Source organism: Chiroxiphia lanceolata, chromosome 1 (assembly GCF_009829145.1).
Source record: "Chiroxiphia lanceolata isolate bChiLan1 chromosome 1, bChiLan1.pri, whole genome shotgun sequence".
NCBI classification, from domain to species: domain Eukaryota; kingdom Metazoa; phylum Chordata; class Aves; order Passeriformes; family Pipridae; genus Chiroxiphia; species Chiroxiphia lanceolata.
In genome coordinates, this window is record NC_045637.1 from 84,054,235 (window position 1) to 84,342,592 (window position 288,358).

At 40.2% G+C, this 288,358-nt stretch overlaps 1 protein-coding gene and 1 long non-coding RNA gene across 2 annotated transcripts; one reads left to right on the top strand and one right to left on the bottom strand.

Moving 5' to 3' along the window:
- Positions 1 to 109,409: 109,409 nt before the first annotated feature.
- CDH20 (cadherin 20) lies at positions 109,410 to 231,863 on the top strand. The gene is made up of 12 exons (XM_032699678.1): positions 109,410 to 109,705; positions 192,316 to 192,683; positions 200,420 to 200,714; positions 202,277 to 202,396; positions 205,577 to 205,744; positions 207,569 to 207,756; positions 212,238 to 212,491; positions 216,504 to 216,640; positions 219,147 to 219,268; positions 221,153 to 221,270; positions 228,551 to 228,802; positions 230,242 to 231,863. The coding sequence occupies exons 2-12, from the start codon at positions 192,441 to 192,443 to the stop codon at positions 230,739 to 230,741; spliced, it is 2,397 nt and encodes a 798-aa protein (XP_032555569.1). The 5' UTR covers positions 109,410 to 109,705; positions 192,316 to 192,440; the 3' UTR covers positions 230,742 to 231,863.
- LOC116792605 lies at positions 219,491 to 219,914 on the bottom strand. Its single transcript, XR_004359200.1, has 2 exons — positions 219,837 to 219,914; positions 219,491 to 219,593 (listed from the first exon to the last, which is right to left on the bottom strand). It is a non-coding gene; the product is annotated as an uncharacterized LOC116792605 (long non-coding RNA).
- Positions 231,864 to 288,358: the final 56,495 nt, after the last annotated feature.

Here is a 288,358-nt window from a genome sequence, read left to right on the forward strand (position 1 = left end):
TATCCTGTCAGGGTCTGAATTTTAAGTGCTACAGGCACAGGTGAAGCATATTTGTTTATTCACTTTATTCATCACTGAAATAATAATAAAAAAGTCTGCAGTGAGATATTTATATTTCATCATGTGTTCTGTTTAAGTTACAAAACCACACTGAATACTTGGAAGTGGGGGCAGAGCTTTCGTCCCCACTCTTTCGTTAAGCTGTCCTACCTGGGCATTCCTCAAACAAGGTTGAAGGATTTACAGTGCAGGTCGAGTCTCAAATACAATCCTCACTCCCTTTTACGTCCTTTCCTGAATGCTGGTGTGCAGTGCATCACACTGCTTCCCTCTTCTTGTAAACTGTTGCCTTTTGATAACCTTTCCTTTTTTTCTTCAGCTTTCTTAGAAGCAAGCCACAGGCCAAAAAAATGGGGGAGGATGAAAATGGAAGCAGAATTGGCACTCACAGTTTCATCCAGCAGATTTCTTTCTGTTCATTGCAGAAATCTTTATAACCTTGTCCAAAATGTCGACATATTTTTAAACAAATGTTGACAGGGGTGGGCAAACTTCAGCAAGAGTGTTTACTCTAGAGCTCATTTCCTTCATCACTGAGACATCTATGGCTATGATACGTGCTAAGAAGGCATTTCCTGGGTTTCAATAAGATGGTCTGATAACTCGGTCATCATTCTCCTAGTCAAATCTGAGGGAAATGTGGGTTTGCTCCTAAGGTTGGTTTCTAATAATCCAATAGAGACTAGCTGTGGGCAAGGTCATTTAACAACTGAATGGCTATCATTGCTTTATGAGAGAGCAAAGTTGTAATAGACAGGGTGGAGTGAGTCGCAGATATCGAAAGCATAAAGTAAAATAAGAGCTTTTAGACAGCTGTAGCACTGAGAGAGGAAAAAAACATATCTTGAACTGTTGTAGCTCAGATCTACCGGACCTGCTACTCACGGACAGAAGGTCACCAGCACACTGTGCCAGGTTATTTTCATGAAGAATGGAGAAGTCTAATGAATACAGGGGAAGAGGAGATTGTTTGTCAATGACAGAGATGCTCTTCCTTCATAGTGGGGGTTTCAACAATGTGGGGATGGCATAAACCAGAGGTAAAACCTTGGCTCTGTTCAAGATCTGAATGATGTGGGATTTTTGTCTGTAGCCAGGATTTCATGCCAGAAAACTAGTGCATTTAATGCTGTAAAATATATCAGTTGCAGGGCCAAAGAATAGGGTTATCTGATGCAGAATTTGTCATATAGGAATGCTGTAGCAACTGTCACAGTGCCTGAAGATGAGAAAGTACTACTAACAACAACAGAAATTGAATCCGTGTCCCTTTCATGACAAATGTCACCTGAGTTAGCTATACGTGTATTTTCAACTGAAAATCTGAAACTGGAAATGGATAATGGAGTTGTTTATTCTTTGGCACTTGGTGAAAAGTGCAGAGGTAACTACTGTACTTTAAATCAACTGTTGATATTTTTTATATGATTAACAAGGATTTTAAGGTTAATGAGGAATGGCTGAGGCTGTTATCCCTGCGTGACACTATAAAAAGTATTTCATTTTTAATCCTGTGAAGGGCACTGTGAATTGCTTTGGTGGCTTTGAGAAAATAACAGCTGTAGTGACTGACGGTTCTCCAGCTGTGTAGGGGGAGTCAAAAATTTTATTGGTTTACTTAAAAAGAAATATGGAGTGAACTTCTTACCTTTTCAATGAATGAGGTACCAAAAGCCTCATGCAGGAAGGTATTATCACTGACAAATGTCATGGAAGTTGTTAAAGTGATTAACCTTGTTAGAGCAAGGAATGGAGCTTTAAATGGCTATCAGTCTGTCTCTAACACAAAAGCTGCTGAGAACAGAGTTTTGGGATTGGTTTCTTCAGGTTAAAGTGTAAGATATGATATTTTGAGAAATGAAAAATATTTTTTTCCTTTGAGAATTAAACGCTAAGTTTCATGATGAAGCTTTCTGGAGCCTATAAATTACTGACAGACTTTATCAGCACAAATTGTGCAGTATTGCTGGTTTGTTTGCCTTGGCATTTGCTTATACAGTAATTCTTACCTCAGGTTTCATTTTAATAGGAATATAAAAGTTATTGGAAAATACAATGGGCAGAAGAGATTATCCATAGAAATTGCTAATTTGATTTTTTACTGCAGTTGGGGAAAAATACTAGTTGCCAGATTTTTTCATATATCCACACTAATTGACGCATACAAATCTGAGACAGGAATACTGGAGACCTTACACAGACAAAATTTTACTGGATTCAGCAATTCTTGCAGTCAGTCCTGACAAAATAAAACATGGTGCATTATACAACAACATACATGTTTCCACAGTCTGACTCACACTATGAAGTTTGAGTAGGCAGCCTCTGTGAAATATGGAGTTGCATACCTCAGCCTGGTGATGTCATTGCTTTTAGCTGTGAGGATGGAGTAACAGTACAGAGAGTTGCATAGTCAACCTCTTATAGTCCACCCCCCCAAATTAGTTACATCCTGAAGGTAGAAGAAAAATAGCATCAAACCTGGTTAATGGGAACTGCCTCCCAAATCACAAGATCACAGAATAAGTTGGGTTGGAAGGGACTTCCACAGCTCGTGGGTTGAAAGGAAAGGGATAGGGCACTGCAAAGAGGCTAAGACACAGTTGAGGGTGAGGGAGCAATGCCAATTTTATTGAGGGAAACACAGACTTATATAGGGTGGCTTTAGGGGTTGGGCTCAGGCAAGGGGAGGAGGGAAGGATTGACAGGTCAGGAAGGGATTGGACACCAAGGCTAGGAGGGGTGGTGACTTCGGGTATCTGGGGGAAAGGACCAATGGGAGCTACCTCTGCACTGCAGCAAACTGTAGCCAATCACAGGCAGAGGAGCGGGAAAGCAGGGGAGAGCAACAGGCTCTGGCGGGAAAACTGTGAGGGGGGGAAGGAGACAATATGGAGGACAGGGTTTTAAAACAACAACCAGGGGCACAAACACACTGATAACTCCATAACAATAAACTGGGGTAAACTGGAAACAACTGGGGGTAACAGGGGTATAACTGTCCAGTCCATGTACAGCCCTTTTAGGCTGGAAAAGTCCATTCCAGTAGTAAAAGTCTCCTCATGAATTATAAATTCTCCTCCACGCCTGATATCTCTCCCATTCCTCTCGGTGGCTCTCTTCATCGTCCCCAACAAGGGACCACAGTAGGTCATCTGGTCCAACCCCTTTGCTCAGGCAGAGCCATATTACAGCACATTGTACAGGACTGTGTCTAGATGGTTCTTGAACATCTCCAGTGAGGGAGAGTCCACAACCTCTGGTCAGTCTGTCCCAGTGCATGGTCACCTGCACAGTAAAGAAGTTCTGTCTCATATTCAGGTGAAACTTCCTGTGTTCCAGTTTCCGCCTCTTGTCCTATTGCTTGGCACCACCAAGAAGAGCTTGACACCCTCCCTTCAGATACTGACAGACATTGATAAGGCTCCCTCTCAGTTGTGTCTTCTCAAGGTTGAGCAGGCCCAGTTTCCTCAGCCTTCCCTTGTAAATGAGGTGCTCTAATCCCCTAATCATGTTCATAGCCCTCCACTAGACCTACTCCAGGAGCTCTATGTCCCTCTTTTACTGCAGAGCCCAGAACTGGACATAGCACTCCAAATGTGGCCTCACTGAGACTGAGCAGAGGGGTAGAATCACCTCCCTTGATCTGCTGGCAGTGCTCTTCCTAATGCACCCCAGGATACCATTGGCCTTCTTGGTCACAAGGACACGCTGCTGGCTCATGGACAGTTGTTGTCAACCAGGATCCAAAGTCCTTCTCTATAGAGCTGCTTTGAGCAGGCCAGCCCTCAGCCTGCCTAACAAGGGGTTACTCTTCCCAAATTGCAGGACCCTCCATTTGCCTTTGTTGAATTTCAGAACATTCCCGAAAAATTAGAGGAGTTTGCACCAAAAAACCCTTGTTTATTTTCAAGAAAAAACAATAGGTGGAAGAACTTCCGCTGAATTTCAAACTCAACAAAGTGAAGTATAAAGGCAAAAATAGACTGATTGTATTCTCTTACTTCCTAGGTCCCCAGCAACAACTGTCAGTGCAAATGTAGATAACATAATAAAGCAGAAAACTACTGAAGTAATCTTGTCACCAGAGTTCTGCTTATCATGTTGGAAATTAATGTTTCTGAATTTTATTTTTTGTATGTTTTTTTCCTGTTAGCATTTTAGAATGCTAACCATCCTTTTAAATGATTAGTTATAACGGCCATTGTGAAGAGAAATGGGGAAATGAAACCAAGCCAATATTCTTTCATATTAATCCAATTTTATGTCAGTGATCTTGATCTTTTGTCATCTTAAGAGTCTTATTTTGGTTGCAGACTATCACAGTATTACAAAAAGATCATTTGGCTTTTCAATGCAGGTAATTTCTGTTCTAAAGGAATTCCCTCCACCTGGAGGAAATGTTGACATAAATAAGACTAGACAAGTGATTGTGCCTTTCTTGAGAATTACTGGTGCTATAAATTTTAGCTAATCCCAGACTTAAGGAATCAGCACTCTAAAGCTCCAGGTCTTTAAACACATGAATAGCTCTATTAAAAGTGGTGGCAGTTTGTCTGTGCTTAAAGAAAAGTACTGGCATAAGTCTTTAAAAGATCAGGATCTAAGGCAGAAATGTATTACCCTGGTAGCTCAAACACCTAATTTTAGATTTATAATGCTAGTATTGTTTGACCCTGTTGTTTCATTTGATTGTCCTACCTTTTCACTGTAAGACCCTCAAGAATCACAACGCAACTTTCATGTCTTGCCTCTTGACACTATAGGAGAAATCATGAGTATTATATTTAAGTTAACCCTTGTTTTCTGCACATAGAAGGGACACCACATTCATCTTCTTATCCCCCAAACAGGTAGACTTGTGTTTATCAATGCAAACCATACACTGAAGTGTTATGGTTGTGCCCTTAATTCCAGAAAGCTCATGTTTTGCCATGCCTCTCTGCTACGATCAGCTTTTTATAGTCACGATTGAACCACCCACCTGCTTCTATGCTGCATCATTCCTGATGCTGTAAGTGCAAAGAAAGACTGATTGAGAAGTATGGTAGACCTACTCTCCATGTCAAGGAGTAGTACTACTTTTTTGGAAAGCAGCAAAACCCAACAGTCTGGGATTCTTCATGTTTCTGGTAAGTGGCTCAAGTGGATTTGTCTTTTGCTTTTTTTTTTTTCATAGTTTAACATCTCTTTGTTATGTGACAATGTTTTTTGGCTCAATGAGATAGCACTCTAGAGCTTTTTAATGAGTAATGTGTCCTGTCTTTTAACTAAAAGTATGTGTGGGACACCTTGCAAAGGAGAAAAAGTGCAGGTAAAAAGGGCTTAGACTGCTGAAGTCATGTCTTCAAGAAGAGACAAGAGGGTAGAAAGAACACTTTTCTCAGAATAGGGTGTTTTTAACACTAACTCTGCATCTGTTTCAAGTATGGATACTACATTTTGGATTTATGAAGGAAGATCCCCTAGTACTACTGTTTGAAAGAGATCCTAGCATGTGCCTGATAAGTCTGGAACATTCTTTGTGCTAGTGGTTCATCTGACAAATCCTCTGGTGTTTCCTTATGAATGAGGGACAGGTAGAGGCATATTTGATACCTGCAGCACATGGTTACATTAAACTTGCTCCAAGTAAAATCCCCTACAGTTCCTAGCAAAGTGCTGAGTGTAGAACAGCCTCAGTGAGCTACTAAAGGCTGATAGAGACAGCTGAAGCTGAAACTGATAATCTGTTCTGCTTCATCTGTTGGGACAATGAATTGGAAAAAAAGCTGGTTATCTGTTAAGTGACACATGGAAAATTTTCTTTTTTTTCCTTTTTGTTTTTATGACTTAAATATTTGATTCAATCAAATTATGATTTATATAAACTAAATAATGTGGTCCTGTAATATTTCTGCGCTTGGTGCTGTTTACTCCCTTGAATCATAGAATCATAGAATCAAACGAGTTGGAAAAGACCTCAAAGACCATCAAGTCCAACCCTTGATCAAACACTGTTTTGGTTACTAGACCATGGCACTCAGTGCCACATCCAGTCTCATCTTAAAACCTCCAGGGACGGTGAATCCCTGGGCAGCCCATTCCAATGTCTGATCACTCTCTCTGTAAAGAATTCCTTCCTAATATTCAACCTAAACCTCCCCAGGCGGAGCCTAAGACTGTGCCCTCTTGTACTGCTGCTGGTTGCCTGGGAGAAGGGACTGACGCCCCCCACCTGGCTACAACCTCCTTTCGGGTAGTTGTAGAGAGTGATGAGGTCTCCCCTGAGCCTCCTCTTCTCCAGGTTGAACAAGCCCAGTTCCCTCAGCCTCTCCTCACAGGACTTGTGTTCAAGTCCCTTCACCAGCCTTGTTGCTCTTCTCTGGACCTGCTCCAGCGTCTCAGTATCCTTCCTGAACTGAGGACTGGACACAGTACTCAAGGTGTGGCCTCACCAGTGCTGAGTACAGGGGAATCAATACCCTCATCCAGTTCATCAATAAAGATATTAAATAGAACTGGGCCCAATACTGATCCCTCAAGGACTGTTCCTGATACAGGCCAGGATGCCTTTGGCCTTCTTGGCCACCTGGGCACACTGCTGGCTCATGTTCAGCTTCCTGTCAATCCAAACTCCCAGGTCCCTTTCTGCCTGGCTGCTCTCCAGCCACTCTGTTCCCAGCCTGTAGCGCTGCATGGGGTTGTTGTGGCCAAAGTGCAGGACCCGGCACTTGGCCTTGTTGAACCTCATCCCATTGGAATCAGACCATCTCTTCAGCTTGTCCAGGTCCCTCTGTAGAGCCCTCCTGCCTTCCAGCAGATCAACACTCCCCCCCAACTTGGTGTCATCTGCAAAATCCCTTTTCCTCATCTTTCATGACTATGTTCCCCCTATGTCCAACAAAGAATGGAGGTTTTCCTTGCCCCTTCTTTTGCTATTGATGTGTCTGTAGAAGCACTTCTTGTCATCCTTAACAGAAGTGACAAGATTGAGTTCAAATTGTGCCTTTGTCCCTTTAATTTTCTTTCTACATGACCTAACTATATTCCTAAGCTCTTCATGAGTAGCCAGCCCTTTTTTCCATAGTCGGTAAGCTTTCTTTTTTCCCCTAATTTGCTTCAAAATTTCCCTGTTCAGCCAGGCTGGCCATCTTCCCCGCTGGCTTGCCTTTTGGCAGACTGGGACAGCCTGCTCCTGTGCTTTCAAGACTTCCTCCTTGAAGCATGTCCATCCCTCCTAGACCCCTTTGTTTTCAATGGCTGTTTCCCAAGGTACCTTCTGAACTGACAGGCTGAAATCTGCCCTGCTGAAGTCAAGAGTAGAAGTTTTATTGATGGCCCTCTTCGCATCCCTGAGTATTGAAGACTCTATCATTTCATGCTCACTGTGCCCCAGACAGCCTCCAACCACCACATCTCCTACCAGCCCCTCTCTGTGAACAGCAGATCCAGTGGGGCCCCACCCCTGGTAGGCTAATTTACCAGCTGGAGCAGGAAATTATTCTCTATATGCTCTAGGAATCTCCTAGACTGCCTCTTCTCTGCTGTGTTGAGTTCCCAGCAGACATCCAGCAGGTTAAAGTCGCCCAAAAGAACAAGGTCTGGCAATTTTGAGACATCCGCCAGCTGCTTGTAGAATAATTCATCACCCTCATCATCCTGGTTGGGTGGTCTATAACAGACTCTCACCGGGATATCAGCCTTGTTGGCCTTCCCCTGATTCTGATCCACAGGCACTCAATCTTATCTTTACTGACCTCAAGTTCTACAGTCAAGAGACCCTCTAACACACAGAGACACCCCTCCACCTCTCCTACCTTGTCTGTCACTTCTGAAGAGCCTGTAGCCACCCATGGCAGCACTCTAGTCCGGCGAGTCATCCCACCACGTTTCTGTGATGGCAACTACATCATAGCTTTCCTGCTGCACAATGACTTCCAGCTCCTCATGTTTGTTACTCATGCTGCATGCATTGGTGTACATGTACTTCAGCTGGGCTGCTGATTTCACTCTTAACTTGGGCTTTCCTCCCTTAGGCTCATCTCTGGAGAGACTGCTTTCAATCCCTTCCCCCTACAAACCCAATTTAAAGCCCTCCTGATCAGACCCGCCAACTTATGGCCTAGAGTCCTTTTACCCTTGCTAGATAAATGAAGCCCATCTGACTCTAGCAGGCTAGGTACCATAGAATTTGCCCCATGGTTGAAAAAAACAAAATTCTGCTCATGGTGCCAATCCTTTAGCCACCTGTTGATAAGACGGGTTTTCCTACTCCTCTCCTCATTCATCCCTACTACTGCAGGAACTGAGGCAAATATCTCCTGTGCTCCTGACCCATTAACTAATCGACCCAGGGCCTTGAAGTCCTTTTTAGTTGCCCTGGTACCTCTTTTATTTACCTCATCACTGCCAACCTGTACTACCAACAGTGGGTCATAATCAGATTGCTCAGGGATTAGCTCAGGGAGTCTCCTACTAATATCCCTCACGTGGGCCCCAGGAAGGCAGCAGACTTCCCTGTGGGATGGGTCTGGTCAGTTCCTCTCAGAAGGGAGTGGCCTACCACAACTACCCTTCTTTTTTTCTTCACAACTGTGGTTGTAATCCATGTGGTAGACGGGGTGCAATCAGGAGACCCTCCAGACAGATCCTCTTCTTGACTGCCCTCTCCCTGACTCTCTGCGTCCAGGGCCTCGTGTGTGTTCTTTAAGGGCACTGTAGGAAGTGATGGGGGTCAAGAGTGGATTCTTTTGCCTCTTCGATCAGGGACCTGTTTTCGTTCCCCTAATCTACTTGGTTTGCTCCATCTGCCTGATGGCAGGAGGGGCAGGGCTTCACCATTTCCTGCTGGATTTATTTATTCCCACCACTGTATTTCACTTTCGCTCTCCCTAATACTTCTTAGCCTCTCCACTTCTTCCTTGACCTGTGCCACTAGGCACAGCAAATCATTCACCCGCTTGCATCATGTGCAGGCGTCTCTCACTCTGTCCTCTAGTACTAAGGTCATTTATTTATACCTCAGAATGCTATGTTTATAAAGAAATTCACAGATCATCTCCAAGACCTTGGTCATAGCATCTTCACTTTTCCACTGACTGTGAGACCGGCACCCAGGAGTGTCTAATCCTTTCAAAATCCTCCAACTTAGGAGCAAGAAGCTAAAAATTGGTGGGAAGTCTGCATACCGATTACTGTGTCTGAGGCTGAATGGATTTGGTGGGTGGACTGTTTGGTGGAGGAGGAATTGGTTAGATGATCACATCCAGAGAGTAATGGTCAATGTCTCAATGTCCAGATGGAGATCACTGATGAGTAGTGTCTCTCAGGGATTTGTACTGGGGCCACTACTGTTTAATATCTTCATCATAGTGGGATCACATAGTGGGTCAAGCACACACTCAGCAAATTTGCAAATGACACCAAGCTGTGTTGCAGCTGACATGCCCAAAGGATGAGATGCCATCCACAGGGACTGGAGAAGCTCGAGAAGTACCCCCACGTGAACTTCGTGAGGTTCAAAATGGCCAAGTGCAAGGTGCTACAACTGGGTTGAGGTAAACCTCACCATCAATACAGTCTAGGGGATGAGTGGATGAAGAGCAGCCCTACAGAGAAGGACTTGGGGCTGCTGGTGGATGACAGGCTGGACATGAGCCAGCAATGTGTTCTTGCCAGAAAGCCAAACCTACCCTGGGCTGCATCAAAAGCAGCGTGGCCAGCAGGTTCAGGAGGGTGATTCTGTCCCTCTACTCTGTTCTGATGAAACCCCACCTGGAGTACTGCATTCAGATCTGGAGCTCTCAACACAGGAAAACACGGATCTGCAGGACTGAGTCCAAAGAAGGGCTACAAAATTATCAAGGGTTGTGGCGTCTCTCCTATTAAGGACCAGCTGAGACAGTTGGGGTTGTTTATTCCAGAGAAGGCTCTAGTCAGACCTTATTGCACCCATTCAGTACTTAAAAGGGCTTATAAGATAGATGGGGACAGACTTTTTTTGTAGGGCCTGTTGTGGTAGGGCAAGGGGTAACAGTTTTAAACTAAAAGAGCATAGATTCAGATTAGACAGAAGGAAGACATTTTTTGTCATGTGGATGGTGAGACACTGTAACAGGTTGCCCAGAGAGGCTGTGGCTATACCATCCTTCAAAACCTTCAAGATCAGGTTGGACAGGGCTCTGAGCAACCTGATCTAGTTGAAAGTGTCCCCGCTCATTGCAGTGGGGTTAGACTAGATGACGTTTAAAGGTCCCCTCCAATCCAAACTATTCTATGATTCTATGACTTGGATGTGGGAAGCCTTTCTGCAAAGAGGAACACAGTCATTGTAGGACTGAGGAAGGAGCAAGGGTAGCAGGCAGGGGATATTTGGGTAGCAGAGTTTCTTCAAAACAGTGTCTTGGCACAGGGGGACCTAAGGATAAGTTGTAATGGGCAGTTCAAGAACCAGTTATGACTTCAGTTGGTGCTTTGAGTTGACCAAACTCAGGACTCTGTGACACAGCCATGCTGACTGCAGCAACTTGGCAGAAATATTCCAAAATCACTGGTGTCATTTGTTGCTTCAAAATACCCAGCCTGAGTCTTGTAAGCGGGCTCAATCTTCCAAAAGTCCTGAGCATTCAGCCTCTGAAAGTTGAGATTCAATTTTCAGTGCATCAATTTGGGTCTTCAGTTTGCAGCGTGAGTACTTTGCCCTTTAAAAAAAAAAAAAAAAAAAAAACAAACAAAAAAAAACACAAAAGCAAAAACAACAACACGACGACAAAAAAATTTAAAAAACATGAAAGGACAGCTTTTGAAACCTTAGCCTTTAATTCTAGTAACTTCTGAACCATCCTTTGGGTGAAGAGAGGAGATAAATTACTATGAACTCATTTGAAGATTTATAGCACTTTAACTGCTCACTGGCTGACCTGCAGCATTTGCCTTGAAATACAGGGACTGATGCAGAGCTTTGTCAGGGAGCAGGTGTCATGTTCCTGTCTGGAGTGAGCGAACAGTGTGTGCAGGGGGATATATTCTCTCTTGTGCATTAGAAAATCTGGATTTATGGTTGCTGATGCCTTCAATCCTTTGCATGTCTATTTTATGAAACACTTGAATTATTTTATTTGCTAGTACTGCTGTATGTAAGAAGTGAATTTCAGAATTGGAAGTGCTTCTTTAGGGTGGCCTAAATCAGTATGTAACAAATAATATCTGGCTTTACCTGTTACTTGTCACATGGAGTTTTTCCCTTAATTTTCATCCTGTCCTTGCTTTGCTTCCCTCCATCCAGTCTCTCCCAGTGCTCACTCAGACTAAGAGCTCTATTCAAGTACTATATTTTAATGTTTCTCTCTTCTCTGGCAAAAAAAGTCAATGATGGGAAAAAGTACAACAGCAGGGAACTGACCTGGCTGTACTTCAAACCAGTGATGTCCATGATAAGAAACTGAGAACACAAGTATAACTGCAAAAATGATGGATTTGTTTAATTATAGTGTGTCTCAGTAGATTCAGTCTTATCCAGAGTGCTTAGGCAGGATGAAAGCAGTTTATGAAGGATGCACTCTACAATATTCAAGTGCGTAAATCTTTATATTAATCACTTCTATATTGTAGTGGCAACACATACATGCAAACATTTAGTTCTCTGGAAATCTTAAATCTGATAGCTGTAAAGGCAGTCACAAATTTGATGGCTGGTCCATGCAGTCAAATTGAAGTTTCTGCCTTCGGAAATCCTGTGGCCTTTGAGATGGAAATTTCCATGTTACACTCTGTGGAGGATATTTTGCTACCCCTTCTGGAAAGGAGCCATGTACTTTTTCACTGGATCATTGGTAGGCAAAGCTAAACCCTGAAGCTGTGACTTGGCATAACTCTTGTAACTGACAGATAGGAATGCTGCATTGTCAAGTTTCCAGTTGTAAATGACACTTGAGTATTGAGGGAGGCAAAATTTATATTTCACCTCAACAATTATCTACCATTTCTTCATGAATGATGCCAACGTGATTTTCTGAAGATGGAAAAAGTGTTAACAGTTATCAGGATGAATTAGAGCTTGTCTGCTTTCTGCACACTCTTTATTGCATCCCTGTGTTTTACTTTGGGTGTTGGGATTTTTTTCTTTTCATAGGTAGGTTAATTCAAATTTTGGGAATTCTGGTTCTGTGGATTCTAGTCACATTCTGCATTAAGAACAAAACAAAAAAGAAAAAATCAATCTTTACAAAAAGGCACTTGTTGCTGGATGGTCCTTTTGCTTCACCCAATTTCTGGCTGTGTGAAAGGAATCAATGAAGCACAGACCACAAACTGATGTGTATAGTTTTTCAAGGACTTTCTCCTTTTGCTTAACTCAACTAAATAAGGGCTGTTAAATCTCTGGTAATTTCTTAATATTAAAACTACGCTTAAAAGTGTTTTCTTATTAATCTGCAACAAACCATAAAATGTAATATTTTCAGCATGACTATGGTCAAAATGGCCATGAAACTTGTCAGCTTTGTCTCAGCCTTATACAGTGTTGTAATAAAGGACGTTATCTTCCTAAAATGCTTCTGTTTTCTATTTAATTTGCATGCATCAATTATTACACCTATTTTGTTTATCAGTAAATTACTGAGTGTTTTATGGAGGTGATGCACATGGGAGCTGAGGCTCTGTGTATCCTGTGACCTAAAAGTCATTCTGTCAGAGATGCTTAACTGTTTTCTAACTGCCTCATTTTTACGTGGAAATGACCTTTAAAAAAGGTGCTGAAATGACAGGGCTGAAGAATGGAACCCTATTAATCTTCTGAGGTGACTTTATCACAGGCAAGAGATAGCAAAGGTACAGGAAGCTTGCATAGCACCGTGCATATCAACGTGCATATCACTGCAGAATGTGCAAAAGGCAAATATCATCTGGGTAAGACTAAGTTCAGCTGTGGGTTTAGCCAAAACTGATATTTTGTCTGAAATCAAAATGCATAAAGCATTTTCCAGACCAGCAGCACACAGACATAACTGGGGCTGGAAGGTTTTGAGTACTGTTCTCAAGGTACTGATGTGTCCAATCCTTAAACTTTTCTTTTTCTGAGCTCTGAAATGGTCTTAATTCACTGGTTTTAAGGTAGAATATCAGACCCATCCACATCAGTTTGAGTTTTTGGCAGATGGAGAATTGCACCTCCCTTTCATGTTTTTCTGACTTGGATACCATCAACATGCCGGAAACATTACTGTTCTGAAGGGGCCATGCTAGATGGTATCTTCAATTTGAGGTCTGTGCCTCTCAGAGAGAAAATGCATGGTGTAGGCATCGTCAGCCTGGGCTTTGAAGTAACTGGTGGGAAGCTGAAACTGCTAATGGAAATTGCCTTTTACTATTAAGATCTCTGATCACTGCAAAACACGGATGTCAGCAAAGAAGTTCCCAGTACTGGGCATGTTGTTCTCTCATCCTGTCTCTTCTCACTATTTAAATGTTTGTTGCACTGAAGTGTACTTAAGTCAGGAGCTTCACACTGTTTTTTTTTTCTACGCCTTGAGTCACCTTGCTGGACTTGGAGGGGCTGTAAGAAGCTGCCTATTTTCTAACAAAGCAACGCACATTTTGATAATCAACCTTGACGTGAAAATGTTTGTTTGATACCTAACATAGAGGAACAATACAAAAAGGGTGTTGAAAATAAGTGCTCCCTCCTTCTGTCTTCATTTTCTTGATTAAATATTTTATTCCACTTCTAGCTGAAACAGCAGGATAGGAAGTAACTTGAGGGAGAAGGAAAGGTATTACTTTGTTTTATGGTTCATTGTTCTGCAGGGGGAACTTGAAAATACAAAGTAGTATACAACCCATGAACTGAAAGCTGTGTTAAATTTTTGTTGCTTGTTTTCATCTAGAAGGTGAAACCGAAAATGATTCATTAAACAGAAAACAAAAGAGAACTATGACAAATGTACTCTCAGAAATAGATTTGGCATTCTCTGCTGAAGAAGATGATATGTTATTGAACAAGACTAATAAATTTTTCTTAAGATTTTTTTTGACAGTCTTTGGCTCTCTGACAGTATATAAGCAATACTTACCCTGCAAAAGTCATATCTACTAATGTCTTGCCTGTTCCTTAAGAATTAAAGGAAGAGAACTCATGCAAGTCTAGGCCAAAAGACGTTTTGATGCACCACCTGTAGTAAGGTGTCCATCTCCTAAAAATAAAATTTAAAATACTGGTGCTTAATGCTTTAAACAGATCTATGGCCCAAATGCAGTGCATTAAATGTAATGCAAGACCTCCATCATTTATGATGAAATATTTCTATATGGTAGGTACTTTTGCTATGGCTCTGACAGTTGTTCTTCATCCACTCCTTCGTCTTCTTTACATAATCACTGCAGCATTTCTAATACATGTTGAAATATGCAAAAAAAGTATTATCCTTTTTTTTACATAGTTCTGAGCAAAAATCCATCATTATAAAACTTCCACTGGAAAACTAAATATCAGGTCTTCTACATTTCCTAGGGGACAAATATATTTATCCTGGAAAAAAATTATTCTTCACATAGTTTTTGAATGTATTACACAAATTGAAGATGTACAAACAAACTAGTTCAAAAAAAATCCTAACAAAGCAATTTCAATAGCCCAGTTATTTCTAAATTTTCTTTGCCTGTGAAGTAAAATATCTTCTTTATTTCCCTGAACAGTGAGATTAAACAACAAGTGTTGAATTGAGCTGTAGACTATGCTGGAAGCAGTGTCTCTGTCCTGGGAAACTCTTGCAGTATTTTCAAAAATGTTTCCTTAAGCTCCTCGCAGAGAGAGGAGGAATGTTTCTTGCCTCTTCCCCTCCTTATCCTTGCCCCCAGCTACACCAATGACAAGATAATAAAAGCACCTACTTGGAGTACTGGGAACAACAAGCCATTTAAACCAAGCGGGTTATCTGGATTTTGCTGGGAAACCATCTCTTTTGCCAGCCTCTCCCCTACCCTTCTTTTTGTCATATCTCTCCCACAGGTAGCTCTGCTATTCAAGATAAAAAGCCTTGCTTGTTCTGTCTTATCAGAAACAGCGTGTCCAGCTGGACTATGGAAGTGGTTCTCCCTCTGTACTCAGCACTGGTGAGTACTGTGTCCGGTTCTGGGCCCCTCACTTTAAGAAGGAAATTGAGGTGCAGGAGCGTGTCCAGAGAAGGGCAATAAGGATGGCAAAGGGTCTGGAGAACAAGTTTTATGAGGAGCAACTGAAGGAGTTGAGGTTGTTCAGCCTGGAGAAGAGGAGGCTCAGAGGTGACCTTATCGCTCTCCACAACTACCAGGAAGGAGGCTGTAGCCAGATGAGGATCAGTCTCTACTCCCAGGCAACCAGCGACAGGATGAGAGGACACAGTCTTAAGCTGCACTGGGGGAGGTTTAGGTTGGGCATTAGGAACTATGTCATAGAAGGGTGATGGGACTGGACTACCCAGGGAAGTGGTGGAATCACTGCCCCTGGATATATTTAAGGAAAGACTGGATATGGCACTTAGTGCCATGTTGTAGTTGGTGTTAGGTCATAGATTGTACTTGACGATCTCAGAGGTCTTTTCCAACCTAATTGAATCTGTGATTCTTATCAACAGAATCATAGAGCATCTGGAGTTGGAAAGGACCCATTATAATTATTGAGTCCATCTCCCTTTTCCTCAAATGACTTCCTGAAACAAAACCCTATGACTAAGACCATTGTCCAGACACTCCTCGAACTCCTTGACAGGCTTGGTGCTGTGACCACTTCCCTGTGAAGCTTATTACAGGGTGACCAACCACACTCTCTGTGAATAAACTCTTCCTAATGTCCAGTCTGAACTTTCCCTGACACACCTTCATTCCATTTCCTCTTGTCATATTGCTGGTCACAGACAGAGGAGAGCAGCACCGCCTCCTCCACTGCCCACCTTGGGGAAGTTGTAGACTGTGATGAGGTCACCCTTTGACCTTCTCTTCTCCAAGCTGAACAAGCCAAGTGAGACTCTTTGTAGATCTTGCCCTTGACAGCCTTCACTATCTTGGTCGTACTCTAACAGTGGGATATCCTTCTTATATCGAGGTATCCAAAACTGCACACAGCATCAAGGAGTGGGCTACACCAGCACAGAATAGACTGGGATAGTCACCTCCCCTGACCAGCCAGTGATGCTGTGCCTAACGCACCCCAACATGTGGTTGCCCCTTTTGGCTACCAGGGCCCATTACTGACTCCTATTCAACTTGCCATTGACCAGGACCCCCAGATCTCTTTCTGCAGGGCTATTCCCCAGCCTTTTGTCCCCCATTTTGTATATATAACCAGGATTATACCTTTCCAGGTGGAGAATTCAGCACTTGCTTTTGTTAATTTCCATAGCTGGTGATTACCCCGCTCTCCAGTCTATCCAGATCTCTCTGTAAGGCCTGTCTACCCTCAAGAGAGTCCGTAGCTCCTCCTAGTTTAGTATCATTGCAAACTTACTTAATCTTTATTCAATACAGATCATTTATAAAAAAATCATTAAAGAGCACTGGTCCTAAAATTGATTTCGGGGATCTCCATGAGTGACTGGCCACCAGCTTGATGTAACTCCCTTTGAGCCCAACCCATCAGACAGTTGCTCACCTATTGCATGATGTGTTCATCCAGCTATATGCTGGACATTTTGTCCAGAAGAATACTGTGAGAGATAGTATCAAAAGCTTTGCTCAAATAAAAAAAATAACCACATCTCCCAGCTTCCCCTGGTCAACTAGATGGGTGACCTTGTCATAAAAGGAAATTAAAAGTTACTTAAGCAGGATTTTCCCCTCATGAATTGGTGCCAGCAATGCCAGCTTCACTATGACCAGTGAAGTTCATTTCTTTTGTATAAGAGGAACTCAATGTCTCATTGAACAGATTCCACTTGAGGGTTTTAGGCTTGATGCTTTGACTTAAGCTTTGCAGGACAGAGGGCAAGATCACATAAAATGTACCTTCAGAGTGCTGAGAAATGTCCTTATCAGAAAGCTTCTTTGCTTTTTTTTCATCCCTACTCAGATGACTAGTCCCTTAACAAACAACTTGGAAGAAATATTTCATCCTAATTTGCTGGTAGGTGCAAGGAATTAACACCTGGTGTAATGTTGATCACTTCCGTGGAATTTCTGAAATCAAAGGCTGCACATTTTTTGTTCAGTTGGGTAATGTAGACACTGCAGTGCAGTAATCAAGAAACAAATTTTCCCATGGACAGAACACTTCCATAGGGGATATTAGTCTTCTTCTTTATAATGTTCATTTGTCAATGGAAGTCTTAACTAACTTAATTTTTCATTTTTCTCCAAGTGCATCTATACCTATCTTTTCCATCTTCTGGAAAGTCTCTCCACACTAGAAATAAAACTCTTCCAAGTAATAGTTATCGTAACATGAATTAACAAATCTCTGCAGGCACACCTAGAGTATCCTAACTTCAGCTGAGATTTTGTGGATCAAAATGGCCTGAGGCATGATGTTTCATTATGGCCAGATGAGAAAGTTATGGTTTACTTTAAGACCTTTGTAACTGTAGGCAGTGACTGAATTTGTTCAAAATTAGTCTTTCTTGTAGTATTTTCCCCTAAACTGTTCAACTCTTTGGACTGGTACATATATTGAAAATATAATAATTGCCACTACTTTCACAAAATATTCTATGAAGACACATCAACAACTCTATTTCTGTGGCTTGGTTTTAGGTTTTTACTCCTCATGTGTGTGCACTGAGATTAAATATACTAAAATAAAGAAGTTGTTAGGTTTTTTTTAACAGTGCTTTGGTTAAAAAAGGCAACAAATAGGAAGCTTTCCAGATAGTCATCAATCAGTGACCTACTAAAATCGATTTAAGGATAGAGAGGCTAGGAGAACATTGTTAAAACATTGTGTTATAGTGACATGAAGATCACCAGACTGACTTCTCAAGCATTTCTTGCAAGGGAGTCCTAAACAATTCATTTCATTTTTCACTGAGCACGTCTATGAGATGCTGCTAATGTATTGATCATAGAGTCATAGAATCATAGAATGGTTTGGGTTGGAAGGGGCCTTAAAGATCATCTAGTTCCAACCCCCCTGCCATGGTCAGGGACCTCTCACTAGACCAGGTTGGTCAAAGTCCCATCCAACCTGGCGCTGAACACTTCCAGAGATGGGGAATCCACAGCTTCTCTGGATAACCTGTTACAGCGCCTCACCACTCTCACAGTAAGATTTTTTTTTCCTCATGTCTAATCTAAACTTACTCTTTTTCAATTTTAAGCCATTCCCCCTTGTCCTATCATTTGATCCCCAGTTCTATTCTCATGTTGGGCATTAACTTTTTTTATCCTCTACACTTCACATTCGTTTGCAGGGAAGAAGGAAAAAAATCCAACACAAAAAAAACCCCTTTCTAATCACCTTTCTGTCATGGTCACTTAATAAGCTTCCTTAGACTGTTACTTCAACAGTATAAAGACTAACTGTTCATTCTGTAGTTCTTCAGCTATAGGATCAGGCCTGAGACCCACCTGAGCACCTGTAGCATGAACTTCAGACCATTCAGGTTTTCTACTCCAAAACAGAGAAGTTTACTTCCTTCTAACTAGAAAGCACACACCATTTTTCTCTTTCACTTTCAAACAAAGCATTCCTGTGCCCTTGCTTTCTCCTGTGTTTATTACCAAAGAGTTGCTCTGGTTCCTACTTGCAGTACATAAATGGAGCTTTTTAGAGATGCAAACTTTTTTAAGGAGTATACTACTATTCATTTGCAAGTTGCAAACATAATGTAATACCCAGAAATATTAGATTTTCTAATATACAAGCTCCAAAAAATGGAGCATGTCCATTAAGTCTTTGATGTTAGTGCTACAAAGCCAGTTCTTGGTATAACAAAATAAATGTAACAGTCATGCTTTTAATCCAAGCACTCTTCATCCTGTTGAGTGAGAGAGGCTTTAGCAGAAAAAGGGCTGATATATTCAGTGTTCAGATGGGTCATTTAATGCATGTTCTCAAAAGCTTGTCAGTACTGATTTACTTGCATTAAAAGCCACATATAAAAATGATCAGGTGCAAAATATTAGATGGATTTAAAAAAAAAATCAGCAATATGCAGCTTGTGATTTAATTTTTGCTATAAGAGTTATCTGGGAAAGATTTCAGATATTAGTCAAGTACAATAGCTGTTCTGGATGGTAGGTAAAAGGATAAATCATAGAGGGGTTTTTTGTTTTAATCCCTTTTACCCCATGCATAATAACCCAAATTATAAATTTCTGTCCTAAATAGAGTCACCATTTTGAAATCAACTTGTATTAGGAAGAGGCTACAAGCAGCTGTATGCTTTAGGTCACTCTTAGTAGCAGATACAAAGTAGGCAGATCTTTAGAAGTCAAAAACATACTTTCCTATCCCCCAATTCTTCTTTTCCCTTCTCTTGGCAACTTTCTTCTGCAAAACACAAGAATTACAAAGCTCTAGACATACTTTTTCTGTGCCTTAAGGGAGGAGGCCATTTTACACAGATACTGGTCACTTTTCAAGATGTGACATCCTATGAGCACTAACTCAAAGAAAATCAAAGTTGCAGAAGGTGACTTTCACAGGAAGATAGCAAAAGTTGCTCTCCTCATCTTTTATTACAGAGCTTGCACTCTGAGCTCATATGAGGCAATATCAGGGGCATCTTATTCACCATCTTTAGATCTAGACCCACAGGTACGAAAACTTAGGAGGAAACATAATTAAAGTAATCTCAATGGTACATTAGAAGTTAGAATATCAACCACCCTGTATATTTAACCTTCGTTTGTCACTTCACCAGATGCTTCTGGTGAAGCATCTGGCAACTCTAAGAGACAATCCTTTTGGTTATCAATAAATCTCAAAGTTTTTAGGTGCAATTATGCATCTGCTATTGCAAAAAAAGTGATGCTTTTTTCAATTTCTCTTATATGTTCCCAATTTCTCTTATATGTTCTCTTATATGTTCTTATATGTCTTATATGACACCAATGTCATTGGTGTTCATGTTTTTACAAATTGACAGATTCTTGTTTGAAATAGTGTATTTTCTGGTCTGTATGAGCATGTGTGAAAACTGGGGAGCTGGATTTTTCAGGTGAATTACATTGTTTTCCCTTGTATAGAATTATAACTTAGTGAATATTTTATTTCCATAAGAGAAATTGAAAATAGGTCCTCCAAATTCTCCATTACTACACTGTACATGCCCCTTGGATATTGGAAAAATTGCGACATGTCAGTTAAATACAGCAGACAAAATAATATGCACATCAATCAGTGACTGGAAACAGTGTCCAAAATGTTATTTATTGCAAGTTTTCATCAAATATGCATTATTCTAATGATCGACACATTACAAAGACAGACACTTTGGAGAAAAATTATATAGAAGACTAAAAAAGATTGCAGTCGACTTGGTGGGGAAATGTGGTTTAATTTAAAAATCATATAATTGTTATGGAAAGAGCCATATAAATCAAACTTGTCAATGTTGACAAGGTTTTTATCAGGATTTCTAGTTCTCTATAGTCTCCCAAATATGATCCAATGAGTATGCACTATAAGTCAATTTCCAAGCTGTTGCACTAAGAATAATGGTCTAAGTTTTCCTTTCTCTCTTATTATTAGAAAAGTTTTATCTGATTTATGTGGATGACTGTGATATGAAAAAGGAAAAGTGCATAAATAGGAAGAAGCAGTCCACCATGCCTATAAACTTACATACAGTATATTGCCCTTGGCACAGCCTCAGTTCATACACAATTCGTACAAAAATTCAATGCAGATTCCTTTCCTCTCTAGTTCAATGAATCAAGAGTCCCTGATTTTTAGGGATTTTTTTTTTTAATGTCTTTTTTTCCTGGTTCTGGTGTGAACAGGGAACAAACAGCTTTAATGGAAAACAGCCACGAATACTAGAGGAAAAAACCTCTCAGTGTCCCTTCCTATCTCCACCTCCCCATCTCTCACTAGTGCACACAAACACATATGAACACACTACCCATCGATCCCATTTTTCTCCCCTATTTTACAGTAAGTTCTGTGTGTTAATTAGTAATTGTACTTGTGACTTGCTCTTATGTTCATTTCTTCATAGAATGAAAGTGTATATGTATGTATACTGCAGTTCTTGTAAAATTGTCACAAACTGATGAGGTTTTGGAAGGAGAAGGCTGTATTTTAATGACTCTGCAGGCCAGTTAAGGGCTTGTGTCTGTAAATTTTGAAAGGGTAGACAGTAGCTTAATGAAAACTCAGGTTCTGCCTAAAGACTGAGTTAACTGAAGAGAAAGGAAGCCTGAAGACTTTATTATTACCAGTAACAGCTTCTAGTAATAGGGTGACAATTTTACAGAGCAACTTGGCAATGAAATGTATTCCCTTCTTTTTTGCCTTTTTTTTTTTTTTCTTCCCAGCTAAGAATTTGATCCAAAGACCTAGAGTCTCCCTTGTAGCCAGCGTTTTCCAATAACACTCGCAAAACAAAGTAGCACTATTGGTGAGAAGATGGAGAAGTAAGAAGATAAATTTGTGAGAAATAGGGCTTGCATCCGTGTGACAACCAACTCTTCTTCGAGTTTAAGTTTTAAATAGAGGGCTTGTGTGCCAGTTCCCTAAAAATTAAAAATGGATCCAGAGGAAATGACTTCCCAGAGAACAAGACAGCCACTTTGGACAGACTGGACACAAGCCATCCACACAGCTGCCTGTGGCTCCAGCCAATTGCTGGTCTGCATGCTGCTAGGGGAGTCTTGTATCTTCCATAGATCAGAGAGCATATGGGCCTTTCCAAGGCTGACTCAAACAGAGGAAGAAGAAAAAGGGGCAGCAAAACACTGGGGTGGACAGGAGACCTTTAAATGCCAAGTAAACATGCTAAAAATGTATATGAAAAAGGCAAGAGAAGATTTTTACAGGAAGGTTGATGATCTTCCTTAGCCCTTTAGAATGGGAACATATTTTGCACAAGGCTGTCTGATTTAATCTAATGAACATTTCAGAATGGCTTCTATTCCCATCCTCTGAGTAACCTCTAAACCACATAAACAAGCTGTAGCAATTTGTGCAGTGCCAGCAGGAAAAAGTAGCATTCATTTTTCTTCTACTCTTACCTTTCCTGAAACTGTCCAGAACTGGGAAAACAAAACCACAGCAATACTTTCATTGCTGGTCAAAAATAGTTTATTGTCATGGACAGAGAAGGAAGAAGAGCTTTACAAGCCTGGCACAGAGCCTATACTGTGCAGCATTTTCTGGTACAGGTTATAAACAGAACTTCTCACTGTAAACCAGTCTAATACCAGTTGAAATAAGTGTGAGATTTTTCCTTTCTCTCCTGTGGTCTGGAGAGAAAGAGTACTATAAGATGTGGTCCCAAAAGCTATGATTTATACTGCTGTACATGCAGTAAGAGGAGGAACTGCATAAATAGCAAGTGCGTTTGAGTTACCTACCTTTTCCAAAAGGAACATTTTGAATGAATGGCATAATTCCAAAATGCTGCATTATGAATGTATTTTGAGGCATTCTTTGCAGTTTGATTAAAACTAGGTTGAAAATACATGTTGTCCTAAAAAAAAGAAAAAAAAAAGTAAATGGAAATGTATCTATAATAACAAAAACTAGTTCCAGATAGGGCTAAATCCCATTTAAAAACTGAATAATAATAAAAGAAATTGAAATATTAAAGTTTCTTTGGAAATATGCAGCATCTCTATTGATCACTAAAGTATAAGAAAGAGTGTCGTAATGTCAAACAACTGAGTTGACTTGCATAATGTTGTCTAAATAAAAGAAAGACAATAACTGAATTTTCAACTGTTTATATTATGTCTAGAACACATAGAAACTTGAACATTCAGGACAATCTTTTTCATTTTGAATGATGTAATGAAGTGCCACCAACTACTTACAGAACATAGATATTGGGGGGGTTTTGGTTAGTCAGTTGGTTGATTTTGTTGGTTTGGGGTTTTTTTTCTTTTCTAAACCTGTTGTTAATCTTTCCTATTTTACAAATTTTGTCTGTATTGAAAGAATGTAAATACTGGAGGATGGTTTTCTTTTTTGTTGACAAACTGCAAACTGTTCTTGGAAAGCCCAAATCTTAAGCAAACGTGCAACCTACCCCATATTTCTAGACATGGATGCACAGAAGAGTTAATAAGTCAATAGGAATACAGTCACCGAGTGTTAGATTCACACATATGATCACAACACTGCAATCTTGTTCTGTGTGTTTTGATAATATGGGACATTTTCAATAGAGTATAAAAACTACATATTTCTTTAAAAGACCTCATTTCTCCCCACAAAGCCAAGAAATCAGAAAGTAGTTCTTTATAATAGTCTGGAGTTAAATCATGATCTTTTTATATAAGAAAGCTTTTAATCTTTAAAATGGAATTAGCATATGACCATGTAGAGTATTTTACTTAAGGAGTTGTGAAGGACTTTTAACATATGTGATTCCATGTGTGTATGACTGAGTTAGGCTTTGTTTGTAATCTAGAAATGAGGTTTGATTAATTATTTTACAGTAAGTTCTTGCCTTACACATGTTCTTCCCTTACCTCTGCACAGTAATCCCACACATCTGACACCAGTTTTCTCTCTAGCCTTCTTGGTGTGGGTGTTTAAAAATAGAGAGCCAGTGCAAAAGTCAGTGTTTTCCACCAAAGGAGATCTTCCTGCTGGCCCCACAAGTGTTAAACATTAACCATGTTCGTCCCTGGACACGGTGCACAGCAGAAGGCTGTGTGGGAAATAGCTTTGAGGCAGTCTTGGCATGCACATAGAGGACAGAAGCTTGTAAGGCTGCTGTGCCCCATGTTTCCAGTCCATCATATGGAGTTACAGGGAGAGGGTTGAATGAGGAGTTTGAGGAACAACTTCAAGGCAGCAAAGTGGAATGAAGCCAAGGGCTTGAATTTTACATCTGCAAGAGCTGTTAGAGCTGATGGTAAAGTTAGGCTCAGGCTTTGCCTTCAGTGACAGAAAGAGAAGAAGAATAGTGTGTATTTTTCCCAAGATAACAAGTTTGTATTAGCTATCTGGATGTAAAATCCTATCCATAGTTTGTTCCATGAATTCAAAGCAAAACTATGTACCCTTCCTTTATAGGTTCATCTTGCTTAGATTATGACACAAGAAAACAAAACTGCCATTATATTTGTTTGTCTGGAACTTTAACTGCCAGATGTAGCTTATATACGCTAACTACATGTATGGCTAGGACAAAAAAGGTGAGTTTATTTGTTTGGTTTTTTGTTTTTCATTTCTGTTGAAGGAAGAACACCATCTCACTACCCCTGGAAAAAGTGCTGTTTCTCTTTTTGGGTTTCCAGTGTAACAATAAGATCAATTAAGTGGGCACCTTTATCCTCCTGCCTTACTATGCTGTTTTCTGTTCTTCCTTCTACTATTTCTCCTACCTAGCTGCTAGAAAAATCTTCCTGACTTTCTTTCAACTGAATGAGTAACAAAACATTTTTATTATTACTTGCTGGCCTACTTTTCAGTCCTCCCCTTCCTTCAAAACATCTGTGAATAGTGACCTGTCCAGTAAGAAGTGTCAGTGTACTTTTGAGGGGAAAATATACGAGATGTACTGTTGCCTAGTGTATTGGTAAAACAAATATTCATGCACAAGCATTATATCTATAGACAGAAAAGATTATAAAATTGTATGTATGCATTGCAGCCTTCCTCAGTACAATGAAACACGGTGTCTGTAGGACCTTTTCTAAAACTTCACTTAAATTTTTACTATCTCAAGCCACGGTATTTATACCATGTCCTCTGGGAAATAACTTCTATCTTAATGGATCCTGCTCTTCTTCCTACTTAAATGTAGCCTTTGACTGCATCTCAATGCTATTAATTTCTGTTCTCTTCCCACCTTAATCATTTCCATTTGTTACATATTATTGCAATTCTGAAAATACAGAGGTTAAGAAGCTCTGCACACATTGCAGTATCTTAGCTAATTAGAATTGTGCCCAGCTTTCACATATTATCCTCTAAATACTGATGGATGTCTTTAGAAGCAGAAGCTCTAATTTTCTGGAGTAACTGGCACAGGATGGGCTAGGTCTAGGAAGTCTAAAACCTTTGATAAAGTCATGCTGTAAGCTTCAGTGCAGTGTCCTAAATCCAAACCCACAGTAGCAAATTTGGGTCAGAACTACTCTAAGCATAGTTTATTAATGTTGAGAAATAGATATTAAAATCCTCTGTATTATCCTGGTTGATTTCTACAAAGGCCTTGAATTCAAAATGCTATTATGGGAATGTGTGCCAATTCTGTCCTTAATTAACCCATTAAGCCTTATCCTGCCACCAGTGAATTATATAAATATAGCTAAGTGCAAACCTCCTCTGCTGACAAGGGGAGGACTTGCTACTCTTGCTACAGTCATACTCTGGTTTGCTGTTCCGACAGCCATTGTTCTCCTCTAGAGGACAGTGAGCGCTTCCTAGGTTTGTGACTTGGGGCTGGATTCTAAAGTAAACTGTCATAAAGTTTGCTGATTGCAGTTGAGATATAGACTTGATTTATAGGCAGCCCTCATCTATAGGCTATTGGCCTTTCTGACTGGGAAATTTGGTCCCAAGCATATGAGCTGGAAAATAATATCAACAATTCCATGAAACCAAAACTTTAAATAAAACTCCATCTTCCCAGTCTCTAACAGAGAGCAAGATAAGTCCAAATAAATGTCTCTGAAGAACTGAAAAAAAAAACTGTTTAAGGTTGCAAATGTCTTTTAACTGTGCTTTCTGTTCCTCTGGGAGAGTTCTAGCTGAACAAGAGCCTTGTGAGAAAACTCAAGCAACTGATCACTTTAACCACATTGCAACTAAATTAAGCATCTGAAGATCTCATTTTGTCACGTTGTTCCCCCTAATAATGCTTGTGTTTAAGATGTCAAAGCTGTGCGTAGACTATAAAGGGAGAGAGGCTTCTGAGATAAACAAGCATTTTGGGAAAGAAAAACAAAAGAGTCATTTATCTCTCAGATTGGGACAATTTGCCATGCTCCTGCTGCTATGAGAAACATTCTTTACACGAGGTCTTCTCAGGAGATTATCCACAGGGAGAGGAAAGTGTTTCCCACGGTGCCAAAAACTAAAAAAAAAACATCTAACAAGTGTCAAAGCAACCCTCTCTGAGGCCTGTTGGAATGAATTTTTTGGGAATCCCATGATGGTGATAATTAGGTTGGAGGAGAGGAGAATGAGATTTAGAAATCACTTTTTTAATAGACAATCCCCTTTCTTGGAAGCATATATATACAGGAGGCAATATGTCACTCTTGCTAATGCTTACCTTTTCACTAACAAAAGAAGCCTGCTGCTTTCAACCAGGAATTTTGAAATATAAACACTGTAGGCAAGCTGCAGAACAGCACTGTGTGAACAGTCTGCTGCCAGGGCTGCTGCTGCTGGAATGGGTACTCGGAGACCTCTTAAATATATTCCACTGTCTTTCTGTGCTTCCCCGTGCACCCACTCTTTTTTGTGATGACCAGCTAACTTGAGTATCAAAAATCTACTTGTGGGTGCACAACCTGCCATAGCTTTGTCTAAGATTTCATGCTACCTTGGAAATGTTTGACTTCTGAAAATCATCAAAAGCATGTTTCAGCAGGCAAGGTGGATTCCAGCAACTTAGGAGACAATTGACCTGCCTCACCAGTTTCCTACCTGGGCGGCTCTTGTAAAGACGCTGTTGAAGGGTTATATTTGCTGTATAAGTACCCACAATTGTATTGCAATTTTTACGGTCATGCAAATGAATGAAGAATAAAATCCATTCTTTTGATTACTCCCTCTGTGAGCTCATAAGAGCTGAAATATCTTGCTTACTTGCCATAATCTTAAAGCTCGTGAAGAAAATCTCAGAGTCTGCATAAATTATATGTACTATATAGAAAGGGCTAATAAGGCCTGAGGGCTTGCTGCTTAGCATAGAGGTCAGTCATCTGAGGTTTCCAACACTGAGGTTAAGATAAAAGCTCCATGTCATGTACTGCAGTGTGATTGCTTGAGTATCTCTCTTTTTCCTGAAGACTGCTTCTTGTTGCAAACATGCTCTGATAGCTGGGAGAAGTTAAGCTTTATTTATTCAATTACAGACCTCACTACTTTGATTTGCATGTATGAATCATTACCAGATGACCACTACTCTGCTTCCCACTAAGATTCCTTAAACCAGGCCTTCAGCTGTAGCTGGTGCCAGCTGACTTAACTCCACCATGAAGTTTACCTGAGTACCATTCATTGAGGAGCTGGACCCACCCACTCTTTGACAGAGGAGACTATGGTTATGACTATAAGGCCTTGATGAAAGAGCTGCAATTCTTTCTTTCTTACTTCCAAATTATGCTTCCATGTTGCAAAAAAAGACATGTCCACAAGCATGTTTTCTATTCTTGAACACTCTGCAGACCACAGCACACAGTTTACCACCTGTACATTAAGGAAAAAAGTAAAACTGATTTCTGCAAGCAGTGCAGCAATAACTGTTGTATCTGTAGGTTTAGAAAACAGATTACTAATGCCAGGATGCACCAGTGATCTATCTTAAATGAGTCTACAAACACGATGTTTCTTTGCTTGGTATTACACATTCAAGAAACAGAAATGGGATTGCTCTAAAGGAACTTGATGCTGCTCCCTTCTCACCTTGCAACTTCCTTGAAATGATTTGTTTGCCAAATAATTTTACAATCTGAGTGCTCCACTATGATTTCTTTTGTAGTACTGCACATTTCCATCCTTCTCTGTATTTGAGATCTTATTGCACTTACTACTATAGTGTACATATATAAAATTCACACACATATATATTTATATAATATACGATATATTTGCACTGTCTTCTTGTAGCAATGCTGTGTTGACCCTGGGAATCTTGCCTGAGCCCTGAGTGAGCAAATGGATATTGTAATACGAGTGCTAAGATTCATGCAGATGCTGGCTTGGTCTCAGACAGTGCAGAGAGGTACCCACCACCTGCTTTGTGGAATGATATTTGCTTATTAATGCTGACTCTTGTTTGGGAGACTCAGCTGTTTCTTGGTGTCAGCTATAAAGCTGATACTTTTACTGTTCTTCTGTTTAAAGAAATGATCATTAACAATACTTAAGATTCATAGTGCTCTGTTGTAAATATTGATAGGTCTAGAGGCAATTTTGAACTTCCTATTGATGTCAGGCATAAACCTCATGAGTTCATTAACTGGATCTATGCAGTTTGTTGTTGATGACAAGAAAAATATTAAAGCTTTAGTTAACACCTTTTTTAATGGGTACACAAAAGGCTGAGTTTTGATTTGTTTATTTGATCTTCAAGTTACTGCATCTACATATATAAAAATATATATGTGTATATATATATGTATATGAATTTTTCCTCTCTGTGGATTATGCACTCTTAATGAATATTAACAACATTAGTCTGTGTATATTTTGGTTGACTTTGGTGGTGAAAGTCAAAGAAGGTCTTGTTCTGAGCTTTGGTAATAGATTTCAGATGCTTACTAGAAGAATCACAAGAAGCTTCATATCCCAGTTCTGGTACCTCAACGTATGCAAAAGCAGTAAAAGCCAAGTGCCATATGTAAGGCAGGAGGATCCCCAATAATAAAGGTTGGATATAGACTGGTTATGGAGAAGCTTTGCTCTTGGAGGGTCCAGGCCTGTAGAGTGCCCTGGCAACTAGTGGCATCCTGGGCAGCCCCAGCCACCACAGAGACTGCAGGTCCAGCAAAGGGTTCTTTCTTCTGTACAAGGAAACTTGTGGGGCCACAGCTGGAGCACTGTACCCAGTTTTGGCCCCTTAGGTGGATTTTTTTTTACCTTTAAAGTGAACACCACTGGAGAATTTAATTTCAATCTTCTACTAATAAAAAAGACATCATAGAGATTACCAAGCCATACTTCCCTCAGAGGGACACAGCAAAAGGGCAAGAAGCACTGCTTAAAAGTTACAGTATTGGAAGATCCAACTGGATAAATAGTGTTAAAGCAGATCAGTGTCCAAAAAGTCATGGGATCCCCATCCTTGCAGATTGTCATAACTCAGCTGTCAAAGGCCATGGAGAACTTGAACTAGCTTTGAAATTAGCCCTGCTTTGAGCAGAGGGCTGAACTAGAGACTTCCAGGTGCCCCTTCAAACCTCAATTTTTCTATGATTATGCAAGAGCCCAATTTTTAAGCATGTTTTTGGCATTTTTAAGTCTCCCTTTTCTGCTGAGACCAATGTACATGGCTCTGGGATAAGACTTCTAGATAATGTTAGTATTTCATCTTTCACTAGCATCAGTGGTGTTGCACTAGCAACACTAAACTGGAGATCATAAGAGCAATCTCAGACTTGTGTAAAGTACTTCCTCCAATGCTGTGTTCTCTGAGCCTGACTTTAAACTTGCAATTTGTTAAGGCATTAAACCAGGCCTCTGAGTTGTCCTTGTTGTGTACACCCACTGTGGAAAGATAAAGGACAACAGCTTGAACTGAAATTTACTGGTTTATATTAGCTTGAGTCCTTTTTCTCTGCAGACCTAATGCTGTTAGCAGGGCAAGAAGACAATGACCAGCAGTTGAAACTAATGACCATTTTATGTGGCCTAATCAGAGAATTATATTGGGAAAACACGCACTTCGCATGAAAATAAAACAGCAGTTGAAGAATTTTGTCCCTGGAAAATTCCAAGCCTTCAATCTGAAACAAGGAATTTTTCTATATGTGATTTCCAGTATCATAAACATCTGGTGAATTGAGGTTTGCTCAGAATTAATCAGTATGGAAAGTGCAAAGACTATGACAGGCTTATTAAAAAAATCAAATAAAAAACTATAGGCTATTATTTCATTTGAAGGAACCTAAAATTCATTCAAATTCAGAAGGAGGGAAGAAACAGTCAGTAAATTATTTCTAACCTATTTTGGAAAATGAAAGATTTTAATATTTTTTTAATTAAAAAAATTCACAAAAAAAAATCTGGCATTTATAGTTTTTTCCCAACTCATTTTTTAAAACAAATTTTCAATCATATACTGTCTGCAAACTGTCTTAAGAATACAAATCTTATGCCATTTAATAAAACACTAATACAGTAATTTATTGAAATAAAATATTTATTTACCTATAGCATCTGACAACAGAATTCACTTGGGTAAAATTTCAGTGTGATTTATCCCCTGAGCTCCAGTAAATATTGCTGCAGCTGCATGCTTTAGGCCACTGAACAGCAAAGAAAAGAGAGACATTAATTGTGCCTTTTAACATGGCCGAGACATACATTTAGTAGATTACAGCAATCAAATAGCGTGCATGTCCTTTTTTTAAAAAAAAAACAAGTCTGTCTACCAAAAAATGCTTGTGTAGGGGATTGTGCCCCATATATTTCCCTTCTTAAAGACCTGTCATCCTTTACACCAGTTGTCACACTGTCAGTTCTAAGTTTGATTAATGTGCAGGAAAACAGAAGGGAAAGTAAGTAGCAGAAAGAAACTCTGCACCCAGGTAATGGTTTTGGGGGGGGGGGGTCGCCACAAATAGAGTGAGTGAGGATTTCAGAAAGAGTTGAATACTGATATGACTATGCATGCTTGTTTACATCCACAGTGTGTTAAAGCAAGACTGATCAGACCTGTTGTTCAGGAGCTAGCTGACTCAAACCGGTGGATTTGATACAGCCACGTCTTTGGGCATTTCTATAGCTATTTAATTTGGGAAGGTAATACCCCAAAATGTTTCTACCTCTTTGAGCTGTCTTTGACTGCTTCTAAGTCTTTCCCTTAGTCATGTCCAGAAAAGCCACTAGTGGCTGGAAGCCAGACGAAGAGTTTAAATCACTCGGAACATTGACCAGTTTTCAACACCTTTAAAAATGCAGGCGTTGCATAACCTGGCTTTGCCATAGTACAGTCCTACTTTTTATCATTTCCTAGGCCTGTTCCCTGATTTTATTTATATGTCACTTACTATAGCAAAGCAGTCTGACTAATTATCTTTGCTTCTTTCTTCCCTTTCATTTCAAAGGAAACTCATGAGGAAAAAACAAAGAAAGAAAGAAAGAAAGAGTTGTTTTCTGCTTTCTCTCTATGACATGGTGTTTGTGTTTAAAGACAATAGTTTCTGGACCCTTGTCTGGCCACTGATGGTTAAATCTTCACCAGAGAAGGAATGGCTTGACTGATAGGACTTCATAGATATGTGTCATGCAGTGCAATCTTCTGGAGGGATGGAGTTAGGGAGATCAAGCACTTTCAATAGCATGCTTTCTAGAAATTATTATAGCAACGTTCTGGGAACGTTCTGGCAAGGTTATAAAATACAAACTTTATAAGCTTGATTCTCCTGTCATTTATGACACTGCACCACTGCTGACAATTAGGGGAAAAAAACAGGTGCATTCTGTCATGAGTAAGAACAGAATCACTTCCATGTCTGTTCCTGTTCTTACCATTGTATATCTTAAAACTTTCTCAGTGAACTAATCCTCATGCTGATTTCTCCCTCTGTAATGCAATGAGGCACTCACCAGGGCTTGGAAACTCCAAACACTAAAGTTGGTATTCAACTCTCCTAACTTTTACAGTCTAATAGATGACAAGTCATTGAGACTTTCTCTGTGATTAAGAGCTCTAAACTAGATGTAAAGGTGGGAAAGGATAAAACCAGCCTTGGTAAAGATAAGCCTGGGGTGATACACCAATGTTTGCGGGATGGTGCGCTGGTGAGGTCCTCCAGTCTGTCGTCTGGAGGTAGGGAATGGAGATCCATGCAGCAGCAAAGACATAAGGGTTATCAATATGTTGGAAACCACAGAAGTGCCTGAGAATAGTCACATAGGAATTAGGGCTTCTCCTGCCAAAAATGTGGTGGGATCATAGCCCAGCTGAATTGCATCTCCACCAGTGCACACAGCAAGGACAACAAATAGGAAGAACTTGAAGTCATGGTGCAGTAGGGAAACTATGACACAGTTGCCATCAGAGAGAATAATGGAACGAGCCACACAACTGGAGTGCTGCAACAGATGGCTATAAACTCTTCAGAAGAGATCAGCAAGGAAGGAGAGGTAGTAGGATAGACCTGTATGTTAGGTAGGGTTTTGAATGTCCAGATCATGGTGATAATAATTGAGTGTTTATGGGTAAGAATCAGGGGGAAGTCCAGCAAGGCAGATATCCAGGTGGGAGTCTATTGTAAACCATTCAACCACAGTGAAGAGGTAGATGAAATATTCTCTATGCAACTCAGACAAATCTCACAATCACTAGCCCTTGTTCTCGTGTGGGACTCCAACTTACTAGATGTCTGCTGAAAATACAATACATTGGAGAGGAAACAGTCTAGAAGGTACCTGGAGTGTGTGGAGGAGAACTCCCTTACACAGCAGGTGAGTGAGCCAAATAAGGACAGTGACCCACTGGACCTGTTGTCTGTGGACAGAGGAGGGCTGGTAAATGATGTGATAGTCAGGAGCCATCTTGGGAACAGTGGTCGTGGAATGTAGGATCCTAAAATATAATATCTGCAGAAAGGAGCTTGATGGGTCAATGAGCCAGAAACCGTGGGCAACAGGGGCTGAAGGGATCCCGTGATCTGAAGGACTGGACCCTTCTCCCAAGACCTGTAAAAGTTCAACCTTATGGATTAAGCCTGGCTCCAGCAGAAATAAGAAAGGACTTTTGAAATGATTGTATCAGACCATGTGTAAACCCTTTAATCCCTTTCCCCCTGTGTAATCTTGGCTGAGGGAAATATTAACCTATTGGGTAACTGCAGTAAAACCTTGTGTAATTCCCTAATTAACATAGTTCATCCTCCTCATTAACATGTCCAACTTCCAAGCCCTTAAATTGTGTTCGCTTGTTCAATAAAGTATTCCAGTTTCTACCCCATACCTGGGATTGCTTAGTTTTTTGACCACCCCCTATGAAATGATAGTTTTCAGTTCTCAGAGAAGTCAGGAGGGGCATCAACAGAACTGCCACCTTGGGCTTCCAGAGGACAGACTGACTCGTTTAGAAGTATGGTTGACAGAGTCCCTTGTGAGACAGTCCTGAGGGGCAAAGGAGTTCAGAAAGGCTAGACATTCTTCAAGAACAGATCTTAAAGTCACAGAAGCAGACCACCCCATGTGCGTAAAGACAAGCCAGCAGGGAAGAAGACTGTCCTGGCTGAACAGAGTTTTGGCTGGAACCCAAGGAAGAAAAAAAACCACAAAAAAAAGAAAGTTTACGAACTTCGAAATAAGGGGCAGTCATCTTGAGAGAACTGCAAGGGTGTTGTGAGGTTATGCAGGGAGAAAATTAGAAGGGCCAAAGCACAACTAGAACTTAATTTGGCTACTGCTATAAAAGACAATAAAAAATGTTTCTGTAAACACATTAGCACTAAAGGAAGACTAAGAAGAGTCTCCTTCCTTTATTGGATGCTGGGAGAAGCATATTGACAAAGAATGAGGAGGTACTTAATGCCTTCTTTGACTCACTCCTTAATAGTAAGACAAATTATTCTCAGGGTACTCAGTCCCCTGAGCTGGAAAACAGAGATAAGGAGCAGAAGTCACCATAATCCAAAGAGAAATGGTCAGTGACTTGCTAAGCCACATAGACAGAGATATGTCTGTGTGTCCCGAAGGGATCCACCCAAGGGTGGTGAGGGACCTGATGGAAGAGCTTGCCAAGCCACTCACAATTGAGGACATCCCAGACAAGACAGCTAAATGTGATGCCCATCTACAAGAAGGGCCAGAGGAAGGTTCTGGGGGATTATAGGCCTCTTAGCTTGACCTCTGTGCCAGGAAGATCATGGAGCAAATCATTTGCTTGAGTGCCATCAAATGGCATGTGCAGGAGAACCAGGGAATCAGGCCCAGCCAGCAACACTACAGGTTTGGGGAAGAGTGGCTGGAAAGCTTCACAATGCAAAAGGACCTGGGAGTGTTTGGAGCGTTGGTTGACATCTGGATGAACATGAGCTGGCAGTTGTATAAGAAATAGTGGGACCACGAGGACAAGGGCAGCGACTATTCTTGACACTGGTAAAGCTGCACCTTGAATCCTGTGTTCAGTTTTGGACTTCTCACTTTGCGAAGGACATTGAGGTGCTGGAGCATGTCCAGAGAAGGGCAAAAAAGATGGTGAAGGGCCTGGAGAACAAGTTTTATGAGGAGCAGATGAGGGAGTCAGAGTCGTTTAGCCTGGAGGAAAGGAGGCTCAGAGGGGACCTTATTGGTCTCTACAACTACCAGAAAGTAGGTTGGGGGTAAGCCTCTTCTCCCAGGTAACAAGCAATAAGAGGAGAAGAAATGATCTCAAGTTACACCAAGGGAGGTTTAGATTGGATATGAGAAAAAATTTCTTCATGGAAAGGACTGACAAGCATTGGAACAGGCTGCCCGGGGAAATGGTGGAGTCATCATCCCTGGAGGTATTTAACAGACATGTAGATGTGGCATTTAGGGACATGGTTTACGGATAAGCTTGGCAGTGTTGGGTTAACAGTTGGGCTTGATGATCTCAATGATTCTATGAAAAGCGTTGAATAGTTTCCATACAAGAGACTACTTAATAGCTTAGAATTCTTCAGCCTGGAATACAGGACAGTTGGTTCAGCCTGTGACAGCTGATTAGTGTGAGATTAGATATCCATAAAATTATCTATAAAAGACTGGGTGCACATGGTTGATTCCTCAGTATCTTCCAACACATGACCTAGGGGGGCATTAAATAAAAACACCAAGTTCAAAACAAAGATGAGAAGATGATTCTCAGCATGTCAGGTTAGCTGGGCAATTCTTTGCCACAGCAGTTGTGGTAGCTAAATGTTGGCTTGGGTTCAAGAGGAGTAAAAGTTTATGGAAGGGGAAATTTTACAAATGTAAAAAAGTACACGTTTTCATGTATTCTGTAGCTGCAATTTGTTGAAGGCTGAAACAGTATTTCAGAGAGTAACACGTGTAGTTTCCTTATTTTTATACTCTGAGTGCTTTATTTTGGCCACTGTGGCAAATACACTGGGGCTAGGTGAACCATTGTTTTGAAGCATACCTGTGCTTACATTCTTGTCAGGGTTGTGGTCTATTGTATTTGCTACCAATGAGATGGATATGTTATAGTAGTTTTATTCTGAAGAGACTGAATTGAAGTGACTATACCCTTTTTCTTATCAGGTAAAGTAGATGGCATGTGAGCAAATACACAATTGTCTTTTGCTCTCCAGTCCTACTCAAAGATATTTAACCTTTTTTTTATTTATCCTTTACATGCATGCCTGTGTTGTGTAGTAAAGAACAGAAATGTATTTCCAAAGGCTTGATGAGACCTGGTGATACGAAGTTGATATAAGTGAAATCCACAGCAAAAAAGAGCTATGTTTTTGGGGTTTTTTTGGTGGGGTAACTAAACTATAAATTGCTAACTTTTTAATATATTGAAGCCTCTATCAGTAAATTTTAAAACACAGGCTGGACATTTTTGAAGAAGATGCAGTGCTACTCAACTGGAAGCTAAACATTTGATGTAGGACTTTAATGTATGACAGCAGACTTCTATTAAACCATTTTTGGCTTTAAAAATCAATGAAACAAGTAATAAGAGATAAAATTAGTTTCAGCTCTCAGAAAGCAAACAGAGGTGCAAGAAGATCAAGTGATGAATTTAAGTTTGGTTTGGGAGAGACACTACCTTCCTGACAATACCTTTGATGTTAGATTAGGTATCCTCTTGTGAAGAGATTTACAGTAAAGGCTTGTCTAAAGAACTTAGTATCTGTGAGACACTGTATTATTATATTAATTATAGGCTCGGACCAACTCATGTTGGCAGGGTGGGGGGAAGGGACAGGTTGAATTTCATGGAGGTGAGGTGTCCCACACGCCAACCCTTATGGCCTTGTCGGGCAACCCTGGAGAAGCTGTCAGTCACTGGACACTGGGAGCACTGCCCATACCACACCTCAGAGCCCCTAACACAACCCCAGATTGGCTGGCACAGTGGAAGTCCCGCCTGGGGGCAGGGGGTATGGCAGGAGGGCCAAAGCAAATAAAAACAGCAACATGTGCTCCCCATACTGTTCAAACCCTGACACCTGAACACGTGGAAGCTGGACTTTCACAGGATCCCAGTGGTAGCTATAATTTTCTCTTTTTCTCTTTCTTTCTTTACTTCTTCTTCTCCTAACCTCCTTTCTTAATATTTTGGGTAACTTGGGATCAAGTGGGCTGGATTTTGCCAGGTTGTATGGGTTAGCATGTGCTAAGCCAATGCTTTGTGGAATGCTTTATTTTGGTTGAATGTTACCCTTTAAACTTTTGTGAAGTTCCCTTGTTTTCTGAAGTTTACCAGTAAAAGTACCCTGAGAAAACATATGCAGCTTTTTCTCCTTTGTGCTCTCTCTTAAGGTGCTAAAAGAACCAAGGGCTCTTCTAATCAATTCGGAGGACCGATATTGTTGGAGCCTTGTATATTTTTAAAGTAAAACCCCTTTGGTGAGCTTGTAGCTCAAGACTTGGGGTCTTACAGCTTCTCAGAGAGTGCAAGTAAGCATAGCATTCTCAGTAAACATAAACAGATTTACACCAACCAAAGAGCTGGTTTACAAAATCTGTCAAGGACAGTGTAGTAAAAAGGCATAATTCTAAATCATAATTTTTTTCCTCTGTTAATCTGTAATAATGGTACACATACAAGTAATCTAGCACTGAACTGAGACAGCATTATCTGAGATTTTGTGAACTAATTTCTCATCTACAAAACATGTTTTGTTTGGATTATCTACAGGGTCCACATTTCTCACTGAATTTTTTTTCTTTGAGTAATGGGAACATATCCAAGGAAATTAATTTGCAAACAGATACAGTTGCTGCTGGATGAATGGGTTCTGTCTTTGTACTTGAGGTGTAGTGCTGTCAGTATCTGGACTGCTGGTATGTGCAGGAGTCTTTGGATTGCTTGCCAGAAATCTTCCTATAATATTCTCAGGAAACGTGTGTGACAGCTTTGTAGTCTGAGGAGTAGATATGAAACCTCTGCCTGCCACCTCTGAGTTTAATTAGTTTGAGTTAGAGGAGGAAGGAGCAATACTACACAATAGCATGTTTCTTTTAATGCACCTGCAGGCTGTAGCATACATGTGACTGCCAGCAATGATTTGTCCCCATCATGCTTTTTTCATTTCAAGTCTTTCCATGATCCTGCTGTGGAAATGCACAGCAGAGCTGGTTATGACCCAGTTGGTTTTATTTCACATCTTTGGCTCCACTGTGGTTGGTTTCATGTTTGTACTCTAAGCAAACTGGAAATTATGCATCTCTCACAGTCTGGGATGAACACAAAAAGTGACCAGATCTTTTGCTGCCTGAAGGGAGATGTAAAAAGCCACCTCATTATCCCAGAGAATCACATAACTGTGACTTGTCTACAACAACAAAAGAAAAATCAGAAATGAAATGTAAGGGAAGGAAAAGCGATAGTCCATTACAGTTGGAGAAAGCAGGGAAGTAATATAAAGAAAGAGGTTAAAAAATATCTTTGAAAAACAAAGGATTGCATACATCTATGAAGAGAAAAGCGAATCTTTAAAAACACAACTTCCTGAAGATCCTATACCTTCTTTCAAGCTCTAGCTGTTCTTTTTACTGACCTTTTTGGTCATTGCTGTACTGATGGAGGGGAAGAATTGGGAAGTTCTTTCCTATTTTAAGGTCTGTAGAAGTGTTATTTTTGATGCAAAACAAACATCTCTGCCTTCTGTCAGAAGGCTCTTGTTCTTGATTAAGGCTCAGTTTTTAATGGAGATAGAAGTGAGAAAAGTTTGTTTTAAAGTAAAGGCCTCATGGCAAACATAAGGACAGTATTTCTCTTGCCTAGCTGAGACGCCTTAAAAAATGCATGAGCTGGTTATCCAGGCTCCCTCTGTGGTTGCTTCAGAGAGAAAGGTACCTCCAAAAGGTGTTTCTTCCCACCTTTAGATAAATGTCTCAGCTAGCAAGATGACTAATTTCGAAAAAATGCCTATATCTGTCCTCTGGCAAAAACCAGAGGCCTGACAACTAGATTAAGCTAAATGTGTGGTTACTAGACAGCTAAGGTTGGGTGAGACAAATCCCATCATTAGCCAGGAGCATAAAGCATAACTCAATTTATAGCTCCATGGATTTTTTTTTCCTGTTGTGTAGGCAGCAGGAAAAAGGTTTTCATGAAAGAGTGAAGACTTTTGAAGTACATAGATGGACAGTCCCTTAATTTTTGTTTCAGTATCTTTTGTACAAGAGAAAAATCAAGATCTTGGAGTCTATATCTTAGCTAGGTCAGATGCTGAGATGGTGAACACTATGGAGAAGTCCTGGGTAGTGTTCACATTGAGATGCAGAGGCACCAGAAAGAACTGGCAAATGAGACAGATTCCACTGTGCTAGGGAGCATAAGTTTGAAGTGGAGTGGCTAGCTGTAGACACTATGGGAATCTGAAAACACCCTTACTTTCTCAGAGTCCAAATATGACAAATCATATCTACTAGGAACTAAAAAGAGCCAGGACATAGCCTCAGTTGAATATTCTGGGTTTGTGTGTATTTATAAATACACATATATAAATGATTGTTTCTGTAATTCAGATATTAATTAAATATTAATCTCAATGTTTAAGAAAAATTATTTTACCAAAAAGCATTTTATTCTGTTTGGTTGGATAAAATGACCTTCCCATCTAGGCTGGGGTCAGTTTTTCAATTTGTGTAAATCAACATATTTCTATGAATGTAATTCTTGTGCCTTTCCCCTTCATTTTGTAAAATTCTTTAGTCTCATACCAGTACTGAAAAAGATAAAATGACATCTCATGTCCTTGAGAGATTTAAGGCCTTGCATTTAGCTATATCTAAAGAAAAAATTTATTCCAGAGAACCCAATTACAGTATCTTTATCCCTGCAATACAATTAAAGCATGACTCCATTTCCATGGTGTAGAAGGGATCTAAATTCTCCCTTCAACCATGCTAAAGCCTCTTTATTCAAGGTTATAACATGGTTGGAATAAGATTGAGGCTTTTTACACAGTAGAAAGGATTGTCCTTTAACCGTATTCAGGTCGCGTTTGAAGCTGCCCATGCAACAGAGCCCATGACCTTCATGGGAGCACAGTGGTGGGGAAGAGATACCCTTTGATATACTCTTTTGTAATGGTTTAATTGCAAGGGTCACTTTGTTTGCCAACAAATTTGAAGAACAATGAGTATCCAGTAATGTTGTACTGTATGAGAGGAGAAAATGAGTATAGCTCCTTGAACTGAGTCTATTATAAAGGTCTTATAGTGTAATGTGAGGGACAAGCAAAAGGTTTGTAAATTTCTACCTAATTAACTAGAAGTCAAAAAAGAGAAGTTTGTAGTCTAAGCTCCTCTGCAATGGAAAGGGATGTGGATTAGGCAGTCAGGAGAGAACTGAAGTCTTCTACCTAGTAAAAGGTAGACCGATGCAGTTGGGGGGTAAAACAATACAGATTTTGTGATGTTAAAGCCTTTCATGAAGCTATATCAGTTGGGGTTTACCTAATTGTTCAATAGGGTGAAGAATACTTTAAAGTATGGCAGAAAATGAAGGAACATTTTGTTCTGACACTTTCTGAACAAATAGTATCATATTTATAAAGCTTTCTTCTTATTTTCCTTCAGTTCCATTAGAAAATATCCAAGTGTGTTTTAAATTGATTATACAAGACAGTGTATTTCCCCAAAAATAAAAACTTTCATTTCATCACAATATTGCTGAACTCTTTTATTTGCTCAAAAATGAATTTAAATTGTAAAATTTCCACTCACATACTTAAGCCAATTATTTAAATTAAAGAAACACTGTTTCAATAACCCAAAAATGTATTTACTACAATTAATTACAGTAGGCAATAGCTACAGCTCTCACTTGAAGTACTCCTAGCCATGTTGACTGACCTGTCAGACTGCATGCTTAATGCTACAGGAAGCTTCATCAGTTTCTGTTTCTGAAGAAGGCAGTCCCTACAGAAGAAGTTACTTTCCTGTAACACCAGTGTCACAGAATACTGATTAGTTTTCTTGAAACTGTGGTCCCCCCTAGCTTGCTAGCAGATTTCTTAGGACTTTCCTAGCAAAAGAAGCCAAAGGAGAATTCAGGAGAATCAGGAGGTACTCTGTGGATTTTATGGGACTTTCCACCTCGGTGCTGGCACACTATTCATGCGCATTTGTACATGCATAAAAAATATCATTTAATTGAACAAAGAAGAAAAAGCTAACGATCTTCAGCCCCTTCCATGCGCAACTTAACGTCCCGTTGCAACTTCATTCTTAAGAAAAGAATAAAATTAAATGTACAATACTACCTCACTAAGATCAACATAATGATATTTGACAACCTGCCAAAAGGCAAGGAAAAGGGGCAGGACAACAGACCATAAAACTGCACAATAGCTACTGCTGATCTGCCAAAAAATACGTTCAGTCCTTCTGGGAAAAGGTTTGGCTTAGCACAAAAGTGATGCTGTTGTGCTTTCCATGAGTTGTCTCCAGAGAGTTGGTAGTATTTGCATGTGATGAGAAATAGCCTCAGATTATCCTGGCAGAGAAGGAAAAAGGGATAGAAGGCTTGGCTGGAGCATTGAAAATTAATCAGGTCCCTGTAAAAATTAATCAGTCCTGCCTCTTCATCCTGTCCCCTAACATGAGGAATAAAGTATGTTTTACTAAACTGAAGTACTGAAAACACAGGAGGCCAAACAGAACTGAATAGTATTTAGCTGCATATGTCAGTCACCAAATATCATGATCAGGAAAGCTTGTCACAATGGGGAAGAGTTTTTGTAGAGCAACTTCATGAATTTTATAGTAAACATTTATGGCAGTGCAAGCAGAATTGATATGAACAGCAACCCAGAATGCCAGGCTGAGCAAAGATCAGGGTCCACTGAACACAGAAGCCCTCAGCCTGTTAGTTTCACCCATGTGGAGTCAGCAGCCCCTGGCTGTGTTGGTCACACCAGCCCACTGCTTTGCCTCAGCTCTCCACATGTGCTGCGCTCACTGCCAACAGCCAAGAATACCCGTGAGGCTGCCCTAATTGTTGCAGAGATCTCTTATTTCCTATGCTAAAACATGAAGCAGATAAGAAGAGACTTGTGTAGCAGCACAGCATTCATCACGGGGGATGCATATACTCCTGTTCCCAAGAAGGAGAAGGCTGAGTGGGGCTGGCTCCTGTCAGAGTGAACATACAACATTTCTACAAAACACTTTTTGCAGTATCACTTTCCCTCAGAAAAGATACAGTGACTCTCACATGCTAACTGCTAAACTAGATCTTTAAAACAAACAAGCAAAAGCAAACACCACCACCACTCCTCCTTCCCCCTCCCCCAACAAACAAACCCAAAACTATTCAAGCTATTTATTTCTTCTCTAGGATGAGACAGAAGTGGAGAGAGGGGGAAGGGATTAAGGGTTGTGAGGGGTTTTTTCTCCTTTGTTTTAAAGCACTGGGAACAGCAAGGAGTAGAGCTATTTACAATCTGAAATAAATGTTCAGCTGTGTATAGTAGTAACTGGTAATAGACAAGAGACTATAAAGGGTGATGGGCTGGGGAAGGTGATAGGGGAAGAGAGCTTGGCCTGTTGAGTGGAGAGAGATGTTTTGGGAGCCCTGACCGAAGCAGTGGAATAAAGAATAGGAATTGCAGTGCAAAGGAGAGAGACGGAAAGATAATGAGAATTTCGGAAGCAGGAAGGTAGTTAAATGTATTCAAGACAGCAAGAAGTAGAATGGAAAGTGAGAAGAAATGAGATTGAAAAGCTCTGACTGATGCATGGCAGGGAGAGCATGTAAGAAACTAAGAGGATAAAAATGAAGAAAACAAGATGATTACTTGTGTTTCTGATTCAGCTTAATGGTAAATATAAATAATATTGCCTATACATGTAGGTGCATGCATGTATGTTAAATAAAATAAGGCATTCCCTGTCTTTGAAATATTTCCTTCATGATCAGGGCCCCCTTTTAGGGCTGTAGATTGTGATAAGCAAAACTGCATAGAATAGACACTTCATGGCTGATTCCATCCCTTCATGTCTCCCTGGAACATCTTTCATTTTGTATCGTAGTTTTGGTAGATATGCACAATCATTTGAGCTTCTGCTTCCATGCTATGCAGGGATAACTGGCTCTGACAACTTCCAGGGAGAGTTTCTTCTCTCTCCATATCCTCAGTATTAGGTCCCTGTTAGATGTCTACAGATGATGTGAAATTGAGATAGATTACTTATAGACAAACAGTTCCTGCTCGGAACTATCACTCCTTTACAGAACATAGGGAGTTCAGTCTTTCAGAGAAAAAAAAAGGTATTGAAATTCAGGTCACCTTTCATTTGGGTTCTACCAAGAAAAAAACCCAAACAGACAAGAAAATTGTACTGACAAAACCAATCCTGGTTTGCTCAATCTGTATTTATTGGGTTCTGAAAATAGACGGAGCATTCAGAGCTCTCTCATGCGGGCAAAGTTCATTCACATCAGATCTTTCCCTTCTCTTCTCCCCTTTGGGCAGTATGGTGTAAAAGCCACATAAATAGAAATGAAGCTTTTAAAAGCCTGCAAAAATCCCCAGCAATATTTTAGCAACCTCCCTATGCCTCTCAAATCTGATTTTTTCTTTTTTCTAAGCAGTAAATGGATGTTTCTGAGTGCTATGATCGATTTGCAATAGAAAAGAAAACTTATATCCTGGTACAGAGTCAGAGTATTAAGTCAATGATATTTTGGGCTATATGATCAATTCTGCTTTTCAGAGTTCAAACATGAAACGTATACTATCATTACATCAGAAACCTAGTTGAGATAACTCTGCTCCAGTAACTTTTGCATCATTAGCTGGCTGCTCCACTGTGTTTTCGGACAATATCCCATCTTGATAACCTGTTTTCCCTTACCTTACTCTAGGGTTCCTTGGGGTTTTTTTAATACATAGGTTTGTATATTTGTATTTTATCTACTTTGTTTAGAACCTTTGGCCTCATAGTTTATTCATAAGTGATCACATCTTTTTAACAGAAGAAATCCAAATTGTTATGCCAAGTGCTTCTTATATAGTTGCACCCCCATGCAAATTATCATACAGGCATAAAATTATGCTAAAGGAATGTTAGTATTTCAAAGTCACACAGAATTGAAGAGGTAAAAAAATTACATTACCATCAACTTTATTTAGTTTTGTGAATTAACTGATATGTATAGTGATATCCTTTCACATTATTACCAAGGAGAGTTTTCACAGGACTCCCACTCCACTTGCATATAGGCTGTGGTGTGTCCTGGAAATTAGTTGAAATTCCATAGTGAAACTGCACCTTTTCTCCTATCATCTGTGCTCACTTATTGTGGGAAATCAGAGGTGTGAACCGAATGAAATAGGGGGCAAAGAAAGATAAAAAAATCTTGTGATTAAGGAAGCTGAAGGGCACATATAAATTTTAACATAATCCTACTTCTATCCACAGTCCCAGCATGACATTCTGACCAGAAATGTTTGTCTGTCTTGGCATGCTTCTCGGTTTTTTTGAACAGTATTGCTTTAAATTTTCGTCCTGAAATCTTATCAGTAGAAGAGCTGCTATCTAACTAAGTAGGAGTTAACCTGCATAGCACTACATGCTTCTTACTTTGATCTCATTGAAATTCATTCTTCCACTTATGAAATATTGCTCTGTACTCACAGAAGTGTTGAGAATAATTATTTATGAAATAATAAAAAAAAAAAAAATAGCAAAGCTGACATAGAAAAAAGCCTAAAGAATTCACTGCTCAATTACACTTTGGCTCTTGTTAAGTACAAGTTGCTCATTCATGATTTTAAAAGCAAAAGTACCAGCATCTGCAGAATCAATGTACTCTGTGAGAAAATATCTATTACTTCAACATCTTTCAATTGTTTCACAGGGAAAATCTAAACAATATATCCCTTCAGCTTTAAACTGCACAATGTGGAATACTGTCTTAAAGGAATTGTAATTTGGGGCTGCATATGATCCTATGCTAATAAATTAAGCAACTGCCAGGAATGTTCCCAGACACTAAAATGTTAATGTCTGTGTCATAAAATTGTAAAAATATTTCTTGGCATGACTTTGGTCTTAGTCAATTAGCACTTTTCCAAAAAAATTCCATAGGCCAGGGACCACTCCTAGTAGGCAGTCAGTGTATGGCTATCTTGATTTGAAGTATAAGAGAGTTTAACAGCATGATTGTATGCCATTCTATGTCTGTTGCTCTCAGTAACAGACAGCCCAGTTAGTTTAGAAGTGAAAATGTAGCCGTGAGAACCAGGGTCCCAGGCCAGATTATCTATCCACACATATTGTTCATTTTTCCTTCCAAATAAGCATGTTGTTGCATTATCAGATCCAATGGAATATGGATATATGGAGTATACAATGGAAAACACCACTTTTTCTGGGGGCATGGAATTTTCATATGACTCATGACACAGGAAATCATTGCAGGGTAATCAGTTTTAATGTAGGTAATTTTTTTTCAGAGGGATGAAGAAAAAGGAAGACAAGATCAATTTGTATAGGTCACACTTGTTTCCAGTGTGATTTGAGCTCCACAAAGACTTTCTAACCCACTTTTGTTTCATTTTATGGTTCCAATGTAAATGTTGCCCAAGAGTGGGAAAGGGGAGTGCAACTACTTGTCTGCACACAACAAAAAACAGCAATGTTCAAGGCCATGGAGATGTTCTTCTACATGCAACCCTTGGATCAGTATGTGTAAAATAAATTTTACCCACTGAGGAAAATGTTAGGTTGGTAAAATCTAGCAAGAGGACACATGGTGAAGGGAGACTTCGCTGCAGTCTACAACTTCCTCATGGGGGGGGAAGAAGAGGGGCAGGCACTTCCCTGTGGCGGTCAGTGATGGGATCTGAGGAAATGGCCAGAAGTTGTGTCAGGGTAAGTTTAGGTTAGATATTACAGAGAGATTCTTCACCCAGAGGGTGGCTGGGCACTGGAACAGGCTCCCCAGAGAAGTGGTCACAGCACCAAGTCTGACAGAATTCAAGAATCATTTGGATGATTCTGTCAGACACATGATGTGACTCTTGAGGATGGTCTTGTGCAGGGCCAGGAGTCAGACTCAATGATCCTTACGTGTCCCTTCCAACTCAGCATATTCTGTGATTCTGTGAAACCACAGCTGAAAGAGGAATGTCATTTCTCTTCAAAACAAAACACCAGAGAAGCTTATGCACTGGTGCAAAGTAATGCCCCAGGCTGGCAAGGGAAGAGCACAGACAGTGTTCCTGGCTCCAACACAAAGAAATAGTCATCCAAATGACACAGATGTGTGACTCATGCCAGCTGTGACATCCCTGACAAGAAGCATAGCAGTAAGCTTTCATCTTCTTTCTTCTTATGAAGTCCTAAGGACTTTCTTAAACATCTTTTTCAACATAAACAAATCTGTGATTCTATGAATTTATCTGATGGACAAAGAGGGAGAAAGCCACATATGCTTCTTGGGAATGTCTGTTCAGTAACTGTAAGACATCTGTTTGGAAATCTTGCCTTATCTTCACCATTTCTTTGTGCTCAAACATTCCCATCCCTTAATAAGGGATGAGTCATTCTCATCCTTCTTTTATCTTCTTTCTTGTGACCTCACAATCTTTCTTAGTTTGCCCTCCAAGGGGAAATCCTCCCTTGACAAAACCCTTCAAGTTAACTTCCATTTGTGGTTTTCACTATAACAGCCATCCTCTTCCTCTTTTTCCTCTCTCGGTATTGTTCCCAGCAGCTGTCCTTTTAAGGTTGTCTTCCCTTCACTTGAGTAGAATTTTTTCACAGCTGCCACCTGCTCCTCAGATTCACAATCCCCTTTACCCATGCTTTGTGCTGGTCCTCTCTGTTCTCAGTGCTGTAGCTGTCCTTGGCTGTTGTCTTTCCTCCTGTCTTCCTCATCACTGACCGCTCAGAGTTTCCATTATGTCTGTACTTTTGCATGTTTCCCTCCTCCACTGACAGGTTCATGTTTTTCAGCAGACCTCTCCCTGAAAACCAATGCAGTTTTGGAACAATCTCATCAAGCTCACCTGCCCTTTCTGGTGCCTGATACCATAATGACAAGATGATGCTGGGATGCAGGTGGGCACAAGTAGCTGCTATCAAAGTACTGTGGGGTCATCTGGCATGACAAAATATGTAATGGAGAGAAATTTTTCCTTACTGGGTGGGCATCAGCACCCTTTTTCCTGGTTCTGTATTTCCTCTGGTGCAAGCGACAGATGGGACAAATTGAGCGAGGCCATTATTACATGCACTTTTCTGTCCTTATCTTTCAGATGTTGTAGACAGAATCAAAATAGATTACAAGGTGTGACTAAGGCTTTGTTTACTCTATGCTGTCCAGACCAGACCTAGAAGTTTGCAAACTACATTACAATCTTTCCTTCTTTCTTTTGCTTTCCCTACTCAGCTAAGGGACAGACTGTGTGGGCACTGAGATATTTGCCATTCATGAATTATTTTTACTTTCAGTCATGCCTTCTATAGCAGACATACCACAGGCATATGTAGAAACAAGAATCTTTGCCAAAAGAATTTCATTCTCGTGAAAAAGATACGTCTTCACTCCTTTGTGAATAGGCCCATAAATTTTTCAATTACTGTTTCTAAGCACGAAAATTTGAGAACCTTTTTTTAAAATATCTATTACTTGAATTAGAGTTTATCCTACCATTCTGAACAAAAAACCTGTAAATGTCACACACTTGTCTGAAACCCATGCAGCTCTCTGTCACCTTGTGCTCACTTCTCTGCTTTGGTTGGTACTTCAGCCATTGCAGTGCATCATCAGAACCTGTGCCCAGCAATGCACCCCAGTATGCACATTATAACAGTTCAGTCCAACTTTGTATGATCCATCATCCAGCTGAGCTTGGCATGTGTGGCCACACTGCAGAAGGGAGATCTCAGCTGAGGAAGGTTGCCACTGAGGGAGGCCTTATGCTCAAAGAATCCCACGCTGAAGTCAAAGCCTCCAGCTGCAGCCAGCTGCTGTCCTGCCAGGTAATTGGACTTGCCAGGCACGTTCCTGGCACACAGTCTCACAGGCAGAGTATGAAGAACTTCAGAGTTCTGCAGTTAACAATCTCCAGATTGGAGACCACAAGGTGCTAGTATCTCAGGGCTGTACTACAAAATAAACTTCTTCAATTAGCATCAAAGAGAGACTCTGCTCAGCAGTACCCCATTGTGACTGCGTGCTGGTATCAGTCAAATGGCATGGGCTCAAATCACAATTGGTACGTCTCCATCAGTAATTTACTATAGAACGTATTGTCCATTAAAATGATCCCTTTTGTCCCCAGAGTTCCTCAGTTGTTAACTAAGTGATTTCATGTCTTTGCCAAGACCGGCCTGAGCTTTTCTCAAAGCACTGAGCCACACTTGGAAATTGCCTGGTCTACATGGTGCAAAGTCATTGATTTGGGACAAAGGACAGTTCTGCACATTAGCAGAGCAGCCAATACAGTCTCTGGTATTTATTTATGATAAAGATAAGGAGCAGTCTTATTAATGTGTGTAGGATTAGAGGTATCAGCAACTTATACTGTATTTTGAATATTAGAGCATTAATAGTTTGTACTGAATTTTTCTAGCCTGTATCCTGGGGCTTTCATGAGTGAGGCTGTGAAAAGAAAACACCTTCCTATTATCCTGACTGGTACGCTTAGACAGGTTTTCAGGTATCAAAGCCTTCTGGTGCTACTTTCTTTTCATCTTCATAAAATTAAGTACAAGAGAAGAAAGCCAGTGTGTTTAAAAGCCACCAACCACCAACCAAACTGAGATCACTTGGCCATACACTCAAATCATAAAATTCCACGACGAAGAAATTTGTCTTGGGCTCCCTTATTTCAGCTCAGTGTGAGCAGGGACCTCGACATGGCCTTTCATGACAGGATCACCTGCTGGTTTTCCTGCAGAACTCTGATGAGCCAAATTAGACAAGGAAAATCCTTCCTAGTCCAGGTTATTTCTGGCATACTTAAACTGTTTTCACCATTTCGCTTTTCCACTGTGCATTATTTTAATGTAATTCTCTTGCACATTAGGGAGATTCCCCACCTCTTCTTTCATAGCACTCTCACTCCAGATTTGAGGAACACCAAGGTCTCCACCCCCAGAAAGGTCTTTAAAATGTAACCCTAAGTTTAATATACTGTTTCTGTCCAAGACTCTGGAAAATTGCACTTTGGCTGCAGTCGCACCTCAGTAGGAATGCCAGTTTTGATCCATTTTAGAGAGGACTTTGGAAAACTTTCTCAGCCCCAAAACTGCTTTGCCAGCTGTTTCCTCTCTGCTGGAAAACCACAACCATCGTTCACCTGTCTCTTGGTCTCTTGGAATCCTCCACTGCTCTTGACAGGGGAGCTGGAAAATTTTGTTCTGATAATTTGGTCATTTACACAAATCTGGTGCTGTTGGTAAAGGGTTTTGATTGTCTGCCTTCTCAGTTCTGTTTTTGCCTAAGGGTTTGCTCATTTGGGAGGAGCGTCATCACTGTAGTCATTTAAACTCTTTTGAGTGAGCATCTATTCTTTGACCCCATGCTGTTTAATAGTTTTAAATATGCTGCTTTTGGGGTGTTGTTTTCAATTGCTGAGCTTTCTCATGTCAGTGCTATGTAGATGCAGCTCAGTTATTTTGCCTCATACTGACACTGCAACCTCAGTGACAGACTGTGGCCTGGGATCTCTCTCAGCAGTGACCTTGCAGAGGTCACACATGAATTACAGCTGAGCATCAACAAAGGACAGATTGCCATTCTGAGTCCCGGTAAATACTCATTGTGGTCATATATTATCATCCACTCTGCGCTTACAAAGAACGTGGATGTATTTTCAAGCATTTATCAATTAAGCCTCAAAATATCTCATTGGGGTACTGCAAATTAGGTGATAAAGGGATCAATTTACCTAATACTGATATGCACCTACTTCAGAAATTAAATAGCACATCACAGCTATTCAACAATGCACATTTAAATCCCTGAATGATGGACTGCAGCCAAAAATGAGGAAATTAACTCCTGCACTGCAGCACTGTCTGGTTCATTTGTCCACAGCCTCAGCCAAGACTTTTTGTAAATGAACTCTCTGTGAGAGAAAGAACCTCACTGAATAGGATCGTGAAATATGTGGGAGAAATAGCCTTATCCCTGCCAGTCTTATCTCTGGTGGATGACTAGATCCCAAATCTGCCCATCAATTCATTACCTAAAGTCTCCTCTACAAAGATTGCCTTCCTCTGTTAGTATTAAGACCGCAATGATGGAAAAATTGTGCTACCTTAGACTGCATTGTTCCTTCTTTGATTACTTCATCTAAATTCAGTTGTAAGATTAATTTCAACCAAAAAATAGAAGTACATACAAGATACTGGGAGGTATATGTGTACTGTGTGTGGAGGTTTATACAATTATCCATACTTATATAAGATATAAATATAGACACACATATGTATGTACATATATATTTTATGCATATATATTCTATGTATATATACATGTATATACATATAAATTATTTAATATATATTTGTTCCAGAAGAGAGGTACATTTATGTACTCTACACTGAGTGAAGAGCTTGAGTGTCTGAATTTGACATTACTGATCCATTTTCTTGAGGTTGCCAGATAACAAAGGAAAATGTGGCAAGGCAAATGGTTTTGTTTATGGAGCAAGACACAAAAACTTGCTGGTTTTAAACTTTAAAATGTCATTGAGGGAGAGAGCAAGAAGTACTCTTCATAAAATATCAAAATTTAGGAGTCTGGGAGCCAGAGCTACAATGGAATGTTTTCTTTTGCTGAAGTAACAATGTGTTCTAGAATTCAAATTTCTCACCATTTCCAGAAAAAAAAAAAAAGCAATACACCTTCTACTGAAGCTGTGAGCTTCACACATCTAATGTTGTCTTCTCAGGACTTTCAAGCTCTGTGCAGAAAGCACGACCATACATTTACATTTTGTGCCTTTTCTGCACAAAAGGGCAATCATATATTTGTAAACAAAAGAAACCCAGGCCTCCCAAGCAACTATTTATATGAGCTGAAAAAAAGACAGACAGCTTTCTGTCAGAAATCCTTTCTGTGGGTCATTGGTAGCTCATTAAAAGGCATTTCTGAGAGATATTTTTATTTCAAAGAATTGACAATTTCTGGTGCAAGCATGTCTCATTGGAAAATTTCCAACTGTTGTGCTTTCCCATTTTCTTCTTGACAATTATGATAATACGGTAGTTTTTTCTTTTAGAGCCCTGATCATCTTTTCACTAGGGTAAAACAGGAGCAATATTATTGGAATCTTTGGTTTTAAGTTGGCAGAAAATTGTTATGGGGAAACTGGGGCTCTGCTCTCACTTTACTCTCCTGGATGAATATCTATGAGATATTGTTTCTATTGCTTAGAAATATTGGTAAATATAGTGTTTAAAAAAGGATAATTTAGAGATTAGATTTCATGGTTTTTGACCTTGGAGTCTGATTACAACAATTCTTGCTTGATTCTCTGCTAATTTATAAGCAGGTTATTGTTTATACACAATGGAACTGCTACCATAGATTTTTGGCTCAGTCTTGGCTAGCACAATGCTTTATAACTGCATCTTGGCAATGTTGCTGCTTCAATTGTGTAGGTGGACAGTCACCTTTCTAAGCATCTTCCCAATTTGACTGTATTTATCCTAATACCGTGAATACTCAGAAAATAAGCTCTATTATTTCTACTTCTCAGGTGGAAGAAGAAAAATATACCCTTTCTTAGCTGATCCGTCACTCACTGATGCTGCTTGCAATCAGGCTATTGACTACCAAGCAGCGAAGAGCTCTTGCTTGGCACTGTCAAGGTTTCTTTTTTTTGTATTACTGAAATGCTCAGTGAAGCAGAGACCAGATCCTCAGCCCAGCATTTATGTTGGGCACATGGGATGTGGAAAGCCAAGGTGTCAGGCTTCTGTGCAGTAGAAAGTGGGGTAGCTCTCCTATGAGATTTCAGATGCAGGCTCCTGGAGCAGAGAACTAGAGCATCATAACCCAGTGACTCAGGCATTCATTGTGGAGGTTAGATCAAACCTCTGGCCAGAACCAGAAAGCACAATTGTTTGTTCTGGCTCCTAAGTGTATTCATTAGCCACCAAGCTTCCAGCTGATTTTTGGTAAAACAAAAAATTATATCCATCATTGACAGGAAGTTCTACATTCAGTCTCAAAATTCATTCCTCTTACTCTTAAAAAAATCAAATTTTTTTAGAAAAAATTTTAAGTGTTATAATATTTTAAATTTTAGAAAGAAAAAAAAGTTACAGCTTTTTGTTTTTAATTCAATAAGAAATTTCCTAGCAGTTTCTGCTCCACTCAAAACACACACATCCAGGAGAGGTAAGGTCTCAACAATCTTCCCTCAAATCCAAAGGTAGAATCATAGAATAATTTAGGTAGGAAAAGACCTTTAAAATCAGCAAATGCATTTCTCAGGCTCTGTTATATATTTGTATGGGGTAGAAGTTTTTCAGTTTCTTTTGGCTGTGGGTTAAGTTTTTTATACCTAACAGAAGTCTCAGATGGATAGGCCTATAACAGTGTGGCCACTGTATATAATATCATGTTGGAAAAACTGATGCAATAAATCCTCCCACAGATTTTGAAACAAACCTGTTTGAAAGCCCCCTGGTTCTCTTGCAGAGTTAAGGCCCAATATAGTGCATTAGAGAAGAGCATGGTAGAAGAAATAGGTTGCTTTGGTCCTGTGTGAAGAATCTACTCAGAACGGATATGTGTAATAAGGCTGCTAACAATTTGGTCTTTATATTCCAACTTAAGATTTCTTATTGACTGATGCCAAATCTTGGAGATAAGATTTCCTTTCTCCTTTCATTTCTCACTGTGAATAGCTGATAGTCTGATGCTGTACAGAAACCTGTCTGGGTCCATAACCTTGGACAGCTTTTGTGCTCCACTGTCAATTCCTCTGAGCATTATACCTGCTATGCATGAATGATGTAATTTTACAGCCTGACCTGCAGAGAGGAACAGAGGCAAGTGGAACTTATTAGACCATGAACTTCGTCTTCTGAGGACCCACAGCTCCTGTTGAAGCTGTGCATGTTAGCAATTTCTGAAAATGAGAGCCCCTCACCCATCTTCTTGTAAGAAATTTTGACCAAAGTCTCTGGGGTTGAATTATTGTTTCAGGAAAGCTGATAGTTAATAAACCTTGTCAACTCTGCCTTGTTCTTCTAATCACATTTTACAATGTGTTTTGGTTTAGGTTTTAATCTCATCTGTTCTCTCCTCTCTCTCCGCCTGTATTTTTAGTTTTATGACTGAAAGCCCTTGATTGGAAATACGTACACATGCATCACTTGCAGGAAAGTAAAATGTGCTTCTACCACTATTTTTTTAGTTTACAGTACATACTGCTTTTTTTTTCCTGGAAAGCTTTATTGTAAAGCATTACCCTGTCTTCACAAGTGGAAACCAAAGCTTATTTGTTATAGATGCAAAAATGTTTTCAAAAGCAGATTGTTTATTTTAATAAAGAACAGATACACCAAATTTTGTCTAACTGCTGCACCTAAGGATGTAGCCAGTATGAGCCCTGACAAGCTGGAAGACTGCATTCTGTGTTTTAGAAAGTCCGCTAGCAGAAATCAATATAGCTGCAATCAATCCAGTGATGTTAATTATCATTATTTGTAAATGAGGAGTCCATGTTCTCAGTCTAGTTCTTTAAACCCTTGGAAATCTTCATTATATTAATCAAGTTAAGACATAAGAAAATAACCTGTATGTCTTTATATGCATATATCAGTTGAGATCAGTTTCTACTGGGGTTTATTAATAAATGTCATAAATAAAATACTTGTAAATAACAAGAGACTGTACTTACAGATAGCAATGCACATGCTGCATTCTGTAATTTAAAAATATGATACAGAAATATATGTAAACAACTGATTTAATACAAAGTAGTAAGTGACAGTGAGATGACTTCTTGATTGTATGATGCATTTATGAGGGCATCAGATCACTGTGAGAGCTTGAGCTCCAGGACAGCTTACAGAGTTCTTCTTGATGCCTACAATAAAAGTGTGTTTCTTTATACACTGCTGCAGCAGATTTTCTTTTTTACCCTTCGGTCAGCCTATGGCAAGTCAGCCAAAATAACAATTACTGCAAATCATTGACATTATTTTTGGACATCTATAATCAAATCCATGTTTTTAGACTGAATAGCAAATGAGTTTAGCAGATTAATACAGATGCTGATAATCTGTGTGCTGCTGGGGTGTTTGGTCCTGCCTGAGTGAGTCTGGTGAGTGCTCACAGCCACAGTGCTGTGACAAAATGAGCTTTGCTTACTGCCTTTTTTCAAGAGCCACTATGCAGTTGGAATAAAAAGGTCATACTAAAGTGAAAGGGTCAAGCTAAATGTTCTTAAAAATTACACTTTCCCTAAACAATAGGCTTAAGCCAACAAGAAGTTTCCCTAGATGGGTGTGCTTTGGTGCCACTGAAAATCAAGCTATGAATCTGTCTCTGAAAAAAACAGCTGCTGATCTTCTACTCATTTGAATAACTAGTTCATACAAATGCTGAGATATGAAAGACAAAACTCTGAGCGGCAAAGTCAGCACAACTTGGGTGGAAAATATAGGGAGAACCAAGGGCAGTTGTGGAAAAGTGGCAGAGTGGTTTGCTAGAGCATGAAGCAAAAAAATGGTCTTTCTTTTCCTGTTCACTGTTGAATGTACACAGAGACATTAAAAGATCTGATGGCTGCAATCTGCTCTAACCTTTTATCTCTGAGGAGTGATCTAATAACTCACCCTTGGCTGTAGCAGTTATGAGTTATCACTTTGCTCAGTCATGAAGATGAATGTAAACTCTCCACAGCTCTCAGCCATTGTGTATTGTGTAATTCTCTCTGTGTGTGAATAAATAAGCTATATTATTAAATTTATAACAAAATTTGGCTTCACTGAAGTTACAGCAGGGGATGTAGTTTTCTTTTTCTCTCTTTATTTCTAAATGAGAATTTGTAGCTGCATGAGTGTTAATCACAAGGTACTAAGTGCCTACCCCCATCCTCTCTGTATGTTGATGCAAATGAGCTGATAGGAAACTATATACTTTAGATTATAACTTTTTTTTGAGAAAAGTGAAAGTCTATATTTCATACAGGAAAGCAAACTAAACCTTGATTGTGCTTCTGCAGCAAGTAGACAGTAGAAGCTTTTTCCCGTAAAAAATAAAACTGTTAAACCATAAAATATGTGTTTTAGTACGGTATCAGTAAACTCCACAAAAGTGGTCCTTACAGCATTTAATGACTGATTTGATGTAACATTAGCACATTACCACACTCAGATTTGCTTGGGATCATTAAATAACTGTGTTATTAGATGTGTATAATAACCAGTCTTACATGCATTATTTGATAACATATACCTACTGTGTATCTCATATGCAGCTAAGCATAAAGACTAAGTGTAAAACAGATCACGAAATTCTATCCATTTTTCACACTTCACAAATTGAATTTCAATGCTGTAATGATTCTGGTGCATACTGCAATTAGGAAGGACAATCAGTCTTTCTATATTTGAAACAAGTCTCTTCCTGGAGTTTGAAACAAAGCATTATATTCCAAATATATTGCTGGTGAAGAAGTAGTCCTTTCCACCACAACCTCACTCTAAAATAATTCTCTAGAGAAGTAAAAAGGTAACTCTTTTGATTTTTACCCAAAAGGTCCTCTTCTCTCAGAGAAAACACTTTTCTTCATCAGGTATGTTCTTCTTGCACAGCTCTCGGTTGAAGAGGTAATGTGAGGTAACACAATTAAGCACCTCTTTGCGGCACTGGTGCAGGTAGGGCTTGGGGCATCAATAGGCTGGCTGAAGCTGTGAGATCATCTCTGGTAGCTCAGGTAATTTCTGTAACTGCTCCTTATAGCTGAAGTCTGACCAGCTCCACTGTTCAGCTTCATCCCCCAGCTGCTTCTGTACAGCAGCAGTAAGTCCTTCTTGCTGTGAGGGAGGACTTTTCTGAGCTGTCGTGGTTTAACCCCAGCCAATAACTAAGCACCACGCAGCCACTTGCTCACTAACCCCAGCAGGATGAATTGGAAGGGTAAAACTGAGAAAACTCATGGGTTGCGATGAGAACGCTTGATATGAAAATAATAATAATAAATTGTAATGAAAAAAAAAACAACAACGAAAGAGAAATAAAACCCAAGAAGGACAAGCGATGAAAATGAGAACTATTCCTCAACAACCAACTGACTGATGCCCAGCCAGTCTCTGAGAAGCCAACCCCCCGGCCAACCGTCCCCCTAGTTTTACAGCTGAGCATGATGTGATATGATATTCAATATCCCATTAGTCACCTGGGGTCAGCCCCTCCCAGCTCCTTGTGAATGCACAGCCTCCTTGCTGAAGGAGTGGGGTGAGGGGCGCAAAAGGCCTTGACTCCTTAAGCACCGCTAAGCAGTAGCTAAAACACCCTGTGTTATCACTACTGTATTCAGTGAGAATCCAGAACACAGCCCCATACCAGCCACTGTGAAGAAAATTAACTATCCCAGCCAAAATGAGTACAGTGTGCACACCTGGGAAAGCAGAGGCAAAGGGGAGGCTCCTTTTGAGGGACTTCGTTTTATTTCTGCCTTTTTGAGAAGGAGGCTCTGTTTTTCAAACTGCTTATACTGGAGGAAGCCTGACTGGTTCATCTCTGCATTTTTTCCCCAAGGCTCGTTACTGCATAGTTCTCCCACAGGGTTTAGTTGCACAGCTTGTTCCAGTTTCAGAGAGATGACTGATTCTGCTGGAGGTACCGGTGCATAAAATTGGAGTGCCAGGAGGACCAGTAACATCTCCAGGGTGAGAATGGACTTTTAAAGTGTAATCAGAATGATTCCTTCACTTACCAGACAACTTTCTGCAATACCTCTACTCAACTTTTGCAAAAGTATCAGGGAATGAAGCTTGAAACAGTCTAGTAACAAAGACTATAAATAATAGTTTCAGCTGCTTAAGCCTTAGTATTGCAATAGGTGTAAAAAATAAACTTAAATGTCCACAGAGTTTATGTATTTATAGTCTAAAGCTGCAAAACAGAGTCTGTCTGAAATGCTTATTCTTTTAATTCAATGCAGTGGTAAAGCTTTTTCTGAAGTCAGTGTTATAAGATCAGGTCCTGTGTTTTAATACAGCTACAGCAGATAGCATGACTGTAATATTATTGAAAATGGCATGTAGGAGTTTTAAGATAGCTTGTCAAGAGAAGAGAGCTCATGGCATTTCTGGTGTGCTGTACTCCTCCCATTGAAACCGGATTGTCTCTGTTGCACTGCATCTTGAGCCAGTCAAGGTTTTTCAGAGCTGTGGGGAAGATGAGTTTTGCTGTTGTGATGTATGGGGGAAACTGAGGAAGAAGTTGGGGTTAGGCTACTGCTTCCATGAGAAGTGAGGGTGCGAGAATGGCAGTGGTTTGGAGAGCTGGAAGAGGAGCAAGACCTGTTGCTCCCCCAGTGTGGGGGAGGGGAGAATGGGTTCCTGTGAGGAGCTGCCCCGTGCCCACCAACACCCTTGACTGTCACAGCAGGACAAGCCTTTTTTCTAATGCAGCAATGACCACCCTCGCCAAAGGTATTTTGCTGTTCTGGGCAATTGCTTGCTCAGACCACTACACAAGCTGACTCTGTATCTGCATGGTTTCTATCAAGACCACTGCCTTTCCTTGACAATTGTTTCCCGCTAGCCAAATGTATTTAAAGCGTTGGGAATTTGGTTGTCATTTTTTTTCCAAAAGCTCTTTGATGCACAGCTGCTGCTACACTACTTCATGAATAGACTTTCCAAACATGCAGGGAGAGAGGTTAAACAAAGAGCAACCCCATGGAAGAAATGTGTCCCTTAATAAGGAACTCAGTGAACAAAGTGGACCCTTATTTCCCATGGTGTCAGATCTTACAGTCAGGTTCCTCAGCATCTAATAAGGTATAGGTGCCACTTGAAGATATGTCTTCAATGGAAGGAGCCTTTTTTTCAATCAAATGTTTCTGCCTTGTTGAATGCCTGAGATGAGCAAAAGGTGAAGTTTTCTTGCAACTTTCCCCTCTGTGGGGATACTAATAGGATCTTCTTCCAGCCACCTGTTTTCATGTAACTTTTGGGAGCTTAATATCTTTGACAGCAGATTTGACAGACCAGAGGTTTCAGAAAGTACGGTGGAGGAGGATGCAGAGCACCCATTTAGGTGAATACATAACCTCTGTTGCCATGGGGAACCAAAAATGCAGCACTCTTACAATAACAAGACTATTATTTACCAAAACAAAAGTATAAACTTCTATAAAGCAGAATGAAACAAACATGCAGAACACCATGCAATACCAACAAAACAAAACCTTTCTCCTCTTCTTAAAGAACCACTCAGGGTTGTCCTAGTACTGCACTTTCTTAATACAGCGAAAATTTTAGGGCTCATGAAATAGTTTTAATTGGCATGTTTTGGTTTCTTTTCTAATATGCATCTTTATAGAATGTTTATTTTCTTATTTTTCATTTTTTAAGGGAAAAGTGAAGACTGTTTTAACAACACGCTAACTATGTTCAAATGAGGTTTTGAGAATCCCTAAACACTGAGAATTTTTCAGAAGCCAAAAGCTGAGGAAGAGAGATTTTTTCATTTTGAAGAATTAAAAAAATTAATATTTTTAATTGAAAAGTAAAATACTTGAGAGAAAATGAGAGCATTTTCACAAATAGATAAAATATCTCCCTGTCAATTTTAACTTTAATATTGATTCAAACGAGTGCAGAGACTAAACCTGAGCAGGTTTTTAAACGGCCTTAAATGCAATTTAGGATTTTCTGGAGTGGCTGTATCAGCAAAGCTGATATGTAGAATGCAGTAAGATGTTGCTCACAGACCAGGAGTTTGAGGGAGTGTAATGGGGGACATACTGAGTGGGGGCGTGAAAGAGGTCAAGGTTGAGTTTCATAGTATACCTTTTCAATCTGATAACACCAAACAGTTTTGCATGCCTTGTTGTGTACTCAGCACCAGGTGCACAAGCCTCCAGCCCAACAGAGCTGCAGTTTTGGTAAAGGGCCATGCTGTTGTGCCATTGCTTTAAAGGTACAAACCAATGTTAACTCTGTGACACAGTCTGGAAGCTGCATAGTTAATGGCTGAAACGCTTAGCTGTGCTCTCCTCTTTGACCAGCTACTGTATTTTATCTGTAGTGCACTGTGCTGCGTTAGCAACAGCATTTCTATTAAGTTAATTTGGCTGTGAGTGGTTTTCACTCATACTTGTGCAGTTTGGCTAATATCTCCATGAGCTGGTCTCTGATTAATCTTGTCAAATATATCCTGCCATCAGTGCATACCAAGTTCTCATAAAGTACTGACATATATTTGTCAGCAGATTTGAGTATTTTCTGTGCACATAGGCAAAATTTAGATCTCCTTAAGGTCATGTTCACATTCCACAATAGGAATGTAAAAAAAGCCTGTAAAAATGAAAACTGCAATTTCACACCTCTTATAAGAAAAAAAGATAGCTGAAATATATTATGACCTTCAGTATCTAGATTGCAGATTAAGTAAATTTCCCAGCACATGAATGAAACCATCTCTACTAATAACAAGAATTCACTTCTCCAAAATGTAAACTCCACTGCTGATCTGCGGAGACAGAGTATATAATAAGGGAGAGAAAGTACTTATGGGAATAGAATCAGAGAATCATCAAGGCTGGAAAAACCTCCAAGACAATCAAGTTCAACTTTTACCCTAACACCACCATGTCAGCTAAATCATAGCACTAAGTACCACATTCAGATGAATAGTTCCCCTTTTTTTATCAAAAATGTCATACACTGGGCTAGAATAGAGCAGAAGTTTCTGCACAACTTGTGATCAACATTAGTTTTTTCTGGACAAGGCTCATGCCCAGCAGTGGTGAACATGGGTTCTCCCTCACAGAAAGAACAGCGCTGGCTGCACATCACCAAGCTATTCGGCTCACTTTCACTCAAAGCTAGATGACACTAGTACTAGATTGGGTCAGCTGTTGCTTTGTCTGACTAAGCCTTGAAAACCTTCAGAGGCAGAAATTCAACAACCTTTCTTGCTATCTTGTTCCCCTCCTTCACTACTTTCCTAGTGAAGAATGTCTTTTCCTTAAATTATAATTATTCAACCCTCACAGCACAATCTGTGACTGCCACCCCTTGTTATACCGTCTGCTGACTGAGAGAAGTTTGGATCAGGCATCTAACTGGGAGAAGTTTGGGTCAGACACCTTTCCACCTTCTCTTCAACTACACGTAGGCTCCCACCATAGTGCTTCTTACCCTCTTCTTCACCAGACTTTGCACCAGTTCCTTCCACCTCTCTTTGCAGCGTATGTGTCCATGGCTCGTGCCCATCAACATAGCTCTCTGCAGGACCATCTCCAGTTTCTCCCCACCACATTCAAGCTAGGAGACCTAGAATTGGATGCAGCATGTCAGGGAAACCTCACCAATGCTAAGCAGAGCGGAATGAGAGCTTTCCTCAGCCTGCTGGCCACCCTCCTCCTAAAGCAGCCGAGTGCCTGGTTTTCAGTGTTAGTACTTCATTGGTTTATCCTTCACTGGCATCCACTCTAACATTTAAGTTGTTATCTTTGTCCCAGTTCTCTGCTACTAACTTGTTTCTTGCTCTTTGTCAAGTCATTAATTCTATTTGAATGGGCCTCTCATTCCTGCTGTTCAAGGTCTCTGTAAATTTGAAGTGAGAACTCTGTGTAATCTCCAGGAGATGGTCTTACATTATATGTTGGCACAGCACTCAGTACAGAGGAGACCATAAGCTGGCTTATATTTATATTTACTAATAAAATGGGAAGGTTTTACCTTCTGTTGCTATTTCATATAAACATTAAATAAATTGTAAGTCATCCCACCAAAAATAAGAACCATACTGTGAAAGAAGAGAATGGTAAGAGCATGAGGAATATAACAGATTCTTGTCCCATTTTGAATAGACTTAAATCTGTGGAAATGTCCAGACATTCAGTAATGGTGGAGTCTGCTTCACTGACCTCAAAGACAACTAATCACAGTCTAAGTTTACACTAGTAAAATACAGCCTAAGGTTGTTTCTGAGCACTGAAAAGCAATAATCTGTACTCTTAAATTGCTGGGACACTGCCTTATATGCTTTTGCCCCATATCAAGTGCTCCCAAACAGGTTTTGGGAACTGGAATTTACCAGAAGCTATTCCTAACAGGTAATTTGTGGTCACTACATCCCAGAGGCTAAGAAAATTTAGTAGCATAAATTTGTGATGTCATGTAGCCTAAGTGCTTTCAGTGTCTAGGCACAATCCTGGGCATGTTTAATTTACTAGTAGACACTGCCATACATGCCTGCCCTGTGCAATTGCATGGAACTCAAGTTCTGTGTTCATACAACTGCACTAATTGAGAAATAAATAATTCTTCTTTCATGACTGAAAAAAATAAGGCCTCTCTTACTTGGGGTGAAGCACTGATCAATAAAGTTATGTCTAGCAAAATAAAATCCTGTTAAATTTTAGCAGAAATCATATCACTTACCATAATCGTCTTTATTCCTATCTCCATAATAGTAAAGAAGAACTCCTGTGGTTTAGAAATAGGGAAATGTGCTACTCTTTGCAAAACATATTTTTATGTCAACTTATCTCTTTCATCAGCCTTTTCTCAAAATATAAAATAAAAAAAAAAAACCAAACCAAACCAAAACAAAAACAAACAAACAAACAAACAAACAAACCCTGTCTGGAAAATTTTGAGCTATTTATAACCTTTGAGCTCTAGATATCTCTCCATCTCACTCATTCCATGGTTCCCTCCATCCTGCTTCCCCCTTTACCACACCTTGTCCGTAACTCTGCTGCCCAGGGCAGACAGCCTTTGAGTTCTCCCTCCTGTTTCCTTCTCTGCACTGACCACGGCTCCCTCATTGTTTCCACAATGGTATATTTTGAAGGGCTGTGAAGGGGGCTGCTCCATCCTCTCTGAAGTCTGATCATCCAAATTGCATTGTCACCGTAAAAATGCTGGGGTTGCATAGCTCAGCATGCTGCTGCTACAGTGACAGCAACAAGATTTCTAGGCTCTATTATAGATTTCTGTGAGCATATACAGACAGCTCCCAAACCAGTTCACCTCACTGGATTTTCACCTCTCTTCTACTTTTTTTTCAACCTTTTTTTTCAACCTTTTTTTCTTTCAAAGTATTCTTACAAAAAACCATAATAATATGAATGACATATAGGCATTTTTTAAGAGTTTATGACTCAGACAAAACCTCTACAGTCACTGCTTCTTGTCTTGACAAGCCATAAGAAATAGCTCAGCTCTTGAAAGGTGAAGAGGCATGGTAGTGTTAGCATCCAAGAAGTAATCACCTGTAGATGGGAACATATGCTGCTGTGGGCAGAGGGGAATTGCACATTAAGAGCAGGGGAAAGGAAGCAAAAGAGCCACAGTAAGACATCATCACAGAGGCAGGTGCACTTACAGAGGAAAACACCGCCCTGAACACAGTCTAGTGACAGCAGTCCAAGAAAAAAATCTACAAAATTTATGCTGGCTGTAGTGTGATATGAGAGATATTCAGAACTGTCTCCTGCAGGGTGATTTTCCCCATCGCCCTGCAGGGCTCTGAACAGTTTTTATAAATCAAAGAGATTGAATTGTTGTTACCTGATTCTACCATACTCTTAAGCCAAATTAATACATTCTGTGGAAATTCAGTTAATCTCTGCACTGAAGAGCTACAATTCCCTCTGCTCTATTCCATTTCCCCACTGTAATGAGTCAATGTAACTAAAACGTAGTGAAGGATATGTAGTCAAGCCAGAGACCAATACATCCAAGAGAATAAGACTGTGGGATTTAGAGTTACAATTTGCACAAACCTGTTACAACTCAGAGGAGCACAGTTAAGTTGTCACTCCATGCAAAAGTCCCATTCCTAGACATATTTAAATGAATGAAAACTTGCAGAGTTCCTCACGTCCACCTTTAGTCTCTATTTTGACTTTTCATTTGTAATTCAGGATGGAATGGTATCCAAGCATTGGAATGGCCTGCAGGAAGGGTTCATATGCAAGCCTCCCTATTGCCTGGTGTTATCCTACGTGGTGCTAGAGCAACTGCTGCTTGAGCAATGGATGACCCCCAAGTCCTAATAACCCAGTCACTTAAGTGAGGGTCTAAAAGTGACATTCAGAGGTTTCAGTTAAAAACTTTACACTACTTTGTATTTGCTCTCAAAGAGGCTTTAAGAGAAGATTAATGATGAATTCTTCATATGCATTATCTTTAGTGAAGACATGTGGCATGTATTAGTAATACCAAACAGGACTGTTGTCACATTCCAACTTGCTTCAGCAGGTGTTGTCAGAGCTGTGCAAATGTCAGCAGATCGCTTGTCAAGCCAAGAATTTATTTCTGAAACTTAATATTTTTATTTGTGGTTTATCATTTTTGAAAAAGCATTATTTGCTCTTCCACCATACAAAGTTTTTTTTTTTTTTTATTTTTTTTTTAGTTTCAGGAAGCTTCTTACTGGGTTTTGATGAGATCAAACTTTCTCCAGAGCTCTTAAATTGGTTGTCAAGGTAGTGGCTTATTCAGTGATATGCAAATGCACAAATTCAGTCTTGCTTTCTCTGTGTGTGTGTATAAAATTCTTTTATTCAAGCACATCTCTCATAATGTAGACACACCAGTCAGCATAGTTTATGAAAAACTGATTAAGTAACCTATTAGTACGCTTCAAGTATTAAAATCTAAGTAACAACTAATCAAAGATTCTTAGAGGAAGTTACTTCATTCCTTTTAGTTCAAAGAAAACCAATTCCATCAATGTCAGGAAATAAAGTGTTTACTATTGTGTTCCAAACACAAAGATGTTATTTTTTTCCTTGTTTGTTTGTTTTCAGTAGAACCACATAAACACTGCTGTAAGTCACTGGCTCCCAGTACAGGATCCAAAGGAATACCCTCTGGAGTTCACTAGCAGAATTACTAAAATCGCATGAGATTTTTGAGCTGCAAATGACATGTATTTAGATAAAGTGTAATAGTTTTAAATAGTACATTATGTATCAATACAGTACCAAAACGGAAACAGGAGGTTTTTTCCTCGAGTGATAATACCTGTGATAATACTAGTGATAACACCCATAGAAAAGATACAGTTTCATATTTTGATTGGGCCAACATCAAATTTGTTTTTTTGAGAATATTATGACATGTTTATTTATGAAGGTTCTCTCTGATAGTAGTGGCTAGTCTGCATCTGGCCATAGATGTGGCCGATAGTGTCATAGCTGGAATTGAAGTCATGGTGATGATTACCTGACAAAGTTTGGCAGTGTTTTGTCCTCTGGAAATTATCTTTGGAGGTGCATGAGAAAGATACCGATGAGAAAGCCTTAAGTATATAAAAGAAATATCAAAAATATAGTGCTGTGATGTAGGAGATGAGACATAGAAAAGAAGCACAGTAAGAAACACTAGCAATGTTGCATTCAGTATTGTTAGTAATTACAGGAACTGAAAGGCACAAATTAATTAAATATTGAATTCTTCCAATTTCCGTTAAGAAAAAACATCGATTTTTGCTCTCTTGCTTACTGACAGTAAGTTTATAGAGATGATAGAGAAGGGCTATTGCATTTGCCTTCTTTCTGCTCCTGCTCTCAAGCAGGCTTAGCCAAATAAATCTGCAATATATTTGCCTACCATCATAGCCAAGGCTTTACTGATTGAACACCTTGGAGTGAGGTGGAGTGGGAACCTCACGCTCCGTGTCTGGGCAAGTAGAGAAGGGAAGAGGCAGACGTTGCAGTGCAGCTGAGCATCAGTGACAGAGCTTGCTGGAAGGGGAAAATTAAGCACTGGTTTGGGAACAAGCTATAGTTTTAAGAGCCTGTTCTACTGAGTCTAACTTACTGCCTCTAGCATAGATCTGCACAGAGCAGGCACAACACTCATTCTGTACTTTTACTAGGATGGATGTGCAGTTTTGAAATTAAGATATTAAAATCTTACATTGTGTCTTCTGTGAATAGGGAAAGTGTGCTTTTGCACTGAACTAGTTATTCTACATAAAATCTCATGAAGGACAATGCAAGTGTGAAATTAATATTTCATTGCTGTTATCTACATGCCCCGAGGAGAAAACTATTTAGTGTTAAGTTACTGTTTAGATCTCTGATAAAAAGTGGTAGATATTACACAAAAAGGAGGGAAGAAGGTGTAGAGGAATTCATACAACAGGTGTTGTTCTTGAGATTAAATTATTTCTGAACTTCCTGATATTTGCAAAAGAAAAGTTGACTCTAACTTCCTAAAAAGATGCAAGGAGACTCAAATCTAAATCTATTGTAAAGATTTTGTTTCCACCTATCAAAATATGACATTCCAATCTTATGCAGCATATGTATTTTTCTTGGGATCTAAATTCTCCAGAAGAAACTAACTTAGCGTCATATAAAATATGCATCTTATGCTAGGCTAGATTCTGATGCTCTGCTTCATGCCAGTAAGAGTTCATATGCACTTAGTTCACCAAGAAGCAGAAAAATAGAATTATAAAATAATGAGAAATTAGAATCCACCCCAAGGTGAACCCGTCATCCTCCCTTGCGTAAAAGCCACCAACACTTGCAGTATGTTCCAGCAAAACTCATATGAAACATAATTCTTAAGTCCAGTTCATTAGCTAGATAATTAAGAGACTAAAAACGTAGTTTCTATAGATCCGAGGACATCAGGGACAGCTCAGTTCCCAATATTTTTCTCAACAGGTTTTAATATGTCAGCTTTAGTGACTGAATCAATGTGTTGCAGGAAGGACATCAAGATGTTAAAATATTGCTGTATCATACTTAATTTGTAGTGCTTTTCCTTTTCTGTCCACACAGTTAAGATGACATCATGAAGTAATTTAGTCAAGAATGAATTGTTTTCAGGACTCTCCCCATGATTTTTTTATGTAAGGAATAATAAAAAATCATTTTATATATAAATACAACTAATTCATATTGCATAGAAAGATGTGTAAGGTGCTCTGGTTCTTGAATTTCTTCTATATTTACAAAAGAAAACATACCTATAATTAAGTTTATTCCATAAAAGATTTTCTTATTGAATTTTCCTTTTGACATGATTGATTTCTGTATTGACTCTAGGAAATGGAAACCAGTAAGTAGAGTCTGACATAAAAGAAATATTTGATCTCCACAGTAATGTCATTTACTACAGTAAGAGCTAAACTAGAATGCGAATTGCCACCAGCTCCTTCTGCATATGCAAATGAATTTTTTTTTCCTCTGGGTTGTAGTTGCATCCTGTCTGAGGAGGGTAAATAAATGAAGCCACTGATTCACCTGTCCCTGCAATGGGGATGGATGGGAGAGAATTTGTACATCATTAGGATACCTGGCACAAAATTTTGGCCTGGAAAACATTAGCACATCATGTGTCAGAAAACTAAAGCCTTCCTCTGTTCTTTCACGTGGAATAAACACGAGAATAACCTGCAGGTGAGTGGATTTCTTTGCCAACATGAAATAAGCATTGGCTCTGCTCCTGTTGCTGTTATTCACTGCTCCAGATGACCAGTGATACTGATGTTGTTGTTCATCTGTGTTGAGCAGCGGTACTACTGTGTGTCAGATGCGTTATAGGTCATAAAATTGCAAAGGGGTGGTGGTGATGTTCCAAGTAAATTTTTACCTACTGCATAATTTCATAAAACAATAAACACAAATCTCCTGCATTCATCCTGCAGCATAGATAATTTGCAGAGCATCAGGTGAAAAATCACTGCAAGTTGCTCACCTAATAAAAATAACGGTCAGCCAGAATTGCTAATAAATCAAGCTTAGACACCCTGAGACAGTCTATCTAGATTATTTATTTTTTCATTACAGGGCTTCATTTTGCAATTTATTATTCCTTTTATTATTTACTTTCTACCAATGCCCACATTTCGCTCTGTTATGGCCCAAACTATGCAGAAAACACACATCCCTGCCCCAGCGATCCCACACCAGCTATCACTACCCAGTTCATGCTTTGCTCAGTGGTAAATCCTGCACAGGGATGGCAGCTCTAGCCATCTTCCCCCAGCTTGATCCTGCGAGCACATGGCACAGGGACCGAACACAGGGATAGAAGTCCGGAGGAGCAGGTACAAATGCTGTATTGCACCTGGGGGTAGTGAGGCTGCCACTGGCGGGGCAAGAGTGTGGCCCCCAAAGACACTTCTCTAATAGACATCTCATGGCAGCACGGCAGCAGCTGGGTTTGAATAGGCATTTTTCAGCTGAGAAAATCATGGCAAGATATGGAGTGAAATGCCAGTCATTTCTGTATCTCTGAATTTATAATGTACAGAATAAATGTTAACATGTAACATTTCACTGTTGAAAAAGATGAAAAGAGGCTATTTTGAAATTCCCCAAACGACATGAGTTCTGCAATTAGAAGTAAAGGAACTTCAAAGTCTCCCAAAAATGCTACAATAAGTGTTGCAATGCCTCCAGGGGAGAAAAGCAATAATGCTGTCATGAGGCACATATCTTGCTTTGCCTTCCATTTTGTTTCTGGGCTGAGCAGCCGTCTGTACAGCAAATACGTGCACATACACTTACAGCTTGCCTCAATCTTGGGTGTCGCAGAGACCTTCCCTCTCTTTTCCTCCATCTATCACGACTGGAAATAAAATTGGCATTGTTGTGTTAACTAACAGCAAGAGGTCCAGAAAGAAAGCTGGAACAGACTATGGAGGGCATGATCTATGAAATGTCTTTGGAGACTCACTCCCCCACCCCTTATCTGACAGCACTCAAAATTGCTATTTTCCAAATGTACCTAAGCTCTTATTTTTCTGGGCTTTCTGTGCAGATAGAGTAAATGGAAATAATTGAGTTGTGAGGAAAGGTTTTCGTTTTGGTGCACCAAGAGGCTTGTAATAAGAACATTAGCACACTTATTAAAATGTCTTGTTTGTTCATGCCCTGAATTTCAGACAGGGGTATTGTATTTTCATTTTTTTTAAAAGAAATATAAATAAAAAGCTAATAGCCAATTTCTGAGCATGGCTGACTAGATGGGAATGTGCTAACATTAGTATATTCTCATTAGAGAAATTTATCATGCTCCAGTCAACAAAGAAGACGTTTGTCCATAGATAACAGTCAATTTAAAAGCAGGACCAGCTCCAGTGACACAGGTTGCTGTTTCCCACTTCACTGCTAGAAGTTTCTGCTGAGAAATCTGCCTTTGCCAATCCTGGCTGAACCACTGGAGCCAAAAGGCAACATATGAGCTGCCATGTCCTACACACTTTCCTGCTGATGTTGGGGATGTGACCAGTGGTCCCCCAGCTGGTTGTCATGGCCTTCACCAGACCCATCTGAAGCCTGCCCTGAGCCTGTTCCCAAAGAGAGGGAAGACTGAAGGACTCTCTCATGGTTTTCTTCTCATACTCATGTCAGATGGCTGTGTGCAGCGGGGTCCTGCCTTAGGATGCCACCCATGTGCAGATGCACCAGTGAACAACACTTTGCAGTGTTCTCATTTGGAGCTTGCAGCCCAACCACTTTCTCCGGCCTTTCTCTTTCTGGATTAATTGTGTGACTGGAATGTCTCCACAGCCACCGTGTGAGAAAAAACAAGTTAAAACTCAGTGCCAGACTGGCTCATAGCTAGGCGGAGGGCCCTACTGCTTGTTAATAGGTTTCCGTGAGGACTCAGTATGTAATATTGAGCTCCAGGGGACTAAGGCACTGAGACCTGGATGATACACTGCAGTTTTGTGCCAGGTGGGAGCCAATAATGGGGTGCACCCTCCCCATGAGCGAGACAGCTGCAAAGATCCACACCTTGAAGTCATAGCAGCTTTTTCACAGTTAGCAGAGATTATGTAAACCCTGAGCCAAAGCCCTCAACATCTATTTTATTTTGAACAGAAGGCTGAAATCCAAATGGCGAAATGTTCCAGATTCAGCAACCATAAATACAGGGATGGCATGAACAGTAAAATTAATTGCAAGACTTGATTCCAGTGCTGCTCCCCTGTAAAATAACAACAGCAGAAAAAACTCCTCACATATGCATACACATTTCTAATTAAACTGCCTAGAACAGAAAGAAGAAAGGCAGTCTGGATTGCCTGAATCATTGAAAGACATTTTGGCACTTAAATCTCCTCCTTCCAGCTAGGCTACTGCTGAGGGCTTTGAGATGGTCTCCTTGGCGGAGGAAGGCAGGTAGTTGGTCTCAGTGCTTGGGGCATGTGTGTCCTATTTGGGGTCTCCATTCTCCAGATCTCCTGTAGAGTGGTCCATGCAGCAATCCTTCTGCCTGCTTGTGCCATGGCCTGGCTCAAGGGAAAATGCCCTTCTAGTTAAGTTTCTGTTCAAAGTTAAGCTTGCAAATAGAGTCTACATAAACTGGAAATGGACAGGTTTTTGTACAAGTAATTACACAATAGCTTTATGCTTTGCATGGCCTCTAAGCACTTCCATAATTAAAATAAATCCATTGAAGTATTTACTGTAAATGTTGAAAATCTGCAAAGTAAAGATAAAAAAACAGTGAATTTAATGTACTACATAAATTTGGAAATGTGTCCCTTCATGTCAAAGTATAAATAAAAGCATCTATGTAAAGTGCAAATACTATTGAAAATTCTGAACAATGATGTTCAGATACAGCTGAACAGCAGTTTAAATTATATTATTTATAGGAAGTGTTTTCCCTAGCATCAAGAAAAGAAATGTAAACCCATCAAGGAAACCATAAATATTTTGAGTTTGCATCTAGGAAACCATGACAGAGGTGAAATATTGTAACAGTTTCTCACAATGCATGATTTACTTTGTTGGGGTTAAAATAATTTTTGCTAAGTTGTTTATGCTAGGCAGTTGTTTTGGAAAGTTGCTGAGAGAGCAAAGGTTATGTTACCTTTTACTTGCTTTACAGTTTAAGGAAGCATTTGTTCCAAATATCCTTCCAGTCTAATGTGTCTATATGCAGTATTGGAGTATAAAAACAAAAAAGAAAGAGGGAAAATGTGAGAGAAGTTCTGCAAACTGCAGGGGGAAGAATTTCCGCAGGATAATCACCAATATCTACAGAAACCTCTTTCAGACGTTTATTACGCTTTTGTACAGGGATTGCAATGTCTCTGTGCATTTCTCTGCAACACTTCATTTAATGTGTCTAACGTGCTTCAGCTGCCATTATTTGGCAGGCTTCACTTACCTCAGTGGAGCTAAGCCAGTTTACATCATACAAGGCTCTGGCACATGGTTCTCAGAGTTGTTTAGGAAATGCATAGCCCTTTTGTGTGGGGTTTGTAGAAGCAGAAAAATTTCCTAAGTATGAAACGTTATTTACTTCTCTTGGCATAAAATGCTAATTAAAAAAAAAACCGAAACCAAACCACCAAACAGATCTACAGGTGAAGCCATGAATACAGATTAAAAAATCCTGAGATATAAAATACATAAAACTTGGGCAAACAGAAACGTTGGTGAAACATGTCCTCCAAATTAACAAAGAAGAATTACTATCCTGTGATACCAGAAGTATGATGGACATTGAGCTGTAAACAGAAAATGTTCCAGGTGTACAGAATTTGTGCCCTTCCCTCTCTCAACTTTTGCTATGAGGGAACTAACCTCTGACATTTGATACATGGCGCTTTATAGTAGCTCTTTTTCTTTGTTCTACTGCAAGGCTGTGAAAGCTAGCAAGGGGGAAAAAAAGTGCTGATGTTGATGATGATAAGTTATTGAAAAAAAAAGGAAACATATTAACATTTCAAACACATTAAATGAAGGAAAAACAAAGCCACGAAGACCTCTGGGTAAATCCACAGCTGGTGTTAAGCAGCAGAGTGTCACTGAAGTGCATGATGTCTTCTTCTAGTTCAAAGAGAAATTAATTCAATGAGGCTCTGTAGTTTTACGTCATGTAGGTCAGACTGGATGAGCACTCTGGTACCCTGTGGTTTTATATATAGGCTGCAGAAAGTGGCCAAGCTTATATCCTTCCTTTAAGTAGCATCACATATTCCCACCACTGAAACAGAATCTTGGGCTAAATGGACCATTGATCTGACCCAGTAAGATATTCCTTATGTTTTTTATATTCTTATCTATAAATCTTCACCAACTGATACAGGAAAAGTTCCAGCCTCTGCTTATGTTATGAAATATTTATCAAACTGTCTACCTAGACTGTATCTTTCCTCTTGTATTCCACTTCTTCCTTTGCCTATATTAATTTTTTCTGTTCTTCAGTTAAGTTATAGGTTCCCCAAGGAAGGGTGTATCTTCCACGTGTTTCCTGCAGTGTGACTAATATACTTTTGAGCAATAAAACAGAGTAATAAAAATATTCCACTTTCCAGGGCCACCTATTTTACTTTCTATATTGCAGAATTGCCTAATTCTGAGTCAAGAAAACCACTGGGGAAAAGTATGTGTCAGAAGAATTAAACACAGACAAAATAACTGTAACAGTTTTTCTAGGGGATGATTTGGCAGGTTGTTGCCTTTGGCTCTAACAGGTCAGGGCCTTAAAACTAGCTTTCCTCTCTAGGAGGTAAATTCAGAAGGTGCCTGTCTCTAGTTGATGAGAAACATGATAATCAACAGGTTTTGTCTATATTAAAGTCAATATGGCTTTGAAATGATCCAAGCCTACTTGGCAGACAGACTATGTGCGATAGCCAGCTGGAGAAAACTCCAACCTAGACCACTAACAGAAAACACCCAAAACACTGCAAGTAGATCTCTGTCAGTGGCATTACCACCACTCATATGCATTAGCAGAGCCTTAAAGATACATGAAATAGAGAAGGAATAGAGCAGTTAACTGACAGTTAACAAGACAACCTGGGTAAGCCCCAGATTTTCTGCACTAGGAAAAAAAATTTGAAAATGTATAAAAAATAGGAACGGTTTTATAGAGCTTTTCCTGCAAATATCTTAAAACTTGTCTTTCTCATATAGACAGTGCTCTGTCAGCAGTGTATTGCTGCTTTGACTTGCACTGCTGGAGCGTGGCTGAGCTGGTCTTGCCCCTGAGAACCTCCCCCAGGGCAGTGCACAACCACAGAGCACCAACTCACAGAGGCAGCAATTTGCATGTGTGGGAGATAAAGTGTGCCCAACAATACAGAGCCTGAGAACTGGGCTGTCAAAATGGAGCTGGTAGAGAGAATGTTGGCTGTTGGGTGACTTGCAGATGACATTTCACTGCTGTTCCTATTCCAGTCTTGCTATCTCTGGAACATAGTGCATCCATAATAAGTACAGTCATTCCCTGCACATCTGTGCCATGCAAGCAATACAATAGCCACAATTCACTGGTCTTTTGCTCAGATGTGACTTAGAAACTCTAGCAATTAACTCAAATCAGGGTTTTTGTGGTTGGGACCTTCCTTGTTAAGCATGCTGAGTTAAAGAAGCTGAAGGGTTCCTACAGACAAGCTCCACAGGGATAATGTGACATGTGACCACCTGCTCCCTATTTCTCTGCCTCCCACGACATGTTACGAGGCTGGTAGAACAATAAGCAAAAGGCTTCCAGTCACAGTCTAGCATAACAGCTCAGAAGACCAAGGTTTTTTTAATGAGATTTGGGCTGAGAAAGCATTAAGTGAAGGGATGCAGCTGGCACACCAGTACACATCTGATGCATCAGGAGAGTAGGAGCCTCTGGTAGAAAGAGTGTGGGTAATAACCCTTCAAAGTGCTCCAGCTTAATTTGCAGGAGTTCACCTGTCAGAATCACAAACACCATCTGCTTTTGGTGGTGTCTAATATTTGCTGAACCAAGTCAACTATTTGCAGTAGAGTTCTGCGAGCCACAATTTCCCCTGAGGTTTTAAAAACTGATAATCCAATATTAGATAGAATAGCATTAAATTAGGGAAATACAGTCTCATGTTTGGGGGCGTGTGCCAACTTAAAGCCAGCTGTGGGCATGTTAAGCCATAAATATTGCATACCTTGTCCTAAAATGCCTAGTACTGGGTGTTGTCTGAGACAGGAGGCTGGATGAGAGAGATTAATTCTAGTCTGATAGCTACTTTTCTCATTGTTTTTACATTAGTCTTACCAGATCTTTTTCATTGTTTCTTGACTTTTTATAGGTTATGTAGAATTATATAAACAATTGCACTATACTCTGATAAAAATGCAACATAAGAAATAATCATATAAGCAGTTTCAAGAAAGAGCCTTTTAGTGATGTGCTGGCAAACTACTGTGTATCTGAATGCTCCCACAGCAAATACAACATTTGGCACTTGCAGTTATTACAATGCTAATCCATGTCCCTAGGTAACTAGAATATGCCCAAAAAGGTGCTGTGCAAACTCATTTTGATCCTCATTCATCATGAATGCCAAAATAGCTTTGTGCGTGAAAGTAGCGTGAAGAAAGATGAACAAAGGACTTCCAAGTAAATATGAATGAGAATCTTTTTATGTCCAGGTTCCTAGTTAGTTGGAAGGGCCTTGTCATATAATACAGCACTGGATTTCTCATGTAATAATACCCATGAGCTGTGTACATCTATATATGTATATCATTCAAGAAACATTTCTTGAATGTAATGTGGGTTTTGCCCCTTGGTGATACAACATGTAGGAAAGAGCTCCACAATTCAAAAACAGCTTAAAGGCTATTTAGCACATATTACCTGTCTTCATTTCTATGTAACACTTATTTCTGACAAAATTAAGAGAATCAATCTATTTTTCCCTGGAGTATCTTCTAAAATTATGGGAATTTTTCACAATCTGTACTTTCTCCCCCCACTTCTTTCTGTTCAGCTGTTGAAGTGAACAGATAAACAAAAATGAAAATGGATCTCGGCTATATTGATTTTCTACAAACTAGCTACCTGAGCAAGTGTCCAAAAACTGTGACATTATCCATTTACTGCAGAAACACATTTCTTCAAAAGCGTTTAAAAACCTACATCATATTTTCACAGACACTTAAGAGCTGGAATAAATATACAACTTTACTCCAGGTTAGTTCAGCTTTTGTGTAACTATGTTAACAAGACATGGGACCTAAATTTGATCACTAGGGTTGAACTCAACAAATGGATGTGTGACTTCCACACAGAAATAGCTCGCAAACACTTAGTTTTTCTGCATCTCTTAAAATTTACTCTCTGTCTGAACGCTGATGAATTTGACACTCCAAGATTACTTGTGTCGATAAGAGTACCGATGTTAATTTTGACTTGCAAGTGCAGCAAGCCACTTATTTGGAAGGAAATTTAAAAAAAAAAATGTCAAAATTCCCAACTAGCCCCTGCTGGAAATCGTTGCCCACTTGGAGCACCCCCATGCATCAACAGCTGATCCGGCCTTTGCCACATGAGGAGGTAATCTCACCTGGCAGAAGCTGCTGTGGGTGTAAAAGGGCAGCAGGAAGTGTCACCAGCAGAGAGAGGTGGGGAGGGAACTGCCAATAGTCAAGCTGTAACTAAAGAGGGAGTTTCAACTCCGATATCAGCACATGTGCTTTAGGAAGGTCTTGCCATCTCCCTTCTTCTTAATCCTTTCATCTTGCTGCTTCTGTTGTGCTAAACACCTAATTTGGTTATTTCCTAAATTCAAGTTAAATTTGCACTGGGTTCTGAAGTTAAAAAAGTAGCCAAGTGCTTTTTTTCCCCAAGTGTTACCCAACTAAGGAAAAGGAAAAATAAAAAAAAAAAAAGAAAAAAGAAAAAAGACAAGTCCAAAAGAAGTCCTCCAGACTCTGGTTTTTTTCATATAAGGGGAAACAAACAAGCCTATCCAAAAGTAAGTAAGCCAAATTTCTGCTGAACTTCATAGTTTTAATAAACAATCTTCCTTTAAATTTAATACAGAACCTATGTAGCAACATGAGTTTAGTATTACGGCATAATATAATAGCTAAAATACTACCATCTGCAGTCTTCCTTGACACCAAAGGTCACATTTATGAAAGATTTCACTCCCACTCTCCTTTACTCCCGCTCTCCACATTTCTCAATTCTGCTCTGTGAGACTTGGAGAAAATACATTACAAGGAACACCTAATATCTTGGTGCAGATTAGATGACTTTTGTCTCCAAATAAAAAGTGTTAGCTAATAAAATCTGTTCTCATGTCCCTCAAGAACCATCTTCCATTATTCATTTGGAAAAGAAAAAATATTGAATGACTTCATGTTCACATGAAATAGAAACCCACTTTGTCCAGTGGCAGAACAACTGTCTCCTGATGATTGAACTCAGTGAAACAGCTTTTCTATGCTGAGGAAATGTTTTCTCTGTTGCATTACTACAAAATATCAAAAAGTGACAACATCCATAACTAAAAATCCAATAGCATTTTCAAATTAAATTATTTAATTTTTAATCTTGTGAAATGTTTAGGTTGGTTTTGACTTTTTGAAGTAACTTCTATGTGTTTCATTGCCCTTTAACATAAATTATCTCCTATTTCAAATTCAGGACATTTTAAACAAAATAGTAGAATGCATCATTAAGACAGTGTTGGAACAGATATAACATTAAACGACCAATTCACTCACTTGCTTTGGCTCTGCAAAACCGAAAGTGAGCTGACAAAATTTTCCATTGAAAATCCCCTGCATTGAAAGGATCTAGACAACGTAACTAATGTATAAATGAATTTGATGTTCCAATTCAGATACTGATTGACCTGCCCATAATTGTTGAGGAATTTTGATATGTAAAACTCAAGTTTTGTATACCTGGCTGCATAAAAATCCTAATGCTGAGAGATCAATAAATCCAATACATAGCAGTTTACTAATTCTTCTGTCTTATGTCTCACACTATGAATCTATCATTTTGATCTGATTACAAAAAAAGTTATAAAGTTGTCGACATTTACTTTATTCATTTCACTAAAACCTGTTAAGACGTTACTATTGCTGTCATCTTTATCTGCTGTTCTCATAATCAAGTAAACTCTAAATTCTCTTCAAATATTATCTTATGCTTATTTAGACATCAGTCCCTTGGCCAGTGAGTCTACTCAAATGGCAGAAACAGTCTACAAATACTTTATAGGCCCTTTGCAGAATCAAGGTCTCAGTCTATAAATAAGTAGTGGCTATGTATTGTAAGTAGTGTCCTAGGTTTTATAGTATTCAGTAAAATGAAGTTGTCATCCTTTGAGAAGCTGAGATTTCAACATATCAGTTCATAAGGTACAAAAAATACTGAGAAAGTGACCTCAAAGAGCACAAGGCAAATTCTAGTACTTTAGAAAGGTAGGATTCATTTCTATGTTGAAGCTAACTGTGAGTCTCATTAAAACATTCAAAATGGAGTTTACTTAATTTCATCCTGGGTTTGTTCCTGTCAAAGTCCAGACTCCTTCTGATTGACAATCCAGTAATACATGAGAACAGTGTTCATTTCTAAGTCTATGACACCTTTAGCAGTCTTCAGGATGTATGATCTTATGCATGTAGTAATCCTTTCCCCATTTAACCACTCAATATTTCTTTTGTTTCTTTTGCTCCTTCCACATTTTTATGGCCTGGCTCACAAAATGCCTTTTGGTAGTTGATTCCCAGAGTAATATTTAACCTCTTCATTTCAGCTGAGGATTTGGGCCTTTATTGCCCCAGATATGGAAAATAATTAATCTATAGTTGGGACTGGCTACTGTTCAGGGGAGAAAGGGTTTTTCTTTTGTTCTTCAACATACTAGGGCATCTCTAAATACTTTGAAACATGTTATTCCTTGTACTTCCAATAGTTAACAATTTGAAGTGTATGTGTGAAACTAATAGAGTCAAAAATAGGGAAAGAAATATGGTTGATTTTTTTTCTATGGAAATCAAAGCTTTCATATTTCATTTCTGAACGAAGATGCCAGACCAAACGAATGCCCTCTGCTTGTTACACTGATAGTCTGGAGACACGAACAATATTATTGACATGCAAACACAAAGGGCTGGAGGCTTGTACCTGTTTCTGTGTGATTAAAGACCTGCAGGAGGTACTTGGTGGCAATAGGTATATGGTGTTTATGATAAAAGGGAGTAGAAATGACAACTGACCTTTCCTGGAGTTGGGAATGAGACTGCAAAAACTGCTCAACTTCCCTGCAACTTTCTCTTTTGTCTTCCCACCCCCCCAATTCCATCCTTTTGGATGCTTTGTTTCATGTTACTGTGCCAGAGTGTACATTTTAATTACTGAAATTTTTATCCTCCCATGCAAAACCTAACCTTTTATTTCTACCAACAGTCCCTCTGATAAAAGAGGGTGTTCTTCCTCTATTCCTTCCTTTTCCTTCCCTCAGATATCAGTGCTATTCAAGGCTTAGTCCTAGCATCCTTCCCCCTGCTCTCAGAGAGTTCCTGAATTTCAAAAAAGCCTAGAAGTGACAAGCCTTGGAAGCCTTGGAAGCCTTGGATATCTTCATTTTCCTTGGGTGAATTTTCCTTTCACTCCTCAGCACAACTACCAAAGTAGCCCTGTTGGCATCTAGAAAAGCCTTGGTGTGAATCACTCAGATGGCTCTGGAGCTGGTACCAACAATCCGCTGTAGCCTGGGAGCATCCCAGATACAACTAAATCTTCAATCACAAATAATCACTGGAAGTTACCACCAGAATTCCAGAATGAGAAAAATCCCAAACAAATTATTTGGTTACAAATTACAACATACAAATACACCCGTATACTTTCTGAGCTTAAGGAAGGTAGACTAGTACTTGTGTTCTCTGCAGAAAACAGTCGACAAGTAATAATTTTATTAGAGAGAGGTGCTGTGATAGGACACAAAACTAAGGTCTTTATTTTCCTTTCACACTGTTTTCATTTCTCCTTGCTCCTTTTGCTCTTCACAAATTGCACAAAATGGTAATAGTAATGTTCATTGGTAAAGTATTTCAAGGATTTATGGTGCTGAGTATTACCCTCATTTAATAAGGGGACAGGCCAGGATATGTCAGCTATGATACAGCACGGTAATTGTGCCACAGACACCTTTAAACTCCCCTGTCTTTAGTCTGCATTTTGCTCCTAACCTCAGAAATGAGTGCGTGACTGGAATCATCCAATCTCTGCTTCATATAATTTCATTTCTCAATGCATAAAGAACTGTATCAAATCAGAAACCCTGGTATAGTTGTCCTACTGGTGTAATTTAACCTTTCTCTTACACAAGTATTTCAAAATGTCAGTAAAACTACTCTCATTCCCATGCCCTTAATCATCTCTTTTTTCATCTCTTTTGATTTTCTTGCTTTGGTAAGGTTGACATCAGAAACCTTCCACTAATGAACCCCAATCTGAAGTGCTCTATAGGTTATCTTGATAAAGATGCTGGGTCACTGTTTTGGTCATTTCACTTGTTCCAAGAAATGAAAACCTCTTAAATCTTTGGTGGTATAATCACCATCTTGCAGCATGTGATGGTCACAGGTTGTACCCCACTTAATTGCCTTTGAGCTTCACCATTGGTCATTGTGGAGGAAGATAACGGATTTATTTTACAAAATAAAACAAAAATTCACAAATTGAAACTTTTATATTCCATTCCTGTTGGACTGCAAAGGCAGCAACATTCTCTGAGATGAATAGCAGAAGACAGTGTAACAAATTAATACAAATGAAGTCATTCCTGAGTGACTCCATCTGCTTTGGAAATGAGTCTCGGACTTTGCAAAACGTGGCCACGATCCAGATAATTAGGCTTAACTCCAAATGAAGCCACACAGGTAACTTATAGCTTCATTAAATCTCCTCAGGAAGGCAGGCATCCAAAAACTAACCTTAATAGAGCAGCATATGATCCATTGACAATCTGCTTGATATTAAAATATGAACTTTGTTTTTACTATTTTACATGAGTATTAGGCCAATAACATATGCAGAGCAAAATGTTAGGGATTGGACATGTTCTCATATCTTGCGTTATACACCAGTCAGTACATCCAGAGAACTAGGATCCTAATTTTTTGTTTACAAAGTTTAATCAAAATACATTCATAATCTACAAAACCTAAGCAAGGCATATAAGCAAGTGTCTTTCCTCTGTAATCAACATGAGGATTATTAGGTAATAACAAATGTTATTCATCTTCATAATGGCTAAATGACAGCCTGCTTAAAAATAACAAATGACTACTCTTCATCAACTATTATAGGGTGAATATGACCTTCACATACTTTAAGCAAACAAGTTGTCTTTTCAAAGACTTCTCTAGTTCTTTAATTGATAATGATGAGATGCTTTTTCTGTGCTGAGAAAAAAAGAGCTCTAGTTATACCATTTATTTTAGGCATGGAGGCATTTTATATAGCCCTCTGTCAGAAAAGATGCTGAGATATAATACCAATTTTTTCATCAATAATAAATTAATGCATAATTAAAGTGGTTAGTGGGGTGCATAATGAACTCCTGTGAGATGTTTCCCCTTAATGTTTATCAGTCTTCTGTGTGATTTTTTTCTGTTGATGTGATGCTGCTTTAACACAACAGAACTGGAGAAAATTGGGCTGAAAGAAACCTCAAGAAGTTCTCTTGTGCATCTGTCTGTTCCATCCCTGGCAGAAGTCTGACTTACTGCTTCTTGAAAACCTCCAGCGCTGACAATTCCTGCCCCGGGAAAATCAGTTCCAACCCTTGCTGCTAGAAATATTTTCATAAGTTCTAATCTGAATGTACCTTGCTGATTTTTAAGCCCAAGTCTGTTGCAGAATAGGCCCTGGAGTTACCAAACTGAAGCTTTTCTACAGATTTAATCTTACCTTCTAACAAAGTTTCTTTGAGCCTGAAAAGAGTAAAATATATGCAACAGCTTATATATGTCAGTAGTCACACTGATGAGGATGGAAGCCTAAACAGGTGGTACCCAATACTGTACAATCATTCTGCCTAGCAAAATTCTTTGTACAAAGACTTTTTTTGGCATTTAGATAGTGTCAATTTAAGTTGCTCTAATCCCTGCTAATGATGGTTTACAACAGTTCTGGCCTTTTACAGGTACTGACACCATAAATGTGTCTGTGTCTCCTGCTAAAGTAATGCAGAGTGGTTATACCTTCTATAAGGTAAGGTAAATTAGGGCACTCTCTTGTGAACACTATCTATAGATAAAGAAAAAAACCACAGTAACTACCATGCATGCTCTGCAGCTTGAAAGATGCTGCCTTTGCCAAGTCACTCATTTACCACGTAATTTACATCTCCAAGAATTGAGATGAGGTGAAATTAACAGCTTTCTCCTACCTCTTGTTTCTCTCTCAGTACAATGGGTGTTGCAAACAAAGCATCATTTGTCAGATATGCTCAAAGCAGAGAAAAAGTGATACTAACATTGGTAGAGATCATTTTAGCAATCTTAGACAATTATTTGAAGGGTGCTATGCATTAGAAGGAACATTTTAATCATGACCCATAAAAAGCAATCCTGAAACAACTGCAATATTTGTTTTGCTTAGTCTCATATTAATTATAGGAGAGCATAATGCTCTGTGTTAAAATTTTTGTTGTTCATTTTACGGGAAAATAGTGTTTCAGATCATTCCAAATCAGTTTGGGATACTCCAGTATCTGGCTTTTCCTGCAAATCAGTGTGTAATTATTTATCACTGACTTTTCTTTATTCATGCACAAAATGAAGGCATTGATTTTTAATTTTTAACATGCTTACTTAATTATCTCCATTAATCATCTAATAATTGAATAAAAACTGTCACAAGCAAAAGTAAATTGTATCTTTTTTTATTTTCCTTAGCTCCAAGCATGCCAAAATGCATACCTATGTTAGAGATGTGCATACACATATGAATAGCATGTTTCTCATATGTATTATATATTTATTCTGATCATCTTCCTTTTTGACAAAAGAGATATGTGACAAAAATTAACTGAAGACTCTTCATTAGATGTTACGGATAACTTTCTGATTATCTGATTCAAACTAACTAGGCATGGCAAAGGCAGGCAGATGGTTTGATTCTTTCAGACAATGCATGGTCAAATTCTAACTACTATTTGCTGTATAAGGAACATACCAGTTGTGCCTTCAGCCTTAAAGAGATGATTTATTGAAGTTATCAAGATCACATCTAGAATATCAATGCTTTTCTGTTTGTGTCAAATTTGAGAAAATCTGCAGACTGAGGAAGAGCAAGGTGAAAGGGAATCTGAGGTTTCCCCTTTGGAGCTTTCTTCTTCCAACTCACTCCCCTTTTCAAGAATATTTGCCATTTAATATTTTCTATATTTCTTGCCTGTGTCATGATTGTAAGCCCATTATCTTCTATATGAAATTATAGACTTGTCAGTGTGTTCTTAATCTGAATGCTCTGCCTTTCCTGTTATAACTGTGATTACAGAGTGGCAGGTAATATTGAACAGGAGCCTGTTTTCCTAATCTATCTCCAAGGCCAGTGATTTGTTAAATAAACTGATAACAGTATAAACTTAATGCTGTTCATCTCTCCACATATTATTTATTGGATGCAAGATGACCATAGGACAAAGACTGCAACAACATTAATAACTACAGGGTCACAAGCTGAGGTCTAGCACACCAGACTTCATTTACTGGTTTGTGTACAGGGTTCCATATTTTGTAGAGCTGTAATGCAGAGAGGGGTTTGCATTCCTGGTGACCAGACAGGGTCTGAAGAGACTGCAACACCATGGATGGTCAAAATGTGTGGAGTTCCTGATCTGCGTAAGTGGACACAGGTGAGGTAGTTTCCTGGGGGCTCTTTCCAGCAGGATGCAGACGGGTACAGGATGCTGCATGACTTTGTTGTGACTGCAGGCTGAGAAGTGATGCACCCAGTGTGGCTGGGTGTGGAATTGAAGGGACAAGACAATTTCAGGAACCAGGAGAGCCTGAGCTTCACCTCCCAGCTCCCCAGAGATGAGATGCACAGCGCCCAGAGAGGACTGAGTGGCATGCACAGAAACACAATGGGTGGGAGCCAGGAAGAATGAACACTGTCTCTGTCTCTCTGCTACTCAAGTTTACTCCATTATGTTTCTGTTTTGCACAGGGCTGGTGACAATCACATTTGAGCTTTCAACAGACAAATAATTCTGCTCAATGACAGCCCCCTCCAGTTTCATGCCCTAAATTTTTTTTCTGGTGTTCTGCAGCCAGCTAAGGGAGGGACCAGAAAGGGCTGCATTTTTGGTAAAGGATGCAGTGTGTGTTGTAATTGGAAATCAATGATTCACCAGGAAGTGAGGAAATGGTGCTACATAAATCAGTCAGCTATCACTATTGTGCTTGTTGCTTAATAGCATAATTTTAAAAGGAAGTTGTCTGCAGACATTTACCTTTAGTGTCTAAACAATTGTTTAAAACAGAAAGTTGTAAAAGGGCTTGAGCTTTTCCAGATCAGCTGAGTAGTCCTCAGCACTTTTTGTAAGGCTTATAGAGGCAGACAGGGTAGTATTTGTTCCTTTATTTTAGGAACAGGGATTGATCCAAGATTTTCTGTTAGAGAACAGTGTCTTTCCATATTGTGAGAGGGGTTCAAGTGATTTCTGTGGCTACACGGCAAATCATGTTTTGACACACCAAGAAACAACACATAGGTCCAAGTACAACCAACTCACAAGAATTTGAGCAAAGTTTGATGAGTGTCTTCTACATGAGAAACCATATGTAGATATTATAATGCAAATATCATCAGTGTTGATGAACCTAGAGCTATGTGTGGTTTAAAGCTAGACTTGTTCAACCTACCTGTAAAATGTTATCTTGTCTTCTGGAGAGTGACCCAGATGACCCTAATTAGGATGCTCTAGTCAGATACACAGTCAGTGGAATTGTCCTCAGCTCAGGTGAGGCAATGACCTTTGATTTTTACAGTCAAAGTTCAGTTTTTGTTGATGGTTGTATAGTCCTTTCTACCCAGGAATGAGCAGACTCCTGGTAGGATAAGTCAGGTGGTCAAAGAGGATGTTAGGCAGATGCCCATGACGATGTAAAATTCCAGGGAAACCAAGAGACAGCAGGCAGGGACAAATGTTTGTGCATGTGAAGCTAACATGTTCAGTGCTTTGCTCATCCCTGCTAATGCCGGTCTGCAGAGTTCCACAACTGACCCCAGAGGCCACTGACATTGTTTTCTGCTATGTCTGACAAGCAAGGAGAAAAACTGTGGGCAATAGCTGATCTATTACACTATTACGTGTCACAAGGTTTTGCCTCCTGTCTAGTCAGTGGTTTTATCACAGGTGCTCAAGCCAAAACTTAACCCATTTGCATAAGGAAAAGTCACACCAGGGAACGCTGCATGAGATGGTGGAACTGGTGCTGTGGTATTTCTCAAGAAGATAGTAAGTAGTTGGGCATTCAGTTACTTTTAAAAATCATTTTAAAATACAACATTCTAAAAGTCAGTCATGGGCTAGGAGAAAAAGGCAAAGCTAATTAAATTAAATTGCAGCACTTCTTTTTTTTCCTCAAAGTGCTTGTTTAATATTAAATGAGTTATTTAAAAATAACTATGGACAACAAATGGAGAAAAAAAAAAGATAGATCAGGTGGACTGAAAATTAAAAGGGAGACTTAAATATTAATGGAGATTTTCCTCAGTGCTAGACATGGTCAGGAACTTTTTTCTGCAACATTTCCTGTCAGAAAATGGTATTTCATCAGAACAAAACAATCTCTGTGGGAATATGTCAGTTATTACAAAATAGAGGGGAAGGCCAGTAAATTACTCTTTCTACTGGTATCAAAACATTCTATATGAAATTTTTCTGAACTTTACCAGCATGGAGCTTCTTTTAATTATAATAATTTTATAGTCTGGTTTAAAAGTGAAAATTTGAATTAAACATTCAAGCACTATAAACAGGTCTTTCCAGCCTTTCTAAAAGTATCTTTAAAGATTTTATTTTATTTCACATTCTTTGTCTTAAAAATTATATTTTGGAAAACTATGTCAAAATTTAGGACAAAAATGTCTGAGCTCATAATTCTCAAAGGAGTGAAGTTTCAAATTTCACAGGGCTTTTATTAACATCTGTTCATATCTTTTGCCCCATTATTTACTTTACACGGTTTCACACTTGTCTCAGGAGATGACATAAAGGAGACCAAATATGTGTATTATTTTTCTTTGAAAAGTTAATCTTTGAAAGGGAACTTCTCCATTTAAGATATTTCCTCCCCTTCTTTTCTCCCTAATTCTGCATTCATGCACCATTCTGACCCCACCTGCCTCTTGTAATTTAAATCAGAGCAAAAAAATAATTTGGTAGTTTAACCAGAACATGAAAGATGGGGGAGGAGGGGTAATGGGGTTTTTTAAGTCTATTTCTTAAAAGTAGTGGGTTTTAATGTAGATCATTTTGATAATTATGACTGTACTGTAACCATAGAAGATGTGTCAATGCAAGCTGTCAGTCCCTGCAGAAGAGGTACAGACCAGTGTCAGTGGGTAGGCAGGAGCAAAAACAGCAAGGAAGGTGAAGGGAACCAGACAACTCTTCTGCCAACCTCAGTACTACAGCAACATGTAGACTTCTGCAAAGGTTAGATGATTCATGGAGTGGCTATTTAGTGGCTATTGTTTAAAACTAGATAGTCTCATTAGGTACACGCAGGAATTAGTGGAGTCATTTCATCTGCTGTAGTGATATACCTTTGCACTGGATGTAACAGTGAAGGTTCCTGGCTGTAGTCTAAGCTTCTGGTATTTCCAAGACATCTGTATACACTGTTTACACATAATATATACCCCTATACTACACATGACATCAATATCATGGTTAAAAATAATTGCACTCTCTTTTCACAGCTGATTGAATAGACACCTAGGTGAGTTGGGATTTGGTATGAGAACTTTCATCTCAGAGGTCAAGGGTTCAAATGTATTCAAAATCAATACTAACTGAGAGTTATTACCTTTGGGTAGCCTATGTAAAATGAATGGTGGCTCTAGCCTAATTTCTAGTTGACAGATGCCTGTGCCATCAAAAAAATCCCATCATTGCATTTGGCATTCTTCACAGAAGCTTCAACATAGAAGCCAAAGACAGACTGGGCACAGAGGTGGAATTAATCTCTCATGAAAGAGACCTATAGGACCTATCGTTGATCCTCCCAAAAGAGAGATAAAACAGATTATTGAGGCAGTTTGAGGAATACTGAAGTGTTAGTTCCTGCAGTTGGCTCCTCTCCTGAATAAAGAGAGGGCAAAATATTCATATGTTTTTGATCCAGCATCTTTTCACAAGCACCAAATTGGCTTTTGTGGGGAAAAAGATATAAGAGGCTTATTTGTGCTACCAAGTTAAGATTGTGTCAGCTTCTCCCTTATAAACCCCACCAAGCCATAAAAATTTAATCTGGGCTAAAAGTTGGCAGAGCCGTTCTCAACCCTGAAGTACGTTTTAAATCCCAATAACAAATATGTGTTAGGCCACTTATAAGTTAAAATACTCAAGGCTAAATAACAATAATAGAAAAGTCCTTTCATCTAAGTGTGGAATGCAAAGAGGAAATCAAATGTCAAATATTATACGGTTTAAAAAATATTCCTGCGTCTGTACATCAAATGAGGAAGCTTTGACAAGTCTTTCTGATTAAGTCCAAGGATATGTGAGTGGTTCTTTTTGCTTGAACTGTAGGGAATATGCTATCAGCAGGTTCTGGAGACAGACCACAGAGAACTTTAAAAAATGTGAGTGATAACATTTTGAAATAACTGCAGAACTTTACTGCCACAAAGAGAAAATATGTAGATTTGGCTTGCTCCCAATGGGAAGATGAGCTGCATAGTTTTGTGCAGCTTGAAGGCGTTAAATTTGTCTGGTGGGAAGACCAGTTAAAAGAGAATTACAGTCGTTTGAGCATGAAAAATAAGAGCATGCCGCATATCAGCACTCTCAGTTCTCAAGCAGATACCGTGAACCTTAATTCTTGTTTGCATTTTTCAACTGAAAAAGAAAAACTGATGATTTTAAGAAAAAAGTCATCATATTTGTGCATGAAAAAACCACAGTATTTTTTAACATTTAGGTGTCCCCTTCATCCTTCAAGATATCATGAGCCCGAAAAGGAGTAGATCTTGTTCTCAAAAAGCTTATCAGACAAATGTTTTTAAATGGTATGTAGAGAGCTGGATCCTAAGTCCACCCAGGCTACTCTAAGATCTGGACCCCGTGATGATTCACATTTGCTGTGGCCCTTTGCTGCTACGCCTTGATGCCAGAAGAAGGAGTGCAGACATGAACCAGGATGGGAAGGAAAAACAGGTATACAGTGAACTGCTGTCTTGTCTAAATTGGTCCCAGCATAAGCAAGTAGAAATGGAGAAACCCAGAGCTTGATGTGGACAGCATCTCACCAATTATTTAGGTTTTGCTGGAAGCAAATGGACATCAGGCACAAAACAATTTTGAGCCATGTAATCCAGGAAAAAATACATCTTACCAAAACCATTAAACAGTCCACAAGCTCCTTAATCAAAAATGCTTCTATTCTATGTATGTTTAAAGAAAAAAAAAATCTTAGATACTTCAGGGAGCCATCGCACATTTACAGGAAGTGTACTGGATAAACTAATATTTTTTTTCTATCTCTAAATATCATGGAGCTAAACTGTAGCTAAAAATAACAATTTGGGAATATGGAATGTTGATAGAAGAGTTGGTGCAGAAACACCTACGTTCCACTCACATTTTCCAGAGATCATACAGTCTTAAATAACAACTGATAGCCCCAAATCAGATTTAGTAGAATGTCTGTAGTGGATTAAATAATCTCTGGATGAGCTACCTAAGTAGTCAGTAAAAAGAAGAAGGATACTTCATCCTGATTTAGCTCCTAGCTCAGGCACTGCTTTGAGAGGCCTCTTCCACAGTGATTGCACAGTGAAATGGATATGATTGCTCTGATGCCCGGTCAATGAGAGCTGGGGTCTGGTCAAGGATCATTCAAAGAAGGACTGGTGTGGAGGAGGGAAACAATGACTCTTTGCTCCCTAAGAAAACAAAGAGTTTACAGAGGAAAAATATTTTTCATGGAGTCACATAATTAAGCCATAGGTATGATATACGTGCACACTGCACACATATTTTATATGTTGAGGGAAACATTTAGAACCTCTGTACTGGGTGCAGGTGTACTGGTGCTGGCAGAGATGCCCCTGTGGCCCCAGCAGAGAGCCCAGTGGGACAGGTGGACCCGCCTTGAGGGAAGCTGCAGCCCATGGAGAGCCCACACTGAAGCAGGTTCGTCCTGGAGGACTGCAGCCAGTGGGAAATCCCCAGTCTGGAGCAGGAGAACAGTATGAGGAGGAAGGAGCGGCAGAGAGGAGCTGTTATGGACTGACTGCAGCCCCCCATCCCATTGCACAGCTCAGGGCAAGGAGGTAGAGAATTCAGAAGTGAAGAGTGAAGTTCAGTTGGGGAAAAATGGAAGGGTGCTTTAGTGCTTTTTAGTTTTGTTTGTCAACCGAACTTTATTCCAGTTGGTAACAAATTAAATTTTCCTAGGTGGAGTCTGTTTTGCCCATGACAGTAATTTGCAAGGGAACTCTGTGACCCATGAGCTTTTCCATCTCATTTCCTCTGTTGGGGAGGGAGACTAAGATAGAGGCTGGGTGGGCATCTGGCAACTGGCCAAGGTCAACCCACCACAATCTCACAGCAGCAAATGAATTGCCAGGGCTCCAGTGTGTACCTTGATGACTGTGGTATTTAACCACAGAAGGGAACACTTACTGTCTCAAATCACCTATGAGAATTTGACTATGGTACAACGTTCAGCATTTATGAGCCAGAGAGGCATCATTTCCAGAATAGCAAACCTGAAAAGAGAGGTCTTCTGAAACATGCCAAATAATGTGTGAGAAAACAGAAAGGCTCTTGCCTGACACTGTCACAGAGACACTGATGTGAGGAGTCAGTTTCTTCAACCCAGAGTGAGAGGTATCAAGTGAAGACTCACTCTTGTCTCTGTGTGAGGGTCCCCCAAGAACACAGCTACCAAAAAGCCATTCTTCTAGTCCTGCAGTCTGCAGAGTCCAGCACCACATTCACCAGCAAGAAGAATACGCTTCTCTGACAGGGTGGGAACTCTACCATGAAGTACCTGTAATGTTTGATACTTTACCTTTAGAAAATACAACAATTTACCAACATTTAGCATTCTGGTTTTGCAGTGTCCTGATATGCACACAATTACTGGGATGTGTCTCTCTCCCCTCCAATTGTTCTTCTACATTGTGAAGGCACAAGGAGGTTCCCTTTGTCAGATTCCTGCTCTCTTAAGACATTACGGATAAAAGCAGAATTGCAGTATAATTGAGTCTTAGACCTCTCTGCTACAGGGATTGCAAAGTTCTTTGATTTATCTCCACCCAAATAAAGCCTTTTTTTATTTTTTTAATTTTTTTTTTTAAAGCTTGGTCTGATATGTCGCTTAGTCTAATTGAAGCTTGTAACATCCTTGCTGAGATAATAGACCCTGTGCACCTGGTTTTCACTGTGATTTATAAGTTTTTCATGGGAAAGATCTGACTGCTGCCGAGAAACTGGAAAAACACCTCTTATCCACACCATCTCTAAGTAATTCAATTGCCCGCTGAAGTTCAGGTTTCTATAAAGTGTTGATGCAGCAAGGTGTTTAACTGTGTGACAGTCAGTTTCCAGTTACAGTTGCTCAACTGAAGAGAAGATATAAAAAAAAAAAAAAGCCAAAAAAAACCCAAAAAAACAAACAAACAAAAACAAAACAAACAAACAAAACAACAGCAACAACAAAACAAAACCATTAACCTTCAAAATCTGTATTGCTCGTAACTCAAAATGGAGGCCCAGTTCCATTTTCCTTCTCTGAGTCACCTCTAGAACCCTATTTCATTACATTCCTTATCTCCTCCTGCAGCTAATGAGAGAGAGGAGTTCCAGAGAACAATTCCTATCTTCCTCTCCTTTACCATTAGCTATAAGAAGTATGAAGGAACAAAGTTCCTCCTGAAGGTGTTTCACCCAAGCAGGATGAATCCAGTAAGCCTCAGCCAGGAATGCATAAACTTTTCCTGATATAATGATCAACCTAAATAACAAAGGCTGGAGCCAATCATCCTGAAGCAGTTTGAGTACTATGTGAGCTCTGAAAGCCCTATGGTTCCAGAAGTAAAAAGCAATCAAAATATATTTGATTACTGTGCTGAGAGGAAGAAGCAAAAAACAGGAGTCCTGAGATTGCCTGCAATTGTGGAAAACACGAAGAAAGTGAGATGACTTTTGACTGTTATCTGCAAACAGCATCCACAGGTGCATTAAGGGAGACAATCAGAACGAAACCAGTTTTGACAGTGGCTAGTCCGTAGGCATAACATTTTGTTCTGCTAAAAACAAGAGTGTCTGGGCTGTTAGGAACAGATGCCAGAGACTCTGGGAAATTACATATACGCAGAGTGACAGTTAAGGCAAAACAACCCTCCTCACTGATGTGACTTGGGGGCCCCAAGGCCACTGCTACTTCACAAAAAGAGACTGTACCTACCCATGTCAGTAAATACGGGCTGTGAATTGCCATGGTATCACCAGAGGTAGTGGTTTTCTGCAGTTGCCTGAAATTGTCAACCCAGACAGTACAGTCACCTTCTCAGAGTCTGAGAGAGGAGAGAGGCTGAGGCTGCCTAAGGTCAACCAGCTCCCTCTTGAGGGATCCTGTGCCAGGCAGTGAGCCCAACAAGTGGAGACAGAGGGGACTTCCAGGGCACAGATGTCAGAGCCGTATCATAAGGTTTACCGCCTCCCTCGGCAAGTGACATTGAGGTTGGAGGAGAAGTCTGTGGGGAAGTCTGTGAGCCTGAGCAACAGTGCTACATAGAGTCTGTCTGAGCCCCTGGTATAGGTGTTAGTCACTGCAATTGTGTAGAGCAAGGTGTTAAAAGTATTATAGCTGGGCATTTTAATGGTAAGCCCTTTTGTTGTAAAGTGGAAAAAAGCTGGGCAGTGTGCTCAGCTCCCAAAACAGAGCTTGTGCAAAGTACTGCAGATCTGATGAAATTATGCAGAGCTGCTTGGTTCTGGCCACAGACCCAGGAGTTAGCCCTCTCAAAAGTCTTAAACCCTGAATATCTAATGAACATCTCACCGTGCTAGCAGGTGGGCCAGAGTGCCCCCTTCACCTGTGCAAAGTAGGGAGCAAGCATTCTAGGCAGCACTCAGATATTGTGGGCCCTGATGAGTGCAGGAATGGAGAAGCAAAGGAAGAGCAGCATGTAAACACACACATATGGAGATTCTAGGCTGCTGTTTGGGGACTGAATGGAAAAAAAAAATGTGCACATATACCTGACCATAAGATTTTAAAGATGCTGACCATGAATTAGGAGCCAAAGGGAGACCGAAGTTACCTTAACTGAGAAGATACAAAGACGATTGCAAATGGCAAAGGCCAAGGAGCAGGACTTAGTAAAACAGGTTCTACATAACAAGTCATATCATTTTAGACACTGTCTCTCACCTGTTTTTATCAAATTTGCCCTTAAGTCATTGGATGGTACAAAAAAAGATGAGAAAGTTATTATGGGTTCTCAAAGGTAACCACCTGCAGTTTTGGCTGCTTGTTTGTTTGTTTCTGGGGTTTTTTTGTTTAACATTACTCACTGGATGATTTTTACAAATAAGGCAGCAGCTCTGAGATTCAGTGATGAAAAGGTGAAGTGTAAGACTGTCATGCCTGTGAAGTGAGTTAGTAATGCGAAAGATATGTAACAAAGGTGCAAATTCAGTGAAACAGAGAGAATATGACATTTTCATTGAGTAGAAAATCAGCTTAACATTGTGAGACTCAGACAGGAAGGGAATAATCGAAAGTTTTGCCATTTAAATCAAGAAGTGTTTGAGCTGCCAGCAACACTGGCAGCATGGTGGTCTGTTACAAATCTCTCCTTTTCAGTATATTCAGGTAACTGCAACCGAATTCTTATTAACTAAAGTACCAGTCAGATACTGTTCTCAGCTGAGTTGATATACACCTGAAATATGTATATTAACATGCAGAATCTGATCTGGGATTACCTCCAGCACAGCTGATAGCAATGGATTGCACTGGATTGTATTTTCACCTGTTGGTGGGAATGGTGGGAGCATCTGCAATGGGCAGCCTTCTGGCTGCACAATGCCCCAAATGTGGATGTTAAGACAATCAGTTCTAGTTTGTCTTCTGCTTAGCAGTGACTTTAGGTAGATTATTAAGGTGCTGATGTAATTAGCACTGCTGGAGGGGAAAATGCTCCGGTTCTGATATTGAGGGAGATATTATGCAGCCTCACTATATCTCACTTTGGAAATATTATAGAGTCCAGCAGTGGTTTATGTGATACAGTTCTCTTTTTATCATTTAGGAGCTATGAAACCTGTATTTGGCTTTTTTAGTTTGTGTCTATTTGGATATGTCTTTATATTGCATAGGTTAAAGAAGTCTACCTCCCCAGAAAGGACATAGGATGCAGTTTGGTGTATTTGCATCAAGCCTACATGTTGTGCTTGACACAGTTTAGATGTTGCAGGAATTTACTGCTTTTTTTATGGTCCAAAGGCTGTTGAAATCTATATAAAGAGCCCCACTGCCTCTGAATCCGGCCCTCATGTTGTCCTTTACCCTCAAACAACAGCAAAGTCCCTCAGAATAATTGGATACGAGAATACAAAAGAGAATGTTCTTTGTAGAGATCTCAATACAAATTTGAATAAACTGATCTAAGCCAGAGGTAAACATTGGAGTAATTAATGTGTTGTCTGATGAAAACAGGTGAAAAGACCTCTATTAGACTGTAGATAGGTGAATCCTAGAAGACCTGTGTGTCATAGTGGCCAGTTCACTCTGCTGAGCGAAAAACCCCAGCCAAAAAGTAAGCACATGAGACAGGAAAAAAAAAAAAGCATAAACCAAAACTGACTGCAGTAAGAAATCTCAGGAGAATAAACCTGAAAATACTTTACTGATATTGTAGATATTGGTAGCATGTTGTCACTTTCAGTATTATCTGTGGTTCTGGTGGTCTCCACCTCAGAAATGATCTGACCAAGTACATCTGTTCCAATGTTGCTATAATAGTGACATGTTTTATTAAACCTATTAAATTTTGTTTATATCAGAGACTCCAGCATCCTCAGTTATCCTCTGCTGATGAGGTTTTATGCCAGTCAACCAGGCTCTAGCAGCAGAAATTGATGTAAATGGGACTTTCTCCCTGATTTTATAATGTCTGTCCCATGCACTGAGCTTTAAATCTCATCTTTACTCAGAATATTTTTTGAACGTCTGTTTGTGCTCCAGGGAATGACTAAGAGCATTTTTATTTTCTCCTCTTTCTGTGCTACATTTTTTTAAGGTTTTATTTCCTCTTGCAGTCTATCAGCCAAATCCAAATGTTTCACAAGCGGGAATATTTCAGGCAGCTCTCACCTCTTCAGAAGTGTACATTAGTATATCTCATTTAGACAGAGGGTCACAGCCTGTCCTTACTTGCAGCTCATGAAGCTGGCGTGCTCAGTGCTAAGTCCCAGTTTCTGTCTTCCTCCTGAAACACCTTGGCCTTGACCAGATCTGCCCTCTCCGGGATGAGCTGTGAGGGGCAGGCACGTTCTGTCTTGTACTGCATGGGCCCCGTCTCCCTACCATCCATACTATCTGACTACATCTGGATGCCAGAGCGACACAGCAACTTGAGACCTATACTATAAAACTCACAGGGGACCCTGTCACTTGTTTTCAACATTAAAATTATCAGGTAAGACCTCACAGTATGGATTCTTCAACTTTCAGACTTCTTTTGATTCCTTACATCTAAAAACAATTGGTCTCTAAGGTGCTTCTACATAAGAGTTTCAGTTCAGTTCAGGTGAGGAATAAGTCTTGCAAGCAGCTTTCTCTGTTGTCATTCTTTTTCTGCTCTGTTTCATATTTGTATTGAAAACATGCTAACTTCTGGATGAAAATAAACTAAAGTATGTACTTTGGGTGCACACTGATATGCTCCAAATACTACCAGGCATTCAGTTTACAGGACCAGACTAGACCTGGTTGAAAGTAAACCCTTCCAAAAGGTATACAGTGTTTATGTCAGATCCTCTATATCAGCTGTTTCACTCTACAGATCCCTCCTATTGTGCAGCACTATTTGCTAATGTAGACCCGGTCTAAGAGGATATTAATACAAAGCTATTCCAGGTCACATTAAACTACCTTAGACAAGGGGCGTGCATTTGGCAACTGAAGGGTGTAATAATGTAGCATGATAAATGCTCTGAAGTTATGTAAATTCTGGCATTTAATTTTCTGGTACTTCAAAACAATCTGGATGTGGACGGTATCAACATAATTGTAGTGATGTTTGTGAATATTACTAATAATATGAAAACCTTACATCTTGAAACATAGTAAACACTCTGATTTAGATTCTCCTGTTTCATGTTTTCATATATAATCCTTAAAGGAGTTGCCCAAAAAAATTAACATGAAGCACTTTGCAGAAAGCTTTGTCCTGCCCTCAGAAATGTGCAACAATACATCTCTGTGGCATCCCATGTGAGCCCATGACCTCCTTGAGAGCAGAGTGCCCATCAGCTACTTCTCACTGCAGGAATAGATGGGTTTTACTCCTCAGACACAGGGATGTAAATCTCAACAATTTCGATCAGAATCCACTGTAACACCTGCAGCTGTCCTCAGCTCAGTTATCCAATATTTTCAACCCTCTCAGTACCCAAACTCATGGGGGAGTTTCCACAAGAGGAAACGGAGTGTTTTTCTGCAGGACCCTGGGAGCGCTCTACCAGTGAAGCAACTCAGTCTTTCACACGCCTGTGCTATATACTGAAGCACATTCAGACCCCACAGACCTCAGACAGGAGAGCTAGGGAGAGGTAATATAAGGCTCATATTGTGGAAGTGACAAACTTCATAACATGATAACCAGAAAAGAGGGGAAAAAATCACAGTAAAAACATGGAGATGGGCACTGCTTTTTAAGTCACACATGTTAATCTAGAGGCAACTGTTTGACCCCTAAGACCTCCAAAACTGGAAGCTACATTTATAGGTGTCTTGCTTGCTCCTAGTCCTGTGATCCTCAGGATGCCAGGTATAAATGTGATGTGGAGGGTTGCAATCTCTCTCCTCCTACTGATTGTTGGGTATGTGGAAGAAAATGTAGAGTTCTAGTTCCTCAGGGTGTTTACCCAGAACTTGAAATGCACAGAAACTTCAGGAATGGAGAATTTTTTTGCTTATTCCTATTCAGAGATTAGAGAACTCAGAGGAGAATGTGCCTTCTCTATATCGGTTTCCCCCTGATGATATTGTGGCAGCCACTGTAGCTACAAACAAAAGCAGAACTGGATGGGGAATCAAGCTAAACCAAGAGGAAAAGAAAGACTTTTATTGTCCGATGGCCCTGGCAGGATGACTGTTCCCATGGAAAGACTGAACAGCTGGGAGCACTGTTCAGTTGACAATGACAAGGACAACTCCTCAGTCAAGGATGACTTAATTTGTCCTCCTAGTGAGACACATTGCAAACTGCAGAGGTTGAGAGCAGACCCTAGAGAATTCTTATGTTGCTCCTCCTGCCTACTCGTGCAAGAAAACCCCAGAAATCATCAGAGATGTGTTAATTGCAGGAGCCTCAAAGCAAAACTAGATAATATTTCCCAAGGGAGGAGCGTGCCACCAAATCATGAATAATGTTTACTACATGGGAATTGGTATATAATAAATTACCCTTGTCTTTTGTATGTTTACATCAGCACATGAAGGCAGTGAATTACAGACAAAATTACTCTGGAAGTGAGATCCAGTGATCATTAAGGAAGGCATAATAATATCCAATTTTTCTGCCTTTTGCATGTCACTTTCTCTCTACAATTTCCTTAGTCTTGTAGGCCCATATGTTATTTGTGTACAGGGGAAATATACCTTGGTAAGAGTGCTTGGAAAGCATCCAGTGATGCCTGTAAGATTTAAAAAGAGAAAAAAAAAAAAAAACAAAACCAAAAGACAATACAACAATGCAAATACCAAATAAAATTATTTTTATAAGCTGTTGAAAACTACATTTTTCTTAGTTGTGCAAAAGGGGAAAGGATATTTTGGAATCCCCATTGAGGATCAAATCCTACAAATTGGCACCTACCTGCAAATTGATCTCTACAAAAGAATGCTACTATTCTAATGCTAAGTATGCTGCTTTTTCTTTTAAATGAAAAGGACAGTAACACTTCCAAGAAGCTCTAATTTGCAAAAATTTCTGCAAGTGCAGAAGGAAAAAGGCTGATGTATATACTGGTATGATTTATTTTTGTTTGTCATGAGAAAGGGAAAGAAAATATTCCAGTTCCAAAGGCAAATAAGTTTCTCATTAAAGCCTCTGTGTAGCAGATCAGGTAAAGCAGAAATTTGGTGTTGCAGGTGTGACAAATACTGGAGGTTTCAGGGCTTTTACGGAAGGCAAGATCATAAATGGTACAAGCCCCTCAGTCAACCTGGCTGTTTAGCAAGGCAAGAAGACAGGTAGAGACAGGTAGGTAGGAATGAAGATAGGCAGAAAGGAGGGGAAGTGTCCCTGATATCTAGTGATGGGACACATGGGAATGGTTCAAAGCTGTGCCAGGGGAGATTTAGACTGGACATAAGGAAGCATTTCTTTATCAAGGGGGTGGTAAAACACTGGAACAGGCTTCCTACACGGGTGGTAGATGCCCAAAGCCTGTCAGTGTTGAAGAAGCACTTGGACAATGCCCTTAATAGCATGCTTCGGCTTGGTAAGCACTGAATTGGCGAGGCAATTGGACCAGATGATGACTGTAGGTTCCTTCCAACTGAAATAATCTAGTTTAGAGGAAGGGAGGGAGGAAGCAAGAAAGGAGGGCAGAGTTAATATCTTACTTTCACTGTGCTGTATCGAGTGAATCATATAAATTTTCTTCACATTCATATATCTTCACATTGATGCATAATATTTACCTGCCTAGCTCAATTTAATCTGCAGCTTTTAGTATCCTTAATAAACTTTATTATTGCAACAAAAAAAACCAACTGCCAATGTCATTGTGATGGCCATGAATTGACATCTCAGCTCAATGAAATGCCAATGTTCAGGAAATCAATCTTAACCTGTAGTTAGGTTAGACTAGTCCTCAATTATCTGAGGCGTGAAAGAACTTGAGAAGTGAATAAACACTCCTATTCCTACAGAGTGAACTGAAACATGGTTTTGACGTCTGTATCAGATCTGTTTGCAACTGCAGGAGTATAAATGCATTAAGGACATTTTTATGTAGTACATTCAGTCTGGCACCTTTTGTCAAAACAGAACTCAAACACTTGTGTCAGCCAAAACAGGTGTTTGGCTGTTAACGGAGCTGAAGCAAAGGTTTGCACATTGTGTAGGATGAAAGATAGGCTTAAGGAAAATCCACAGAACACATTCAGTGTGTAAATATTTCAAGCCTGTGTGTGCCTTACAATGTTGCCTGATTCAAGGAAAAAAGGCTTCTGGCAGCTTTCATTCCAATGTCTTCCTCTCTACTTACCTCCAGGGCTAAATGCAGGCAAATGGAGAAGGCTAATATAGTAGGCAGATAGTAGGCATATCTATTACTAGCCAATGTCCTGTCATGTCTCAGTTGGAGTGCGATTTGTTGAATTTCCTTCTTTGGTTCTGAGAACTGCCTGCCCATTATCATCTTCCCCTCCTTTCCCATCAGCAACACCTATCCTGCAGGCTGGCAGGAAAATGTGGTGTCAGGAAAGAAATATCAAAGTTCCCAGAAGGTGTCTAGGACCCAGTTCTTTCTTCAGGAATAGCTTTATTTTATATAAAATCTGGCAGAAAGCAAGTGAAAACTAAGTAATTTATTCTGATTTGACAAAATATATAGTATTTTTTTGATATCTTCAATTATCTTAAGATAAAATAACAATTTGTGGTCTACTCATTAGATAACAATCTACTCAGAATAAATGATAACATATCAGCTAGTGCATCCTTTTGACACTATGAAGTCCTTAATCTTCAGTCTTTATGGTTCTCTGATTGCTCCTTCTCTGATTCTTCATACCTTCTCCTGAGTCTTAGTACCAGGAAATAGCTGCAGTAATTCTGTTTCAATTATAGTCAATTGTTGATAATCTGAGTTTCTGATATGCTTCTTATAAAATTATTGTCATACTGGTACATTAAGTCTGTTTTTGTGTACCTTTCCTTTAGGAAAGAGAAAAGAAGAGTCATATCTGAAAATTCACAAATTATGCAAGTTGTTCCATGATCATCAAGGCAAATTAAAAGAAAAAAACATCATAACATACACCACTAGTCTCTGTAGGATACTGCTGAATTTGTCAAAATGGGATAAAACTATGGGGTGCTATCTGAATCATCAACTAAGCTTGGATGCTCACTAGTGCCAATGATTACAAAACATCCCCCCACTAAACACACACACACTCCCCACATACGCTGTATTTCAGCTTCAGATTTCAAGGATATGCTGATCCTTTCTCCTGAGTGTGTCTTTGGCTCCTGTGATCCAGATTAGGTACTTATCAGCTCCCAGCTGGGTTAAAAAAATTCCCTGTACCTAAAACAATGCATCAGCTCCAGCTATAAAAGTCATCTTTCTGCTGCCTACAGAGCCTGATCGCTGTCTAGAAATAGTACAAAATCTCTTTGCTAAGGTAGGTTTTTCTGTTATAGTGACATGTAAGGATTGTATGACATCAACTGCAACTTTTATTATTGTAGGTTAATTTAAAGGGGTTGTGTTGAAAGAGCCCCAATTAACAAAACAGCAGTCCAAAACCCTAAAACCAATACTGAGTATACTCTACAGGCTAGAGTAAGGATACACGCGTCTGAGAAGAAATTCACCTCACCCAAATTTGGAGTTATCAGCATTTTAATTCTGTCTCCCTTAGAAAGGGCCTTAGGACGTGAATGAGCTCACATCCCTTCCAGTCCTACTCAAGGAGAACTGTTGCATCCACATAGCCATGGCTTGGAAAGAGCATCAACTGGAAAAACTGTTTTCAAGAGACTCCAACGCTTCTAGATATGTGATCCGGTTACAATCAGACCACACAAAAATATGTCAACAGCTTGCTAGATACTTCTGCCCTGTAGCAGACGTCCAAGTCCCAGCTGCGTTAGCCAGATGTGCTTTCTGCTCTCTGTAGGAAGCTGTTGCATTTGTGACAAGGAAGGCAGGGAGCCCAAAGTGCACAGTGCCTCAGCCATCACTGATCACAGTTCTGCAGTATTAGCAGAATTCAAAGGGGAAAGCAGATTTGTATTAACATGCCAGACATGAGACAGCTGAGATATGGGCACATTTTTTGCTGCCTTCTGAAGTCTTCTGTCCTAGGCAGTTGCCTGCACTATGTCTTATGCAGCAACAGCCTTGACAAGAAGTGCAGAAAAAAAGGGTCTGGAAAAGAAACTATAACAATTCTGAACAATTCAGAGCTATAAGCCTGGTTGTTTGGTTGTTGGTTTTGGGGTTTTTTTTTCTGTGGAGGAGACAGGATCAGGGTCTGTATCCTTCTGCACTGAAAAAGTTTATACCTAGAATAAAAGGAATTACATCTTACGTTGCAGCCTTTTGTGTATATACATGTCTGCTGTCTCTACTGCCTGTTTTTGCTGGTTGTCTTCCACACCATGAGTATTTCTGACAGCATATAACCTTGCCATTTTGGTAATGTGTCCAAGGCAACCCTACTTCTGTATGTGTAATACAGAGTAACTTTAGGTATGTGTAATAAGTCTAACCAGTTTGAGCAACTGCAGAGCTGTGTACATGTGAAGATCAATTTTGTACTGCTGGAACAACACGGCTCCCTCTCAGCCCCCCACTGTGCTACTGTTTTTAGAGCTACACACACTGACAGGGACATATGAACATAAACGCTGTGAAAGCAAAAATTAAGGGGCTATGGGACCTGTGCTGTCTGAACAAATATAAGAGCCCCCAAGTTTCAAATGAAATGGAGTGACACAGTCCTCTAAAAAAATACCATCAGGGAGAGAGAGAAATGTATTAGGATGCTTGTAGGTCACTGTTAATTAAAAAAGCATCTGATTATCATTAACATAAATTGTCACTGAAGGAAATGGGGCCTTCGTTGCAGGAGACAAACTGGCTGAGTTAGCTTAAATTGCCTGGAGTACATGTACCATGTGATGGAACCAGTGAAGAAATTGAAAGCAAGTTAAAAATTTGCATGTAGGTAACTGATTCAGAAAACAGTTACGCTGATGTTGAAGCACTGTTTTGTTTAATTGCAATAGAACCAGTATAGGTAAGGTTTGAGCTAAAGTTGTAGGAGCAGTAGATTTACTATAGCTGAAAACAACATCCCTACATTTCCAAAAGCTAACACATGAAAGAAAAACGTGAAAAATCAAAAACTCTTGATATTTAAGGGTATAATTCAAGAAAATAAAATCCTGTCACCTAGATTAACTTGTACCTCTCCACTTCCCAGACAGTTCTATGTCAGGCACTATGATAGTTTGATTTATTAATCCTTTCCTACAAATGATTCCACCTAGTTAGACTTTGACTTGGTCTTCTTCTTGCTCCAGAATTCATTCTGCTTTGCTCTGGGATTGCCAGTGGCTATACCAAGAATAACCCTGTGACTGACACAGCCTTGGAAAATTGTGTCTGAAACTCCATATTTTGAAGAGCTTTAGAAGTGAAAATGTCTTTTGTTCTGTTTCCTTATGGTGTGGAAGAAAGATGCTTGGAAGATCATCTGAGAGAAGGAAAAATACTAAATCAAGCAAGCAGAGCTGTAATGCTACTCAGATCTTTAATTTAGTTTCTGTGATGTGCTTGATATTTACAACACTGTACAACTGGAGGTGAGCTATCTTGGTATGAAGATTTTGAATAATTTTGAATTTGCTTTTACTATGTCTACAGGCAGTTTAGGAGCTGGAGTTTTGAGGTTACTTTACTAAATTACCTTATTAAGTAATGTTATTGGGTACTCTGCATTTTCTTACAGTCTCTTCATTTTATCTAGTGTTATAGTTGCTACCCAACTTAGCAACTAGCAGACTAGTGAAGTTTACCTTCAGAGTACAAAGCACTGGAGGGTAGCACAGCAAAAACTGTAGTTTAAAAGTACTTGTCTCAAGCAATGTAATTCAGTGACTCCACAAAATCAGTTTATACCATCAGCAAACAAAAATAGCTACCAAGACATATACACACACAGATATATGAGATAAGGACTAAGATAATGTGTAATATCATTTGCAGTTAATAAAGTTGAGAAATCAAACTCATTCTCTTGATTTTATTGGAGCAAAAAGGATTTACATGAACCACACATTTGCCCCATCTCCCACAAGTATAGTTATCAGGGTATCATATCCCTTTTGTAAAGCAGTGTATTTAGAGATCAGTTCCTGTGGAAAGTGTTGTATCATTAAACAATAACTAAATCATTTACATTATGATAAATTAATAACTGGTAGAGTTTAGTAAAGAGTGATATCTCTTCTACAGACACTTTAAAAATAGATGCCTTATTTTAAGGGCATTTTTTAATCTTTTAATTTTCTTTCTCAACAGTCTTTCATTTTCAAATAAACACAAGTCTTACCTTCAAATGTGCAGGGCTGTTTTGGACTGGAGACTGTTTCAGCATTTCTGAAACCATTTGAAAATATCCAGATCTGTCTCCTCTATATTGTTGCTAAAAATGTCTGCTGAATTTGAAAGTAGGTTGAGCTCTCTAGAAACTCTTTCCTTTTTATGATTTTTCACCTAGACTTTGACTATGACAACGAGTAAGATGCTTCCTGAAAATGTTCTCCTTCCTCCTCTTAGATTTATCTCTAGCGGGTACCCTTCCTCTGCAGAAGGTGACTGGGTAAACTCTCTTCAGCTCTTGGACCCAAAGGGGCTGTTGAGGGCGAAACTCTCTGTGCCATTATCAGTTTATCATGGTTTGTTTACCTTAAAACTCTAAACTTGGAGTCCATGGTAGGGAGGTAGCCAGACATATAAACTGAAATTGTTGTTCCCAGCAAACAGACCACAGCTGGAATTATGGCCTAGGACATAATGTTTCTGACAGAATGAACCTTGTTTTGGGCAGGGTCCTAAAAAAAGCACACAAGGTAAAAGTTTATTGACCAAGAGTTGCTATTTTGAACCCTTTGGACATTAAATACATGCTTCCCATATTAAAAATTTTACTTCAAAGGAAAAAACATTCTGAGATGTTAATGCTCCTGTGTCTGAGCATTGTGACTTGTCTTTAAAGGAACTTGCTTTTCAAACAGTTCTTTACTCACCTAGAAAACTCAGACTCTTCCAAGGTATCCCAAAACTATAAAACTAGTCCATCTCTGGATTTAAAGGAGGGCATTTTTTATTTTTCATTCCCCAATGTCTTGATCCTGGAGTTAAAGAAAAAAAACCTGTTCTGTTTCTGTTGCTGATATTCAATAATACTAAAATATGCGTGTACAAAAAAGGCTCAATTGTGTACAAGTTCTTTGGGGAAAATGTTTGTTGACATCAACAAGATTTTTTGCTTGAGTAAGGTCCATAGCATTTGGTCTGATGGGTGTCTCAAGGTTTTCTGCCTGAATTGTGCTGTGATGACAGCTACAGTGACAGTAGTAGCAGATCAGATTATTTTTTTTTAATACCTGTAAACCCAACTCACACACAAGTATTCCGGAAAGCCCACTTCTTACCCTGGGCAGGTACATTTACATATGCAAAACAAAGTTTTACTTGCCTTTAAGCACGTAAATTAGCCTCTTATGTGTCTGCTTGAGCACACACGCCTCAGAATTAATTAACATGCCCTGAACGCAGATTTTTACTATATTCCAGAGAAAGGAATGTCTTCAAAGGAAAATAAAGAAGATACATTTTTGTTGACTCTGCTCTTACTCTATCTATTCCAGGAAAACTGCGGACATATTTCATTTATGAAAAGCTACTTCAACCAGCTAAGCAATCAAGTTAGAGTCCCCTCAACAGTAACATACTGCCTTTGTCATTTTTCATATATTTCTATATTTCATGTACTGTACTGATATGAAGCTTTTCTTGGAGAGCTTGCTTTTGAATCACTAAATAGTTGAACAGACTGTCACTAGAAAATGCTTTAGAACTTTTATGAGCATACTTTTATTGTAAATATTAATTTACAGTGTAGCTATTTCAGTAACAGAGCTTAAGAAACAGTGCCATTATGATTTTTAGCTAAAATCATCTGTATTTTCTGGGATTTATTTAGTAAAATGCTCAGTCGCAGATGGTAAATTTTAGTCAGAATTAATAAACATATAAGTATGTTGATCTGCAGTATTATTTTATCTTGTTTGCCTTTTCTGCGTAAGGAAAAATCTTTGAAAACCTTAAGCTTTATCACTGCCTTTTAGAAAAAAAAACATAATTACAATACAAAATTAGTTCTCTGTCTGTTGGAATTTCGTGCATTTCCAGCTAACAGGTAAGTTGGTGTTTTCCTGCTTAACTTTTCCCCCTCCTTGAAGACAGGAATAGCATGCCAGATGAGCATAAAAGTTACTGTGGTGAAATACAATGCCCCAGTCCTGAGTCACAGCTCTGGTCTGTCTTTGAGCTCTACCTATGCCAACTAAAACTGTGCTCCAGCATGGTGTGCTTCAAACGATTGCCTAAATTTTGCTTAAAGGGACACATAGGTCTGTTCATGGGGGCAGCCCAACCCTGCAGCCCTGAGGATGACAGCTCTGCCTCTCTCTGTGTCATACCCATGCCTGAGTTAACAGGGTCCAGTGCCCCATTCAGAGGGGTGAGCTTGAGGCCCAAGGCCCAAGGCAATAACTAACGCCTTTGTCTTTCTTCACTGCAAGTTTCCCCTTTTCATTAGGTTTGAGGTGCGGTAACTAAAATTTATTAGCCTGAACTGGACTGATGAGATTTACAGTGATATATAAAAGAAATGTCGAGTTGGAGAAAATGGATGAAAAATTGAAATGATAAAGTTGTATTGGTAGCTTGTTGAGGTAATTGAAAAGCCTTGTTATGTTGTATTGTGATGGGTTCAAATAAAATATAGGTGCAATTTGTCTAGATCGTACCTGTAGCACACTACAAAACAGATTCCTCTCTTCTAGACTCAAGGAAGTGTTCAATTTTTGCCTATCAGTGGGAATAGTGAAGGGATGAGGTGAGACTAAAACTTCTCTTTATTGATGTAGTTGACAGTCTGGCATTTTTTTCCACCACATTGTTTGCAGGAGGTCAGTGAGTATTCGTCAAAGCACCCAGGGTCATTTCTGCAGAGAAGTCCAACACACCCGTTTTTGTCCCACAGCAATTTCCTAGACTCTGTTCCCTGCACAGAGAAAACTGACCTGCTCTGGTGCAGAGTTTTGCCCTCAGAGCCACAACTGAGGCTCCAGAGGCACCGAGGGATGTCTGCACTCCTCACCCACCTGTATCCACACTGTGAGACCATTCGCCCTCAGGTGGATAGGACTTGCAGGTGACTCTGCTCAATAGATCCTGGAATTCTTTGCCTCTGATTGTCGACAGAACAAAAGCCCAGAAGCAACACACATCAAAAACGCAGAAGGAGCACAGTTAATGAGATCCTTCTAAACTGCAATGAAATTACTTAGAGTTATTAAGTAGATTTTAAGATGAAAAAGATGCTATGTTTCTCTAAAAATGAGTTGGGTTTCTGAAGCTCAAGGCAAGCACCCATTGAAAATCCTAAATATTACCCTTTGTATCTTTCATTTATTCCCTGTTTAGTCCTAAGTCACTCAGAAGACTCCAAGCCATACCCAGCAACAGCATGATCTCAAGGAAATATAAAGATGGCAAATCATCTGTTACCTGTGGAAGTAAGACACAGGAGACGCAGGGTGTATCTACTGCAAGTCCAGAGGTAGTTTGCTTTCTAGCAGACTACTAGCACAGCCACCCTGTGGCTGAAAATTTCTTTCCATTAACTTTTTCAACACTTGTAAGCTGCAATTTCATTAGTTCAGGTGGTCAGGAGAAGATTTTGTCTAAATGTATTCCCTGTACAGGAGTGAAAACCTGTCAGACACTATTAATAATGCAGAGGAGTAACCAGGTTCTCAGATAGGTATTTTATAATTACATAAGTAGCAGCACTGTAGCAGTCACAGTGATCTAAGATTGTAACAGAAGCTAAGTTTGCAAGAAGTAACATCTTTTATGAAGCCAGCTTGAGTATCTAGGGAAAAAAACAGACTGCATTTTACTCAGTGAAGGGCTTGTGTGCCTGATCCATCTTTTCACTCTAATCTGTTGGTCTAATAAAAATATTACCTGTGTCTACAAACCTTGCCTTGCAAATATATGTGACTTGAATCAATAAATAGATATTCTTTGCACAATAGATAATCATAGGATAATACAGTGACAGAGAGTTTGTTGGTAGTGGCATGTAAGCTGCACACAAGATCTTTTTAAATTTAACCATATTAAATGTATTTTGAAAAATACTTCCTATTTGAAGAAAAAAAAAGAGTACTTTTATTCTTATGAATGGAACCTGTAATGTGCTTGTGCAGTGGAATTCATCTTTCTCTGTCAATGTACTATCTTTCTCTCTTTCTCCATAATGCCCTTCATTCTCTGCTTTGTGCTAAGGATATGTATTGACTTTGCAGAATTGATGTAGCAAGCTGTAAATTATGTATTCAAAGAAAAAATCCCTGCCCTGTTCCCATAGAGAGAATATGAACAGTGCTGGGCAATCAGAGTTATGCTGCATTTGTATTGTGACATTCAGTGCAAGCACGAAAAGCAGCCCAAGCACAGACGTCATGGACATAAGTTCTGACAATAGAAGCCTGTTTCTTTTAATATTCATATAGAGACATCTGAAGTGGTTTTCCTTCTTCACTTTATTTCTTTTCTACCAGCCCTTGTCATCATGCACAGGGACAAGACAATCCTTTGTTACTTACTGTTCTCTCACTGCAGACAAGGGTGTAACTAGTAATTTGACAATTGCTGGTTTATCAGCCAGCATACTACCCGTGATTTGTCCAGAGTAAACACATCATATCCTGTGGTACAGGTAGCACAGCAAACAATTAACTCCTTTTGCCTAACTGGTGCAATTAGACACATTCAGAATTGTTTTACAAAATGGCTGGAAGAACAGAAAATCTGCTATTCAGCATTCCATTAGAAATGTTGTGGGAGAAAAATTGTTAATAGTTGTAGGTTTATAATAATACAGTTGGGTATATTTTGCATTTGGAAATTCCACATGCCATATGATAAAAATAAGCTAAATGAAATGGTGCAGTCAGGGAGAGGTCAGGACAAGGCCAAGGTGACAAGGCACTTCCTTGGCAGCTCCCTCTGAAACTTTTAGCCGTGCAAGCCTTCTGGTGTCCTCCATGTGGGGTGAAATTTTCAGATGTGAATAGGACTCCATGAACTTTCTTGCTGCTATATTGAAACCAAATCAGATTTCAATCTAAACTAATAAAGTCCAGAGTTACCCTTGGGATTCCCTGGCACTACTGACAAGTTTTAAAGCCTCAGTGTGAAGGAAAAGCTGATGCATCTGTCAGCAGGAGAAAAGATAGTGTTTTCCTCAGTGACTCCAGATGACAAATTACTCTCCTGAAGATACTGATGGAGTAGACCATGATCATGGTCTTTTTAGCAGAAATAAAAGTCCATGTTCAATTTATTGTCTTCCTTATGAACAGTCATTGAGAAAAAAGATGCTGATTCCTACAGACCTTCCAAGAAACAAAAGACTAAAACAAGACTAAAATGATAAACTGATAATTATATTTAAGAAGAAGGGGAAGAGACAAACAAAGGCTTTATTTTAAAGAGCAGGAGATTGATCAAAACAAGGCTATGCTTACAGATGGCTACTAGATTTGAATATATGCTTGAATAAGGTTTTACCTAATTAATATAGAAGAAAAATTACTAAGAAGAAAGCCCTCTCACATTGGTCTTCCCCTACCCTACATAAACAGTGCAGAAGATAAATCTCTGTATTAAGTGAACTAAGGCAAAACAGTGAAAGAAGCAGAGCAAAGAGAGAGGAAATCCCTCTTTTCTGAAAACTTTACAAAGTTTTTCTGACAGTCACAAGCTCAGGTAATGCCTTGAGAAGGATTCAAATCAGGCTCTAGTCTTGAGCAAGGCCTGGGGACCCATCACTGGTTACTTTGAAGAAAAGGAGAGTGAAGGCCAAAAGAAAGGCATGTGATGGAGAAGTTTGTGTCTTGGAGCCTGCTGAATGACAGGTTCCAAGGTACATCTGTATACCTGTGACAGAACAGGTATAGCCATATACACATGTCTTTGTATGGTGTGCTGTTGTCATTTTAAGTTCTCCACTGGATTTTTTTGTGCACACACACTGTTTAAACAGACTGTACAGCATTCAGGAGTTTCACCATTGTAGCACATGACATTCTGGGCTTTCTCAGATACAAGTAGAGCTGGTACTTTTCTGTGTGGACACAACAACTTGAAAGCTATTCCTATTACTGGTTTAGTGACATTTTACAAAGATGGATGTTATTTTATGACCAGACATATTCCTTTCATCACTCTTGTTAAATATGCATTGCCTTGCTATGTCACTTCTTCAACAATGTGCAGTTTTGTTTTATTGCTTTGGAAACTTGGAAACTTACTGCTTTTGGATGATGGCCTCATTTTATCATTTGGGATATGGAATTCTTTTTAATTAATATGCACTTCTTCTCTTTCTCGAATAGACTCTTAAGAATTGCCTTTTGAAAAACTGTGATTTATTGCACAGTAAAAACCAATAGAGTTTAGGTTGTGATTAACTATAAAAGCAAATCAGTGCTTAAATGAACACCCAGTATTTGAAAAAGCCATAGAGGTGCTACAAAAAATGCATCATATCTATTCCTCCAATATTTTCTGGTGCAAATATCCCATTCTAGTATTTGTAAAAGTGAGTGTTTCCTGTTAGCTGCCTCTAAAGTGATTCCACAACACAGTCCATATCTGCAAAAATCCAAAAACTTTCTGTTTGTCAGAAGAATAATGAACAAAGCTGGATAAAGTGAGGAAGAGGTATAAGATAAAAACATAAGAGCTGTTGTATGACATGCAATGACAACATAAAAGTGGCAAATAGTTGTTTCCGAGCTTTCTCCTCTCTTGTTCCTTCACCTCTGTCATTTAGGTAACTTATAACTCATTTCTTGTTTCAGTTCTGAAAGACAGAAGACTATATGAACACATAAGCAATATCCATATATAATGCTTTGTCTTCCAAGCCTTCCTTATAGGAGAACAGTATAAATATCTTGCAGCATACAAAAATCTCTTGTTCAAACAGTGATAGCAAAATGCTTCTTTCATCTCTTGGAAAGCCTCTAAATTTTAAAACTACTCAGCATGCTGCATTCATTAGTATTGTTTTACTCTGTTTGCATGGTTTTAGAATTATGTATGGTAGATGGCAGGGAGAACATCAAGTACTGGAGAGGAAAGATTAACTTCTTTCATGTAAAGGACATTTAATCACAACTGTGCCTAATAAAATGCTCTAGATTCAAGAATTGATTTTTATGGTTCATGTAAGGTTTGAGAGTTAGGTTCAGTTTCTTTAATTTAAAATTCTAATTTTATTTTATGGTTTTGAGGAAGGAGGTGAGATACTTCATCCACCTGTTCTTTATGTGAATTATGCATGTGAATGTTTGAAACCTTGTCTCATTTTTCCTGAAAATGCTTGGTGGTTGAAAACATGTAATGCTGAGATGGGTGAGTTGATGGACACACTCTTTGCAATGTACTCTCAACTCTGATTTCAGAGGCACAGGAGAGCACTCGCCAGATTGTGTGATTCAGCCGTGTATCGGGGAGGGGAGCATGAAACAGTGATAATGTAAGTTTATCTTATTTTACTGTATATCACAGTAACAGGTCTTAGAAAAGATGAGTCACAGGCACATTAGTGAAATGTGTCCCTGTGAAGGAAGATAACCCATAAGGTAGAATTTAGAGTATGTAACTAAATCTGCTTTAGTAAACACAATGTTTGGATAACCCATTTGGCTATATATGTGAAACTGAGGTGCTCATGAATTAAATGCATGGATTTTTTTCTAGTGCTTACTCTGAATATCATAGAATTCTCTTGGGGTTTGTGTATCATATGTGAGTGTTGCACTGTATACTATATATTGATCCTAAATTATAAACTTAAACAATAGATAGTATGTGCATTTTATTTTCATAGTGCTGTGGTCCACGCAATAATCAAAGAACATCCACTGCAGTTGTTATTACATTAAAGCTGTCATACATATTTTATTCTGATATTTTTCCCCTCACTGCAGTCCAACTTGGGGGTAAAAACAAACTCACAGACTACACTCAAACACAAACTTTTCAAGTGGCATCAGTTTAGCCTTTAAGATTATAATAAGACTTATTCTGAGTATCCTATATTAAAGCAGAGAAGTGGAGATATGTGCGTATACTACAGGAAGCAAGTGCATTGATTCAGTAACCAGCTCGATTCTAGGAAGAGGTCGTTGCTCTTGCAATCAGACTCCCAGCAGCAATGGTGTATTGATAACTTTCTAGGAGATTATTACAGGTATTCTGCCCTAGTATTAGGGAGAAGTGGTATTGAGGGGCATGTTTTGCATTATCACTATCAGAAGTGTGCCAAGTCTCTGAGGCTGACCAGGGCTGCTGATGAAGGCCATTTCTGCCTCCTCAGACTGTTACACTAAAAATACTCAGTCAGCCACAGGAGCCGAAAGGTGAACACAGAGGAAACTGTGAGAGCATGGTAAGGCTTCCCAACACATTTATCATAGCTGTAATTCATCATGTGTTTTGGGCACTTTGCCAGCATACAAACTTCCAACAACTTCTCTCCAGAGATCTGACTGCCCTTTTTCTTTTATAATGCTGAAGTGACTATGTTGTGATCAATATGGAAAATGCAAGGCCAGAAAACTAGCCAGTGAGACCTTAGTTCTGCAAATAATCATTTGTGTAAATCTGAAGAGAAGAAAAAAAAAAAAACCTAACAAAAAAATCCAAACCAAATCTTGACTTCTAATCTGAATCTTCATCTCAGAAGATCTAATTGTTGAGGGACTGGCAGCATCCCAGCTAATCAATAATGGGATTTAGAGTCTCCTACTACCAGTCACTGAGTTGGCCACAGACTGGTGGGGCACAGCTCTGCTCTGAGCTTAGTGAAGTTGCTTGAGATTTACCAATTTAACTGAGACGGCGAATGGGCTCTCTGCTAGCAGCGAAATGGAGTTATTGCTACAGGGAGCTATTAGAGAGGTAATAACCTTCTCACACCCAAGTGGACAAGTTTCCCTATCTTTTTCACACATACACATCATCAAAGTTGGTACAAGTTCGCTGCCTTCTCAGTCTGTGCAGAAAGATGAAGGCTAGCGCAGGGACGGCATAAGAAATGCCTGCCCTCCCAGTTCCTTCAGGTCAAGATTCAGAGACCTGGTAGGCAGAAAGAATGCCTTGTGCTGCCGCTGCCTTTGCTGCTGTTGTTCTGTGGATGGGGAATATTTCAGCAAGCCTGGCAGCTTTTATGAACACTAAAATGATCTTTAGAAGTGGATGTAAAAGCCCTTTATTGTTTGGTTGTTTTTCCAAAGTCTTACACAAATCCTTCAGGAAACTGTACTGTTCGACCTCGTAGAAGTAGTTCTGACATTAGTCTCAGGATGTTTATTAACTAAAATCGAGCCTGCTAAAGAAATTCAGCTTTCATCTCCGTACCCTTTTTTCTTAAATAAAGGAATGCTTGGTCCCTCTGGTGTGACTTTTGGTCTACCTCAGCAGCCCATTCTCTGGCAGCCCGTCTGATGATCCTCCCCAGATGTAACCAGCCCCGCAGAAGGGAGACACGGGGCTGCTCTTCCACAGCCGGGGAGCTGCGTGGGACCCCGGGGGCAACAGCTGGGGAGGGGGGTTCCCCGGGAAGGAGGGCGGGAGGGGGGGCGGCGCAGGAGGGCGCAGCTCCCCGGCACCAATCGCCTCTCGCAAGTCCCCGCAGTAGCGTCGGACCTGCCGCGATATCCACGGGCAGCCGAGCCAGGGGCAGAGGTGGCCACTGCCAGCGAGGGCAGCTCCGGGGAGCGGAGTGGCCTCGAGGCTCCCTCCTCCTCCTCCTTCTCCTCCTCCTCTACCGCGCAGCCCCGCGCAGCCCCCCCAGCCCAGCCTCCCTCCGCAGCCAGAGGCAGGAGCGAGCGGTAGCTCCCTCCGCGGCAGCGGAACAGGGGGCGCGGTGATGTGAGGAGCGCACCCGGCGGAGGAGGGAAGTCCCGTCGCCAGGAAGGCAGCCGGGAGCTCCTCCACGCTGCAAGGTAACCGGACCTCTCCCTCGCGGACTTTTCCTTCTGTTTTTTTGGTTTTGTTTTGTTTTGTTTTGTTTTTTTTTCATTTTCCTCTCTTTCCCCTCCCCTTTTTCTTGTCTCTTTATTTTTGTTTCTTTTATTTCTTTCTTCTTTTTCCCCATTCCTTTTATCTATTTATTTATTTATTTATTTATTTATTTCTTCTCCTTTACTTTTTCTTCTTTTTCTTCTGAGGGTTTTGGATTTTTTTTTTTAATTTTAGTTGTTCCTTTTATTATTTTTTTCTCCTTTCCCCGACTCCCTAGCTGTCCAACCACAGTCAGAGGGCGAGGAGGAGGCGGTAGGGAACGGAGCGAGCCCACACCGGGTCGCTCTGGAGTTTGCCTGGGACAGTCTTCCCCCGCTGTCTGCAGGTGCACTGCCAGGCGGGCAGAGCCGAGCAGAGCCGGGCAGGGCCGGGCAGAGAAGGGCACGGAGCGTCCCGGCGGCGCGGCTGCCCGTCGGGAACCGGGAGCAGGTCGGAGAGACAGAGAGGGGGCAGAAGGAGACGCCGGGGGCACGGAGCAGCTCCCTCCAAGTTTCCTGGGGCGGAGAAGCCGGGGAGCAGCCTCGGGGATTTCTGCAGAACGAGAAAACCCTATGGGCATGTGTGGATGCTATGCAGCAGGAGACAGAAACTATCCCCCCCGCCCCCTCACCGTGGTTCCCGAGGAAGAAGCGCCCCCCCCACACCCACTCTGGGGGGTGTCCGGGGGCTCCGGGGCTCGGCGGGCGCTGCGGGAGCGGCGCGGAGGGGTGCGGGGTAAATGGTACATGTTAAAAGATACGGAAGGAAGAGACCCAGTGGCTGGGACATAAATCAGGCAGAATATATGGGGAGTTGATGAGAATAGGTCTTTTCACCCTTAAAAAAAAATAGCTACTTTGGAAGAAAAAGAGGAGGCTGATTATTGGCATCCAGCTCTGAAACCCAGGCAGCTGATGCTGAAGGGAGCCAAAGGGAGCAGTTCTTCTTGGTTTAAAAACAGCAAGACAGTCTCTGCCAAAGATTGCTGTAAACACTGAATAAAGATTTCATTGTGGCATGGTGTGACTGGAATAATTAGGCAGTTAATTGTTCATTCTGATCTTAAAGTGCAGTAATCAGTCGTGCACAGTAGGAAAAATACGGGGGAAAGGGAGGAAGAATAGCAATAGGAAAATGATCGGAAAATGTATCACTTTTTCCTATTCTGCAGGTTTTTGGGGTTTTTTTTAATGTGGGTTGCTTTTGTGTGTGTGTGTGTGTGTGTGTGTGAGACTGGGAGCACGTGGGTCCCGGTATATTTAGATAGACAACACCTTTGTAAAGCTGGGGTGTAACTGTGCTTTTGCTGCCACTGTGTCAACATCATTTTGGGCTGGACCAAATCAAGTTATGAGACTTAAAGAAATCCTATTTTATGGAAATGAAATCTGAAGATGCCTGGAGAATGAACATCTTAACTAGATTGACTAATACCAATTAATGCATTTTACTTATGTGTGCACTTTATTGCCAGCTCAGCAGGGATGAAAGCTAATGGTGCCAGCTTTTGTGCTGCTCTAAGACATTTCTCAAGCAGGCACACAAGGCTTTAATGGTAAACTGTTTTGAGTTCTTAACACTGTGATTGTGTTCTCGTTCCACTCAAGTTTCTTGCAGCGGTGACTCTTGTGGCAATCTAATGAAATGATCTCTTGTTATTCTGTGTTAGCTATTCCCTGTGACACAGCAGGAAGTTACAACCTGTGTGTGTTTGTACTGAGGTGGTGATAAGTTGTTGAGCAAGATGCACTTACAAGTGATAGAATATGACTTTCTGATGTTAACTGGAAGATGGTACCCTAGGCAAAAAATGTTTTGCTTTCCTATACAGCATGTTTTTTCCATACATATATATATATATGTATACACACACATACATTCTTGCTAAAGAAGAATTATTGTGAATTAACTCTCAAAAGGGATAGAAAGATGTTATGTTTAAAAATAAAATTAAAAAAAAACTTTAAAAGCAGTCCATAGTCATTTAAGCAAAGTAAAAAAATTGCTCATAGTGAAATTGTAAAGGAAAAGTCTCATCCTTTGTATAACTTCCTTGACTTTAGAATAGGTATGTTAAAGACTTATTTGGCTGGTAGACAGCTATGTAGCCTGCCCATTCATCGTAAATATATAAATAAACATACTGGAATTGGGCAAGATTTTAAAATTAATTCAGTTAAGTATAATTTCTATCTCTGCACATGCAGAAATCTAGGAGCTACCCATCACAGAAAAAAAAGGGGGGGAGGTTTTATTTGACTCTGAAAAGCAAAGCAACTTGTTATATTTTGTTGAAGCTGCATTTGTTGAAGGTTTTGACCTGCATTTTCTGAGATTTCTGTGGAAAAACAAGAGGAGAAAACATGAAGCATGTTGTTCCTCTAACATTCCACAACTAATATAAAACACTGCTGTCTTTGCTGAGGTCTTAGAGTTTAGAAGAGCAAGGACAGAATGATAGCTCCAGAATTTTGTCAAAAGTGGTGGTAAAAACATCTCTTAACAACTGGGCATGAAAGGGCCAACGGTAAGATTCACTTTACAAGCATTTTTATTAAGCTGTAGAATGTGCTTTCCCCTACTACAGTGATACTCAGTATTCTGTCTGTGAAGAGTATTCCTGATTTAATAGCAAGCTGTATTGAAAGAATGTCTTCAAGACATTTACTTACTGGTACAGTCTATTGAGGGATATTGGTAACTTTACTTGCACCAGTGTACTCTGAGAAACCTAAGAATGTTCTACTCTTCTTACAGAAATCCAAAAAGTGTAGTGACAAATGATCATGTAAGATACTCTGCTCAGGTTTCTGCTTGCAATGTTCTATCAGGGAATGTTTCCAAACATTTGCATAGTGTACCCCTTGCACAAATGCCATGTTAAACTGTAAAATAATTTGAAGAGCAATAAAAAGATTTTGAGAGGAGTCTGAAGTGCAAGTGGCTCCTCATTTCTAATAAATGGATTGAATGGTAATAAAATGGATTGAAAACACACTTTGGTCATCACAGTAAGTTAGGTAAGAGGACATTCTTGCATTGTTATAACATGTTTTGCAAAATACACAGAGGATTATACACTTTTATTCAAGGCAAATATATTCCATCAAATTGTAGTTAAATCCTGGATACTGTCTTATATCTAAAAGTTGTTTGAAATGCATAGTACATCTTCATAATAAAATTGCATTGTCACAGACACAATTGTTATTCATAACAAGTAGTCTCACAAACAGATTCCATTCCTTTAAGTATTGAGTCTCAGTCAGGCCAATTATGACTAAATTACTGCATGTTCTCTGCTGTATCAACTAATTAAAGGGTAATTAATAAAATGATAATTTCATTCCATGGCGATGTCTACATCTGGTTGTCATAGCAGAGATTGTTTGACATATGGTTAAATGGTCAGATACTACGTTGTATGAATGCAGCATTTGCACAGAACACCTGGCAAGCCAGAGGAATTTTAACCCTTAAGACATGAATTTCAAGAATCTGTGTCAATGTGTTATTAGACTGGTTTGCTTATTCTCTCCTCCTTCTTCTTACACCTTTAAGAAAATTTAGTTCTCCAAGTTAATTTAAGTAACTCTCTTGGGATGCTGGAAGAGTGGGTAGATGACTTGAGATATTAGATTGGAAATGAAAGATAAAATAGTACTGACTTGTCTGTGGGAAATAAAATAGGTGGTTCTAAATTAACTTCTGAGAAGAGACACTCCATTGGTTCTTGTATTACTGGAAGCTTCCCCTTCAAGAAAAATCAGGCTGAAATTAGCATGGAGACAAAATTATCTTTTTTTTCCTAGATACAGTTGCATGCCAGGAGTAAGACTGAGATTGTGGTCACAATAACATGTGAAAATCTGCATTGCAGCCTTTCCTCACTGTACATGTCACATGTAGATAAAACAAAACTTATCTTCTCAAGGACAGTTACCATAGAATTCACACATGCTAAAGAAATGAAACAATATTCTGTAAAGTCAACAGATTATATGAATAAACAATTCTCCTGTAGGTAGCTGATGTACAAAATAACATGGACATACTCTGAAGTATCAGTGGTTGAAATTTTCAGGACAGTCCATACATAAGATTTTATACATAGCTTAAAGGAATATACCTTAAACCTCATTGCCTTGAAAAATTTCAACCTGTGCTGTTTCAAAGTACACAATAGATTGTATTTCTGCCCTTTAAAATCTTAAACTCTAAGTAGTGATACTTTAACATGAGTTAAATGACAGTTTCTTATCTATACTGGGTCAAGATGAATCCCTCATAAAACTAAGAAAAAGAAATGAAGTAACAGGCATAATGTTGTCCTTCTCTTTGGGATAAAAAAATGCTTAAAAAGAGGAAAATAGCTAGAGCTTTTTCACAAACAGAGTAAAGTAAAAAGGATGTAGTAAACGGCAGAAGACATGAAAGTCTGTCTTTTCCCATGAAAACGACCCTCAGTGAACAGTTTCCCCAGTGAATAGTCAGGGTTGCTCATCACCTCGTGTGGTCAGGTGCAGAGCATGGCTGGTGGTGGTTATAAAGCGCTGTTTGTCCATCTCTCTGAGAGCCTGAGTCCTGCTTCTTGAGAATTTCCAAGCACATGGGTCCATCTCATTTTCATTCTACTCATGTAGCTCATTAACACCTGGAAAATCTTTTATAGCGTTTAACTACATCAGATGCACTGTCCGGCACATGTTTTCTTAATAGGGCTTTCACTGTGGTATTGTCAAAGAGCCCTTATGTCACAGCTGGGAACATGAATCTGTCATGTCAGTACTGTACCTTGGTTTAGACAGTAATAGTGTATGAGCGTGTTTTATGGAGTAGCCGAACATGCCCATATACTGTGTTAGCAGGGAAGAATGTGGAGCTTGTTCTCCTAAATAAAGATTCAGGCTGGTGCTAGTAGAGTACTTTGTACCGTTTAAACACTGCTGCCTCTAAGGCATTGCACTTACAGAAAGGGAAGTTTGAGGCAAGCAAGACACGTCTTAGTATTTTAGTGGTGCGACGCTCCTAGTTAACGATATGTCATCATTTACATTTCAGTAGGAAAAAATTTGCCAGAGGTTTATAACTCAACAGAAACAACCAGAAGTTGATATGAAAGTCCTTACCCTGGGAATATTTGTTTTTAAAACAAGTTTGATTAAATATATTTGGCAATATAAGGCGAAGGGGAAGAGAAGTAAATGTTTTCTAATTCCATATGGTTTTTGTGCCCATTAGATCACTGTAAAACCCAGCTTTAAATAGATTACTTTGTAGCTCTGTAATCAGAATGCCTTGGGTAATTAAAAAAAGCATAGAACTATGAAAACTGACAGCAACACATGTATAAGACCTACTTTTTTCAGAGGAATTTTTAACATACTTACATACATTTCATCTGCAAGCTAAACACTTAAAATTCACCAGCTACAACACTACCAACTGTGTCATGATGGCATTCCAAAAGATAGAACCCCCATTTGAAGAATTTTTGCAGACTTGAAAAACCATAACTGTCATGAAAGAGTTGAATGGGGTCCTCATTGGAAGACTGAATGGATGAAAAGAGCATTTCGTGCATTTACAGGCGGTTCTAATAATTTTTAAATTACTTCTTTTGCTTTGAAAAACATAAGTATAATTCACATGCTAAGAAATAAATTCAAGGTTTACTACCAAATGTATTCTGTATGTTTAAAGTGTTTGTCTGAGATGGTTTTTGTAACAGCTCTTCAAAAGCCTGAGCATGCAAGCGTTGATACTCTAAACCATAACCAGTCCAAGCTTAAGCTGGAGTCAGAGAAACATGGAAGTGTTTGGGTTACAGGACTGCCTTCTCAATTTCCTTCTTGATTTTCTCCTTTTTGCCTTTGTGTCATCTCCTGGTTTTTCTAGAAGTGACAGCATTGAGATGCTCTTGTGGGCCCATGCCATTAGTTTACGTCCATGTCCTCACCAAAGAGGGAAAGAATAGAGCTGGCTAGCGTGCCATGGGGCCCCTGGGGAGAACATGTGAATTTATTTCTCAGTAAGATCTTTCTGTATATTATTATACTTTTTTCAGAAGGACTGATGCCCTTCATGCTTTTGTGTAGATACCCAATGGAGTAAGCACTCACTGAATAGTGGAGGGTTTGCCCTGCTGAACTATGCAGCCCTTGACAGCATAGCCCAAGAGGTGCTAAAGGTTTTCAAGTTGAGACCACACCAGGGCTTAATTCTTCTACGTGATTCCTTTTAGCAAATCAAAGGTAAAAAATGAGTAATTGTAATTGTGGTGTGTTGACCCTGGCTGGACCCAGGTGCCCATCAAAGCCACTCTATCCCTCCCCTCAGCTGAACAGGGAAGAGAAAATACAATGAAAATACAGGTCAAGGTAAAGACAGGGGGTATTGCTCACCAATTACCATCACAACAGACCTGACTTGGGAAAATTAGTTTATTACACAGCCCTTCTCCCCAGACTGAACGTCACTTCCAATTTCTCTACCTCCCAGTGGCACAGGGGGATGGGGAACTGGGGTTCTGGTCAGTTCATCACACATTGCCTCTGTCTCTCCTCCCTCCTCAGGAGGAGGACTCCTCACACTCTTCCCCTGCTCCAGCATGGAGTCACTCCCACAGGAGACAGTCCTCCACAAACTTCTCTGACGTGGGCTGCAGTTCTTCACAAACTGCTCCATTGTGGATGCCCTGCCACACCAAAAGTCCTGCCACCATGGGCTGCCTTCAGCATGGGCTCCTCTCTCCATGAGTCAGTAGGTTCTGACAGGAATCTGCCCCAGGGTGGGCTTCCTATTGAGGTCACAGCCTCCTTCAGGCATCCACTTGCTTTGATATGGGGTCTTCCAGGGGTTGTGGGTGGATCTGTGATCCACCATGGATCTCCACAGGCTGCAGGGGGACAGCCTGTTTTCACCACGGTCTTCACCACGGGCTAGGGGGAATCTCTGCTCTGATGCTTGGAGCACTTCCTCCCCCCCCTTCCTCGCTGATCTTGGTGTTAGCAGGGCTATTTCTCTCACATATTCTCCCTCTCCTCTCTGGCTGCTGCTGCACAGGGTTTTTTTCTCCTGTTCTTAAATATGTTATCACAGAGGTGCTGCCAACGTTGTCGATGGGCTCAGCCTTGGCCAGCCGTGGGGCCATCATGGAGCTGCCTGGCATTGGTTCTCTCAGACATAGGGGAAGCTTCTGACAGCTTCTCACATAAAGCATCCCTGTCCCCCCCCCCCCCCACCAAAACCTTGTCATGCAAACCCAATAGAGTAATTAACCTTTGTACGTGCCTAGGTATTGTGAGACACTGCTAAGAGCCCTTGCAATATGTCACTTTGTTACAGCAAAGAAAGTTAAGGATTGAGGCAAAGGCTTAACTATAAATTTTTTTGCCTGTATGAGTTTAATTTAGAGTTGCAGTCATGATGTTACATAAATTAAAATAGCAGTAGTAGATCACTAGTTGGCAAGTCTCTTAAGAATAATATAGCTACTTCACCAGATTATGGAGTACTTTCTGTGTGCTTAGCCCATTGCTGAAATTAGTCTATTTTTTAATTTTAAGATACTTTTGAAGAGGATAGAAGTGCTTTAACAGATGAAATTCTGATGATACTCTCTGAGAATTAGGAGACTTACTTCTCGAAGTGGGAGCTTCCTTAATGAAAAGAAGTGTTTCTCTTCAAATAAAATTTGAAGTTTTGCCCCAAGCATCCTCCAATCCATGCACAATCTGGAGGACATTAACTGTTCAAGTAAATATTAGGTATTGCTTGACCTGTAGGTATAATATAAAAAGGTTTCAGAACAAAAATGTGTTTTTAAAGAAGAGTAGAGAAATGAGGAGGAAATCAGCAATCCTCATCAAGGACTTGTGAAGGGCAGACAAATGCCTTCCCAGAAAGGGAGGTAAGGGAGAACTGTGTATCAGTGGTGTCTATTTTAGTTGGACACTCAGTTTCTTTCAGTGTCAGAAGAGGGCTGCATGCATCAGCCAACTAGTGTCTTATACCCTGAGTGAGCCACTGCACTGTCTCCTTCAGAAAGTGATATGGAAATGTACAGTCACCATGCAAACAATTAGGAGTGCCTGCTCCTCATGATCATCTCTCTACTGCAAGGAGCGAGCACAAGCTGGTTAATTTATTCTAATAGCAAGGCTAAACATCTTTTCTGGACACCCAGTGGAGCTCCTGTCAAATGACTAGTGCATGTCCTTGGTAATGACAAGGGGAAGAGCTACCAGGCCTACTGGAAAGGTAGCAGTCAACTATTGATATTATCAGACTAGCACTGTGGCCCACAGCCTTGTACATTCTGGTGACCCTCCTCAGGAGAAAGAGCCACAAGAAGCTGATCTGGTGGAACAAGCTCCACACTAAACATTTGCAACGGAGGAGGCACATAGGCACAGTGCTGTAAGGAAGAGCTGAAATCAACTTTCAAGCAGATGACAGGAGAGGATCTGTCAAAGCAGCCTTCAAGAGGACAGAGAGCATGCTGAGAGAAAATGATGATAATAGCAACAAAACCTTGCCGAGACTGAACAGAGGAAGAAGCTGCAGGAGGGCAAGAAACCAGAGGATTTATATAGTGAAGCAGACAGAAAGAAATGACAAATGTCTTCATAAAATAACAGAGACAAAAAAAGACAGCTCTGATTGGTAGCAAGTGTAGAATTTGGCTCTGTCTTGGAAACAGACTAATACGAAAAGAAGTCAAATATACCTTTCCACAGGGTTGTAAATGAGCATGGCAAAAAGCACAGGAGTCTGTGGTAACAGATAGAGATTGGAATAATAGCATCTGGATACCACAGTAAGTCTCTGGGATGAGTAGAGGACGTTGGAGGGGGGTTGTAAAAAAAAAAAATCAGATTCCTAGATTTGCATGTGGTTTCAGGTTATAGCTCATCAATATGCCAAGAGGAAGGCGTCTATCAGCAATGTGTTGTAGATATTAGGGCTATATACCAAATGGAACTATTGTACAAAAATGTTGGACTGAATCATGGCTAAACCTTTTTTGTGTAGTATAGTCTTGGAAAAGGCTAAATCCTTGTTAAGGTGAGTTCAGCTCCACCACTAAGGGCACTCTGTAAACCATGCCGTGGTTGAGGATCCACTCTACTAAGTGGGTCAGTGCTGACTGTTGTCCATGGTACAACTCAGCATGAAGTGCAGGATGAAGAAACTGGATGCTGGATTCAAATGAGAGATAATGGCCAAAAAAAAAAGAAAAAGGAAAAAAAAAAACAGGTCAACAATGAGCTGTCAGCTTCTACTTCTCTATTTCCCTTGTCTGTTTGGCCCATTGTAGCTCTTTAAGTGCCTTCTTGCTTGCTATCCTGCTGGGCAATGAAAGGAGCTCCCATTAAAGACTAATTTGTGTTACAACCTGCTAAATATGTGACTATTAGTGAGGCAATGAATCAACCATGGCTAACAGTAGTGATACCGAGTATAGGTAATAACTTTTCCCTACTACTATTAGCTATCTCCATCTCATTCATTTGTTTCTCACCTTTGGGAGAAAGTGCTTCATTACATCACCTCTGTAATCCCTTACTGGGCTGTATAAGCGTTTATGCATAACAAACATATATAATGATGTGTGGCATGTAGGTGTTAATTTTTTACCACAAATTCCTAGCCTCAAAAAATGCATTCTGACTAAAATCTGTTGCCACTTTAATCCTATTGCAAATCAACCCTTTGACTATGAAGCCCTTGTTTTGTTGAAACATCAATAATTATAGTATCAAAAATAAATTATAACGTGTTCTGTTTTCTTCTTCATATGTCAATTTAGTAAAACATCAGTAAAATGCTCATAGATAACCATTTGACATTGGGGTTTTATGCAATTTGTTCTCTTTCTTGTTTCTGAGTGTTTCAGTGTTAATACCTCTGCAGTGGGCAGAAAGTAATTGTCCCAGCAGTAAATGGATAAGAGTTTTGAAACTACTATAGGATCTGGACACTTAAGTTCCCATTATTTTTAATGACCACTGAACATCTAAATTCCCTATGTAGTTACAGTTACCTACCAAATTGTCCTTAAAGAGTTGGTGGACCAAAACTGTTTTTATTCTGAGATGAATTACCTTCTTTTCTCCAGGAACTTAACAAGTTATTTATTAAAGAGGCAATTACCAAATGTCATAACATATTTGACTTACTGGCTGTAAATACCCGATCTATCAACCACTACCTACATTTAAAGGCATTTTTCTGTCTATTGGTCTTTCTTTGGCCTCTTTAGGAACAATCTAGAGGAGACTGAACCACCTAACTTCTGATTTAAAATATCATCCTATGGAGGCTAATTGTTTTATTGGGAGACCCTCTGCACTACCAGGTTCCAGGAGAGTTAGAAGAAAGTCTGTTTTCTTTGTTAAAGATTGGTGTCTTCTCTGGCTAAAGAGATGTCTTCCGTTCTGTATGCTCATGGGCTATTCAGACACGTCTGAAATCATTGCTTTGATGAACTTCTTTCTGTGATAATTTACTCATCAGGGTACCATTTCACATCAGTCTGTTAGCTGAAGAATATTTACGTGATGTAGTGAGGTAGAATACAAATTAAGAGATGTATTTTATACTTAAATTTTTCTTATCTGATTTGCTTTGCTGTACAGATTAAGACCAGTCAAAAAGCATACCCCCACTGTGCAACCCTACCTCCAACATAAGTTTAGTAACAGTCATACAGTTTTCCTTTTGTGCTAACCATCTCCTTAAGGATGAGAAACACAGGGTAAAATAATGATGCATAATTGAATGTTCAGCATTAGAAAATTTCTCATCAATGAAAAAAGGGTAGAAAGTGGGTTTTTTTGAAAGCTTAATATTACATGAAAGTATTTAGAATGGAGATAATATCAGCAAATTTCAAAGGAGGCTACGTTTGCAAATTCTGTCCATATTGACCAATAAACAATTTATGGAGAGAACACAAACAAAGCGTTAGAATATTTTAAGATCATAGCTTCTGACAAGTATACTTTATTTATGACTTTGCAGTACAATCTTCTCCAGTAATGTTTACAGGAAGTAAAAAGGGAAAGGGGGAAGAGGCAGTGTTCACAGTGTTTTATCCTCTTGTCCTCTGCCATGTGTGGGGTATTGTCAACATCATTGAGATAACCTCAATATTCCTGTCTCAAAAAAATGGAACTAGAAAAATCACAGATGTGACATTAAATGTTTAAGGAAAAGGACTGCAAAGAATGGTGCTGCTTTATCTGAAACTTGGGCAGAACTGGTACCAATAGATGAGAGCTGCAGGCACAGCCAAGTGAATCTGAATGAAAAAGGAGGCAGAGATGGAGTGGGAAAAGTATCCAGCCTTAGCACAACTGCTGTTACTGTTAGACACCCTATTGGCAAAGCCAAAGGTTCAGAATCTAATGGGATTATATGTCTAGATAAGAGAAATGTTTGAGTTTAGTTCCTATTCTCCTGATAGAACAGCTTTTGTCCCCACAGTGGATTTGAATGCTTGAAGAAATGCACTGGGTTTAGGTTTCTGAAACTGAAGCACCATTTCAAAATCATCATGTTTTAGAAGAAAACCAAAGCCTTTAGAAAATTCTCAAACAAAAGAGCTGTCAGAGTGATCACATTTAGGAATTAAGAGGTCAAGATTTTCTTTTATGTCTCTCAAAGTCACAAGGAAGAGCCTTGATCTGGAACCTTTTTCTGGAAAATGTTGAAGTTCATATGTTTCCGGTAAAAAAAAAAAAAAAAAAAATTGCTGTTTTTACTTGAAGGAGAATGCATCCAGAAAACCAAAATTTTGCTGAACACATTCTGACTAATGGACTAAAAACACAAGGCAGAGTGAAAGTAGAACAAGCCCAGAGAACAGTGTGGGCCATATAGGAAGAAGGTGTGAGAGAAGCTAAACGCTGGAGTCAGCCCCCTACTTCCCAACCCTGTACCATGAATTTGCTGTTCCAATTCATCATCTGTTTTCCTCTTTTCAAACTAGGCCAGAGTTTCTGAGATATGGGCTGCAATCCAGGGGTCAGGAGGGCAGCAGCCTTCCTTGCTTTGGACACTCACCACTGATGCCACGTGTGCAAAGCTGAGGGCAGGTGTAAACCTTGATATAACAGGCATCCCTTTGGACATCTCGACATCTTGGGATGAGGCTGTCACACCACCCCATAGTCAAGAAGGGCTCCCTTTCTGAGGAGACCCTCTACTGTCAGAGCACCATCTCCTAGGGCAGCACTGCTTCCGGCCCACTGCTGAAGAGACAGCAGGGTAAAAAACCTAGAGTAGAAATAATAAGGAGGGCCTTAACAATATCTTCTGCTTTAGAAGATACCATGACAGTGTTGGTTAACTAGGCAAGTGTGCCTCTAACAAACCCATCGAGCTTGATAAATGGTTCTCTATTAATATCCTAATTTTGCTGGATCAGATGAGCCGCTTTTGGAGTTCAGAGGCAGAAAAAGACTGCTTGAAAGATGGCTCTTACAAGAAGCTAATTGCATGCAGGGTTTTCAGAAATATTAGGTCAGTTCCTGTTCAAACGCTGGGTGTCTGTTCTTCTTTAGTGGCAACAAAATTAATTCTTCTGGGCTTGGGGAGAAAAAGGAGTACTTTGATTTTTACCAGTTAATATACTGTTGAATCTTACTTGAAATAACTTTCTTAAGTTTTAAAACATTCCACAAAGGAAGGGATATAATTTCAAGGATGAAGGATGGTGTAAAATAATTCCAACAAAATTGATTGTGTTGGAGGCACTATGTTTATATGACTTTTGTAAAATACTGCCTTTTTAATGCTAATATTTCAGCAGTAGAAAAGAAATATTGCAGTTGAGTTCTCTTCTGGACACATACATAAAAATACCATTTACACCAGTACAACAGTGAAAACAATGTGATTTAAGTGGGGAGAGATCTTTCCCCATAGGTCATATTCTAGTTTTAATTAGATCCTATCTATTTTAAAGATCCAGAATTTACTGTCTCAGGACAGACTGGTGTCTGAGACAATGACCCATGTCAATATTTCAAAGAAAGATGTAAAAAATTTTTACAATATGGCATGTCTCTATGTTATTCTGCTCTTTGATACAGTAATGCAAGCTCACTGCTTTCATTGGGGTTATGCTGGTGAAATAAGAATGAGGTTTCACTCAAAGAGGGTCTGAATTTTATTCATAGTATGCAACTGATTTTTGATTGCTTGATGATCTCCAAAATTTTTTTAAATTAATTTACTGTTATTGTTTTGTTACAGTGATGACCCCCTTGCCCTTTGACTTGGTCATTCTATCCATCATGATAGGCCTTGTACAGATTACCAATGAGGTCTCTACCTTATTAAGAGTTTTACAGAAAAATATTTCAGCATGCTTCTTGATACCCAGGTGTAAAATAATTTTTAAAATCAACTTTACTATGAAAAGAATGATGAAAAAAGTTGCTTATAAATAGTACTCTTAAAACTTGAGGCTGTGAAGAAAGATTAATCTCAAATGTTTTTTAAAGTCCTTCCTTGTTTACACATCACACTGAGACTCTAGCTTGATACTAGTGTTCTTACCTATTATTCTACCTTGATAGCTCCACTCAAAGGATTCAAAAAGCAAGTTGTAATAAAATAACTAGTTTTGATCACAAAAGTGTCCAATTAAGTATTTTCCTGTTGTTCATGAAATCTGAAAAAGTTCATAGGGAAAACAGACCTTTTAGCAAAATGCTCAACAGAGGATGGCTGGCATATATATTTTGTATTTGGAATGAGATTTTTCATTGGTGTGAAGCATCTTGGGAACAGCCACACCATGAGACTGTCATACCCAGTCAGGTTCTAATTCTGGCTGGGAAGAGGGATCCATAGGATAGATAGAGATAAGTGAGTCAAAAATGTCAGTTCCCAGTTGTGGCCATTTAGAGTGGAGTGAAGGAGCAAGATCACCACATCCCTCCTTCTCCACAACACTAAACATTTTATTCCTGAAAATTTAAGATGACCCATTTCATAACATAGAAGTTAAAATTTTTGCCATTTTAAATTGATTTTTAAAAAATCCCTGGAAAGATAAATTGCATTATTTGGGCTTTTTGTCCTGCCTGGGGAGAAATGTCAAACGCTAAAACTTTTTGCAAGATGAAAATTTTGTTTTTCAAACTGATAGAAAAATTGTATGATCATGGTAAATATTCTATCTTAAATCTCTTGTAAAAGGAAAAATAATAGGTACTGCTACATTTCTCTCAAATGATCCCTAGCTAATCTAGACTTTATAGTTGGAGTGAGGTTGCAGCCATAATTCTCTGTGTGTGTGTGTGTGTCTGTGTGTGTGTGTGTATGTGCAAGACTGGAGAAATCCCCGTCATCTGAACCTGTGTTCTGAAGTGTCCTTTATGCAGAAGAGTATCTTCAATATTAAACCTTTCCAATACCAGCATTCTATAAAAGTTAACTCTGGGTAATGAGCATTTGGGAGTCAGTCTTCCCCAGTGAGATGAGCCCTTCCAGTAGGATGAGAAGCAGGAAATTCCAAACATTGCTTGGCTTCAGGAAAGTGCAAATGACAATCTCCTAATGCAGGATGAAAAGTCCTGCCCTCTCATTTTTATCCACTGAAGACTTATCCAACTAATGTGTTAGTGCTATTTTTTCTGCTGATGATCTAAATTAGATCCTTACACTGCAGTTATGCCATATATCCATCTTCTTTCATAGCCTTCTGTTTCCCTGTCTTGCTTGAAAATGACCCTTAAGTGGGCTTGCTATTACACGTGCTTTTAGTCATCTACAGAACTGAAATGTAGAAGTACTGTTTTGTCCAACCCAAAGAAAGACAAAGACACAAGGCTGAAAAAGCGGCATGTGCTTCCTTTGTGTACTTCTTTCCTGATCCAAACTGAAGGCATGCAAAATCCTTTAAATCCTTCCACACTAACAGTGCATTTACCCACTTACGTACTTCAAAACTTACATTGATAACCTCTCTTCTTGGCTTCCCTGTTTGGAGATAACCTCTAGGTGACATGACATTAATCAGAAAAGAAAATCAAAAAAGCCAGTGATAGATGGAGTAGGTGTTGCTATGTATTATTGTAGCATGTAATATAATATAGCAACAGGTTCTTTTAAAATGTTGTGATAGGTAGGCAAGTGCTCAAAGCTGGTCTTGAACCAGATTTACACACAGAAAGGATGTGATCATCTTTATCTCCCTGTGACACTCTGTGAAGTTTGCCCCTTTCTAGCAGCCAGCAGGAAGCTGCACCTTCTGGGAAGCCAGACTGAAACCTTGGCATTAACTCCTTCAGAAACAAATGACCATCACAAACCCCACCATCTTCTCCCTCACAAGAAAGGTGTTGCCTTTTTTTTCTTACTTCCAAACATATGGCAGCATGTAGATTTAAAACAATGAAAACAAAGTCCTGCCAAAACAAAACACTACAATGCATACCCAATTCTCCTTTGGGAGTAGGATGAGAGGGAGAACCACACACAGCAGATGTTGGTTGTTTTAAGCTCTACAGGAAGGCACTCAGATGCTACAGTGATGTATGACCCCATGGGGAGCAGAGCCTAACAGCTTCCATGCCCCTCTCCTCAGTAGTGTGAGAAATGGGAATGATGAACAGGTGGAAACAGTCAAGCTAAAAAAGATGACCAGGAACAAGTATCAACACTAAGCAGCCTTAGTGCTTCCACTAGATAAAATCCTTGCTTTGGAGGATTCAAGGAGGACAGATCCCCATGCTGGGTTTCTTTCTGGCCATGGGTTCCACTCCTGTGTGCACATGCATGTGTGCAAGCATCACCCAGTCAAATCCAGGCAGGGAACACTGCAAAAGTTCAAAGCTTTTGGATTCCTCTTCATTGCTTTTTTTAGGGGCAGCCTCTGATCTTTCCTTTTCATCCCTGGATTTATTTGGAAGCACTTCTCTCCCATTTCTTCACGTGGCAGGTTGCATGCAGATTCATTTTTCTGGTATTCAGTGACTGTCCGCTTTGCTTTGTAGTTAGTTTACATCTTCACGGCCATAATGAAACCAAACTTGAAGGAATAACTGGATAAGCAGGTCTCTCTCTCCAGCTGTCATGTCTAGTTGTGGCAGAAAACTGGTGTTTCATTGTAAAAGATGTTAATTTCAATCTGAGCTGTGGCTGTGTTGAGAGAAGCATAAAAGGAATTCTTGATTATCTATATCAGTACCGTTGTCCCCGGGGACAGCCTCTGAATCTTCAGATCACATATGGCAAGAGTGCTGTGATAAAATATGCATCAATAAAACTTTGCAATTTATGATAATAAAGGAGTGGAAAGTTTTATACACTGTGATAATTATTCCTGACTGGTGTTATTTCCTTCCTTTCGTTCTTCTGTATGCCTTGTTTTTAAACCTTTTCTGCGTGTTGTAGCAATTATTGCATCGTTGAAACTGTGGGTTCACAAACTGGGGGATCACCTTGTTTCTAGGCCCGTTAACCTTCTGTAAGCATCAGTCCGCTTCTGAAGCAGTAGGAATTTGACATCTTTGGGAAGGCTCTGCAGTGCTGTGACTCCTTGCTGTTCTTCCTCTTCTGTCCGCGCACACACACTACGTCAAACATGAATTAAAGAGTAGCTTCCAAAAAGCATCAAATTATATTCCTCTTATCTTCCTTTGCATATCTGATTACTATAATCTATGAGAGATGCATATATTTGCATGAAGGTAGCATTTGTCCCATACTGCTTGTCACCTGCATTGTTTTAAATGTATTTCATCTAAATAGAGTTTTTATTCTTTTGAAGTAGGAGAATAATGATATGATTACACTCACGGGAAGTAAACGGTGGGCTATTAAATACAACCAATATATTATCTGTGACCTTATTATTTTTCCTTGGCTCATTATGTCTTTGGTGGCCGTCATACGAGAGACCCTGTCTTCTGCTCCAGCACACTTGATAGCAATTACTCATACAGCTTGAAACGTATGGCTCAGCAGTACAAACCTCTTGCATACTTGGTCTCTGGCTGACTTCAAAGGGACTTTCACATGCAGTGTTTACAGGCAGCTCTCCTTTACTGAACACCCTCACTGACATGTTTGCACAGCGTCTAGCACAGTGGGATCTCGGGCTTTACTGGGACATCTAAGCCCTGCTGTAACACAAATAGTTGTTGGTCCCGTCTGTCTCTTTTTCCCCTTTTGTTTTTTCTTTTCTCAGTATTTTGCTTCAGTTGGCCTAACAGAAATAAATCAGCCACTTTTATCCTTTTCCAGGCTTATTTCTGCACAATTAAGAGCAAGCTGGAAACTAGTTAGGAAAAACAGTTTAGCCAACAAGCTATCTCAAGAATGCTTCATTTTACTCATGCTCACTCAACTAAATTGTGCAGTGGTAACAATGGTAGCAAAGTGCTTATCTTGAAGCACATGCTTATTTCCTATCAACTTCAGTAGTACTTAGTCACCTGCCTGAGTTTCCATATGTGCTGAAGGGTTTTGCATGTTTGGGTACCAAGCTCCTCTCAGAAAATCCACACCTATTCAGTTCTGCATGTTCAGTCTTTCCCCAGATTCCTGCAGTTGTTTGAATGCCATCAAAGGCAGTGAGATTGAGATAAGTGCTTAAGTGGACATCTTTAAAAGTTCTGCTGAATCTGGACCTGATTAAAAGAACCCAAATGTTTAGCAAAAGGACCAGATCTGTTTATAATAGGATGGCTATTTGCAAGTACTTTCCTTTTTTTGTGCAGTTGCAGTTGGAAAGATGAAATATAAAGATATTAGTTCCACTTTAAAGAATGAAGAGACATTTAAGTTACAAAAATAATAATTTCTAATTATACAGATGTAAGGAGGTCTGGGCAGTAAGGTCAGCAGTGAAAACAAAAAGGATCTTGTGTGGGGTTTTCTACCTCTGTGCTTCATGAATTAATAGGAAATTACAGACTATTAGGAAGTTGATTGAATTTAGTTTCTTAACTTTGCCGTTTTTCATTAAGGTGATCCTAAAAGCAGGTGGCTTTCAATTAGTTTTGTTGACAGTGCTGGCTAAAGTTGTAATGATCCCTGGGAGACGGAAAGAAAAGAGATTTATTGCAGTAGGGATAAGCTAGGCCAGGCAAAGAGACAGAGTACATAACCACTAATTAACTCATGTAGTCATTAAAAAAAAAAATAGAAGAAGAAAAAGAGGAAGAAAACACAATGTGCAACCTGAAAGAGGATTGTAAAGCATTTCTGCACTGCAGATCAGACCCTTGAGCTTTCATTACAGTGTGCATATCATATTAGATGGTATATATAAGCCAATTGCATATAAATCACATTCTCCCAATGTTGCAAGTCCTTGTCACAGAGCATATTTAATTTAACATTGCAATATTTATTTTCTAAAGTTGTAAGTAGGCCAAAACACACCCAGTAAAATGAGTGTTCTGCCACAGCACAGTGCCTGACCTACAATCCAGTAGAAAAGTAACCCTAATTCATCTTCATAGTGACCCTGTGCCAAATAGCTATTCCAGATGCTTCATTCCTGCCCTTCACTGACTTTGTAAAGTGAAGCTGTAGCAATTTTGTCTAATTCAGTTTGGATTTTTAATTACATCTATTCCATTCATTTGTTTCCACTTAAAACCATCATGTTGCGCTTGGGTGGCTTGTAAGCAAGCTTTGCTTGGTCTTACTATCCTTTAGGGACAGGCTTAAGCCAGAAGGCATGTATGTCTGTTGAAACCATGTCAAATGGGAACTGCTATCTCAGATTTGAACTAGAAGGCTTTGTTTTCTGACACAAAGGGTCAAAGTCTGCCTAGTTATTTCCATGTGTCCCTTCCCCCCTCTCACTCCCATGAGGATTATTTTAAATTCACATTATGGATGAGCATTTGTGCGCATATGCACAATTCACTGCAAAACACAGGCTCTTTGTTGTTGAAAGCTTCTCTAGAATTGACTTGTTTCAGGCATTCATCTCACAACCATTCGCACATTTCTCAAACCAGAGAGATTTCAGTCGATCCACTTACAAAGTCTGTTTTTAGACATCATGTGGAGAAACCTGAGATGCTCCAAGCATTTTTATTATCTGATTTTTTCTTATTGCTGATAAGAATTAGTAGCAATCAATTAAGAACGTGTGTGCTTATTCCACCTATTATTTGAAGGATTGATACTATTTTGTACTACATCACACATAAATACTATGTTTTTAGTACACTACAATCAAAGTGCTTTTACTGCTCCTCCCAAGATTAATACAGACTGTATCTGATTTCTGTAATGTTTCTACATTTGTAGAGCTGAGCATATTTGGACTGCAAGCAAGGGTGCGAAGTGAGGAGGCTTCAGAAAGGATGCCAAGATAAGGCAGTCTGAGTCTTCTCACTGACCTCCTGCTATGTACAGATGAAAACGTTTCATGACAAAGTCTATCAAATTGTACGTACCTTGTGAATGAAATTATTCCTAAGAAGTTACAGTGTGGAAGGAAAAGGTGAAATTTATTTAAATTAAAACTTTTTATTTTTTTTTAAACCCTGCATTTATCAAAGTCAGGTGACTTCTGGTTTTGACATTAGAGGCACAAAAGTAAAGATTTACTGTCATTTCTTAGCTCTAGCGCAACTCCACTTATGAAGAAAAATTGGACCATATGGGAGCATATGGAAAAAACAGAAGGTTAGTATTTGCGGGAAAGTACCTCCTACAGGTGGCATTGTAATTAACCTTGTGGGTCCTAAGTATGCACGTCACTCAAGTGTGCACACGTGCCATGTCCCTGCATGGGACAGGAGCACAGTTCCCATGCCAGGACCACCAGGAGCCACCCTTCCCCACCAGGGAGACGCTGACAGCCACACTTCCCCACATCCCACAGGCATCCAGCAGCCAAGGTGGAGGGTAGCCACCCAGGCCAGGCCATGGGGCCCCTCGAAGCTGGGGCTATGCTGTCAGGTAGCACTGTGATCTCCCACAGACCCTGTGGAAATAGGGGTTGGGAAGCTGCTTTCTCGCACCCCATGACCTCACACCTCACACCTCTCACGCCTCCTCGTCCTGGCACAATCCTGATGCCCAGGTTCTTGCCAGCTGGGAGAAGAGGGGGAAGCTGTGCCACAGTCTGGTCAGCCTTGCTTCTCTTGTTTGCCCAGGCTGCTATTAAAGGGCTGGTAGGACATGGCTTATTAGCAGATTTTGGCGCCCTCCTTCCCATATTTTGGGCAGAGCTGGGTTTGTCTCTGCATAAGACACAACCCTGTGGCCACCTCTCCTCCAGCCCCCTTGGCAGCTGAGACCATGCTAACTGTGCCCTGGACATCTTAGCATAGGCATAGCAAATAAAAATGAGGAGTAGCCATATACACAGAGGGTCATGGGCTTACACACTGGAATGTATTTTAGAGGAATAAGTGGTGAAAATGGGTTTGAGGATGAGAGCTCAAGAGGGAAAATATGAAAAATTGGGATAAAGCTTGGGCAAACAGCTGGACCCACGTTTTTCTCCCCAACATGACTATGCCAAACACATTTCACTGAGAATTACTAGGGAAGACACAGATTAAAGTGGACTGAGATCTGTCTGAACAGCAGATCCCAGGGGGTTGTAATCATTGTCACACGATCTAGTTGGAGGCCTGTCACTAGTGGTGTCCCCCGAGGTTCAATACTGGGCCCAGTATTATTTAACTTATTCACCAATGACTTGTGTGAAGGGGAGGATGCCTCCTCAGCAAGTTTACTGATGACACAAAGCTGGGAGAAGTGGTCGATACCCTGGAGGGCTGTGCCATTCAGAAAGACCTTGACAGGTTGGAGAGACGAGTAGAGAAAAACTGTCTGAGGCAGGCAAATGCAGGGTCCTGCACCTGGGGAAGAATAAGTCCTCATACCAGGACAGGCTGGGGACTGACCTGCTGGAAAGCAGCTCTGCAGAGAAGGAGTTGGGGGTCCTGGTGGACAACAAGCTGTCAATGAGTCAGCAGCGTGCCCTTGTGGTCAAGAAGGCCAATGTTATCCTGGGCTGCATTAGAAAGAGTATTGCCTGCATGTTGAGAGAGGTGATCCTCCCCCTTTGCTTAGTCCTGGTCAGTGTTGTGTCCAGTTCTGGACTCCTCAGTACAAGAAAGACATGGAGCTCCTAGAGTGAGTCCTGCGAGAGGAATGGAGCATCCATCTTACAAGGGAAGGCTGAGGAAGTTGTGCCTGTTCAGCCTTGAGAAGAGAGGACTGAGAAGGGACCTCATCAGTGTCTATAAGTATCTGAAGGGAAGGTGTCAAGAGGATGGAGCCAGGCTCTTCTCAGCAGGACAAGAGGTAATGGGCAGAAATTGATTCACAGGAAGTTCTACATGAATATGAGGAAGAACTTCTTTACTGCGTAGGTGACCATGCATTGAAATAGATTGCCTAGAAAGCCTGTGGAGTCTCCCTCACTGGAAATATTCCCGAATCATCTGTACACAATCCTGTGCAATGTGTCCTAGGATGATTCTGCTTGAATAGAGAAGTTGGACGAGATGACACACTGTGGTCCTTTCCAACCTTACCCATTCTGTGATTCTGTGAGGTACATCTTAAATAACAAGAACCAGCATAATCAAAACGTCCTCACCTTTGAAAAGACTTGAAGCTTTTGCATAGCTTTAATAAATGCAATTTGCAGAAACAGCACAGTGTTTTAAAATAAATGATGCTCACAGACTCACAAGTTGTGATTTATCTATAAGCATTCTCATGCAGTGTGGTTTATTAAATTTCAACCTGGGCTCTCAACTGTTCAGTTACTATAGATAATTAATTTGATTATCATTCAATCAGACTGTTTGGTGAATGACTGGAACACTCCCATATTATTGCTACAAATATTTCAGTTAGTTTGTATGAAGAAATCATAATTTATATTTTTTTGCTTGCTTGTTTGTTTTACTTTATTTTTGTCCTCGCTATCTTTCTTTCTAGCAGTGAGTTGTTCTAAAGTACATAGTGTTGGATTACTAATGCCTCGCCTAATGCTTTAATGGTTTTTTTGAGCACACAGTTAGTATTCATTCTTAGCTATGCATGCATCTTCTAGTCACATTAGGTGACCCTTTTTTCTTTCCCTTTTTCCTAATGCAGAAGATAGAGGAGGAAAAGTGTGGTCACCCCGTGTATTACAATGCCGTTCTTAATGAATCTATGTGTATTACTTAAAAGAAAAAAAAAAAAGAAAAGAAAAGAAAAAAAAAGAAGTAGAACTAATTGTAAGAAGCTGTCTAGCTGCAGTATACAGGATGAAAAGTGTTATGCATTAGTACATTAGATTCTATTACACTTCTTGGTTACAAAATTATATACTAAGTGCATTAGTTTAGAATTAGAGCAGAATGTAAGTGCCTAAATATGTGCTCACCCTATTTACTTCTTGTGACAAAATAAGTGGAGTGTGTTTTTACTAGCATCCATTAGATGTACTCTGCTGTAAAAATTCCACTGAGTTCGCGAGATGGAGGTAACTTTATGTGGTGTCATCTCATCAAGCACTGTAGGCAGCCTGCACACCACGCCTTACAGAGGATGTCTGGTCCAGCCTCCTACTGGAAGGTGCTTGCTGCACCTCTGGCTACCTAACAGACCTTAGCAAGAAGAGGTACTAACCATTGTTGGGCCAGATGGTGAAGCTGGGCGAGCTTGTGGACCCATAACTTTGCTTCAGCTATATCAGCCTGTCTAATGAGGGATATTAATTCTGCTCACAAGACTTGTTGCATGACATCATCACTGCTCTCTGTTACTATACACTGCACTCTTCTGACGAGTTCCTGCAACAACACTGAAATCCCTCTCTGGGCAGCTTGTACACGTATGTCAGGGCTAGGAAGGCAGAGCAGAAAAAATATAAAGATAGGGCTTTTTAAGTGATGTGGTCCTTTTTCCCTTCCAAGGGCAATTGCAGACTTTGACTCGAGGGTGTTCAAATATTTATTTTTTTTTATCCAGGATAGAAATTCCTCCTTGAACTTCTGATAATAACTTAGCATAGATTGTTGATTTCACTTATGAATGAGGCCTCTGAAATTGTGTTCAGTCTTGCTTCAAGCCTTCAGGAGTATTTCTTCCCAATTTGTGGAGTGCATTGCAGTGGATACTAGTAAAAGCAATTATTTCATAAAAGTGACTGGTAGACTGCAAGAAAAAGAAAGTCAATTCTCATGTGCCTAAATGAAATAGTTAGATACCCTGACTTGCTCAGTTCAGACAAATGGACAATGTTTGCTGCAGAAAGATATTAGTGGAAGTCTGTAGTGATTGTGTTTCTTGTTCCTTTGCCATTCCCCTGCTCTGGAATGGGAATGTCTTGGAAAGGTTAAGATGAAAGTCTGTGACTGTGGAAGTGCAGAGGTGTGTCTGACAGCAGACTTCAATCATTGCTTATGCCAGGCTTCAAGTATGAAATATTTACTTATAAAGGTAGAAGTGAAAATTATCAAATGTATCTTAAGCATCAAGTCTGAATGCAACTTCACTGAGATTAATGAGAATTTTGGCACTGAATTATACTGAAATACTATGCTAACCAATGCATATAGGAAAGGGTAGACAATATCAGTGGACCTTGGAGAAAAGAGGAGCTACCCTACATCTTACACTGCTACTATTTAAGAGCTATCTCCAAAGAGAGCTGGGTACTGGGCTGACACACTTTCCACAGAAATGTGTAGAAAGACTCAATCTATGCAGCAGAGAGCTTCAAACACTAAAGAACCAGGTCTTGGTCCCTGTAGAAAGCTTTTGCAAAGAATTATGAGCTGCTTCCCCTCCCTCCCCAATATTTGACATGGTCAACAAATAGTCACAAATCCTCTTGTCTGCTTCTGTATGTCACAGGGTAGATGTGGTGCATTCTTTTTCCCAAAAGCTCCATATCCCACAAAGAGAGTAGACAAAATGTAGTATTTTTTCTCCACATTTTTTACACTCTTTACAGTAAATTCTCTTTAAACCATTAAAGTATTGTGCATTATATTATTTTTCTTTTATTAAAGATGTACTAACTGTTCCTAATAAGTACTAGGGATCAATTTAAAATAACATTGCTTTTGAATTGCTGCAGAATACACAGCCTTATTCTTGTATCTTCACTTGGATTTCCATTGCAGTGCTGTATTACTGTTGTTATTAAATTCAGATGACATTCAGGCTTTGTGTGTGCTGGGGGAACAAACAAAAAAAGCAAGGTTGATGTTCCTGTGACTTGAGAATCTGCATAGATGCTATGTTCAGATAAGGCATACTGAAAAGAGAAGACTTAAGGCAGCAATAGGTCATGGTAATGGTATTGTAATATTGGTAATGTAGTTTTCTCTTGAAGGTAGGCACCTGAGAATAAGCAGATTACAGTTATTTGGGAATTAATTCAAAATTATTAAATGCCAGTGAGCATCTGGAAGTGAGCCTTCAGGAGTCATCTGACTGTAAACTAGAGCATATCTTAGAGAGGCATTTCTTATACAGGCTATGAAGACCACTTTGGGAGAACCAGACCACGTGCAGGCCCAGACTAGTAGAGAAACAGGAGCAGTGCTGATGCAGAAAAAGGAAGTTCTATAGGGAAGCAAAACAGTTTAGGATGTTTAAACCAAAAGATGACTCTTGAACTCAACATATCTTGAGTGTTGGTACTTTTGCCTAGTTAAATATATGATTAACAGTGACCGAAATGTTTGATTTTGAGATGAACTGAAACCCCTACATTACAAGCAGATTTTCAAGAGAAAAAGAAGATGTCACTACTTGTCCTGACGGTTAAAATCAGGCTTTATACACTCTGCTTGTTACTGCAGAACTAATGGGCATGCACATATCTTACTAAGATACTTTGAACTATATTGAAAGACACGTTTTATTAATCTAATTCTGCTTAGACTACTTTGAACAAAGTTGTAAAGGAAATACTAAAATATTTTTGCTGAGATTATAATAATTTACCTAAGTAATGTTAGTAAAGCAATAGATAATGGTGACAAATCACTACGGAATATTTTAGGCAGCAAAAATAAGGCTTACAAGAATACTGAATGAAGTCACTAGGGACCAGAAAGGCAAAATAAATTCCTGACTCTTAAATGCTGAGTTTTATCCCATAGTGAGATGTGAAAACTCATTGGGGATTTGTTTCATATCACTTCCAAATGAGAAGTAAGAAGGGAGACAGTCAGTATCATAAAATTTAACAAGTTGCTCCAGGAGTAGAGCAATTGAAGAAGCCTGGAGTCCTATAGATTTGTTTTCTACATCCATAGAGGCCAGTCCCTCCTCTGGCGTAGCCTTATTGCCTCTGTTCTGGCTCCTATTGCCTTAGCCACCCTGACAGCACCCCAAATTTCCCTCCCCATGCCCCATCAGTGTCCGCACAAAATTACAGATTCTTTCAAGGCCCTGAGGATCTGCTCCATGACAAGGTCCAAGCCACTCAGGTGCTAGTTGGCCAGCCACATCCCCAGGCTGCCTAGCAGAGGCAAAGACCAGAACAACAATTAACAGAGCAGAACTTGCTGAAGGTTTTCTTTCCATGGGACGTTCATTTGGGTCTTTCTTCTCTTTGTTCCTATTTTATATGGTATGTGTAAGACCCTATGAGTTCTATTGCTGTCATTGAATTAAGCCAGCTGAAACTGGTTGAAATAACTGAAATTGAAATAAACCAAGAGATTTCAAACTAATTATGAGTTGCCAGGATGGATAGGTAGAGACCCCTGTCTTAAGGAGCAGGCTTTGAGTTGTGAGTGCCCAGGGCCCAACCTTGAAAGGCCCTGGAGATCCATCAGTCTGTGCTAGGATTGTGCTTGATAATAGAGATGATCCTGTGTTATGCAGTCCTGTATACACAATCCAATCCCAGATCTCAGCTGAGAAAACCTTTAGAGGGGAAAGGTATTTTCTGCATTTTTGTGCCAAAAAGATCCTCAGCACCTCAGCCTTCTGCATGTCCAGAAACTGACTGCTGTTTGCTTGCAGATAAGTTGGATGTGGGCTGTAAATCTGATGTACTGGGCTGCATTTGCAGGGAGGCTGATCCTCCCATGGGCAGCGTGCCTGCCCAGACCCTGTTCCACAGGCACTGGAGAGTCATTCCCTCATCTAGTATGTGTTTATCCAGAACCACCAAGGTCTCCAGTCCCCACTGTCCTTTAACATTCATATGGTGGCTCTGCCATAGACAGAGGGATAGCAAAATTATGTCATTTCTTTATGAGACCATGCTGTAAGTGGTACAGACACTGAAAGGGATCATGTTCTCAGAAGGATGAGGGAGAAGAGAGACACTGGCAAAGGAAAACCCTCCCTATTTTTTTGTTGTAAAATGGAGTGAATTTGGGACGGGCCAATTTAAAATGAATGTGGTGCAACTCTTCCATATGCAGTAAAACTGAGATATGAGCCTGACTGTTTCAGTAGCACCCCATCTTCTGGCACTCTCTCTATTCAGTTAAGGACATGCTTAAGAAAAGATGCACGTTTCTGCCTTGGTGAATTTAATGGTGCTGAAGTCCGTCCCACTGCAAGACAGCAGTTAAGTACCTTCTTAACTTTCAGAAAGTGCCCATGTACCTGCTGTAATCCACTACTGAAGCAGATGATCTTCTCAAGTACAAAGATATCTCCCTAGAAATGAACGTGCCTTGAACTGTTCATTTCATTACAAGTTTTAATTGTTATGTAGTTAACAGGGTAATACACTATTATTTAAAAATTTATTAATAGCTATTGAATAACAATATAACCAATGCTTACCTGCAATTAAAATCTGTGCTGATTAGAATTGAACTGTAACTTGGTGTTGCTGGAAAAACTTGTAATGACGTGTATATTACCAAAACTTGAACACTCCTGTAGTCTGTTATCCCTCTTCTGAAAACCATCAATATAGTAAATAAAACAAAACCCCTCCAATGGGCTCATTCAGTTACGAAATACTGTGAAGGAGGTGCAGGAGGAGGAGAAAAAGAAATTCTTTTTAATTAATTATTAATAATTAATTGTTTGGCCTGAAGATGAAACACCAAGTCCTTTACTTGGATTTAATGCTTGTTTAAATAGCAATTGCTTTTGTGCCCTAGAAATTAATGCAACCCACATAATGCCCCAAATCCCAAACCAACATAACGTTTTTCAGACTTCTCACCTTAGCCTATCCTTTTTAGAGATACCCCTTTCTTTCTTTTTAAGAACTTGCCTTGCACCTCAAATGAACAGCCAAGTTCCCTCTCCAGAAAATGTAGGCCAAAGTCATTAACTTCTTCGAGTCAATGATTGAATGGGCTTGCTTCAGTGGGGTGAGGCTCACAATGAGCTGGTGAACAAAGCTTTTCATTTATGTGCTAAAGTCAAAGAATAGAGTATTCAGCTGACCTAATTACCTGTCCAAATAGGGCAAACCAAGTAGAAAAAGAAGACCATGGGTCCCATCTGGATCTGTGTTATGCTGCTTAAAACTTCAGGGTAATCATTGATGCTATGTCATATTTAAATTTGGCTCTGTGTCCACTTTGTGCATTAGTCGTAGTCTCAGAATCCGTAATGAGCAACCTGCAATTAACTCACTGTGTCTGTACCCTTCTGATTAATCATAACACTCCATATTATTATTAATGCAAACAGTTACCATGAAATATTTCTTCATTAGTTCTGACTGGTTGACTTTTTGGGTTTTCTCTTTCCTACTGGAAAAAATAATTATCCAGGAATAATACAATTAAGAATGTTTTAAACAAGTTCTATTAAATTGCTTTGTCTAATCAGTCTGTGTCCCTTGGTCTCCTTTAAGCTTTATCAGAGGATCTTCTTCTGCACTGGTGCTTCTTCAAGGACTGTTATATGAGCTGACTGTCCTCCCCTGATGACTGTGCAACGCGTGTATCAGTGGGGGCAGTGCCATGTAAGGCCATGACCTTTAATTGGGATGAATCAGTTAGCTGGACGGTGCTTGCATTTGAATTGCAGCCAACACTATTAGACAACCCCAACCTGAGATACATCCTCCCCTTGTAATGCTTCCATCTGGCATCATCAGGTAATGCCGCTTTGCAAAATGCCACGGCATTACAAACCTAGTGCACGATGGGCAGGAGCAGCTAGTTGGAAAGACAAAGGCTTGTCCTTCTCCTTCACCTTCCTTATGCATGGACTGGCAGGGCAGAGAGATAGATTTCACTGGAGACAGGGGCAATTCTGTTAACTGTTGGGCAGGAAGCCCTGAGATAGAGCTTTTCTAGAACAGTATTTTAAATTTGCACTAAGATGATGGCATGAAATCATCGTACTGCAACATCTGTATTTGTGGAGTGCAGACTCCATCCAGCTAACTCTCATTTGGTTAGATTTAACTGCTTTCCTTCCCTCTCCCCATCCCTCTTTTCCCTTTCTATTTTATTTTCTTTTTATTCCCTTAGAAGACAAAACCATGTGTTCGGTGCATCTATATGGGTAACTAGATTATTAGAGATTGCTAGAAAATATAGTTTTTTCATAATGGCCAGGGGTTCAAACACAGACTACACAAAAGTCATAAAAATGTGATAGCCTTTGTGTGATGTGTTTTGCCATTAGGTTTTTGATTAGTGAAGGGTTAACTGGTGAAATCTACTGGGCAAGCTACCTTTGAAGTAACTGTGAGGATGAAGGCTGCTGGTAGAACCATTTAGATGAGCACAACCATCTTCTGTAGAGTCATGGAAAACTTTGGTCTCTAGGACAAAACCTAAGACCCACTTGCCATCTTCTCAGTGATCCTGGCCATGTCTGGCTTCTCATCAGTCCAAAAGAAAAAAGGTCTAAAGGAAAGGTGTGGCTCATTCTCTGTGGTGGGAGTGTGATGTATGAAAGGACAAAACAGGAATATGATTTGTTGAATACTACATCATGACAACCATGAGGGAAGATTTGCTCTGGAGAGTATTCAGTAATTCTTCAGGGCAATTCTAGGGCTGCAAGGATGGACTAGGAAGTATTGTCTTAATTTGTAGGCAAAGTCATTTTGTTGTTGCTCATCTGGGCTCATAGATATTAAAATTGGGTATTATTTGAATGCTGACAATATTAGCATGTGATTTCCAGGTAACATTGGAAGGGAACACTTGAGGTCATCCAGTCCAACCTCCCTGCTCAAGTAGGGTCACCTCTAGCAGCCTCCTGTCTCTTGTCTCTACAGTTTCTAAGTAGGGCAAAATCCTAGCTCAGTTAATATCTGGAAAAAGCTAGAAAAGAGTTGTGTTTTGAGCCTATGCAGTACCTTGAAAGCTTAGGGGCAAGTTTTGTTCTCAATAAACTGAGCTAAAGCCAGGTTGCTTTACATTTAGGTTATTATTGGTTTATTTCCTTGTACTTTGGTTCCTTCAGTCCTCTCATTAGTTAAGTCAGACCTCTCTTGCTAGGAAAATGGGGGGCTAAAAGGTCAGGCATCTCCCCAAAACAACATAGAAGCTTGATAGAAGGCTTCAGAGGAGGGAGATTTAAGAATCAATCGTGTGACTGAAATGAAATGGGTTAAGGCTTTATTTCTGAGAAAAAATGCCCAAAAATATAATCCTTCCCCATCACAGCAGTAGACAGGACATTTTTAATGACAGTGACATATTAGGATGAGAAACTTCTAACTGGAGGCTTGCTGCAACCAAGCTAAAAATGTAGTCACTTAAGCAATTGCCATGCTTCTAATTAAGAAAAGTAGAAGTAAGCAGTAGCGTTTTCAGGTAAGACAAATTAGCCCTCATGGTACCTGAACATCAGAATACCTGCTCTGCCTCGGTGCTGTTGTGGTCTCGTGCAGAGACACAAAGGCAGATGCCTTGATTATGGATAACATGGGAGATAACCAAAACATCCTGAGTGTAATGAAATAACCAGCATTAATGCTTTGGCTTTCCTTTCATAATGCTTTGATTTTCCTTTCAAACCACCTTTGCTTTTTAATTCCAGAAAGAGTTCTTAGCACTGAAGTGTTCTGCTGTGCCTCATGGTAAACTTTATTGCAGAAGATCAGCTAAGCTGAACAGAAATCAGCCCGATGCCATGGTCACTTGGCTCTCTTTCATTATATGCAGTGTTTTACAGTTTCTTGCCTTAATTTTTTTCTTTAGTAGCTTTAAGCTTATTCATTTCTAGCTCAAGAATTGATCTTTTCCATCTTCTTCTCTTTGGCTCTTGCCTTTTCCTTTTTCTTTGCTTCAGGCCTGACTAGTTTGATCTTCTAGTGTTTTCTTTAACACTTCACTCCTGAAGGCAGGTTTCCCATGCACTCAAGTGCAGTGCAGGTTGGGGCTGATGATTTCACAGTGTTCACCACTGTCTGCTCCCTATCCCCAAGTCCTCCATGACTGCTGCTCCCCGTTCCTCACCTACTCATGCTATGCTCAATGTCCTACCATTTTCTTTTGCCATCCTACAGCAGCTGCTCACAGCTTCCCCAGTTGAAGGGCTCGTAAGCAGTTGTTCTGCCACTGGCCACAGTGGAGGAATCTGGCTTTCCTCTAGGAAGCCTTGGTACTGCACAAAGCTCCCTGAAACCAGCCTCTCGACCCCAGCTATGCCCATTTGTTAGCAAAGGCAGTACATCCTTGTTTGGGGCAGGGGAGAGGGAGACAGGGATTATGAGACCAATTAATTCCAATGCCTGTGAAAAATAACTTCTACTCCTTTACTTTTTCACTTTATTTTGTTCTTTTCCACAGCAATGTTAATGGCTTGTTTTTCTTCTCACACTCCTGCAGAGATAGTCCCCTCTCCTATTTTGTCTCTGTGGGATCTGTTCCTCCTTGCTGTCACGGCTTTTTTGTTTTGGCTTTCAGCCCAGTTTCTCCATAGAAGACACCTGGAAAAGATTTTTTTAATTACTTTAACTTTCTTTGACCTGCTTATTTGGTTTTTTTTCTCTTGTTCCCTCTCTGATTTATAGCTTTTCTTTATGCAACCACTCTCTTAGCATGTTTTCACTCTTTTGTTATCTTTTACTCTTGTAGCAGCCACAAAACAGCCTACAGCTTCCTCTTCTTCCAGATACGTGATTTAGATAATTTGAGGGCCACCTCAGATATGCTACAAACAGAAGATAGGAGCTTAGAGAAACAAAGCAGTTTTGTTGGCTGTAAGGATTCTGTTAATAACCTGAAAATGACACAGAATAAAAAGTGGATTTAAGAACAAGACTCTCCACACTTCTGCACTTCTATGTAGTACATATTACCAGATATAAAACCACTTTTGAGTGCTTTCTCTTTACAATAACTTTGAAGTAATTTAAATGGCTGCCCAAGGCTGCAGGCACTGGAAAGTCAGGCAAGACCCCTTTTAGTACCTCTCTGAAAAGGTGTAGTTAGTTACAGCTCTTCTCCTTATCCTCAGCACTTTCACAGATTTCTTCCCTGAACCTCCAGGAATCTCTGCTGAATCTATCTTTTCCAATGCCTGTGAATATGCTACCACTGCCCTTGGTTATTTCAACATCTTTCCTTACATTCTCCAGTCAAGAGGTCATAGATGGTCTCACTAATTTCCATGATGCAGTGAGCATTGGAAGGGAAAATTGTCTGTTCTTAGTGCAAAATGAATTAGCCTCTTAGTTGTGCCTCTCATTTAGGGGAAAAGGCTGCCTACTGCTTTTTTTTCCGTCTTTCCCACTTTCTTTTTTCCCCTTTTTAGAAGTGCCCTTTATTATGAGAGTGACTTTTATCAGCAATGTAATTCCTCCAGCAAACTTACTCTGCTAACTTCAAGAGTCTGTTGGTGCTGTTTTATTCTTGTCATGTCAGATGCTGTAATCCAGTTTGCATTCACGATTAGATTAGGAAAGACATAAAATACCTGCATTTGCAAAATTAGTGTGGATATTTACCAGTTGGCAGCTTGTTCTCTTACTTCCTGCCCACCTCTCTGCTGGAAGCCCTTAATCCACTACTCAGATGTATAAGTTAATGCCTTACTGTGAATCAAGAAAACGTCTTTATGCATTGTTAATTTCTGTGACATGATCTCACCTCATGTTGTCTTCATAGGCACATGCCACGGCATAACCTGATAAGATGTAACCTGTACTCTAAGAGGCAGCAGGTAGTCAGCATGCTGACGATGCCTCCCAGCAGCTGACTTCAGAGAGCCTTGCAGAAGAGAAAAATAAAGAGAAAAAAAAGGCAGGTTGGCTCACCTAGCTCCTATGGAAAGGTGCATAAAACCAAAAATGTGTGGTGAGATGTGTGTCATTAAGAGCCTGATAACTCCATGGAAAATAATTGCATGGAAAATAATTTGCGTGTCCCCAGAACAAGTAGGGCAGTGAACAGACAGAGAGCACAGGTCAACATCTGAGCCTACAGCTGGCCAGAGCTTGTTTACAGAACCAGTGTTAACTGGGTGCTGGAGACAATGATTTGGAGGCTCAGAAGGCCCATAAAGCCAGCACTCAAACTCCACCTGGGTTTAAATTGGCCCCTTTCCTCTTCTACATAAAACGCTGTTCCCTGAACCTTGTTGCCTGTTGTCGTCCCTCCACTGAAACCTTAGAGATAAAAGTTCTTCTGAGTGCACAAACTGGACATTTTTACTATTAAAATTTCAGTAAGTACCTTTCAACTTCTCACTACTTTTATAGGAACATTCACAATAAAAATGAGTGTGCCTAGCCATGAAACCTCATTCTATACTGGGAGATAATTCCTGTAGTTTAATGTCTTGTTCTTGGTTCCCCCACACATGAGCTCTTATACCTAAAACTCTTCCAGCTCAAATTAACATTTTCTTCAGTGTACTCCTCCCTGGATAGACAAGAGTCCCAAAGCAAGAGCAATAAATGGCATGCTTCACATCCACACCGCAGCATGCATCACATCCAAACCTCAGCTTTGTTTGCAGTCAGCAAAGGATGCAGCATTAGCCAAAGGCTGCTGAGGTGTTTGTTCTTCAGTAGTAGCCAGGAACATGTATTTCTAAAGCAATAAGTCCCTTGTGAGAAGACACTGCTGCTAACTCTTTCATATTTAATCCACTGGGACGCTAGTCGGAGCCCCTTGGCGTGTTATTACAATGTCATCTCAGAGTTACAAACTGATATGCTGTTCTGCCAAGAAAATCTTTCTCCAAATATGCTGAAAGCTGCCAACTAGCTGTTTGCGCAGCTTAGCAAAATTCTAGGCAATTTTCTTCTTAGAAAAGTGGAAAGAGAGTAGGGGAAAACAATAAAGAAAAATAATTTACAATTCCCCAGAAATTACCTAGAATCATCCCTTATGAGGAGCATCAGGGGATGCATCAGGAGATGCTCTTTCCTGCCTGCAAAACTGTTTGCATGCCACCACTGTTCCATGATGTTTCCACCCTTTGCCCCAACCTCTGCAGCCTCTCTCTCTTCTCACTCTTTCCCTTCATCCCTCAGTCACATCTCTCCCTGAAGGCAGGTTGCACTTTCCCAAGGAGCAGGCTGCTCCTCTCTGACTGCCAGGAGCCACCTCTCCTACATTTTGCCTCTGCTGCCACCCTAAGATCAGCCAGACAGAGAGAACCACTTGCAGCCTCCTAGTGGCTGGATGGGTACAGGAGTGGGCAGGCAGACTGCCATATCATCTCGGGGGAGCAGCAGGAGAGCAGAACAGCCTTTCCTGGGGGCAGGCTTTTCCCAAACAAGGATTCATCTGGCCAGATCAAGGCAGTTGGCCAGTATTTCCCAAGGTGAAAGCTGCAGTGTCTTGAGCAGACAGGAAATTAAGACACTAAAATGTTGGCATTTGTGTCTCCTCCCAGGCGCACAGCAGCATGGAGGAGAGAAAGGCTCTTTTACTTCATATGATGGCCTTGCCAGAGGATGAGAGCTGGGTGGGAGCTGGTGTAAGGTGTGGAAATGAAGGCTGCAGCACCCAGGCCCCCACAAGTCACCTCTGTCTCAAAAGGTGTGGGATTAGCCCCGATTTGGGTGAAGCAGGGGGCTGATGGGGTGAGCCTGGGCACTCAGAGCTGTCTTTGCTTGAAGGGAGCAATACAGCCAGGCTACCTTTGGTATGAAAGGTGCACATGTTCTCTTCCTGAATACTTCCCTCCACCAGGAGATGCCATTTGCATCTGAGCTTTCAGAAGTGCTCTGAGTCCCCCCATGAGGGCATCCATGTGAACTACCACCCCACTAGTCATCCTGCCAAGTCATCCTGGAATGGAAAGATTTGGAGACAAAGGAGTACAGCCCAACCTGTGGCTTAGCAGAGAGAGTGAGGGAGTGACAAAGTTTAAGCAGAACCAAAAATGAAAGCCCTTCTCAATTTTCAGACAACTGTGTTGACATACAAAAGCTTAGCAACAGTTTATTTGAAGTGACTCTGTTACCATTAAATTGCAAAAGACCGAGTCCTTTGGCATTCATGAAGAAGAATTCATTAATTCCATAACAGTTAACTTTAAAAATGCAGCAGTATGCTGAATGCTCATTATTGAGCTGTGTAAAAAAGGGCAAAATAAAAAAAAATCAGAGCAGTATTTTATTCTGTTATTTACTTTCCAGGTTTACTGTATTACTTCAGCAGATACAGCGTTAACGGCTGTAACCCTAAACTGCTCTCACAAATGGCATTTCTCTAGGTCCAAAGTCCCCATCTCTTGCTGTATCTTCCCCACATCACTGCAAAAGAGCACACTTGGCTGTCAAGAAAGGCTTGCAGGAGCTAAGGATAGGAAAAAACCCAAGGTGGGACTGGGAGCGCCAAGCACAAAGTTAAAGTATGTGTTTGTAATGTATCAGTGGTGGTGCGCTGGATTAGTCACGCTTCTGCTCCTCAACTTGAAATTGAGGGTGGTAAAAACAAGATGTTCAAAACTCATCTAGATGATTTCTCAGGGGGTGCTGTATAAATGCGATAACCATCACCAGTGAGAATAAAGCAAACAGCAGGGAAAAAAAAAGTAAGCAGGCTGGTCTTTGGTGAATTCACTTTGAGTCTTATGTGTCAGGAACCATTGTACTTATCATCCGAAATCCGACTCGCAGACCTATCCCAGCTCTCCATCAGCCCTCCGACCGCAGTGAGCAAACTTCTTCTGAAGGATTGTCGGTTTGTAGCCAGCGCAGGCAATGCATCTCTGTCAGGAACAGTAACTCGTGTCGACAAGTGCACATTAATTTTAGATTATTCATCCTGACAAGGCTGTTGATTTGGAGGTTTGCTGCAACTGTTGGTTTAAACAGGCACAGAAGGAAGCTGGAGGCATGAACAAAACCCAAAAGGGGACTTCTGGGAGGGGAGCTAATATCCTGATGAAAAGTCTTCCTAAATTTGTCTAGAGCTCAGCTTTGAGCTTGGAAAGCTAAAGTGAAATAGAGATGTATTCCAAGGCCTAGCAGCACAGGAGAGGTAACCATGGCAATTTAACCTATTCAGTCTGAGATAGGAAGAAGCAGGATCGAGTTCCTTCGCTCTTTATACAGAAAATGCTTCATGTGTGATAAAGGATGAAGGAGAGGTTGTCAGCGAATGAATGAAGGAATTTAAAGAGAATTCACGCAGGAGGAGGCTGTCCTGTGTTTCAGAGCTGCTGGGCAGGTGTCCAGTGGAGCCAGTCCTCAAACCTAAAGGGCTGACAAAAATTCTGCGTTACATTTTACCCCCAAAAAAGTTAATGATAAACCCCCCACACTTGAAAGATTAAAGGATATTTTTTATATCACTAAGATGCGCTCTGTGTCAGACTTCTCTCACAGAAGTGTATGGAGAGACACAGCTCGCCCACTGTGCGGTTCAGAAGGGCCTTTGTCCCAGAAAGAAACAATAGAGTGCCCTGGAGGAGTTTTCTTTAGCATGTGCAAAGCATCTGCATTTTCTGTCTGCAGTTCAAAACATGTGTAGCTCTCTTGCTGCCCTCCGGACTCCATGTGCTCCTGTGCACCCAGGGCCATGAAGCCCTTCAGTAAGTTACTGTTGTGTCAAGTGATGCAAATTCATTCATAAGACTTTGGAGAAAACTTCATGGATCATCCATTTTCATGGATCACACACTCTTTAAACAAAAAAAGATTTACAAGCAGTTGACAAAAGTATTGAGTTCCTGCTCTCACTCCTTAATATTTATCTCTCTGTGACCCTAAACCCAATAAAACTGAGTAAATTCCAGTCATTGTATTCAAGGAACATGCAACATGTCACAGAGCAAAACTGTCTGCCATCCTCGTGAGCAGGAGGAGAATCTATAGAAATAAAGATGAAGAGAGACTGTGTATTCATGTTCCATTTTTTGTTATTTAAAATATGCAGGCAAATACCTAAAATACAGATGGGGGTGATAGGATGGGTGTGCCTTGCTCTTACAGTGAGGAATTCCACAGCTGTGGGACAGGAGGCTGATTCTATACCTCCTACCATGAAGCATCACTGTTTGCTTTTCTCTGAAGACTACATTTTTAATGCACATTACACAGCTACAGGCAACACTTCTTTAGCATATCTTCTGATAATCACAGCCTAATGGTCTTCAAATTCACATTGTCAGACAATAGTTCTTGCCATGCATAAACTTTTCAATTATTAAAATAAAATTCTAGTAAAAAATAGTGTTTGAGATTTCCACACAGAGAGTGCAAAGAGCTAAAACTGCCATCCTCTTTAAAACTTCAACAGTAAGCAGACCCCATTCCAGAGGTCCTTCTCCTTAAGGAATAATTTAGCCCATAGACTTAGTATTTGCAGTAATGATTATTTTGGTGAATACAGGCCTGAGCATTCCAGATATGCAAGACTTCAGACCCTTACTTCATTAATCCTTACAAAAATGCCACCTTCTTGTAGGGCAGGGAGAGATGTTGAGGTGGTGTATGGACTTTGCTGGTGAGGTTAGTAAAAGTCAGTGCTGTGAAGTCTAGCAGAAATGACAACCAGGTCTCAGGAGACTGGTGAGTACCAAAACTTGCAACATCAACGGTTTAGTGTTGTCAGCTCATGATTACAGAGTGTTTTTCTAGAAACTGTGTTGCTGCCTGTTGAGCATACTCCTCATCTGGAACACCTGTGCTGTTTCAGCTCTGCTCTTTTCTGCAGCAGGAACAGCACCAGGCAGTGACGTGGAGAAAGGGACAATTTCAGTTAAGCAATAGTCATCTTCCTCTGGCTGTGGAACTAATATTGGAAGTAGAATGTAAAGAGGAACACAGAGAGCAGGGTGGGGGCTGCTTTCCCAACAGAGGATGATCAGCCCAAGTGAGTAATTGACTAAACAGCATGAAATCTGGCCATATTCAGTCATCTGAATTCAGGTGAAAAATGTGGGCTGAGCTACTGAACCTGCTGCTGCTTCTAGCAGCAGTGCTAAGCTGGGCGGCCATAACAGCCTCTTGCAGCTGGATGGGTCCAAGGCAAAGGGCCTGAATTTAGCTTGAGTTCTTAACCTAAGGAAATTGTTTATGCCAGCATGTGACTTTTTTTTTTTTGGCCTGATCACATTTGCCCCATTGCCTTTATTTTCCTTTCACTTGCAGAACTTTGTACCCTACTGTTGCTTCCCTTTCCTCCCCCTCCCTGTATGCCCCACAATGCATCCTGCACACAGGAGTATAGGCAAGGGAGAACCAAGACCATGAAGTTTATTCTTTACTTGGAAAGTAGCTTGGAAGGCTCAAGCAATTTCCCCTCAGTCTGCAGCAGACTGTGGAGAGGTTTATGTGGTGTGTTTGATTACATGAAGAAAAACTTGTTTTGAGTCCCAATCAATTGCAGTTAACTCATATCAAAAGATTATGGCTTGTGAGTGCAGTGGCATTACAGAGTAGAAGAGTGAGGCTTGTGGGCCCTTCCTTCACTCCCAAGGGAAGCTAAAAGGAAGAAAAAGTAAAGTAGAGCTGCAAGTAGAAGAGGATTTTACAGGGTGGCCCCTGAAATCAGGTAAACACTGAGTAAAATCTGAGTAAGAAACTCTTCACCCATTCCCATTCAGTGCTCTCAAATGACTTACTAACTCTTTTACATACCGATGCTTACTGGATTTTTCTTTTTCCTTTAGCTGTAGCTGTTTCACTAAGATTAAATAATAAACTCCAGGATTTTCTAATATTTGAGTGTGTTGTAATTTTAGTGGTCAACCTTAATCTTTTTTCCCTAGCACAGCTTTTCCTCTCATCAGCTTAGTATTTAAACTGGATTCATTTTTAATGCCTTAATATGCAAACACATTTATGCCAAAATTGATTCAATATTTAAACTTGTTCAGTTTCAAATACATTTTATGCTTCAGCTGTTTCAACTTGTAGATTATTTCAAACGTGGAATTGATTCCAAAATTAAGCAGGTTTAAATGTTCAGTCAATTTATTTTAAACTATGTGTGTGTTTTAGAGACCCATACTGAGAAATGCTTTTTTTTTTTTTTTACTGGTGCTTTCGCAGTTCACAGAGTGTCAGCAGTTTAAAAGTGAGTCTCTGCACACATACAACTGCTTCCTTAAGTTTAGCCAACTGTAATGTATGACTTGGAAAATGGCAAATGGTTAGTCTGTGCTGAATATGGTATATAGACCAGCCAACCTCAGAAACATATTTTTGTCTGTCTTCAAAAATGCTTGTTGAAAATTAGGGTGAATTTCTGTCTATCTGCCTATCTGTATATTTAAATATATAAAATAATGCTGTTCCAAAATATGCAGTTTCCAAGCATAACTGTGAATCTAGCCTGTGTTTGTGGAGCAGCTTATACAGACAGAAATGGGACATGGCAGTGTGTTAGCCAAAAGGGAAGGGGCTCTGCCGTCACCACTGATGTCCACTAAGAGGACCCCAGCAATCTCAGTGAATTCTCTCCTCTGTGAAAACCTGCATACTCTGAACCCTGAAAAAGGGTAGTGAGTATTTCAGGCAGCAGCATCTTTGCTCTGGATGGTAGCACTATTCCTCCACTGTGTGAAACAGGCAAATATTATTTTGAGTGGAAACTGAAAGCAGGTTTCCAGACTCTCAGGTGAGTAACCAGACTGTAGAGCATTTCTCTTTTATACTCATGGACATTTAATTATTTATGTAAAGTGACATAAAATAAACATGAGATATTAAAGGCAATGCATAACCAAATTTCTTATGACCCTATAGCTCTGGAAGTCCAGTCTGAAATCTCTCTTCTTTCCTGTTTCACAGCAGAGATTTGAAGCCTGTTTTCTTTCCTCAAGTACATGTAGAATGTTCCAAAGTGTATTATCAGAGCTTTAATCTTTATTGATTGGGGTTTTTTTTTTTCCAAAAAGCTCACAAGGCACTGAAATCTCTCTTCAGTGAAAGTGAAAAGAATCAGAGGAGGAAGAGTGAAATGGGATATTTTGATTAATTTCTATCCATTTCAGTGAGAAGGAGCAGAAAAATAAATGTGGCTTGAAGTGGTTCTCTTTTTTCTTTTGTTTTGGCTGTTGAAAAAAACTCTCTCAGAAAGACTTAATGTTTTGTAGCTGGTTTTTTATATCATAGTAGAAGAAAAAATCTCCAGTTTTTCAACTGGCATGACTTTCTGTGTAATCTTAGAGAAAAAGTACCAAATGTTTGCAAAGAGCTTTGCAATTTGATACACAAGTGATATGTTTTTATGGTAGATGGGAAAGATTTTGGTTTTGTTGTCTGGTTTTTATAAATTGCCAGAAGTGCTCTAGTTCTATTGTTATTGATCTGGTATTTTTAATGAGTGTTAGAAGAAAAAAGGTCACGTTATTGTCAAACAACTGCTTGCAACATTGTTGATGCTTTGTAGTAAGACCTCTCCTTGCAGGAGTTATTTCTTGTCCTTCAGAGAGTGCTAATTTTGCACATGCTGTTATTACATTGCAATCCAAAGAAAGCGAAAGCTCAGGTAAATTACTTCTTGGGTTGGTTATAATGTGTGAATGTAGGAATTGGTTAGTTTCGGCTCTTTTCAAGACTTCTATAATTTAAAAATTGTTTTGTTCTTCAAAATGAAATGTTGTGTAACATCATTTAATTACGTAGATGAGTTCTTTTTTGTTATTGTTCTCTTCAGATTAAAAGTTCTAAGTTGTAAACATATAAGTGTTGGCTAGAACACACATATTAGCTGCTTTCATTTCAGAACCATTTACTACACACAGAAGTATTATCACGACAATGGCTTCACTTTAAGAACTGATAGGTTATATATATCTTCCAACATTATCTGTAAAAACAAGTAGGTTTATCATTTCCATAACTTTCTCGATTTGCATAAACTCAGGTTTACAATATCTGACACATTATATTTGAAGTTGTACTTTATAAAAACCATAGGTAGCAGAAGATGATTGCATGGGTTTATCAAGAGTTTAGAGGGTTTCAGAAGATACTACACACAGACGTGCACACACACACACTCCTATAGAATGAGTAAGATACTATGTCATATTTGCATATTTATTTCTATCAGTTTGTAAATTATGGTACTGCTGATGTTTTTTTTCCTATGAGAAGCAGCAGCTCTAAGCCAATGAAAATATTCAGGTTCTGAGCAGTAGCAGAATCAGGTATGAAAGTGAGAAATGCAGCCAGGCAACATCTGAGCAGATGATGAGAGCAACCTGAGGTTGCATCTATCCTAGTTAATTAATCATGCTCAGGACTGCTGTCTGCATTGAGGCCAGTAGGCATGAAATATTCCATGAGATTGTGGCCTACTCTGACACTCCTGAAAGACAGATAACCACTGTCCACTGCCCAGGCACCATTATTTAATTCACTAAAGGTTGAAATAGCCTAACAGTTCACATTCAGAGCTAACTTTCTCAGGGCATACTCAAAACTCCTATGGTAGCACATGCTACTTGTTCCCAGAATCAATATTAAAGACTCTTGGATTAAGTAGCTTCTGTTCCCATGCAGCTCCTTTCCCAGTGGATGGAGCAGTGAAGCCCCTGTATGCAGCTGGGCTGTACCTGAAGTTCCTGCACTGCATCATCTTGCACCCAGCTTGGTGCATCATCACACAGGAGAAGCTCAGGTTATCCAGTGTGCAGTCATTGCCTTATCTTTGAGTTTCAGTTCCCTGTGTTGGAGGCTGATGGGGAGTCAGCTCTACAGCATCAAAGGCAGACCTCCCAGGTTAAGCCAGTAAAACAAGAAAAGTATAGTCCAGGAGTGAGTCGATAGACTGGACTTCTACCAGACAGGACTTCCATCCCTCTGGAAGAACAGGCAGCCATTAGAAGCTCTGTCTGGGACCTGGTGAGGAGGAGTAGCCTTAGTGTCATGCCCAAAGCCTGCTTTGCGGGAGAGAAGGATAGTGATACTCAGTCTACCAGTGGAAAAACATAACTTAGATGTGATCTGAAGGGAGATGGGGAAAATTATCTGGGTGTCAGCACTGTGATAATTTAGGCAATGGAAATAGCCTCTGTGCCTCCTGGGACACAGACTGGCATGAAGGGAAAAACAACTGAATTCTGTGTTGGTTTCAATGGGTTTATTGGTTTAGAGCCTCACTGGTGTTAACACGACCTTGTCATTGCAGAACACTGGACAATTAAATACATTCATGGTTTTGACAGAAAAATCTCAGTCTGCTTAATATCATGGTAAACAACTAGCTTAAAGATCTATCATCTTTCATTAAAGATGCAGAGTAAGAAAAGAAGGTTAATGCCTCTGACATATAAACAGTGAAGTAACTTCTTTTTTGCAACATGCCATATTTCCTTAGACTTTAGCTGTAGAGAGACCATTTGGCAACCATTTGGCTGATATTAGAGATTATAGTAATTGTTCTTGTTAAAGAAAAGATAAAATGTCATCTGATCTGGGTTGCAGCTGATTTGTCACATCTTGGTTCCCTGAATGACAAAATGTGCACTAAATAAGGAGCAAAGAGCATCAAGAACAGAAAAAATTAGCCTTTGGACTCTAAGATGGCTCTTACTTGCCACAGTACTTCTGGAGAACAGCAGGCACCATGTACAGTCTTCTTAGCCCTTTCAAGAGCCATTGTCTTTGGACTGGCATTGGGCTGACTTGCTCGTAGCTCCCTTTTTGATGGCATGCTCAGTGTGGCAACAAAAGCTGCCATCTTATCCAAGTACATCAGATGCACACAAAAAAGACGTACACATCAAAAAACAAACAAGTGTATATATCAAAACATCCAAAACACACAAAGAAAAATAAGTGAGTAATGTGGAAAAAGAACAAATAGTGTGAAAAAAAAATAGGGATGCAGATGGAAAATTACATTAAAAATAAAATAAAAGAACTAGGCACTCATTCATTACACAATAGATCTTGGCCAGAAGTAGTCCTAAGGCAAAACAGTTGTTGATGTCCTCTAGATCCCCCTGATACTTCTTTGGTTCAATCTCATCATTTTCCACTATCAGAGAAAGTCCTACAGTGTTAGGGTGCATAGTGTGATCAGAGGAGGTGTCCCTATCACACACAGTACTATCTGCTTACTTGTATTGTACTATTATGCTTCCTTCCAGTCGGCTTTCCAAATACAGCTCTCCCAAAGGAAATCGTAGGTGGGATAGCATGTCCACTCCTTATTCTGCTAGCTTATTTCCCAGCAGATTGGTTTTATACCACTGATTTCTAGTCTTTTTTTTTTTTTGTGCCTGTTGCTCAGACTTCGGCAGAGTTGCTGGTCTTACCAACTGGACACCTTGTGTTCTCCATGACTTTTGCTGACTCTTATGGTAAATTCTGTGCAACAGGCTGAACTGAATTCATGTTACCTTAAAAAAAAATCAAGAAGTGTAGTTTCTTGCTCATAGCTGCTCCATTACTGTATAAAACACCATAAAGTAAAGAAAAACAGGCCTACCAGATCTGAATATTCTGAAGTTGCAATCCAGCATGCACACAATCATAATAGGTCTCCAGAGGTTTAGAGGGAGCAGCCAGTGATGCACGAATCTGTTCTAAACTGTAGTTTGAAGCACAAATTATCAAGTAAATAAAACTAATAGTTGTATAATTCCAGTACTCAAAGGCTGGAAGCTCTGAATCGATCTGCTCTCTTTATGGGTTATCTGCATTAATGCCATATCCAAAAGGTAGATCAGCTGCAGCACTATGTCCGTATTTCTCAAATAAAGCTACCATGACCCAGAAGATCTCAAAGAATTAGATTGAGATGAGCATGGGAAAGCTGGCTGTCCTAATTTGCAATATATATTTATGAAATGCACAATGCATTAGGTGATACGGGCTGCTATTTCATTAACTACACATTTTGAAAAGAGATTTTTCTTTGTCTTTTAAATAGCTCTTGTAAGAATAGAGAATATCATTACATCAAAGGAAAAATTCATATAACCCAAAAGATCTGACATAAGCCCTCATACCAGGTAACCCATGGAAGATATTAGAATTCTATGTCTACCTCTAACCACAATGCAAATCAGTAAAATGTTCCAACAAAATGTCATCTTTTGTGCTATAATTCTGCTACAAAAACCTGAAGGCAGACAAAGTGAGGATGCCCAGCTGATAATTTTCACTACGGTAATGTTGTCATTAAAATATTTTGCAAATGCTGTGATTTGTTACCTCATAAGGCACCGTTTGATATCTCTTAGAGACATAACTATGTTCCAAGAAAACTTGCGATTCACCTTCTCCCTGAAGATAGCCTTGTGACATTCTGCCTTGAGGAACTTTCCTCACCTCCTTTACACTACCAAACTTCTCTGGCACTATTACTTATGCTGATTGGGTCACTTTTGTACTTCTCACATTGCCAGTCAGTTCGCTGCAAGGGTATGAGGCTGGCATTGAGCTTAGGGTGCAGTCATCTCTTCTCAGCCTCTGTCTGTCTGTTAGGAGCCAAGACTGTACTTATGCTAGCAATTTGTTTTGGAGCAGAAGTGCAGCATTGAAGCGAAAGTGCAAATTATTACCATGCACCACATACTGGTTGAAAAATCCACACAGTTCTTAAAAAGACAAAGCAAGGACCAGAAATACAAGGGTCTCATTCATATATAGTGGAAAAACAGAACAGACCATATAGCACTTTGTGTATTGTTCTTTATTTCTTTATATTTATTTAGATTACCTTTAAATTCCATGACAAAAAAAGAATAATCTTGAATTCAGTTTTTTTGCTAATCTTCTAAAATGGAAGAACACATACTACCCGTAATAGAAATTCTAATAAGCTAAACATAAGTTGTCAGAATTTTTTCTAACCATCAGATTTTATGGCTTGAGAGTTAAGTAATGAAGAAGGATCATTACAGACAAAGAAAGCAATATACCTAGCACGCACTCTTTCCCAAGTTCAGAACAAACCGACAGAACTGTCTGTAATTCCTCCACTGTAGCCATATATTTTGAAATCTGTGGAAAATCAGCCATGCAAAAAATTTTCTGTAAACAAACATGAACATAAAATCCTCCTTCCCCCACCCCCCCAAAATGAAAAAAAGAAACCAAAAAACACCGATTAATTTTCTTCTCTTGCTTCAGTAAGAAAAAAAGAGATTTGCATATGCTGTTCAGCCAATATGATTCAGGGACCAGTGATGAAAATTACTGCAGACACAAAAAGACTTCCATATGAAAAGATAGTGAAAATCTTGAAGGTACTTAGCCTGGAGATTAAATAAATAACATGGAGCATGATAGAGCTATACTGAGTAGTGAATAATGTAGAGGAGGCAACTTGGGAACTCCTAATTACCTTTTCTTTATAACCCATAACTAACTGCTAAGATGGGATATATTTTTACCCAAAAGCACAGTTAAATATGGAATTCATTGCCACTAGCTACCACTGAGGCCAGTCATCTCGTAAAAAATTAAAATGTTAGAATTGTGTATGTACATTGAAAATGTATATTGTTACCCTGGGTCAGCTTATAAATACAATATATCATAAAGCCATATTCTTCCAAGAGGAAGCTAAACACTAACCTGTTTTTGACATCCAGTTTGTTCCACTATTGTGTTACACAGTTTTTGCACGAAACCTCCATTGCCAGCCACTGGCAGAGGTGAGAAGGTGGAAGAGGGTTGTCAGTACTCTGCACTGGCTTAGCAGCATTTGTACATCTCTATAATGGAAATAAAGCAGGACTGCAGGTCAAGAGGTCACTCCTGCCTGAACACAAGATCAGTAATACCTCCAGTTTGGCCTGGGTTCAAAGATGGTTGGGAATGGAGGTGCAAGAGCAACCCCATTCAACCAATAGGGGCACAGACAAAGGGCTGTACCTTTCTTCTTCACAACATAGTTTTACTTGTTTGATGACTGTTACAATGTTGTCTCCTTAATACTTTCTTTTTCAGCTAATTAACTGCAGACTTTCCTCTGAAGTCACGTTTTCCAGATCTCTAATCTGCCTCGGTGCTTGCCTCTGCCCTCTCTCTAGTTGGGCCACTCGTTGTTTGAAGTATGGTGCCCAAAACTGGATGCAAATCTCCATGAAGCCTTCTCAGTGCCACGTGCAGTGAGAAGGGCTGTTTCAGATGCCTCTGTTTTTTCCTATTCCACTTTCCCACTATGGCATTTCCTTTTATCATACCTCCAGGACATTTTTGAATCTTCTTTGGTGTGTTACCCCATACAACCTCTGAGCTTTTTCCCTAGAACTGCAAATTGCAAATTATTTCCCTGGGGGATGTGTACAGCTGATTAACCCAAATAAAGTATATACCATACTTTTCCTCTCTCAAATTACATTCAGTGTAAAATAAGAAATGGGATACCCGTTTTGAATGACTCTGTTTTGTAATATACTACGTGACCAGGATAATATAAAGAGGATAATGGGTCACTGAAAAGCTCTTGTTATTCATTTGCTAAGTGTAATTTAGCTTTCATTATTTCTTACAATAGCAAATCATCTAGTTGTAACATCCTATGCTGAAGTCTGAATTCTCTATGACTGAGAACCACGTGACAACATTCAGCAGTACTGAAAAATTTGGTTGTGTGTGGATTTGCAAAACAGAAACCCTTTTGCAGTTTTCACAGAAGTCAGCAACAGTCTTGCGGAAATATGTGATTTGACTAGTTAACTTCCCTCAGGAGTTGATGACTATTAGTCTTCCAGGAAAGATAAACTACAGAAATGTATCAAATCATTAAGTGAGCATTTTGACCCAGATAGGAGCAAAGGTTTTTCACTGCTATTGCAGTGATATATAGAACAATATATGGAAATTCTCAGATATTTTAATCTCATTATAGATGCTGAAATTAAAAAGTAAATATTCAAAACATAATGAAGGGACTAACGAGAATAATTGGTAATTATTAATTCAATATCTTGAACTAAAATTTTCAGAAGTTACATCATTCATTTATTTTTTTAATAAATTCCAAATTTTATTCTTATTGCTAATTCTGTAGAGAGAACTTTTCAAATACTTGTAAAGAAGAGATGCCTAAATTGCACCTTTATGACAAAATTGTGTAAGCCATGAGGAGTGTGAGACTTTCTCACATAGGTACACTGGAAAAATGTCTGGTGTAGCCATGGCTGTATTCACATTAAACTGCCTGTGTAAGTAACTCTGTTTTTCCTTTTTATGGGGAAGCTTTTACACTGATATGCTGGTAGGACAGGGGTTCCTACAGCCTTCTGTAGCCTGTGAGGGTTACAGGTCTCCAGTGCTAATGAATCATAAAATTGTTTCAGTTTGAAAAGGCCTTTAAGATCATTGTGGTGGTTTGAGACCCTCAAAAATCCAACTGCCAAGTCCAAGACCCCCTCCCACAATTTGTTTCAGTGTGAGAGACTCATAACGTAACTCAGTATGGGGGGAAGGGAACTATATTACAGTTTATTACTTACACAAGTAAATACTATAATACATTATATACACAATTCTTACTATCTCTCCTATGGTAAAGCAATATATTTACATTAAATCAAGTCCCTCCTTTCCCTCCAATAAAAGTTCAGAAGGTAAGAAGGAAAGATCCTTTCCACTTTCAGGGCAGCAGCATCTCTCCTCTTCAAGGCAGCAGTCGTAGCTGGATTTGTCGTAGCTGGAAAATCCCTCTCTCTCTCTTCATTACAAGGCAGGGTTTTTCTCTCACCCCTCAGCCCTTCGCCTCCAGCCAAAGGTCTCTCTCCTGTGGACTCACAAAGCAGGGACAAAAACTCACTTCACCACGGTCATATGACGGAATGCAGGGAATCCCATGAAAGTCCCTTCCTCAAGGGGTCAAGTTCCCTCAAGTCAGAACAGTTAGGGCAGCTCTCAGTTCAGTTTTTGCCCCAAGCATTCTGCAGGAGTTCCTTTGCTCTGTCTCAAACTTCCAACATGGCAAAGGAGCGGGGGAAGGGAGGAAGGCCACTTCCCCCGCATTCCTTCTGGTCATCCCGGTCCAGCTCCAGGATGTCTCTGAGCTTCTCAGCTCCTCTCTCTCTCTCTAGCTGCTGCTACATTTCAGGACTCCCTTCAAGCAGAAGTCTACCCCCTCCTTCCAAAAGGAGCCTCAAGGGTTTGGGGAATTAAAGACAGTCTCACCCCAAACAGTCTCTACTGAGCTTGGTTCTCTGTCTCTCTATCGGACATCTCTCCGTCTCTCAGCTTGGCTCCATGCCATCTTTGCTGGTCCTGGTTATCTTCTTCGCTTTCAGCCACAGCTCTCTATTCCTTGCTTTCTCTGCCACCGCTTCAGCATCTTTCTGTTGCCCACTTACAGTGGAGAAAACTCCCTCAGCCTTTGGCCATGGCACCTGGTCCAGGTTTAATACTGTTCCAGGTTTCCACAGCCCCAGCCAGGGGCTGGGGGGCCTTGACCCCCAGAGGGGCTCCCTGGCCCCTCTCTCCTCTGGAGCAACTAGAGGCCATTTTCTCTCATCCTGTCACTTTTTACGTGTGAGAAGACACTGACTCCCATCTCACTACAGCCTCCTTTCAGGTAGTTGTAGAGAGCAATAAGGTCTTTCCTAAGCCTCCTTTTCTCCGGACTAAACACTCCCAGCTCCCTCAGCTGCTCCTCATAAAACTTGTGCTCCAGACCCTTCCCACTGCCCTTCTCTGGACAGGCTCCAGCACCTCAATGTCCTTCTTTGTAGTGAGCAGCCCAAAACTGAACACAGGATTTGAGGTGCAGCCTCACCAGTGCCAAGTACAGGGGTACAATCACTCCCCTTCTCCTGCTGGCCACACTATTTCTGATACAGGCCAGGATTCCATTGGCCTTCTTGACCACCTGGGCACACTGCTGGCTCATGTTCAGCCAGTTCTTGATAAGTTGAAGAGAAAAGCCCAAAGATAACCTACACACACACTGACTCTTAGTACTAATCAGCCTCATAACTAGAACCCAGGATCCCTTCAAAAGTCACAGATGCACGTCTTGCTTCCATATCTTTGCTTCTTTGTCAGCTCTGATAATTTTCTGGCTTCAGCCTGGGAGAAAATCCAGGAGTTCCTGCCTCCCACCATGGGTATGGGTGAAGCAGCTGGAGTTGGGCAGCTATTCCCTGGCCAAGAAAAGGCAGTAAGCAAACTTCTCTTGGCTTGGATTAGTTTATTCTTCCCAGAAGAAAAGTGGAGAGACAGAGAGGATCTGTACCACTTTCAGAGTCATTCACTCATTCATTTGCTCTTCCATCAATACAGATAGCATGCCCATCCTCAGTGTATGCACAACTGCATTTCTGTTTAGGTTTTAAATCTGGAGAAATTTTTTATTGGGTCTTAAAATTTGAGCTCATACTTGTCAGGGTATGTTACTGCTGCTGTTCATAGCTAGGGATTGTGCTCAGCAGTGGAGGTGAAGGGGTGTGACTAGAAAAAAGTTTGGTTTTTTGCTTTACTCTCAGTTTCTGCCAATCTAGTGGCATTGATCTGCTGCTATTAATAAAAGCAATTGTTTACCTCCCTCATCTGCAGACTCCTAATATCCTTGCAAACACAACAGTGCTGTTTGCTTTGTTTTCTATGAAAGCATTTTGCCTCTCCATACTCCCACTCACATGCAGACAAAGGCTATTAACATACTGCAGCTATCTCATCACAATCAGGAGCTTGCAATTTGATTTTACCTAATGGATCTTTAAGCACAGGAAAGTGTTATTATTTATTCAAAATTAGTCAAGCCTCTTGTTTTGAATGTAAAGGTTCTTTCCAATTCTGCAATTCCTTCTTTCTTTATTTAAGGTTCCAAAGAAGAAAAACAAAACAAAACTAACCTTTACTTTCCTCTGTAATTTAAAGCAATACAGTTTGCAAAACAGAAATCCCTGCAAAACCAGTCCTGGCCTATTACTTAGTCAGACATTGGACCTTCACTTAAAGAAAATATCTGTGATTTGCTGGGTTAGACAGGCCTTCAGAAGTAATCCATCCCGACTGTTAAAGAGTCAGCTGCCTCTCTAGTTGGAAAAAGATTGGTACGTGCCAGCACTGAAATATCATCTTCTGGATACACAGGACTGTGGTCTCCACCCCTTTGGCCTCCTGTTACCCAAGCTGCTGACAAGCTTTGGGAATATTTATCTTCACAGCATTGTTAGGAATATCAATGATGCCCTTGCTCCCATCTTCTGCTTTTACATAAGGAAAATAGCAAATGTTAGCCATAAACATCTTGAAGAGAAGATATGTTAATTTCCAGAGGTCTCCAGTACCATGTTTTGTTCTTATCTTCAGGCTCTGTATGACCCTCCGGATGTATGGAAATGGAAGGGAATGGACACCATTTGCTCTCAAAGTGCTTTCACCTCCCAGAAGCTATCATGGAAAGAACTGGGCAACATATTTTAATTCACAGGTCCCTTAAAATTCTTCATGATCTTGTGTATGAGAAAACAGCTCATGAACTTGGAGGGAAGATCCCGATTTATCTTTCCAAGAGGTAGATAGTCCTCTGTCAGAGATTCCTCATACTCTGTGAGAAAAGCATCTAATAAGGTATTCAGCAGCCTAAAGACAGGGGAGAAGGAGGATTTTGTTCCATTTGTATGTAACTTTACTGTGAAAAATTACCACATAAAAAGAGCATCTTCTTGCTCAGGGGGTCTAACAAAACTCTGAGTTTCTTCTGCTGCTTTTCCCTTTATTTTGTCCTGCAAAGTAAATTATTTTGACTTTATACAGGTAGGCAGACAGGAGCTGAGGTTTCTATTCTATCACATGCATCATCCTCAGAAGTATTTACAGAGAGCGAATTAGTCACAAGCTCACTAATTGCAGCAAGGCCAACAGAATTGTATGAGGTTGAACAGCAGTGCAGTTTTGCCAATTAACCATTCATACTTGCTAGCTATGTAAAAGACTTTGCCAGTCCAGCTGTACATATGGTTTGCAAGGTCTTCAGTTGGGAAACAAATATCCACTTTACTCTCAAGCTGAATGTATGTTACACAGAAAATCAACATGAAATAATAAATATAGACATATAGACACTCACAATGTGATTTTTGCTGTAGCAGAAATTCCTAGGAGAACACTGCATTTTAGCACTCCCAGTTGCTGGACATAGAAGTCTTAGAGGTCTTCACACGTAGATGTGGGTTTGCTTTTTTTTCCCCCTGAATTTGATCATGGAAATGTGTTTACCGCAATATATATTGACTTAATGTTTAATTCATTAGGTCCCCAAGGAAATCTGCAGATTCTACACAAAGCTGTGAAAATCCACCTGTTCTGTGCAGGCACCCCATTGTCAGGCCCTCCTCAACACCTCTCCACAGCTAACATCTTTTGATTAGAGAAAAACAATATCAAGCCTCAGCTGTGATGTGACTGTTGAGCTGTTTAAAGCTCCTCGCTTCTGCAGTTCATTAAAAGAGTAATATTAAAATGTGCAATCCCTGGTAATTGAGACCAGAATTAAGGGCAGACCTGTAAAGCAAAGGCAACTGGAGAATGACAGTAAAAATTATGAGTCCCCCTGCTTCCCTGAAATATGAACTACTGAATGTCCTCTGGTAGCACAGGCACTGCAGGATGCACAAGAGGGAAGAAAAAGACAGCTTTTGGGAAAAAGCAAACTAAGCTATTTCAATCAGAAAGACCTGCCATTTCAGGTCAAAGCTGAGGAACTGAAATAGCACTTGGCATCCCCTGCCCTTGCTGCGGGATGTGTGCCAGAATGGCCCCTGGCACCTGCCCATTTTAGCTGTGCATCAGGGCTTAGCCCAGGATGGACGTGGCTGTGCCTGCACCTTCACCCTCCTCTGAGCATTCAGCTGGGTCCTGGAGGAGTCACAGGGCACCCGAAGTACCCAGAGGCCTCTATACTGCTGAACTTGCACACCTGGGTTGTGACAAAACACAGCCCCCATGGGACCTCACCAGGAGGCTGGGGAAAAAGGGAGGCCGCTAAAAAGACGCAGACCAACAGAGAGGCAGACAGTGAGGACAAAGAGGAACCATGAGCAAAACAGATCAGAAGAAGAGGAGAAATAAAGACAAAGAAAGTGGTCACTGGCTACCTTGTACCCGTTCCTCATTTTGCCGGTGCCTCCTTGCATTTGCAGTCTACTGGAACTCATTTTCAGCAATGTCCCTTCCCACATTCATCATAGCTAAACCTCTTAGGCTGAACCACTCTGTAAAACTTCAGAATAAAATGAATGAGTAGAGTGTTTCCCATTGCTACTTTGCTTAAAACACCTACAATGCCTTCAGTCTTGTGACAGTCATTCCTTCCTCAGTTGTCTCCTTTGATTTCTTTTCTCACCCACTTCTGTTCCCCTTTCTGCTTCTTTTACATGATATTTTTGGTAGGTTATGAAAAGGAAAAGCAATAGAGTGCTGTTTAACCATTGCCAAAAGCTGGAATCACTTCACAGAGACACAGGGATCTAGGATTTACTGTGTAATCCCAAACATGTGAAAACTGAAACAAGTCATTGTGGAGCTCAGATCACAAGATACATTGCTACAGAATACTTGGGTTTTCTGTCCTGTCAGACGAAAGACGTCTTTTTTATGTTATTGCTAATTTGGAAAAAAAGAAAAAAAAGAAAAAAAAGTTGTAATAATCTAGTGTGCTGGATTGGCAAATTCATTTCACTGCTCAGGACTAACTTATGATAGTCTTAAGGTTTCCTTAACAGGTGTTGCTGCTATAAATTGCATGCCTCAGTTTACTTCCTAAATACAATTAAGCCAACACAAAGCTGGTTGCGACTCACATATAATGAAATGAGAACTGTATCATCATCATTAAGCAGCAAATAAAGCTATTGATTCTTTGCATTATGCTGTCAGGTTTAATTCAATTGCTTTTTTTTTCTCCTTTCAGCCCTTAATTACACAGTTCATGGTGAAGCCTCATTTTAACAAACAAAATGGAGCAATGCCTTACCTTCTTAGCTGAGCATCTAAAGCACAAGCCTACTGAGCCCCAGAGTATCTGTGTAGGACTTAATTAAAGACAAACTTTCACATCTTCTGATAAAGGCGGATGTTTCTGTCCTGAGACAGTTTGGGGGTGGCAAGACCATGGACTGGCTTTGAGAAAAATGTTAGTGCTGTTAGGTTGTGGCTGGCTCTTCCTGCCCATCGTCAGCTGAATGCACCATCAGCACCTTCCATTTAGCTTGCAAAGGTAAACCAGGTCACTAACAAATGCCTTATAGAGCTGCAGCAAAGGAAAAGGGGGCAGAAAAATGCTGCAGCAGTCAAAATGTGAAAGAAAAAATCGGAACTACTTTGTGATCTTGTCAAAGGGGCAGTGTGGAGCAGGCTATTAAGGAATGAGAGGTGGGTGAGGGAGAGGGGCATCTCCTCTGAGTCCTTTGTCTCAATAGCAGGTAGAGAGCATTGTAAGGGAGTACACAGACACTGGGAGCCCTTCATTGTAGGATATGCTGTGCCCCAGATGTACTGTTGACATGGGTTGGGCTGCTAGTTGCTTACAATGGCAGGAACATATTGTACCATTTCTTGTCGAACAGAGCAATCTGAATAGTGGGAAGAGAGGGGGAGGTTTTGTTTATTTTTTTTTTTCTTTTTAACAACAAGTGTAAAGATCAGCTGAATAGCATATTCACTGGATATTTTTCAAGCAGCACTTTTCCCTGCTTCTGGCTGGTTTGCAATACATGTATTCATGCTGAGGGCTACCTTATTCCGTGAACTATCCATAAAGTACTTTCTGAATATGCATCAATGGCAAATTTGGCCCTGGTTGAGTAGCTGTGTTAGAAACAGTCTAGACTGATGCTTTTTTTCCACTTCTGACTTTCTGATGAGTATGGACCATGACTTATAGACAGATTCTGCTCTCTTGCCTCAGACCTTCCAAGGTGATCTCCCTCAGCTCCAGGTATTGCAGCAATGCAAACTTCCACAGGACCGCTCACTGACTTCACTCCCGCTCAGTGCAAGTCAGGGAGTCAGAGCCCACAACAGTCAGCAAACACTGATTATTTTAGAGGTGACGTGTCTTCTGAATGATGTTTGTCTTCTGCTTAGACTCTCAGGGATTTCCAACACAATTAAGGGAGTATGTTGAGTCCCCTTCATAAGAACTGGGGAGTCATCTTTTCTGCTCCTCCGATGAGCATATCATAAAAGGAGGAGATTAGAATAAATCCTCTGGCATAAATTCAAGTAAACCATACCTGCCAACATTTTAATTAAAGACAGAAGGTATCAGATCAAGTGAGTTTGTGAAAATATTGACTGTGGGGAAAAAATGTCAGGAAAAACCTCAGGTGCTCATTTCCTTATGAGGTCCCAGGCTCTGTGCTTCTCATGTTCTCTGCAACGGCTGCTTAGACCTCGGGAAAAAAAATCTGCTTTCCCTACTTCCACCCCACTTCTTTGTTTCTCACAAGAATTAGCACACTGAAATGCCACGGTCCAAGGGGGGGATGGGGCCGTGACACAGCACAGATGGGTCCAGAGACAAGGTACAGGTGCAAATGGAATACTTTATTGAGGTGTGTCGGGGTTTTATGGGTTCAGGCAGGGAAAGGGCTAGAACATGGGGTGGAGCATGAGACAGACAAACGGGGGAACAAAGCAGGGTAGGGACACAGGCAAAGGAGGAGGAACGTGGGAGGAACTGGGGAAGGAAAGGGCGAATGGCAACTGTCTCCTCTCTGCAGCTTCTTCAGCCTACCAGAGAGGGAAGCAGGGAAGCGGGCATGCCTGGGCCTGCCCGGGAAATACAAATCCTGGGGAAACATACAACGTATATATTTATAAACTCATAAGAACTGTAAAGTCCGTATCATAAAGTCCTTTCAATTGCTGTACATCTTTTTCCACTCCTGAAATCGTTCCCATTCTGAATCTTGCTCCTTCACACTGAAATATTAGAAAAGTTGATGTTGAAATCCTGTTGTCACTCAGGGTGTTTTTTAACAGAGTATTTCAACTCTTGGGAAAGCTGTGATTGCCTGATTGCTACTTAGATTTGTATTTTTGATGCCCTAGACCAGTTTATGTCAGGATTCTCAAAAAAGTGGAACCATCTCCACCTGCAATAGGTCTTAGAGAATTGTTTGATTATATGTAGCCATGAACAAACTGCAGAGAAAAATAAAGATTGATTCAGACATCTTCAGTCTTCTGAGGATGCCACCTCTGGATCTCATAAAACTAAGTTTCAGACTCAGCTTCATAATAATCTGAAGTTACTTTTTTCCCTGAAAAGATGAATATTGATATTTGTTATCAGTTGTCCACATCACTGCTTTAAGCTTCACTAACAGGCTAAAAGAACATAGCATAAAATGCTTCTGAATTCCATTGCATATCCTTTACAGGTCTGTGTGGGCATTGTGGAGCCTGTTTCCATTCTCTAAACATATTTTTTATTCTGTCTGTCATGTTGAAAATGCAGAACAGAAAAGAAGTAGTGATTTGAGATCTGTCTTTTGAATGAAAGAGGCTTAGATCTACGTAGGCTTAACTTTTCTGCAGGATAATAATAATGCAGAAGAGTTTGATGAAATTAATACAAGACTGTCCATCACTTCAGTGATTTCTTGCAAAAGAACACAGATATAATTAAGCTTATATTCCTCTCCTAAATGACCAGGATATTTCTTAGTCTGTAGATACTTCCTTGAACATCTGTCAGAAAAAAAGAAAACATCTGTAAAAGAAAAAAATCCTCCGATGTTTTAAAGTGCTTTATAGCTTTAAGGTTTCTCCTTTTGCTTGTTACAGTCTCCTTTTCTTGATTTTTCATCACCTCCTTCCTCCCCCATTTTGTTTTTCCGTTGAAGTATGCAATATGCTGAATTAAATGAAAGCAATTATTTACAAACTTATAGGTTCAAGTGATAAAGCCAGCAACACCAAATGATAATTTCCCTAAGCAGTTTTATTTGCAGCTTGTTTACTGCTGTTTGCAGCTGTTTCCAATGCTCTTTCCCCATCATCTGCCTGGGAGCAGTTGCAATGGAGACAGTACTGTGAGAGTGGAGTGTCCCAAATTTCCTGCTTATGGTGAGGAGTCCTCACCCATCATGCCTGTGGAGAGTGCTCGGCTGTTTTTGAGGCAGAGCCTCCAGGCAATAGCACTGGAAGCAGCAAATTGTTTTGGATTTTTTTCTCCCCATCTGATTCTCCAACTCAGTGAATCGTTAATATGGTTTAGAATGGAAATGAAAATGCCACAAAAGAGCATCTCATTGCAGGATGTCTGTAAAGATATATAAAGGGATCTTTTCATGGGTAATTATTCAAACGACTTCATATAACTGTCACCATTAAAAGGTCACTAACTTTTACCACACAGTGATTGCTAAAGATGCAGTGCTGGCACCATCTTCTAAAACTTGGGAAAGTACTCTAGTGTCACTCATGGTCATCTGTGATACTGCCTGGTTTTATCTTAATTCAGCTTAGCTTTATTATGTTAGTAGAGAGGTTCAAGGTGACTGCTGTTACTGGCAGCGTACAACCTTATAACAAATAGCAGTCCTTTCCTTGAAGAACTTTCATTTACAAAATGATAGACAGACCATATCTCAGGCATGTCATCTTTTTACTGGTAATAATTGCAATTACAACCTACAATGTTCTTGCTGTATTTCATTTCAGATTTTAATTGCATACTATCATTCTCATTCCAAATTAAGATCCCAGAGCATATTTTAAACTGTCTGTAAATACGCATTAAAAAGATGACATCCATTAGACAACCATGCAAGCAGCATACATGTGGCACATTAAAGAAGCAGATATACTTGAAGAGCTTGCTCTCAACCCAAATGCATGCATATACAATGTTTCTGTGAAAAATAAATCCTTTGGGTATATTGTAGATAATCCTGTTCTCTATACACTATAACATCTTTTCTGTCAAATAGGGTTGAAATTGGCTAAATGGATTCCAGTTTTACTAGATGAGGACTGACAGGCAGAAAGAAACTACTGTATACCCATTTCTTTGGGAAATCCAGCTAAAAATTCTTTATTCTCAAGACTGACAATACAAGTGGTATTACTCCTAGCAATGAGATATGTAGCTGAATTTTGAGGCCTCAAAACATGGCAAGCTATACAGATGCTGTCTATCAGAGGCAGCTCTGCTGCTGGCTGAGTAAGTCCTGGGCATCGCTGAGCCCTTTAAACATCTGCAGAGCCTAGGGGGATTGCTTATGAGCAAAATGGGTGCCAGCAAATATTTCATGCCTTCCTTATAGAAATAGATCAATGCCCCCATTGCACTGTAAGTCAAGTGAACTCTGAGACTCACAAAAGGCAAAGGAAAGGAACATTTGCGTCTGCACTGAAGAGGTGTTAAAGGTATGGGGGTTCGGAGAAAGGTGCCAAAAAAAGCTGCATAAAACCCTCTTTTTGCTTGGAGTGAGAATTCAAGGGAGATGCAAAACTCCACCTTAGTGAGATGGTAGATAGGGCAGAAGAGGATCCAGAGTGGAAGATTAGCACAGAGCTTCCTCTTTTCCTTGATCAAAGAGACAAATTTTCCATATGGCTAGCTTTTCAGAGCAGCGACTTTTTGCTTTCACAGACCAAAGCAGGCTGTGTCTAGTGTTCGCAAGACAGCCTGAGAAACCTGATATTCTTTTACCTTTGCTTATTCTTGACCTCTCCAATAGCCAACAGTAAAGGGGAAAAAAAAGAAAAAAGAAGAAAAAAGAAAAAAGAAAAAAAGGAAAAAGAAAAAAAAAAAAGAAAAAAATTGCAGATTTCATTTATTATGGGAAGCTTGCAGGAAAGTTCTTGTTTCAACTGAAAATTGCTCCTGCAAATGCATGTTATACTATGTGAGAATTATGTTTTCCAATCACGTAAACTGGAGAGTAAAATGCTCTAAGGTGGATGCTAACTTTTTCACAACCAAGTTGTCTGCTACTGTACCATCCCAAGCATTTCACAGCCTGAAACACAGCCAGTGAATGTGTCTCTGGAAGCTTCATTTGAGAGCTGCCAGTTTTGAGGGCCCTTAAATAAGTGCAAAATTATTGATCTAAATATACAATTGCAAACAGGGTTTTGTATGTTATTCTAATGCTTGTGCTGAAGTTTCAGTAGCAGTGGACATGGAGGTTTTTTGGTACTGTATCCTGTGTTAGATAACATAGAAATAAGTGCAGTGTTAATTTTCAGTGGCTATTCCTTACTGGGAATGTTTGTTGAATGAGATTTTCTTCTGCACCAGTAATAGGTGGCTGATTGGTGCTGATTTAATGATTTACAGCATCTTATTTCCTGATGAGACTGGAGCTCACAAGAAGTGCCAAGGACGTGCTTGTTGAGAAGCTGACACGGGTTGCATATTTTATGTGCTGCTGGAGAGTGCAGGCAGGCTGTGTAGTATCAAATCACAGAAGATGTACATATCTACAGTTTTCCTGTGTAACAAAAATCCTGTCATCTGTTGACATAAAAGACATGAGATAACAGATAATATCTCATGAAGACGTGAGATAACTATGCAACTCTGCATAGTTCTTCAGTCTGGACAGATGAGACAAATCTAAATAATTGAGTATGAACTCCTCTGATTTGCTTTATGTTAATGCAGTGTCACAGCCAAAAAACATAAAACGGCTTTGAACTGTTTGCACTCTCCTCCCACTTGCAGTGATCAGTGTATTTTCCAGTCGCTGCTAATGAAAAGGCCAGCAAGGCCCTGGATTGATACAAGGTACTATAGATAAGGCTTCCCCACTGGCCAGCAGCAGCTTCCTGCTCTGCCTTTTCTGCGGAAAAAAAAAAAACAAACCACACATGTTTGGGAAATTACCGTTTCCTCTTGGATATAAAGATGTTAGGGTAACTAGAAATATGTCCATGTACATCTAGGTACACAAGCATGCATATGCATATACACGTAGACACATTTCTGTCTAGCAACAGGATCACATCCAACACCTTTTCTCTCCTCACTGCTCACCACCTCTGGTCCATCTTTCCACTGCAACCCTGGGCTCTGTCAGGCTTCAGAGAAAAGGAAAATTCCAGCATTAATACCCCTGTAATAAGTGGAAAGCTCCTAGCTGCTTCCTATTGGAAATTGGGAACAGGCAGTCACTTAGTCTATTGTGATTATCACTGCACAAGATTCCTTTTTAGAATGTAGTCCCATTTCCTTTTAATTGAATCCATTGGTAGAATTTAGAAAAAGCAACATAATAGCAAAATGTTCAACACATTCGTAACAACCTTATACCAGCGCTTTTTTATTGCTATCCCTATTTAAAATTACTGTAGTTTGTATTGAATTTACCTGAGATTCATATCATTTCCAACTAACTATTTGATTTTGAGCAGTTTTTTTCTTTAAAGCTTTTCTTGTTAATGTTTTTTTCTATAGTTACACTACAATCACTCCTAAGTGCACAGTTTACATTGAACAGAGCCATTAAGTGTTACTGCTGGTAGTTGATTGTTACACACAGTTGTGCAGACATCTTTGTATTTAGACCCAAAACTGCTTTATAGGGCAAAAATATATTTAGCTGCAAGAATTTCCAGTCACTATTTTTGTTGATGTCAGCAGTTAATCAGGCTGGACAGCCTACAGGGTAATTGTGAAGGTGGTGTTAGTCAGTGCTGTGCTCAGTAGAGATTTCAGTATCTTTGCTGTGCATATGGCTTTGAATTGTGCTCTGTCTAGTGCAAAGGCTTCATGGCACACTATAAGCTACTAGCAATACATATTGCTGAACTCTTTGTTCTTTCCTTCTCTAAACTTTTCCCTAGGTGAGGAAGTGATTTTGTATTCACAAAATCTGATTTTGATCCTATGTCTTTGGTGAAATTCATTAGAATTCTGTGCCAAATTTGTTTAAGGAGCTACGGCTCTTTAACATGTTTAGGCTCAGTGGGGTACGCTGTAATTTGAGGAAAACATTAGTATGTGTAATACTACTAGTAATGAATAATTAACATATAGTTATAAAACCTTTCATCTTTATAGATTTACGTGTGCAAGCATTATTTCATTTTTCCCCAGATCACAATAAAACAGAGCAGCAGTGAAAGTACACTCTCAAATAGTCCAGACTAGGAACTGAAGATGACTGTTACACACAGATGAAACAACAAAAGGAATTCACTTAACCAGAAAGTATTAGCAGAAATCAAGCATCTAGTGATGGAGTTTTGCACAGTGCCTTACACAGGTTGTTAACTGATTTGGAATTTGGAAAGGAGACAGAAGACTTCGCTACTGTCCTTGTTGAAAGGACTACTGCATTTTTTAATAGCCTCACATAAGCAAGAGCTTATTTTAATGTCCTGTTCAGAAGAACACACCATACACAGAATTAACAAAAAGTATCTCTGGCATGTGGACATTTCTCAGGAATTTCCCATCCGTGACATTTTCCAGCCCTCCCCTAGCTTTTACAAGGGGAATCATAACGCAGAGCAACATGAGTGCTTAAAAGCTACTGCAGAATGAAACTAGGAAAGTGTTTCATTTGGGCGCTGTAGGTTTGCTGAATCATTAAAAAAATTGTTATGAGAGTATAATAGAGAAAATCTGAGCAGCTGCAGTGGCCTTCAGAGAACTCAGTGCTCTGAACACAAGGGTAGCACAAAGGATGTCGAGATAACCAGGTGTCATTTCTGCCTCAGTACAACAAACAGCAGAACAGGTGGTCCTCAATAGAGAGGACAGGGGATTAGCTTGTCCTATCAAGGGAAAGCCAAGCCTCTTTGGCCTGATGTTCAACAAGAGGGGAAGAGGAGAGGTAGACACTGATGTCTTCTCTGTGACCAGTGACAGAACTGGAGGGAATGACCTGAAGTTGTGTCAGGAGGTTTAGGTTGGATACTAGAAAAAGGTTCTTCACCCAGAGGGTACTAGAACAGGCTCCTCAGAGAAGTGGTCACAGCACCAAGCCTGACAGAGTTTGAGAAGTGTTTGGATGATACTCTCGGACACATGGTGTGACTCTTGGGGCTGGTCCTGTGCAGGGCTAGGAATTCGTCTCAATAATCCTTTTGGGTACCTTCCAACTCAGCATATTCTGTAATTCTGTGAATAATTACCAGTCAAAAGTGCTGATAAATTAAATAGTTGCATGGAGAAGCCTACTGAGACATGCAGCTCAGCCATGGGAGAAGAGCTTCCACCCTTCAGCACCACTCACTATTGCGCTGAAGGCTGGTGCTCTCTATACAGTCAGGATCCCCTGCTCCAATCCAAATGGAATCTCCCTTACTTGTGTCATTGTCTCCAGTTTTTGAAGGGAGAGGCTGTGTAAGAAATTATCTGGGCCATCATTAACAAGAGGAAGTAGAAAAGGGGCAACCCAGGCACTAGTTCCTCTCCCACTTGTCTCCTCTTGCATGCCTGGGAATGCTGCCTAATTTCAGGGGCATCCTGCATCTCCTCCCAGGACTATCAGGATGGAGGAAAGCCCCAAGACAAGGAGTGATCTTGTAGGACAGTCCACCTCCAAGGATGGGGACCAGCAGGGCAGCCATCACCCCACCCACACAAACCTGCTTTTGGCTGCTGTTTCACTCACTGTGAATGCAGCAAGGCTTTTTAAGCCTTTAACAAGTGTCACAGTGAGACAATAAAGGTTAAACAGATGTCAACTCAGCCGTGACTGGTTTGGGAAAGTTTTGTTCCCTGCCCAGCTTCAGGGCTGACTGGCAAGGCACCCCGCACATTTTGAAGCAGTCGTTTTTGTTCCTGTTTAAAGTATCAGCCCAGGCAGATTTGGTGCAACAACCAGCAAAGTCAATCCTCACTTTCCCAGGCTCTGAAGAGAGGTCACCAGTGAGCAGGCAGATGGGTTCTAATTCCTCCTGTGAGTGCTGCCTCTTCTTCACTTTGCCTTGTTGACCACTTCAGAGGTCATCTGTAACTTCATCCTGACATACAATTACTCTTCTATTTTTATCTTTCAGCAAAAGTTTATTTTCTATTTTTTCACTTGTCTATTTATAAAAAGAAATTACAATTTTATGCCATATTCAGTTTGCTCTGGCATGGCTCTAATTAAGGCCAATGACAATCTAGCCCACTTTATAGGCATGGAATACCCTTTATTGACTCCTCCTAAGTAAGGAAGGCTTCTAGACAATAAATAATTATTGAAATTGATCATATTTTCTTGGCAGGAATATAGATTTTATTAAATTTGCTGTGGTTTCAGGTCCAAAACAGAGAAGTTGAACTCTGTCTTGGCCCTAAAAATACCCTTTTCAAATGTGAGCATTTGTCCATTGGATGGTGACTTGCCCATATCTGACCTGACCAAAAAGAATAGCTGGTAATGCGAATGCATGGCACTAAAATACTGAAGACTCACTGAAGTCCGTGCTTTTGTAAAAGTTGAATTCTCGAGCTTATGGCTATTAAAAAGTCAATTCAGAATGGATTTGGCATTCCAGTTTTTCTGAGTGTTCACAGATTTTAGAGCTAAAGATCACACTGTAAAACTTAAGCTTTGCTAATTTTTTTCTTGCGTACCTAATGGAGAATGGACCTATTTTGAATTTTGCACAACTTCCTCCAGAGATATTTAAAAGTTATATAAAATTATGCCATCTCTTTAGATAATTAGTTCAGTTATAGGCTGTTTAAGAAACAAAATTGCTTATTTAAGACGCACAAGTTACAGAGTTGTCAAGCTCAAAGGGGCAGTTTCAGGATTGAGATTGAAAATATGACTTTGTATTTTACTCTTTTCAATACAAGTAGTTTTTCTCCAATATTTTCATTTCTTTTGCTATGTTTTTGTTTTTTCTGTGTCATGTTAAAATGGACTCATAAAAGACAAAAGCAAGACTCTAGTACTTTAATAAAGTAGGCAAACATTTGTCCCAAGTTTTACACTAAATATGCTACAACTCAAGATTGGCATGACTTCACCTACAGTACAGCACGCAGTTTTAGGCTCCACAATAAGAATATTAAAATATTAGCATGTGTTCAAAGGAGGGCAACAAAGATGGTGAAAGGACTAAAGGGCATAGCTTAGGAGGGGTGGCTGAAGATACTGGGTTTGTTCAGCTCAGAGAAGAGGAAACAGGAGAGTGACCTCATTGCTGCCTACATCTTCCTTATGAGGGGGAGCAGAGAGAGTGGTGGTGATCTCTTCTTTCTGGTGTCCTGTGATAGGACGTGAGGGTGACCTTACTCACAAATGTTCCACCCAACTTCAGTAACCTGAAGTTACCTCCTGTGATATTCATTAGCTACTGTGTCACAGCTTCCTTCTTGGTTTCCTAATAGGGGTCAGGAACATGAGAGCTTGAGAACTGCTGGATTTTTTTTCACTGTTAATTTCTCACTGACTTGGAGGCTGAAGGAGCCTGACTGAGGCAGAGTAGTAGTTGAAAGGATAGTTTACAGTGAATGATGGCTTTTTAGAGCTTGAGTGACAACAGTATGTGGAAAGGTATTTGACATATTCTCATTTGGTAGCAGTAATCATGTTGGTCAAGAGAAGATCCTAGTATTTCTCATTGGCATTCAGCAGCCCCAAGAATTAATGGTCCCTTTCAAATCTGATAGTTCAGATTTCTGTCTGTCAGACACTGTCAAAGAACTAATTTCTTTTGTGCGGTTTCAAGTCTGGTTTTGCCTGGAGAAAGCACTTTGAACTCACTTTATCTCATCTGCAAAGGAAGATGACAGCTCTTTGCTATAGAAAATTTGCATCTGATCACTATATTATCTCTTAAAACAATCTTTTCAGCCCAAGACTGCTAAATACTCACTGCAGAGACAAGGTAGAACTCTCCTCATTGATCTGTCACAGGTTAAAGCTGTACTTGTGGTGCTTGGCCATCTAAGACACAAGGTGTAAGTGGTGGGGGACAAGGAGGGGAAAGGAGCTGTGTTTGGGGGGGGGATATCTGGAATTTATTCCACACTTTGTTTCTATTTTTAAAAGTATGCCTACACAGTGCATCTGGGCTACCTAGCCTACTCCAATATAGAAATATAGAATCATTATGTTGGAAAAGACCTCTAAGATCATCAAGTCCAACCATTAACCTACACTACCAAGTCCACCACTAAACCATGTCCCTTAGTGCCACTTCTATACGTATGATCAGAAATACTCCTTCATTCATCTTCACCTGTGACAATGGTGACTACATAGACTGCTCTTAAACTCCCAACTCATTTTTTTCTTTGTCAGATCAGAAGGATTGGCTGAGTCTGTACTACTGAGTAGTACAACACCACCTCTCAAAGCAGTGTTCTGCCGCTCCTATCTACATGGCTTCACACAAGCTGTATCCAATCTATTTCTATACTACATTGTCACCAGTTAAAATTGGTCTTGTTCCTCCATTTTCAAGCTGAAAAGGGAGAGGAACAGATAAGCCCCAGTTTAATTTGTTCTGGCAATTATTGGAAATCTCCCACAGAGAGAGGAGCCCTTGCCTATTGGTGTGGAATGACAGACAGCCATACGGACCCAGACAAAAGGAGACCCTGCTTTTCTGCAAGTCTATTCAGGCATGTATAGACATATTGGCTGAGGTACCAACCCATTCGCATCTTAATGGGGAAAAAAGAGAGACGAGGACCTAAAAATAGGGGGGGGGAAATAGAATAAAAACAGTGAAGTTAGGACTGTCATTAAAGGTTTGAAAACAAACTGTGCACTGGTGAAGAGGGTGGGAAGAAACTCTTTACTGTATAGTCCAGCAGATAACTACACTGCTGCTGTATGTGTTTCAGAAGTATCAGAATAATTCTGCTATTACACATAAAGGTTACTCTAAGATTGATTTGGAAATGCAAATTGAAGATAATTGTGTTTTGTAGCTGGGGTACAAGCTAAAGTTTTTTCTTTTCTTATTCTCTCCCTCTCTTCCTCTCCCTCCTGAAAATCAGGATTTAACATTAATTCAACCCAGATGAAAGTGTTATGATAAAACACCTCTGAGACACATTTTAAAATATAATTTCCTGCAAATTGAGTGTGTAAGTTTATTAAAAAAAACCCAAAGTGCTAGTCAAAAAGTGAAAGAAATATATTCCGTGATTGAGGAGGAAGAAAGAGGTTATTTAAGAAATAGCTGAAATGGCAGTTCTTTTTAAATTGTCATGTGGATGCTTTTAAAATGCAGTGACAATGGCAGCTATTCTTTAAGGCTTTTTCCTTATACTCTGCTCCTGAGCTGAGAGAAGAAGTGTTTGTGAAGAAAATCACTTTAAATTCCAGGTAGACTTTTTCCCCCTGCCTCTGGATTAATTTTCTCAATTTATCCTTTTAACAATACTTAATAATAATTCTTATGGCCACTGAAAACAGCTGACAGGAAGAAATGTCAAAGTTAGGTCATTACATCCCAGAAATTATTTTTTATTGCATTAATAACATATTACAGAAGAAGAGCTGTAATGTAAACTTAGAAAACAGCAGACCCCCTGCTTGTTTTTTAAAGAAACTGTCGAGACTGATCCAGAGCTCACTGCATTGATTGCAAGTGCTTTTGCTAGCTTTGCTGAACTTGGAGCTGATGCATTGTTTATAGGGATTATAACCTCTGCTGTTGTTGTCTGTGACAGAAATTAATAATGCACAGAGATAACAAAAATCAGCTTTCTTTTTGTTAATGGTGATTTCTATGTGGAATGATTAGAAAATAATCTTTCTGACTGACCAATGCTCTAGTTAGACAAGTTAAAAAAACAAGGGTTTAAAGCAAAAAGTGTGTCACTTGATAGTTAGAAAATGCATGTGAAATTCCAGGGAAATTAGTTCTTCTTGCAATTAGTGGCCATTGTGTTTGAGCATTAATAACCTGGGGCAGACATAATAAAGTTGCTCCTAACTGTTGATAATGACACATTTCTCAGGGATTATTACTTAATTAATAATTTGAAAGGGTGGTTCATCTGAGATGAAGCATTCATTTATATGGCATATATAAACAATACCAGATCAGAAGAACATGTGGCCTGCTTAGATTTCCCTTGGTCCTTTTGTTTCATTTGTGAGTACCTGCTTGCCTACATAAAATACTATTTTTGCATCTGAGCTGCTTTTTCTATGGGTGCATATAGTAGTAATTTGTTCCCCCTTAGACGCTTGCACATTGTTTTCTCACCATCCAGTGTCTTCTGGGTCTGTGCAGATGCTGATTTTAATTAGAAATGCTAACTTGATCAGGACAGTACCTCTCATGCCCACTCTTTCCACCCCCTCCACACCAGAATGGGGCAACTGTTTTCCCAACATATGCATTATTCATTCCCAGCCACCTCAACATGAAATGTTTGCTATTGTTCCCACCATCCACTCATGTGGCTTATGTTCTCCCAGCATCCTTTCTAGTGAATAGTGTCTGTATACCTCACCTCGTGGGTTACTGGTCCCATTCACAGACTGGTGCATCAGTTGAGAAAGAGGCTAGATCATCAAAGAGTGTCTGATTGGTTTATGATGATGTCTTTTCTTTTCCCTGAAAGTTGCTGCATGCTATAATACAAACAGAACTTTTTGTTTGGAGTGGGTTATGTTAAAAAGAGGACAGAGCTGCTGAAGCACCTGTTGTACACACTGCCAAGAAGTGCACAAGAGAAATGCAGTATGTAAACTGAATTGCTTTTGCAAATGACAAAACAGAGAAATGCAAACATAGTGGAAGGTATGTTGTAACATTACTATTTATTTTTCTCTCTGGCATAAAGTACATTTTTTCTATTGCTTCCAGCTGAATACAGTAGATTGTTCAAAACCAGGAAAGATTTAGAAAGCATTGCATTTTTGTGTTGGTAAGAAACAATGAATACTCTGTGTTCTCTATATGTAGGCAAGCTGTCTGAAACAGTGCTTCAGAAATAGTAAGTAGCTGCTTGTTGCAGTCATTGGTGTCCATATAAGAGGCTCAGGAATAATTCCATTATTTACTCCTCATAGTCTGTTCAAGTAGGCTGTAAGTTTAAACCCATGCATTACTGGAGAGTAAGAGTGACATGGACATGATATTCTTAAATAAGTTATAAAACTCTTCTAATTGAAAAGTTGATTTGTAAAATAGGCACTAAGCATATACATTTCTATTTATGCTTTCAGAAAATTCTTGTTCAAAGACCTAATCTGTGTGTCTTGACTGTCTAGTTGGAAGCTTACATTTGGAAGTAGACTAGAATGGAACTTATGCAGAGCCCATACTTCTACAATGGATCAAGATTGATTACAGTGACACAGAATTTCATTTTTATTTCAGTAGAATTTAAAATTTTCTTAGTTCACACAACATCAAAGGTGTCCTTCTAAATAAAAATCCATGCAGCACTCTATCTTAGGGCATATCTTATTATGTACAATATGCTCAGATTGATATGTTATTGCATGAGAAACAACACAAGCTGTTTTGAAATGTGCCTTGTGGGAAAACAAAATTGCCAATATATACCAATACATGTGTTTCTTGGAAGAGAAGGAACAGTTACAGTGAATGAAGCTCATGCTAATTAATAATGTTGGACAGACACTATATCATTTATTGAAATACTTAATGAATATTAAACCAGAAATCAAAAGTTTTATTGTCCTTGACATATTTTTCCAGGTCACATTGTTCAAATTGTTCTAGTTTATTCAGTTTTAATTAGTATCAAAATGATTAGGAACTTCAACTACAGAGTCCACTCTCTGAAATTAATGGTGTGTGGGGATTATCATTAAAAAATAAACTCCTGCATTTTTTTAAAAAAGCTGCAGAGACAGGTAAATTCCTGTTAAAAAGCTCTGCAAGCAAAGCAGTCTGGCTCCCATGGATGGGGAAATTCTCACTTTCTTTTTCCTATCTCTGAATCACACTGGAAGCAGTGATTATTTTGCTGCTCCATCAGGGCCATTCCTTCAGCCTCCCAGCCAACTACACTCCCCACATAGTAGGGTGGCACTATCACAGGGGGTCTGTGAGACCTTCCTGGACCAGACTGGGCAGACTCTGCCAGCCTTGGGGCAGAGACTTTCCTCTGCCTGAATTTTAAATGTACAAACTCCACAGAGTGTCCAGCTTCCACCCAGGACAGCCACAATAAAGTCTTTCACCTCTGTTTCAAAATGACTGGAGAGGGTGTAACCCAGGCACCCACTGATTGCCCACAACCACTTATAGGCGCTTCTTAAGTCTGGGATTCCAGGTACTGTCTCTGCCAGCTGGAGCAGGTGGGAGATGCAGGCCCACAGAGCAGGTGTGATGCACAAGATACAGCACAACAGAAAGACCTTGTTTCAGCCTTGGCTGGTGGTGCATGAGTCTGCCTGCATGCAGAACTGGGACAATCCAGTCCTCTACATCTCCATGTCCCTCCAGCACACTGCAATGCTCTCCCTATGTCAGTTTTGCAAGATACCACTTCCCTATTTAAATCCTCCTGAAAGTGCTGAGGCTTCCCGAGTCAGTCACACTCAGTGGTTTATTATTCTACCTTTGATCTTCAACTAGAAATTATTGGCAACTGACCTAATAAAATCTGCTCATTTCTTCAGTGCATCTCAAACTGTGGACTTAAAGGTGTATCATAGAGTCCCTGTGTTAGAGCTGTCCAACCATGTATGGGTGTGAGCTGCATGCACGTTGGGTTTGCCCTTCCTGGTATTATCAAATTATGCATTTTCATGAGCATGCTGTTTCTTCTAGGTAAAATGGACACAGTGCTTTCCATATGTGTCATATTATGCTGCATTACATGATATCACTTTATTGTATAGTATATTATATTACATTATATTATACTATTTTATTTTACCTTAGTGAAATATTAAGAAACCCAGTCCCCTTATATTATGCAAGTGGAGATCATTCTGACATTAAAAAGTAGAAAATTTCATTTAGGCTGTATTTTGCTTATTATCATGTGATTGGCAGGGAAAATATTTCTTTAAGGAAAGATATTCTAGTGGCTGAAGTGGAGGTGATAGATTTTTGACAGGTAATACTATGAATTTATGTTGCAATTCCATCCCAAGGAATGTCACAGTAATATAAATAGAATCTGAATAAAATTTTAGTTTCTTCAGATGCATTTTCTGCCTGCCGTTATTCACTGTTGATAATGAGACCATTAATAGGCTAATGGGCACAAATGATATAATATAGGCATTTGATTCTGCTCTCTAAATGCCAAATCTACAGCTGTACCTACAAAGTATATAGTTAGGTGCTGTAATTCTTTTATGTATCTTTTCTATGCCTCTGCAGAACTGTACATCATGTCTTCGTGTTTCTGTTCACCTGAATATTCTTATTGAAGTCCACTGGAAGGTGCAAATGAGCAAAGCAATTAAGATTTGCCCAATGTAATATCTGTACAAATCGAGAGAGTAGGGTAGAAGCTTTTTGGGGAAAATTTGTTTCTTAGGCTTGTCAAAACACTTCGCTTCACATTGAAACATGGCAAATCCAAGATCAAATGCAGAGTATTGCTGTAAGACATCATAGGCCAAAAGTGAGAGAATCAATGCCAGCTTTAGGCGGATTTAGATAAACAGAAAAGTGAGTGTATAAGGCATGAAAATGAACACTTATATTCTTATAGAAAGTGTTGATCAATTTTTAAAAGGCAGAGGGGGTCTCTTTCATATCTTAACTGACTAATGCAAAGAAGTGTTTCTTACTGTGCCCCATGATGTTGTACAGCAAGACATGATGGAGTCGCTGGCATTAAAATTTTGTTTTATTGAAAATGTGTTGTACTTAATAGGAGGGGTCAGTTAATTATTTTTGCTTGGATACATAGACTGTGAACCTATTTTCAGAGGTAGGAATCAGTGAGAAAAGTGGGTAGATAGCCCTTATCTTCTCATATAGGGATTTGAAAGGTAATGGGGAATAATGGTCTTTTACAAAGCTGCAGGGAGTTTGGCCTAGTTAGCACTTTTGTATGGTAAGTTAGACTTTAATAAAGTATCAATTAGCACATGCAGAAACAGAGGCCCCTTCTGAATCAATAGAACACCATTTGATGGTCATTTTATGAAGGAAGGCAGCACCTCAATGTGGTTAGGGAGATTACAGATTTGCAACACAAAAGTCCTTATACTGGGATCAAGGGTACAACATCCTGCTTGAAGGGATAATCTAAAAGAAACACCATTTAAGCATACAAAGCTCTATATCTGATTTACTTGTCATGAAATTATTGCTGTTACAGAAATGGGGACCCATGAGGGCAAACAAAGTACAGCTGGAGTGAATGCTTTATTCCCCATCAGTCCTGCAGTATGGCAATCCAGCCAAACACCTTCTGTCCTGGAAAGACCACGTTCTTTTGATGATCAAGAAAAGCATGAGGTTTTTTTCTTCATCATTTTTCCTAATTGTCATGAGAAACATTGATCATTCCAGGGGTCATTTGGTATGTTCACATAAGCCTCACAATATTATCCATGCCTGATAAGGTTTCCCTCTACCACATAGTACAACCAACTGGTTTATTTGAGTAATTACACAGTAGAGGCGATTGGCGTGTGTGAATTCAGCCTAACAGAAGAGGAGATGAAGAGCTGGAAAGACCCAAAGAAATGATAGAGGTAGACTAGACATAATGAGTCCTCTGACTTTTTATTTTACATTATAAAGATGTGATTTTATTTGCATTTCAGGGTTATAGAAATGTAGGACTTCTCAAAATTACTTCTGTCTTTTGCTTCTGATACAAGATCAGAGATCAGCTAAACAGCTTCCAGTAGACTACTCTCGAGCCTTCTCTAAAAAGCTAATAAAAAATTGAGATTTAACAGTTTCTATCGGTCATCTGTTTCAATATTTCACCCATCTTATTCTTAGAAGTTTGGTTTGCTTGTAACCTAAATTCCTCTTGCTCCAAATTAGGTTTATTGCACCTTCACCTGTGCTGGAAACTAAGAAGTAGATCAGCACTCTTTCTATTATACCTGTTACTATGCATTACAATTTTTAAAAATCTGCTTTTATGCCCTTACCCAAATCTCATTTTTCCAGACTCAAAAAATACAATTTTTTAACCTTTTCACAAGTCCTGTTTTTTCAGATCTCTGCTCAAATTTCTTGCTACCTTCCTGGCAGCAGTTTGGGAGTCTGTCCATACCTCCTTTTAATATGTGATATGCTGCCTTTCTGTACTGAAGTTGCCAGTAAAATGCTCCACAGATGCAACACAAGCAACTTGCCCAACATCCTGTTGACACAGCACAGGGTGGTATTTTCCTCCTTTGGAACAGCCCATGCATCAAAATATTGGCTTCTGTTCATTTTGTGGTCAGCTCCTTTAATACAATGCTGACTTATAGGCTGTTAGTCACCTCTCTATGCCTGGGCATTTGATTTTGCTGTTCCAAGGCTTGTGTTTTCCACTTGTCCTTATTGAATTATCTGGTATTGATTTCCAAACATTTTTCCAATTTACCAAGATCATTTTGAATTCTATCCCCATCTTCCCAAATACTTAAAAAACCTTCCAGCCTGGTGTCCTCCTCATATTTTGTAACTGCATTGCATCATCCAAATTGTTAGCATGAACATTGAATAGTACTGGTCATGAAGCAAAATCCTGCAGGACCACTCGATGCTGACTCCCAGTTTAACACTGAGCTGCTGACAGTGGTCCTTTGTTTTCCAGTCTGTCAGTCTCATTTCACCTGGGTCATATTGCCCTATGTTGCCTTTGAGAATGAATTGTGGAGCTGTGTGAAACATTTTATGATGGTCAAAATGTATTGCATTTTTCTCATTTCACAGCAGGCTAGGCCAGTTATCTTAACCAGAGAGGAAAATCAGGCTGGTTTTGTTGTCAACTTATTCTTCACAAATCCCTGTTGGCTATTCCTTCCCACCTTATTATCCTCTAGATGCTGAAAACTTGGTTGTTTGTTCCAGTAACTTTCCACCTACTGAAGTTGTAAAGAAGGCTCTGTAATTCACAGGTTCCTCTATCCCACCGTCCTCTCCCCCTTAAATATAGGTAAAATGGTTTTTCTGTGCCAGTCCTCTAGGAACTCACTTATCTTCTATAATCACATGAAGGTATTCACTAATTTTGGTTGTTGCTTTACATTGTTTCTGAAGTACCTGAGAGAAAATTCAGTGAGAAGATTTCAAAAATGTAGGTTATATGGCTTGAGAGAAGACAGAACATAATATATAATATCCCATCAATTTTCACTGGGCACTATATCAGGCTTTTGGCTAAGATCAAGCCAAGCTGATGAAGTAAAAATGGATCTATTTATTTCTTCATGTTTCCACCAAATTTAAAAAGAGAAGATGTAGCAAAAGGCTGAAAACTGGACAGAACTGAAGGTGATATTTATACAATTCCAGTTTTTTAAAGAGACAAAATGATTCTTCAGTCAAAAGGAAGAAATCAAAACTCACGCTTCAGTGCATAAGCCGATTACAAGGGTCAGCAAGGAATTGTTCTCACCATTTCCATCATCTCACAGCACTGCAGTCTTATTTTTTATGGTTAACTAAAGATTATGTATCCAGTAGTATCACATTATTGACCTCAGCATTGAGCACTGGTGCTTATTCCCATTGTTCTTTATTTTCCACTTCTTACCCTCTCTGAAATTTCAAATACAAAATATTTAATTAATCAAATTACTCCCACAAGGAGAAAGAAACAAAATTACATCAAGGCTGGATTTTTCAGCTTCACTTCGAAGCAAAATTTCCTTGTGTAACTATCTTTCAGGCAAATTATTTAAGTTTGCATGCACATGTCTTTCAAGTATCATATATTTTCCCAGCAATGCATGTTTCAATAGCTCAGAAAAATACCACATTCTTTCCTTTCCTTACACCTTCTCTCATTAGGCTTTCACTTGTATCAGACTGGAAGACTACTCCATTTCCACTTAGGATGTACTATCTTTCCAGCTTCTTGGTATAATCCTCTTTGCTGCTATTAGTCACAGCTATTCTGATATCAAGTTTCTTTTTTGTCAGAATTTCCTTCATTTCTGAACTATCACTTCCAAAGCACGTGGAGAAGGAGTTTAACTATTTGGAAGTACCAGTTACTGGCAACTTTCAAAGGCAAAAATCTCAACATTAGAGCAGAGATCCAGTTTGACAGGCCAATCCTGTTATCTCAAAAAGTTGAAGCACAGAACTTGCTAATAAAAGTGCAGGTCCACAAGTAAGAAAGAATAGATTTATCAGGTATGTAAGAAGAATCTTTTTGCCGAAATACACACACAGATGAGCTAACAGCAAACCTGCAATCTCATTTGAGAAGCTCTTCTGCAATGTATAATTGCTTTCCTTTAAGCTCTCCTATACTTCTGCGTTTCTTGGCTTTCATTTGATTGCATATTTTCAATTCTGTATCTGAATTCTTGAGAATTAAGAAAGGATGTTCTCAAACTATTTGAGGGATTACATGAAGTGGCTACCAACAGTGGGAGAAATGGGCCTTGATGACCCTGCAGTAAAAGTTTGTAGGGCCTTTCTGTGTTTATGTGCTGTGGTCAGGGTCTTTAATTCTTCATACACTGGTTGATGTCTCCCTGCCTAAAGAAAAGGTATGCCTAGATATTAAATAGGCACCAAATTACCTACTGGTAACCACCAGGAGCAGTGAAAGGAAGACCTTACTTTCAGGTCCATATTCAAAGTTTGGACCACCACTACTGGGTCACTGAGAAGGGTTTTTAAAGCAGTGGGGTGGCCTCTAGAATTTATATGCAAATAAAATTTTTCTGTAAGACCATTAACAAACAAGTGAAGAGGAGTAGAACTACAAAACTTAGTTTATTATGGTTATGTCTTTCCCCCATAACTCTTTCTTCATACACAATAATATCAGCTCCTTCCAGCTCCCTGGTCATACCAGATAAAATACCTCAGTTACTACTCTGGAACTGCATGCAGGATGATCCCTTGGTCAAAGAGATTGTATAACTGCCCATACTTTCCTCAGCAGAGGTCTTCTGCTGGGCCTCCTTTCTCTAATGTACCTGCTAATTCCCAGGGAGCAGATAGAAATGCTAGATTAACAGTTGGACTCAATGATCTTAGAGGTCTTTTCCAAGCTTAATGAATCTATGATTCTATGAAATACAGTAGTCCTTGGGATCTCTATTTGTCTTTCACAATACTAACAGAATATCAGTACAGTTATATCACTGCATAAAGTCATTTCTTTGGGAAATCAGACTCGAACCAGCTGCAGAAGATCCTCCCCTGTGAAGGACAGCAACCAGATGGCTCACAGCAGATAATGGAAGGATGAGAATTTTGGCCAAGAATATCTCAGCTCTTACAAAAGCTGCTATTTCATCACCGCTACAAATTGAATACTAAGACAGATGGAGCATGGGGTTTTGGAGTCTCCTCTGAAAGATTCACCTGGAACAAACTGAAAAGCAAAGAGTTTGCCAGCAAGACAAAGCCTAAAAAAATCTCTTATATTCTAGTAAATGCTAGTTCTTCTTAGCCATTAAGCAATCCAGGCAGAGGAACTGCCTCATCCAGAATATTCACCTTCCCATCTGAGAAAGCTGGAAACATGTTACAGCAGTAGATTATGAAGAAGATGGGAAATAGGTAATACATACCTATTTGTGAGGGGTAGATATTGTTAGTTAATGTCACATTTATAAAGGACAGTTAGATAATACCTCACACTCTCTGTAGAGACTGCAGCAGTAGAGCTTGAAGACCAAAATCTAGAGGCTGGCAAGCAAAGCATCTGAGGTTGTTTTTCAGGCTTTATGAAAGTTGTGCTTGCTATATTAGAGCCATTCTGGGACAAATGAGGTCAGTACATCTTTATTCCTTCTTACTTTATTCTTTCAGCTTGAAAGTGTCCTGTGAAGGCCAGGCATTCATATTCTGTATTTCTAGAAACGCTTTGAAGCTAGATGATAAAAACAAGGTAGACTCTAATAGTTCAGATAGAGAAGTAGGCTGTAAGACTTCTGTTTCTTTTTCTGGTTTGATTTCATATACAGTAGCTTGAAGCTGACTTGAAAATGTTTATCCTGGTGGTTAGTAGGATATGTCTTCATGCTCAGACAAGGCAATCAGAAAGATCAACACAAGGTACAGATGCCAGTGTTGTACTTCTGAAGCAATGTCAGACTCAAGAAATATTAATTAGAGGAAAGATTTTCATCCCCTAGAGAACCTACAGCTATTTTCTAAGTTAAAGAATATTCTTTCTTGCTGAACAGACACGATTAAAAAAAAAACCAAACCAACCAAACAAAAAAGAAACCAAAAAAAAACAAAACCAAACAAAAAAAAATCAAAACCACAAACAGACAAAGCAAAAACAACAACAAAAAAATCCACTACACACTATGTGCAAGTGGGTGCATACAGTAATTATGAGAGGTAGCAAAATATTAGTTTCTGGCTGGAAAAATAGCCCATTCCCTTCTTTGTCTTCAATAGCTGCTCTTGGAAATGGGTTGTGTTGGGCACATTTCTAATATGACAAAATGTGCACAAAATGCCAAGTTAAGCAGGAACACAGTCATAATAAAACTAGGAAGTTGTCTTCTCTAGTGACAGCTCATAGGCCCTCACCAATCATTAGTTTTGATCTTCATGCCTGGGAAGTATTGCCTCTATCTGGTTCAGGCAGACAGCAGCTTCTCATGTCTGTCTATAGATAGGAGATAACGCTTTTTCTGTCTTTGGCATTTAGGGGGTATCAGAGAGCCTTATCATCTGTCCAGCAGCCGTGGGATAAGAGACCATTTTTCACAGTTGCATGGAAATATGTGATATTGTGGGGACTAGTATACATGAAATACAATGTTTTGTAGTTAAAGAACATGATATGCTCCCATAGCCAACGTGTAGCATAGACAGAGACAGTTCAGGTTCAAAATGCATTCCAGGTGTACAACAGGAACAGGTTTTATCCCATAGCAGAGCATGGCAGATCTGGCAAGGCATGTGCTCAGGATCTGAAAGAAGTGAAGGACATGAGCAGAAGGAAACAAACGAAAAACAGAGGGAAGACATTAGTACGTTTTCCTCATGGAGGATTGTAACAGCTGTGAATAGGTCCTGTTTAGGGCATAAGTATTCCAATGCCTACGGCAGCAGGCTCCATCCCTGATCTTTATTCCTGCTGGCCTCTCAGCTTGCAGAGCTTAGGTGGTCACAGCAATATTCACCATGCCATCTTCTCATTGCTTTCACAGAACCCTTGACTCTCTGACGCACACCAGCTCCCCACTCCACACCTGACTCAGCCTTCTTTCTCTTTTATAGCACAGGAAATTCCACCCTTTCCATCCTCTCATTCTTGGCAGGACACTACAGATTTTGCTTATATTGCTTTGGGGCCTAGAGAAAGGTTTGAGAAAAGGCTCCTATGTACAGCTGCAAAGAAAGCAAGAAAGGTCACGCTTTGGGGAGGAAAAGCTTAATGGTTTTTTTTTTAAAAGTGCTAGTTTACATGAACACCAATTCACGATTTAAAGTTATTTGTACAGGGGTTTTGACAGAATGGCAAAAGTAGTCAGAATGTGAGAACTAGAAGGAATTTTTGCTTAAAAAGTGTCATTAGTATGATTTTCATGTGTATTGTGTATTTTTGCACATCCTTGATGGAAGAGGGGTTGTTTTATCTGGAATTTTTTTTGATTTTCCAGTGTATTTCATCACCACACTTAGTTCCTGTGGAGGCTGACTTCAACAGAATTAGTTAGACCAGCATGGAGCTTTTGAAACTCTCTTGTACTTCTGTACTGCTCTTTACAGTAGTATTTACAATGCCTCATACTGAGTAAAAGCTGGGCATCAGATCTTCCCCTGATGCAAGTTATCAGCATCATTTTATTTGGACATGTTTACTTTGTGACTGTGTGTATCTTTCATTCTTTTTGATCTCTTTATGCATCTATAACCATGGGGCTGGGATTTATACAATGGGACTCCCTCTGTCGTTCTGTGGGATTTTTCACTCTGCAGGCACTCCATAGCTTTGAAGGACTTCAGATCTTGAGCAAAATGAGTTCACTGATGTGTCCCAGGAGAGATTGTTGACTACTCTGTAGATGTAATTTTATGACAATGGATTGTATTCTGAGCTAATGTTTATGCACCATATGGTATGTTGTCAAGTTTTATTGTATTTATGAAGATCTCAATAAAATGAAGTAAAAATAAAAATACATGTTCAGGTCAAGTGTGTTTTCAAGAAAAATAACAAATACCTCTAGATTTTTCCTTTTAATTTAAACTTACACATAAAGAATAGCAACAGGTAATAACAGTAGAACTGGCCTGGGCCAGAGACAAAAATAGAAAGTTCTGGAAGTAGTACAGAAACATTTATGACTATAATCAGGCAGCCTGTTTAGAGGTACCTAACTTAGGTACTGCAAGCATTAGGATTTCTAAAATCATAGAATCACAGAATGGGCAAGGTTGGAAGGGCCAACAGAGGGTTATCTGGTCCAACCTCCCTGCTCAGGCAGGATTATCCTAGAGCACATGGAACAGAATTGCATCCAGACAGTTCTTGAATATCTCCAGCACGGAAAACTCCAAAACCTCTCTGGGCAATCTGTTCCAATCCACCATCACTCGCACAGTAAAGTTCTTCCTCACATTCAGGTGGAACTTCCTGTGCATCAGTTTCTGCCCGTTGCCTCTTGTCCTGTTGCTTGGCACCACCAAGAAGAGCCTGGGCCCGATCTTTTGACATCCTCCCTTTGGATACTTATAGACATTGATGAGGTTCCCTCTCAGCCACGTCTTCTCGAGACTAAACAGGCCCAGCTCCCTCAGCCTTTCCTCTCAAGAGAGATGCTTCAGTCCCTTAATCATCTTCATAGCTCCAGGAGCTCCACATCTCTCTTGTACAGAGGAGCCTAGAACTGGACACAGCACTCCAGGTGAGGCCTCATTAGGGCTAAAAACGAGACAAGTATTGCATCAGTTGCTTAAGAGCTCCTGGATCAGTGGAGACTCCATCCCTGGCAGGTGGTGTTAGGCACCTATTGTGGTGGTCTTCCTGGTGCAGAATACAGCCTACAGCTTCCTACTGACTGGTGCTCTTGTAGGCTTATTGTAAAGGTGTCTTATAAAAAAACAGTAGGCAAATGAGGTTCAGGAAACCTAAAAAGCAATCTCTGAAAACATAAAAGAATAATTCGTTCCACGGGGGGTAAAAAATTGCACAATACTCACACCCATACCTCTGATATAAAATATCACAAAAAATCAAGAAACAAAGTAAACTCAGAGAACTCTTTTCAGTCAATTTTATCTTTTTCTTACTGTGGTCACTACCAAGTTGTTCAGCTTCTTTTGTCAAAATATTGGGAGGAAAATCTGTAATTAAACACAGAAATCATTTTCCATTAGCATATTCCTAGTGCAGTGTATGTGCTGCTAAGAAACATTTACAAATTAGAAGCATTTACATTCAAATTATCACATGTATTTGTGTATTCATGTACTGAGAAAATGGAAGAGGGAGTTTAAAACCAGTTGCCTCTTTCCTCCCCACTTTCTCAGCGTAATATGTCCTCTCCAAATGAATTGCCTCTGCTCAAGCAATGTGCCTGCATGGGATCCACTAAAGTCTGTAGTATTCTACAAGAGTCCACACAGCAAAATCCATTGGAAGGACCAGGCATAAAAGATATAAGCCTGTAATTAATTTTATGAATGCAAATAGTCCACTGACTTTCTGACAGACCGTTTGCTCAATGTGACAAATACACTAAGTATGTCTGTAAAGCTTTTCAAGGCTGAGCACTTTGACTATAAAATCCTTGGCATTTCTGTAAATATATATTGAGCACAATACGTTTTAATCCCAGTGGAACTCTGTGGGTGCCCATATGGTCATCCAAACTATTAATGTTTTTATCCTTTCTTTGGAACTGTTGTTCTCTTTAGAATTAAAAGATAAATGGGTCATTTTCAAGAAATGCTAGAAGTTGGTTCCGGCAGTTATTTCATTTTCCTTTTCATCTTTGCCCAGAATTAGATATTCAATTAAGAATAGCTTAATTACAGAACAAAAATGTGTCAGGGGGCGTCATTAAAATTGGAGCATGAAGAGTAGCTCACACTTGGAATTTGCAATATGGGCTAAAAGAGAAATTTGTGTTTGCATTGTTGGAAAGTACATTATTGTGACTCTTTTTTGTGTAGAAGAGTTAGGTAGTTCCTTTGTTCCATGTATAGACCACCAGCAGCACAGAGTTCAGTCAGATCTTCATGGGTCTTTATGGGGACAAAAACCACATTTGTAACTGCTGACTGACAAAAAAAAGGATTTTCAGTGATGTTTGCAGGGCAAGAACAGAGAAAGTAACCTAAACAACTGAGCTGATAATCAAATATTCATCACAAAAACAGGGGCAAGAAAGGTATTCACTTTGGGTCGGCGATCTAAACTACCCAGATACACCTGATTGTTTTACAATGGAGTACTCCACTGTGAGTAACCAAATCAAATATTTAAATTGTTATTGAAAAATAAAGCACTGTCTGCAGAAATCCCACAGATTTTGGACATGCAGTCTTCCTGGGCTCAGTAATTTTTGTGTGAGAGCAAGGAAAACAAGATTTCCCTCTCTTTACTGCCTTGAGATCCTTTGCATATCCCCATGCTGGGTCATGAAACATATGGCAAGCAGAGGTTCATCAGTTCCATCTTTGCAGATTTCCTTAAGAATGCGTTTTGAAGGGCTCCAAGAAAAATCTTGCATTAAGAGAACATTGAAAGTTCAGTTCTGCCTCACTCAGTCATGGTATGAAACACCTTCCTGTATGATGAGTTCAGATTCCCTACAAGAAACTACTACTTCTCCCTCAGCCCGAGACAGACTCTGTCTCAAAGCCTGCGCCATCCATTTGTGGCAAAAATCACTATGGTCCACCTAAGTCTACAGATCCCATCAAGCTTGTACACTCAAAGCATATGGCTATTATCCTAAGTGTCACATCTACAGTCTAAGTGACCTGTACTCATCCATCACACTCAGCTGGTGAAGAAGCCATGTGCATGAGTCCTCTGAAACACTCAGTCACCCATGGCCTTAACCGTAGCTCAGGCATCGCTTGTGTTACCACAAACCCTAAATGCATACGAGTACCTTCTTATACTGCTAAGAAATATATTCCTTGACCAGCAGGCCTTGCAGAGGCCAATAGTACACACCTGTGATGGTGAAGCAGCAGTGCCTCAGTCCAGAAGTTAACAGAGGTCTTTGTCATTCTTTTAACACCAGGGCAGGACCTGAGACAGAAAAAAATGTCATTTACCTTCAGCCTCAGAGAGAGAGGAACCATTCTGGACTAAACACTGCTATTAATAGTAGTCATTTGCCTTTAAGCAAGCAGTAAATGCTATGAGTCTGAGCCTCCTTGTTCACAGTTTTGGAAAGGCATGAAACACCAGAAACTCTGCTATTAACAAAAAAAAAAAAAAAATCTGTTCCACTTCAACGTTACGGCTTTCTTCCATTCCTACAAAAATATATGACCATGTCACCTTGGGCTGGCATTAAATGGGGAAATTACTGGTACTCAGGAAAGGAACATACTTTTACAAGACTTTACCTTACTTAATGGCAAGTTTCCTGACAGTTGCTGTGCCCCAGAATAATGTTGCTTTCTTAGGGATGTTACTCCTGGGGACCACTGAGTTGCACATTGTTTTCAAGAAAGGTTCCTCATGGAAGTGCACATTCAAATGATAAAAGCTGTTATCACAGAGAGTCGGAAGCATTTATGTCCCTACTCTTGACCTTTATTTCACTGGTTTTACTTACGTTGCTTTCTGCTGATTTAATGCACGTGTGCATGAAAAGCATACTGATGATCAGATTTCTTTTGCTATTGCCTGGTATTGTATTGGTATACTGGTAACTCTATGAGTTCACTTGACAACGTCTTGATATTATCTTGCCTAAGCCCTGATGATCCTTTATGGCTGAACTTAATTGCAAGAGCCATCTGGCACCATTAGTTTTGAATCTGTGGTTTGAGAGTTCACCTACAAATACAACTCTTGTTGCCACAGGAATTGGTCCATTTTATTGTATCACCGCTTTGTCACATAAACAAAAATGTAACTGATCTGTGCAGTAGATAGAATTTCTTAAAGCAAAGACTCCAGGCAGAACCTTAGCTGCTGGACCATAGCCTGCCCCCACTTTCTCTTCTTACTGGGTTCTCTTAAATTATGCCAGGGAGTGGTGAGAAATCCTTCCGCACATTTACTTGCTAGTAAAACGTATTGTAAAAAATGTCTCCCTGACTTTGCTGAGAATAACTTGCTATTTGCAACATGCCAAGAGGAAGCTGGTCATACTTATTATGTGCAGAGAGCTTCAGTCTTCTTCCTTCAGCGTAAATGTGCATTGGCTGTTTGGAGCAAAGGAATCACAGTACAGAGAGAGGCAAGCACTGCACACATAGCTCTTGTACTCCTTTGACTGTGGGCATCCAGCAAGCTGGGCCTCGTCCCTGCCTCTCACAAACAGCTGCCAACTTCTTCATGAAGTGACAGACACACAGAGATTACTGTGGTCCTTTTGGGCTTGTACTGCTTGGATAAATCCCTATTCTTTGCCTTTGCAGACAACAAGCCCAAGCACATTATGTAGCCAATGTCTAAACAGACATCAGTTCTGTACATTGCTCTGCTTAGAAGAGATTTACCATGTTCTGTACTTATAGTTTGTCCTTTCTTTGTTGTGCCTATTCCGGATTAGATTGTAAACTTTTCAAGGTAAAGGACCTATTATTTTGCTGCACTTTACAACTGTATAGGCTAGCAGCACTGTGTAGTTGTACTTCTTCTGGGCTTTATACTTTGAAATGTTATTTTGTGTAGAAATTAGCCAATTAGCCTTAGATAGTTATTGTGTCACTGTGGACATCTCTTCCAGACTTAAACTGGTGTTTTCAGATATCAGCCAAGTTTTGGATTAATTTCTGAATTTCTGTTTCTGTAGATTTCTAAGTGTGCCCAGTTCTCCAGTTGTAGCAGCTTGGATGCTGGGGAATTTTTAAACACTTTTTTCTTCTCTGTTAAAAACTTTGTATTGTCTTAGTCTTCACTTCAAAATATTATCATGCAGCTGTCTAAAATACTTTTTATGATTTTGAAATCTTTCAAGGATTTCAGCTGGAAATATTTGACAGACATCTGCTACATTTTATTTCCACAGGATAAATCAATTAATTAAGCCTAAAGATCTAAGAATAGAACAGCAGTAAAATGAGGTTTGAACTACTTGCTTAAGCCTCAGAGCTCCATACGCCTTTCCTAATGAGTCTGTTTGTCATGAAATGAGAAAGAAGAGTTCTTTAGAATACCAGCAAAAATACTGGGCCAACAGAGGACGTATGGAGTGTTTTGACAGAGTAACTTGAGTGCAGCAGCAAGTCATTAAACTTAGCAAAATGGTGAAGGAAAGGTTTGCTACAATCCATAGCCTGGAGTGAGGTCACCAACTAAACTCACTTCATGACAACAGAAGTTGTCCTAGACTGATGAGAAAGTGTCCTCTGACAGAGGTCAGCATTCCTCTGCCTAAACAGGCTTGTCAAGGAAAAAATATGTTAGCTCAACTTGCTTGGACAAATTACACAATAGCATGTGGCCATCAGCACTGTGAAACATTTTGTGGGTTATAAAATGTTTAACTGACCATTCAAATTCTAGAAATATTGCATTTGTAGCAGCAATCAGCTCCTCAGAGAGAAGGCAGCAGAGTGTGAAACCTGAATTCCAGCAACAGAGAGGCTGAAAGAATAATTAAAACTAGAAATATCTTGGAGCTGCTAGAAATTATATTCAAGGTTTGCCATACAGCAATAATATCTATACTTATGTAGACTTGTGTGCATGGACGTGTATGTAATGACAATGTCATCGTTTCCAAACAGAAAGACAGTTGCCATATCTTGTTCACTAGCTATCATAAGTTGCCAGAGTGAGCTGGTTTTAAATATTCTCTAAGGAGTTCTGGTCATAAATATTTCCAAAAAGCATGCACTTAGCTCATGACAATCAATATCACAAAACAACACTACATCTAAATTAGCAGAGAACTCTTAGTTATTGACTAACCCCTAATGTTTCTTCTGTCTAGTGCTCCAGGTCTGCAGCTTATATGGTAATATTATTTCTGGTTTCAGGAAGTGTGCATCCTGATATTGCATTTTTATATAGAAAAATAAATACTCTATAGCATATTTTCTTATTGAGGAAACTCTTTTGACTTGAGGAAAAAAGTATCCTCCTAAGAATTTCCTTTAACTTTACAGGACACGGCCTTTCTGAGAACCAGTATCTCTCCTGGACATTTCAAAGGACTACACAGAGAACTTACTTTTTTCTCAAGGGACCTAAGATACTGCGCTTGGACTTTTAAGTCGGTTCTAGTATACAGATGTGGACTTCAGGTAGAATGAGCAATGCAAAGAACTTGTTTGGACTTGGCATCTCCTTGTATTTTTGGGGACTGATGGACCTTACTACAACTGTGCTGTCAGGAAGTGCCAGGCCCCTCACTGAAGGGCAAGAAGACAACCTGTCAGACAAGCTGCATCAGCGTATGAAGAGGAGCTGGGTGTGGAACCAGTTCTTTGTTCTGGAGGAGTACACAGGAACTGACCCTCTCTACGTCGGGAAGGTAAGACCCGCACCGGGAGGATATCTGGCAGAGTATATGCATCTGTGTGTCTGTGGACTGTGGTGAGACACAGGATGTTTCCCTAAATGCCTCTACCTTCTTTCAGGCAGTGAATTTATCCACATTAATTTAACTTCTGCTCCCAAGAGCTTTTACCTCGTGCCACCTTCATTTGGGAAGAATTTCTGTTTCAAGGGGCTGTCAATATATTTGCCTATTTCAAAGAGATCTGCTGCATCAATCATCATCTGTAATTTGAGGTAGTGTTGGAAAATCTGCAGCGATCTTTCCAGGGACTCTACAATGTCAAGGCAAAGCAAGGTTATATTGACATATATGGATTAGGAAAGAAAGGAAGAGTTTGTGATCATGCTTCTATCCATGATCAAGTCAGCTGGAAGCTGAAATTCACAATCAAATTTAATAGCCAGTTTCTCTTGAAAAATAACATTTCAATTTTTGCTTTCTGTAAATCTCTAGGGTCAGAGTATCTTCTGGCTTACCACATCTTGACTGCAGATTAATTCTGTGGACTACAGAGAAGTTGCTACAGATCTGGAAGAGTAGAGGCACAGCTCATTAAATCCAATCATGAAGGTCCTATTTTTTGGTCCCTTATACCCCAAGAACCTACACATCAGTACAAATAAGTGTAAAATGTACCCCTGAGCTCATCCTGTTTAGTTGGTAATATTTTGCATTTACTTTTCTGCAGCTCCTTGGTTAATAAGCTGATGGAAGTCAGATCAGTGATGTCTGCCATCATAATTTGCCTCACTATAACCATTCTTTTTCTTTATTTTCTGACTGTTTTTAAAGATCTTGAATTGTTTAAAGTATTGACTCTGTTATTCAAAGGTTTATGGTCAGCGTAAGGTTTGCTTCTATTCTACACCAAGGTGACAAATTGGACATTGGGGATGGGGAGAGTTAGTGTGCTTAAGTGTTTGAACAATACAAATAAGTTTTTACACATCTAGAATATCAGATACTGCTATGATGAGTGGATACTAAATATAGGTATATATGAAAAATAAAACCTAAGAAAGGATGTCAGAAAAAATCCTTCAGATTTCATCGTTTATTTTTTACATGATATAAGCTCCTTTTTTTCCCAAGCTATCCATGTTCAGGGGGGAAAAAAATATGTATCCAGAGGCCCAGTTTGGTCTCTTATTTATCATTCTTCAATCCCATAGAGCTAAGCTGTGCTCTAAAGTCATACCAGTATAAATCAAAATGAATCCATGCGCTTCAAAAGACCTCCTCCGGATTTATCCCTGCGTGATTGACAGTGAGATGTGCTCTCCTTCCTCCCACAGCAATGACATTACTAGTGATTGCCACCAAATGAGACCTCATTAGTCTTCATTCATCTGTGCACCTAGCTTTTCAGCTCTTGATATCTCTATTGATTAAAGAAATTAATATTTGTTTTCATGCAATTTCCAGCTTTGGAACAAGGGCCAGGCTTATTATTTCACATAGTTAATCGAAAATGACTTCAGGCTTCCACTGTGAGCCAAATTTTAGCTAAAACAAATACTGGGAGAAACCGACTCATCTTTGTTTTACACTTGGTGGTGTCATTAGGAGCACAAACACTTGGCGCAGTCGGCAACACTCTTGAGCTCGCTGCCACTCAGCTCTGCTGAAGGGAGGGAGGCAGAGACAGCTCTTCATGGTCTGTGCCCGCCACACAAAAGCCCAAGCTGTCGTCAGCGAGCTCTCTGCAGGGCTGCCTTCGCCACGGTTGTGTTAGTACAGGGGTGTGCAAGGGCCAATTAGCTCCCACGGTTAACAGGGCCAATTAGTCCCACGCACTGCTGAGCTGCCATGGCTGGATCGCTCTGAAGGCCTCCTAACTCAGCACTGCTCCGTGCAGCCCCGGCTCCAGGGAACTCTGCTGCCAAAAGGGGCCTCAGGGGGTCACACGTTTCATCTTCTCCCACCCCTGAACCAGGCGCACAGCAGCCAGCAGAGCAGTGGGATGAATGCCGGGGGGACTGCTGTGAGGCAAAGGCTTCCCCTCGCCTCATACAGCCGGAGGCACAGGCACTCAGAAGCAGCAGCAGCCTCCCACAAAAAAAAAAAAAAAAAAAAAAAAAAAAAAAAAAAAAGTCGCCTGGCTGCGTTCGTGCTGCCTGTGTCTTAGGGATTCTTAGGAAAGGAGTCAGCAGGGAATAGTCTGTGGGCTGAATTAATTGTTCTGGCAGGCCAGAAATTTTTCAGCCCAAATCACCCCGGGCTGACTCAAAAATAGCTCGGTAAAAGCTTGCGTGGAGTGGGGCAGAGGTGCAATAGGGCTCCCAGTCTGCTGCTGGCTGCTCGCACCAGCCCTCCAAAACAGCCCTGAGTCCCACACTAGGCCAGGCAGGGTCTCTTCTAACTGATACCACCCATGACGCCCTGAAACATCCTGATAGCCAGGCCTTGCTTTTATCCATATGCTCTCTCCAAGCCCTTGACAGAAGGAGAAAGAATGCACAGCATAGATCCAGTTGTACAGCTGTTTCTGGCTGGGTATGCATGACTGGAGCAACCAAAAAAGCACCTTGACTTGAACCATAGGTCCGGGCTTGCCTAATATGATTTCCAAGGCTTCTATGACTCTATAAACTTTCCTGTGTAACTGTAAGGCAAGGTGCAAAATATCTTCTAGACAGAGAAATGAAAAGAAACATCCTGAGGTGAAGTTAGTACATTCTTTGCTTTCCCCCAGTGTTCATGATAGTGATTTAAAGCACTTCAGCTTCAGAGGGTTCCTGGTCCTGTCACAGATAAATGCAAGGCTTCAGTTTTCCTACAGGTAGCCATTATTGGCTAATAGGATGAACTAAGGAAACCAAAGCCCCTTCATTTGCGACAGCAGGTATTTTCCACATTCATCCATCAGTCTAAACTGTGTCAGTAATTGAACTGGGGACAGACTTCACCATTTTGTCATTTTGGAAGCTCCCCAACCCTGTTTCAAAGGAAAGAAGTATTTGAAACACTGTGGCTGAATGAGCAAGTAAAATGCATCCTTTCCACAGACTATCAGTGTAGATCAACCAAACTCACTCACACATTCTCTCAAAAATCCCCTGCAGGTCCTACCTCCCTGGAGGCAGAGAAGGGAGAGCAAATCACAGACCAATTAGCAGAGCTGTGCAAGATCTCCCATGAGCTGCTCACTGCAGCACCAATCTCTTCCACATGCCCTTTGCCAGGAAATATGTCATTCTGATGCTGATGTAGCCTCCTTAATTTTTTGTACTATTCTCATCAAAAGAAGCAACCCAGCTTGACAGTTAAAAATTTCTCAGGAGTTATTGGCTTTATTCTTCCAATACTCATTCCTTAACATGGAGGAAAAAGGAAAAATTAATTCCTCCTACTCTGTGTCAGCCACATGGCAGCAAAATTATTGCACCACCCAAAAAACAGAGCCGACTTAAAACTAGATTACCTTTCCAACACAGTGACTTCTACATACACTCCAAAAATACAGTATCCTGATATTAGGTTTGGTGTGAGCTTCAGTCCCTTCAGACATCAAATTCTTTCAGATTTATTGCAGTCTGGTAGTATTATGTTTTATGCTCATTTTTTGATTGTCTAAATAGAGCAAGTTATACAAGAAGCTGCAAAAGTGCTACTAGCATTCCTTACTGACTAGCATTGGTTGAGGCCCAATGTTCTTAACAAATCACAGTAAGACAGAGATCCTCTTGTCCTCCGAAATTCTTAATAGTGTGCCATGTTCATTCCTTGTTTGGTGCCTTCACAACTGGATTCATTCCAAATACGGTTTTGGACAGAAAGTGTAATTTAACCCATAAGTTTGATTCAGTAGCTTCTTCTAAGTCTTTTGAACATTCCTGAACACCTACTGCTATTTTAAAAAATGCTTCCTTCTTTCTCTTTTTCTTCTTCTTTTTCTTCTTCTTCTTCTTCTTTTTCTTCTTCTTGTCTTCTTCTTTTTCTTTTCCTTTTCATTTTTCCTTCTCCTTCTTCCTTTTTCTTTTTCATTTTGTCCTTTTTAGATTTCTTTTTCATTTTTCTTTTCTGTTTCATTTTTCTTTACCTTTGCCTTTTCTTTGACTTTGAATTTGACTTTGACTTCTTTCCTTTTCCTTTTTTCTTTTTCCTTATTTAATGAGGACTTGTTGATGTTCCAAAACACATTTTCATCCATCAAGCCCATCTCTAATTCCCCAATCAGGTCTAACATCTGTATCCATCTCAGCATCTGCATTCTTTCATTGGTGCACTGATGCACTAAAACAAATGCCCAAAATGTAGCTTAGTGGTTCTGAATCAATTTGAAAAGTTATAGTAATGTCCTCCTTCTGGAAGCATCCTGTTTACTAGCTCCTACAGTGATAATGTCTGAGTTATGGGTGTTTAGGGTAAATAATGACAACCACTGTCTTTTTTTAAATTAATCACAAGATGGTGTTTCCTGTAGATATGCCAGTTTACAGCCCTGAAGCCTGCATGTGAATTAATACATGTGGCATTCATCTAAATTTAACGATTCACCACTGCCAAATTTTTCTGGGCTTGTTCTTCCACCATTTAGCTAATACATCACCTGAGAGCTGCCAGCATTCCTCCAAAGGATTGATGGCTCTCAGATGCAGTAGCCACTGCAGGGACCACTGCCTTAGCAAAGTGAAATATCAGTGACCTGACAGGGCCATCGTCACAACCTGCACCTTCCACGCTCGCAGCCACATCGTGGTGCTGCTGCCCTTAATGCTCGCTGTCCCAGCAGTCAGTAAGGGTCGATGAGCCACCTACGTATAGACCTGTCTGCAGGGTGGGACAGGCTATAGAAAACCATGAGATCCCATCTCAGCTGAAATCAGTCTCCTAAAATCAGTAGTGGGTCCAAGTTGTGTAGGTCATGTGACTTACCCAAGAGGCAAGTAAGGAAAGCAACCATTAGACAATGAGCATCTTCTGACCAGACCCTTCACTGGGGGAAAAGGTCTTGCATCTCTCCATTCAGTAGGACTTTGTTCCCTAAAGCAGCTAGAGGAGCTGCTCCTCTGGCATTAGAAATGCCAGTGTCATGGTTTGAGAGCCCCAAAATCCAATTCCCGAGTTCAAGCCCCCCTCCCTCATCTCAACCCAGTGTGAGATGGGTTTTCCAGACCACACAAGACTCAAAATGGGGGGAAGGGAATTATATTACAATGACTGTACAAAATAAATATTATAATACATCATATACAATCTTAACTACCTCTACCATGACAAAGCAGTATTTACAATGGATCAAATCTCTTCTCTTTCCAAATAAAAGTCCAGGAGGGAAGAAGGAAGAGATCCTTTCTACTTTCAGTGCATCAGGGCAGCATGCTCTCTTCTTTCATGCAGCAGCTGTAGCTGGATCTCTGCCAGTACACACGAGGGGGATCTCCAAACCCCTTTCGACCCTTCGACTCCAGGTGAGGGTCCTTTATCTTCCATGGGCTGTGTTCACCGGGACAAAGGTCACTTCACCACGTCATACCACGAAGTACAGGAGCCTTCGTGACAGTCCCTATCTTTAGGGGATTCAAGCCCCCTTTGCAGAACTCGTGTGCTCTGCTTAACAGTAGCAGGGGGGCGAAGCCCTCCGCTGCATTCCTTTGGCCATCCCAGTCCAGCTCCGGGAAGCCCTGAGCATCTCAGCTCCTCTCTTTTTGCTGTTGTAGCACTCTAAGACTCTTAAGTAAGAGTCCATCATCTTCCTCCTATCTAGGAGGTCTCAGAGGGGTTTGGGGACTTTGTTTCAGTTCTTACCCAAACTCTCTCTCTCTATAGAGTTTAGTTCTGCTCTCTCTCTCTCCATCAGAGATCTCTGTGTCTTCCTTGGCTGCATGCTGTCTCTGCTGCTTCTCTCTTATCTCTTGGCTCTCTGCCACTGTCCTCTGTATGCTGCTGCCTCTGCCGCTGCTCCGGTGGAGGGGAAAAACTTCCAGCTTCTCAGCTACAGATACTTGGTCCAGTCTAACACTGTTCCTAGTCCCTGTAGCCCCCCAGCCAGGGGCTGGGGGGGCCAGAGCCCCCCAGAGGGGCTCCTGCCCCTTCTCCTCATGGCCTCAGAACATGGCCACCTCTCCTACAACTACCTCATCAACCTTCTTTTCCGGTCTGGTTGATAAGTTTATATTTTACAGAAGCACTCATTGGCTCAACCCAAGGGTCACCACCCCCTGGGGGTTTACCATTTTATAGCTTCAGGGGGAAAACTGTTTTTCCCCCACCACAGCCAGATAAGCCATTATGTCCACATCCCTATTAAACTTTTTCCTAAGTGATAAGTTATTTTAACTTTTCTGTGTGTGTTTTAAACAGCTCAGAGATGTGATATCTTCTTTCTTTCTTGAGAGAATAGCTTGTAGTCAAATGTATAAAGGTTGACTTCTGCTTTTCAACACAAATTATTCATTTCTGTTTGGATTCTTTCTTCAAATCCTACCAATCCTGTGTTCATATATTCAGTATATTATTCTAGAATTTTTCTCTCCAGTACAAATATTTACCTATGTTTGGTCCCATCCTTCAAAATTACTTCCATATGTCCTTTGAGCTCACTAAAGCATGAAACACATACTTAATTCTGACCATATTTCTGAGATAATTTACTCATATCTGCATTTAAAAATGTGCTTAACTGAATCCAGCTCACTTTGACAACTTTTTTTTTATTATTATTTATCCTTTATTCATCTCCCAAAGTGATTATCACACTGGAAAACAGTATTCATATCTGAACCATTTTGATTATTACACCTCTATTGCCTTCCTGTCTTTTGGGACTGAACCAATAGCATCTCCTGCCATTGGTCTTTATGCTTGGTTCCTCAAAAGCAGATTTTCATGGTGTGAGTAAAATCAAGTGATTTGTTTGTCTTTTGACAGTCATTCCAGTATTTCATGGGAAACAAGTGCTTAACAGAACATAGTCCCCAGAATTATTTGTTTCCCTGTTTTAGGTTATTATTAGCATTGCATTTACTTTTGCTTTGTTCTGTTGCACTCATTGCTATCTGTGGCTGCTCAGAACTAATTAACTGTCATGCAATAAATCTGTTTGATAATTTTCTAGAAAATCTGGGATATGTCTCATCTCTGTAGCCTGCAATGGACACAATCAAATGTTTCTTGCTGATTACCTTGCCTACTGTTTCACAGTGATTCTTCCCTGAAGATGTAAGGATCCAGACTAATTTTACTGCTAAAATTTACATGAAAAGAAAATTAAAATATTTCTGAATTGTAACAGTTACTGAGTAGCTCTCCCATCTTGCTCTCCACTTGATCCCAAACAGATTTGCCTTATTTGCCCCTATATTATGCTACCCCTATAATATCTGACTCCCCTTAAGCCATGTGAGCAAGCCCAGTCTGCAGCTTTGCTGACCTCCCAAGCCTACTCAGTGACCATTGCAACCAGGCAAAAGACAATTATTGTGTTGAATGAGATTCCAAACAGACACAGCGACTATTCCTGTTTGGGTGCCTCTGACTTTTCTTCTGGCACAGATGTGGGTCCAGAAATAGGAAGACAGGAGAGGGGTTTTAATTGCGACTCTGTGATACAAACTTTACTGAGTATTTGCCTCTTTCAGCAAAGCATGTTCATTAAAACCAGCTTGTGAGTCCCAACAGTGAGACCAAAATGCTCAGGGTGATCATGTGCTTAGTGTTTCTCAGCAGCTACTCATGGTCTAATTGAATCCTGTTCCTTTCTGCAGCTCCACTCTGACATGGACAGGGGAGATGGTTCCATCAAATACATCCTCTCAGGAGAGGGAGCTGGCATTGTGTTTACAATTGATGATACAACAGGGGATATTCATGCCATTCAGCGACTGGACCGGGAAGAAAGGTCACAGTACACCCTCAGAGCACAGGCTCTGGACAGGCGAACAGGACGGCCAATGGAACCGGAGTCAGAGTTTATCATCAAAATACAAGACATCAATGACAATGAACCGAAGTTCCTGGATGGACCTTATGTAGCCTCTGTTCCAGAAATGTCACCTGTGGGTAAGGCAGACTTTGTGGAGTCTCTTTCCCTTATAAGGGCAGGCTTTACAACAGCGCCAGCTGGGCCCTTCCCAAAGAAACACGCCAAAGGAAGCCCAAGAGCTGAAAAAAGATCAAACATGCTATGCTCAGATAACTCACAGTAAAATAATACCCCTTCTCCCCTGCCATCAGATGGCACCAATAGAAATGACCAGTAGACAGCCATTACCATCCAGAAAATAACATCATTTTAGCAAGCTGTTCTAGTTCATACTGAGAGCTCAAATACTGTCCAGGAGCCCTTGAAAACATGGAGATATGAAAACAATCCTTACCTCCTTCTAATCCATGTAAGCCTGCACTAAACAAAGTTCACTGAATCCTGAGATTCTAGTACTATTTGCCCTCCACTTTTAGAGAATGAGGTCATGTTGAAGACAGTCCTGTTATTACAAGGCAAACAGCAGCCTTCCTACCTACACAAATTAGGAGAAACCATTTCCATATAAGAAATCAAATAATCACACAAAATACTGGTTTTCTGGTTTTTTTCTTTTTCTTGAGTTGCTTTTTGGCTTTTGGTTATTGCTTTTTGGCTCTGTGACATCACTGCAGAGATAATAACATATAAATCTCATGTCCTGAAGTTACAGATATGATTCAACTTCTCATTCTTCAATATTATGTTGACATAAAGCTAGAGAGAAGCATCAAATACAATAGCTACAGTCAGAAATAATGTTTCTTAATGGTAATGGCTAGCTTGAATTCAGGTTTATTTTCTAGTCCTTATCTAGTAATACTTGATTTGTTTCTAAGACAAAACATTATGTAGAAAGCTAGATACATTCATGAAGGCATTGTCTGACATTTTAAAGAATCAAAACTCACATATATTTCAGTTGTGCTTCACCTTCTCCTTGTTCTTGATAAATTACATCACCTGCAAGCCATTACTAGCTTCAGAGGAAGCAGACCTTGAAAACCAATTGAAGAAAGAAAAATACATGCCTCTGTGTGGGTTCCAAAAAGCACTTCAGCAGTGTATAATCTCTGGGTCATGCAATGTAAACTGCAATCCCACAGCGAGATTATCTGAGAGATACATCCCTTCATGCTCACTATTTGCGTACAATTTCCATTTCTTAGTCAATATACAGCATCTATGGGCCTGCAACAACAGTTCGTGATTTATGTCAGCATAGATATGGAACTTATTTGAGCTGCCTTTAAATAACATTTAAAATCAAGAAAAGGGGGAAAGAAGCAAGCAGTATATAACTACCATCTCTCTGCAAACCATAGCAAAGTACTGTTAGATCAGCAATTCTGTAACTGTGGTCCATAGAGTACTTGCTCTTTTATATCTTCTAATAGACACATGATGAATTAATGCCAATTAATTTCTTTAGTGCTAATGAGGTACAAGTATGAGCAATAAGTACAAGGACTATGAGCATCAAATGAAGAAATTCAGTGTGGGATAGCTCCTGTTAGGCATTTCGATTTACTTTGACCTGTGTACTTTTCACGCCAGCTCTTTTTCCCACAAGGTCTTATCCTGATGGTTTTTTTGTCAGGCACCTCTGTTATCCAGGTGACAGCGACAGATGCTGATGACCCAACCTATGGGAACAGTGCAAGAGTAGTATACAGTATTCTCCAAGGACAGCCATATTTCTCTGTGGACTCTCGGACAGGTATGTTATTCCATCAGGGAATGAGTCAGTGTGAAAACCAAAAGAAAAAGTTGCAAGCAGAAAGCAAGGGCAGTGCATCATGGCTGTGGACAGAGAAATAAATTTCTATGGCTTAGAGCCAAGATAGAGCAGCACTGTGTGAGGGCTAAAGTAAGGCTATGGTAGTGAGTTCCTGAAGAAGAACGTGCTTTTTGCAGTGATATATTCCTCTGAATGACCATATTCTGCAGCTGGGGATCTGAGTGGGTTTGGTACTGTAAATACTCTCACTACCTTCTGTCATTGTAAAATGTCTTCAACAGATCTAGTTGATAACAAGGCTTAGTGGAAAAAAAATCTATGAGCCAACCAGGACTGGAAAGTGCAAGCTAAAGGATGATGTTCTTAAGAGTAGTTTTACTTAAGGGTGTTCTTGTTAATAACCTTAAATTTATCTGTAGGACAATCTCTTTGTTTTGCTTGCTTTCTCTCTCTCTTTTCCGTATATGTCCAAGGTTTATATTCAAAAGAGGAATCTGACAGATTTTGACAGTTTCTAAAGGGCATCTGTAGTGCTAAGGTCAGAAACTCATGAGATGATAGTCGCTGCTGAGCCCTAGGGAACAACATAGAAAAACACTGCATAATCTACTTCTGAAAGTTAGCAGTTTACAGAGTAGATGCTCTAGCCAAAGACAAACTTGTATGTGATATGTTATTTCCTCAGCTTTATTTATATTTACAATATAAATATGCCAGTAATGTTGCTTTTGTAAGCAAGTTATCAACCTCAGAGTGCAACTTAGACAGAAGATAGGCCCTTAAGTCCAAAATCATGTACATTATTGGTATTTAAGCCAGAAAATGTCTCTTTCTCCACTTACTAGTTCCCAATCACTTAGACCTGCATCTCTGGACAGGATCAGAGATGGCTGAGCCTTTAGCTGCTTCAGTGGGCAACAGGAATCCCATTTAGGCTGATCACTGTTATGAGCCAGAAATCATTTCCCCATCACAAGCACAGGGCTCTAATCAGCCTGGCCTGTGCAAAACCACCTGAGGGATTTAGTAACCCACAAAATACAATTGCAGCTCTGACATTCTTCTAAAACAGAGCTAGAGCATAAACTATCAACAGCTACTTTACATTGATAGATAGTGATTAAAACACCCAGTAGTGGACAATTCATTTCAGTATACTCCTCTTCTAGAAGCATTTGGGGTCCTTACTGTTTACCTCCTAACACAACTTCTTGGTTCCAGAAATATGCTCCTGTTCGTATTCTGTCACCGGCCTCACAGGTGCTGAACAAATGTCTGTGTGAAAGCACAGCTTCAAAGGAAAGCTGAGAGCCTCCTCCTCCCTTTTTCCAGAATACTTTTACAGCCTGACCACAAACAGGTTCCCTTAGAAGATAAAGTAGATTTAAATCCCTTTGGGCAGATAGGCAAAGGCCCCTGAGTCTCCCACTTCCCAAGAAATCATCTGGCTGTTATAGAAAAGAAAGGACAACACTTCTGCTCTTTACTACTTGTTTTAGGAGCACAAACCTCACTCAGTTTAGTGAAAGAAATGGTGCCAGCACATTTATTTTGGAAGATCCAAGGGTCTGAAACTTTCCTATAGCCTTTCCCAAAGCCCTAAGGAATGTTTTAACGTTCACCATCATTCTTAGCATTTCTTTGCTGACTGGTTGTGTGCAGCAGCATCAGATGTTCCCTGCTCTGCAGTGCTGCTCCTCTGGGTCCCTGATCTGGCTTGAGTCCTGGTGTCCTGGACTGGCCCTTCTCTAGGGACCAGAGGCCCCAAAGACAGGCATGGCAGAGCCTGAGTTTGAGGCCCTGATGCCTTTTTTTAGGTCAAGCCTGTTCTATATTAACGACAAGGCAAGAGTGGAAATTCCCTGCAAAGTGTTCATATATGGAGAAAATACTTCCCAAAATACTAAACATTTTCATATCCTATTTATATCCATGGGATTTGAGGAGCTACAGCACTTCACAGGAATCAATGAGCTTTGCAGGATGGGACTCTGAAGGACTCCATGCAGCAAGATTAAAATAGCGCACTGCAAGTTGTTCAGTGCTGGTCACTATTTCTTCCCTTCTGCACACAGTGATAATTGCCAACGCAATATCTTTTTACTGCTTTTTTATTAAACTCATACGTTGTCTTTCTGCTAAAAATAAAGACTAAATGCAGATCACTCAAGTTAATAGTGTCCTGATGTGCAAGTTCTGCGTGTTGAGCCGTGTGACTGGCATGGTGCCTGTGGCTGCCACATATTTGCCCCCACCCAGGAGGGCATCCCAAATGTAGCAAGTAAGGGCCTTTGGTGCCCTGGGGAGTGTCCCCTGGCAGCTCATCCCCGGGCTGCACCAGCGGCCACTGCATCTCTCCTGCTTGGGGACTGTGGGGCAGTCACGCCGGAGGTGCTGGAGGCGTGAGGAATGGGTGGAGCTGGGAGGACCGGAGGGCGGACAGCGCTGAGACGGGGAGCGGCAGGAGCGCCCGGGAGCGCGGCAGACCCGCGGCACTGGCAGCGCTGCCCGGGTCGGCTCCTCGCAGCCTTCATAAGAGAAGTGTTGCTGCCACCTCATGTCCTCTTGCAGTAGTGTTACCCCGAAGGAAAGGGACGCTCTGCGGTGTGGCAGGAGCAGGGTGACCCCTTCGGAGCGGTCACAGCCGGCCCGAGACAGCGCCGTCTCCCCACGTTCTGCTCTCGTAGCCCCAGCCTCGGTCCCGACAGACACAAGCAAAGCCCGCGGGCTCATGTCAGGTGGCCTCCAGGACCGCGTGTCCAGGGACACTCTGGAAAACTCCTCTTGATGTGTCCTTGAACTGAGCGTATCACTTCCTGCTTTTATGGGGAGATAGCCCGAGCAGAGCCTTAATTTGACGTAGCACAGTATTACCAAAAAGCTTTTCCTGGGAAGGCAAAATTTAAATTTTGAACAGACAGCCTGCCCCAGAGCTGATGCGTTTTAACTGGGCTTCTTTAAAATTCACACCTTCTGTTAACCTAGATTCCACTTCGGTGAGTTTTGCTCTGCCAGAAAAGCTGGAACTGAATGCAGAGCCTGGTCTCATTCTTGACACAGGGACTGCGATGCAGGAACAAGAGCCCTCCACATTCTTTGTGTACTCTTTAACTGCCATTTTCTTTTGTTTCCCAAACCCCTTTCTACCTCAAATCTCAGGCTTAATTAGAACAGCTCTAATGAACATGGACCGAGAAGCAAAAGAATATTATGAAGTGATTATCCAGGCCAAGGATATGGGTGGACAGCTGGGAGGATTAGCTGGAACAACCACAGTCAACATCACCCTCTCTGATGTCAATGATAATCCACCCAGATTTCCACAGAGTGAGTACCCACTGTGCCAGAACGGGCAAAAACCGGCGGATGACTTATATGTCTGCTGTTTGCTCTCATGACAGCCATTTTCAAACTCAGGATAGTGACAATTAGAGATGGAATTTCAGATCAATACAAAACTCTCCTTCAGAAAAATGTCAAAATGAATCATTCACCACCTTGTCTTTCAGAAAAGGTTTCTGACCTCCAAGATTATCAAAAACAACAGGTTTTTTTTAAAGGGTGGGGAATTGGCTTACAGAAAAAGGCAGGAAGGAGGACTTTTGTGTTCAGACAGATAATGTGGCTACTAATTGCTGCCCTGATTGTCTTGTCGTCCTATCTCCAGAAGGATGTCTGTCAAATCAGGGACATATGGCAGTGCTGAAAGTTGAAAGATAATTCATTCAACACTCCAGCCAGGTCACAGCAGGGGAGCATCTTGTAGCTGTGCTGCCAGTGCGGAGTGGGTTGTCGTACAGGCTGCTCTTCAGGAAAGGTTCATCTAAAACTTGGCAGTATACAATTAAACCTTAAGATATGTAACAACCACAGTTAATGGAATGCAAAAATAGGCAAATCCCCTCTTATCAGAAACACTACTTTGTATTTACAAAAGTGAATTTCAAAACAAGATTTGCAATATTTTGCTCTTTGTTTTTAAGATTTTATCACATTTATTTACATAATTCTATATTACTCTTAGAAATTTGAAAGAAACTTTTCAGTTTTGATTGAACTAAATCTTTCAAGGGATATAATTTGTGGTTTTTTGAAGTTGATTCTTTTAGTGGTGTTAATCAATCTCAAGCCTTTTGGTTTTGCCATTTTTTTCATCTTGCTGAGAAATGAAAACTCCTGCAGTTATTTTTTTGTTTTTATTCTTCTTCTCCATCTGTTTCTGCATGTTGCACTGATAAATCAAAGCATTCCACTAAGATCAGCAAGAAGTCTCAACTTCCACATTTTTTCTTTTGTCAGAACACAACTTGTTGACTACACCATTGTCAACTGTGTTTTGAAAGTGGCATGAATTGTAGCTGATATCAAACTCTTGATTAAGAAAAATGAGAAGAGAGCAAACCCCATTCTTTGTGTTAATCTGCCTTGTAAAGCTCAATAGTTGGTGGAGTCAACAGAGAGAGTACATCAAGGAAGGTTTGAAAATAAAGTCTGATGGCAGAAGAGTATTTTAGTTACAACTTTTTTTTTCAAAATACACTTTTAAAATAGAAAATCATTCTTTCCCCAGGCTTGCTGCTAAGCAAATTAGCAAGGCAGCAAGTGCACTCAAGACAGTATTCGTAGGGAGAGGCAATATATTTTAATAGAGTAACTGGTAAATTTGGAAGACACAGGCAAGCTCCTGAGCTTTGTTCAAGTCTCAAAAGAAGTTTGTAGGGACTTCAGAAAGGATTTATGCTGCTCAAAACTTGTGTTTGTTCCTGCTGTACAAGCTGATCTAATAAAAGATACCTGTCCTATTAAATTGGTTTCATATCCTGCTTTATATCATGGCTCCAACAGCACTGGTGTTAATTGCCCTATTTTTCTAGTTGAAGTTCCTATTTTCATGTGTTTTGCAGTTTTGAAAAGAACCCATTTAACAAACCTGTTGATATAACAAACACATAAATAAAACTTTCCCGGGAAATTCAGCTCTTGAAAGGCAATCACACTGCTGTTGCAGCTTTGGGTAAGGTACTAGAGACTCCCTGCAGGACATGCAGTGTTGTGGGCTGCCCTGATCCAATCTTTGCATTGCTGTGCAGTTTTTGGTTCCCTCTCACAGTCTCTTTTTTCTCCTCTCTCCCTCTCTGCTGCTTGTGCCAGAGCATTATCAGATGAGTGTGCTGGAATCCGCTCCTGTCAGCTCCACTGTGGGCCGTGTGGTTGCTAAAGACCTGGATGAAGGCATAAATGCAGAGATGAAATACAGCCTTGTGGATGGAGATGGCCTGGATGTCTTCGACATTAACACTGATCCTAATTACCAAGTTGGCATCATAACTGTGAGAAAGGTAGAAAAGTTTCCTTTTTATAGTAATTCATATGACTAACAGTCTTGCTTACATTTTATGCGTGGAATATTCCCTTATGCCTTCAGGAACTTGGTTCCCATTACATGACAGTAACCCCTTTCCTGTTATAAACCATAATTTCTTTAACATTTATTGCTAAAATATGAAAGCAGACTGCGTTCCTAGGAGCCACTTTTATAAAGTGGGGACAGCACATTAGCATAAACATGTCTTTTCCCTCTGAAGGAATGTTCCGATTCACTATTTATCTATTTAAATATTCTCTGTAGCTTAATTATCCTACAATGCAAGAAATTAGATCAATATTTGCGTTTGAACTGTATGTATTTTTCACTCTGGTGTTCCACAAACAATAATAAAGCATGCCTTAGAATTATTTATAAACCAATAAAACCCAGGCAGTGTTTTTTTTTTAATTGCTGCTTGAAGATCCATAAATGCTAATTAGGCTAGAAGAAGCTGACGCTAAAATGGCAGCTGTGAAACTGCTAGTACTCTGTACTGCAGGCTATGCAGGAAGGCATAGAGTATTTTGCTTAGGCTCCCTGCTATAGGATATTTATTCTACAATCTTACATAAATGTTAGAAGTTCAACTCTGTTTCTAGGTTATGAAATTGTAACCATTTTTCTGCCTAAGCATATCTAGTGTACTAATAAGGAAGTATAGTTTCCATTTAAATAGCCTGGGATTAAATTGGGCACTAAAATGCAACAATACATGAGAGAGATTTGACCTTGCAAGCCTCTATGCCCTAGAGCAAAGCATTTAAGCTTGTATTTATGGTCACCTTTCCCCAACTCTTGTTTATGCACAGTAGTCCCTAAAGTTAAGCATGTTTTCTGGAATGAAATAAATGTTGAATGCAAACTCTAGTGTAATCTTTCACTCATTTACTGTTTAAAACAAATAGTTTCTTTGGAGTAAATGTGTCAATAAGCTTGACTTTTGTTATTATGAATAGAGTTTTGCTAGATGACATCAGGTACATACTGCTCAATCCACCTACTGTACATAAAGGTTTGTAACATTTAATATATGCCTGTAGCTTTATGTAATGTTGTGATTATCAATAGCCAAATATTGGGAAAGTCATCCTTTGAATCCACTCAAGAAAGAAAAAAAATTAATTCAACTGGTGTGGACAGAAAAGGATGTCAAAATGTGGGGAGAGAGAGAGAGAGAGAATTTCTAAACCCAGCATGAACTCTTATTTAAAAGAAAACAAAAGTTTCTGTTTAATTTTTCTTGACAAATTTCCCAAACGAAATAACTAAGGCTTCTATCATGGGTGTCAGAAAGCCAGAATTTACAGTTACTGATAAGACCACCGCTTGTGGTCTCATGGCTACTTTTCTTAGCCCACTAATCCCACAAAATGTTGAGCACCTCCTGAAGAGCTACAGCTCGTTCCAAGCTCCCTACCTGTGAGACTGATGCTCACCCTATCTCCCTCTTCTCCCTGCATTCCCTTTCGCGTTGCCCATGGAAGGTAGAGTGGTGTGTTACCGAGTCAGTACCCAGGCGCTCAGGATAGCCCTCCCCTGCCCTCCTCCACTGAGGCTACCTGATCAATCAGTTTCTCACAGCGGGTCTTGCTAAATCCCTCCTGCATGGTGAACCTCTCACTGCCTGTCTCAGCACTGCGGGAAGGAGGGCAAGGACAAGGAGTGGTTTACATGGGTTGCCTCTCCTCTTAGGTATGTTTTGCAGCATGCTCAGTTCACAGGAGAAGGTAATCTCCTTGCCTTCCCCATGGGACAAGTGTTGGAAAGAGGTTTAAATGCACCTGTGGGAGACAAATCTGATGAGAGGGCCAGTGGTTTTGAGGCACTGGCACAGGAGATAAAACAGGAGGGAAAGCCATCTTTGATAATGGAGTGCAAGGCCAACAGGAGTATCAAAAATGTGATGGTCTAGCACACTTGTTTGATTTTTCTCATTTTTCTAACTTGATTATTCTAGGTGATTATGTGTTTTCATAATGTAGTCAAATTTTATAGCTATTAAATGTGTCTGTGATTTAACTGCCCTTTTTATAACTTACCTTTTTAGTGTACATGCAATGTTTCTCATGCAGTTTTCTTCCCATGGGAATCCTTTAAATATTATGGCCTCTTTCTTAGTATACCTTTAGGCACCTTTGCATTACACATTCCTTGCCAGATGGACAGTAAGTTTTACTCGGTCCTGTGAATCTATCTTACTGCTATTTTTACAGCACGTAAATATGCAACTGGTAGACCATAATGGCTCTGCAGTAATGAGTATTATGTTTGCGGATCTCAACAAATCCTCGCTGACAAGTGCTATGCCTGCAGTAGTCACTGATGTACCAGGTGGAACTGAGGGCAGCAGGAGCATGTTTCAAATCGTCTGTTTGCACCTGCTGCCACAGATTGCACAGTTCATACTGTATCACTCACTGTACAGCATCTCCAGCAAGACTGGACTGTCATGTCCCCAGAACAAAAAACCAGCTCCCATTCCAGTCTTCATTCCTCACTCCCATGTACTAAATGTTGAATGATTTTCAGTTTTATAATTTCAAGAACCTCAGTCTTTAAGCAGGTATTCCTATGCAGAACATTAGTACTGGTACTAATTTTGAAAGCATGAGCTTTTGTGTGTCCCTGCAATGTTTCTACAACTCAAGAAGGAAGTTGTGGCAGTAGACAAGTACTGAAGACATGACTGAATTCAGGGGGTATTCAAGTTTAGGTAGAATATTAGAAAAAGGTTCTTCACCCAGAGGGTGGTTGGGCACTGGAACAGGCTCCCCAGGGAAGTGGTTGTAGCACCAAGCCTGGCAGAGTTCAAGAAGCATTTGGATGATACTCTTGGGCACATGGTGTGTGCAGGGCTAAGGATTGGACTTGATCCTTGCAAATTCCTTCCAACTCAGCATATTCCGTGGTTCTGTGATTCTGTAATCAAAACTCCCCAGATTATACAAGTAAAGGGTTGTGAACATTTAACCACAGTGCAATTGCTTGTAACTTCTGCAACTCGGGAAGTGCGACTGTGTCCTCTATAAACTGTATTCATCTGGTGAAAAATTTTTTATATTTTGGACTGATCGATCCATACTGTCATTCTGGTTTGTCAAATTCTTTTAATTATTCTTACCAAGACTGGTAAATTTCACATTAAATGTGGAATTCCCTATTTAGTTCTAAGCAGGTTTTGGAGACACCTTATTTTCTTCAGGTATCTGTGAAAAGAGGAGGGGGCAGAGATGAAAAATGTATTTATTGAGCAGTTCAGTGTCAGCATTAATTAATTCTATATCCATGTACAGCAAATACGTAGTTTTGTCTAGATAGGAAATCTAATTCATGAAACTACTAACAGAGGAAGCTCGCCCCCTTTATCCATTAGAAAGGGGAAGGGGAAGGGGAAGGCGAAAGGAAAGGGAAAGGGAAAGAGAAAGGGAAAGGGAAAGGGAAAGGGAAAGGGAAAGGGAAAGGGAAAGGGAAAGGGAAAGGGAAAGGGAAAGGGAAAGGGAAAGGGAAAGGGAAAGGGAAAGGGAAAGGGAAAGGGAAAGGGAAAGGGAAAGGGAAAGGGAAAGGGAAAGGGAAAGGGAAAGGAACTCCTTGTTTCAAATAATACTTGAGTATATCATATTTTATATGAAGTGGAAGAGCTCCCTCAGGAAGACGACAGGGATGCCTTATAACGCTTTGAAATTAAATTGTTCTCTCCGGGAGGAGATTCAAATCCTAGCACTCATCATATCTGGACTGTGAACCTGTGTTTAGGATGCTTACTGAAAGGAGGTGAAAAACCTAACTTCCAGGAGGGATGAATTACTGATAAAAACTGGAACACGATCTTGCAAGAGCAGCTGTTCCCTGCTCCCACTGGAGCTCTTTATCACTTGGCAGACAAAGCTCTTTGGAGACAAGACTGCAGTCTCTTCAGGGAAAAAAAGAGTATGCTAACTGGGACCTCCACCTTATTTGTGGAGGTGTTGCTCCTGACACTGGAGCCATTTTTGAGGAACAGACTCTTCATATCTTTACCTGGTTTTCAGGAACTCCCATACTATCTGTTTCTGCCTATATTTTCATCAGAGTGGCATGAAACAGGCTATGTATATCACAGTGCAGTGGTGGTGTTGCTGCTTTTATTTTCATTTTAGCAAGAAGAATGAAATAATATGTATTTTTAAGTGACCTGCAAGTATTTCTCCCGTTTTTTTCAGTTCAGCTGTCAAATTAAATTAAAGAAGTATACCGTGCCATTTCTATTACTATGCTTTCTATTCAACACTTTGTGTCCATCTGCAAATATTTATCTTTGTTGCCCTCATGATTGAAAATCATAGAAGCTATTTATTTTTTAAAAGCAGCATAAGTTTATATTACAAGGCATATTTTACTTCTGAAAATTAAAATTATATGGCCTAAAATCATATGGCTCAGTGTGCCTAATGCTAGATATACTTTTCTCCTTAGCCTTTAAGTTTTGAAAGCAAGAAAAGCTACACCTTGAAAGTAGAGGGTGCCAACCCCCACCTAGAAATGCGGTTCCTGAACCTGGGTCCCTTCCGTGACACTACCACCGTCCACATCAGCGTGGAGGATGTGGATGAACCTCCTGTGTTTGAGCCCAGCGTGTACTTTGTGGAAGTGCCCGAGGATGTGGATATTGGAACCACCATACAGATAATTTCTGCCAAGGACCCAGATGTGACCAACAACTCCATCAGGTCTGTCCTCTCTTTGTGTGTTCCCCTATGAGTATTGCTTGGTGTGTCTGGTTGGTGAGGCAGTGATGGGGCTGAAACAGCATAGGAGGGACTCTCCCCTTTTAACCAGTAGCATTTGTCAGTGGATTTAGTCAAACTAGACCTCACACTGAGGGGACTATCAAAGCACTGAAGGAGCTCACCCTTTTCTGTGGTATGGAGAACGTCAGCATCTAGCCTAGCAATGAGCTGGTCAGGCATGTCCTGATAGCATACATTAAAAGCAAACCCCAGACTCTCATGCATTTGCTGGCACAAAACCTGACAGCATCACTGAGAACTTGCTACCATACCAATGGGAAGGTAATCAACTTACTTGTCCTTTCTTCCTCTTCTATTTCAAAGCTTGCCTTCATCAACAGCTCAAATACGCAGCTACTTTTGGAGTAGATTGAATGCATGCTAATAAATATTTACGAACTACTAAATTATCTAGTGTCTGGTGAAAGCTGCAGAGCTAGATATTCCCCTAAGAAAGGTAAAGGTGTATTTACAGCCACGGGAGCTTCGTTGCTGCAACTCAGCAAGTAACCAAAGGAGCAGATTTGTGTGATCACAGCACTCTTTTCCACAGTGGCTGCCAGCCACTGCCAGCCCCATTTATCAGAGCAGATTGTTCTTCTCTGAGGCCAGCCCACATACTAATTTTCATTACCCGCAGAAGCTCCTAGTGACTGCACATTGATTATCCCAGCAGGTTTGCTGCTTCTCTTATCTGAGAGAAGTTTGGGGTGTTGACCTGCTGTTTGCCTAACCTTGCATCAGTCCAGCTTCTGAGATGTCTGTGTTCAGGAACAGTCCTGGGAAACACAGGAGGAAGTTCAAATATTGAATATTAGGAGTTTTTGAAGAAAGTGAAATCTAAATTGGCAATTCTGTGAGCTAGGAGATCTGAGAAGAAACCAAGCCTATTTTTCTTAATGATATTGCTTTCTATGTTGCTGTTCTAATTATTTTTTTCAAACATACCACCTTAATATACCTATTCTTTCTGCCTACATTATAAGGTTATCATACTTCTCATGACATTGTCTCAAATTCCTCGCTAAAACTATTATACTGCCTGCATCCCAATTTCATTACCCTAAACTTTTTTCCACTCGCATCCTATTTTGCTGATTACTCTCTAGTATTATCCAAACACTGTAATGCAAACAGCTTTTTGTTAATCTGCCAAAAAATAGTGTAAGAATAATTCTATCTAAGACTATCAGAGGGTAGAACTGTTCATTGTTATTTTTAATGAGGTTTTTCTTAGTTTTCTTCAGAGCTTTCCAGTGACTCGATGAAACTCAAAACAACACTCTACAAAGCACAGAATGCATCACCTAAGATACATTAAAAAAAAGGAGTTGTAAATATGCACAGACTCTTTTGTAAGTCTGTTCCTTGACAACTTTCTTCCCCTTTTCTCCCCATGTTCCTCCCTTTCCATTTCCCCTTCTTTCCTCATTCCTTCCTTCCTTTTTCCTCATCTTTTACTTACAAATGTAAATGATTAAGGTAAAGGAAACAGGGAAAAAAGAATACCATTTCTAATGCTATCTAAAATGCCTCTCCTATGGTCTCTTCCATCCATGCCAACTCTGTGCAGCATCAGTCCGACAATGTGTGGTGGGTTGACCTTGTCTGGATGCCAGGTGCCCACCCAGTCACTCTATCACTCCCCTTCCCAGCTGGACAGGGGAGAGAGTAAGATGGAAAACATCTCGTGGGTTGGGATAAGGCAGTTTATTAAAGCAGAAGCAAAGCAAAAGCTTGTGCGTGCAAAAGCGAAGCAAAAGATAGCAGGGTTTATTCTCTACTTCCCATGAGCAGCAATGGTCGGCCCTCCCGAGCAGCAGGGCTTCTGCACACATGACGATTCCTCAGCAGGCAGCCATCAGAGACAATGAATGCCTGCCTTCCTGCTCCTTGCCTCAGCTTTTATATCTGATCTGACGTCATATGGTATGGAATATCGTTCTGGTCAGTTTGGGTCAGCTGGCCTACTTGAGTCCCCTCCCAGGATCTTGCCCTCAACTGAGGAAGGAATGTTACACTGTTGGTGTTGTGCTCAGCAGTAGCTAAAACACCACTGTGTTATCAACACCCTTCTAGCTACCAATGTAAAGCACAGCACTGTGAGGGCTACTGTGGGGAAATGAACTCCAGCTCAGTCAGACCCAGTATACAATGTTTTTGTCTTGTTCTGCCTTCACCTTGCACAGGGCAAAACAAGATAAGAAAAACAATAATCCCAGATACATACTTTGTTGCATAAGCTGAATTCCATCTGAAATTAAAACTATGATCTGACCATTTTTTCAAGGCCTGAGAAGTCAGGACATATTTCAGAAGGGCTCACTAAAACACAGGAGAACTCTCAAATCCTCATTTTCCCAGCAACCAGTACCTGGCTCCCACATTGTGAAATTCTGGTGGCTGGAAATATTCCATGATTGTTGTTAAATGATTCAGGAAGATTATCTAAATAGTACAGGGGAAACAAGTGTGCAGGAGCAGGTGCTAATTACAAGAGAACCTAGGTGGAGAATTCAGAAAAAGACTCCACCTGTGCCTCTTGACACCGGTGATTAATTCCACACCACTAATCACAAGGCCCTATTCAATTTCAGATACTTGTTGGCCTTAAACTGTCAGAGGAAATTCTTTTTATAGCCCTCATACAAGAATAATTATTATAGCAAAATACAGGAACACTCGTACTTATTTCCTAAAAAATCGAATACCTGAAAAATCTCTTTATTTAAGAAGAGATGGGAAGGACTGGGAAGGAAAGGGATGCAAACCAGCCATCCCTCCCTCTTTGATTTTTCTGAAAAAGAGTGTAAAAGAATTTGCCAACAACATATCTCAGTAGTATTTTATATCCCAGTTAAATCCCTGTATAGTAAGTACCTATATAAAGATCAGGCTGGCATGCTTGTTTCAGTGAAAGCATTCATGCTGAAAGGAGAAAATTCAGAAGAATGATCCCTGTTCATCATCTGTTACTATTAAAGCTTTCAATTCCCATCAACTTTGATGAAACAATCAACAAAAAGGACACTAAGCCTGGGCTCTATTTTAGGCTGTGACAATTACCTAGGCACATGTGTGGCTTTTGTCAAAGGATCCCATGCTAATAGTTATCTAGGAAGGCAACTCATACAAACTGCTGTTAAGAGCAAGTTGATGCATATGAAGGGTACTGAGCATTTTACACACCCTGCAAAACCATCCCTATAACTGAGTACAGCAGTGATATCTGTCACTTAGCTGCCTCCCTGCCCAGGTTTTCTGGCCTGCAGGTACCACCACAATCCCCCATTCACCAGTGCAAGAAGCTTGTTCCCAGCACTCAACTGACATGATAGCAGGCAGGTAGGTTTAGTAAATATGATGAATCAACCTCGCAGATGGAGCTGTTTTTCTGACTGGATGATATGAGAAAGCCACTCATCATCCCCCTTGTGCTAACACAGCTCAATCAGTAGGATGCTCCAGGATGCAGGTGGAGTTTATTCCCCTGAAAGAGGAGAGAATACAGAAGTACAAGGAAGGGAACAGTTCCTTCTCATCAGCCTAGGTGCTCAGAGAACGAGCTGATATGAAGTCATTTTCATCCTGTCTGAATCGTGCTTAAGAAATGGGCATAATTATTTTGCTCAGAAAAAGAAATCACTCTCCTCACTGGCAGATTTTCTCTGTAAAGCAGATGTTCCTGTGCTAAGCTGTGCTTTGCTTTAGGGCTTCTTCCTCTAAATCTTGTTGTCTTCCATCTCCATTCAAGTAGTACTCTCTATTAAATGCCATTAGCCACATGAACTCCTAGTTTTTCCAGCATCTTACTATACAAGTCAAAGGAGCACATAACTAAGTTATGGAAGAGTGTGGATCTGCTGTGTATGACAGTATTCCCCTTGCTGGACAGCTTTTTTGGCTGTAACAAACAGTTTTCGCATAATATTTTTAATATGTACTCTTGCAGATACTCGATTGACAGGAGCAGTGATCCAGGGCGGTTCTTTTATGTCGACATTACATCAGGAGCACTGATGACTGCAAGACCTCTTGACCGGGAGGACATTTCTTGGCACAACATCACTGTGCTGGCCATGGAGCTGAGTAAGGATAATACAGACTATACATAGATTAAAGAGATACAATAGACAAAGCAGGCTGAGAGACCTGAATTCAGCAGTTCACATATTATTATGCACTGAGTGGGAAGCCGTATTAACTGAATTACTCCTCTGACATCAACAAGCAAATACTGCATTTTATTTATTTTTTTTAATTTATTTTTTATGCTTGTTTTCACAGGGAGGTAGGAGGCATAGAGGATGGCAATTAAATGCATAGTCCTTCTTTTTCAAATCGTTAGTATTCCAAGGATTTCTTTAAAAGTCTTCCTGATGTGTTTCTGGCAGAGTCTTATCAATTCAGAAGGGCTAGGCAGCTACAGCAGACACTGCAAAGGCTGCACAACGGCTAGAGCTACCAATCGTACCTGAGAGGATTGAGTGGTGCAGGGACTGGTAGGCAGCAATGATGCTACACTGCTAGATCAGTAGTTGAAATCTGCTCTGGTTCAGCAGCAAGTAAATGACATCGCCATCTGCTTACTACATAAATAATTTGGGCCAGAATGCTTTGGGATCTTCAAGTATTCTGAACTCATTACACTTTTGGGTTTTACAATGCGCTAAAACTCAGCCCAGGATTCATTTGTGCCAGGTATTTTTCAAGGCTATGAGAACAAGGAGGTGCTCAGCATTTCATGGAGTCAGTATGAAAAATTTAGCTGAGTTTGAAATACTCACAGATGTGAACTTCATAAAGGAGCCTGGGATATATAAGGAAATAAAAAGTTCACCCAGTCTTCACCTGAAATCTCTTTGGTTCACATAGCTTTTGCTCAGGATCTCAGTTCATCTACTGAGGAGTAGCAGCTTTTTAGCAGCTTGCTGCCAATAGCTGATTGCATCTGATAGAGCTCCCTGCGCATCCAGGCTGTGCCAGAGGTGGTGGGGCAGTTTGAGAGCAACAAACTTTCAAGAAGCTTGCCCAAAATGCAGTCGGCCAACTTGGAAAGCAGAGGGAATATTTCACAAGAGTTGGGGTGACTTTGCCACATATTTGCAGGCTGTTCCAGAACATGGTGCCTTTCTGTGCCCTTTTAAGTAGTGAGAGGGATTGGTGAGATGAGAGGATCTCACCTCCATCTATTTTGACACCACTTTTATTTTCAGCCACCAATGGCCATTACTATTCCTTGTACACATGAGTCTGTAAAAGCTGCCCCTGTAGCAGCACTTGAGGGTGAGAACAATATGAAGGCATGTCTTCCTTTGATTCATCCTCCATCAATCTTCTGTCAGTTTTGCTCTGTATGTGTGCAGCACAATATTTTAATTTAGTGAATAGTTTCAAAAACGTCATAGTTGTGCATTTCTGAATAAAACTCCTAATGTTAAAGGTTAGATCAATATTACTAAGAGTGTAAATGCAGATATTCATCAGGCACAATAACGGGTGTTTTTGCAAGATATATGTATGGATATATAGGAAGCTGAAGGATTAAATTACAAATTAGGGAGAAACAATATAGTTTGAGAATTATCTCAATGACACAATGTGACACGTTATGGAACACAGTACACTGAACATTTAACAAAACTCTATCATTTGTATGATCATATCATTTCTTGCTATAAAGGGAGATACATTTGGAGATAAAGGCACAAAGTGGTATGGCTATGAAGATGAGAATACTAATTTTAAAGAATTTTCTGGATTTTTGCACTTTTTCTGACCTCTTCTTTTTTTTTTTTCTTTCTGGTTAGAGTTTCGTTTTATCATTAAATAAGGGGGAGTGGAAGATGATTTGGGGTGGAAAAACAGAGTAAGAAAAACAAATTATTCTGTGGCCACCTAGTTTGGAATTTGTGAAGATATGTGAAATGATGTATTGATTTACTGGCAAAGAAAGCTAATGAACCAGTAGGACAGAAACATCACAAATGATGTCATGCAGAATGTAAAATTTTCATTGCAATTTTAAGCTTCACTGAAAGCTTTTCTGTACAATTTCATGTGTTATTACTTTTCAAACCCCTCTCTACAAAGTATCAAAGACTTGACACTGTTTTTGAGTTCAAGGGAGATAAATTCTGAGCAAAAGCATGTCTGAACTGGAGAATTGCCGTTTTTAACAAGCTCTAAATAACAAGTCTGTCCTTAAAAAGAGTCCCTTCCTAATTTTTGCCACCAGTACAGAGGCTCAACAAATAGTATTGCACAGTCAAAGGCCAGTGAAAAAAAGTTAAGGGGCATTGTCTAAAACTTTTGTTATAGAAATAGTTCTGTAGGATTGAACCAGGTTGAAGCCTTTTACAGAATTTGTTTGTAAAAGATGGGATTAAATGGGACGCCAGGGTAGACTGAGAGCAGCATTTACAACTTCACTCTGAGTCACACAATTCTCAAGTTACCAGAGTTCCCAATGGGAAAATGTCATTTAATGCAAGCTAGTAGGAAAAAACCTACTTTACCTTTTGAGCAGAGTGAGAAGCAACCATTTCCCCTTTCCATATATTGCCTTTCTTTATATCATACCTCCTCCTTCCAGATAACCCCTCGCAGGTGGGCAGCGTCTCTGTGACAGTGAAAGTCCTGGATGTGAACGATAACGCACCTGAGTTTGCAAGATTTTATGAAGCTTTTGTTTGTGAAAATGCCAAAGCAGGCCAGGTGAGAAATGCTTGTAACACCAGGGGCTGGGAAGGGGATGTTGTTCCACATGGAGACAGCATGCCAGAAAGGGTGAGTGTTGGAAAAAAGGCTCAGCTACCCACCTGTTTCATCTGAACTCTCAGCAGCAGCTGTCTGTGCTTCATTCCAAAGGCAAGCATATTGCACTGGGATTACCATCATATATAGCACCTCTTTTTTCTCTCCCCCACCTCTTTTTTTCTCCTACAGTAGTTTCTAGGCTCACTGTGCAATACATTTCATGGATGCATGTATGAAGCCACCTGCTGGGTAGCCCTTCCAGCAGGCAAACACCTGGTTTGTCCTGTAGCAGCATCAAAGAGAGAATTGTTATGAGAAGTGCCACAGAGTCAGCCCAGACCACACGTGACAGACAAGTCTTACTGTTAAGTGTTATAAGAGCCTTAAGCACACATGATCTTACGAGAGCTGGACATAACCTCAGCTTCAAAAGGGTGCTAAACAGAATATGTTTTGCTGTGAACTGGAGATGACAGAGAGTCAAAACAACACAAGACTTCCCATTTCACACACTGTAAACCAACACCTTCAAGCAAGTGGCGAAGCCTCTTTACTCCTCTCCCTTCCAAAACTCCATCAAAGCCCTTGAACAAGGTCACTGGTGTCACAGACAGACATGAGCTCACCCTCACTGGACCTGGTGCAAGCTCTACTGCTGATCGTTTGTGGGGAGGTGACCTCTTGCTTCACCACCCAGGGTCCACAGTGGTGACTTGTGCCTCCTAATGCAAAGCTGACTAGTATAGTATAAACACATAGACACACCACTCATGATTTGTCACGGTTTGCTGAAGCTTCTCCCAGCTGTGTGAAGCGGAATGAAATAGCTACTCACTGCTGAAACAACTGTCATCACAACTATCATATACAGGATACTTTCATCTCACTAATTTACAGAAGTTCTTAATAATATAGGGAACAGAAATCATTGACTAGACTTTTTTCCTGGTTTTGAAGGGTGAGTGTCCTAAATAATAAACTTTCTGAGCTTTTTGCTATGCACAATAATTTGGACTACTTCCTTCAGCAAAGAAAGCCAAATTCTGTGCCACACTTTAAAAAGTTCTGGAATCAGTTTTAAGGTGGTGAATAAGAATTTATGGGTCTGTCATTTGCCTTTGAAACCCAAAATAACTTTCAAGTAAAAAAATCCAGGTGAAGATTTATTCCTTGTCTAAAAAGATGTCAGAATGTTTATTCAGGCAGAGCTCATTGTGCTTCAAGCTGTTAGACCCACTTTACAAACCCTTTATAGGTGAGGTGACAAATTGTTTTCTGGATTAAGCATTGTCTTACTTTCTATAGTTTGGTTTTACTTATTGCATATGCAGAATGTCTGCATGGTTGGCTTTTCTTTCTTTTTTACTGACATTGTGGGGAGAATTTTATTTATTTAAAATTAAAAGAGTGGTAAAATAATCAACCTGACATCCTTTTCTACCTGCAAAATGAAGCTGAAAATAAGTATGGGCTTTCTTACAAGCTCTCTGATGCACAATGAATCTTCTGAGAACCCTGGGCCCTCAAAAGACAAAAAGAAATATGCAACAGAAGATAGGGATGCATGAGAGAAAACTATCTGTTATTTGAAGCAAATTGAATATCTCCTCCTTTGTTTAAAAGGGATGTGCATGACTAGATTGCATGACCACAGCAAAAAAGATGAAGCCTGCAAGGTTTTGAGTTTCTTCATGATTTATCTACTGTACTTCTGGAAGATAATTTTATTCAAATGCTCCAGTTGCTTATATTTATACATATAAAATATGTTATCTCTTTATTCATTCATATTATGAATATTTTGTTTATCACCTGTTTCTATTTTTCTATTATATGCTGTAGCTGATCCAGACAGTGAGCGCCATCGACAGGGATGACCCACAGGAGGGTCAGCACTTCTACTACAGCCTGGCTCCAGAGGCAGCCAACAATCCTAACTTTACTCTAAGGGACAATCAAGGTAATCAGAGTGGACACAGACGGTTAGCTACTCTAATTTCTAGTGCGTGAGTTGGACTTGAGAAGCTGTGACTTACAGTGTGTGATAAGACTGCCATTTCAAATAATACCAAGTGACACCTGCTCCTTAAAGGCAGTAATAAAATGACATGTTATTTAATACACTTGAAGGTTATATGATATTTTCTTCTCTATAAATACTCTCTAGCAATAGGCCACTTTTCCTTCTTTGAGGAAATGTACCAGTGCTTTGTGCAAATTCAGGTCTTTTGGTCAGGCTGCAGGCATCTTGGATTATCGGAGTGGAAATTGCATTCGTTCAAAAGGAGATGCTTAAAGGTAGGATAGTAACTGGAACTAGGAGATGAATCTGAAGGGAATTACATTGCTCTTTTTTTGTACTCTTCATGTTTTCTCCCAGGCACAGAAAAAGGGAAAGTTCTTGTACTGTTCCATTCTTTACCCCCAAGCAGTTTTTTTCTTCCTCCTTGCACATCCATATTTCCCTAAGGAGAGAGGGAAGTAGGGAGGACTTACGGAGCCTTAGGGGGGGTAACTTGGTGTACAGCTAAAGGTCTGTGTAAGACGACCTAAGTAGAAACGGAAACACCACTGAGAAGACTCATGGCAAAGCACTGGAATTTGAGCATCTTAATCAGTGGAATCTCCTTCTTTGGGGAAGATTTTGGAGCCTGCAGGAAAGCCCTGCCGTAGCAGGCCTTCGCATGACTCCTGTTGGAAGAGGACCTCCATGGGCAGACGATGATACTGAGGTCAGGTGCACACCAGCCTACATTAGGAAGGAGGGACAACCTTGAGTGACCTGGTACAGACCTTTGCAAGTTAGTACTGAGGGGCTGGATTCAGCAGGAGTTTAGTGTGTAAAGCACAACAAATCAGCAAGCAATTCCAGAATAAATGGGGAGAAAGACTGGCCACCTGCAGCGTACATGACCAGCCTCCAAGCCTGCCCTTGCTCCAACACATGCCTACTTGTCACATTTACTTTCATAAGCCCCTATCTAGGCCTCTCCATGCATATGAAAGAACAACGTAGAGGCTCAGAAAGAAGCCTATGCCTCCATTAACCAAATGTGTCTTCACCGCCGCGGCCCGGGTTCGATTCCCAGTCAGGGCACTCCCCCGGGCAGATGGAGCTCGTCAGCCCTGTAAGGCCATCCATCTAAGAGAAGGTCACTCTAAACAAACCTACGTCCTGAGGACCTCACTGCCACTGTCCAAGCTTGCTCGGCCCCGGCAGATGAACCTCAGGATTAAGGGGTGGGCTCAGCTCAGCGCACACTGTGTCTCACCTAAAAAATCCACTGCGCAGGCTCGAAGGGTAAAGACCCTTCCCAAATCTTCGTTCGCGAAGACTGGCCATACACTTAAAACACACTACTAGTGTACTCCTAGCATACTAGCACACACTAGCATACTCCTCCACAGTACGCTAGTGCTTTTTCATCCCAAAAGCATTTTTTTCTATAGTCTCCCTTAAGCCTTCTCACAAAATTTCTTGCATTTTTATCCCATTCTTTCTCCCCTTGTCTCATTCCTTTTTATTTTTTAATATATTGACAAAATAACTGAACAAATATAACACAACTATTGCTAAAGCATTTGGCAAACCAGGCTCATTTCATCCTCAAGGCATTTTTCTAAAAAAAGAAACTCACAAAATTCCCAGTGTCAGATGCACTTTTTCTGTCTAAGGCCATACTTGCAATAATTTATAGTGACAGCAATGACTGCATGGCTGTGCCTCCCACTCTCTATAAAATACTAGTTTTCCAGATATAGAGATATATGTAGATATAGATACATATGTATATATAACAAGAAGCTTCGGGTACTATTGGTTATTAATTTGAAATAAAAATGTTAAGTATCAAACCACTGACTATTTGAAATATCCACATTTTGGGCACCACAATATAAAAAAAGACATTAAGCTATTATGGAATGTCCAAAGGAGGGTGGTGAAGGGTATGGAGGGGAAACTGTATGAAGAGCAGCTGAGGTCACTTGGTTCAGCCTGGAGAAGAGGAGACTGAGGGGAGATCTCATTGGGCTGTTCAACATCCTCATGAGGGGAAGCAGTGCACTCTCATGACCAGTGGCAGGACTTGAGGAAACAGCATGAAGCTGAGTCAGGAGAGGTCTAGGTTGGATACCAGGAAAAGGTTTTTCACTCAGAGGGAGGCTAAGCACTGGAACAGGCTCCCCAGGGAAGTGGTCACAGCACCAAGCCTGTCTGAGTTCAAGAAGTGTTTGGACAATGCTCTCAGGCTCATGGTGTAACTATTGCGGTGTCCAGCGCAGGGCCAGGAGTTGGACTCAGTGATCCTAATGAGTCCCTTCCAACTCAACATATTCTATGATTCCATGATTCTATGATTCTATGATTAAGGATTAATTTACTCCCTCAGCAATTTGGAGTGCAGTAGTCATTTTAGTAACAGTAATTTATGCTTATATTTTCATCTAGTGGCCACTAAGAACTATATAAATCATATAACTTAGGCATAAAGGGGGTAGCTATACTGTATGTCACAGGGTGACAAGATAAGTAACAGAACCCACTTTGCTACTAACAGCCTATGCACATAAAACGAGACAGAAACACTCCCCAGGCAGTGGGAAGGCACTGTTAAAATTAGCAATTGTGCTGATTACTTGGTTGTCCAATATAGCAGTAAGAGAAACTGCAAGACATGTAGCCTTCTTGGCAACAATTAAAACCTTGATTTTTACTGAGCAGCACATAGATCACAGTTTGCATTCTGATGAACTGTTTTACGTATTTCTTTGGCCCTCGTAATTTTAGTCTCTGAGAACTTTTTCAGTCTATTCATTCTCTGCATATCCTCAGCAGACAGAGAAATCCTATTGTTCTGCTTTATAGGTGGGGATCTGGGGCAAGGAGAAATTAAGCTACTTACACGCCTGGTTCCCTTTGAGTTCAGTAAAATCAGTGAGAGATACACGATCTGGGCACAAGTGGCTCCCCAAGGCCATATAGGATATATGGGATGAAGCAGGGAATTGAGCTGGAGTCTCCCATCTCCAGTTTCTGCTGTAGGGCACTGGCAAGCCATCTTCCCCCACTTCTAAGTCCAGCTGAGACTGTGTTGGGAAAAAGTCAGAAAAAGAGGCTTGCTGTAAGAATGGGATGAACAACAAATAAGCTTACTGCATTTCCAGATTAAACTCTGAACTGATCTTCTGTTGAACCTTAACCACTGCCCTCCACCTTTTGGAACCAGGAACTGTTGAAGACATTTAAGTGGGTGCAGGATCAACATTGGTGTCATACCACCACCAGGCCTGTCATTAGGAGCCTCTGGCATTGCAATTAAATTTGTTCAAGGAGAATGTTAAGCTATTTCTTCCTTCCCTAAAACTGTGGTCTACCTCACACTTTGGCAGAGTGCAGAAACACTGAGCTGAAAATACTAGACCAAAAGTGCGACTCTTTCCTGAAGCCAGTGGTGTCCATAATGTCTGCTTCCTTGTGCTCTTTCTCTCACTCCTGCTGAAATATTTGTTTATATAATTCCTAGCTCTTCATAATCATTACAATCAGTTTTTAAAGACTAATGGAATTTTTTGGCTAATCATCCCCAATTCTCCTGCAGACACATACAGAATGAAACCAAGCCTTTCCAGTGAGAAGAGTCGTGGTTAGCTCTGATCTCAAGGTTTGGACCTACACATTGCTTGATTCCCCTGACCTCTCCAGGGAGGTGCATCACTTCCATTGGGGCAGAAAACTGCAGGAAGATGGTGCTCCATGGCGTGTTCTCACAAACACATGAAGACACCAGCCTGCATGCCCATGGGAAGTTCAGTTTTCACCTCCTGATCATACAAATGTGGGACCTGCCATGCTGCAATCTTCAACATCTCTGTTCAGTATCATAGCTAAGTCCTACCGTCCAGCCCCATGAGCCAAAGATTCTGTGTTGGAAACTGTGATGAAAAATATTGTTCATTCTTGTCATGCCTGCTTTTATTATTTTTAATATTTTGGGGCTTTCATGTGCTCACGAGCCTTCTTCTCTTGATGGCTGAGGCTTAGCAGATATCAAATTTGGAATAAAATTGTGTGTTCTAGTTTCTGCCATGCTGCATCACATTCCAGCATGTCCTTCACACTGCACTAGCATGTCAAATCACATTGGCTTTTGATGAGTTACACAACAAGTTTTGGCACCAATGTATTTCAGTTGCAGAGTAACAGGTAGAACAATTCTTTAGGGGTTATTTGGATGCCTGCTTAGTACAAAGGAAAACAAAACAAAAGAGCCAAAATGTAATGCTGAGAGTTACAAAGAGAATTTTATCGCCAAGAACATTTAAGACCTGGGTGGAATGGTCGCACATCATAGCAGAACGTATATATAGATATATATCTTTTAAAGTTAGATTATAGAAACTTGGTTTTGGCCTGAAAAAAAGAATAATTAAAAACACTTGAGATCTCTCACTAGATGATTTTGCACAGCTTCAGTCAAGTTCACTGCCTGTGACTTCTTTTACAGGCAAAGTATGACCAGCTCAGAATAATGAAGTCTTTTTCCCTCACAAAGAACAGTTTCACATAAAATGAAGATTTGCTGTCACCTGAAAAGAATTTGTGACTTCTATTGTAAGTGAATTTAAAGGGAGTGAGTCTTCCACCCAGGAAAGAGAAAAGTAACCAAATTACTACAGTTAAGATGACTCAAATATTTCCATTGACATAGCATAAATGCAGGCAGTTTGTCATTTTCTGCCCTTTGGGTTGCTTTTTCTCATGCTAAAACTGGCCCAGTGATGGAAACGTGGTATTAATAGCTGGGGAGCACATACTAAAGGGCACATGAACAGCCTGAGGGAGAGAAAGCACTTGTGTGTGCCCCAGGAGAGAAGAGGGAAATGTTTGCAGGAGGCAAAGGTTCCTGTCCACAGCACACCCCTTGCCCAGAAGCCATGGGAGGCACAGGGTAATGCTTTCTGCTGGGTTTTGGGACACATTCCTGAATCATAGGATCATTTATGTTGGAAAAGACCTCCAAGATCATTGAGTCCAACTGTTAACCTGACACTGCCAAATCTAACACTAAAGTGCCCTAAGTGCCCCGTCTACACGTCTTTTAAATATCTCCAGGGATGGTGTCTTGACCACTTCCATGGGCAGCCTTTTCCAATGCCTGACCACCTATTCAGTGAAGAAATTTTTCCTGTTACCCAATCTAAACCTCCGCTGGTGAACTTGAGGCCATTTTCTCTTGTCCTATCGCTTGTTACTGAGGCAGAGAGACCTATTGATGTCTGTCCATACCCACTGCACATACTCAGAGCTGCATGGCATATCAAAGGTGAAATCAGTAAACAGTAACACATAATCAGTTTTAAGCAACTTTGGGATTTCTTCTTGCACCTGGTGATCTTTCCTCAAAGTTCCAGCTCTTGGGATTGCGTGATTTAATGAGACACTACAGATCACTATATATTCTCATACAGACATGCAAGCACACTTCAGAATTTTACACTTTCAGGGTAAAAGCTTGAAATGCCATTGATGTGTAAGCAAAAAAGACCTTGAGATTCCTTTTAAAAACATGTCACAAATGCAATCTAATATCGCAAACTGTGGAACCCAACATCTCCATGCTTATGTCTACCAGTACTATCTGACGCCATAAGGTTTTCAGCACAATTAAAGCATAATTTAAGTCTAGGAGACAAGTCTAGCAAGTCTAGTTTGAGTTTGCGTATATTGCTTAGTTGGCTGTATATAGCAGTCCTGATTTCACTCCTAAAAGCCATCAAATTATTTCTGGTGTTCAGGTAAATGTAGATAATATAGCTGAATTTATCTGCATGTAACCTAAGTTTCTGCTCTGAAAAAAAAATCACCCAAGATTTAAATTTTAGCAGTGAATGGACAGAGAAATAAGGAAATGGAACACTCCCATTGATATTTTAGGGTTTTTTGCAGTCTATTAGTGATCAGGTTTCTTGCCATTTCCAAGCAGCAGTCCCATTGTGCTAATCCATCTGGGAACAGCTGATCAACATCCTGCATTTCAAGCATAAGAAATGTACATTGGTAACAGTCTGGAGATGCAGATGGCCAGACTCTGCGACCTCTTATGAACCAATGGAACAGGAAACAAAACTAAGTAGTAAAAGAAACTGCATGAAGGTCATCTCCCAAAAATGCTCCCACACATCACTGCACAGGGTCAGGGCTTGCAGGTCTGCCAAATAGGAAAAGTACCTGTGTTCCCCATTCATCTTTGCTGGCCTAAGATGTGCAGACATGTTTGTAAGAAAGGACAATTTTCGTGCAGGTTCCTTTAGACTCCCTAGTGAGCCAGATCACATTGGAGACATTCAGCCTTGGGCTTTCCAGAAGTCTCTGAGGTCAAAAATCTTGAAAGTCAGCAATGACAATATCAACACTCATCTCCAAAGATTTTGGCTTGGTATTCATGAGATGAGAATTGAGAGCAACTTCCTGAATCCACTTGCTTTCTGATTAGGAAACTGAAGAATTTGGAGAAGGAGGTAGACAGGAATTCAAATGCCACTGGGAAATTTTGACATTTTATAAAGTATGTTGCATATGGAGGAAAAAGCCCCAGAGCTAGGAATTTCCTGTGAAATGACCAACAGCAACTGGTTGTTAGGTCACTCTATTACTGTTTTTTTCAGCAGCATCATTTTGATTCCTTTTGATTTAAGTTCTGATAAAAAACAGGCAGTTACACTAAATGAAGCAGAATAGTCAAATCAAAGCAGAATAATTCTGACAATGATGACACAAAGCATTCTGACTTTTTTCAGTGGCAGAAGTACTAATGAAATTGCATGTATTTGACTGAAAAAATGTTTAGTTGCAAATTTTCAGCTCACTGCTGCTTTAGGATAGCAAGCTGGGTTTTTTTTTCCTTTGTCTCCTTGTTGCCTCAAGCAGATAACCATGCCATGTATCAAAAAACATAAAGAGTACTGTAACATGTCCACAAGGGTTATATGCCCGCATCTCCAAAATGGTGGCAGCGTCCAAGTGTGAGGCCTAGAAAAGCTGCTGAGCATGAACAAACAGGGACAAGTTGCCTTCAACTGTTCATTTCTGCCTTGCCTTCTGAAAGCTCTTTTAGCTAAATCTGAAGAGACAAGAAAAAATGGGTGTGGGTCTGGGGCTGATTTTTTTAATCTTTATTCTCTGCTGAATGTATTTGCTCTGCATATCAGCTATTGTCTCTGTTTATTTTCCGCCCTCAGACAATACAGCATGGATTTTGACAAGGCGCTCTGGCTTCAGACAACACGAGCAAAACACCTTTTACCTGCCCATCCTGATCAGCGACAACGGCCGCCCTGTGCTGAGCAGCACATGCACACTGACCGTGCACGTGTGCAGCTGCGATGATAAGGGCATGGTGATGTCCTGCAACGCGGAAGCCTATGTCCTCCCTGTCAGCCTGAGCAGAGGGGCACTCATTGCCATCCTTGCCTGCATCTTTGTCCTGTTAGGTAAAGCCTTGGCTTCTTCTTGCTGGGGGACAAACTTTTCAGCTCTGCCCAGGGTGTCGCTGACCTACCGAAGGTGTAGGACACAGATACACACACATCTATGTATGTGTGTTTATGTAGACACGCACATACCTAAAGGGCCAAATCAAGGACCAGCTGCATATGGCTTCAGACTTTGGGCTGTAGGAATGGGGGAAAACTATGGCCTGCAAATATTTCTTCCAGATGCCCAAAGTGCTAGGGTGTCTGGCATGCCCAGGCTTTCCTGCAAGAGGTATGACAGGAGGAAGTACTGGCAACTGTGGCTGGGGACAGGTTACTTTCTCATCCTCAGCAGTTTCTGATCATATGCTCCCAAAGGAAACAGGAGTGGTAAGACCAGTTCCATTTCTTGTCTTTTTTCAAGAGATGTCCCCACCTCCATCCTTTTTCCTTGAGACACTTCATTTAAATGGTGGCTGTGCTGCAATAAAGGGGCTGAGCATCTTTCCTGAGTTCCGTCTCCACAATTAAAATTCATCCTTTCCTTGCCCAGACCTTCCATATCCCCTGTTAGCTGTTTGTATCAAAAGAACTTCAGTTCTCTCATTCTCTCAAGTCATGAGATATTAGTTCAAAACACATATTCTCTGAAATTTCAGGGGACTCAGTTTGAGGAGCAGTGAAGTAAGATACAGGGAAAATTCTTTTAAAGTACCTCAATTCTGATTCTTCAAAGGACTATAGATATCTCAGTTCAAAATTTTAGTATTCAAAATCTTTGCTGAGTTCTAGCTCTGGAAGTACAGTCACAAAGTGATGGCACATTTTCAATAACAAAGGGCTCTGGTGCCTGTATATCCACTTCTCCTCATGCTAAGAAGCACGGAGAGGATGAGGAGCACCAGCACTGCAGCACTGCAGGAGGCTTGCAGATAAACAAAAAATTCTTTGGAGCAGACTAAGGGGCTAGGTCTGCGTTTTGCTGTGTAGGCAGACATATCACCATGGTGCCTTAGCACCATCCATCTCTGTCACATGCAGTGGCCAGCCCAAGAGGCATCTCCAAAGCAAGCTACAAAAAACCCAGACACACAGCAGAAAAAAAATATCTCTGGAACTGTGTGCCACTACAGATAAACTGTTACTGATCTCTGACATGGCTGGCTTAAAAGTGGCTCAAGTATCACTACAGTGCATTGCAAGCTTATCCATGTCCTAAGTGTCACCAAGAGTTGAGAATTTAGGTGCAAAAAGGAACAAATTAGCAGGACCTCAAGCTATTAATTTTGACCCTGGGGTGGGAGATTTCTACACTCCTCAACTTGCAAACATCATAGCTCTTTAAATCCAAGGGGTGGTTGGGCTTTACAAGGGGAAAATAGGGCAACAGAGATTCTGAAGCGCTGGCAAGATCTGCCTCCTTGCTGACAGCCCCGTGTCTTGCTTGCCTCCCGCAGTGTTGGTGCTCCTCATCCTCTCCATGCGGCGCCAGCGGAAACAGCCATACATCATTGACGAGGAAGAGAACATCCATGAGAACATCGTCAGGTATGATGACGAGGGTGGCGGGGAGGAGGACACAGAGGCCTTTGATATTGCTGCCATGTGGAATCCGCGGGAGGCTCAGCTGGTGGTGAAAAACCGGCAGGACATGCTCCCTGAAATAGAGAGCCTCTCCCGATACGTGCCTCAGGCATGTGTCATGGACAACAACGTCCACAACTACGTTCTTGCCAAGCTGTATGAAGCCGACATGGACCTGTGGGCACCTCCCTTCGATTCCCTCCAGACGTACATGTTTGAAGGGAACGGCTCGGTGGCAGAGTCACTCAGCTCCTTACAGTCGGTGACGACAGACTCAGACCAGAGCTACGACTATCTGACGGACTGGGGGCCGCGCTTCAAAAAGCTGGCTGAGATGTACGGTGCCACAGACAGCAGCGGGGCTCTGTGGTAACAGATAAGGAATGGCAGAGGGCTTTCCACGTGAAATGGTGTCCAGTTCGGTCCATTCTCATCAGATGCTTCCATGGACATGGGTAAGGCCTCCTAAAAAAATAGCAATACGGTGCTTGGATGAGAACGGGAAGAAAGGTGCGAATGAAGGTCTCTCTGGATCAGCTTTACTCAGTTAAATTAAGTCACATTTTTGAAACTATGAGAACCAGAAGAAAGAAATTTTTTTCCTGGATTTTACTGCAAAATTGGAGAGCTCCACGCCTGGAATATAATGACGTTACTCTCTCTCTCTCATCCTTTCTCTCCCCCTTGTACATGGTAGCTTACTAAGCTCTATACATCTGGGTTCAAAGATCTGTAAACTCCAACTGTAACCTTCAACTCACTGAGAAATTACCACCACAAAAAAGTTGTTCCCCATTGGTTACATTTTCCCCATTAAAAAGGAAAAAAATTGCTTGCTAACAAGAGAAAAAAAAATTCCACAAAGCAGAAAATTGAAACTGCAGTCTCAGAGGGCTCCTTGTAAACTAAACCTCCTCTCTCTGTTGCTAACAGAGTCCTTTTTTAATCCTTTAGAAACAAGGCTGAGGTTGGGTCTTTTTTCCCTCGTGACTGAGAGGGCTGGGGAAGAGGCTTTGAATTTCTGCTCTAATTTAATGGCTGATCTGTGAGTCGTTGGCATTAACACTAATCCATCTCCTACCAAGTTTGTGTAAATTTATTCCTGGCTCTTTAAAACCATGACTCTGCTAAACTGCTCAGAACAAAACCAGAAAATCTGCCTCTTTTGCACTCTAGATGTCTCTTCCATGTGCCAAATGTGAAGATTAGATTTTACCAATGAAAGCCAAATAAATTTTAAAATAAGAAAAAGCTATATTTGGTAACTACATGGGTTAGATGGGCTTTCCTAATCTGTGTGAGGTCAATCCAAGGGATGTTTACATACTGTAGATAACCTACTTGAACAAATGCAGTATTATAGACCAATAAATGGATGTAAGAAAATTACATGTAAAAATTTTGTATATTTGTTAATTTTGGTAATAAATATGATGTACTGCATACAGTACAGTACCTTAGCACCTCTTTTAATAAAAGTTAAACAGAAAGGAAAGTCTGATGACAATTTATTGAGTACTTCGCACACAGTTAGTGTTTATTTGTGGCTTTACATGCCTTGAGCATCAAGAAAAAACGGTTCATCAGCATCGTGTCAACGAAACTAGTCTTCAGTTTACAGAATCAAGCAGATTGTCTGCTTCTTTTATCATTGTTCACTTGGACATTGCCCTTAGCAGTGAACCATCCTGAGTACAGCCCACTAGACTAGTTAGTTTTCTATTCCAATCACGCTGAAGCCAAAAGAAAATCTTGGCTGATTTTTTTGAAACATTATGGCTGGGGCATTGATAAATTTGGAAACCAGTTACACAGCCCTGACACAGTGTCATGCGTTCAGAGACATGAAAGACTGTAAGATGAAATAGCCATTTATGATCATTCTTACTCTGCAATCAAAGTTTTGTGCCTGGATCTTATCTTATCTTTTGTTTTTGTTTGCGTGTGTAAACAAGAAGAGCTAGGGAAATGACACTAACACAAATTTCATGGCAAGCGGCAAAGGGCTTCTGAAAGTAGAACAGTCTGGAATGAAATTGCAGGTTTCTTTCTAGCTAAGGAATCTCTCTACCTCAAATTACCCAGGAAGGAGACATGCAGACATAACCACCCAGTTAACCATACTTTTACCATGGGCGTACCATGCTCCATTTCTGTTGCAGATGTGCACTGCAGTCTCTACTTTGTCTCATCGTAGACTGTACCAGTTTAAGACTGGTTCCTTGTTTCCATAGACTCAATACAAAGTCATGCATCCCTGGAGAACCATGCACCCACCAAGGAAAAAAGTTTTAGTGATTTCTCGTTGTCTTATCTGACAAGATGAAAATCTGTGTCTCCACAAACATAATATACCATGGGTTCTGCTTATCACCTGAACATGCTTTACACCATTGCAGAAGCAGCACTGAAAATTATTTGGTAATGATTCTTTTACTCATACCGTAGCACTCACCTTCATGTATCATATTGATTTTAAAACACTAGACAAAGAACTGCAACCACCATGACTAAGGAAATGGTGTACAGGACACAAAACCACTGTTGAGAGACTTCAAGAGCTTTCTTGCCTCCTGCCACCAACAGAAATCACAGAGCATAGGGTAGAAGGACATCTATTCCATTACTTTCCTGTCTGAATTAAACATCAGTTTTATATTTTTTAAGCAGATGACTGTTTATTCATAAAACCCCCAATTGTTAAGGGTCTATAACCTCTCTAGGCAGTCTTCCACTGTATCAATACACTCAGTGCTGAAAGCCTTCCCTGGGAAGTACTAGGCATTTATCCCTTGATCCCATACAAGCCTACAATACACATAGATGACTTTGTTCCTCCGTAGAGCTATGGTTTGGTATTTTCAGATCATTACTGTCTCTCCCTTTAGTCACAGTCTACAGTAACAAAAATGCCTCCAGATAGTTCTTCATATCCTGATACCATGATGGTCTAATTATCCTATTGTAAGCAGAGTGAGAGGATGGGGCATAAAAATACATTCCAGCGTCATATTGCCTTCAATTTTCTGCATTTAGTGAGAATTTCCCAGGACGAGCTGCTTCACTGTCTGTTTCAACTCCATAGAAGCCCCCAGAAGTGGTCTCTGCAAGACAGGCTATGAAGCAGCTGGGACCAGCTTCCCAGGCTGCGTATCACCTGATGTGGAAGGACCAGCATCCCTTTTGCTGGGAGCTTGCACTCACACCACAGGGGAGCCTGCAGGAAGAGTGGGTTCTTAGTCCACCTTCCTAAGATGCGTGTTACCGTTAGGCTGTCTGATTGTCCTCAGGTTTGCCTTAACTTGTGAGCACAGTCAATAGCTGCACAGCTTGACGTTGTGACACTTACCAGCTGGTGTTTAGTAGGCACTTGGCAGACTGGCGCTTTTTTTTCCCCGTTTTATGGAACAGGTGACAGTGTTTTTGCAGTCTGTGAAATGTCTATGCAAACAACCAGCACTTGCATCTATCACACTCCAACAAACAAAACTGAAGAACCCTCTGCTTTTACTGATAAGATCCATTTTCAGACATATGAGGGCCCAGCAAGCCCAAAGTAGAAGAGGGGAGAAGACTCTAAGCCCAAATGGAATATATGGTGCCACAGGCTGTCAGTGAAACAAGCAAGCTGGTCACAGAGGTCCTCAGCCTCCTGCCCTGGGGCTCCTCAAGGGCAGGCCTGACCATGTACATGAACATTTGCAGCACTACATAAAACCTGCTCATGACAAACAGCCAGGGAGTTTAGCCTACCATGGTGGAGGGACTGGGCTTTGCCACAACACCAGACACCCCCAAGTGACAGTCACAGTCATGCATGGGACCCACACTCCACCCACTGCCCTGGTCAGAAATGTCAGAGTGCCAGGATAAGATCCCACATGCACTCACCAATGTCCCCAGTCTACCTGTGCTCCAAAGTTGGTTTGAGCACATAGAGCTTCTACCACTATTCATTTAATTTTGTACCTCTGATGACATTTTTTTCCATAGTTGCCAGTTCTCAGGAAAAAATAAAAGGAACAATCCCATAGTCTCAGCTGTGGCTGAAAAATCAGTGGTTCAGAGGAAAAAATAACAGTGTGTGCAAGTCATTTTACTAATTTCAGACACTTAAAAACTGAGCATATGGGCTAAGCAACCCCTCTAAACGCTAACTAACATAGATAGACAAAGAGTGATTCATTTCCCCTGTCTTGGCCATCTGTATGATGCTATGCCTCTCTGGAGTTCCTTCTCTCTCACTTAATGGCCTGGCCTCTGGGAATTCATCTCTGCTGCTCAAAGTCTGGCCCTAGGCATGGCATTCTCAAGCCCTCTGCTCTACATTTGGTTATACAAGTTACCATAATGAATACTATAGTCTCTGATGTTTTCTCTGTCATGATGTTTTCACCTATCTCTGTTTTGTCTAGGTAGATTGCATGAGCTGTCATCTCTTATACTTCATTGGTCATCACACCTAGACTCTGGTTAAGCTGTCTATCAAGACTCCAGATCCCTCCAAAGTAAAATGCAGAACTCAAGAATGCACAAAAAGAGTTAACATTGTTCTTTTTATGGTAAATTTTCTTGTAACACTGCATTTCATTTGCTGCTGCACTGCCCATTTATCCAGCTTTATTAGGTCCCTCTTGTTTTGTCATTTCTTCTCCAGCTTTTATTGCTCTTAATCATTTAGTGCTACCATCACATTTGCTGCCTAAAATTCCCTTTTAGACCATTCATTAAAGCCAATTGTGACACAAATCCTTGGGGCACTCAGAAGTTATATTTTGGTCACCTTGAAATATGATTTATTAGTCTGTCCCTGGGTTTTTCTTGATGCAGCTTTCACATAGCACAAGCTAGAACCTGCTTCATTGCCTGCTGTCTCAGCACATCTCCCAGGAACCATCAAACTGGAGGGACAGATAGGTCACAGAAGTCTGTTCTGCATATGCACCACATCTTACCTATCCTGGCCATGATTAAGAGAAGGGAGGCATGTAAAAGAGTGATGCCTTACAGATTCCAGAAAAGTTCTAACCTGAACAAATTCAAAGTCGAGGAGATTCAGTTGCTTTTGCCTTTGTGCTGCCAGGGTCTTATTACTAAAGTGATGCTGGGTTGCATCACTTTGATTTATGCCATCTTAGAGAGAAGGTAGGTTCAGTAAAAACTGAGGATGGCATGTGAGGAAACCCGTACAGTCGCAAGTTAATAATGTTGTTGCTCTCCTTCCTCCTGTGTGTGAGGATGTGATGCAGCCCATTGCATCCTGCTCAGGAAACAGCCCTTGATGTATTGTCTCCACATTCTCTCCAATGTGTAAACAGGGAGTGGGTCTGTTCAAGACATCCTAATTTGTGCCTGCTGACACCTGCAACATTCAGAAGAGGAGGAGCTGTCTTTCACTCAGTTGTGCCCTGTCTCTCTTAGGGCAATGCATATGCCATCAGAGTATTCCAAGATAGCCACTGCTGCAAAACAGCTGTATCACCTAAGGGATTTATTCTCATGCATAAAGGTCAGTGATTTGCCTCTCATTTGGACTGTAATGCGGTAATAATCTGTATCAGTCCATCCTGTTTAAACAGACGGAGGAAAATTAGCAGGGACAGCAGTGAAACTGAGGTGGAGTCAGAGCTGTGATCCAAGGAAAACAATAGAAGCTGGAGAGTCTCACTGCCAAACCAAGACTTTAGGGATAGGTTTTCAGTTTTGCTTTCTTCTATCATTCTTCTGAAGACCTTGCCCTCACCGACATGCAAGATATTTTGCTGTTGGTCTCAGAGGTGGCCCATCAGGCCATCTGCACCACTGACTCTGACCAGAAGCAGCAGTGCAATGTTGATACTGTATTTCCCAGGAGACATTAGAGTAATATGGTGGAGGAAGTAGAAGAGAGTCACTTCACAATGACTTTAAAAACTCACGTGATTTTTTTAAGAGCTGATGTAGGAGACAGTACACTGTCTGAATATCATTTTCAGACCTCATTCATCATTAAGCTCACCGTTAAGGAATGGGACTCTTGGGGGATATGAATTTTCAAACTCACATCTTAGTACCTATAGACCAGTTCTATGATTCGTATAATTTTTTCTGGACACAGTACTCCAGATGTGGCCTCAGTAGGGCTGAGTAGAGAGGGAGGACTACCTTCCTTGACCTGTTGGCCACACTCTTCCCAATGCACCCCAGGATACTATCGGCCCTCCTGGCTACAAGGGCGCACTACCAGCTCATAGCCAACTTGTCATCCACCGAAACTCCCAGGTCTTCTCCACAGAGCAGCTCTCTAGTAGGTCAACCCCCAACCTGTACTGGTACTTGGGGTTATTCCTCCCCGGGTGCAGAACCCTACAGTTGCCTTTGTTGAACCTCACATTAGGTTTCTCTCTGTCCAATTCTCCAGCCTATCAAGGTCTCACTGAACGGCAGCACAGCCATTGATGGTACCCAATGTGTTTCTAATTGCCCCAGATTGCCTTAACCTGGTCATCATTCAAATCAGTTAAGATGAAGAAAGCAGGAAACACAAGAATCCCCCTTCTCCTTTAAGTGTAGAGCTATTTGCCTCCAGTCAGGAGAATTTTTACAGCTTCATAACCTTCCTATTGCATTCCTGAGATATAGCATGTATCAGCATGAACTTACAGAATAAGTGTTTCCAAGCTCAGAATAAAAAAGTTACTCTTCTTCTAAGCAGTTGTGCTAACACATAATGGGTTATTTGGCATTATTTGTTTCCCTTTTTGCATGGATTATTCTTGGAGCAGTCAAAGGGAGACAACCTGTCTGGCAAGGTCATTTCTTTTCAGAGCTCCACAACCAAATAAGCTTAAGATCATAGGTATCACAGAAGAAAAAAGTAGAAAAAAATTAGTTACAAAGCAATCAAGTGACTTTTTAATGGTAACATAAACAGAGCCCTAGCCTGCACATGACCTATTCCAACCTCTGAGCAGCTTTTTGGTTTAGAAAATTCTTGTTTACTTTCATCTTGGAGACACATTCTCAAAATGAAAAGTCGCTAGTTGAGGTACGTACTTTCAATAGCCTCAATCTTTTTCCTACTGACCATGATCTTGCAAGATGTACACTAGAGGGAAGGAAAAACATCCATATTCTGCCTGTAGACTGTGCTCTTGTCCTGAGATTACAAAGGGTTTTGCAAATTCTGCAAAGACTATGACTACAGAATAGTCATAAGGCTTTTTACAAATAAATAGAAGCACAAAGAAGTTTTAAAAATTATGAAGATTTCAAAAGAAATCACTGTAGAAATGGTAACCTGTCCCAGCAGTATATTGATCTAAGCAGACTTCCTCTTGAAACTTAGTAAATTATGCCTATGGCATACGTGGCAGGTGGGCAATAGAATTTTGAGCTATAGCTGAGGTGCAAAATTATTTTTTACTGATAATATAAACACATCTATAGATTAAATCAGAAATACAATCCCACAACAGAAAATTATCTCTGCTACTAATCCAAGAAAATTTCATTACATGATTTCCATATATTCAAAACTCTTATTTACTTTTCAGCCAGCTGTCCAACCACTAAAGAAACCAAAAGTCAATGTGGCATTTACAACTCAAAACAGATGAGTAGGATAAAAATTTCTGAAAGCCTGGAAGCTCTTATTAAATCTTATCATTCAGAGTTGATTGTAAAGTGTTTTCCTACTGTTAGAGAAGTGAACAACCACAACACAAATTATGTGTCATTTTGAGTAATTACAGATGATGTTAGCATTTTAGAAACATCACTCACAGTGAGAGCTCCAAACTGATCGATTTATAAGATACTGTGCCTCCTTCATCTTCCTTAAAAAATTTTAGCCACCTCATGGTTCTGCCTGATAAATTAATAGTGAAGAGGCGGTAAACTGTTGGCATTTTCTGTCAGCATTTTCTGGTGTGGTCTAGTCCCAGTATATCGTCAGCCCTGATTTCATTTCCGGGTTTGTGCAAGAGAATCTAACGTCAGTAAAAAAAAACACCTCCATTCCCTGGGTAGAGTTGTATAAACTGCTGCAGCAGCCACCCCAATAAAATATCTGGTGAAGGAGACAGGAAGACTGAAAACCTTCCCAATGGTCGTAGTATTGTGTTTTCGTACCTGGGCTCACAGAAAACAAGGTGTCTACCACCAACATTTAGGTGAACAGTCATAAACCTGTATAAACCACATACGGCCAAATGTGCCTTCCTAGGTCGTCACTAACAAGCAACACCAAGAGACTAAGAGACTTGGGACCTGATTTTGACTCTGATGCTACACACAAGTCAGACAAATTTTTGTGGTCTTTCTGTGCTGTAGCTTTCCACCCAGTATACCCACTCTAAAGTAACATAACAATGTGAAGAGCTTTAGTATTTATTTAAGCAGACTGCTAAGCATTTTAGAGCCCTAGGCACATGCTAAATAGGATATAAACCTGTATATTCCTTTTCAAAAAGCACATATTCTTCTAGCTCTGGGAAAAGAGGAAAAGGATGACTCACAAGTAGCAGATGTTGGTAACATCTCTTAACGCACTACTGAAGGGCATTCAGAGGTTGTAGTGATGCAAGCTCCCTTAAAGCCTACCTAGAATAGATCTGAGCAAAAAGCTGTAGTAAGCCAGATCCTAATCCATTCCTTTGTCTCACTTTATCAGCTATAGTCACAATATTTTGTTTCGTTGTCAGACCTTCTCTCCCAAAACATCAAAGCACACAATAAATATGAATTACTGAAGCAGCACAGGATTCCTGATATGTACTGTGGCTCTGTTATCAGTAGCCCTTGGAGAGTATTATATTGTAATAGCATTGCTAAAGAAAATCAGCTATCTTGGTGCACCCCAGTAGGATTTGAGACCAATAATACAGCAGGTCCCATTTTTACAGAAAAAAATATAGACCAGATGCAAAAATTAAGTGTTTAAACTCTTTCTATAGACAATAGAGAGAGCAGATGATTCTTCAGGGAAAAAAAAAAAAAGAAAAAAGAAAAAAAAAGCACATTACTTAGACATCCTTCTCAGGAGAGTAAGAATTCACCCCTAGAGGAGTGTTTCTCTCTCCCTAGGCCATCATCTGCCAACCACAAAGGAGGTGTCCACATGGACCAGGGATGCCTAAGGGACTGCTGAGGCTTCAAACTGAAAAAGAGTAGGTTTAGATTTGACATTCAGAAGAAATTCTTTACTGTGAGGGTGCTGAGGGACTAGAACAGGTTGCCTTGAGAAGTTGCGGATGTCCCATTGCTGGAAGTGTTCAAGGCCTGGTTGGATAGGTCTTTGAGCAACCTGGTCTAGTGGAAGGTGTCCTTGCCCACGCCAAGGCAGTTGGAACTAGATGATCTTTAAAATCCCTTCCAATCCAAGGCATTCTATGATTTTATGATCCTGACTATGACTGCACAACTCCAACAGGGATGAAGAGAAGTTTCACTGGACATCAGGGCAAGAGACACTAGTGAGGAGTAAAACCTCAGAGGAACACAATTTGCTGGGTTGGGTACCTGCAGCGCTGCCCACACTGCTTCACAAGGGTGTACAGTCCAGAAAGGATATGTGCGAGGCACACCACTGCTGGTGGATATACATGCTGTCAGCAGCAATTACTGCACCCCACCCCACTGCTTAATCTGATGTGGCAAAAACTAGTTGGCCAACCTCTCTTTTAATTGAAAGATGTTCAAATTGAAGAACACATGCAAGAACATGGCACTGGTTTCATACACAGTGTGATAAAGACTTTCTTTACACCTGTATCAAATCATTTATTCTATTAGTATCAAATCCCCATCAACAACACAGAGATAGTGGTCTCCTCTCTATCTTAGCTACTCTGCCTTTAAGGCCAGGAAATCACCTCTCATTGTGTGTGCACATAGTGGGTACTGCAATGTATCAGAATTATAACAAGAAAAATTACACAATTTGGCTACTTTTGCTGTCGCATCTGCCCTGCCTGCAACTCGTTGTCCTGTCTCTTCAAGTAAATACTGATAGCGTCTAAAAACAAAACACAGCTGTAGTGAAACCTCCAATCAGCTTGCAGCCATTAAATAAACAGAATGCTGGCCCTTTCCTCTTGTTTAAAATATCATTACTGGGAACAAGTCATCTCTGTTGCTGCCTTTGTGCTTCAGTGCACATGTTAGGCTTTTAAACCTGACCTAGTTTTGACTGAAAAGAGAGCCTACAGACAGCATCACCACACATGCTATTTTTTTCCTGCTAATCAATATATTATAAAAGCTGGAGCATCTCCTTTTGCTAAAAATGTAGCAAGGGATGAGGAGCAGGCTCTAATGCAACTTCTTGCAAGCCAACTGCACCATTGTACATGGCAGCATCGTGCCTTCCCTCAGCTCTTTTGATTTCCCTGATGTTCCATGTAGGTGATGAAGTCTGCTCCAACCCTAAAACATCTCCAACAACACCACTCTGAAAACACAAAAAGCTTTGCTTTCCCTGCAACAAGCCATCAGGGTTGACACACTGCAGCAGTGTTTGTAAAGCTTGGTAACATTTTTATAGTGTTTAGATGAGCTGAATTTATGACTGAAGTCTTTTGTGGAAAGTCCTGCCTTCAGGGCCCATTTGTTTGTTTTAACTGTGCTCAGGATTTCTGCTGCTTTGAGGATGACTGACAAGGGGATCTGCTGTGCAGGGTTTGGGCAAGACAAACTTCCCATTAAATAATAACTTCTTTGCATTCATAATAGCCCTGGAAAAGTGTAATTGACTCCTAAGCTTGCTCTGGAATGTGTAGGTTCTGTCAAGAAACACCAGCATCAGAGAGGGACAAGATGCATCTGATCACAGCTGAGACCCCATGTAGGCTGAATGTATCCCAAACTGTCATCATGTGCACTCAGCCTCTACCTGTTGCTTCATGCAGGCCTGTGGGATCCACACAATGGGTCAGCCAAGCACAAGGGAGCATGACTGAGATGTGCAAGTGGGCGCATACTTAGGGGCAGGACAGCTCACATGAGAAGGTAGGATGTAGCATTCCAGCTCTGAGGAGTGTGCAGATCTAAGAGCATCAGGAAACAGGAGGGAACCTGCTGTGTGATCATGAGATTTGAGGTACATTGGACAGCAAGTACTATTTAAAAGGGCATGTGAATCAGACAACAGAGAGAATGTGGAGGTATTTGGCTGTGAGGATATTCATGGCTATGAGGATGTCCAGTTTATCCCTGCAAAGAGAACATTCAGAACAAGAGGACAAGACAACAATAACAGGAAAATATTGACCCTACTTCGTATACTTCTAGCTGAAGAGGAAAAGTGGCAAACAGTGAAGGACTGTGTAGGAAATAGTCTTTGCCTGAGCAAAGATCTGAGGATGAACAGAAAACAATGGCTGCAGCAGCTACTTTATGCTGGAATTTCTGATGCAGTTGAGGAGATTACACAGTCGTGCAAAGCCATAGGTTAAGAGAAAAAGGGCCTCCTACCCTTATACCTGCACTTGCTTATTTGAACATTTCCAGTAGCCCTTCTCTGATAAGTCTTCAATAACAAAACTAAAAGTTGCACAACGAAAAAAAATTATTTTTTTTGACTTTAACTCCAAGTATCAAGATAAATCATATTGCAATTAGAAGGAAACATGGAGAAGAGTTAATCCTGCCATAGTGGCCCTGTGACTTCTTTTGCAGGGGACAACAGTTTTACCAGTTACAAGCATTCAAAAAAACATGTCAGCTATCTCCAAATAATTCAACTTTCTCTGCTTCATCACAAGAAATTTTTCTTTTAAGAAATAATTGCATTTTATTTTTTACAATTTGCCAATAACACTGGCAACTTTAGAGCTCATGTCCCAGAGCTTCCATTAATGAATATCTCACTTCTCTAAATAATTGAAAAGCTGGACTGCTTTTTTAGGAGGCTGGTTTTTTAATGAAAATACACAAATTGCTTGACTTTTGTGATGAAATCCCCAAAGCCAGCAGCACTGACCAGGACTCCTGAAGTCAAGTTATTATCATAAAAGAAGGGACTGATTTTCTTATTCTTTCATACCCAAAGTTAATCCCTTGGCAGGAGGGAAGGGCACATGGAAAGAGAAATAAGACAGGCACAGGCTCATTCCCCACTTCGTGGTGCTGATGCATTCTGTGAGAAGATGGATTTCAGGGACATAGTGCCAGGGAGCCCAGGCTGAGTCAGCATTACCTCCAGACGGCAGCATGACATCATAACCCCACTGCACTGACAGGACACAGAGAGAAATTGGCATTGTTTGTTGGACCAATGTTCCAGTGTCCAGCCTTCATGCCAACATGTCCTGAGGTGCAATATAGTATGTGCCATAATGATGAAGCCTTAAGCCCCTATTAGTTTTTTATTTTTCTAATTTTTGTAAGCCTTAAATGTTTTATAAGTAGTAGAAGTAGACTTTAAAAGCAGCAGCCCTCACTCCCTTTCCCTGTACTACAAGTAGTTTACACATTCCTTAACCCTCTTACTACATTCTATGCTCCCCATATCAAATCTACCACTGAATTCAGTGGCAATGTTTAGTCTCTTGTCAAGGCAAGGCCTATGCTGTTTAGAGAACACTCATATCTAAGGCCTGAGCAACAAAACGGAGTCAAGAACAAGGTGACTATGTACCCTTTGTGCTCTGAAGATGGTGATGGTGATGAAGAGGTGGTCCCGAAATGCACCCCAGACTCAATTCTAAGGGGGTGGACCCGAGGTAGACCAGAGCAAAGGCTACAGGGTGGACACACTTGGGATTGGACAGATAATATTATAAAATCTCAAGCACAGCCGGTGCGCGCGTCTTGTAACGTCTATTGCCCTGGTACAATTAAACCCTTTCCTTATCTCACCCCTAATTAACTGCTCCTGAGTCATTTTTTAGCATCAACCTTCCACGGCACCAATGGGACACATTTCATTTTGGACTCTTAATTGTTCTGCAATTGAGCGAGGACTCCACAACATAGGACAGACCTATATCAATAATCTCCTGAAAGATGTATCACACATGGGGCACTCCAGCAACTGTAAACATCTTCATCACACAGCACAGAGACTTGCATAGAATTATACGGGGTCTACAGAAATTCATTGTCTGGCACCAGATGCTTATTGGCAACCCACATCTGTGCTAGAGCAGCACAGAGGTATTTATGGTATGAAGTCCATTCTAATATTACCTATTGTGTCCCTACTTTTCTGCCTGAAAATCTGAAGTCTGCAGAAGCTTTCTGCAAAATGTATTAACTTCCTCCCCAGCTCAATGTACTACTGTTTGTTTCTTTGCTTGTTTCATTTCACGGACTTACAGGCTGCCTTCAAAAATCAGCCATCCAACACTCAAGCAGTATAATGGAGAAGGGGAAAAAAAAGGCAGAGAAAGAAAACCCGAGGGAGGAAACAGATTTCAATTTCTGATTTCCAAAAGGCTAATATAGGAAGTAAAGGAGTGGGAGGGAAGCATTTGAAAATTTCATTTAAAAAAATGCCCTGACCGTCTCTTCCCAGCAACAGCACTAAGGCTGGATGATATATTTTTGTGGGTGAATCAGAGGAAAAAAAAAAAGAAAACTCTAGCCATACAAATAGCAAGATTACACCACAAATTCAGCCACACAGCTCTCAGGTGAAGCAAAAGGGTCGACAACTAATTCACAGGGTCTCTCCAAAAGCAGGGAAATAATGGGATGCGCCAAACCTGGTACAGGCCTTGCTCTTCAGACAGAGAGGGTTTTACTGGGAATATGAGGGTCTGGGGGCATGATTCAGTCCAAGATTTCCATAGTCCCTGGAATCATTCCTCAGCACCACAAATAGGCACAAGTGAGCACAACCCCAGAAATGCCCTCAGATACTACCGGGTAAAACCAGGCTATGCACAACTTGATCAGACAAAAACAATGTTGGCCAAGAACTTACATTATTCTTTGTAAGCCACTGAGAACCCCACCAGATTCCACTGGAAAGGACCACCTGGCATTTGGCTTTGGTTTTCACGATGGTGTATCAGCCCAAAATGTGGTATTTCCCCCTGACTGAACAGTATTCCCACTGGCTCAACAGCCATACAGGGTTTTGCAACAGACCTTGTAGAGCATCTTTAAAGGCAGTGTGTTAACTTTCACAAAGACAAGGATCAAAACTTGGAGAGGAAAACAAGCAACCACTATGAAACACATGGGATCCTTTCTATTGAATTGCTCAGTATGGTAGACATGCTCTCATGAGGTGCTGCCATAGTATGTGTAATTTAAAAATACAGGGTATTAAGATTAAGATCTTCACTCTAAAGAATAGGTTCATACATTAATTATAAGGTTTCTTAAATTATTTATAGGTGTTATAACCATTTTACAGATGAGTAATAAGTCCATCAACAGAAGATTTAATAGATAGGCAATCAATCAGCCTGCATGATAACTAAATAACCATACACTAAACCATCCCTCAGTGCCGTATTAACCCCTAATACTCTGGTCTTGAACATGCCCTTAGCACAAGCCCAAGTACAAGAAACAAAGGCCAGCTGACCTACCCAGTCCTTCAAAGCCATTAATCTCCAGCTCTTAACCTGCAGCTCAAGCATGAAGGAGCATGGCTAACTTGGTAGTCTGCCCCTGGAAGTCAACAGGCCCCTGTTTTTCTGGAGCAGCAGGAATACAGCATCTCCTATCTCATTACCCACGTTTCTGCTAGCAAACCTTTCTGTCAGGGCTCTCTATCATGCATATCATGACTTTAGGACATCAATATTCCCCCTCTGCTGGGCTGCTGGAGCAGTTTGTGAAGAACTGCAGCCTGTGGGAAGGACTCATGGTGAAGAAGTTAATGGAGGACTCTCCAGTGGAAGACATCCCATGCTGGAGCAGGGGAAGGAGTCCTCCCTCTGGGAAGGAAGGAGAGGCAGAGACAACATGTGATTACCTGACCACAACCATCATTACCCCTCCCCCTGCACTGCTTCAGGAGGGGGATGTAGAGAAATTGGGAATGAAATTGAGCCTGGGAAGAAGGGAGCAGTAGGGTGAAGGTGTTTTAAGATTTGGGTTTACTTTTCATTACCCTGCTCTGATTTGATTGGCAATAAATTAAACTAATTTCCCCAAGTCAAGCCTGTTTTGCCCATGTCTGTAGCTGGTGAATGATCTCTACCTGTCCTTATCTCGATCCATGAGCCTTGTGTTATATTTTCTTTCCCTTGCCTAGTTGAGGAGGGGAGGGATAGAGTGGTTTCGGTGGACACCTGGCATTCAATGCATCTCTCAAGAAAAGAGGTTGATGCCAATGTTTCCATAAGAAAAGCAAATGTAATCAAACCCTCAGGCCAGTTTAAATCCACATGAAATATGTGCACTAAAATAAGCGCAGCCACTACAACCTCAACTGGTTAAAGTTGCACTAAGCTCACCTGCCAAAGGGTTGAAGGCTCTGTGAAGAAACATGCTTCCTAAAAAATTTTTCAGATTCAGAAAATATTTGCAAACATTTGAAAGCATATGCAATTTTAAACACACACCTCCAAAGTAAAAAAAAATTTGATAATCCTTCCCTTGCTCAAGCTTTCAGAGGCCCCATGGGGTTACTGGATACCCCTGTCCCATAGAAAATGCTCACATACTGCTGCAATTTGGCCTTACAAAAAATTTGTTTTTCTCAGTGAAATCTCAATGCTTCACAGCAGTGCTAGAGCAGAACACCACAATACCAAGCTGTGTTTTTCCTAGTATGAGAAGCATATTCCCTATGTATGCTACATGGCACTGTGGGGTATAAACATCTTGGCATTTGTATATTCAAGTGGCAGCAAGAGACTGGCCATTCTCCACTGCAGAATCAACTTCTTCTAGGGTCTTATCATTGGAAGGATCTGTCACTCAGCGAAAAAATCACGTTCATCACCATCTGCCTACTATGATGATCTCTACATGCACATATACACAGAGGGGGGGGGAAAAACCAAAACCAATCTCTGTCACTGTGTCACTTATAATGTATCCATGCTTAAAAGAAACCACCATCTAGTCATTGCTGCAGACTGGGACGGTGCTAGTATTGTTTTTTACTCCACTAGTCTTGCAAATCAGCTTCCCTATCCAAATGTGTATTGATGCCAGTTCGATTACACATCACAGGGGCTGTACAGAAGTTTTTTAAAAACTGAGAGGGAAGAGTAAAACAGCACCACAAAGAAGTGAACTGAAGACACGCGTGTATAAGTGTCTGGATTCTCTTCATGCAGAGCATCTTCCCAGCAAACAACCTGTAGGAAAGGCAAGCAGTTGTATATTGCAAAGACATAGAGTACCCTGATGAGCGAGTGAGATAAAACTGGAAGACAAATCTTCAGTGTTAGAGGGAGCAGGCCACAACCAAGGGGTTGTTTCCTCTCAGCCTGGAAGTAGAGAACAAGCCAGGACAGTCTTTTCGATGGAAAAGGAGGTTAACAATTTTTTAGGGCTATTTTTTTCTTTTTTTTTGTGTACTATGGTCTTACCTGTTTTGTCAGTTTGGATGACCCCTGGAGAGTTTTTCATGGCATACAGTCTGTGGCTCCATCTTTTGTGGTTCCAGGCACTGGTTGGATCTGGCAACATAGTGAGGGCAATAGCCCCTGCTCTCACTGAAATCAGCACTCTAATTTTGCAGGCTTATGTTCGGACCTTATATTTTAAAAACTAGAGAACATTTCATGGCACATCCCTGCTCTTGTGTACAACAATTTCTCCTCCAGAACTCCTTTAAAAATCCTTGAACTGCCATTTTATTCAGAAATATTTCACCCCGCTAACAAATAGCACGCACATGGTGTCCCTCAAATTAATTAGTTTTCAGGGAAGGACAGGTAACCCAAAAACCTAGCTATTCATCTGGCCTCAACTGCTGTAGCTCTTTTACTCTGAGGGAAGCAGTACCTCCTTTCTCATAGTTAGCTTTATATCAGAGTCCACACTGTCAGCATCACTGGTTTATAAGTTGAAGAACAAAGTTAGAGACAGCCCTTCCAATCCCATGCAGAGATCCATTCAGTTACTGAGTATGCAGTTCAGTACTTTTTGAGGCAAATAGTAAAAAAAAACCGGGAATTAGTGTAAATACAACCTGCTAGAGGAAGAAGTATAGCTGAATCTAAAAGGAAAACCAGTTTTCCTAGGGAGAGACAGAAGAGCTTTTAAGTAAAACTTTGACGTTTTTGGGCCTTTCTGATAAGAGTGGACAGGGATGATCTTGAACGTCTGGTGCTTTTCACTTTTGCTTTCACAACAAAATGAAACTAGCCACACAGTAAACCCTCCAAACCAAAGGCATTTGATTTTGCAAAACCAGACCCAAGATTTTTTGCCCTGTTCTAACAAGCTCTCCTAATTTCTCTGCGAGAAGGGTCTCACACAAATTCCCTGTTGCCTTCAAGCATTATATACATCCCTTCTAATCCTTCATCCTTTTAGCAGGCTTCTATGCAGAGAAAGTTCCTTAGCTCTAAGGTGGGCATGTAATGTTATTACTGCCATACTCTTAATTATTCCTTTCCTTCATTTATGCGCATAAGCACTAATTGAGTCATGATCTCTTTGCAAATGTGACTTAACCTGCTGTACTCCTGCTTGCTTAGGCACTGCAAATAACAAAATAATGGCACTGATAATTAACTGAGGCCCAGCAATACAACTTGCCTCTCAGCCCATGACGGGTAAAAGTTCAATTGGAAAGTAAGGCATATAAATGCAGATTAAGTGAACCAGAACTAAGCACCAACCAGACATACAACAAAAGCTTGAGTAGAAAAGAACTGAACTTCAGATCTCAATTTGAAGAAATTGGATAAACATAGATGAGCTTTAATATTCCAAAGACCACAAGAATTGTTAGTATCTACATAGGCAGAAAAAAAACACATGCACATACACTTCAGCTGTGTGTGCCAAGTAGCATCAACCTACAGAGGACTGCTTTTTACTTAGAGAACATGTTTGAAAATCTGTAATCAGGCACTCATAGGACACCTTAGCATTGCTTGCAGGAAAGTAACCAAGAGAAAGAGCTGCAGTTCAGTCTGGAGCAAGCCAAACTGAAAAAGGTGCTGCTCTGTATCTGCTCCCAGTGGTGTGAGGGTTTTGTAGTCAGAGGGAAGCACCAGGTTGCACAGAGCCTGCATCTTATGAGGCAGAAAAAGCACTTCTAATTGGGGAACACAACCAAGCAAGGATGTAAGAGGCAAGAAAAACTCTTCCACCTTCCTTACCGGGGAAGCCAAACCCCCAGGTAATGCAAATGATGAACATTGTGACTCACCACAAACTGGAGAACAGGCATGGCATAAACTCAGTATTTTTTTACCCTCATTTTTGATTTTCTTTGACAGTCCTCTGCAACTATCTCCCTCCTTTCCCCTTACACTATTCATGGACCAGTTAGAAAGCCTTCAGGTAGTCAATTTAATATGTTTGAATCTCCATCAGTTATAATCACAGCTGTGGAGTCTAAGGGATGAAGAGGCTGCCTCTTATTTCAAAGTTTAATGGGTTCCATTCCTGCTAATATTACACTTTTATTAAAATTCATGGTCATTTTTTCCATTAATTTCATTTATAAATTAATTACTTCTAATTTTCTAAAGCATTACATGACCAGTGACTTATGCAGGTCATCCCAAATGAAAGTCCATAAAATTTTTAAAATGCAACATCTTGTATTCTGCAACATCTTGCTCGTGATCCTCCCACGGTTTATAACTGAGATTCATGAGGTAGGGTGGAACAAAAGGGACAATTTTCATAGTTTATGTTCAGAGAATTGTGAAAAATTAAGGTGATCCAAATGACAAAAAGAGCTTTTGTATAGAGGGAATATTATGCTTACAAACTGAGAGCTCTGCTTAGCTTAGTAACAGAGAATAATAAATGGGCAGAAAGAAGAAAAAGCCTGGATGTTACACTGTCTTCTCTTTTTGTTTGTTTGTCCTCAAAGATAGATCAGTGTGCCAGAAGACAATCATGTCCTACAGCTAAGTGGAATAAGAAACTAAGAATATTGGAAAGCATCTATCTAAGGCTGTTCATATTGCAAAAACACCTGAAGTGAAACTGCTGAAAGTTTGCCAGGATGTTTTTGAAAAACTAGGATATCGTAGAAGATACAACACATGCATAAATATTATTCAGCTGGTATGGGGCATACTTACCAAATTCTGTGAGAAAACAGCAGAAGTGATAAAGTAAACAAAATAAAGAAGGCACGGTGTCCGCAAGTACAGAGACAACATGGCAGTCATTAAAAAGTCAGGCTTTTGTACAACCTCAGCGTCTAAAAGTTTTAAAGAGTCATCTTTGCCCAAAGCTTAACTGTAAAAGAAAGGTTGCAAGACGTATCTCAATGGTTGATATCAAAGCTAAATTTGCAGTGAAGCATTCTTGGGAAGCATCATGTGCCTTCCTGCCCTGGCAACGTGTCCCGATAAGAACATCCGTATGACCACTTATTGATGTAAGCAATCATTGTCAAACTTTGTTCTTCCTAAACGATCAGTAACCCACACCAAGCCTCAAAGGCTTATCTTATACGAAGCGCTGCAAGGTATAATGCATGGGGTCATATTTCCTTCACGCTCACACTGATTTATCATCCCACTGCTGCAGTTTAACACAATACAGGGACTTTTCAAGAACTCAAGTTTGTCTTGGGCATCATTTTTGATGCTGCACATGAGTTAGTTAAAACAAATAAAACACTGTGAAAAACATTTTTAACTGCACAAGTGAAAGCTGCAGACACTTGCTAGCTCTAGGAGCTCATTATACACTGCTTCCTCAGTAAAAAATAGTTCTGTACGTAAACCTGTAAATTTTGCATCACCAAACTCTAGGCACATAGTTATTACCAGATTAACTCACTTAGCTGGAAGTAGCAGTCCTTAAAACACTCAAAGATATCATTCTTTTGTTTCAAGGAAAGCTAAACTACATTAAAATCTCAGAGAATGTCCAAACCATTTGTAAACCTGGGATTTTATATGCTCCAAGGAAATATTTCCTCTGAATTAGTAATTCCTGTTAACATTTGTTTGTTCTGCATCGCTGAAGTAAAAACAGCCTACACACTGTAAAAGCAGCATCATGTTGTAAAGCCAATGTAAAGAAGATTTTATAACTCCAATGTTTCCAAGGTCAGGTGGTAGAGTCAAATACAAAGTGTGTTCATTGGTCCCTGGTGTAGCTGGAAAAACAAAGGAAATGCAATCTCTGACTCTGCCTTTGGTCTAGAGGAATTTAGAGACCACAAAAGACTAAGCACACTGCTTACTGCCATGCCAAAAGGTACTCAGGTGCTAGAATTATGTATGGCCCTGTACAGAATAGAATAACAGCACTTTATGGACATACAATCAGACAAGACCTCCCTCTCTATCTAATTATTTGAAAACTTTGGATTCCCCAAACACAAATGCATTGCCCTCTGTTGCTCACACCACTGCTTTAAAAAGCAATTCTTATTCACGGACAGGAACCTGAATATCTTGAGAAGAACTGAATCAGAATAGTTGTTGAAGAACTGAATTTATTATCTTGATAGGAAAAAAAAAGGGAGAAAAATAAAGAGAAAGAATGAGACCATGTATATATGTCACATAACATGTCAGCATTAAAATTCAAGTCCAAGAATTACTAATTATTGATGGTAATGTTAACCACTGTCTTAAGTAGCCACTGATTTGTACACAGCTAGTTAATACAGCTCTTCTTTTAATTGTCTGGACAAGATTTAATAAAATTTTAATGAAAATACTACTATGATCTGGAACACTCACTTTTAGGATCTTTTTGAAACCTAATTTAGCAAAAATAAATGATGTTATCTTTTGACTCGATCAAAATTTCTGAAGGGTTGTTCAGTCAGAGATTAAAAACACCTGCTTCTGATGTGGTGTAAGATTTATTCACTTTTCAAAACTTAATTAGAAGTTACTATCTCTGTTTCTATCTCTACCCCACAGTGGGGCAGACTGTGCAATAACCGGTGATAAAGGCTCCTTTTACTTCGGTGATGTAGAACAAACAAATGTTAATAGGAATTACTAATACAGAGCAAAAGCTGGATCAGTCTGCAGATTTCCACCCAAGCACTTTCTGGAATTGGCATTCAGAGGGTTTTGGCTACCTGAATAGGGGTGTGAAGTGCTGCTTTAGATGCCCTTAAGTATGTAAGATGTCCACATGAGACTACCACACGTGAGACAGAACTGCAAATCCACAAACTCCTGGAGTATAGGACATGGAGGGCATCTGAAAGGGCACTGTGACAACTCTGCTTTGAAAACTGAGTCCCATTACCCATCTTTTAAACCTCCTTGCAAATGCAATTTACTCAGAACGCAATCTCTGGGTGCTTGTATGTGTGATTCATATCATGCACTCTCTGACTGCATCACTTTAATTGCAACATTTATATCTACCCTGGTTTTGTCCTATAGCAATTTCTATTCCAAATGAAACAGTCCTGTGAAAAGATCTTTCGACTCCGCTCTGAAAGAATTAACAACTTTATTCACTGCTTTTCCAAGGAGAAAAATTTAGATGACTCATTCTCACAGGTGCAGAGAACTTGATGCCACGTGACATTGCCAATAACCTGTATGTTTTTCCCTTTTAAGTCATCAGCTTGAATCCTGCTCCGTTTGAGAGGGTAGCATGGCTCAGTCCTGAATTAATTTCTCACAGTGCTACAACAGACTGGAAAAAGTAGAATCCAGAACAAGTTTTTTCCTTAAGCAAATTGATCCTACCACTTCCAACACCAGGAGGACCAGATGTAGAAGAGGCCCAGGTGAGCCTGATTCTTCATGCCACCTGACAGGCAGATATTAGCAAGAGCAAGAAAGCACAGGCTTTCTAATGTAAAAATTCATCCTAAGCGTGTGCTCTGGAAGCTCCAGAAAGTCAGTGTGTCTACACATGATGACACTAAAACTGGCATGATGACACTAAAACTGTTTCCCCTTCTCACTCTTCCCCAGTAAACTGCACTTGGTAGAAGAGCAATATTGTGATTCAGTTACACTGTGTGTTCTCTAGTTCACATTATCCTCTGTGTATTCCACCATTTCCAGCACAGAGATGCTCTCAATAATGAAAAAGAAATAACACTGGAATGCTTAGCTGAGCTAAACTCTTTGCAATTGCCCATCAGCCCTGTTTACTTTCATTTAGTGTCAGTTACACCAGAAATACTTGTGCTCCAAAGCGACATAACACACTCAAAAAAGAAAAAAGAAAACAAAAGGCAGTGCATGGGCTTCCTTGTTCTAATTTTGCCCTGGGGCAAGGCACACAACTCCTGCTAAGAGCTCTGTCCTGCCTACACTCAAGGAAGTAGCAAAACTGCAAACACCAGATCAGCATTTTTTTTAACATAACTTGAATTGTCATTTCTGGTTTTAATTCCAAGGGAAATGGCTACAATGCATTAAACAGCACACTCAGACAGGGAGCATGGATAGTACAGTATCCTGAAAAATTCATGTTCAGTAACAGTTAAAGTGACCTTACTGGATGTACTGATGCATTCCGTTCTGTGTCCTGTCAGCTCAGCTGACCACAGTCAAATGGAAAAGTGGGGACCAATACTGTAAAGTAACTCCTTTACTAATCAGAAAGCAGAAGATGCCCGATTGTACACAGCAAGAAGGGGCAACATCTGCAAACAAAAGAAGAGTGGGAAGAGTTCTGTGATTTTTTCTTTTGGTGTATTTTTTAACTTTTAACTATTGTTGCAGTGCTATTGGATGACACAAGTCCTAGGAACCTCAGTGTACAGAACTGCCCATCAGTTTTGCTTTGCTTCCTGATCTACCTGTCATCCCACGCTTCCTGTTCCAACAGCCTTTCTATCAGCTCAAACCTGTTGTGTCAGCATCATTATTATTGTTATTAGTGTTGCTGCTGTTGTTGAATTATTATCGTTACAGAAAGTGCATTCTTTCATTGAGTACTACTCTGTCTCGATAGGAAAAAAAATTAACTACTCTCTTTTCAATGAAAAACTGAGATCTTCTGCTGAACATTTTGACAAATTACTAAATACTGTTTAATTTCTTCATAAGAAAAACCCCACCCAATTTCCAGCTGGTTCCTCCTAATGTTCCATGTATACTACAGTTTCTTCTATGGTGGGAATTGGTTTTTAAACACAAGTTTAATTTGGTTGATTGGCTCTTACAGTATGTGCAAATAGCACTGCTCTAAATATCTATTTTTCCAATAAAAAATGAAGGGACAGATTCACAGGAGAGAATCCCCTGCACAGAAGTAATTAATAAAAGGCAAACATTATGGTTGCTTTTATTGACTCCAACAGCAGTTGGTAGGTTCTGCCTTTCTGATAAACAGGAAACTCACTGAAAAATAAGATGGAAAGAATGAACTTTGGGAATTCACTTATTAACTGAGAGGGTGTATCAAGAGAATATAAAAATCATCTTCCATCCCCAAAACAATGTATTCTTTGACATTCTAACTCAATCCCACCATCCTGTATTTACCTACTCCAACTGCATTTTTTCCTCATGCAGAGGCCACATTTGGGATTCTTTCTTGTTTCTTGCATTATTATTTGTATCACTGTGTGTGGTGAACTCTGGATCACGGGCTGGTGTTGCAGCATGGAAGTGACCTTGACAGAGACAGGAGGTTCCAAAGTTTCAGCTGTGAGGTAGCTCATGTGGGGGCTAAGATACTACGAGCTATTGCAATTTCAAATCTTCAGAAACAATGGTTATGCTGCTGTGCATATTGAATGCAAACAATCACGTGTGTTCTGGTGATTAATTAAAAAGCCCTCAGAGTAGCAAAGACTCACTTAAGAGTTATTTTTTAAAAAAAATCACACCGCATCCTTCAGCTTGATTATTTCCTAACAGCATAGTCTTGTCTTAGGCTGCTTTCTCTAAAGAGAGGATGTCTGTTCAACTGTAATTCACAGGAGGCTTTTCAGAGCTGACACAGGGAGCTGTGAAGTGCTGTCTGCTTCACATCCTTACCTCCTTACACAATACCTGATGGTGAACAGGTGCAGGAGAGTATGAAATATAATTAGAGTTATATCTTACTGCAGAAAAGGAAACACAAAGGTGGAAGAAAGCACCCAAAGAGATGAGCATTCTCTAATTAGGAGCATTTCCAGCAGTAAGTCAGGGAAGCTTACCCAGTTACTTACTGTCTCTTTTAGTTTCTACTGGTTGTGCAAAGTTCATTCCTTCCTACTATGCGAGAGGCATTCAACTCTCCAAATGAGACTGGAAAGTTGTTTCAGACGAGTAAGAAAAGGGAGGCACTCTGTGAAGCCAACAGACCTTTAGTGTAGCCAACTATATCCCCACAGTACTATTAGGATGTTTAGGCTCCAGTTCACAAACCAACAATGCGATGCAAAGATGCTGTGAAGCCATTTATCAAGGGCTATGCACCAAACCAGTGCCTAAATCCAGAAGCACAGAAGGGTACAAACTCAAGTCTGTTGTCTCACTCTGCTGGAAAGGATTACAGAAACACAGAATTGAGTTGGAAGGGACCTAGTTTCAATGTTCCGGCCATAGGCAGGGACACCTTTCCACTAGACCAGGTTGCTCAAAGCCCCATCAAGCCTGGCCTTTAACACTTCCAGCAATGGGGCATCAACAATTTATCTGGGCAACTTGTTCCAGTGCCTCATCACTCTCAGAGTAAAGAATTTCTTCTTAATAGCTCATCTAAACCTACTCTGTTTCAGTTTGAAGCCATTCTGCCTTGTCCTATCACCACATGTCCTCGTAAAAAGTCCCCCTCTGGCTTTCTTGTGGGTCATCTTTAGGTACTAGAAGGCTGCTATAAGGTCTCCTTGGAGCCTTCTCTTCTCCACACTGAAAAACCCTAAATCCCTCAGCTTGTCTCCATAGAGACCTGTGCTCCAGCCCTCTGAACATCTTCACAATCCTCGTCTGGACTCACTCCCACAGGTCAATTTACATCCAGAGTTGGATGCAGCACTACAAGTGAGGTCTTACGAGGGCAGAGTAGAGGGGCAGAATCACCTCACTTGATCTGTTGGCCATGCCTCTTTTGATGCAGCCAGGACACAGTTGGCTTTCTGGGCTGCAAGCACATGTTGCCAGGTCATGTCAAGCTTCTCATCAAACAGCACCCTCACATCCTTCTCCTCAAGGCTGCTCTTAATCCACTCTCCTCCAGCCTGTTTTTGTGCTGGTGACTGCCATGACCCACATGCAGGAACTTGCTCCAACTCACCCCTAATCACAGCTAGGATCTTCACCCCTAATCACAGCTCACCTCAGTGGGAGGGGATGATGCCACAGCAAGTTTGACAGTCAGTCCAAAAATTATTGTTAAAGATCTATCCAGCTCTACACACAAACGTCGACATAAAAGAAATGCAGTGAGACACCTTCCCCTGCTCTGAAAGTGAGGAAAATATTGTTCTTTAACTCCTTGTACTATGACAGCATAGGTCTATTCATCAGCCACAGGGAGCCAAGTCTGTATTTAGGAAATGGTATTTATAATGCAGTATTATACTCAATGTCAGTTCCCAGAGGACAGTCTGTGCTGTCTCTGTTACTCTAGTGGAAGTGAACAGCTGCCTTCTAGATTTCCCAAAGCCCTGGTGCAAAATAAATCCTTCTCTCTCCACTTAATTTTAAAGAGCAAAGATGGCTGGGCAGGGACTATATGCAGGAGAGGAGCAAGAGAAGGAATTAACTTCTTTATATCACTTAACATTTGCATGATCTGTAAACTTATCATTTAAACTACAAAACTGACAAAATTAAAAGTACCATCATGGATTCAAGAGAGTAACTGCCATAAGGTACAAACATCACTTCCCTCTTCCCCTTCCTGATCTATATTCAACCTTCCCTGTTCCACAAAGGGTCTACTAGAATGAAGAGAAAGAAAAATGAAACTGTAAAATTAAACATCTTTTATCTAGGAGAAAGAAAGAAATTGAGAGCAAAATACATATAGATTCACTTCGGTTCCTATAAGCTAGCCTTCACAGGACTAAGGTCAAGACTGACTTGTTTCCATTTCACTTGTTATTTTTAGCAGGTTTATAAAGCTCTGGTGACTTAATATACTGTGAACTGAAATCCATTTTACAAAGCCAGTTGTTTAATCTGACAAGGTCACAAAACTAGTCTCTAGGTTATGTTACCTTGTTTTACTTTCTGGTCATGTGGGACTTTAAAATTTGATCTTTTAAAAGCTAAGTCTTTATACTTTTCCATCAAGAAATCTAGAGGGGGCAGTTCCTTGATCTTATTATTTGCCCTATGGGTTTTTAGGCTGTCCTCAAAGTCCTCTTTTGGAGCACATACCATAGTATATAGAGATGTTGGTATCCAAGCTGACATACTGAGAGATACAGCAAGAGCAACCATGCTTTCTTTTGCTCTTGTTCATGGGACATGATTTGCAGTGTATATTAATGTTTACACCACCTCTCTACCTTCTCAATCATTGGTGAATGCTTCAGCTCACCCAGGGTATAGTTATGGTGCTGTCCTTTACGTTCAGACAGTTTTACTAATGAATATGGGATATCTGATTGATAGAAATTTGCCTGTTGCCTGAACTTCACCTGGGGTTTAGTAGGTTGCTGCTGGATCTCCAAGTGCAATTACAGTTTAACAGAGTAATGTCTCATCTCTTATTTCCTAACTATAAAGAAGAGAAAGTAAATAAATAGCAATATAAACTTTTATACATTACTATATCCACTCTGCTCTCTCATACATGTGTCTGCATGTCCACAAATTCACACAGACACACAGAACTCACATGCACGAATTTCAGATTTTATGTGTTCACATATACATCAATTTAATGTGTTCTCTTCTTTAATCAATTATCCATGATAATCCATTGTATTCCCCTAGGTACATAGTCATCAAAGCCACTTTAAACCTCTTCTTGAAGATCAAATGGCTCTTTAATCCATTTATTTACAGTTTACTGAGTTATAGAAAATTAATCAGGATCATAAGTTAGCTACTGCAGCAAGCTTCTTCTGAAGCCTGCTATCATTACAAACAGTAATTCTCAGAGACCCAACAGGACAGGGGAAGAAAGGAATAAATCTCCTGACGTCTGTTCCCCTCATCAGCTGCTGTCAATGACTGCCTCTCTCTGATCCTTTTTTGATCAAACTGTTCTCCATCAAATCCATTTAAATGAATTAGCACTACTAAGGTAACAGAAGAGCTAATTATCTTAAACTTTGTACTTAAGTTCTTCATATACGGTGCTCTGGTGTCTAGCAGGCTGAGCTAGATGTTTTCTTCTAAAGTTTGTTGGGCACAATAATGCAGATGTGAGAAAGTGTGTGAATTACACGAGAGACTACATTTCTTTGAACTCAGATAAAGTTCCTCTTTATTGCTCCAAGTCTTCATCCAAATATTTCCTCCCTTTCACAAAGTTCTGTATACTAGGCAGCCTACCAGTGAATGGCCAACATTTCCGGATATTATCAATACTGAACCATAATAATTGTTGATGAGGTCTCACAAATTTAGGGCATGACAGTAATTGTTACACATTAAGATGTGAATTGTGCATATTCACACCAGTTCTTCTCTACAGCAAAAGAGAAATTCAGCCAGCAAAAGTGGCACACAGTGAGCTCCTGATTGAATTCCTTATCAATTCTTCAAACCCCTATATTATTTTTGTTACATTCATCTACACATGTAAAAATAAAGACCCCTGAAATGCTATCACTGCATTTAGAAATTGTAGGAGTAGAACATAGCTGTAAAGACAAGGCAGTGAAGAAAAATGCCATTGCCAACTGGTTCTGCTGAAGCTGTTGGATTAAACAACATTATTTCACAAAATAGAATTGACCAGACTGGGGGTAGAACCAACTTCCCATTCTTACTTACCCCACAAATTACCAAGACTTCAGTTTCCTTCTCCAAAGATATTACAATCATTAATTACATTTTCAAAATGTGCATAGTACAATAAAACAGACATACTAAAGATTTCCTGGTATTGTAATCAATCATCATGAAGAGATAAGACATAAACCTGTTCTTCATCATAAAATATGTATATATGATCTCACACTCCCCCTCAGAAAACATTCTGATCATCCTTTTTTGTATATATATGGTGCCTCCAAACAACATCATAAATGATCTCTTCATTCCCAATTGCTTCTATGGATAAGTGATAATCTCATCACACTAGAATGTTGGCATAGGGTAACAGTCCCTTCCTGCCATAAAATATCTATTTCCTTTACTTCTATTACAGCAAATAATCAAAGAGGTAGATCCTCTCTGAAAGACAATGTGTCTTTCAGACACACTGATAGATAGTATTATTGCTGAAAAACTGCAATCTGGATGCTCCTGAGAACAGTGTTTCCATGCTACAGCTAATTTTCAGACAGGCTACATGCTAAAATGTACTTTTTTGTTGAGGTTTGCTTTTTTTTTTAAATTAATCACTTTGGTAAATAAGTTGGGTCCTGACAGACTGAAATTTTGTGTATTAAAAATTATATTGATATATAAATGCTATTTAAGCAACTACACTGCTTGGTATTCCTTTAGTAGAATTATTGAATAAAGGCACTTGGACCAAATCAATAGGAGGATGTCAAAGAGGGAAAATTAAAACAGAGTCTCCTAATTTAATGTGACAATTTATTCTGGCTTTCTGCCAAGAAAGATCATACCAAGTTGCATTCTTGTACAGTCACATATCAGTAAGCATCTATCAGTAAGTCTGGGCATCTAATTTTTCTTTCACATACTTCAGTCTGCTCTTAGGGAGGCGCTATCATGGCATGTGACATTTGAATATGAGAGCCTCATTTTGCTTTTCCTTGCACTGATGTATATCTTCATTAACAGAATTAACTTGCCATAAAAATCTGCACAGGCAAAAAGAAAGTCAAACCTAGTCAGTGTAACTACAATACCTTATCCTTTTTTTTTACCTACTTACAGTCCTACTTTATAATCACTTTAATCATCTCCCAAAACACTACATTTACCAGGGAAGACAGTCAGACAAAGAACCGTTGAGAAGAATTCAGACCACTTTCACAATTTCCCTCATTGTGTTCACCTTCAGCACGGAGAGAACAGCATGTGAATCATCTGTCGGGTCTCAGCATAGCAGATGCAGATTCCTGGAGAACATCTGCACTTTCTTCCTCCTTTTTCCATATTTCTAGGTTTTGTTCCTAAATTTCCCAGTCTAAAGTTGTATTCAGTTTGCATGTCAAGGTTTTGGTAGCTGTGGGGCTACAGGGGTGGCTTCTGCGAGAAGCTGCCAGAAGTTTCCCCCATGTCCAACAGAGTAAATGCCATCTGGCTCCAAGACAGACCCACTGCCATCCAATATGGGCCTCTGGGGTAACAGATTTAAGATGGAGGAAAAAGTATGGTGCAGAGGCAATTGCAGCTAGAGAAGAGAGTAGTGAGAATATGTAAGAGAAACATCCCTGCAGACACCAAGGTCAGTCAGGAAGGAGGAGAGGAGGTGCTCCAGACACCAGAGCAGAGATTCCCCTGCAGCCCATGGAGGTCCACGGTGGTGCAGAGATCCACCTGCAGTCCCTGGAGAACCCCACACTGGAGCAGATGGATGCCCAAAAGAGGCTGGGACCTCATGGGAAGCCAGCACTGGAGCAGGCTCCTGGCAGGACCTGTGGACCCATGGAGAGAGGATCCCACACTGGAACAGGGGAAAAATGTGAGGACCCTCCCCCTGAGGAGGAAGGAGCAGCAGAAACAGTGTGTGATGAACTGATTGTAGCCCCCATTCCCTGGCCCCCTGTGCTGCTTGGGGGAAGATGTAGTGAAAACTCTGAACAAAATTGATCCTATGGGTGGGGGGAAGGTCTTTTAAGATTTGGGTTTATTTCTTATTACTCTATTCTGATTTGATTGAAAATTATAAAAAATAAATTATTTTTTTTCCCCTGTCAAGTCTGTTTTCCCTGTGACAGAGATCCCTGGTGAGTGATCTCTTCCTGCCCTTATCTCAAACCGTGAGCCTTTCGTTGTATTTTCTCTCCCCTATCTAGCTGAGGAGGGGAATGACAGAGTGGCTTTGGTGGGGGCCTGATGCCCACCACAAAAACCAAAGGACCCTAGCAGAACTGACAAACATTTGGACCAGAAAACTAGATAGGCTTCAAAACTCTTCCTAAATGTACAATAAACAGAAGCAGGATGGAAATCTTATTAATTAGAGGATATGGGTAACTTCAAAGAGTGAATTAGATGCATATTTCCTAAAAAGGTACTATGTAAAGTATGATGTTCACATCAAGCTTATTTGCCTCCTATCCTTCATATCCTAAAGGATCTCAGTACAAGATCTCATAAGACCTACATTAATGCATAAGCATTTTTCAGCAGAGCACCAAACAATTTTGCTATGTGTAGGTCACTCTGTCTTTTGCCTAGGGAGAGAGCTGTATGTGCATATCCTGGAAAAGTGCAGGAAGGAAAATAATGTAGCACTTTTCGAGTGCTGAAGTTCACACTCAAACAGGGAGATATGGTTCTCCAGGCTCCCCGATGTAACACATTGCATAGGATAAAAATCACTGGGGCACATAATACCTCTCTCTCTCCTCCAAGGCACGTACGAGAAATACAAAACAAATTATACAATACATTTCCCAGACACCAAAAGATGGCAGTGTTTCAGAGTGTTACATGTATCTATGTGTGGTTTTGGCTAGTCTTACGTGTTGTACTCATAATGGTAAAGAATCAGCTGAATCGTGATTCTGCAATCCAATAACAGGAAAATAAACAAAATTGTTCTATGCCATTTCATTACAAGGTGACCCACAAAAACAAAGTAACCAACTGCAAAAGCTACTACAGTGTTCCAAATATTCTTCAAGCTTAGCAAGCAAAAACCATGCCCATGGTTATATATATGCTTGTAGGATAGGTATGTGTGTGTGTCAGTAATGAATAGGTTTCATATTAAATATTATATTTATAAAAGTTTTCTTCAATAAGGTCTGGGAAAGGAGCTAAGTCTGATGAGCTAAACTTCACATCAGAAAGGCTGTAAGAGCTTACCCTGTTGCATGGTAACCAAATACAGGGAGGGAAAATCATGCTTACACCTGTAAATTGTGTTTCATTATGCTGTTCTACCCCCAGCCTCTTAAAGATGTATTAGCACATTAGACAGGTCTCAAGACATGCAGGCCTACACAAAGGAGCTACAGAAGTCTTGCAGAAACGTTCCTCATCTCCCTTTGCAATTGCATAATTCTATTCCTAGTTTCAGAAAGCAGAGCATCTGCTTTCCTTCTGTACTCATTTCACAGCTTCTCTTTTCCACATCAGTTTTCACTGACTTATCATTCAGATTTCCTTTGCTTTTCTACAGGTGTATGGTGGGTTGACCTTGGCTGGATACCAGCTGCCCACCCAGCTGCTCTATTACTCCCCTTCCCAGCTGGACAGGGGAGAGAGTAAGATGGAAAACATCTTGTGGGTTGGGATAAGGCAGTTTATTAAAGCAGAAGCAAAGAAAAGATTGTGCACGCAAAAGCAAAGAGAAAGACAGCAGGGTTTATTCTCTGCTTCCCATGAGCAGTGGTGGTCAGCCACTCCCGAGCAGCAAGGCTTCAGTACGTATGATGGTTCCTAAGCAGGCAGCCATTGGAGACGATGAATGCTCCCCCTCTTGCTCCTTGCCTCAGCTTTTATATCTGATCTGACATCATATCCCTCCGGTCAGTTTGGGTCAGCTGGCCTACTTGGGTCCCCTCCCAGAATCTTGCCCTTGATTGAGGAAGGAATGTCACAGTGCTGATGCTGTCCTCAGCAGTAGCCAAAACACCAGTGTGTTATCAACACCCTTGTAGCTGCCAATGCAAAGCACAGCACTGCGAGGGGTACTGTGGGGAAATGAACTCCAGCTCAGCCAGACCAAGTACAGGATATATACTGTAGGCATTTTTTCTGTGTCCGTTGCTGATGCATATCTAAGCCTCCTCAGCAGTCCTTCTTGAGCTTCCCACCACAGCCTTGTAATAGCCATTTGGTTTGCAGTTCTTTCTCCTGCATTTCCTGCAGATTCAAAGCTCTCAGTATTCCATTTAATCATCTAATTTCTGCAGCTTTTATCTTGTCTTCATTGAGTTGCTTCAGTCTACAGCCACCAGCGCATGAGATGGCAGTACAGAACACTTCCCTCAAACATGCTAACTACCGTGTTTCCTGAAATGTCTACAGTCTCCCACATCCCACAAGGTTTCTACATGCAGTAGTTGCTTGGATGTAATCTTCCCAATTTTCTTTTTTCTGTTAATTTTACAGAATAAACCTGTTCTGGGGCTGAACTGGGGTTTGCTGGCGGAAAGAGTGTTTATCTGTAAGACCTAAGGTCATCTGTTACAGACATAGGAAGACTAAACAGTAAGTAGGTAGGAAACTGGAGAAGGAGCAGAAAGATTTCCTAGCTAAAGAAGCTGAAAGCCTGCTTGAAGAATAGTATCCAATCTCTATCTCTGCTGCTGGATTTCCTTTTGATGCTATTGGCTTTAATCTTCAGGTCTCAGCCTGCAATCTGTAAAAAGTGGATGATACTATCCCATTCCTTGAAAAGTGTTTTGATATCTTTAGTATTTAAAAGCTAGAAGGTTATTTCAGCATAAGCCTGAGGTGAAATGAAATCATCCATGTTTATGGGAGAGTATATAGAGGAGTGGAAAAAATGCTTTGAAACATACTTGGTGAATGAGCACCAAGTGTCCTGTGGGCTAGGTGAGGCAGGAGGCCTATGGAAAAACCGTGACCAAATGGTAAACAAAAGGCATATTGCATTGATAAGAACCAAATTAAAGCTCCAGTTGAACATGAATTCCAGCATTTCTTTGTTTCTGTGTACTTGGCTTTGCATCTTTAATACTATCTTTTTTAAATCATTTCATGCCACTTAGCTACCCTCTCATTAATCAAGATTATGGATGATTTTATTCCAGAGATGCTCTTGTGCTCACAGAAAATGTCTCCAATGACCTCAATGCAAAATATACAGTATTAGCAAAATAAAAATAGGTAACAATGAAACAATTCAATTGTTTTAACTTTCTTTTCCTTCTGCAAGGAAGCCACAGACAGGGCTCTTTGAGGTTAAACAGTGACTGGACCGAACACCCAAGATATTGAACAAGTTTAGCAGTAGTTAGAAGTCTGTTGGAAGACAAGAAAGTTTAAAAAATTATTACGTGCTTCAAAGTGACTTTATATTTCTGGGGTGGCTGTGCTGTGCTCATTAGTTCTGCAACAGTACAATTCAGTTGCCTTGTTCTTACAGAGAAACAGCAGAGGTCTGGATGTACCCACTCCTTTCCTTTATGGAAAATGGCAAATCACCTTTGAAAGCCCAGGAACAGGTAGCTAAATATACAAAGCTGCCTCTTCATAGTTGCCTAGGAGGAAAACTATCTGAAAAGACAAGATAAACCGAAAGGTCTCCCTTCTAACTACCCAGAAATGCCATCCAGAGAAGGATGAAAGAAGCTGTTGCTGGCTTCTCAGACTTGGTTTTGCTGGATCTTTTTACCCTTAAAGAAACACTTTCATTTCATTAATCACCTTGAAAGAGCATTGGGAAGGGGAAAAGCTCTAATAACTTGACATCACAGAATGATAAATATGAAAATTAAATTGCTAGTAGCAGCACAGGCACTGAGGTACACATGCTTTTTTGCAGAGCAGTCCACTTTGTACCACTTCATTTAGAAAGTTACTTTGGGCCAGTGACTCTTCACTGGTTTCTCTAGAGCTCAGCCAGCTTCCTCCCAAAGAAGCACAAAAGCCAGAAAGCTGTTATTAATCTTCTCATATCAGTAGAAAGTCAGTATAAATTCTGACCCACAGTATCCAGGGATTAAATGCAAAAATAATGATAGAAAAAATTATTGACTGAATATAATATACAATAAGTCCATCTGTAGTTTCCCATCCTGTCTTTCATTTAGCATTTTTCAGCATCAGCAAGTTTTTTCAGTAATCCAGTTTGTCATTAATCTTTATGCTACTGTCACTGTTCCGTCCTTATCTCAACACCAGATACTTCTAATACATGTTTTTGAGGTAATGTCATGGCAAGAAAAATATGGCAGTCCAAAGAAACAAAAATCTCAGAAAATCAAAGGTGAGACACTACCTCTATATCAAGAATTTTGGATTAAAGATGAAATGCTCACATCCTAATTCTTCTTTTACTCCTGGGTGACATTTTAAAATCTATAATACTACATAAGAACATCCAAAACAGAAAGACAGAAAAATCTATTTTTATGGGAGGAACAGCCGTTAGTGATTGTGCTTTCATTCCTTCCTAGGGACCAATACCTAACTTTGCTACAACAAATTCTCCCATTTTAAATCTCTCTCTATCAGTGTTTATATGTGATATGGTTTGAAGCTGGCTCCCTGCCAAGTCTCCAAACCTTACCTTAAGAAGTCCCTCCCTTCCCCCCCAAACCTCAGGGAGAAGGGGAAAAAAACCCAAGAGAACTGAAACAAGAGAGAGACAGCTAAAGCTATATATGTATATATATATATATATTTACACTTATATTACAGTTATATCATGGCTAGGCTTCGCAAACGAAGATTTGGGAAGGCACTATCCACTTTTGCTACAGGCACGCTGGTGGCTTATGAGGCCAATACGTGACAGACATATCCGATTGCAAAAGGCACAGCAGAAAGACTCCTTAGATGGTGTATTCTGCAAGACACGGTTCTTTCTGCGTTGCCTTTTTTCCTCGAGAGTGATCCTGCGTGAGTTCTCAAAGGAGACAGCTGCGTTATAGATGGTGTGTCTCCAGGCCTCCCGATTTGAGGCCAGAGTAGACCAGTTATGGTGATCAATATGGCCAAGGCTGAGATGTTGTTTCAGGGAGTCCTTGTATCTTTTCTTCGGGGCTCCTCTCATGCGGCAGCCAGTGGCAAGTTCACCATAGAGCAGGATCTTAGGAAGGCGGTGGTCCTTCATCCTTGAGACGTGCCCTGCCCATCGCAGCTGTGTTCTCATCAACATGGCCTCTATACTAGTGACAGCTGCTTGCTCTAGTACAGATGTATTGGTCACATAATCAGACCAGCGGATGTTAAGGATTGTACGGAGGCAGCGTTGATGGAAGCGTTCTAGGAGACGCAGGCAATTGAAATATATATATACAATTTCAAGAGAAAAAGGGAAAGGGAAGGGGGAAGGAAAAAAGGAACACAAACAAAATAAAATATACACGATCAATAGCCCAAGATCTAGCAATTAAAAGAATTAGCAAAAGAATATCTTACTACTCTCCTTGGGACAACAGAATGTCACGCTGGAACTACTGCCAGCAACCTCTGTCTCCCAAGGTCGGCAAGGCCTTACCAGGCCTCGCTCCCCAACATGGCAGACTCAACAGCAGGGAAACCTGCACCTCAAAGCCGCCGGACAGAAAGAGGGCCGAAGGCCTTTCCTCCTTTCTTCTTATACCCCAGCTTAGGTAAAAATCGTAGGGAATACCGGGTAAATCTGGGCACTGCCTTGGTTACAAACTGGTCACCAAGGAAGGCCTAGACTTAACTACCACAACATGGCATGACGTTTCTCATATCTGCCATGCGACAACACCTATAATCATATTCAACAACTATTTACTGCAGACAGTGCTTTATATAGTGTATACAACACCTCATAAAATACTGAAATATAGAATTAAACAATGCTGAATTATTTAGCCTTTTTTTTCTGCAACACCTCCCATGTAAAGCACATGGAAAGAGACCATGGTGGGAGTGAAATTGGTCACAGTTTCTTTTGCATTTTCCCAGCAGAAAAAGGAAAAATATATTTTCTGCTTCCCCTACGCTGTTTCTCAGTGGTCTATTACACTTGTATTTCCACACTAGTACATGCAATATGATCCCTTGCACTTCTCTTGTCACCAGGTCCCAGCATGCCAACCCCTTGTTGAGAATATTTACCCATCTGGAACCCCCTGAATTGGCTTGGTTAGCTTCAGTGGATGGTGGGCACTAATGGGCTCTCTTCTCTCTTAATTATCCTTAGTCTCCCAGCTCCCCCTTTTGAGCCATGAACCTACAGCATGAATATCCAAAGTTACAGAGGGAATCCTGAAAATGGGCAATGCAAAGCTATGCCCAGATGCAGTGAAAATGCTGGCATTGCAGAGGATCATTCATATCTTCCATCAGGTCCTCCCTCCAGGCACTTTTAGAGTCTGTCCACTTCATCCAAAAATCCTTTCAGATTTTGCTTACCCTCAGAAGAGAAGTGCGAAGTTTTTGCCTGATTTCTCATTCTGAAACACCACCAGTGTTTGGTGGTTGCATGTGGTGAGGTTATGCATGTGGTGAGTCAAACACTACAGAGCATTTCTTCTCTCTCCTAACAAAAGTTATTAAAACATTACTACATTTTTACCTTCATTATGACCTTTTTTTCTGTTTCTAATCTTCCACTCCTATACAACTTCTTTTGTGCTCTTTTCCATCACCTCCAAACCTTGACACAACATTGCACAGCAACAAAAAGACACTGCCAGAATGTTTTTTCTCCAAGAAGCAGTTTTTCAGTACCATGTCTGCCCTCCTGCCAGACATGTGATTTGCATTAGCAGCAGTGCAAGCTCTGCTGCAAAGAGACTGAAGTTGCACAGCTCACAAACTCTTCACCAGCCTGGGCAGGTTCTGGTGGTTTAACACTGCAATTTTGTTTAGTTTGTTGGGAATGCAGGTTTATTTCACACATTTGTCTTTTAATAAGAAGCAGCTGTTTTTATAGTCAAAAATATAACTCTCTGACAAGTCTGAGCTAAGACACCTCAGAGGGACATTGTCTAAGTGACACTGCAAGATCACAAGATCACAAGAGTCAGAAGACTCCACCAAGCCGTTGTGACTACAAAGCTGTGGAAAAGGAGGAAGATGTCATTTCTCAGTTGAGTACATAATATCTGATTAAGCTATAGTATCTGTCTAGGAAAAACACCTGTGACAGATTGCAGAATACGAATCAGGTTATGTTTATTGCTTTAATCCATTGAATAAAGTACATAAATAATAACCAGGATGTTTTATTTCAGGATTTTCTTTAAAAATAGCTACTTATAACTGTGGTAAGTGCATAAGTTGCTAATAGTCCATGGGTATGTACGTTCTTGTGATACAGTTATTATTCAAGTAAATACAGTCATTTTCTCATTTTAACCTTCAGTATCACTTAGACTCTCGCCTTAAAAACAAGAATAAACCCTGTCCAGAAAGCTGAATGGGGTTCTCTTGGGGTCATCTATCTGAGGCTGTATTATCCAAGGAGACAGACAGCTGTTGTAACAAAATTGTTGACTTTTAATGACTTTTTGCAATAATAATCCCACAGTGATTCAAGGTATAGAAAATACCCAGAAAATGCTAAGAAAGAGGAAAGATTTCACTAACTGTTAAGTAAACATTAAAGACAGTGAACTCTCAGACAAAGAACTGAAGGGCACTGACTTAATCCATTGAATGTCAGAAGAAATTGTTTCAGGAAGATGAAGAGAGTGCTGCATCCAGATAGGTATTGATTTCCATGGACCTGCAGTTAGCCTGCACTGTTTAAAGTCACGTATCTGTGCTTGGGAAGTTCCTTTGCAAATCCTGTGTTCCTTATTTCAACTGCCATGAAGCTCCCAAAGGCGTTAAATTGTAAGCCGAGATGTATATGCTTTAGGATGTATCAACACTGCTTTTGAGATGCAGGAAAGGGACTAGAAGAAAAGATGTGTCCCTGAAAGAGCATTTGAGGACCTTCACATCATGAAAAGAGAAGGGAATTCAGCTTGAAGAAGAGGGCTTTACTACAGAATTTTAACATTAGGTTCAAATAACACAACCTGGCCACCATCCACTAGCGAGGCTCAGCCAAATCATGACAAAATTCACAGGCAGCAGATCACAGAAAATCCTCTCTTTGATGGCAGATGATGAAAGGACAGGCAGAAATTTCTAGCTAAATTATGCCTGAAGTAGAAAATGGAGACAAGGAAGATAAGGCAATGGATCCTGAGATTAGGAATCAAAGGGCTTGCAGTTCTCATGGCTTTGGCACTGTGTCACCTTAAGAATATTTTCAAGTCCCTCTATATTAATTTGACTCAGTTTTCCCTAAATATTAAATGTGAAGTACAAAAATAAATCATCAAGCTATATATATTTTAAGAAAGAGCAATAAAATATAACAATACAGCAATTGTTTACAGTGCAAATTGGTAATCAATTTATAGGTCGTTTACAGCCCCAAGACTAAAGAGCTCCCAAACATGCACACCATCTGAGTCACAGATTTTCCCACTCTGCAGAGAAAATCACATTTTGAGTATATGTATTTGTGGTCTGAGTGTCCTCTTAACAACAATTTTTTCTTACAAATACTTTTAGCAGTTATTCAGTAATAAATATTAAATAGTCACTGTTATAAAATTTGCTAAGTGGTACAATAAAGTACAGTGTCATGCCCTCCTGTCAGAACAACCTATGCCTTACGCAGTTGAAGGACTGGGGAAAGAAAAAATCTCATGACCACAGTGAATGAACAATTCTATGCAGGCTCCCAAGCTGTAATAAAAGCAGTTGATGAGATGCCTTGATCCATAAAGAATAGAGTCATTAGGAGGAAAAGGAGGTGACTTTGCCTCTATATTTCATGCACTTTATCCTAATTCCAGACAAAACATGCAGTCCTTTGGCCATTTTTCCTGAAGGATAATGAAAAATGAGTGTGAAAAATAAAAACTGTTAAGAAAAAGCTGAGAGCTTTACAGGGACAAAGGCAAAGAGTGCAACGCCTTTGACAGTAAACACAGAAGTAATTACGATGGTGAAGAAGAGGCATCCTAAAGAGAAAATATCAGCAATCCATTAAAAGAGAAGAAAAGAGAATGGTAAAATACTGATGAATAGGTGAAAGTGAATTTAAACAAGAGATTAGGTATAGGATTTGTTGTTGGTTTTCTTTTTATAGTGGCAGTAAATAAGCATTTTATTTTTCTCACAAAGTTAGGAGGACTGAATGCCTGTTAGGACTGTGCATATTAGTTTTCATCAAAGAATAACAAAAGGAGCAGCCAAGGCCAGGACAATTCTTTTGCTGAGGAAAGGTGGGTGTAATAATTATTTTTACATAGTTTCACCACATCTGGCAGATGTGGTTGGTACTTGGTGGCCTCATAGACACTCCCAGGTACTACATGGATGTCAGGAGCACACAGCAGGAGGGAATCCCAGGGGTGGCTGTGGCCTTTAGGACACTTCCCTTTTGTGATCTTTCCTTACCAGAATTATAGCCCTTCTGAATTCACCTAGCAGAAAAGATGCCTCCCAGGAATCTGTTTACAGGGTAGCAACTGGACTTTTACCACATGGAAGGTCTTCAATAATGGTATGGAAAAGGTTGATTGCATTAATCTTCTATCAACTGGTCTCTGGGAGTAAAATACCAGGTGAAACTAGGTGAACCATCTCCTTCTAGCCTTTTCCTCTGAACTTCACCAGCCTTTTGGAGCCCTGCCCTCCCTTGCTTTCTTTGATTAAAGAATTTCAAAATACAATAATATTAAATTCTTGATACCTTTTTGAACAAAGCATCGTAAAGAGACAAGGACATACAGTGACACGAGGGAGGTCTGGTAACATTGGTCAAGCAAGGAACTAAATCAGGCTGCAGTGTTCTACATGTCTGTGATCTGAGAATCCAAAAAGCCCTTCTCCAAATACTAAAGTTTTCTCACAGGATGCCTGGAGACTCTCTCACCTTCAGTTCACAAATCACTCCAAGGGCTCAGTTACTTGATTTGCCATATTGGATCAAGCATTCATTGCCTCCCTTTGAGGCAGATCTGAGGAGAAATAGCAAGGAAGGAAGGGAGGATATGAAAAAGTGTGTTCACTGAAGCCTTCATGCTTTCACACAAGAGCAAGTTTATTGAGCCCTGCTATTAGCAAACATCTCTGAAACCCTCTAGCAAAGGGTATTTTCCCCATCTTACTGTAGTGTTATTCACAGCAGAGTTTCACAGAGTTCAAGGCAAGAGAGTACTACTACCTTTTCTCCTGTATTGAAGCTGTATGAAAGCTAAATATTTTAGAATCACAGGATAGTTGGATTGGAAGGGACCTTTAAAAGTCATCTAGTCCAACTACCCAAGGTAGAAGGATGTGTTTTAGTCCACAGTGCTACTGTGAAAGCACAGGTGAAGTCAAAGTGCTACTTTTGCTCGAGATTTCTACAAGAGGATCCTGTCAGACTAAGCACATGTGGGGAAAGATTAAAACTCCCAAGTTCTCATGCCACCTGACACAGAGAAATTGTGTCTTGCTCAAAACACAGTGATCAATATGACCCCAAGTAAGCAAGCAAGACACAGAAGCCAGACATCTTAGGAAAAGCATTCTCTGTGTCAACCCATCCAATCTTCCACCAGGTTCCAGAGGAAAGGGAAAAAGTAAGAGAGAGTTCGCTGGCTGTACACTGAAAAAACAGAAGTCCTTCCTGACCAACACAAACAAACAGCTGCTATCCTGAAACATCAACTATGATTCAAACCAATCTCAAAGAGAGCAAGCTGCAGGAGAGCTGCAAATATTAGGATTATGTTGAAGATAATGCAGGCAACATGTTGTTCTCAAGACCCAAGAAGAAAAGATGAAATATGAGAGATCTGCAAACTGCTAAACCAGATGGAACCTCTGCTTCTGGCCACTTCAGCACTCTTCCCAAATACATAGACTAGCTTGATAACTATAGTTTTCTCCTCAGAAATTACTTTAATTCATGTTAAAAAAAAAAAAAAAAAAACACAAAACACATACACACACCAAAACAAACAACCAACCAAAACCTGACAGATTGACTCTGAAAAGTCATGAAGAATAGTGAGTTCACCACATCTTATGGCCGTTTTTAATAGTTTCTGAGGCTCACTGACATTCAACCATCTTTTAATTCAAGATAAAACTTACTGAATTTAATCTTTGGATCTTTTTACACTTGGTTAGCAAAGTTGTAATGCTTCTCCACCCTGAGATTAGCTGTTTCCCATCAATAAGTACCTATGCCCAGTGACAAGATCACTTCACAATTTCATTTTGATTAATGGAGAAGCTACTACTATCAGTTACTCTCATATTTTATTGCAAAAATAATTGTTTTTTAATGCACCAGCTCAAACAAGGAATACAACAAAAAACTGTTCCAGATCCAATCAAAACAGATATTTTCCAATCACAAGCATCAACACATTTCACTTGCCATTTTGTTCAACTAAGACAATTCCTCGTGCAATTATTTGTGTTATTTAACCATTTTAGTGTTTTTCTCTGTTTCTTGTTTGCTTTTAAAACAGCATCTAAAGATGCACTGCTCTCAAACAGAAGAGATACACAGTCTTGTATTGAAATGTTGAACAAATTCGTTCCAGTATTTCCAAAATGTTAAAATGTTTTTTTCTTTGTTTTACATTTTTAAATTTCCCCTTGCTCTTCATTTCTCAAAACAATGGACATGTGGCAGGACTACTATAGGGAATTTGCCAACTTTCATTAATTTCTTCTTTCTCCCTTAAATGTAATTTTTCTGAAAATGGTCTGGTGATCAGTGTCCTCACTCTCTTTGTAGATAATAGGGACTTTAACACATCTACAGTGTCTGACTGGAATATCATAAATAATCCTGGCATCACCCACTAAGAAAGTATGAGTGTGAAATATCAATTAGCTGGCTTATAAAGACAGTACTGGCCACCCTGGCACCGAATGTGGGAAAAACACTATGTGATCATGTAATCAAAGGCTGGATCACAAAGCCCATGCACAAGGGGATTGAGTTAAGCCTGTACAGGCAAATACCTTAGTTCTGTCATTTATAAACTCAACTGGCATTTCCTGAACACTTGGATTTTGCAATCTGAATAGCATTAATTAATTTAGGGGTTATGTGTAACTAATGATGACTAATGTGACAGACTCATCCATAATTATCTACCTATCATGATGGGAAAGATAGATGCTTAGATAGCCAAGCTTTTCATATAATTTCAACTGAATAACAAATAAGCAGAGCCTGTGTCTGTTTTGAAGCTTACAGGGCTTGGAAAACATGTTGGATAGAAGTCTGAATGCTCTTGTAATTTACACAATAGCAAATAGCTGTCCACTACATTACCCAACACAAAATGGAGTATAAGTTTCCCCTGTTGATGATACCTTACACTTCTCGTGACTTTTAATCTTGAACATATTGATTGCCCCCTAAGAAAGACAACTGCAATTTTTTGCTGCTGTATCACCCCATTCAGGGTGCAGTGACTTTTTGTCATCATCCAGCAGAATGATGTTAATACTAGTGGGAGAATGATTTTTTTATGTGTGTGTTATTTTTCAGTGTTCTCATTTTTTCAGCATTTTCTTCTCTTTTTTATTTACTTTTTTTCCCCCAAAATCCCTGTTTAGAAGGATCTGAATATTGCTCTTGTGCTGACTTGGTCATTACTTTGCTCAAGAAATTTTTGAACTTGGCAGCAGTTCCATCTGTTAGCAACAGCAGGTAAGTAAAAAATAATGGCCTGCCAATCATGGCTGCACAAGAAAGATCATGGGTTCCAACCAGAATCTAAAGTGGTCACAGGAAATTTTTCTTAACAGACTTCTTCTTGGGCTGCAAAGTAAAGCAAATGTGGGTAGAGGGATTTTCTTAAGAAGATTATCTCCACCTCTTCATGTTAACATCCTCAGATAGTAAAAAATGGGAGAAATGAGATGACTATAATCTTTAGAATGTCCTAAGAGGTATGTTAACAGGTAGTAAAGACATGTAACCTGGTACATTTCAAATATTAGAAGTCTGGAATTACCATAAAGAACCATGGCAACAACAGGCAATTAATTCACACTTATTCAGATTACTATAGAAACTGGACCAGCATACCAGAAATTATCTATAATTTCTCACTTCAAACGTTCAAGCAGTCTATAATTTCCATAGTAATTGACTGCTTGTCATAACCACAGAAATATTATAAAGTCTCTATGAAACACTATGAAATCTTCACATAATGAAGGCCAAACATAATTTTAAAAATCTGCACAGCTTTTGTCTGTACTATAATGTTACACAGAGTAGCCAAAAAACTTTCATCTTCCAACACGATACTGCAGGAGAAATGAACACTATTCGGAAAAATGAACTTACAACAAATAACAACAAAAATCTGCGAAGACGGAACAGAGCTAATGTGTAAAGTTCAGGCTCTGTGAAGTATCAACTTACTCTTTTTTTCAAGAAATCTTCCTTAGCTCAGAGTTCAGCAGCCATTTTGTTGATGAAACTTGTTGTAGATACTTTCTTGACCACCTACTGTTAAGGAGACATTTTAAAAAAGATATTTCCAATCCTGAAAGCTAATATTTTCTTTCAAAATCTGTTGCTCTTGCAGGTGCTACAACAACAAGGCTCTGTCTGAAGACTCTATGCACTCAAGAGTATTGTTCTTGAATCCTTGTGTATGTTCATAGCTTTTACAAATCCCTAAATACTAAAAATTCTACTTAAAATATTGTTAACCCTAATATAAGAAATGGGTACCTGGTTATATCCAGTATGACTAATCCTATGTAAAGCCTACTTGGGTACTATTTACATGGGATTTTCAGTAGTTTCAATTAAAGTATTGCCAACAAAACCATTAAAACATAATTCAACTAATCAACACTAATTATAACTGGGGGAAATTACTGATTCAGTGGAGTTTTGAAAGCATCAGACAGGCAGGACTGGTGCAGAAGTGAATGGAAATTATTGACTCAAAGAGCTGTGACAAGGAAGAACAGTCAAGAAGAGAAACAACCTTTTCCCTTTTAACTCCATAGGAAGACTAAGGATCACTTTTTTCCCTATGCCAAAATTAATCTCTGAACATTTCTCCTCACCACCACCATCAGCCCACAATTCCATTACTTATTTTGCATTACATATGACATACTTCAAAGCACATAAAAGTCAATGGGAACATTCCCATTAACTCCAATTGTCCTTGAATCAGTTCTTCAGAGCAGTTTCACACCAATTGAGCTTCATAGCTTTTGACTGAGTTACTTCTAATTTACACTGGTAGTAGAGACTTCTGTCAGTGAATGTGAGAAGCCTCGTATGTGTCATTTCACACAATAGATAATGAAAAGACAAATAAACATTTGTTGTCTGTAGGAAAACCAGAAAGACAATCACTTAGTGCTGAACATTTCCAAAACATATTATGAAAGACTCTTCTCTCTTAAAAGTGTGGACAACTTGAAAGGAAAAGATCAGAGTATACCAAGGTCTTGCTGAAAATACCGACATTTAGTGAAAGTGACTGAAATATTCAGAACTTGGAGCCCTGGTTTGGTTTGGATAAATATCCACCTTCAACCTTTTACATGATTCCTCAGAATACCCAAGTGTTACAAATCAGAAAGTAAAACTTACAGAAGAAAGTCTTGTATGCAATGTTTCCCTATGCCAGTAGCATAATAATATCTAAAATAATCAGCCCACTCTTCCTGTTTCCTTTTATTTTTATTTCCCTTCCTTGAAGTACCTAATTTTAAAAAAGTTCACAGAAAGAAAGGATGTAAAACATCTATTTCAAACTGTACTGGACTTCAACAAAGTTTAGTTCTTATTTGTTTTGTAATCCTGGTAGACCATCATGACAAAACAACCATGTTGTCTGATGCAATTAGACATTGGACATCCTCAATTATAAACAAGGTACTGAATGACTTTGTGTAAGTTGCTCTCATTATTACGCACATTAGGTGTTGCAAGGATATTGTAAATCATTGTCATTGACTCCTGAAAAGCACTAATTCTTGGCTGACATTACTAGAGAGTGTTACACACTGTACCTTTTGTTGTAGTTGAATGAGGTTTAGGGGTTCCTTTTTCATCCCCCAGATCATACTTCTCAGAAAACTCAGTACTGTCAGGTAGGTACAAATTTCTCCAGGCTGCAAATGCACCACATAAAATATTTAAAATGAAATCTGGGCTTGGTGTGATAACATTAATCTAACTCCACTTTGCAGCCTTTGCAACAAGTTCAGCACATCACAACCCCTAAGACAAACTGCTCTCAAAAATGACATGCAATTCGATAGGTAACTTAAAATACAAGGCCTTTACAAGGACCACCTACACGAAGTATCATCTGTGGCTTCAGCAGTGCAACTCATGGCAATTATTGCTAGCTCTCGGGTCCATGTGCTCATCCCAGGCACATCCAGCCCCTCATGGCCATAGCTGAGAGTCCAGGACACCACAGATGCTTACCACATGCATCCAGCCCACAAGAAACAGTCATAGACGCTGTGACTGCCCAGGCTTCTTCCTGACAAGGCAGCTGAGATTCATAGCTGCCTTCTTCAGCAACTATGAGTGCCTGTTCCTTTTGGGAAAGTGACCTTGCCAGAAAGAAGTAAAGGTTATGAAACATTAACAGATACTAGATTAGAGGTTGTGTGGTTGTAAGACAGCTGAACAGATGTTCAGCATTGCACATTATCAAAGTCTAGTGAGGGGTCAAATAAGGAGCTGCTCCCAAAATTTAAAATTCATAGACACAGTTCAGCGTGGTATAAACACATGTGATTTCATACACAAGTGTTTCCACTGAAGCTATGATGTCAGAATACTAATGGTTTCAGTTTGATATGTTGATGTCCTTAAGCACCTAAGCAGAAGAACTACTCACATGCTTTACATTATATATGCAAGTTGAAATAGTATGTTGCTGACTCCGTGTCAGGCCCTGGATGAAGCTCATATTTGGGAAAAACATCATTTCTACTGAAAAGGCCTAATGTCATTTCCAGAAGAGGGCAGTGCTGGCTTAAACTAGCAGGGCACAGACCCTCTTAAAGTCTTGCTTTGCAAAGGGTAGTAATTCCTCAAAGAAAAAACTCCCTGTCAGAATATTGCAAAGATGTCTAAAAACCACCACAGCACACAGAAACGGTCAGTAGATCGCTCCTGAGGAAGAAACCAAGTTTTGAGACATTTATCAACAACCTTCATATTTTGTCTTGCAATTTGGTCAGAAGCTGGGTCTCTTTCTCAAAACCTTTCTGTCTTTAGAAAGTCCTAGACGGGTTAGATGAATTGTTATTTCTGAGAAAAGGAAAATGATTGATAGTGGTTGTTATCTCTCTCGTTTGATCTTGTAGAGCTCAATCTGCCTGTTTCTTTTATCAGAGGAAGAAGGGAGGGCTTCATACCCAGAGTGACCCAAATATTACTCCCTCAGAGGCACAGAGAACCTTGTGGGAAGAAGGTCTAGGTTCAGATCATCCTCTTACCTCGGTAACTCACATGTAAAATGGGCAAAGAAACCGCACTTGTATAAAATTGACATTACTTAGAGAATTGAGGCCCTGGGACTAAGAACTGTAAGAGGACTATTCACTTTCAAGCAAGAGAAAGAGAAATTAATTGTGGGAACAATACAGAAGTAACCCTTATACAAGTGTAAATAACAGACAAAAAAGCCTGCTGCTCTTAGCAGATCCTCTGACTGTCCTGATAACCACCTCTCCTTGTTAAGCAGAAGCACTGGGATGGTGAGGAACTATATGTGCTCTGAGTGCTCTGGGAAGAGGCAGTCCAAGGAAGGAGGTGTCTGGCCAGCCACTCATCAGGCTGGGATGATGAGTTCACATCCTAGATGGCCCAGGCAGTTGTCGGCCTTCTTGGCCATGAGCTATTCCTGAATAATACGTTGTTCTGTGGGTAAAGCAAGCTCAGAATGCACCTTTACAGAACAGAATTATTCAAGCCTCAGTCAGAGACAAAATTCATGGGAAATGGAAAGAAAGATAGACTACTGCCAAGGATTTAAGCTGAGACTCGCTATATATCAGCAAGAAATGGGTGCCAGCAAACAGGAGGGCAGTCAGAAGATAGCTTGTATCTGACAAGCTCCATTCTTGACTCTGATCATTTGACATTTTAAAGAGCTTTTAGCTATTTCAGGTATGGGAGATTATGAAATGTAATTACAGGAGCTGGAAGACACCTGCACACCAGATAAAGGCTTGGTAGCAATGCTATAAAGCAAGAGTCAGGGAAACCAAAAGCTTTGTGCACGCTTTAATGCAAAGAACAGGAGCACTTCTCATGTCATGCTTGTGCCTCAAGTCTGAGCACAGGGAAACAAATTTCTGGAGAAGCTGAGAAAACACAAGAATTCAAACCAGAGCAAAGTTGACCTTAGGAAATGTGAACAATGGCCTCACACTATGAACACAATAGAAATAACAAGATACTACTCAATATAAAACTGGAAAACAAAGGCCACACAAAGCTCAGTGTCAGGGCACTCGCGTGGGCCAGCAGCTCCTGAGGTCAGGGTAAGTCCCACAGTTCCAGTGAGGAGCAAGGCAGCTGAGGGGACACCAGGACAGCCCTATATACCTTCTCAACAATAGACCGACACTGCACTGACACACGGCCCTGTGGGTAGGGGATCAGGATCATGCCCTGTGATGAGAACAAGAGACAGACAGAGCAAGTCCTGAGAGTCCCTGGCATTCAGTGAAAACATGCAAAACACAAGAAGACAAGAAGCCCTACAGCACAAGAAGCTTCAATGCTCAGAGGTAACAAAACACACAACCTCAGACAAGGACCAGAATTTGAAGGTGGGGGTGGAGGAAGGGAAATTAATTACGACAGGTCATAAACATATTAGGAGAGGTAGTGATGTGTGTCCAGCTTTTACAAGAGGAATACTACTGCTATTCAGTGAAATGTTCTCCACAAAGCAACTGCAGAATAACAGTCCTGTGTTGGTATTACTACACTTTACATTTCCAGCTTAGAGAAGTAGACAGGACTAGGAGAACGTGAGCCCTCATCCAATGTCATCGCTCATTTCTTAAATCTGTGTTTTTCTAGTGAAAGTCAGTGCTACCATGTAGACTTCCATATAGTACTCTTCTCCAGCTCATCTCAATAGGAGCAAAACCTATTAGCAGTTTGTAGTCTACCACTAAATGACTGAGCTCAGAGCCAACAAACAAAAATTGCATTTCTTTTCCCACAGCTGCACTGCTAGCTGACCCCTAGGAGGTTTTGAGCTTTGGTCATTATAAATATAAATCACTAGGTGTCTAAAAGGCCTTTCTGTGTCTAAGATCATTGCCTCCAAAAAGTTTTACATTATCCAGTATCTCAGTATTACTCCCCAAAAGAAGTTCTGGGTATTCCTTCACTGCCTCAATGGGAACTTCCTCTTCCACAAAGTATGGATCAGTTACTTATATAGGAAAACATAGGTAAATGAGATGGAGAGAAAAGAAGACGGATTCATAAAGGAACAGTAAAGAAACTTAGTGTCTTCAGTCTATCAACAAGATGATAAGAGCACTACCCCCATCCCAGATTCCTCTGGCAACTTTTTTTATAATTACACTTGCCTTTAAAATTCTTTTTCCTTCTTCGTTGTTGTAGGGAAAATCCACATAAGCAACAAGGTAATCATTTGACAGTACATCAGGAAAAGAGTGAAATTATTCCATGCAAAAGTGCTTTGAAATACATAAAAGGAATGTATTAAAAGAATTGCAATCTCTTGGATAATCAGTAACATCAATTGGCACAGTCATGCAGACAGAAGTGTGGGTTTTGTTTTTTTTTTAATCTGGCACCATGCATCAAGCTTTCTGAAAGCCTAAATTATCTCCTTAATCCACATACAAATCACTGTTTTGTTTTTCTCTTTGCCTTATCATATTCCTTCTTTACTTAAAGGCTAGGATTTCCCCTTATTCTTTATAGAGAAAAACAGTGAGCTAACAACTAAAATCCCTGCACATGTAACACAGCTGGTGTGTAATTTCTCTGATTTAATTCAGTCAATTCAGGATAGTTTCTTAAAAAAAAAAAAAAAAAAAAAAACAAAAACAAACAAACAAACAAACAAGACATATCTAGTCTGGGATTCTTTAATGAGAATATTACAGTAGTGGCATCATACTGTAAGGGTGAGCTTCAGCTGAGTGATTCTGAGGGCAGGCCACTGCTACAAAGCTACAGCCAAAAGCAGGCTTTTCTAAATTATCTCTTGGAAAACATTGCGTATGCTTCTTTTAAACTTCTGATTTTCAAGAATTGGCAAGAGGTAGATATGTGTGCTGTGAAACTACAAATGAACCAGTGTAAATTCACTGATTCTCCTACTAGCACCAGTAAGAATGGAACCAGTGATAATGCAGTCACAAGCAAGTAGGATTTGTCATTTCAAATTGGAGGTTGATTGACAGAAGAAATATATTGCTGGGTAATTCACAAGGGCATGATTAATGCAAGACTTTCAGTAGATTTATCATGTGACAGAGCCTGATCGAAAAAAAGCAGTGTGTGGAAAGAAGTGTATTGAATACAGTGAAGAAAAAGAGGAAATGTAACACAGCATTAGCCAGGATCACTCTCTTTGATTTCATTTTAGCAACAGCTGGACATAAAAGTCCCAGTCAGAGCACATAGCTTTGTGCAGCAATCAGTTAGCTATTAGGTGTTAGCCTGTGATGATCTGACTCACTCATGTAACAACAATTAAGTTGCTGTGCTAAATGACTGCAGCTGATTAAACGCATCAGTGCAGGTGCTATTCAAATTTACATCCATCATGTGAAGAGTGTAGCTTAATGCAGATGCTGATGCTATTTACAAATTAGCAGCTGCGGTGACCAATAGCTGGGCTGCTTTAATCACAGAGGACACACTCTTAAGAGATGACCCTTTTAAAGCACCTCCTTTTACTGAAGGGGAGATACCAGTGAAGATAAACAGAGCCAAGCAATCTCTGGTTACTTCTTCTATCTTTTATTGCACCAGTTCCATCAGCACCCATCTATACAAGGGACATAGCAACTAAAGTCATAAAGAGAAGAGGCACCAAAGAGGAAATTCAGAGCTGCAGAAAAAGGTTTCCACTAATCTTTGCTGTGGGCTTTCCTTCTCCTCAGCTTCACTTCTACTTCCCGCAGTCTCTTAAGGAAAGCATCTGACATGTGGTTAGTGTTGAAAAGTGTCAGCATACCTTGTGTGTTAGACGTGCTCGGTATTTTTGCCTGCTAGACGGAAGTCAGAACTTGAGACTAGGGGAACCCCTACAGACAATGCATGTAACTGCTGCAGAGCAGAAGAAAGAGAGAGAGAACACAAGAGAGTCTGGTTTAAACCTCCTCTATAATTTAGTAGTGGAATCTATGACAGTTCTTGCTGTGTTTAAAATTGGGCTATCTCAATCACTTATAAAACTTAAAAGAGGCCAATACAAGCTTCAGTGTGAGAAGTTCCTACGGCTGGCTGCAGGGAAGATTTTGGAAGGAAGTACCCCTCACAGTTTGCCCCGCTTTTTACAATCTTTTCCTAAGAGTCTGCCACTGGCCACTGTCAGAGCTGGGGACACTGACCCACACGGACTTTTCTTCAGATCCAGGACAGCCACTCCTGACATTCCAGCAAAACAGCAGATGTCTGCCCTGCCCTCTTCACAGTAGTGTCTGAGGAGGTATGCTCCTTCTGAGACGAGAGGCTTTTCATTTCACCCGGCTGACAATGAGCTTCATGAAGCTGGGACAGAAACTGTGACAACACTGTATACCCTGTCTGACAGAATGGGTCTCTTTAATGTATTTTTTTCATCCTGGTTTTACTGTTGCTACAGCATACCAATAAGAGAAAAACAAGTTAAAAGCCAATGTAAATGGCACAAAAGAAAACCAATCAAAAGTCAAGCTTTCCCCTATAGTCAGTCGTTCTATGAACATGTCGGAGCACAGCAATTCACCTCACAGCACCAGTTGACAATCACCAGTACAAAGAGGCAGCGAAGCACTCTCACACCTCTGCAATCAGTTTCTTCCACCACTGGCTCATGGTTGACAAAAAATGCTAATTGCCAAGATGTTAGGAGAAAAGACTTGATCTGACAGGGAAGATGAGAGAGGATCTTAAATATTACGCAGAATTGCCAGCTATATGCTGAGGTAACAGTTATGCCCAACACATCAGCATCATACATCATAACTTGCCCAAGGGTGAAAACTACCAGAGCAGAAAACACATCTCAGGGACCCTGAAATTCTGGTTTTTGAGGATATCTGTAATGCCACAGTCAGTATTCCTGGGCTGACAAGAACAATAAAGGTTGGTAGGCTACCCCATTCTTGTCAATGAGGAAAAAACCCCTAAGAACAGCATGAACTACACCAATAGATTTATGTGCCCAGCCAGGAGGCAACTGTAGGAAGACTGCTTGGACAGCTGGCCCAGCAATCTGAAAACAAACAACCTTCAAAGGAAACACTCCAGTTATTATTCAGTATCTTTTCCTCCATGCCGAATGGGAGTCATCTGTGTTTTCTCAAGTAATTGTATTCGTTCTTTAGTTATAGTCATATTCTTCTCATTAATTCCATCTCCCAGCTCATTTTAAATGATTCCTATTGGGCGAGAAGAACAAATATGTACAGGTAAGCATTTTCAGAGTCTAAATAGCTGCTTCACTTGCAATTCTCAGCTAGAGCTTATGCAGACTTAAAGGTCTGCATCAATCAACACTAATATCTAACCTTAATCTTGATATATTATGGAGTTTATCCTTGTCTATTGCTGTGACAGAAAATGCTCATATAGGAGGGGAAAATGAGCAGAGCCCTGTTATATTATCTACAAGATGTCAAAAAGATGTACAAAGACTTTGAGATTTTTAATCTAATCTTGAGGTGACACTGCCAGTGGTTCCACTGTTACATGGGCAGCATCACCATGTGTACAGACTCCTGGTATACGTTTCAAGAGCCCAGAGGCTATTTTACTGACTACCATACAGGCTTTCCATTCCCACAAGGACATTTTCTATATCAGCCAACAAACTGCACCTTATAACCCATATAAATATTGGAAGTTCTTTATAAACAGTGTCTCTGTGCTTGACACATTTAAAAAATCTTTAACAGCTTTTTAATAGCTTTTTTTTTCTTTTTAGTTGAAAGAAATTAAGGCATTTGTGTTGGCCTGTTTTATCACCTATTTTCATAATTAGCCATCAGTACCAATGATGCTGTGGTTACAATTTGTAACTTATGTTCATTGACTTTGGGATGAAAAGACAGAATAACTTTCTGAATTCACAGGGATTAACCTGCGGCACTCAACACACAACCAGCTTTCTTTACAGCCTTTAACTATTTTTAAGCAGTCTCTGAATGCCACCGGATTTAATGTGATCAGCAACAGGATCTGAGGCTGGCGAATTCTGAGGGAAGTATAGCACGGGTTAAAAAGCCAGGTACCAGTGATATACAAGAAAGTCATCCAGATAGCATCTACCAAAATTATCAGAGAAAGTACAAGACCTACAAGAGGACACCAAGATTGCCTTATTCAGCCTAGAAAAGAAGAAAGGGGAAAAAAGGTTGGCAGAGCTGTTTTTATGAATACATGAAACAATGTGAGGATGAAATAGGGAAAAGAACTATTCAAGCCAAAGAACCAGACGATAAAGACAGGTAATGAATACACTTAGCCTGCATATTATGCCTGGCAATGCAATTTTATTCACAAACAACCTTCTAATGAAAGACAGAAAAAAGAGAGCAGGAAGTTCTAACTACTTTTAAATAGAGATTCATTAGTCTGTGGAAGAGACTGTATGATGCATTTGCAGCCCAAAAGTAGGACTTGATGATGTAAACCAAAAAACATGAGTGACGCAGTAGTGATAGCTTGTAAATTGGTATGTGCTTGGCTATAAACAAGGGGTTAAATCCAGCCCTGCTCTCACTTCTGCTTGTGTCCTGTTCAGAAGAGCTAGTGGAATGGCCAGGAGGTAGAAGACTGCTGCTGGGAAGGTCAAGCTCCAGAATCAGGCTCACGGGACTGGGCTTACCCTTATGCCAGGGGATTTTCTACTGTAATTTCTATTTCCTGTCAGAAACAGTTGAGCAAAACACCTTGCTGACAGGCTCTATGTTTTTCTGCTAAATCACTTCTTCTCATGCCATTGTGAATAGATTCAGAAATTTAGAGGTTCCTCTCAGGAACTGAGAGAAAATCAGCAGTTTCTCTCTTCAATTAAAACTTATCAGAGATAACAGAGGCCTGTACAGATAAATGTCAACAATACATCAACATCTACAGGAAAGATGTTGAACAACATGGGCCCATTCTCTGCAACTCAGACAGTTGGGAACAGGAAGCTTAGATAAGTTGCTCTCCACACAGAAAGATAAGAGCCTAGATTTGTGCTGTTGCTTTTTAAATGCCTCCAAGATAAGTAGCTTGCCAGAGCATACAAGTAGGGGTCAGAGAGGTTCCACAAGAGATGTGTGTCTCTATTTATTATGTTCAAGATTGTTTTAACCAAGGCAAACCAAGACTAAACTGCTGAGTTTGATGCGGTAAAGTCAATCTCCTTTCATCAACAAAGACTGAACAAAAGGTGACGTCTAGCTTTCACATTTAGAGCACACTTTCCCAATGACTGTTACTGTTCAAAGGTGGAACTTGTGGGTTATACATGTTGTGACCCTTACTTTTTGTATACTGCCTCTCAAACCCAGAATAGCAGCTATTTATATCATTTGGCTTCACAAAATTATCCACAGAAGTTGATGTCACTTTCTCTACCTCTTTGGGATATAGATCACATATTAACAAACATTACCACCTCGTTAGCTGGAGCTGATATTGTCCCTACAGGTATTCCAGTCAGATATTGCTGAGACACCCTTGTCTTGATATGAGCAACCAGAGTACTTGGGATGTCATAAGTGATTTCCACAAAGCAGACTTGCCTCACAATCCTTCACCAGAGATTTTTGCACTGAGCCACTAGTTCATAATCTGTAGAGTTATTTCACACTCATTCACCACTGCACACCTGCTCAGGTTTCCTTCCCAACAATCTGCTCTGGCCCATTAATCATTTACAGAGCTCTGTACCTGTACAGCGATGGTCAGTGGCAGACACACATGGGAAATTTAATCCAAGATGTGAGTGGGCAGATATCTCTTATAACTCAGCCCTGATGAGAGTGGGTAAACTCTGAGTAGGCTGTCAGTCAGGACCCTCAGACATTAAAACTGATGAGAAACAGGAAGCTATAATGAAATCTTAGAGTGAAAAAAATTAGGCTCTTCTGGTAGTACCTGTACCAGCAAAACAGAGACCAGATCCAGAGTTGTACTTGTGATCCATAGCAATGCAATTCTGTTTCATAAGCACAAAAGTACTGGAAGAGAGAAGGAGACTACCTCTCAGCTACTTTGAGAGGTGATGGTTACAATGCCCCAGCACCCTTAAGGTAACAGAAGAAGGACCCAGGACCCTTGTGGCTTGTGGAAACTGGGGGAAACACACACAGGTGGCAGGACAGGGCCCAGTTCAGTGGAAGATTCATAATTCTTCAAGAGTTGGGGTCATACAGCAGCTAGGGTGAGGTACTAGACTGGATCGTGAAGAAGATCCAGGAGTTAGTATTTGTTGGATCAGAAAAACTAGTACTGATGAAATGAAATGAAATGAGATTAAATGAAATGAAGGGCTGCTTATACTTACTCTCTACATAAAGCAATGTAGCAATGGCGCTGGGCACATCATCTGGCACCTGTTTAAAGGAGAAAGGACAACACATAGACAACAGCACCCTCCACTGAGGCAGCAATGCTTAGCAGATCTGTACATATGAGTTCTCAGCATATGAAATGGGAGAGAAGCAAGGAAGATGCTCTCCACCTCTTTTGACCAGTTACTTGTTCTTTGGACTTGCTTTTCAGAGGCACTGCTCTCACTTATGAAGGAGGCTGGGATGTAGATCAACTTTTTCCACAAAAGGTGGGAGTTGGGGTAGACTTCTCCCTATCCCTTCTTTCCTTCTTCATTATACTTCAGCATAATAGGTTTAGTCAAGCTGCTCCTACCTTAGCATTATGACCATTCACGGACTGTTGTAAACAGAAGCAAGTTTCAGTTCAGCAAGTATCTATCACTCTTCACAGTTTGCTGGGTATCTTCCTATTAGATAGTCACAATAGGCTTTCCTTCCCTTTTCTCCACTTCATTACAAAATTACATACCCCAATGCAGTTCTAGTTCCTTCCGTGGGGCTGGGGACGTTAGGAAGAAACAGCTGCCCAACAGAAAGAAAAGCCTTCAAAGGCCCACTTGATAAGAAATAGGCACTTGTCTAGATTTAAAGAGTGTGAACAGCCTTCAGTTGGTTAAACACAGAAATATATACAAAGAGAGCTCACGAGGAAAAATGTCATGTCCCCAAAGAATTCTGGCGAGGCCTTGAGAGGAGTTATTTGGATGCAGGCAAGATGCCAAAGAAAGTGCTCTCCTGACATGAAACAAGTTCTGATGAATCAGGAAAACTATAAGGTCACACAAAAGCCATGATGAAAGCATCCAGAGATGGCTCTGGTGGAGGCAGAACTCAGCAAAAGCCCTACAGGAAACACAGCATGCTGCTAGCTGTGTTACTGTGAGAAGCAAATAGCAGATCATGGCTTTGAATATCTTTCCAAGCAAGGCCAAAGCGCTCTTAATCCACCAACTGACCACAAGAACGGAAATCTTATTTTTTTTTACAGATATGCCTCTAAATTTCCCTGATGGGAGAGAAACTCTCCTTTCAAAACAAATTACAGTACACTTCACTTGTATGAAAACAACAGTGTCAGCAGGACTCGAGCTGTGTTTTTGGACTTCCCATATTCAGCGTATGAAACCATGTAAGAAAACAATAATAGCTGTATTTTTTCTAAATACTTTTAGGCAGACCATTGTTTTGGGGAGATTTAGAAGAACACCCTGATTCAGTACTGGTAGTGTCATGGCATAAAAATACAGTTCTCACCGAGAGCATAACAATCGTTTTGTTTTGATGTGCACAGCTGAGCAAGAAGTCATCACCAAAATAAACTTGATTCAAACACACCAGAAATGTTTTTGTTTCTTTTCTTCTTGCTGTTTGCACTGAATTCTATGGCATGCAATCCGCATAGACTGGAGATTAATATAACTATAAATATCCATTTTCAAAATATCTAGTGACTTATCTTTTTAGCCTTTTTTAACTCTGCCTAAATATTTTTCATTGCTCATTATTTTGTTTACAGCTATGTGATGAAAACCATGAGAAGCAGATGTGGGAAAGAATGGGAGTTTTTATTTACATGTTTTATGTTATACGCTTGGAAAGAGAGAGGGTGACTGAAACTTCTTATCCTAGAGGTCAAGTATTTTGAGGTGCAAATTCAAGCATATATAATTAGCAGGGAGCAAGAAGGCATTTGAGTAGAAACCTCCTGGTGTTTCAACGGGACCCCAGATGCTCGCAAAACCCCAGTCTCCATTCCTTGCCCAAAACTACATAATCCCCACTGAAGTAATGGTAGCTTGACAGTTCATGGACACACCTTAACTTTGTTTATTTTTAAAGCCTCCTCACATGAGAGAGTCTAATTTAACAAGATCGCACACAAGCCCACTCATGATTTAAGAGTGTGCTTTTGGACACAAACAGCACGTACTCAGCTGCTAGCTCTGATGCACATCTGTGTGCCTACGTGGATCCTCACCAGCAGTGGTCTATGGGTTATCCACATCATAAATACTCCTTAGTTTCACTCACCCCCCTCCATATAACGTAAATTCATCCTAAGCACAGTTGGCTCCAGTAGTATTTTAAATTCCTTTTCTAGACTGCAGAGAGCTTTTCCTTTTCTTTTTAAATGAAAGTTTAATTCTTATGCAACTAAACTCCAAGACTAACTTTAAAGAATGCTGCTAACCTAAAGGCATAATATGAACCACTGGAGACAGCAAATCCATCACTACTGAATCAAAGCTTAGGTAACTTCAGATTATCTTCTGACAGTGGTTTCTTTATTGTTCTCATGAAAGTGACTTCTAAATTAATGAGAAATACCCTGAGTGTTTATCCTACTGAGCTCTTTCTCTTGTTCCCTGAAAAAAATAATTAATCATTGTTTAATTAATTATTTAGTCATGTCCCTTTTGCAAAGAAATATCTTCCTGGAAGCACCTCTCACCACCATAGACTTAAACAAAATCAGCACTCCCATCTCATTTGATTTAATAGGAGATCACAAGCTAAATGCCACTTTAATATTACATACTAAACAAACACAGAAAGAAAAGTTCATCCAGGGGAAAACCACGAGTTGGGAAGATCTGGTCTTATTTTCTCCTACTTTCATCAAGGACAACACTTGAGATTTGGAATGGCAGGCCTGTAGTCACCATGGGATGTAGATCTCATTAAAAGGGAATACTATTGTTAAAAATATAACACAGATGTCTTAGCAGAATTCTAAACAGATCTATGGTAACACACAATCCACACATAAATAGAAATGGCCAAAGGCAAAACAACACAATTAGGCAAAAAGTGAGACTTCTCTCTTTTAATTCTTTCTGTAGATAAATATTGACTAATGTAACTCAAGAGCATTGCAGCCACATCCCCACTAAAAGTGAGTGACTAAAACTGATATATAAACTTTTCTCATTGTTATATTTCTGGGCTCAGGTGCATCTTGAGAAAAGTCCTTCCCAAATGTACCTAGAAGCTGTTCTGAAGCCACCAAATTGATGAGTAACAGTTCCATGTCTTGACTATAAACAAAGAAGATATGACAAGAGATTCTGTTATTGCAGCAATGCTTAGGTGACAAGCCTTGTGGAACAAGTACATTTGAGGGACATTTGGGGCAGGCAAAACAATTCAACCAAGCAGTGAACTTGGATGACAATAATTCACGTTAAAACCTGCCAGCATGTAAAGGTATGGTACTGTCTGAGAAGTAAGG

Bases quoted from the DNA above. Each gene is read 5' to 3' on its own strand.
- CDH20 (XM_032699678.1), top strand. From the start codon at position 192,441: ATGTGGACTTCAGGTAGAATGAGCAATGCAAAGAACTTGTTTGGACTT. The intron at 192,684-200,419 runs GTAAGACCCGCA...TCCTTTCTGCAG, and splicing joins ACCCTCTCTACGTCGGGAAG to CTCCACTCTGACATGGACAG. The intron at 221,271-228,550 runs GTAATCAGAGTG...TTCCGCCCTCAG, and splicing joins TACTCTAAGGGACAATCAAG to ACAATACAGCATGGATTTTG.